Source organism: Toxotes jaculatrix, chromosome 15 (genome assembly GCF_017976425.1).
Source record: "Toxotes jaculatrix isolate fToxJac2 chromosome 15, fToxJac2.pri, whole genome shotgun sequence".
Taxonomy (NCBI): Eukaryota; Metazoa; Chordata; class Actinopteri; family Toxotidae; genus Toxotes; species Toxotes jaculatrix.
The window spans coordinates 5107523-5369424 of record NC_054408.1 but is presented as its reverse complement, the minus strand read 5'-3'; the positions used below and the strand labels follow the sequence as shown (position 1 = coordinate 5369424).

Here is a 261902-nt window from a genome sequence, read left to right as displayed (position 1 = left end):
AGACTGTGCCTTTAAGGAGCAGATTGCATCACGCTCTGATGGGGCCTGAACTCATTTGCTGTGTTATTTTGGCAGGACAGAAACGTTCTCGCACAATGTCCCGAGGCAGGAGCAGAGGAAGCTCTCAGAGGACTATTGCATTCTAGGAAATCTTCCTACTTCTGTCTTTCTTCAAATACAAATCAAGATGAGCATGTATGACCCACAGGCAATGACCTCACTGGTTTTTCAAGCCTCCATTAAATCCCTGCACGAATAGTTCCCCTCCCCCTGGTGGCCCAGCTGGAGATGAGCTCATGCTCTGTTGCTGGTGAGAATGAATGTCTGCATCCAAGAGATTGCTGAAGACTTCGATCTGGTTCCAATCAGTGGCTGCGTGTGTGAATGAAAAGATGCTGAAATAAATTTCACCTCAGCTGTAAAATTATTCAGTCCGTGAACCGTTGAACCGGTGCCATTCGATCTGACGGGAACTCCTGACCTGAGACTGTTTTCAGGAATCAAATTCACAAATGACACGAAAAACAACTGCTAGAAATGGATTTGGCTCCGCGCAAGTTCAGATTGGATGGTTTAAGGTTGAGTGTGCCTCAAATTGTTGTATGGCATTTACAAAGGCGAGGCCTGCGGGGATGTTAAATTAATCCACTGTTGGTTTATGGTGATCTGTTTGATGAATGCTGTCACATGCACTCACCACAAATCCTGCAGTGAAAAAAAAAGCTGATTTGTTTTGACATTTCAGTTTATTGACAGTCAGTTTGTTGACACAGTTTCAGCCTTTTCCTCCTCACTTCCAGTCTTCTCTGCTCACCATGATAAAACCAAACAAATAAATAATGTACAAAATAACACAGAACAGGTCTAAGTCTGCACAGACATGGACAATGTAAACAAAAGCAAAAGAGTAAACAGAATACAGTCAATAATACATACATTTTATCATGGGTGTATTTGTTTATTCATGGTGTTGGGAATCTAAGAAATGGTCCAAAGGAAAGGTTTTTGAGTTGCTTCAAATGATTGTCAGCCAAACACTGACCTGTTGTTTTTTAATGAAACCTTATAATGCATTTGGAATGGTTGCAGGGACCAAACAACAGTTGTTTTCATTATTTTAAAGTGAGCGAGGAAAAAAAAAAAATCTCATAAATCAACCTTGTCATTCAGCATCAAAATTTACAAAATACATAACCACTGGTGATTTATTCTTTCCCCTCCAGAGAAAATCATGACAGGCAGAAACACGAAACACATGTCAAATATGATTCACTTGCACTCGCACATTGTATACAAGTGAATATATATTATACATGTATGAGATCTTCAAGTGGAGCAAAACAAATATTCAGCTGTTGAAGGTTTAAATGCGTGTTACAGACAAAGAGAAGCAGCATGAGGCAAGAAAATCTGATTAAATCCAGTTTTTACTGGTGTGAAAATTACTACAAAAACCGAGCCATTTAATTCACACAGAGGGATGTTATTAAAGAGAAAACACTTTTCTTTTTTCTTTTTTTTTTACAATGAGGCCTGTGCATAAGTAAATACGCTCCGCTTCCCTGACAAGCACAGGACAAAAAAGGTGGCTGTGTTTTCTTGTCAGAGGGAGATAAGCTAATGATGCACACATTTCCTACTGTTCACAACACTAACTGTTTATTAACAGCCTTTCAGCAGGAGTCAATTCTAATACCTTCCCCTGGCTCGCCATCAGTGCTGGATGTGGTGCTGTATCTGTTTAGGGTCTCTCGGGAGCAGATAGAGCCACACAAAGAGGAACAATAGTTTAGTTTTTTTTTTTTTTTTTTTTTTGCAGACAAGCAGTTTGGGTAAGTTGGCTTTTGTTGCATCGGGCTGTCAAAGGCTGGGGAAGTAGCTGGCTGGCTGGCTGACGAAAACCGGTGTCGCTGTCACTGTGTGTGACATTTTTATACCCCATCTTTTGTTTCTTCCTTTAGACACCATTTCTTATATTTCCCTGCTGTGTTTCCGCTGAGACACTGCTTGTTTTTCTTACCCTTGTGACTAAAACTCTCTTGTGTCTCTTTTCTAACGTTGCACCTCAGTGTCTCCTTGGGCCTCCCAGAGCTCCACAAGTCCCTTAATTGACTTCTGCAGAATTATGAAAAATGAGCTGTGCTTTCAAATGGCTCATTTAGCAGAACTGCTATCACACTGCCTGTTACTTTATCTCCAACATATTAAAAAGGGCTTGGTGCTCTTGATTAGGAGCGATGGGCTAAAAAAAAAACCCAAGGTACCGGCATTTGACAGCTGGCCACTAATTTGCCAATCCATCACTGGTGAATTTGAGGTATTTGGCTACTCCTGTGGGAAAACACAACATATATTAAGATATAAATGCTCCACCAGTGTTTCTAAAAACCAGGAGACAGACTTATGGGTGATGCATGGAAGACACACGTGTGTGCGTGTTGATTTAGTGCCCACAGAGCGTCTGGGTCACAGGTTAATGGGCTGTGACAGTTACTGTGTGACAGCCATGTGTCCAAAGCAACATATCAAACTCACATATGCTAATTAATTGCAGCTTTCTCTGAACGACAGCATCTGCTAACTGCACGCACACAATGTATATACACAAGCAGCAGCCTAAGCTGTGTGTCATTACAACAGATGAAGGTGAAGCAAATTCATTGTAAGTGAAGGATAAAATCCAAACTTTATCTGAAGTTAATAAGAGACTTCAGCAATTTGAGTTAAACAAGTCAGGAGGACTTTTTAAATATAAAATCCCCTCTTTTTGTTGCCATCCATCCACTGCAGCTCAGCAGTGAAACACTGTCCAGGGAAACACAAGAATTTCATACCAAAGACACTGTCTGTTTTGACAGACATGAAAAAGCCATTCTCATATCAAAGCCTTGAAAGGTGGCTGCAAAAAGCCTGTTTTTACATGGAGGACGGCAGCATCTGAAAAACAGCTGGGCTCCACTGGTGAAGTTTTCAGCTGCAGAAAAATTCTTTTGTCAACACGTCCATGAAAACTGCCCCATCCACAATTCTGCATACAGATGTTTCACCAGTGTTACTGTATGGCTAAACAGATTACTTCCAGTGGAGGTTAAGCCCTTCAAGAAGGGTCGATAGAGCAAATATAAGCGGCGGATTTATCCACAGTGTTGCTAAACTGACAGTGTTAAACATACTGAGCATATGGAAAGACAGCAGAGGAGGAGTTTATTGTGGCTGCGCGGTTTTAAACGTTTCTATGGACATTTCCCACGGTGAAAACTTGTCACCATAGCAGTGCTTAGCAGATTAATGAGAGCACGGCCTGGTAACCACAGCGGGGCCTAATGATATGTCACATTTCACTGTTTAATGACAACTTTGTAACTACCGAGATTCAAATTGGCCACAGCCTCTGTTCTCAATCTATTTGGAAACTACAGTTTTACAACTTTTTAGCCTCTGGGGGGCAAGTTTTAATATTCAGTGGACAGATTTTAGGTGGAGTTTCACTTTGGGACGAGAGAGTAAAATGTGATTTCAAATGTCAATGAAAACATGTTAGAAGGTCAAGTTAGAGCTGGCTGACTAAAGCTCATAAACCATGATGCTGTTACTGATGAAGCACCCTTTTAATATTGCTAAAACTAGCTGCGTCAAACTTCCTGAGATGTTTTGAGGAGAGGAGGGAAAAAAGCATCTACCTGCAAAGCCAGGTTCTGCTTGGCTGAGGCTCCTCAGCTCTAATGCAAGGGGACGTGAACCTGACAGAAGCAGCATGTCCTCTGAGCAAGAGCAATTATGATAACCATGCAAGCGGAAAGGCTGTAGCCAGAAGAACAGCGAGACAGGCTTTGGTGCAGCAGGCTGCCTATTTAAATCACAGCTCACCGCCACTACAGACGCCATCCTCGACTGATGTAGATGTGCTTTTAAAAAGGAGTCTCAGCCCTCTGCAGGCTCCTCCGTCATGATATGCAGCTGTTCTGCCGCCTAAAACATCGTTTGTTTCCCCTGCCCTTCCTCCCCATCAAAGGTGAATGAAGGTGCTTTTTGGGGGCCAGACTGGTGAGTGATGTTTCCTTTCATTGCCATTTAGACGGTATGCCTCAGTGGCACAGCCTGTGGAGGCACACTGAAGCACCATGATGGCTCTGAGTTAGCTCAATTAACTTTCCATCAGAACACAATCCAAGTTTTTCTAAAACTCTTTGAGCTTCGGATCCAGACAGTCTCGACAGTGCTAGACAAGCCAACAAAAAAAGTTTTTTAACTGAAAAGGCCTGAAATGAGAAGGAGCACACTCAATTTGAGCTGAGTCTCTGGACGCCAAAGTGCCACACTGAGGGGAGGTATTAATTAACTAGCTTACTAGCCTGTCAGATGACAGTTAAAAAGCAGAGACGCCATGTCCACCTTGGCTGCAGAAATTTAATTAAAGTTGTTCACACATGCAGCTAATTTAAGTAATCTGCAATCTGCAATTTGAATCTAATCAGACTTTTCACTGAGCTTGTAGTTTCTGCAATGAGTTTATGACATGTTGCATGTGCTGCAAGGCTCTTGGCTGAATATGTATGTGTGTACTTCAAGCCATTTTTAGTTGGTCTTTTTTTTATTGTAAGGAAATCGTTTGAAAAAAAAAAAAAAAAAAAAACTAGCTTATTCTTCTGTACCATGGTCCAAAAATCAAATTCATCAAATGTGTTTGATAAGTAAATATTGATATTTGACAAAAAACTACAGTGGCCAGCTGTTTTAAGAATGTTCAGGAGGATGACACCCCCCATTGAAGTCAGGACAAATGACATCTCAGCAACTCTTGCTAGCGTCTACTTATGTATTGCTTAAAAATAAATAAATAAATTTTTAAAAATTAATACCTTTAAGCGCTTACACTGAAGCCCCGAACAAGCTTTTAGTAGTAATTTGTGTAAAAAGGACACATTTCCAATTCTGGATGATATCTAGCTCTTGCTGCTACGTGGCTTGAATGCACTCATTGTTACTGCTTTGGACAAAAGCATCTGTCAAATTAATGTAATGTAATTCAATCAAAAGTACAAAGAACAAAGTGCCACTGACAGAGTGGGGAAGTGGCAAAGTATTTAAAGTCAGACAAACGGCGTTTTCACAATAAAAGAGTTGTAGGACGACTACGGTCTTGTTTCTTGAAAGGTTTGTCGCTCGCTCCTTTGTAAAAGATTCCAGCGATAAATTACTTTAGACTTTCACAGGATCCAAATTCCAACAGTCACCAAGTATCTCTGTGTTCTGCTTTAATTTTGTTTACTGAATTTGATGTATTTCACTTTCCCTGTGTATATTTCTGAGTGAACTGACCAGCTCAATAAAGAGTTACTATAATAACTTCTGTATTCACATGTTTTTGAACCTCTCATGTCACATCCCCGTTTCATTGGTTAGCCAGCTGCCAATCGATGATGACAACGATGACCCATCTCGTGTCTCGGTGGGCGGGGCTAAAGAAAACGTGTAGATTGAGCAAAAAGCGACAAACAAACAAAACGTGTTTCAAGTTCGGCACATTTTAAAGTATTTTGGTTAAAACTGAAGTTTTGAATTGATTTACAGCTTTGTAAAACTTAGAATGGAACTTTGCTTGGTGCAAATATTTGTCTGTAATTTAATTGTCTGTAATTGACTGTTTAATTGACAGTCAGCGTTACCTGTTACCTGCAATAGATCCCAGGTGAGCATAGTATTCCTATTGATGGACAGTTACAGTTAATGAGAGGAGTTGTCATATGTGTGTTATTGGATTTCTTTGGTTAGCCTGTTTCTCTTACTGCTTCACACAGGGAAGTAACACAAGTGCTGAACACCCCGCCACCTGTGTGTCCACCTCACCTGGAGCTGTATCTCCAGAGAAATGTAAGTACTGATATAACACTCCTATCTTGTTGTTAGAGGTGAATGTTTTGAACTTTGAGCCCAAAATACACCATAACTTAGCTGGAGTGGTTTAGGTCTAATCCTTGGTTCTTTGAAATTGGAAATCTCTGGCATCTTCATTGGGATAGATTGAAATATTTACTTCAAAATTCAAGGTTAAGATTGACCATTTCCTAAGATCTGTTGCTATTCATCAAATTATAGTTGGTTTCAAATATTTCATTAATATTTCAGGTTATGAGACAGAATGCTTCTATTGAGGATTGTTTATGTTTTTGCTGGTTAAAAGTCTGATAACAAGCTCAAGAATTGTGTGAATGGTCCCAAGATGTAGGAATAGTTTGTAATGGAGTCATGGCTGATCTGTTTAACACACATATGGTTAAATATGCTGCTTTCACTTCTCACCAGCGTGGTGACCTCCAACATAAGGAAATATAGCTGGCTTGGCCAGAGAAAAACAACATGCAGAAGATGTGTGTTGTGTGTTGTATCTCCTTAAATGAATGCATATGTGATAGGTCTGTCACTAAGTGGAGGATGCTCTACTTTGAACAGATTATTCAGAGCCCCCTGAGGCAAATTTGTGATGTTGAGCTACATAAATAAAAATGACTTAATAGTGGATTACAGCAAATATTATTTTTTGAATGTTCAAACTGTTTTGGCTGTATTGGCTTAAATAGACACAGTACTGCCTTTAAGCCCTTACAGAATCTCTCTCTTACTTCATATACCTATTGTACAGAAAGCTGTGTGCAGTAGCCTGACAGTGAGGGCTTTTTGACTGCTGGTTGGAGGCAGAGGCTCTGGTGGGACATGTTCTCTCTTGCTTTGTGAGGCTGGTACACCTGTTCCCTGCAGGGCATGTGACCACTCAGCGGTTGCTGCCGCTGCTGCTGCTGCTGCTGGTGCTGGTGCTGTCAGCCCACACACAGTCGATTCTGCATAATGGCTTTTGTTGTGCGCCGTATCTGAAATGGTTATTGGGGGAGTATTAGTGTCACTCCTCAGCCTCAACTGTGATGAGCTCAGTAGATTCTGGTGAAAAGGGTGCGGTCAGTGCCTGGGCACCAAACAATAGTCCGTCAGTGTAATTGTCCGTAACATGTGAGTAGGCTGAATGAATTATGATTATCTGACTCTTTGCCAAAAGGAAAATTAAACACTGCAGTGATGTTGGGCTCTCTGTGGTTGTCTTGAAGCGTGTGAGTTTTGCTTGTGTGACCCCACTGGGCCGAAAATTGGAGGTGCACCATGTCTGCGAATGTCCAGGCTGGGTTGGTGGTTCCCTGAACCCAACCACGCAGCGAAACAGCACCCGATTTGATCGCGACAGCTGCCGTCGACCATCAGCAGCCAGGTGGTGACGTCAGAGAGCTGCAGTAAGATGCCAAACGGCCACCTGAGAGATGGCAGAGAAATGCGTGGTGTGTTTTGTGAGAAACAGAGAAAGTGTGAAAATGTGTGTGGGTGGTGAATACTAAAGGGAAAAAAAAGAAAATTGAGCTCTAATTTAGAGCCAAGTGGCCCGCCCCAAAAAGAAAAAAACAAAAACAAAACAAAAACTCTCCACTGGGTCTTAAATTCTCTGCTGGAGAGAAGAAAATGGCTGCATGAAATTTCCTGCGATTAAACAGTTTTCACTGTATATTGTCTCACACACAATGCTTCTAGAAATGTGAAGTAGGGATGACCTGATCAAGTTTTTTGCCCCCGATCCTGATCTCAGTCATTTAACACTGAGTATCTGCTCATTCCGTGTCTCCCTTCAATACTTGTATTTTTCTAGATAACACAGTTTCACAGTGCGCTCTTCTAGTCTTACATTAAAGTTATTAAAATCAATCCAGTGTGTACACTTGACAGTTGAATATCTCTGCAATACATTAAGAAAAAATTGCTTGCTTTCTTAATGTTATTATGTAATACAAATTAATAAAGTAAACAAATATTTTATACGGCTCTTATCACAGTTCTGCATAGTGCAGTGCTGATTTTCATTTGTTTTCTCACAAAATAACCAAGTAAACTAAGAGATGTCTTTATAAATAGCTCTTATCAATTCCACTGAGTGCAGCATTGTAGTAGTAAAACTAGGACATTCAAAATGAGCAACATAATCACAATTCCACTTCGAAGTGGTGGAATAGCTTAACAGTATTCACAGTCCCAACAAATAAAAATCAATTCCGCTTTGTTTGGCATCCTGGTAAAACTAGTACACTGAAAATGAACAACAGAAGTCTCAGTCCCACTTAAAAGTAGTGTAGTAGCTTAAGTTGAACATAAAAATGAAAAACAAAATGAGTTTCTGTTAATTGTAGTAGCACCACTACAGTAAAACCTGAATATCAAAATAATAAAATTGCAAGGCACTCGTTTGTCATCAAGGAAGGCCGGTTTGTAGAAGTGCTTTTATTGGAGTTTTTCCTCGCTCTCGCTTCAAACTAAAGTGAAGGTTCTTCTGGAGGAAAATCAGCATCTGGATCGTGTTACTGGACAGTGGGTTGAGACTGTTGAGTCTCTCGCTGTCCTCACCTGTGCAGGGGACACAGGGGACACATCGCTGCAGAAGCAGGCAGTGAGGGAAACTGTGCTGCATGTGCCTGCAGTACCGAGGTGGACTGTCTGACCTTTGAATGGTTTGCTCTGTGAAGTAACACTGCACCTGAACAACTGCTGATGAGATGTTCACAGACCTTGTCTCTGTCTCAGTTTCTGTCTCAGTCTCAGTCTCAGTGTCTGTCTCAGTCTCTTCTACCGTCTCATCAAAGACACTGCCGTGGCTGCTGCTTTTCTGTGTTTTTGATGTGCCTTTTTGACAGGTTCTGCCTCTGGCTCTTCACTGGCAGCCCTCCTGACCTCCATCTTCTCCACCTCTTGAATGACCGCATCCAACCCTCTACAGAACAAAATCTAGTTTAAAAAAAGAAATCAATCATCGCTAAAATGATTGATACTGGTGACTTACCTTTGATTCATTATCATACGAAACAGACATAATCACAGCATTCAAAGGGTACATTTACTGGACTTGTATCTGTCTTTGTATCTGGGATCCTCTAAAGTACCAGTGCCGTAGCATGGCTCAGTTTCAGTCTGTCTGAAGTGTCTGTGCATCAGCTCTGGGAAAGTGCTTTTCATTGTCTTGATTCCACTTGATTCTGGTCAGTCTCGGAAGAACATGTTTAAAGCCGGTTGTGGCAGGGATCACATGAGCTGCAGCTGCAGTCTCAGCGCTCGCTGCCCTCATTAGTTCTTCAAAGGGAGCGAAAAACCTCGACTGTCTTCTCCATTAGTGGCCGCTGATTCGCTGTCAGCATCGCTGGAGGTTGTGATCGGCTGCGTAGACACTGTGAGGCCACTTTTGCTGCAGGAGGCTCTGTATCATGTAATGAGTGCTGTTCCATCTAACTTGCACATCTTGCTGTAGGTGCTTGGCTGACATTTTCACATCAGTGTGGATTCCAGATGTGCATAGGCCTGTGGTGAATGTATAAAATACCCTACAGTCTTCTTATGTCTGTGCTGAGAAAACCAACCCCCGTGTTGAACCAGCTGAGGCATATGCACGATGCAGCCCACGCTCGGTACCTCCATATCATCCATTTCTTTTTTCATATTTCTTGCATTATCCCGTAAAATGACACAGACCCGTTTCTTGTCTATTTCCCCTTCAGCGTGTCCTCGACTGCCTGTTTTGCATGCTCTTCTGTACGAGACCCTGGAATCTGATGAGCATGTAACACCAAACTCTTGAAATCAAAATTGGAGTCAGTTCAGTGTGCAGTGAGGCTAAGCAGTGACACTGGGCAAAAATCAGAACTCCAGCAGTCACATCTGATTAAAGACCTCATGGTTGGTCACAGACCTTTGTTGTACAGCTCTCGTAGGGCAATTTCTGAAATGTGGTGTCGAGAGGGGAAGGCGTAGCAGCGATGAATTCAGTTCCCTTCTCTGTAATATGTTTGGCCTTGTTGCTGTCTCGAGAAAATTTCTCTCTTCTTTTAAAAGTATCTTGCAGTGTGTGTGTTCGGTGTAGTCTTTGCCTGAGTTACCTGAGTGAGCTCACTGTGTTCTGTTGAATGTTTATTTTTTTGTTGGTTTTTTTTTTTTAGGTGCCGTATCAACTCGGTTTTATTGTTTCCCACAGAATTAGATTATGTTTATCGCTGTTGCAAACCTTGTATGTGTTTCGTAATGTGCCTTTTGTGCTGCCATAAATATTCCTCTCCATTTCTGACTCCTGTCACAGCTGATGTAAATCAAAGGATCGGGCTTAGGTTTTTGTTCAATAAATCCGATATCGATTAGTTAAGAAATGCCTTGATCGGCCTTGAAAAGAAACGCTTTGATCGGCTTTGGAAAGGAAAAGGATTAGATCCTCAAGGTGAATAAAATAATGGAGATGCATGTACCATGTTACCTCTGTGAAGGCAAAAGATTTCTCTTGACATTGTGTCAGAAATAGGTTTCTTTATTCTGTCAAGTGTTTCTGTATAAATCTCCCTGCTGCGTAAATTTCTGTCAACACAAAATAAGAGGCTGTCAATTTAAACAACAACACAACCTTTGGACTTGAATCGACATCCCTCTGACACCATCTGATCCGGTGGACAAATGCAGTATATACACAGCTGCTATACTGTATTGGGTGGGTAGGGATGAAAATTGAGAACTGGTTCCAAGTTCTCCAAACCCTCAAAATGCCTCCGAGCTTTGAAGTACAGGAGAACGCACACATACAGCAGATACTGTGGGCCCATCCAAATTAATTTTAGTCGTGCAATGTTTCATTTTCACACCCTGTGAAGTGACTTCACCACAGCGCTCAGCCTGTCCCCGTGAAGGTGCTGTAAACCCGTAAACCTCCTGATCCCTTCGCCAACAAGCAGCGACAGTGGAGCACACGCACACACAATGAGAGACCCTGTAACAATGAATGCATTTGTCGTGTTTGGGGTGAACACACTGGAGCTCTGGTTTGTCTCTGCCGCAAGTGCCACGGGCTCCGGGAGGGCTTTACCTGGGATGGAAGTGGGGGGGCAGAGATGAAAGTTGTTGCCAAATCTTCCTGTGATGCTCAACTCCCAAATGCCTTCAGCTATTTTCCGGATTGACTGATTTCACAACTGGGATGCAGAGCAAGACTGTGCACTGCCAGACTGTAATTCTACGCATTCCTGGCTTCAATACCCACACGCAGTGCTGATCTCACAGGAGCACTCATGAACGAGATGGAAAAAAATTTATTTATTTTTTTACACAACACAGGTCCAGTTTGCTCTGCAGCAGGTACAGAGATGAATTATTTTAACGGATTACTGTACCTAACACATGAGTTATTGGTCAGGAGAGGCGGTGGAGGAGTGAAGGTAAATTAGTGCTAGAAGCAATAATGCCCTGAAGATGGAAGGAAAGAGAGATCCTGAAAAATTACCTTTAGGTCCATTCATTACCCCATCTATCTTTGAAGCGGTGTGTAGCATTTAAACAAGCCATCGGGGTCAGTGCAAATGCTGCTTTCTGTGTAAACACATTGCTATGAATAAAGTGTTTGGGTCCTTGTAGACTCAGTATGATTAAAATGTGTCTTTAATTTGTTGTTGTCTGCTGAGGTATTGTCTGAGTTTTGAGGGCACAGAGGACAGAAAACTTTTCTGACCTTCTTATAGCTGCTTTCCTTTGAAAGAAATTGTCAGTTAATTGAACACAATAGCTTTGATGCCCATGTATGTGTGTGTTTGTGTGCGCGCACGCTTGTGTTTCAGTGACATTGCAGAAAAAGGCGTCAAACAAGCACAAGGACAGGGAAATTGCTTAAAAGCCTGTCTGAGCGTGTGGCGAATGCCTGGCCTGTAACTGATTTGCAATTACTTTGTCACTCTCTCATTTTTTTGAAACTTTAATACCCATATTCCCTTTTTTTTGTTGCTTAAGCACTTTTAAATTCCCATGCTTCAGATGTGGGCCTTTATACAGGCACAATCTTGAGCTGCATTGTGAAAATCGAAGCCCTGGGCGGCATAAATGATTCATGTTGGACAACTTGTTACCACCTAAGATCTGCAAAGCCGGTGGGAGTGTAAATGGCTTCTCTCAGTGTGTGTTGGATGCGTTAACCCTGCCACAAGGGGAGTAGGGCCAGGGGTCCTGGCCCTACACAATCCTGGCACGGAAGTGGGTTGAACATAATTCAAGGAGCACTTCCTGAATGAACTACTACAGTGTGTTTTTGGAACTTAATGTCAGATGGCATAAAGTGAGTATTAATACTTGCAGGCATAAGCAAGCACAGCGTCAACTTAATGTATTGGTGTGAAAATGAAAGGGAGGCGGTCTGCTCCTTTACATGATTGTAGGCTGCAGGAGGAGCAGTGAGGTTATGTTACCTTGCTTCACACTCGGAGGTTACCCGTGTCCCCATCAATATGTTGGTGCCATCAGCAGTTTTATTTACAACACTGTCATCAATATTGCTTCCACTGGGTGAAGCTGCCAGCCTTTACAGCCTCCGTCAGCTAGTTAAGTAGATTGAATAAAACGCAAATGGCTTGCTCACGCTCTGCGCTGCGCAACTACCATAAACCCTCAGTGTTCGTCAAATGAGCTTCTTGGAAATGGCCCCACACTTTGCAGCAGCTACTTTTAAGGGCAGAATGTGGAGGCTTGGCTCTGTGTGAGAGGGAGGCTTTAGAGGTAATTTAGCATCGTTTGCTCTCCCCTCTCTGCTTTATTAGGAGGAGGAGAAGACTTTCCATCACTGCCGGCTCAGTCTCTCCGACTCATCTCTCTCTGTCAGCTGAGGTTAACTTGTGACACCATTAACCCATCCTTTCCTCTTACAAGGAACACGAGGAGAGCATCCCAGCTTCTCCTTCAGCCACATGACCTCATGACCTCTGAGAGTAGTGTTAGACTAGTTTACAGATTCGAGGCTGTTGTGGTTTTCCTCACAAGCCGGCCAGTGGATTAATGCTAAGCTGATGAATCATATCAAACGATTATCCTGTTTTCCCATTGAGAAAGGATGGAAAGCTGCGACAGCGGAGGCGACCAAGTCTCAATCCCTTCAGACGATTAGAGCGTTTTCTGGCTGAAGCTTCAGACGGCATGCGATCTGCCCATCCTGTCTGGTTGTGTGAGAACACAGACACGTCTGTCTGCTGGCCGCCTCCTGGGACGCTGCACAACAAACATCAAAAACAACCGGCTGCTCAAACTGTAAACATGACAACACGAAATAAACATCAGATGGTCATATTATGCAACTGTGATTTGTGCTGGGTGCTTGCAGAGATTTGTTAGACCGACGCTGGGCTTCTACACTGGCTGTCAGACATTTAATAGATCACAGATCTCTTATTAATGGTCAAGACATCATTTAATACTTAAGATTAGTAATAACCACTTCGGGTTAAATCGGCCAAAAAAAGTAAAAGATTTTTTTGACCTCAAAATGTCATAAAAAACGTCATGGTATAGTAAGGCGTCAAAATCGGCCAAAAAAAGTCAAAATTTTTTTTGACCTCAAAATGTCATAAAAAACGTCATAGTATAGTAAGGCGTCAAAATCGGACAAAAAAAGTCAAAAATTTTTTTGACCTCAAAATGTCATAAAAAACGTCATAGAATAGTAAGGCGTCAAAATCGGACAAAAAAAGTCAAAATTTTTTTTGACCTCAAAATGTCATAAAAAACGTCATAGCATAGTAAGGCGTCAAAATCGGACAAAAAAAGTCAAAAAATTTTTTGACCTCAAAATGTCATAAAAAACGTCATAGTATAGTAAGGCGTCAAAATCGGACAAAAAAAGTCAAAAATTTTTTTGACCTCAAAATGTCATAAAAAAACGTCATAGCATAGTAAGGCGTCAAAATCGGACAAAAAAAGTCAAAAAATGTTTTGACCTCAAAATGTCATAAAAAACGTCATAGTATAGTAAGGCGTTTTTTTCGGCCAAAAAAAGTCAAAATTTTTTTTGACCTCAAAATGTCATAAAAAACGTCATAGTATAGTAAGGCGTCAAAATCGGACAAAAAAAGTCAAAATTTTTTTTGACCTCAAAATGTCATAAAAAACGTCATAGTATAGTAAGGCGTCAAAATCGGCCAAAAAAAGTCAAAAAAATTTTTGACCTCAAAATGTCATAAAAAACGTCATAGTATAGTAAGGCGTCAAAATCGGACAAAAAAAGTCAAAAAAATTTTTGACCTCAAAATGTCATAAAAAACGTCATAGTATAGTAAGGCGTTTTTTTCGGCCAAAAAAAGTCAAAATTTTTTTTGACCTCAAAATGTCATAAAAAACGTCATAGTATAGTAAGGCGTTTTTTTCGGCCAAAAAAAGTCAAAAATTTTTTTGACCTCAAAATGTCATAAAAAAACGTCATAGTATAGTAAGGCGTCAAAATCGGCCAAAATGTCATAAAAAACGTCATAGTATAGTAAGGCGTTTTTTTCGGCCAAAAAAAGTCAAAAATTTTTTTGACCTCAAAATGTCATAAAAAACGTCATAGTATAGTATGGCGTTTTTTTCGGGCAAAAAAAGTCAAAAAATTTTTTTGACCTCAAAATGTCATAAAAAACGTCATAGTATAGTAAGGCGTTTTTTTCGGCCAAAAAAAGTCAAAAAATTTTTTGACCTCAAAATGTCATAAAAAACGTCATAGTATAGTAAGGCGTTCTTTTCGGCCAAAAAAAGTCAAAAATTTTTTTGACCTCAAAATGTCATAAAAAACATCATAGTATAGTAAGGCGTCAAAATCGGACAAAAAAAGTCAAAAATTTTTTTGACCTCAAAATGTCATAAAAAACGTCATAGTATAGTAAGGCGTCAAAATCGGCCAAAAAAAGTCAAAATTTTTTTTGACCTCAAAATGTCATAAAAAACGTCATAGTATAGTAAGGCGTTTTTTTCGGCCAAAAAAAGTCAAAAATTCTTTTGATCTCAAAATGTCATAAAAAACGTCATAGTATAGTAAGGCGTTTTTTTCGGCCAAAAAAAGTCAAAAAAATTTTTGACCTCAAAATGTCATAAAAAACGTCATAGTATAGTAAGGCGTTCTTTTCGGCCAAAAAAAGTCAAAAATTTTTTTGACCTCAAAATGTCATAAAAAACGTCATAGTATAGTATGGCGTTTTTGTCAGGCAAAAAAAGTCAAAAATTTTTTTTGACCTCAAAATGTCATAAAAAACGTCATAGTATAGTAAGGCGTCAAAATCGGCCAAAAAAAGTCAAAATTTTTTTTGACCTCATAATGTCATAAAAAACATCATAGTATAGTAAGGCGTTTTTTTCGGCCAAAAAAAGTCAAAAATTTTTTTGACCTCAAAATGTCATAAAAAACGTCATAGTATAGTAAGGCGTTTTTTTCGGCCAAAAAAAGTCAAAAATTTTTTTGACCTCAAAATGTCATAAAAAACGTCATAGTATAGTAAGGCGTCAAAATCGGCCAAAAAAAGTCAAAAATTTTTTTGACCTCAAAATGTCATAAAAAACGTCATAGTATAGTAAGGCGTTTTTTTCGGCCAAAAAAAGTCAAAATTTTTTTTGACCTCAAAATGTCATAAAAAACGTCATAGTATAGTAAGGCGTCAAAATCGGCCAAAAAAAGTCAAAAAATTTTTTGACCTCAAAATGTCATAAAAAACGTCATAGTATAGTAAGGCGTTTTTTTTCGGCCAAAAAAAGTCAAAAATTTTTTTGACCTCAAAATGTCATAAAAAACGTCACAGTATAGTAAGGCGTTTTTTTCGGCCAAAAAAAGTCAAAAATTTTTTTTACCTCAAAATGTCATAAAAAACGTCATAGTATAGTAAGGCGTTTTTTTCGACCAAAAAAAGTCAAAAATTTTTTTGACCTCAAAATGTCATAAAAAACGTCATAGTATAGTAAGGCGTCAAAATCGGACAAAAAAAGTCAAAAAATTTTTTGACCTCAAAATGTCATAAAAAACGTCATAGTAGAGTAAGGCGTTTTTTTCGGCCAAAAAAAGTCAAAAAAATTTTTGACCTCAAAATGTCATAAAAAACGTCATAGTACAGTATGGCGTTTTTTTCGGGCAAAAAAAGTCAAAAATTTTTTTTAACCTCAAAATGTCATAAAAAACGTCATAGTATAGTAAGTCGTCAAAATCAGACAAAAAAAGTCAAAAATTTTTTTGACTTCAAAATGTCATAAAAAACGTCATAGTATAGTAAGGCGTTTTTTTCGGCCAAAAAAAGTCAAAAAATTTTTTTGACCTCAAAATGTCATAAAAAACGTCATAGTATAGTAAGGCGTCAAAATCGGCCAAAAAAAGTCAAAAATTTTTTTGACCTCAAAATGTCATAAAAAACGTCATAGTATAGTAAGGCGTTTTTTTTCGGCCAAAAAAAGTCAAAAATTTTTTTGACCTCAAAATGTCATAAAAAACGTCACAGTATAGTAAGGCGTTTTTTTCGGCCAAAAAAAGTCAAAAATTTTTTTGACCTCAAAATGTCATAAAAAACGTCATAGTATAGTAAGGCGTCAAAATGGGCCAAAAAAAGTCAAAAAATTTTTTTACCTCAAAATGTCATAAAAAACATCATAGTATAGTAAGGCGTTTTTTTCGACCAAAAAAAGTCAAAAATTTTTTTGACCTCAAAATGTCATAAAAAACGTCATAGTATAGTAAGGCGTCAAAATCGGACAAAAAAAGTCAAAATTTTTTTTGACCTCAAAATGTCATAAAAAACGTCATAGTATAGTAAGGCGTCAAATTCGGCCAAAAAAAGTCAAAAATTTTTTTTGACCTCAAAATGTCATAAAAAACGTCATAGTATAGTAAGGCGTTTTTTTCGGCCAAAAAAAGTCAAAATTTTTTTATACCTCAAAATGTCATAAAAAACGTCATAGTATAGTAAGGCGTTTTTTTCGGCCAAAAAAAGTCAAAAAATTTTTTGACCTCAAAATGTCATAAAAAACGTCATAGTATAGTAAGGCGTTCTTTTCGGCCAAAAAAAGTCAAAAATTTTTTTGACCTCAAAATGTCATAAAAAACGTCATAGTATAGTAAGGCGTCAAAATCGGCCAAAAAAAGTCAAAATTTTTTTTGACCTCATAATGTCATAAAAAACGTCATAGTATAGTAAGGCGTTTTTTTCGGCCAAAAAAAGTCAAAAATTTTTTTGACCTCAAAATGTCATAAAAAACGTCATAGTATAGTAAGGCGTCAAAATCGGCCAAAAAAAGTCAAAAATTTTTTTGACCTCAAAATGTCATAAAAAACGTCATAGTATAGTAAGGCGTCAAAATCGGCCAAAAAAAGTAAAAAATTTTTTTGACCTCAAAATGTCATAAAAAACGTCATAGTATAGTAAGGCGTCAAAATCGGCCAAAAAAAGTCAAAAATTTTTTTGACCTCAAAATGTCATAAAAAACGTCATAGTATAGTAAGGCGTCAAAATCGGCCAAAAAAAGTCAAAAAATTTTTTGACCTCAAAATGTCATAAAAAACGTCATAGTATAGTAAGGCGTCAAAATCGGCCAAAAAAAGTCAAAAATTTTTTTGACCTCAAAATGTCATAAAAAACGTCATAGTATAGTAAGGCGTTTTTTTCGGCCAAAAAAAGTCAAAAAATTTTTTGACCTCAAAATTTCATAAAAAACGTCACAGCATAGTAAGGCGTTTTTTTTCGGCCAAAAAAAGTCAAAAATTTTTTTGACCTCAAAATGTCATAAAAAACGTCATAGTATAGTAAGGCGTTTTTTTCGGCCAAAAAAAGTCAAAATTTTTTTTGACCTCAAAATGTCATAAAAAACGTCATAGTATAGTAAGGCGTCAAAATCGGCCAAAAAAAGTTAAAAAATTTTTTGACCTCAAAATGTCATAAAAAACGTCATAGTATAGTAAGGCGTCAAAATCGGACAAAAAAAGTCAAAAAAATTTTTGACCTCAAAATGTCATAAAAAACGTCATAGTAGAGTAAGGCGTTTTTTTTCGGCCAAAAAAAGTCAAAAAAATTTTTGACCTCAAAATGTCATAAAAAACGTCATAGTATAGTATGGCGTTTTTTTCGGGCAAAAAAAGTCAAAAAATTTTTTTGACCTCAAAATGTCATAAAAAACGTCATAGTATAGTAAGGCGTCAAAATCGGACAAAAAAAGTCAAAAAATTTTTTGACCTCAAAATGTCATAAAAAACGTCATAGTATAGTAAGGCGTTTTTTTCGGCCAAAAAAAGTCAAAAAAAATTTTAAACTCAAAATGTCATAAAAAACGTCATAGTATAGTAAGGCGTCAAAATCGGCCAAAAAAAGTCAAAATTTTTTTTGACCTCAAAATGTCATAAAAAACGTCATAGTATAGTAAGGCGTTTTTTTCGGCCAAAAAAAGTCAAAAAAATTTTTGACCTCAAAATGTCATAAAAAACGTCATAGTATAGTAAGGCGTTTTTTTCGGCCACAAAAAGTCAAAAAATTTTTTGACCTCAAAATGTCATAAAAAACGTCATAGTATAGTAAGGCGTTCTTTTCGGCCAAAAAAAGTCAAAAATTTTTTTGACCTCAAAATGTCATAAAAAACGTCATAGTATAGTAAGGCGTCAAAATCGGCCAAAAAAAGTCAAAATTTTTTTTGACCTCAAAATGTCATAAAAAACGTCATAGTATAGTAAGGCGTCAAAATCGGCCAAAAAAAGTCAAAATTTTTTTTGACCTCAAAATGTCATAAAAAACGTCATAGTATAGTAAGGCGTCAAAATCGGACAAAAAAAGTCAAAAAATTTTTTGACCTCAAAATGTCATAAAAAACGTCATAGTATAGTAAGGCGTTTTTTTCGGGCAAAAAAAGTCAAAAATTTTTTTGAGCTCAAAATGTCATAAAAAACGTCATAGTATAGTAAGGTGTCAAAATCGGCCAAAAAAGTCAACATTTTTTTTGACCTCAAAATGTCATAAAAAAACGTCATAGTATAGTAAGGCGTCAAAATCGGACAAAAAAAGTCAAAAAATTTTTTGACCTCAAAATGTCATAAAAAACATCATAGTATAGTAAGGCGTTTTTTTCGGCCAAAAAAAGTCAAAAAAATTTTTTGACCTCAAAATGTCATAAAAAACGTCATAGTATAGTAAGGCGTTCTTTTCGGCCAAAAAAAGTCAAAAATTTTTTTGACCTCAAAATGTCATAAAAAACGTCATAGTATAGTAAGGCGTTTTTTTCGGCCAAAAAAAGTCAAAAAAATTTTTCTCAAAATGTCATAAAAAACGTCATAGTATAGTAAGGCGTCAAAATCGGCCAAAAAAAGTCAAAAAAATTTTTGAGCTCAAAATGTCATAAAAAACGTCATAGTATAGTAAGGTGTCAAAATCGGCCAAAAAAGTCAACATTTTTTTTGACCTCAAAATGTCATAAAAAACGTCATAGTATAGTAAGGCGTCAAAATCTGACAAAAAAAGTCAAAATTTTTTTTGATCTCAAAATGTCATAAAAAACGTCATATTATAGTAAGGGGTCAAAATCGGACAAAAAAAGTCAAAATTTTTTTGACCTCAAAATGTCATAAAAAACGTCATAGTATAGTAAGGCGTCAAAATCGGACAAAAAAAGTCAACATTTTTTTTGACCTCAAAATGTCATAAAAAACGTCATAGTATAGTAAGGCGTCAAAATCGGACAAAAAAAGTCAAAAAAATTTTTGACCTCAAAATGTCATAAAAAACGTCATAGTATAGTAAGGCGTCAAAATCGGACAAAAAAAGTCAAAATTTTTTTTGACCTCAAAATGTCATAAAAAACGTCATAGTATAGTAAGGCGTCAAAATCGGACAAAAATAGTCCAAATTTTTTTTGACCTCAAAATGTCATAAAAAACGTCATAGTATAGTAAGGCGTCAAAATCGGACAAAAAAAGTCAAAAATTTTTTTGACCTCAAAATGTCATAAAAAACGTCATAGTATAGTAAGGCGTTCTTTTCGGCCAAAAAAAGTCAAAATTTTTTTTGACCTCAAAATGTCATAAAAAACGTCATAGTATAGTAAGGCGTTTTTTTCGGCCAAAAACAGTCAAAATTTTTTTTGACCTCAAAATGTCATAAAAAACGTCATAGTATAGTATGGCGTTTTTTTCGGACAAAAAAAGTAAAAAATTTTTTTTGACCTCAAAATGTCATAAAAAACGTCATAGTATAGTAAGGTGTCAAAATCGGACAAAAAAAGTCAAAAATTTTTTTGACCTCAAAATGTCATAAAAAACGTCATAGTATAGTAAGGCGTTCTTTTCGGCCAAAAAAAGTCAAAATTTTTTTTGACCTCAAAATGTCATAAAAAACGTCATAGTATAGTAAGGCGTTTTTTTCGGCCAAAAACAGTCAAAATTTTTTTTGACCTCAAAATGTCATAAAAAACGTCATAGTATAGTATGGCGTTTTTTTCGGACAAAAAAAGTAAAAAATTTTTTTTGACCTCAAAATGTCATAAAAAACGTCATAGTATAGTAAGGTGTCAAAATCGGACAAAAAAAGTCAAAATTTTTTTGACCTCAAAATGTCATAAAAAACGTCATAGTATAGTAAGGCGTCAAAATCGGACAAAAAAAGTCAAAATTTTTTTTGACCTCAAAATGTCATAAAAAACGTCATAGTATAGTAAGGCGTCAAAATCGGACAAAAAAAGTCAAAATTTTTTTTGACCTCAAAATGTCATAAAAAACGTCATAGTATAGTAAGGCGTCAAATTCGGCCAAAAAAAGTCAAAAATTTTTTTGACCTCAAAATGTCATAAAAAACATCATAGTATAGTAAGGCGTCAAAATGGGCCAAAAAAAGTCAAAAAAATTTTTGACCTCAAAATGTCATAAAAAACGTCATAGTATAGTAAGGCGTCAAAATCGGACAAAAAAAGTCAAAAAATTTTTTGACCTCAAAATGTAATAAAAAACGTCATAGTATAGTAAGGCGTCAAAATCGGACAAAAAAAGTCAAAAAAATTTTTGACCTCAAAATGTCATAAAAAACGTCATAGTATAGTAAGGCGTCAAAATGGGCCAAAAAAAGTCAAAAAATTTTTTTACCTCAAAATGTCATAAAAAACGTCATAGTATAGTAAGGCGTTTTTTTCGGCCAAAAAAAGTCAAAAATTTTTTTGACCTCAAAATGTCATAAAAAACGTCATAGTATAGTAAGGCGTCAAAATGGGCCAAAAAAAGTCAAAAATTCTTTTTACCTCAAAATGTCATAAAAAACGTCATAGTATAGTAAGGCGTCAAAATCGGACAAAAAAAGTCAAAAAATTTTTTGACCTCAAAATGTCATAAAAAACGTCATAGTATAGTAAGGCGTTTTTTTCGGGCAAAAAAAGTCAAAAATTTTTTTGAGCTCAAAATGTCATATAAAACGTCAGTATAGTAAGGCGTTTTTTTCGGCCAAAAAAAGTCAAAAAAATTTTTGACCTCAAAATGTCATAAAAAACGTCATAGTATAGTAAGGCGTTTTTTTCGGCCACAAAAAGTCAAAAATTTTTTTGACCTCAAAATGTCATAAAAAACGTCATAGTATAGTAAGGCGTTCTTTTCGGCCAAAAAAAGTCAAAAATTTTTTTGACCTCAAAATGTCATAAAAAACGTCATAGTATAGTAAGGCGTTTTTTTCGGCCAAAAAAAGTCAAAATTTTTTTTGACCTCAAAATGTCATAAAAAACGTCATAGTATAGTAAGGCGTCAAAATCGGCCAAAAAAAGTCAAAATTTTTTTTGACCTCAAAATGTCATAAAAAACGTCATAGTATAGTAAGGCGTCAAAATCGGACAAAAAAAGTCAAAAATTTTTTTGACCTCAAAATGTCATAAAAAACGTCATAGTATAGTAAGGCGTTTTTTTCGGGCAAAAAAAGTCAAAAATTTTTTTGAGCTCAAAATGTCATAAAAAACGTCATAGTATAGTAAGGTGTCAAAATCGGCCAAAAAAGTCAACATTTTTTTTGACCTCAAAATGTCATAAAAAAACGTCATAGTATAGTAAGGCGTCAAAATCGGACAAAAAAAGTCAAAAAATTTTTTGACCTCAAAATGTCATAAAAAACGTCATAGTATAGTAAGGCGTTTTTTTCGGCCAAAAAAAGTCAAAAAAATTTTTAAACTCAAAATGTCATAAAAAACGTCATAGTATAGTAAGGCGTTCTTTTCGGCCAAAAAAAGTCAAAAATTTTTTTGACCTCAAAATGTCATAAAAAACGTCATAGTATAGTAAGGCGTTTTTTTCGGGCAAAAAAAGTCAAAAATTTTTTTGAGCTCAAAATGTCATAAAAAACGTCATAGTATAGTAAGGCGTCAAAATCTGACAAAAAAAGTCAAAATTTTTTTTGATCTCAAAATGTCATAAAAAACGTCATATTATAGTAAGGGGTCAAAATCGGACAAAAAAAGTCAAAATTTTTTTGAACTCAAAATGTCATAAAAAACGTCATAGTATAGTAAGGCGTCAAAATCGGACAAAAAAAGTCAACATTTTTTTTGACCTCAAAATGTCATAAAAAACGTCATAGTATAGTAAGGCGTCAAAATCGGACAAAAAAAGTCAAAAAAATTTTTGACCTCAAAATGTCATAAAAAACGTCATAGTATAGTAAGGCGTCAAAATCGGACAAAAAAAGTCAAAATTTTTTTTGACCTCAAAATGTCATAAAAAACGTCATAGTATAGTAAGGCGTCAAAATCGGACAAAAATAGTCCAAATTTTTTTTGACCTCAAAATGTCATAAAAAACGTCATAGTATAGTAAGGCGTCAAAATCGGACAAAAAAAGTCAAAAATTTTTTTGACCTCAAAATGTCATAAAAAACGTCATAGTATAGTAAGGCGTTCTTTTCGGCCAAAAAAAGTCAAAATTTTTTTTGACCTCAAAATGTCATAAAAAACGTCATAGTATAGTAAGGCGTTTTTTTCGGCCAAAAACAGTCAAAAATTTTTTTGACCTCAAAATGTCATAAAAAACGTCATAGTATAGTATGGCGTTTTTTTCGGACAAAAAAAGTAAAAAATTTTTTTTGACCTCAAAATGTCATAAAAAACGTCATAGTATAGTAAGGTGTCAAAATCGGACAAAAAAAGTCAAAATTTTTTTGACCTCAAAATGTCATAAAAAACGTCATAGTATAGTAAGGCGTCAAAATCGGACAAAAAAAGTCAAAATTTTTTTTGACCTCAAAATGTCATAAAAAACGTCATAGTATAGTAAGGCGTCAAAATCGGACAAAAAAAGTCAAAATTTTTTTTGACCTCAAAATGTCATAAAAAACGTCATAGTATAGTAAGGCGTCAAATTCGGCCAAAAAAAGTCAAAAATTTTTTTGACCTCAAAATGTCATAAAAAACATCATAGTATAGTAAGGCGTCAAAATGGGCCAAAAAAAGTCAAAAAAATTTTTGACCTCAAAATGTCATAAAAAACGTCATAGTATAGTAAGGCGTCAAAATCGGACAAAAAAAGTCAAAAAATTTTTTGACCTCAAAATGTAATAAAAAACGTCATAGTATAGTAAGGCGTCAAAATCGGACAAAAAAAGTCAAAAAAATTTTTGACCTCAAAATGTCATAAAAAACGTCATAGTATAGTATGGCGTTTTTTTCGGACAAAAAAAGTAAAAAATTTTTTTTGACCTCAAAATGTCATAAAAAACGTCATAGTATAGTAAGGTGTCAAAATCGGACAAAAAAAGTCAAAATTTTTTTGACCTCAAAATGTCATAAAAAACGTCATAGTATAGTAAGGCGTTTTTTTCGGCCAAAAAAAGTCAAAAATTTTTTTGACCTCAAAATGTCATAAAAAACGTCATAGTATAGTAAGGCGTCAAAATCGGCCAAAAAAAGTCAAAATTTTTTTTGACCTCATAATGTCATAAAAAACGTCATAGTATAGTAAGGCGTTTTTTTCGGCCAAAAAAAGTCAAAAATTTTTTTGACCTCAAAATGTCATAAAAAACGTCATAGTATAGTAAGGCGTCAAAATCGGCCAAAAAAAGTCAAAAATTTTTTTGACCTCAAAATGTCATAAAAAACGTCATAGTATAGTAAGGCGTCAAAATCGGCCAAAAAAAGTAAAAAAATTTTTTGACCTCAAAATGTCATAAAAAACGTCATAGTATAGTAAGGCGTCAAAATCGGCCAAAAAAAGTCAAAAAATTTTTTGACCTCAAAATGTCATAAAAAACGTCATAGTATAGTAAGGCGTCAAAATCGGCCAAAAAAAGTCAAAAAATTTTTTGACCTCAAAATGTCATAAAAAACGTCATAGTATAGTAAGGCGTCAAAATCGGCCAAAAAAAGTCAAAAATTTTTTTGACCTCAAAATGTCATAAAAAACGTCATAGTATAGTAAGGCGTTTTTTTCGGCCAAAAAAAGTCAAAAAATTTTTTGACCTCAAAATTTCATAAAAAACGTCACAGCATAGTAAGGCGTTTTTTTTCGGCCAAAAAAAGTCAAAAATTTTTTTGACCTCAAAATGTCATAAAAAACGTCATAGTATAGTAAGGCGTTTTTTTCGGCCAAAAAAAGTCAAAATTTTTTTTGACCTCAAAATGTCATAAAAAACGTCATAGTATAGTAAGGCGTCAAAATCGGCCAAAAAAAGTTAAAAAATTTTTTGACCTCAAAATGTCATAAAAAACGTCATAGTATAGTAAGGCGTCAAAATCGGACAAAAAAAGTCAAAAAATTTTTTGACCTCAAAATGTCATAAAAAACGTCATAGTAGAGTAAGGCGTTTTTTTTCGGCCAAAAAAAGTCAAAAAAATTTTTGACCTCAAAATGTCATAAAAAACGTCATAGTATAGTATGGCGTTTTTTTCGGGCAAAAAAAGTCAAAAAATTTTTTTGACCTCAAAATGTCATAAAAAACGTCATAGTATAGTAAGGCGTCAAAATCGGACAAAAAAAGTCAAAAAATTTTTTGACCTCAAAATGTCATAAAAAACGTCATAGTATAGTAAGGCGTTTTTTTCGGCCAAAAAAAGTCAAAAAAAATTTTAAACTCAAAATGTCATAAAAAACGTCATAGTATAGTAAGGCGTCAAAATCGGCCAAAAAAAGTCAAAATTTTTTTTGACCTCAAAATGTCATAAAAAACGTCATAGTATAGTAAGGCGTTTTTTTCGGCCACAAAAAGTCAAAAAAATTTTTGACCTCAAAATGTCATAAAAAACGTCATAGTATAGTAAGGCGTTCTTTTCGGCCAAAAAAAGTCAAAATTTTTTTTGACCTCAAAATGTCATAAAAAACGTCATAGTATAGTAAGGCGTCAAAATCGGCCAAAAAAAGTCAAAATTTTTTTTGACCTCAAAATGTCATAAAAAACGTCATAGTATAGTAAGGCGTCAAAATCGGCCAAAAAAAGTCAAAATTTTTTTTGACCTCAAAATGTCATAAAAAACGTCATAGTATAGTAAGGCGTCAAAATCGGACAAAAAAAGTCAAAAAATTTTTTGACCTCAAAATGTCATAAAAAACGTCATAGTATAGTAAGGCGTTTTTTTCGGGCAAAAAAAGTCAAAAATTTTTTTGAGCTCAAAATGTCATAAAAAACGTCATAGTATAGTAAGGTGTCAAAATCGGCCAAAAAAGTCAACATTTTTTTTGACCTCAAAATGTCATAAAAAAACGTCATAGTATAGTAAGGCGTCAAAATCGGACAAAAAAAGTCAAAAATTTTTTTGACCTCAAAATGTCATAAAAAACGTCATAGTATAGTAAGGCGTTTTTTTCGGCCAAAAAAAGTCAAAAAAATTTTTTGACCTCAAAATGTCATAAAAAACGTCATAGTATAGTAAGGCGTTCTTTTCGGCCAAAAAAAGTCAAAAATTTTTTTGACCTCAAAATGTCATAAAAAACGTCATAGTATAGTAAGGCGTTTTTTTCGGCCAAAAAAAGTCAAAAAAATTTTTCTCAAAATGTCATAAAAAACGTCATAGTATAGTAAGGCGTCAAAATCGGACAAAAAAAGTCAAAAAAATTTTTGAGCTCAAAATGTCATAAAAAACGTCATAGTATAGTAAGGTGTCAAAATCGGCCAAAAAAGTCAACATTTTTTTTGACCTCAAAATGTCATAAAAAACGTCATAGTATAGTAAGGCGTCAAAATCTGACAAAAAAAGTCAAAATTTTTTTTGATCTCAAAATGTCATAAAAAACGTCATATTATAGTAAGGGGTCAAAATCGGACAAAAAAAGTCAAATTTTTTTTGACCTCAAAATGTCATAAAAAACGTCATAGTATAGTAAGGCGTCAAAATCGGACAAAAAAAGTCAACATTTTTTTTGACCTCAAAATGTCATAAAAAACGTCATAGTATAGTAAGGCGTCAAAATCGGACAAAAAAAGTCAAAAAAATTTTTGACCTCAAAATGTCATAAAAAACGTCATAGTATAGTAAGGCGTCAAAATCGGACAAAAAAAGTCAAAATTTTTTTTGACCTCAAAATGTCATAAAAAACGTCATAGTATAGTAAGGCGTCAAAATCGGACAAAAATAGTCCAAATTTTTTTTGACCTCAAAATGTCATAAAAAACGTCATAGTATAGTAAGGCGTCAAAATCGGACAAAAAAAGTCAAAAATTTTTTTGACCTCAAAATGTCATAAAAAACGTCATAGTATAGTAAGGCGTTCTTTTCGGCCAAAAAAAGTCAAAATTTTTTTTGACCTCAAAATGTCATAAAAAACGTCATAGTATAGTAAGGCGTTTTTTTCGGCCAAAAACAGTCAAAATTTTTTTTGACCTCAAAATGTCATAAAAAACGTCATAGTATAGTATGGCGTTTTTTTCGGACAAAAAAAGTAAAAAATTTTTTTTGACCTCAAAATGTCATAAAAAACGTCATAGTATAGTAAGGTGTCAAAATCGGACAAAAAAAGTCAAAAATTTTTTTGACCTCAAAATGTCATAAAAAACGTCATAGTATAGTAAGGCGTTCTTTTCGGCCAAAAAAAGTCAAAATTTTTTTTGACCTCAAAATGTCATAAAAAACGTCATAGTATAGTAAGGCGTTTTTTTCGGCCAAAAACAGTCAAAATTTTTTTTGACCTCAAAATGTCATAAAAAACGTCATAGTATAGTATGGCGTTTTTTTCGGACAAAAAAAGTAAAAAATTTTTTTTGACCTCAAAATGTCATAAAAAACGTCATAGTATAGTAAGGTGTCAAAATCGGACAAAAAAAGTCAAAATTTTTTTGACCTCAAAATGTCATAAAAAACGTCATAGTATAGTAAGGCGTCAAAATCGGACAAAAAAAGTCAAAATTTTTTTTGACCTCAAAATGTCATAAAAAACGTCATAGTATAGTAAGGCGTCAAAATGGGCCAAAAAAAGTCAAAAATTTTTTTACCTCAAAATGTCATAAAAAACGTCATAGTATAGTAAGGCGTTTTTTTTCGGCCAAAAAAAGTCAAAAATTTTTTTGACCTCAAAATGTCATAAAAAACGTCATAGTATAGTAAGGCGTCAAAATCGGACAAAAAAAGTCAAAACTTTTTTTGACCTCAAAATGTCATAAAAAACGTCATAGTATAGTAAGGCGTTCTTTTCGGCCAAAAAAAGTCAAAATTTTTTTTGACCTCAAAATGTCATAAAAAACGTCATAGTATAGTAAGGCGTCAAAATCGGACAAAAAAAGTCAAAAATTTTTTTGATCTCAAAATGTCATAAAAAACGTCATAGTATAGTAAGGCGTTTTTTTCGGCCACAAAAAGTCAAAAAATTTTTTGACCTCAAAATGTCATAAAAAACGTCATAGTATAGTAAGGCGTCAAAATCGGGAAAAAAAAAGTCAAAAAAAATTTTGACCTCAAAATGTCATGAAAACATCATAGTATAGTAAGGCGTCAAAATCGGCCAAAAAAATTCAAAATTAATTTTGACCTCAAAATGTCATGAAAAACATCATAGTATAGTAAGGCGTCAAAATCGGACAAAAAAAGTCAAAAAAAATTTTGACCTCAAAATGTCATAAAAAACGTCATAGTATAGTAAGGCGTCAAAATCGGACAAAAAAAGTCAAAAAAAATTTTGACCTCAAAATGTCATAAAAAACGTCATAGTATAGTAAGGCGTCAAAATCGGACAAAAAAAGTCAAAAAAATTTTTGACCTCAAAATGTCATAAAAAACGTCATAGTATAGTATGGCGTTTTTTTCGGACAAAAAAAGTCAAAAAAATTTTTTGACCTCAAAATGTCATAAAAAACGTCATAGTATAGTAAGGTGTCAAAATCGGACAAAAAAAGTCAAAACTTTTTTTTACCTCAAAATGTCATAAAAAACGTCATAGTATAGTAAGGCGTCAAAATCGGACAAAAAAAGTCAAAAAATTTTTTGACCTCAAAATGTCATAAAAAACGTCATAGTATAGTAAGGCGTTTTTTTCGGCCAAAAAAAGTCAAAAAATTTTTTGACCTCAAAATGTCATAAAAAACGTCATAGTATAGTAAGGCGTTTTTTTCGGCCACAAAAAGTCAAAAAATTTTTTGACCTCAAAATGTCATAAAAAACGTCATAGTATAGTAAGGCGTCAAAATCGGGAAAAAAAAAGTCAAAAAAAATTTTGACCTCAAAATGTCATGAAAACATCATAGTATAGTAAGGCGTCAAAATCGGCCAAAAAAAGTCAAAATTAATTTTGACCTCAAAATGTCATGAAAAACATCATAGTATAGTAAGGCGTCAAATTCGGACAAAAAAAGTCAAAAAATTTTTTGACCTCAAAATGTCATGAAAAACGTCATAGTATAGTAAGGCGTCAAAATCGGACAAAAAAAGTCAAAAAAAATTTTGACCTCAAAATGTCATAAAAAACGTCATAGTATAGTAAGGCGTCAAAATCGGACAAAAAAAGTCAAAAAATTTTTGACCTCAAAATGTCATAAAAAACGTCATAGTATAGTATGGCGTTTTTTTCGGACAAAAAAAGTCAAAAAATTTTTTTGAGCTCAAAATGTCATAAAAAACGTCATAGTATAGTAAGGTGTCAAAATCGGACAAAAAAAGTCAAAACTTTTTTTTACCTCAAAATGTCATAAAAAACGTCATAGTATAGTAAGGCGTCAAAATCGGACAAAAAAAGTCAAAAAATTTTTTGACCTCAAAATGTCATAAAAAACGTCATAGTATAGTAAGGCGTCAAAATCGGCCAAAAAAAGTCAAAAAAATTTTTGACCTCAAAATGTCATAAAAAACGTCATAGTATAGTAAGGCGTCAAAATGGGCCAAAAAAAGTCAAAAATTTTTTTTACCTCAAAATGTCATAAAAAACGTCATAGTATAGTAAGGCGTTTTTTTCGGCCAAAAAAAGTCAAAATTTTTTTTGACCTCAAAATGTCATAAAAAACGTCATAGTATAGTAAGGCGTCAAAATCGGCCAAAAAAAGTCAAAAAATTTTTTGACCTCAAAATGTCATAAAAAACGTCATAGTATAGTAAGGCGTTTTTTTTCGGCCAAAAAAAGTCAAAAATTTTTTTGACCTCAAAATGTCATAAAAAACGTCACAGTATAGTAAGGCGTTTTTTTCGGCCAAAAAAAGTCAAAAATTTTTTTTACCTCAAAATGTCATAAAAAACGTCATAGTATAGTAAGGCGTTTTTTTCGACCAAAAAAAGTCAAAAATTTTTTTGACCTCAAAATGTCATAAAAAACGTCATAGTATAGTAAGGCGTCAAAATCGGACAAAAAAAGTCAAAAATTTTTTTGACCTCAAAATGTCATAAAAAACGTCATAGTAGAGTAAGGCGTTTTTTTCGGCCAAAAAAAGTCAAAAAAATTTTTGACCTCAAAATGTCATAAAAAACGTCATAGTACAGTATGGCGTTTTTTTCGGGCAAAAAAAGTCAAAAATTTTTTTTAACCTCAAAATGTCATAAAAAACGTCATAGTATAGTAAGTCGTCAAAATCAGACAAAAAAAGTCAAAAATTTTTTTGACCTCAAAATGTCATAAAAAACGTCATAGTATAGTAAGGCGTCAAAATGGGCCAAAAAAAGTCAAAAAATTTTTTTACCTCAAAATGTCATAAAAAACATCATAGTATAGTAAGGCGTTTTTTTCGACCAAAAAAAGTCAAAAATTTTTTTGACCTCAAAATGTCATAAAAAACGTCATAGTATAGTAAGGCGTTCTTTTCGGCCAAAAAAAGTCAAAAATTTTTTTGACCTCAAAATGTCATAAAAAACGTCATAGTATAGTAAGGCGTCAAATTCGGCCAAAAAAAGTCAAAAATTTTTTTTGACCTCAAAATGTCATAAAAAACGTCATAGTATAGTAAGGCGTTTTTTTCGGCCAAAAAAAGTCAAAATTTTTTTATACCTCAAAATGTCATAAAAAACGTCATAGTATAGTAAGGCGTTTTTTTCGGCCAAAAAAAGTCAAAAAATTTTTTGACCTCAAAATGTCATAAAAAACGTCATAGTATAGTAAGGCGTTCTTTTCGGCCAAAAAAAGTCAAAAATTTTTTTGACCTCAAAATGTCATAAAAAACGTCATAGTATAGTAAGGCGTCAAAATCGGCCAAAAAAAGTCAAAATTTTTTTTGACCTCATAATGTCATAAAAAACGTCATAGTATAGTAAGGCGTTTTTTTCGGCCAAAAAAAGTCAAAAATTTTTTTGACCTCAAAATGTCATAAAAAACGTCATAGTATAGTAAGGCGTCAAAATCGGCCAAAAAAAGTCAAAAATTTTTTTGACCTCAAAATGTCATAAAAAACGTCATAGTATAGTAAGGCGTCAAAATCGGCCAAAAAAAGTAAAAAAATTTTTTGACCTCAAAATGTCATAAAAAACGTCATAGTATAGTAAGGCGTCAAAATCGGCCAAAAAAAGTCAAAAATTTTTTTGACCTCAAAATGTCATAAAAAACGTCATAGTATAGTAAGGCGTCAAAATCGGCCAAAAAAAGTCAAAAAATTTTTTGACCTCAAAATGTCATAAAAAACGTCATAGTATAGTAAGGCGTCAAAATCGGCCAAAAAAAGTCAAAAATTTTTTTGACCTCAAAATGTCATAAAAAACGTCATAGTATAGTAAGGCGTTTTTTTCGGCCAAAAAAAGTCAAAAAATTTTTTGACCTCAAAATTTCATAAAAAACGTCACAGCATAGTAAGGCGTTTTTTTTCGGCCAAAAAAAGTCAAAAATTTTTTTGACCTCAAAATGTCATAAAAAACGTCATAGTATAGTAAGGCGTTTTTTTCGGCCAAAAAAAGTCAAAATTTTTTTTGACCTCAAAATGTCATAAAAAACGTCATAGTATAGTAAGGCGTCAAAATCGGCCAAAAAAAGTTAAAAAATTTTTTGACCTCAAAATGTCATAAAAAACGTCATAGTATAGTAAGGCGTCAAAATCGGACAAAAAAAGTCAAAAAATTTTTTGACCTCAAAATGTCATAAAAAACGTCATAGTAGAGTAAGGCGTTTTTTTTCGGCCAAAAAAAGTCAAAAAAATTTTTGACCTCAAAATGTCATAAAAAACGTCATAGTATAGTATGGCGTTTTTTTTCGGGCAAAAAAAGTCAAAAAATTTTTTTTTACCTCAAAATGTCATAAAAAACGTCATAGTATAGTAAGGCGTCAAAATCGGACAAAAAAAGTCAAAAAATTTTTTGACCTCAAAATGTCATAAAAAACGTCATAGTATAGTAAGGCGTTTTTTTCGGCCAAAAAAAGTCAAAAAAAATTTTAAACTCAAAATGTCATAAAAAACGTCATAGTATAGTAAGGCGTCAAAATCGGCCAAAAAAAGTCAAAATTTTTTTTGACCTCAAAATGTCATAAAAAACGTCATAGTATAGTAAGGCGTTTTTTTCGGCCACAAAAAGTCAAAAAAATTTTTGACCTCAAAATGTCATAAAAAACGTCATAGTATAGTAAGGCGTTCTTTTCGGCCAAAAAAAGTCAAAAATTTTTTTGACCTCAAAATGTCATAAAAAACGTCATAGTATAGTAAGGCGTCAAAATCGGCCAAAAAAAGTCAAAATTTTTTTTGACCTCAAAATGTCATAAAAAACGTCATAGTATAGTAAGGCGTCAAAATCGGCCAAAAAAAGTCAAAATTTTTTTTGACCTCAAAATGTCATAAAAAACGTCATAGTATAGTAAGGCGTCAAAATCGGACAAAAAAAGTCAAAAAATTTTTTGACCTCAAAATGTCATAAAAAACGTCATAGTATAGTAAGGCGTTTTTTTCGGGCAAAAAAAGTCAAAAATTTTTTTGAGCTCAAAATGTCATAAAAAACGTCATAGTATAGTAAGGTGTCAAAATCGGCCAAAAAAGTCAACATTTTTTTTGACCTCAAAATGTCATAAAAAAACGTCATAGTATAGTAAGGCGTCAAAATCGGACAAAAAAAGTCAAAAAATTTTTTGACCTCAAAATGTCATAAAAAACGTCATAGTATAGTAAGGCGTTTTTTTCGGCCAAAAAAAGTCAAAAAAATTTTTTGACCTCAAAATGTCATAAAAAACGTCATAGTATAGTAAGGCGTTCTTTTCGGCCAAAAAAAGTCAAAAATTTTTTTGACCTCAAAATGTCATAAAAAACGTCATAGTATAGTAAGGCGTTTTTTTCGGCCAAAAAAAGTCAAAAAAAATTTTCTCAAAATGTCATAAAAAACGTCATAGTATAGTAAGGCGTCAAAATCGGACAAAAAAAGTCAAAAAAATTTTTGAGCTCAAAATGTCATAAAAAACGTCATAGTATAGTAAGGTGTCAAAATCGGCCAAAAAAGTCAACATTTTTTTTGACCTCAAAATGTCATAAAAAACGTCATAGTATAGTAAGGCGTCAAAATCTGACAAAAAAAGTCAAAATTTTTTTTGATCTCAAAATGTCATAAAAAACGTCATATTATAGTAAGGGGTCAAAATCGGACAAAAAAAGTCAAATTTTTTTTGACCTCAAAATGTCATAAAAAACGTCATAGTATAGTAAGGCGTCAAAATCGGACAAAAAAAGTCAACATTTTTTTTGACCTCAAAATGTCATAAAAAACGTCATAGTATAGTAAGGCGTCAAATTCGGCCAAAAAAAGTCAAAAAAATTTTTGACCTCAAAATGTCATAAAAAACGTCATAGTATAGTAAGGCGTCAAAATGGGCCAAAAAAAGTCAAAAAAATTTTTGACCTCAAAATGTCATAAAAAACGTCATAGTATAGTAAGGCGTCAAAATCGGACAAAAAAAGTCAAAAAATTTTTTGACCTCAAAATGTAATAAAAAACGTCATAGTATAGTAAGGCGTCAAAATCGGACAAAAAAAGTCAAAAAATTTTTTGACCTCAAAATGTCATAAAAAACGTCATAGTATAGTAAGGCGTTTTTTTCGGGCAAAAAAAGTCAAAAATTTTTTTGAGCTCAAAATGTCATAAAAAACGTCATAGTATAGTAAGGCGTTTTTTTCGGCCAAAAAAAGTCAAAAAAATTTTTAAACTCAAAATGTCATAAAAAACGTCATAGTATAGTAAGGCGTTTTTTTCGGGCAAAAAAAGTCAAAAATTTTTTTGAGCTCAAAATGTCATAAAAAACGTCATAGTATAGTAAGGCGTCAAAATGGGCCAAAAAAAGTCAAAAATTCTTTTTACCTCAAAATGTCATAAAAAACGTCATAGTATAGTAAGGCGTCAAAATCGGACAAAAAAAGTCAAAAAATTTTTTGACCTCAAAATGTCATAAAAAACGTCATAGTATAGTAAGGCGTTTTTTTCGGGCAAAAAAAGTCAAAAATTTTTTTGAGCTCAAAATGTCATAAAAAACGTCATAGTATAGTAAGGCGTTTTTTTCGGCCAAAAAAAGTCAAAAAAATTTTTGACCTCAAAATGTCATAAAAAACGTCATAGTATAGTAAGGCGTTTTTTTCGGCCACAAAAAGTCAAAAATTTTTTTGACCTCAAAATGTCATAAAAAACGTCATAGTATAGTAAGGCGTTCTTTTCGGCCAAAAAAAGTCAAAAATTTTTTTGACCTCAAAATGTCATAAAAAACGTCATAGTATAGTAAGGCGTTTTTTTCGGCCAAAAAAAGTCAAAATTTTTTTTGACCTCAAAATGTCATAAAAAACGTCATAGTATAATAAGGCGTCAAAATCGGCCAAAAAAAGTCAAAATTTTTTTTGACCTCAAAATGTCATAAAAAACGTCATAGTATAGTAAGGCGTCAAAATCGGACAAAAAAAGTCAAAAATTTTTTTGACCTCAAAATGTCATAAAAAACGTCATAGTATAGTAAGGCGTTTTTTTCGGGCAAAAAAAGTCAAAAATTTTTTTGAGCTCAAAATGTCATAAAAAACGTCATAGTATAGTAAGGTGTCAAAATCGGCCAAAAAAGTCAACATTTTTTTTGACCTCAAAATGTCATAAAAAAACGTCATAGTATAGTAAGGCGTCAAAATCGGACAAAAAAAGTCAAAAAATTTTTTGACCTCAAAATGTCATAAAAAACGTCATAGTATAGTAAGGCGTTTTTTTTCGGCCAAAAAAAGTCAAAAAAATTTTTAAACTCAAAATGTCATAAAAAACGTCATAGTATAGTAAGGCGTTCTTTTCGGCCAAAAAAAGTCAAAAATTTTTTTGACCTCAAAATGTCATAAAAAACGTCATAGTATAGTAAGGCGTTTTTTTCGGGCAAAAAAAGTCAAAAATTTTTTTGAGCTCAAAATGTCATAAAAAACGTCATAGTATAGTAAGGCGTCAAAATCTGACAAAAAAAGTCAAAATTTTTTTTGATCTCAAAATGTCATAAAAAACGTCATATTATAGTAAGGGGTCAAAATCGGACAAAAAAAGTCAAAATTTTTTTGAACTCAAAATGTCATAAAAAACGTCATAGTATAGTAAGGCGTCAAAATCGGACAAAAAAAGTCAACATTTTTTTTGACCTCAAAATGTCATAAAAAACGTCATAGTATAGTAAGGCGTCAAAATCGGACAAAAAAAGTCAAAAAAATTTTTGACCTCAAAATGTCATAAAAAACGTCATAGTATAGTAAGGCGTCAAAATCGGACAAAAAAAGTCAAAATTTTTTTTGACCTCAAAATGTCATAAAAAACGTCATAGTATAGTAAGGCGTCAAAATCGGACAAAAATAGTCCAAATTTTTTTTGACCTCAAAATGTCATAAAAAACGTCATAGTATAGTAAGGCGTCAAAATCGGACAAAAAAAGTCAAAAATTTTTTTGACCTCAAAATGTCATAAAAAACGTCATAGTATAGTAAGGCGTTCTTTTCGGCCAAAAAAAGTCAAAATTTTTTTTGACCTCAAAATGTCATAAAAAACGTCATAGTATAGTAAGGCGTTTTTTTCGGCCAAAAACAGTCAAAATTTTTTTTGACCTCAAAATGTCATAAAAAACGTCATAGTATAGTATGGCGTTTTTTTCGGACAAAAAAAGTAAAAAATTTTTTTTGACCTCAAAATGTCATAAAAAACGTCATAGTATAGTAAGGTGTCAAAATCGGACAAAAAAAGTCAAAATTTTTTTGACCTCAAAATGTCATAAAAAACGTCATAGTATAGTAAGGCGTCAAAATCGGACAAAAAAAGTCAAAATTTTTTTTGACCTCAAAATGTCATAAAAAACGTCATAGTATAGTAAGGCGTCAAAATCGGACAAAAAAAGTCAAAATTTTTTTTGACCTCAAAATGTCATAAAAAACGTCATAGTATAGTAAGGCGTCAAATTCGGCCAAAAAAAGTCAAAAATTTTTTTGACCTCAAAATGTCATAAAAAACATCATAGTATAGTAAGGCGTCAAAATGGGCCAAAAAAAGTCAAAAAAATTTTTGACCTCAAAATGTCATAAAAAACGTCATAGTATAGTAAGGCGTCAAAATCGGACAAAAAAAGTCAAAAAATTTTTTGACCTCAAAATGTAATAAAAAACGTCATAGTATAGTAAGGCGTCAAAATCGGACAAAAAAAGTCAAAAAAATTTTTGACCTCAAAATGTCATAAAAAACGTCATAGTATAGTAAGGCGTCAAAATGGGCCAAAAAAAGTCAAAAAATTTTTTTACCTCAAAATGTCATAAAAAACGTCATAGTATAGTAAGGCGTTTTTTTCGGCCAAAAAAAGTCAAAAATTCTTTTGACCTCAAAATGTCATAAAAAACGTCATAGTATAGTAAGGCGTTTTTTTCGGCCAAAAAAAGTCAAAAAAAATTTTGACCTCAAAATGTCATAAAAAACGTCATAGTATAGTAAGGCGTTCTTTTCGGCCAAAAAAAGTCAAAAATTTTTTTGACCTCAAAATGTCATAAAAAACGTCATAGTATAGTAAGGCGTCAAAATCGGCAAAAAAAAGTCAAAATTTTTTTTGACCTCATGATGTCATAAAAAACGTCATAGTATAGTAAGGCGTTTTTTTCGGCCAAAAAAAGTCAAAAAATTTTTTGACCTCAAAATGTCATAAAAAACGTCATAGTATAGTAAGGCGTCAAAATCGGACAAAAAAAGTCAAAAAATTTTTTGACCTCAAAATGTCATAAAAAACGTCATAGTAGAGTAAGGCGTTTTTTTTCGGCCAAAAAAAGTCAAAAAAATTTTTGACCTCAAAATGTCATAAAAAACGTCATAGTATAGTATGGCGTTTTTTTCGGGCAAAAAAAGTCAAAAATTTTTTTTGACCTCAAAATGTCATAAAAAACGTCAGTATAGTAAGGCGTCAAAATCGGACAAAAAAAGTCAAATTTTTTTTGACCTCAAAATGTCATAAAAAACGTCATAGTATAGTAAGGCGTCAAAATGGGCCAAAAAAAGTCAAAAAATTTTTTTACCTCAAAATGTCATAAAAAACATCATAGTATAGTAAGGCGTTTTTTTCGACCAAAAGAAGTCAAAAATTTTTTTGACCTCAAAATGTCATAAAAAACGTCATAGTATAGTAAGGCGTCAAAATCGGACAAAAAAAGTCAAAATTTTTTTTGACCTCAAAATGTCATAAAAAACGTCATAGTATAGTAAGGCGTTTTTTTCGGCCAAAAAAAGTCAAAAAATTTTTTTGACCTCAAAATGTCATAAAAAACGTCATAGTATAGTAAGGCGTTTTTTTCGGCCAAAAAAAGTCAAAATTTTTTTATACCTCAAAATGTCATAAAAAACGTCATAGTATAGTAAGGCGTTTTTTTCGGCCAAAAAAAGTCAAAAATTTTTTTGACCTCAAAATGTCATAAAAAACGTCATAGTATAGTAAGGCGTCAAAATCGGACAAAAAAAGTCAAAAAATGTTTTGACCTCAAAATGTCATAAAAAACGTCATAGTATAGTAAGGCGTTTTTTTCAGTAAAAAAAAGTCAAAATTTTTTTTGACCTCAAAATGTCATAAAAAACGTCATAGTATAGTAAGGCGTCAAAATCGGCCAAAAAAAGTAAAAAAATTTTTTGACCTCAAAATGTCATAAAAAACGTCATAGTATAGTAAGGCGTCAAAATCGGACAAAAAAAGTCAAAATTTTTCTTGACCTCAAAATGTCATAAAAAACGTCATAGTATAGTAAGGCGTTTTTTTCGGCCAAAAAAAGTCAAAAATTTTTTTGACCTCAAAATGTCATAAAAAACGTCATAGTATAGTAAGGCGTCAAATTCGGCCAAAAAAAGTCAAAAATTTTTTTGACCTCAAAATGTCATAAAAAACGTCATAGTATAGTAAGGCGTCAAAATCGGACAAAAAAAGTCAAAAAAATTTTTGACCTCAAAATGTCATAAAAAACGTCATAGTATAGTAAGGCGTCAAAATCGGACAAAAAAAGTCAAAAAAATTTTTGACCTCAAAATGTCATAAAAAACGTCATAGTATAGTAAGGCGTTTTTTTCGGCCAAAAAAGTCAAAAATTTTTTTGACCTCAAAATGTCATAAAAAACGTCATAGTATAGTAAGGCGTCAAAATCGGACAAAAAAAGTCAAAATTTTTTTTGACCTCAAAATGTCATAAAAAACGTCATAGTATAATAAGGCGTTTTTTTCGGCCACAAAAAGTCAAAATTTTTTTTGACCTCAAAATGTCATAAAAAACGTCATAGTATAGTAAGGCGTCAAATTCGGCCAAAAAAAGTCAAAAATTTTTTTGACCTCAAAATGTCATAAAAAACGTCATAGTATAGTAAGGCGTCAAAATCGGACAAAAAAAGTCAAAAAAATTTTTGACCTCAAAATGTCATAAAAAACGTCATAGTATAGTAAGGCGTCAAAATCGGACAAAAAAAGTCAAAAAATTTTTTGACCTCAAAATGTCATAAAAAACGTCATAGTATAGTAAGGCGTCAAAATCGGACAAAAAAAGTCAAAAAAATTTTTGACCTCAAAATGTCATAAAAAACGTCATAGTATAGTAAGGCGTCAAATTCGGCCAAAAAAAGTCAAAAAATTTTTTGACCTCAAAATGTCATAAAAAACGTCATAGTATAGTAAGGCGTCAAAATCGGACAAAAAAAGTCAAAAAAATTTTTGACCTCAAAATGTCATAAAAAACGTCATAGTATAGTAAGGCGTCAAAATCGGACAAAAAAAGTCAAAAAATTTTTTGACCTCAAAATGTCATAAAAAACGTCATAGTATAGTAAGGCGTCAAAATCGGACAAAAAAAGTCAAAAAAATTTTTGACCTCAAAATGTCATAAAAAACGTCATAGTATAGTAAGGCGTCAAATTCGGCCAAAAAAAGTCAAAAAATTTTTTGACCTCAAAATGTCATAAAAAACGTCATAGTATAGTAAGGCGTCAAAATCGGACAAAAAAAGTCAAAAAAATTTTTGACCTCAAAATGTCATAAAAAACGTCATAGTATAGTAAGGCGTCAAAATCGGACAAAAAAAGTCAAAAAATTTTTTGACCTCAAAATGTCATAAAAAACGTCATAGTATAGTAAGGCGTCAAAATCGGACAAAAAAAGTCAAAAAAATTTTTGACCTCAAAATGTCATAAAAAACGTCATAGTATAGTAAGGCGTCAAAATGGGCCAAAAAAAGTCAAAAATTTTTTTACCTCAAAATGTCATAAAAAACGTCATAGTATAGTAAGGCGTTTTTTTCGGCCAAAAAAAGTCAAAAAATTTTTTGACCTCAAAATGTCATAAAAAACGTCATAGTATAGTAAGGCGTCAAAATCGGACAAAAAAAGTCAAAACTTTTTTTGACCTCAAAATGTCATAAAAAACGTCATAGTATAGTAAGGCGTTCTTTTCGGCCAAAAAAAGTCAAAATTTTTTTTGACCTCAAAATGTCATAAAAAACGTCATAGTATAGTAAGGCGTCAAAATCGGACAAAAAAAGTCAAAATTTTTTTTGATCTCAAAATGTCATAAAAAACGTCATAGTATAGTAAGGCGTCAAAATCGGCCAAAAAAAGTCAAAATTTTTTTTGACCTCAAAATGTCATAAAAAACGTCATAGTATAGTAAGGCGTTTTTTTCGGCCAAAAAAAGTCAAAAAATTTTTTGACCTCAAAATGTCATAAAAAACGTCATAGTATAGTAAGGCGTTTTTTTCGGCCACAAAAAGTCAAAAAATTTTTTGACCTCAAAATGTCATAAAAAACGTCATAGTATAGTAAGGCGTCAAAATCGGGAAAAAAAAGTCAAAAAAAATTTTGACCTCAAAATGTCATGAAAACATCATAGTATAGTAAGGCGTCAAAATCGGCCAAAAAAATTCAAAATTAATTTTGACCTCAAAATGTCATGAAAAACATCATAGTATAGTAAGGCGTCAAATTCGGACAAAAAAAGTCAAAAAATTTTTTGACCTCAAAATGTCATGAAAAACGTCATAGTATAGTAAGGCGTCAAAATCGGACAAAAAAAGTCAAAAAAAATTTTGACCTCAAAATGTCATAAAAAACGTCATAGTATAGTAAGGCGTCAAAATCGGACAAAAAAAGTCAAAAAAATTTTTGACCTCAAAATGTCATAAAAAACGTCATAGTATAGTATGGCGTTTTTTTCGGACAAAAAAAGTCAAAAAAATTTTTTGAGCTCAAAATGTCATAAAAAACGTCATAGTATAGTAAGGTGTCAAAATCGGACAAAAAAAGTCAAAACTTTTTTTTACCTCAAAATGTCATAAAAAACGTCATAGTATAGTAAGGCGTCAAAATCGGACAAAAAAAGTCAAAAAATTTTTTGACCTCAAAATGTCATAAAAAACGTCATAGTATAGTAAGGCGTTTTTTTCGGCCAAAAAAAGTCAAAAAATTTTTTGACCTCAAAATGTCATAAAAAACGTCATAGTATAGTAAGGCGTTTTTTTCGGTCAAAAAAAGTCAAAATTTTTTTTGACCTCAAAATGTCATAAAAAACGTCATAGTATAGTAAGGCGTCAAAATCGGACAAAAAAAGTCAAAAAAATTTTTGACCTCAAAATGTCATAAAAAGCGTCATAGTATAGTAAGGCGTCAAAATGGGCCAAAAAAAGTCAAAAAATTTTTTTGACCTCAAAATGTCATAAAAAACGTCATAGTATAGTAAGGCGTCAAAATCGGACAAAAAAAGTCAAAATTTTTTTTGATCTCAAAATGTCATAAAAAACGTCATAGTATAGTAAGGCGTCAAAATCGGCCAAAAAAAGTCAAAAATTTTTTTGACCTCAAAATGTCATAAAAAACGTCATAGTATAGTAAGGCGTTTTTTTCGGCCAAAAAAAGTCAAAAAATTTTTTGACCTCAAAATGTCATAAAAAACGTCATAGTATAGTAAGGCGTTTTTTTCGGCCACAAAAAGTCAAAAAAATTTTTGACCTCAAAATGTCATAAAAAACGTCATAGTATAGTAAGGCGTCAAAATCGGGAAAAAAAAGTCAAAAAAAATTTTGACCTCAAAATGTCATGAAAACATCATAGTATAGTGAGGCGTCAAAATGGGCCAAAAAAAGTCAAAATTTTTTTTGACCTCAAAATGTCATAAAAAACGTCATAGTATAGTGAGGCGTCAAAATCGGACAAAAAAAGTCAAAAAAATTTTTTGACCTCAAAATGTCATAAAAAACGTCATAGTATAGTAAGGCGTCAAAATCGGACAAAAAAAGTCAAAGTTTTTTTTGACCTCAAAATGTCATAAAAAACGTCATAGTATAGTAAGGCGTTTTTTTCGTCCAAAAAAGTCAAAAATTTTTTTGACCTCAAAATGTCATAAAAAACGTCATAGTATAGTAAGGCGTCAAAATCGGACAAAAAAAGTCAAAATTTTTTTTGACCTCAAAATGTCATAAAAAACGTCATAGTATAGTAAGGCGTTTTTTTCGGCCAAAAAAAGTCAAACATTTTTTTGACCTCAAAATGTCATAAAAAACGTCATAGTATAGTAAGGCGTCAAAATCGGACAAAAAAAGTCAAAAAAATTTTTGACCTCAAAATGTCATAAAAAACGTCATAGTATAGTAAGGCGTCAAAATCGGACAAAAAAAGTCAAAAAATTTTTTGACCTCAAAATGTCATAAAAAACGTCATAGTATAGTAAGGCGTCAAAATCGGACAAAAAAAGTCAAAAAAATTTTTGACCTCAAAATGTCATAAAAAACGTCATAGTATAGTAAGGCGTCAAAATGGGCCAAAAAAAGTCAAAAATTTTTTTTACCTCAAAATGTCATAAAAAACGTCATAGTATAGTAAGGCGTTTTTTTCGGCCAAAAAAAGTCAAAAAAATTTTTGACCTCAAAATGTCATAAAAAACGTCATAGTATAGTAAGGCGTCAAAATCGGACAAAAAAAGTCAAAATTTTTTTTGACCTCAAAATGTCATAAAAAACGTCATAGTATAGTAAGGCGTCAAAATCGGACAAAAAAAGTCAAAAAATTTTTTGACCTCAAAATGTCATAAAAAACGTCATAGTATAGTAAGGCGTCAAAATCGGACAAAAAAAGTCAAAAAAATTTTTGACCTCAAAATGTCATAAAAAACGTCATAGTATAGTAAGGCGTCAAAATGGGCCAAAAAAAGTCAAAAAATTTTTTTACCTCAAAATGTCATAAAAAACGTCATAGTATAGTAAGGCGTTTTTTTCGGCCAAAAAAAGTCAAACATTTTTTTGACCTCAAAATGTCATAAAAAACGTCATAGTATAGTAAGGCGTCAAAATCGGACAAAAAAAGTCAAAATTTTTTTTGACCTCAAAATGTCATAAAAAACGTCATAGTATAGTAAGGCGTCAAAATCGGACAAAAAAAGTCAAAAAATTTTTTGACCTCAAAATGTCATAAAAAACGTCATAGTATAGTAAGGCGTCAAAATCGGACAAAAAAAGTCAAAAAAATTTTTGACCTCAAAATGTCATAAAAAACGTCATAGTATAGTAAGGCGTCAAAATGGGCCAAAAAAAGTCAAAAAATTTTTTTACCTCAAAATGTCATAAAAAACGTCATAGTATAGTAAGGCGTTTTTTTCGGCCAAAAAAAGTCAAAAATTTTTTTGACCTCAAAATGTCATAAAAAACGTCATAGTATAGTAAGGCGTCAAAATCGGACAAAAAAAGTCAAAATTTTTTTTGATCTCAAAATGTCATAAAAAACGTCATAGTATAGTAAGGCGTCAAAATCGGACAAAAAAAGTCAAAAAATTTTTTTGACCTCAAAATGTCATAAAAAACGTCATAGTATAGTAAGGCGTCAAAATCGGCCAAAAAAAGTCCAAATTTTTTTTGACCTCAAAATGTCATAAAAAACGTCATAGTATAGTAAGGCGTCAAATTCGGCCAAAAAAAGTCAAAAATTTTTTTGACCTCAAAATGTCATAAAAAACGTCATAGTATAGTAAGGCGTCAAAATCGGACAAAAAAAGTCAAAAAAAATTTTGACCTCAAAATGTCATAAAAAACGTCATAGTATAGTAAGGCGTCAAAATCGGACAAAAAAAGTCAAAAAATTTTTTGACCTCAAAATGTAATAAAAAACGTCATAGTATAGTAAGGCGTCAAAATCGGACAAAAAAAGTCAAAAAAATTTTTGACCTCAAAATGTCATAAAAAACGTCATAGTATAGTAAGGCGTCAAAATGGGCCAAAAAAAGTCAAAAATTTTTTTTACCTCAAAATGTCATAAAAAACGTCATAGTATAGTAAGGCGTTTTTTTCGGCCAAAAAAAGTCAAAAATTTTTTTGACCTCAAAATGTCATAAAAAACGTCATAGTATAGTAAGGCGTCAAAATCGGACAAAAAAAGTCAAAATTTTTTTTGATCTCAAAATGTCATAAAAAACGTCATAGTATAGTAAGGCGTCAAAATCGGACAAAAAAAGTCAAAAAAATTTTTTGACCTCAAAATGTCATAAAAAACGTCATAGTATAGTAAGGCGTCAAAATCGGCCAAAAAAAGTCAAAAATTTTTTTGACCTCAAAATGTCATAAAAAACGTCATAGTATAGTAAGGCGTTCTTTTCGGCCAAAAAAAGTCAAAAATTTTTTTGACCTCAAAATGTCATAAAAAACGTCATAGTATAGTAAGGCGTTTTTTTCGGCCAAAAAAAGTCAAAATTTTTTTTGACCTCAAAATGTCATAAAAAACGTCATAGTATAGTAAGGCGTCAAAATGGGCCAAAAAAAGTCAAAATTTTTTTTGACCTCAAAATGTCATAAAAAACGTCATAGTATAGTAAGGCGTCAAAATCAGACAAAAAAAGTCAAAAATTTTTTTGACCTCAAAATGTCATAAAAAACGTCATAGTATAGTAAGGCGTTTTTTTCGGGCAAAAAAAGTCAAAAATTTTTTTGAGCTCAAAATGTCATAAAAAACGTCATAGTATAGTAAGGTGTCAAAATCGGCCAAAAAAGTCAACAATTTTTTTTGACCTCAAAATGTCATAAAAAACGTCATAGTATAGTAAGGCGTCAAAATCGGACAAAAAAAGTCAAAAAATTTTTTGACCTCAAAATGTCATAAAAAACGTCATAGTATAGTAAGGCGTTTTTTTCGGCCAAAAAAAGTCAAAAAATTTTTTAACCTCAAAATGTCATAAAAAACGTCATAGTATAGTAAGGCGTTCTTTTCGGCCAAAAAAAGTCAAAAATTTTTTTGACCTCAAAATGTCATAAAAAACGTCATAGTATAGTAAGGCGTTTTTTTCGGCCAAAAAAAGTCAAACATTTTTTTGACCTCAAAATGTCATAAAAAACGTCATAGTATAGTAAGGCGTCAAAATCGGCCAAAAAAAGTCAAAAATTTTTTTTTGACTTTTTTGACATAAAATACGTCATAGTATAGTAAGGCGTCAAAATCGGCCAAAAAAAGTCAAAATTTTTTTTGACCTCAAAATGTCTTAAAAAACGTCATACGGACGTAAGACATCAAAATATGCCAAAAAAGTCATACTTTGGTAAGACCTCAAAATGCCACAAACAACGTCATTCATCATGGGCTATAGCAGTCTTTGTTTTGTTACACTATAATGTTGTAGTCATACAGCAAATATTTTAAAATTTACTTGACATATGCTCTTTGTGTTTTCATGAGAGAACATATTTAATTTTACAATCTTGTATAAATTGATTTTTTCTTGGGAAAATTCATATTAATTTATGCAATCGCAATGCCTTGCAATTTTAGTGAGGTTTGTGCACAGTCATAGTTATAAATGCAATGGTACTAATATTATGCATAATAATTTCTTTCGTTGTTTCGGTTTTCGGTATTGGTTTCCTCGTTTTCGGTTTCGGCCAAGAATTTTCATTTTGGTGCATCCCTAATAAATAATGATTAATATTTTAAAAAGACTACTTACTACTTACTACTTACTATGGATTAGTAAAAATTGGCACCACCATTTCTTTTAAAAATGCACTTAAGTGGTAATTAATATTAGAAGTTTAATTTGATAAGGTTTATTTCTTCCATCCTCTTAGGTGATTTGTAAACAGCGGCTCTCGGGAATCCATTAATTTCAAAGATAATTCATGATGGATGCAACTCTCAGTGCAGAGATCAGTGGCTGTAAGATGCTGACTCATTTTTCACATCGCTGCTACCTCTGTTTTAACAAATCTCCTCATTAATATCAGTTATCATCATAAAGTCAGAGCTGGCGTTTTCCTCTGTTCTTTTCCGTGTTATACTCATTCCTCACTGTCACACAGAGGATGAATTTTAAAATCGAGTCCTCCTTACTCCTTTGCCTCTGTCTCCGTCTCCGGACTCCTCTGCCATTTTATCTGGGCGGCCTCCTCTGGTCCCCAGCCTCCTCCTGGCGACCTCCTCCTGGCTTCTCGCCAGAGTTGCCATCACTGCATCCATCTGTCAGCAGAATACCAACTGATTAATGCTTTCACTGTGACCATTAATAAAACTGCAGAGAGGCCGTTCTCTCTAATTGAGAGGTACAGCTGGGGCGGCATTGAACCAGGTGAGAAGGACATATACAGTAGGGACATGTGAACTCATGCATGGACGTGTACGTGTGTTTGTATGAACAGTGAGGTGTTCTCGCTTTTGACAACCAATGATATAGGTGCTCCGGTGTAAAATACAAACAGTACACTCAGTTATTTATGTGAGGGCTAAAGACCGAGTGTACACAGAATGTTTTATGATTTTATGTCTTTTCCTGTCTTGTGTGACAGTAGCTGTTCTCCGGCTGTGATCTTGATTTTTCTGCACGGCAGCAGAAAAATTGTGGTGTCGTGATAAAGTGCTGGTGTCTCGGCCACTGGCACCGGCAGTGATCCACGGGCACTCTGCTGGACACACCCTGACTACTCGGCTCGTTTGTCCCATCCATCTCTCCCCTCATCTCGTACGGCGAAGGATTTCAGCTCTGCAGTCATTTGTTCTGGGGATGAAGGGAGAGGTTACACTTTGGTGATGCATATATACACAGTTATAGGAAGAGTAGCTTCTTTTTTTTATCTTTAAGATTGCTAAATTAAAAGACTGGTGTTAATTTCATTTTACTCTGTTAACAGATTTTGGCCCCTGTTGGGATGTCCAGTGCCCTCTGCATAGCTGTTTACATCAAAGCAACTCTACTGTATGAGCTCCGACTGCCTCAGTTCGCCTGTGAGTGATCAGCTTCGTTCCACAGTGGCCCACCAATTTCAGCAACAGCAAGGACAAGGTTCCATGCAGGCTTTCTACCCAGAAAACGTGGCCAACTGTGTTTCTTTGGAACACGCAACCAAGCTGGAGGTACCATTACTACCATTAAAAATGGCCCAAATCCCTAAGCTGTGACAGTCACCACACAGATGGTTTTGTTTGTTCAGGGGAAGTGTTGATGCACTGTTGAACACCAGCCTTATCCCTCATTTCTGTGCTATTGGTTAAGTGCTATTTATGCACATAGCTGCCAGCAAACTGTTATAACCAGAGACACTGTTTGCAGCGTAGGCTGATCCGATCCAGTATCTGTATCGGGTTCCGATACCAACATAATTCACAGGTCGGAAATTTCCAATCCAACCTGCGGAGATTTCCGATCCATGAGCCATGTCTGTGCTTTAATGTTGTCTGCTGTAATGGCTCCACAAGTGTTTCCCTGCCGGTCAGACTTTATAAAAATCTCAAAACTGTAACAGAAGCCCTCTGACCGCACTGGGTGCATTGGCATCAAGGTTTATTATCCTTTATAATGTACAATATACAAAAATATAGGGTACCAAAAAATTCACAGTGTCTAAAAGGCAGTGATTACAGTCTACATGACAGGTCTAACAGTACACCTGGTAAGTTGCATAGAAGGGCACAGAGCCTCACATCGCAGGGGACAGAGCCCAAAATTGACCAGTCAGATGAGTGGCTCTCACACCAGGCCAACAGAGGCTCAGTTTGGAGCAAAAAGAAAGACATCTTCTGAGTTCTCCATTATATGTGATCATTTGAAGTCTATAGTATTTGATACTTGTGTGTATTATCAGTGCTACGCTGACTTATTTTCAGCCTGAGTTCCTCTGTCTGGAAATTTGATGTTTGAGCAGCTGGGGAAAGGTCATAAGCCACAGGCAGCTGGTCACATTGTGGAGCTCTGTCCCCAAACAAACCTCATGGTTGGTGTGTACTTAGCTGCTGCACTTTTTTTTTTTTAAACAACTATAAGGCTATTTTTTTTTTTTTTTTTTTTAAACAAACAGTGTTAGCTATACAATATACAGATACATTTACACGATCCTCTTCGGGGTCATTAAATGGGCCGCAGAAGGCTGTCGCTCCTATATACAGATAGAGCTCTCATCTCGTGCATGTACAGTAGCTGAACTGAAAAGCATTGCTGGGTTAGCATTCATCGATCAGGCAATAATAATAATAATAAAATATAGCTGTGAAAATGCCCTTTATAAACCAAGCTTTGACTATAAATAGAAGTCCGTTCCACCTCTGCAGGAACCAGAGGTGCGACGCTTTAACTTACAATGATCTCATACATGAAATATAGAAAAACCAGCAGAATGCCTGGAGTGTCAGTGAGAGAACATGGAAAAAAATGCCTTTACAGACCTCATATATAGTCATATGTATGAAAGCATTTACAGTGTATAAAATACAGTTACACCCCCTTTGCTCATTCAGGCATACAGACACGCATAGAGTACATGTGTTTGCATGTACGCACATCTACACACACATGCACTCATTTTGATCTTCACACAGGCAAACTTCTAAGCAAGCATAATTTAGTTTTTTTTTTTTTCTTTCTCAAGCGGGGTCAAATCGATGTTTTGTTACAATCTTTTTTTTTTTGTAAAAATCATATCAGTAATGTTTGTTTTCTTTGTGTTAACATTTCAGGTACATTACCGAACTGCTGGAAAAATCAAGAAAACAAAGGAATGTGTTCATTCATCGAAGTGAAATTAGAGAAACGACAATTAATCAGCTATATCTTACTTAAAATATTTCCTCCTATGCTACGGCTCGTCTGAACATAACAATTATCTTAAAAAACAAACATTAAAAAAAAAACAAGTGCCAGTCTACTAGCTTATACTACCATCATAGAAAATCCAATCCAGTTGTTCAGCACACTGGCCATATTTGATATGACCACCGAGCTATTTAGCACTCAGTAGAATCGATGCATCCATTGGAGAATCAATTGGAGAATCAATCAATTCTCTTTCAGAAGTTTTATTGTTCCTGGGGAGAAAAAAAAGAAAAAAACAGAAGAAATAAAAAGAAAACGAATCTCGCCCCTGCCCTCTATTGCATACAGGCACCCAAGGCATTCCCAAAGCTTTATGTACAGTTCAGAGCGCTTCCCACAACCCCCCTTGCTTTGACTCGACGACGAAACGTCCTTGTCCACGAAAGGTGTGTAACTCCGATCATAAGCAGATTTAGAGATTACTTCTCCCTAACTCAGGCTGATGTTTAGTGACTCTTCCAAGCAGCCTTCCAAAAACGTAATCGACTCTGAAGTTCTTATCTCTTGTGTCAAGTGAAATACCAACAATGGAGGGCGCACATCCGGCCCCAACAACCAAGCTGATATTGATCTCTAATTTATTTCATCATCGACTTCATTGAGTTTTCTCTTTTGTTGTTGTTCCCTCGCTCCGTGCTGTGCGGCAAGGACATAACGATATTCGCTGTTTGTTCTCAGTAACTGCTTTTGTTGTCAAGGGATTCAAAAGTTCATTACAGGCTGAGAATGTAGCTTGAAATGGAGAGGCGTAGAACGGTGACCCAGATCCAGAGAAATGTAATTCTTTTTAAAAAATTTTTTTTTAAGTTCTGTCCTTGCTCATTCCTGCAATTGTGGATGCTCGACTCAGCACCTGTGCTGAGGTGTTCCGGTCATAATAATCTGTCTAAAGCCGTTTTTTTTTTTTTGCACTGGATCCCCCACATGAAGATGAAGCTCTGGGTTGACACTGTTATGTCAAGTCCGGCCCTTACAATAACACACCCCGAGCTGGTTGCATCAGTCCCTGACTGCACCAGGACATGGGCATTGTTGTCCAAACCCACATCTCCTGATGGAAAGTTCCAGAAACGCCCTTGAAAACACAAACTCTACCATGCGGAAGAGACTATGGGAGTGAGGTGAGGGGTGATGGCGAACAGAGGAACCTTGCTCTGAGAAACGTTTCAGTTCATGTCGGTTCAGTTATGTCACCATGGCATTGGGGCGGTGTCCGTTTGAGGTGGCGACAGGGGGTGTCGGAGAGCCAGTTGTGGGGTGTGCCTCAGCTGTTGTTGCTGTGGTTGTAGGTCCTGCATGGCGAAGGGGAGGAGTTGGGCTGGTAGTCGTATTTGCCGAGTGCTGTGGGATAGTAGGTGGTGGTGTAGACGTTCGTCTGCTGGAGCGGCGTTGGGTAGAAGTTGGATCTTTCATCTGGCAACAGGTTGTTTTTGTTCAGTGTCTGGAATGACAGCAGAGAAAAAAAACAACTCAAAATTTCCACACTTTTTTGGTGGGGGGGGACTTGGACAGGATAGCTGCTTCCCTTTTATGCTATGCTAGACTAACAGTTTACTGACTGTAGCTTCACTTTAAAGGATACCAACATGAAACTGATGTCCATCTTCTCACCTGACTCTCGGCAAGAAGAAATATGCGTATTCCCCAAAATTTTAAACAAGTGGAAAAACCTGCCAAAACCATAAAATACTTCAGCCTGTTTCCAATGCAGGTCGACTTGTTTTCAGGTATTTTCTGAAATACCTGCTTATTCATTTTTAAGATACAAACTCTAATCTCTGGAAAATCCTGCACTCAAGTGTTGCGGTTCGATTTTTCACTGGAAACTATTCTTTTGCGCTAGAAGATGTTTTCAATTATGCTCAAGTTTTGAGGACTCAGTTATAGACGAATTGATACAGATTGTTTGGGGTGTGTTTTCTGTAAGAGGTAGAAATATCAGTGATTCTTGCCTGCAGGTAAATAAAATACCTCCACTAGCGAGGAGGTTATAGCTTGTGCGCTGTAAGTGTATTCATAACCAAAGCAAACCAATTGAACAAATTCAATTTGGTACATGTCAGGCATACTCAGTACACTAATATATGAGATGGCAGAAATTCACTGCAGCTCTCTTAAATAAAAACAAGTCTAAAACCCCCCATTTTATTCTAATGCAGTTGCTGAGTCTTGGTAAAAGCTGAACATAAGGTGAAACACTTTCCAGGGGAAGCATTAGACTAATGTAATCCATCTGAACAGCTCTGGGGACCGAGGCAGGAAGATAATCAGGTTAGAGTCGGTGAAATACACAACGCTGGGCATCATAAATTGGCCTGGAGGAGAGGGACCCTGCTGGATACGGTGCTGTAGTGGTAAACAGTGACAGCGGCTGCACATCCAGCACGGTCTGGCCGCCCCCTCTGGTCATTAAAGCTAATGAGTTCAGGCTCTCAACACCACGACGGCTGTCAGCACCGCGTCCACACAGCAACAACAATAACAGCGAGGACAACAAGTATCAGGAGGCTGACACAATCAAAAGCACCTGCTGCGCTTTGGTAGGATCTTAGTTACGGTCATATTGATAGGAAAGGTTAAGACGAATCCCTGCTGCTGGCACTTACTGCCTGATGTCAGACTGAAAAAATCTCTGGGTTAAACAATAATGCATTGAGAAGATGAAATGCAGTTTGCTGGGACAAACCCAAAGAGATACCTCAAGGCCAAACACTGAGGCGACGGTAAGATGTTAAATGATGTTATTTTACTTAAAGAAGTGGTATAACGATTTGTATTAGCGTCTCACGATAGGACATTGCTACCCTGCTTGCAGATGGAGGTTTAGCTTCACTGAAAACTGCAGCATCGATTGGTTATTAAAATGCACAGATTATTATGTAGGAGACTGGTTTTGAGCTTGAATAAAGCCTGTTGAGCAGTAACCAGCTGTCCTGTACTAAAAGCTTGAGTTGTGTGCAAAGAGGTTCCAAATATCTTCTGTACAAGTCTAGTACAACAGTAACAAAATTACTATTATTACACCAAATTGCTGACAAAATTAGAGATTAATTAGAGAATAATTCTTAATCACACAACCTGTAATTTTGTGGCTTATTTTTCATTTTTATTTTCTTTTAGCCTAAAATCAGCTGGATGAAATCTTATTTGAAAGAAGTTTGTCATAGTTTGACAAAAATTCTCGTTCTTGGTCTTGACAAAAACTAAATATTCACAATATTTTTGTTAACTATTCTTCTGATGATTAAAAAGGACTGAAATGTTTTGTGTGTTTTCATCGGCTAAACCAGAATAAAATGTTTCTCAGACTGTGGAGTCTGAGATGCAACAACTATCTTAGTCCTGATGAAGGAAATGTAATGTCGTCTCCTGATTGGCAAGTTAACTATGCGCTGAAAGGGATGTAAAAATATCTCTTTATTATATTATTTAATAGCAATAACATATAAATGTGAATTTCCCCCTGTGGGGATCAATAAAGTTTCATCCTTTCTTAATAATCGGAGCTGCTCTGTGATTGCTCAGAGGCTGCAGGGAGGGCAACCTGTCCAGAATTTTCAAGCCTGATTTTGGATGACGTAACTGAATATAACAGAATGAAATGAATCACTGTGCTGCCTCTGAAATGCAGAACAGCATATTTTGGAGTATCAAGTTCAACTTGGGAAAATAACGTGGGCAACGGCCATGAGGGGGAAAAAAAGTGGTTGGTGTCAAATCAGCAAATTCTAATTAACTTCAATCAGTGACTGGGGAAAAGAAACTCTATTGGAGCTTCCATGCTGACAATAAATGAAATGGTGGTGACAAAGATCAAACTCTAAGTTCATTTATCTACAGCTGTTTATCACGAGCCTGCTTTGAAGCACTTTACAGAGACAGGAAAATCAATCGTCTCCCAGAGTTTAACTAATCAGCAATCACTTAGAGAGCAAACAATAAAGGCTGCAGAGAATAGGACACAAAATTGCACCAAAAGTCTATGAACCTCCGGTGAAAATAGTTTCTTGACTTGCTGTAAATGTGAATGCACAGTAGACTGATAGCAGAGGGAGGTCGAGGGCTGACTAATACTAGAAAGTTAATGGGGCCCATTAATAAGGACTTGGTTTGTGGGCAGGTAGAAAGGCTTAAAGCCTATAGGCTCTGTATAAGAGCAAAGGAGGAATAAAAATGAATGGTAATTCATCATCGGTGGTTAGCGCTCTATTGAGATAAATGCATGAATAAAGGCTCTAAATAAAACATGACTCATATTCATTGACCTTGAATCTTCCACATTTACATTAGATCTTCTTGTACGTGTGAATAATAGGTGAATAGTACTATTTTTTCCACTATGACTTTCATCAGTGTAATATCTGAAAACGCACCTTGAACTCCATGGGCGTGTACTTCTCGTTCTTTGGCGTGGTGTTGCCCTTGTAGTTGAGGTGGTTCGGGGTGGTGGGGTGAATGACGGCGGACTCCTGCGAGGGCTTGTGGAAACGTTGACAGTAGACGTAGATCAAGAAGGACAGCAGCCCCGCCCCGAGGAAACAAGACACACCGGTGGCAATTAGGTGGATGGAGGTGAATGCTGGGAAGTGAGGAAGATACACAGCATGTCATAAAAGGGTTAGCATGCAGTACCGCATCCTGGTTTGGAAAAATGTCTTCCCACACCCTTTGGTCCTTGAATTTATCACATTTCTCATTCTGAATTAGAGTAAGACAGATTTTAAGTAGGTAATACAATGTTTTAGTTTTTGGACTAACAGTCAAGACTTTGTCATATAACCAAAACTTCCTTAGTTCAATTCAAGCCTATGTTGCATCTCACACATTCCTCTCTCTCCCATATTTTCCAGCCATTTCTACACTGCAATCTGTCCAAAACAAGGCGGGATATAACAAATAATTAACAATTCCCAACTTCACTCACACAATAACGTGATCTTTTCCAACATTTGATCAAATTACTGGGTTGTCCTTGGTCTTTGCTTCCAATTTTTCAACCTGGAAACACCGTCAGCTTTCTCCTAAACTATGCTCCAAAAATCTGTCTCAGAGTAAATTTAGCCGGGGAAAGAGCCGTGTGCCTTCGCAGAATTATTCATACAGGTGTACGGCTCAGCCAATATTACCTGGCACTCATCAATACTACTCTGTTGATTATGCCCATGCCAACGCTGTTTGCTTGTCCTGTCTTTCTCCAACAAAACCTCATCCTCATTGTTGATTTAACTAAAATGTAATACTCATGTATGTGTTGGAGGGGGATTAGTTCTCCCAGCAAAGCCCTCGTTGCTTCTTGGATTCTCCTTCAAAGAGCGGAGGATTTTAATGCTCAATCTTACTGTGTAACACTTCAGTATAAATGGTCAGTTCTTACACATGAGTGCCTCAGTCTTAACTGAGCTGTTGTCTGGCTGTGTAAGGATGAGAGGCCTGTTAAGTTAATCTGAATTTGTTTTCTTCTTATGATGAAACAGGACATGAAGCTTAACGTGGGCTGCTGTAACAATTTATGCAAAATGTTAGTCTCATATTTTGTCCACAATCAATTTTGGTATCTCCTCTGTGTCGACCTCTGTCTTTGCAAAGACAGGAATGTGCACTTCGGTTTGTATTTTTGGTTTTCTGTTTCCTAATAATTTTGAGGTTATGAAAAAAAAAACATCTTCCATTAGTGAGTCCCACATTTCTTGCTGTTGAATGTGCCTCAGTTTGCAATTATACTAATTACAATATACAACTTGTGGCCCGTTTCAGGTACATCACAGTGTACATAATGTTCCTTCTGTCTCCTGATTGGCTATTAGAATTTTGCACAGACTGAAATAAACAAAAAAAAAAAAAAAAGATGAACATAAAATGTATGAAAACACATCATGGACAGACATCTGTGGAAACAGACAGGGGCAAAAAAAAACCCAAAACAAAACATCCTAACATGCACACAGAAACAAAGCGAAGGCAGCTGTTAATCCACTTACCTCCACAGTGCTGGTCCTTATCAAAACCAGATGCAGGGAGAATGACTGCAGAGAGGAGAGGAACACAGGGTCAGACACACACATGCATGCACATGAACACATACACATGCACACGCACACACACACACTCTCCCTTGGAGAAACAGCCTTCAGAAAACAACAACCACCGACTGTAACACCAGGAGAGTTGACACATGGAGAAATAAAAACAGTGAATGAGGAATTGAAATGTTGTTTAAATTGTTGTGCAAACGGTCCATTTCCTTCAGTGAATTCCAAAACTTTCTGCAGAAAAATGGACTGTTGAGTGAAAAAACAAAACCAAAACAGCTCTTCTCCGTCAGATTGAACCTATCTAGATGCTGTTAGAGACGCTTGACGGTAAGACAATAATTTACAGCTACAACACGTCCACCCCCCCCCCCTTCACATATCCCAAAAGAAAAGAAGAGGGGAGCAGGGAGGGTTCATGTGTGTGCAAACAGTTTGAACCGCAGTACCACATCTCTTGATTAATTTTTTGGCCTAATTTTTCAGCTTCCTCACGGCCCCCTCCCCTCTGCCAGTGACCTTAACAAATCCATCCATCGCCTCATTGAAATTTGCAGTGAAATTAGATGTGATTTGGTGTTGTGGCAACCCATTAATATTAATCGCCTTCGTCTGGACTCATTAGGGATTCTGAGTGTGGAGAGGCTGACTCTGGCAGGCCATGAAAGATCATTTCAGGAGAAACTTTCTGAGATCATCATCAGCATAACAAGGTGCGCTGAGGCCACAAGGTTCAACTGCTAACTTGTTGGATTCACATGGACTTAATTATGGTTAATTAACAGTAGCAGATGAGTTTAGTGCACAAAGAGGCTGTCGGCTACATACACACAAATAAGGTATGTTTGTGTGTATGCATGGGAAAGGATGATGGCGAGGATGGCGAGGATGGCTGCGATGACACTGAATGACGGCATTACTTGTTTGACAATGACAGATGAGCTGTGTCCCCAAATCACAAGCTGATGCTTTAAATGAAGCTGAGAAAAGAAAAAAAAAAGGTCTTAAGGATTGTGGGCTGACCCTGAAGCTCCCCCTAAATTTAGATGGTCTGACCTCACAGAGACCAAAACCAGCAGTGTCTTTGGGTAAACCTCATCAAACCTCCAATAGATGTAGTAATAGTAAAAAAGGTTTGATGATAACTTGATGTAGCTTCCTGTACATGTCTTTGCACAGTTAAAACAGCATAGTAAACATTAGTGCTAAAATTATTATAAATATTTATTTAATTATTAACAAATTGGCTATTTGATTTTTGGACTGGGTGATAAATCACTACTGTTTTTTCACTGGAATTATATTGAATAATATGATCTTATATATCTTATTTATTTGCTGGACAACTGTCAAATAACCTCAACCTTCTGCCAGTTGCTAAGGTTTTACAAAATGTCAGGGAGTGGAAGTTTTCAACTATTCAACTATTTACTTTTCTTGTAAACTATTTACTTTTGCTGTCAACATCCCTTGCAAGGAAAACACGAAGTCTTTTTTTTTTTTTTTTTTGAAAAAGGCCAAGCACATCTTGTTTCCACGTCGAAAATACAAGATTACAAATTTCTATTTTAAGGCGTCTTAAACTAGGGTCAGACAGGCCAACGGTTGTGAGTTCAATCCCTGGACCAGAAAAGCAAAAAAGCAGTGCCTGCCACACTCACATGAACAACCGTGTGATGCCCTTGAGCAAGGCCCTTAAGCCCAGCTACTCCAGTGGAGCTGCTCAGTGGGCAGCAGATTTGGGCAGGTCCCATGTGTGAATGTGTTTAACTCTGTGAATATGATCAGGATGTTCCTGTAAAAGTTTGCCTCTCAGTGAAACTACCCTAAATAAATTAAAAACAAAAAAAACAAATTCAGCCCAAAAGCAAGATAAAACAAGTGGAAATCGTGCGGTTTATTTTGGGATATTCAGGGCATCAAAGGTTGTCTCCACAAAATTTAAGCAAAAGAACATTTTACTCGAGGACTAAAAGAGGCTGCACATGCACAGTGTGTATCTGAGAGCTGACTGACTCACCAGGTATTTCATTGCAGTCTCTGCGCTGAGTGCTGTTCCCCACACAGGGAGTGTTGCCCTGAGCGCCACACACCCGACTCCTCATCTGCAAGCCTGAATCATCACAGGCCGACCACAGCGACCAGGCCATCCAGCCACCTAAACACAGAAAAAAGAACAATCAATACAAACCCAGACAAACACAAGGCCACACCAGACTCAGACTCAGGGCTGGAAACCAACGCGCCCACCCAGGCTGTCACCACCCGCGGCCACTAACCCTCCTGGCCAACCAAACAGCCCAAACACACCAAAAAGTGTTTGTGATGTAAACAGGATTGAAAGAGTAAACCCGTGGAGAGTTTGTTTAGTGCATAGCGAAGATGTTTGTCTCCTGAGCCAAGCTTTAGTGCCGTTTCCCCGCAGCAGGCAACCGAGCAGTAAACAAAGGCTCCTACCCAAGGGGAAAGAAGAAAATTCCCAACTCTCAGCTCCTCCCTTTGAACCATGTACTTGTTGCATTCTTTCACCCTGTATTTAAAAGCACCGGAGTGGAGGGAGCACTGGCCACTGCAATGAAAGGCTGATGAAAAAGCTGGGTTGTTATTCAGGGTGCTCTCAAGTGTGCAGTTTTGGCAGAGAGGGCGCGAGTAGAGGCACAGGACGGGCCTCTTTTACCTTTCCTATCAGTCTGCTACTCACCGACAGGCTGCCCAGTCACCACCATCTGCTCCCTTCTTGCAGCACAACCATCTAGACACACAAAACACACAGACCACCTCAAACATGTTTAATAACCGTGCACCACTACAGCCCGCTTTAATTGCTTCATTTATTCCCATTTATTTTTGTCACCCAGACGACCCGCGTATTCGCACTGTTGAGTCGGAAGGAACGCCATCAGGCCTGAGGCTGCTCGTTAGTATTCTGTCCTGACAGTTCTTCCTGCTGTCCTCCATTACTGGTGGACACTTTAATCAAATGACCTGCGACAGGGGCATCAAATATCCCTGTGACTGACAGCCAGCTTGCCTCTAATTACACATGCAGAGAGGGCAGCGGCACCAGGAGGACCCTGATAGATGATTGATGTCGTGCCTGTCAATAACTTACGGACAAGGAGACAGAACGGGGCTGGAGAGGTTGTTAGCAGACAGTCGATCGGCGCAGGCCTAAAGGGATGTGTTAGTCCACGTCAAACAGGAAAACATTAACCTGATAAAGGAGGCTGATTAGCATCTCGACAAAGCAGGGAAAAAGACAGAAAGCCATTTACCTTTCTTTGTCTGTAATTACCGGGGAGGCTGACTGTAAGCGTTACTCTCCCTGTGAATGACAGTCGGGCTGATTCAAAATGAAAAGCAGCTGAGGAAAGTGACAGTTAAGGGGAAACTACTGTTTAATTCTGGCAGAAATCATCTGCACTACAAGACATAACTGTACACACACACGCACTTTGAGACATATCTATATCTATCTATCTATCTATCTATCTATCTATCTATCTATATATATATATATATATATATATATATATATATATATATATATATATATATATATATACACCCCCCAATATTCCATTGAACGGATATTTACCAGGGCCATTTTTGTTTTTCAGTAAAAATTTATTTAAAAAAAGGGATGAAAATCACATTGTGGTGACAAAATGTTGAAGGCTGTTTGACATATATCTGTAGAAACGGAAAGAGTGAGGCTGAACCTTTATTATGAGTTCTGATACCGGACTTTTTTCTCCTCCTGGATTAGCAGGCGGATCTCTCATGAATATTTCAATGTCCTTGTGGGAGCAGAATGGGAATAGGGGGGAACATGGAGGGCGTTGTTATACATCTCACATCTCATCATCACATGATGTGAGTCTTTGGGCTAACCTCCAAATCAAAGACAAAAAAAATTAACACAGTAATATGTTAATTAGAACTTCTAATTTTATTTCAACCCGACAGTAACGTTTTTGTTTTACTTTACTTCTTTTTGTGTGCGTTATTGCGCACTTCTGTTATTTCACTTTTTAATTGTATGTTATTAAAGGATCAGTTTATACGAATGACTGAATAAACTTAGTGGTATCTTGATAGTTTTGTTTTTAATATTCAAGGCTTTAAAATATCCACCTCTGAGATTTTGGTCTCCTCCCCAATGGAGGTACAAGAAATTACATTTGTGGAGCTCAGAGCTTTGAGAATTTGTATTTAAGAAGATTCAACAGCAACGTGCCTTTCCAGAAAAACTGTGGCTCTTTACACTGGATACTCCACAGAGGCCTCAGCAGTCAGTTTTCTTTAAGTTTGCCTTCTACTGAAGAAACAATTCAGATGAAAAATGTTGACAGTGTGTTCTGTGGATGACCTTTTAAAAGTAATTAAATGCCCACATATGAATTTTACATAAGGTCATAGGTCTGGAACAATGCCATCAAAGTTCACTGCCAAATCAAAGTTTAAAGCTGATTTTTATTTATTTTATTTTTTTTGCTAACTTAATGAATTTGAGCTAACTGATTCATCAGTTTTATCCTGTTTTACACCAATGAACAATATGTTTGTAATTGTTCTGCGAAAGAATCTGTTTTTGTGCAAAAACTTGGCAAAGAGAGTCAGACGTACACCTGATACTGTGTTTTGTTTGATTTTAGTACCAGTATCAAACATCAAACACTTGACACAAGCATTTTGAAGCTTGTGAAACATTATGTGAGATTCCCATATGGCTAATACAAATGGAACAAGAGGATCTCTTTTTAAACCTTGCTAGAGAGGTTGCCATGGCGCTCAGAGCTCCAACAGCACAGTGGGAAAGACATGGTGGGAGGACGGGTTGTTCCCTCAGCATGACTGTTTATCTTTTCACGTATCTAAGACCTGGTTTATTCATTAGGAACAGATGAAAGAAGCAATTTAGCGAAGGGGAGAACACAGAAATGACAGGGTGTGGGTGACGACTGCCTGCCTGTAGGTGAGATGAAAGAACCCCAAGCAATGGATAGCATGACAGAGTTAGATTTTGAATTAATGTGTGACCTTACCGTCGCAAGTGTGTGTGTTACATAGGGCCTCTTCGGTGTGTAGTCCTATGCAGATGTCCCCTCCACTGGCGGGAGCAGGGCTGTTACAGGAACGTGTGCGTTGATAGTGACCGCCACCGCAACCCACTGAGCACTGGGACCAGGACGACCAGCAGGACCATGCACCTTTCACTGTAATACACACACACATATAAACACATTATACAGCATACTCACATGCCTATGCAGATATGATAAGATGCACATTAATCCAGACTATCCTGGCTACCAGTTAAGATTAATGTTCTTCTTAGTGGCACACTGTATCTGGAAAAACATTTTCTTGAGTAAACCTGGATTCATTTCAGTTTAAATGTCACAAATGAGACTTGAGGCTTGACAGCTATGATGCTTGGCTTCCTTGAAACTTCTCTATGGACGTGACAAGACCTGAGGCTTCCAAGAAAAAAAGGAACATTCAAATCTTAAGTTTTGTCCTATTTAATCCCAGAACAATGAAAAATAATAAATACAGCAACAGACAATTATTTCATATGGGCTCAGCTCGATACAAAGGACTTAAGAATAAAAAAAATGACGTCATTTCAAAGGTCAGTATTTAAAGACTTGCATCATAACTTGCAATTTTCTTGTGCAGACTTGTAACATGCCTCTGTAAGATGCTGCCCTTCCAGTTTCTTGTTTGTTCAACATTATTTGTGTGAGTTTGTGGACTTCAGGGGCCAGCTGCACCAGGTGAACGTACCCTAAGGCTTCAAGTAAGATGTGTTTTTACCCTTAAGCAGAATTTATACCTGTTGCAGCACCTGGGCATCTTTCTGTATTTTTAAAAACTTGTTCAGAACTTTATCAGGTCCTACAGACAAAAAACATTCTGTCTCTTAATTCACTGATTTTTATTTTATCTTCTCTTGCTTATTTATCTGAAATTTGATTTCAGATTTTTCATGTTAGACACATTTTTTTTTTTTTGTCTTACTGGGCTCTGTTGCTGCACACATACATTTTACATTTCATATATTTTGCCACTATTTTCTACTGCTGTAATAAATGTCTATTTAAGGTTCTGCTCTCTGGCTGATCATACTCTACTTTGTCTTTGCTGTGTCCTGTTTCACTGTTGGATTTATTTAGTCTTCCCATGGAGACCGTTAATGTTTCATCTGATCTAATCAGAAGAGCGTGACTCACTAATTGACTGGCTGGTTGACTGGCTGGTGTCCGTCTGACTGACAGAGAGAGGTGGCGTTGCCAGGTAACGACACAGTGCTGCAGAAAACTCCATTAGCTGAGTGGATTAGTGTGACATAGAGCGAAGCAGGCTGTGACCACTTAACTCTGACTAGCGCTCACAGCCAGCCACCGCTCCGCCTGACTGACTCCTTGACTAACTGGCTGTTTACCTGGCTGACTGGCTGAGTGTCTGACTCACTGAATTACTGAATGGTTCACTGAATACCTGACTGACATACTGTTTTTATGACTCTCTTACTATTTGCCTGTCCTCCTGTGAGGCTGGCTGTCCGTGTTCGTTGCATTCAGAAATATGAAGCTGAAAATGGGAAACGTGCCATTTCCGACTTTCGTGTGTTTGTTTTGGCTGTGAATGAAGCACTGAATGAAGCAAGCTTATTTGCAGAGATGTAGACTTGAGACTGTCAGGATTTGGACCTGGTAAAATTCAGGAATAATAAAAATTAAAGACAGTAGGCACTGCCTTGACTAGCCATGACAAAACCAAGACTAAGCTGTCTCGAGTGACTTGTCCTTACTCCTTGAAACTTAACTTGGTCTTTTCTCAAACTGACTTGTACTTTACTTGGATTGACCTGAGACTTGAAACTTGAGACTTGATTTGGACTTGCTTTAAAAGATTTAAAACAGCTCTGTGTTAAGCTGATGTTCAAAGGCTTTATAACTGCCACACCTGAAGACACGCACCTGACTCGCCGTTTGATAATGAATACTTGAGAGCTGCCTTGAGGCATGCAGACAGCTCTATAGTATAGTGATTGATTTAAAAACACACAATGTTGAAAATTAAATTGATATTTACTTTAAATATTTACTGTTGTCTGCAGGGATGATGATGTTCATTTCACATCGTGTCATAGACGGGAGTTTTCAGAATACTGTTTTTTTAGGTCACAGCTTCTTGTAATGAAACTCATAATTGAATTCAGGCTACTTGTGACTTATAGAGTGACTCAGTGACTGCTTGCCTCTTTCTCTCTCTCTCTCACACACACACACACACACACACAGACACACACACACACACACACACACACACACACACACACACACACTCACACATTTCAATCTCCTCAGCAATCTATATTGCCTCCATCCTCCTCGCTAATCTCATCATCAATTACTATTTTGCACTCATTCGCTCTTGTCACTGGCCTTGTCCTTCTCACCTGCGTGTCTGCCCGGGACCAGGCCTCCTGATTGGCTACCTCCCAGGGGGGAGGTAACCAAGGCTGTCTCTGCTGGGCTTCCTTAGGTTACATGTGTCAGTTGCTAAGCGAACCACTCAGGATTTCATGTGGATACCAGCAACTTAAATTTAAATACACTACAGGAATTTGATCAGCTTTGCACCAACCAATTAAGAATCATGAATTAATTAGGTACCGGCCACAATTTAAGGCAACCTCTTAAGAGGGGTTCGGCCCTTTTTCTAATACCAGCCACTATGTGTGTGTGTGTGCGTGCGTGCGTGCGTGCGTATGTGTGTGTGTGCGTGCGTGCCCATCCTCAGTCTGGTTTAATAAGTGTAGCCTGTCAGTGCAGCAGTCTGTGGTCAGCAGAGTTCTAGGTCAGCTGATTATGGCTTGATGAGTAGTTTGAAATAGATAACTTCATTTGTCCAAGGACTCTCCTTGCCCCGCTGCAGCTGCTGGTAACCATTAGCTAATGAAGCTAATGATCCACTCAGCGGTATTTTACCATTGACCTCCCTCACTCTCTCCATCTTTACTTCAGCCTCAGTGTGCATGTCTATTCTTCATGAACCCATAATACACTCCAGACATCCAGTAGCTAAATACAGGGCATCTTCATACCCTTAGTTTGATGACTGCAGTTTTCTGCAGACTTTGGTTGATCGGGTTGTTCTCAAATCCAACAGTGATATATATGCACTTTAGGATGCTGGTTAGTTTTTCTTGCCTTGGCAAGCTTGAAGTCTAAAATGTTGTATGTAGAGATTTTATGCCACCATATCTAAAACTTGTTTTCTGCTCTGAGAAGACAACACTGTTCACCACAGTTGGCAGTAAACAAGGTGATCTTGCTTCAAGCACAGGTCAGAAAGTGACGAGGCAAATAGTGAGAGATTGCACATAAGGTGTTGCTAGTACGAGTCCATGAAAATAATTTAAAAAGAAAACTGTGAAACTACAGTGCTTGTTGTACAATACTTTTTTCTTTTCTTCTAACTGAGCATAAATGCAGTCGCTCATGCAGACATGGTTCCTGGTGTGTCTGCACTCACCGGGACACGCCTGGACATTGCAGTCCTGGTACTCCACAGGCGAGCCACGGCATGCAACAGGGGCACTCTTCCCCTCTGGTCCTGCACAGCTTCGCCGACGGGTGCGGTATCCTTTGGCACAGCTCTGTGAGCAGCTTGACCAGGTCTCCCATGATGACCAGCCAGCACCTGCCACTCTCACCACCGGTGTCTTCAAGAGCTCCTCGACTAGGGCTAGAGAGAGAAGAAAACAGGTAAAAAAAAACAGAAAAAAACGAGGTTCGGGTTAGATTAAATCACAGAAATGTATGCAGTGCTGGTAGACTGAGAGTTTAAAGAGTTTAAAAAGAGATATAAAGTGCAAGTCACACAGTGTATCTGACTTTGCCAACAGGCAAATTTCTCCCTCCGTCCTTCTCTCAAACTCTGTGTCTCTCATGCATCCCACAGTTCCCTACTGTCACTGTTTCATCAGTTTGTCAGAGGCGATGCGGTGCCCCAGGAGGCTGACAGGGGGAGACAGGTAATCGATTCAGGGGAGGGTGGGGGAATGAAAAAGCCACCAGTGGAGAGTGGTGGACTATGACCCTGTGTAGCTCTCCCTGTGTTTGTGTGTATGTGGGAGTGCTGGACTGTGACCCCTTCACTAACAGCATTTAGGGAAGCTAACAGGTCTAACAGGCGGGCCCTTTCAGCATGTCACGCTCCTACTGGGAGAAAACTTAGCACGCTGCTGCCTCCTCACTGTGTTCATAAAGAAGTGACTATTTCTGTGTGTGTGGCAAGTGTGCAGTACCGTGTGTGTCTCTGTGTACATGTAAATACAGATTATCATCCTATTGAATTGTCAGTAAAAAAAAAAACTGCACAGACTTTCCCTTTCCTTTCTCTGTACATTTTTTTGTATGAACTCCCACTTAAACCTTGGTTAATTATAGTTTAAGGAAAAATCCACACAGAATTTATATTATTATAATTTATTCCCATATATATATTAATTCAGGCAGCTGTGTCCCTAAGGTGGAAACTGGAGCATTAAAGTCGAACTGACTATGTCATCGAGTGACTTTTTCACTTACACTTTAAGTTTATTTATAGAGCAGCATCACCCCCAAGGAGTCTCTGCACAGACTACAGAATAACTAAAGACATCAGACACACACCATGGCCACACAAACACACACACACACACAATCGTAAATCATAAAATAGCATAATTAACGGTGATAACAGAGGCAATTAAAGCAAGTTCAGTTCAGGTAAACAAGTGAGGGCTTTACAATAAGGTAGAAGTCTTTTGAAAGTTATCCAGCAAGTGAAAGCAGTAGGGATCACGGCACAGAGAGAAGAGATGGGTTCTGAGCCTACATTTGATAATGTGAGAGCTCACCTCCCAAACCCGCCGTGGGAGATTATTCAAAAGGAAAGGAGCGCACTGAGCAAAGGCTGTGTCCTATAGGAAAAGTTAAATATTCAGCACTGAGGAAAGTGTAAGGGGTACAATGGCGCATACAGTGGCACAAAGCACCGAAGGCAGATTCAGATTACTGAACAGGTCTACCTGGCACAGGGACAGGGTCCAAAGAGATCAAAGCCTCTGTGTGAAGTAACTGTTGTTAAAAATTGTCGTTGGAAAATTCTACTGTAAAAAAAAAAAAAATCCTTCACTTTCATATCGTCACAAGAAAGAAGTGACCAGAGTGTGTCACTGAGTTGTTTGGCTTAACCACATCACTGGTGAGTTGGTTCACTTACTATCCGTCTCGCAGGCTGCTGTACCATCGTTGGGACAGAAGCGAGTCTCCACCTTCCTGCGTCCGATCTGCAGCTCGTGGGGATCGGACAGGTGTGCTCGGCACATGTAGCGCATCCTCTGTTCCTGACGAGCTCCGCCCTGAGTTACATTGACAGGCATCCAGGGTGTCCAGGGTGTGTTCCTCTTTACCTCTGGACACGCCTCCAGGTTACAGGCCTTGTATTCCTGGATGAAAAGAATAAATTTGTAAAGCCCTGCTAATAGAATATAGAAGCCGCAATGTCCACTACACCCCACATCATCTTTTTTATTATTTTTTTCTTGTGTTGACTGGAAATTTTATATCAATCTTCAAATCAATTTTATCCCAGTCTCTGGCTCTTGTTAAGGTGGCAAACATCTCCTGTACTGTTTCTATAAAAAGCACAGCTGTATTTACTATGTGCATTTGAAATATTCCCTCTTTTTCGGTTGAAATCTGAGCTCCAGGTGGTCCCCTGAGATTGTCAATCATCACACAGAGGCAAAAAAAACCATCCTGCATTTCTCACATAAAAAAGGAAATGTGACATTTCGTTTTGACGTCAAGGATTTCGGTGACATTTAACAGCCATTTTTTGTAAACAGCAAGCTAAATGTGGATTTACTGTCACTGTACTTACTCCGGTGGAGCCGTTCAAGGCCAAGGGAGAAAATCAAAACTGTGTCTGTATTTATCTCACCATCACCTGCTCACCTCTATAATGATTCTGGTCTCACTTCATTTAAGTATTGTTGTTTAGCCTCCAGCACACAAGGGATTAACATTTTCAGACAAAGCTCTTTTCAAAAAACAATTTTATTTTGTCCTTTAACAAATGTCTGTTTTTAAGAGGCAATAGAAACATTTTGTCTACAAGCTCCGCCACAGAGGCAGGGAGACGGACTCTACTGAGGTTGACAGATGTTCTTCTGTGTCTTTGTTTGTAATGTGGGTGTGTATGTTTCATACCAGTGCACATCCTGGGCAGCTGTTGCCATTCTCACAAGTGCGGACCCTGGAGTGGACACCTCCCCCGCACTCAGTGCTGCACTTTGTCCAGGAGCCCCATGGGGACCAGAAGATGGGCTGAGGACAGGACACCCCTTCATTGCAGAACCTGTGGAGATGGCAGTGGTGGAAGAGCAGGCGGGGGAGTTTAAGAGGATTGATCTTAACAAAAAAAAAAAGTGAGTGGATTTCAGGCTTGTACTGGAGTCTGACTAAACGTTAATCATAGCGATCGGCGGCACATCAGAAAGTCGTATGAATCATTTTTGTAGCGGGTTCTCTAAGGCCCTGATGTCCCACTGATAGTGGCAACAGATGAGAAAACACTTAAAAGGCTTATTTTGGCTCTATGTTGTTGTTTATATTAAACTGGTTGGATGTTGTTGACTTACTGTGACTTGCTCCAAAAGACCTAAAAAACAGTGCTGATATCTACTGAGTAATAGGGCTGAGTAAAGACAGGAAAGTCTTATCTCTGCTGCATCATAACATAACATAACATTCATATGACTGTTGCATTTATCATCTTCACCGTGTTTGCATACTTTATTAGCACAGCTGTTTTCAGTAGGAGATGATATAAGATATTATTTGATTGGAAAGATGCATTTTTATCATTGCAGTCTTAAAGAGTTCTCCTCACCTCTCATCCCTGCTCGGCCCCACACACACACGGCCACCGTGTCGGGGCGAAGGGTTGTTACATGAACGCTGCCGCAGCTCGAAGCCTGTACCACAGGTGGTGCTGCATTGTCCCCATGAAGACCAGGGCGTCCAGCCGCCATTTCTATGGCAACAGATACATTGAAAAGTATTAACAACCTGCTTCACTGTGGTTCAGAAACCTGCATAATTACTCACCAGTGCTTTTAGTATTATTCTTTCACAGAGTGTTCTCTAATGCTCAAGGGGGAGGGAAAAAAAACGCTTTTTAGTTTTGTCTAATTATTGGTCTGATTCTGAGCTTCTGGAAACAAAAATTGAAACACACACAGAGAGCACATTCTGACTGGGAAACATTCATTCAATTTGCTTAAGTGCTTTGTTCCTGGGTAGCACTCCATGATTTAATTGCCACTTTCTGCAAAAGCACAATTCAATTTCGACACCAAGGATTAAATCTGGCACAGCTATCCAGAGGGATGAAAGTGCCTAATCTCTTTGTCTCGACTCTGTCCTCTGCAACGCCGATTGGCCAATTCCCCTGCAGACAGAGGTGGTGCGAGGTGTCACAAGGAGAGCCTGGATGTCACCTACATTTTCTAATGAGATTCACGTTCATGATCCATCTCATGTTCGGTCAGAGTGTAAATAGTGGCCTGAGCTGGATGATTCAAAGTCAGTTAGGATGCTGCAGAGTTTAAGAAAAGATGTTAAGAGTTCGACTGATCCTGGACCAGAAATGGACCAAAAATGACAAGCTTAATATGCTGAATCACAGCCTTGTAATAATCTCAAGCTGACAGTGTTCAGTGAACTGGACCTGAATACATTACAAAATCACCCAGCAATCTGTACCAACTTTAGATGTTATTATTTATTATATTAACTATCATGTATTATATTTGAGCTAATACTGCAAATCCACTGCATCAGTTTGCTTTAGGCAAAGCATGTTTGCACATTTGTAAAGTATCTTTCAAACATGGAGAAGTGCTACACAAGCAACAGTTAAAACACAATGAAGAGAAAGATAAAATCAAGCAGAATAAAATGAAATAAAATGCAAATAGACAAAAAATGAAACAGATAAAGAATAAAGTTTAATTACGTTTACACTGCAGTACCCAGATGCCAAAATTCAATAAAATACAAGTGCAGAGAAGTGAGGAGAAATTAATAAATCTGCGTAGTAGATAAAAGTAGCTTCACTGTATTTTGGTTCCTGCTCAAGGTACTACAGTCTGACAGCTTCCTAAAGATCTCAGGGACCTATTGGGTTGATATTATTGAAGCATGTCAGAAATGTATTTTGGCCAGCGGCTGCTAAGTAGTTTCATAAATTAGTAACAGCCCTTTCAAATCTATTCTGTAACTAACTGGGATTCAGTGTAAAGATTTAAGAACAGGATTTAATGTGCTCTGTTCCCCTGGTTCTTGTTAGAAATCTGCTAAATTTTTCTAATTGTCATTTTAGGAAGATAGGGCAAGAGGCTGTTGCAACAATTCATCCTGTTGGGGATGAAGGAATGAATGAGTTTCTCTAATTCTTAGTCTGGACATAATCCGTTTAGTTTGACATGATAAAAGGCGGATATAGATGCTGCCTTGATGTGAGATCTGTGTCACTTAAAACAATTTCTAACTTTACTCCTTTTACAAGCAAGCAGGGGAACAGCATTGAGTCTTTCCTCCTTGTTAGCAAAGACAGTGATTTCTTTGTCATTTTTCTGTTGATTAACAACAAATAACTTTTCCTACCTCGAGCAGTTGGCGACTTCGATTGTGGGGCCCTCACAGTTTTTGCCTCCACATCGAGGGGCGGGGCTGTCACAGGACCTGGAGCGACACAAACAGGAGCTCACACCATCCACGCCATCATCATTGTTGCAGGGTTGCCATGGCGCCCAGGGTCCGAAGCCACCATTGGTGGTCTGGTTCCGCAGCTGGAGAACAAACATCAGTCATGAGAGACAGATTAGGTCAGCAGACATCAGTCTGGGTTACTCAGCCATCCCGCGTGTTTGTGTCAGTGAGCAGAAGTAGCTTTGCAGGACTTCGGCTGCCAGACAGAAGTTTTCCTTCTAAGATGGGGAGAGGGAGAGTTTTCAGGGGATTATAGGGGAATAAATTTACTGCAATTCACTTCAGTAAAATTCAGTCCAGTTGATCTAATTCAACTAATCTAATTCCTTACAGCTCAGTTCAATTCACCTTCCTTTCTTCCTCTACTGCCTCTAAATCCAGTCCTATCTTGTACAACACACACTGAGAAGTCATTAGTCATGCACGAAGTGAACCACCACAACACGTGAAAGATGACATCAAGACAGCGTCTGAGTCTTACAGCCCCATGAGGACAGACGTGATGCCTTTCTTTTTTTTTTTTACAGTAAATGCTGCAGTGACGTCGCTCTTACCGGACAGACAGTGATGTTCTGCTTCCACTGGCTCATGTTGGAGCTGTCCTCCAGTGTGGTGCATCTGCGCTGCCTGAAGTCCCAGCCACAGTAGGGGTCCCTTGCCTCCAAGCAGAGCCTGCAGGGGACAGGGGAGAGGAAGAGGGAGGAAGAGGGTATTGTCAGCAAAGCGAGCAGTTTAATTGTTAAACAAAGTTTAACAGTGCACATTAATAAACATTACAGCAAATGTGCCAGATATGGGCAAAAAGTCTATTTTACATCTGTGCTCCCTGGACAGATGTAACATAGACACCCTCAAAATAGTCCAGGACCAGAATTAGAATTAGTTTATGGTGAAATGAGTGAAATAGAAATACAAAAAATACAAAAAAATACAAAAAAATTAAAATAATTTTTCATATCATATCAAAGCACACTGGCCTCAGACCTATATATAAATAACAAATAACTCTGAAAGAGGACAAAAATCAAACTTTCCGGTGCGTCATTCCTCCCTCAGCTCTCACACAAACAACACTGTACACGGTGCATCACCCAAACAGTGATTAAATATTTGTAAGCTCCTCCAGTAAAACAGAGGCTTAATGACGGCTAATTAAATCTAAAGCTGTTAAGGACGAGACTAAGCCGCCAGAGCTGATCTGGATGCCTCAGGAATGCAGGATAAAAGGCATCTGAAAAACTCCTCTCAAAGACTCCTCTTCACTTTCTGCCTCCCCTCCTTCCTCTCCTTCATATCCCCCGTTTGTTTCTCTCTTTCTTCATCTATCCTCCCTCCCTCTTCATTCCTACTCCCTCTCCCTCTCGACTCCTTCATCACAGCGTTGGAGCTTCCCATCCTCCGCTCTCTCTCTTTTCATTCAGCTGAGAGGAGAGATTCTTGTTGTTGCTGTGTTTTTTCCTTTGCTGGCACAGACCTTCGTGGTTTATTTGAAGAACCCTGCAGTGTTTTAGTCTGGAGGTTGAGGAATCTCCAAGTGTTGATAAAGCTCTCTGTGCCAGGTCTGGGGCACCACGGTCAACCCGGGTTCAGCCTCGATCCAATAGACATTAATGCTTAGCCAGCACATCAGAGGTGACCCAACAGACACAGAGCGAGCGAGCACAGGAAGGGAAAAGAGAGAGAGGCCGTGTTCTCAGGTGATCTGTGGCACAGCCAGAAGAGGAAGTGGTGCGTTCACTGCTAACCTTCTTGTGTGTCATTTTAATTAAGTGACACTATTACAGCGACACCGGATGCAATCTCCAATACAGATGAAACAATAATCATAATGAGGTTGGCCACAAATTCACAGTTCAGTGAACCTAACAGTCCATTTGAAAGGGCGGAGGGAGGAGCGTGCTGCCATTATGGCTCAAGGTCGACCATATTGTATGCGTGATAGCTCTGATGTGTGGCTTTGCAGCGTCATCGTGGCCGCAAGAATTCTCATTTGGCTTTCTGATTACTAACACGCTCAGTTCCAACACACACACACCATTAGAGATCAGCTAAGCGAAACAATTAATAAGTGTGTATTTCAAGGGTGGAATGAATAATGTTATATGAAAAGGAGAGATGGGAGAGATTTGAGGCCTAATTAGCTCTGGGTAAAGTGTGCTGCAAGGCAGGCTGGGAGGCTTCTAACCTACGGGAAAGACACATTTAGCCCTGGATTTGCCCTGTATGCAACATTTAGTCAGAGAAAAATGCCAGCCGAAATCTGAAAAAAGCCGACTACGGCTCAGCCAAACTGTTCATGCTGTAAGATTAAGACCAGAAAAAATGTATCAGCTGGAAACAAATGCTGACAAATTGATAACAGTCCAAGCGGGGAAAGGGGTTAATGCTGGAGGAAAATTATATTGACACAGCTGCAGGGACACGCACCCCCAAATCTAAAGTACACAAAAGCATTTTGTATAATGATATTTTAGACAATAGTGCGCTTCTAACTTAGAGGCAACAATCTGGAGAAGGCCCTTCCTGTTTCAAAATAACAGTGCCACCATGCACAAAACCAGAAGAAATGGTTTTTCCAGTTTGGTGTGGAAGAGCGTGACTGGCCTGCATAGAACCACTCATGCTCATGTTGCTGAATGGGAGAAAATTCCAGAATCATTTTCTATCATTGTATACTAATGGCTAAAACAGTATGTTGAGACATATTCAGTATATAGCATACACAATATGTTCCACTATGGAATTGGGACACTGCACAGGTTTACAGTCTCAATATTTTGTCCAATCATTTCCTTCACTAGAGGCCATTTCATAAACAAAAATCTACTACTGGAGAGAAAAAAGGGGGCGTAACGAGACGTTTAGCTCTCACTCTGACCTTTCTGCTGCTGCATAAAACAGCCAGATGCTCTTGATGCCTTCCTGTCCTGACAGCTCACAGTTTTTTAAAAAAGAAGACCCCTCTAAAAGTCAATTAGAAGCACTGTGGGCGGAGAGAAGGCCCTGTGATGGGAATAGAAAAACTCATCACTGTAACAGGCAGTGCATGGGGATGTCAGGCGTCAGGTGGTGGCTCAGTCTGCAGATACACTGGAATGTGAAGCATCTAAACTGCAAGAGACTGAGAGTGTGTGAGATAGAGAGCATGTACACAGTGTACATAAAGTTTTCTGAATACCCGTTCATTTGTGTTCACTTTAAGGCCGTGCCTTTGTACCGAGGGTGTGCCACCATGTGTGGGAGCATCGCTTTGACAAGTCTGCAGGGCACTGGCTGATATTTAATTCAGCAGCGTGTGTGCCCGGTGGCACACTATATCGAAACAGAGAAGCCATGGAACATGGCCCGTTAAATGTTAAACAGACTGAGCAGCAAAACCCACCAGCCCATATAACAATATGTCTGGATGATTGGCATCGGAAGATAAATCTGCCAGATTCTCTCTGCGGGGTTATAATTGACATTTTAAATGGTTTGTGAATGCTGTAAAAACCAGTATCTCCGTTTATTACAGGCGCTTTAACAACTAGACATAAAAACAATAGTGCACCTCGCCTTTAATGGCAGGCAGTCAGTGTATAATTGGAAATATGATCACCAGAACTGATAAATTATGGATTGGAATCAGCCATTATTAGCTGTGGCGCTGACACTCTGGGAATACGTTAGCAAGGGCTGTCTGGAGGGTCTGACTCAGTTAAACATATGTGGATATGCCTGCCTCTCTGCACACAAGCTATGTCTCTTTTTTGCAGCCGCTCTCAGGAGACCACCGCTGACAGGCTCTTACTCTTCATCCTCTCTCTGTGGGAGAGAGCCTGTCCCTGGAACTTTTCCCCCCACAGCGCTGGGCTGAGCTGACCATTTAGGAAACTCTGCTCATGATGATTCGGAAACAGAGAGAACTCCTGCTAGCACTCAGCGCTAATATATCCAATTAAGCCCAGTTGGAGCCAGGCTGTAGACTGATGGTGGCGGGTCCAAAAAACAACAACAACAAAAAAAACAAAAAGAACACAAAAGTGAGGAAAAAAAAGTGTGTTGTCCTCCATGTACAATTTTAGCCCCTGGTGAATAAAAAAGAGCTTCATCATCACAAAGAAACAATGGGGAGGCAGGCTACAAGAAAGTCTAAATATATTAGAAGGCAAGGTGACAGATGGCAGAAAAATGGTGCGTGGATGAAAGAGAGAGGGAGAGATAAAAAGAAACTGAAATAGTACCAGGATGGACAACACAAATGTGGACAGAGATAACACAAGACAAGAAGCAAAAGGTGAGGCAAAGTTGAAAGCATTTCAGCACCAAGTATTTGACTGCATTTTACCAATCCAGTCAATTTATCTGAATCCAGCATTGATTAAAAGTCCTTTTTAATCCACCCATCCATTACCTATACTGGCTCATCCTCTCCCATGTCCTCGAGAGGCGGAGTACAAGGTGGAGAGGTCACCATTTCTATCACAGGGCTGACACTTATGGATCATTGACACCTACCGGCAATTTACAGTCACAAATTACCTGCAGGTCTTTGGACCCAGAGGAAACAAACACTGATACAGGGAAGAGCATGAAAACACCAGGGTTTGAGCCTAAAGCCTTCCTGTTGTGAGGTGACAGTACAAACCACTGCACCTCTGGATCGCCCTTAAAACCCTTACAACAGCTTTAAGAACCTTAATCCAAAGATTCAGTCATCTTTTGACTGATTTAACAGTCCAACCTGAAAATGAGTTGTTCAGCATAAGATCTGAAAATCTGACTAAATGTCTCTGACACATATATATTTCATAAGCTACCTGCTCCAGATACCAGATTTTCTGATTCAGAACTATTAAAATCTTTGGACATTATCCAGACAACAGCCAAATGTTACAATTTAGTCTGTTATCAGTTTACTCACAGAATTATAGCTTATTAGTTACGGCCTGTAGAATCTGCTGCCACTGACGTTAGTCATTTCAACCAATGACAGCAACAACCAATGTCAGCTAAAAAATTAAAAATTCAACCTGGAAGTTTCTTACATTTCTCTTTGCTTGCAGAAAATGCCACAGGGTTCGATAAGAGAGTCATTATTCTCTAAGCTCAGCAAATCCAGGTGTTTTGCTGGATCCAAAGTGTAACTGGCTATCAAAGCCACTTGCTTGTTTTTATTTTTCATTTTACACCTTTCTCCCTGAAAAGGTGGTGAGCTGGAGGTTAAAACATACCACCAGTCCAAATCAAGGTTGAAAGAAGGAGGAGTGCGTGTTAGCAGTATAGACAGAAACACACACGGAGAGAGAGAGAGAGAGAGAGAGAGAGAGAGAGAGAGAGAGAGAGAGAGAGAGAGAGAGAATGAGACAGAGAGCAAAATGATTACACTGAGCTGCAGAGAGAACAAAGCCTGTAATAAAAGTAACAGCATTCTGGAGCAGTAATAAATACATCCACTGTGTGAACACCATCTCTCTCTTTCTCTCTCAGTCCTTGGCTGGTGAAGTGTTCCTCTGATTGGTCATACAGGCTTAGCAGCAGTGAGCTCTAGAGGCCCGCTGACAGGCTGGCAGCCACGGCCGACAGCAAATAGGGTTTGCATGGGACAGGCCTGTAAGCTCCCCGCACACAGAGACAGGCAGGGAAGTTCACACCACTGCACAGGGGTCCCATAGGGACTGATGCTAAAGTGTAACAATGCACCGCAAAATGTCATATTCGCTGGTTTTAACAAGCAGCCATAGACACACATACACACACACACACTGTGGCAGAGATGCTAACGGTCAGTGGTTTTCCTCGAAGGCCACTTAGTGGTTTCCTGCTGCAGGCAGGCTGGGCTGCTTCGGCATCATGACTGCCGCCAGGTCACCGTTAATCACACACAACCATACACATACAACCACACACACACACACCAAACAGAGTCAAAGCCCTTGACGCGGGAATACAACTATGACCGACAGGACAGTTGTACCTCTTTTGATAAAACATGTTGATGTAAGCAGATGTGTGAGCAGTGGTTTTGCTGCAGGAATAAAGCTGCTACAAAAAGCCTGATTTGTTCCATTTCATCCCCCTCAACATTATCCTCATCATTTATTCAACGTTTCCTCCGTTTCCTCCTTCTTGTAGTTATTTCTGTTTCCATATTCCCTCTTCTCCTACTTTCTCATGCTCTTTCCTTTTTTCTCCTCAAAAATCTTCAAAAATCATTCACTTCATCATTCACAAGCACCCACCTAACGCCGCTTTTCACTGACTGACACCTTCAGTTCTGACAAATGAATAAACCAATCCAGAAAAGGAAAGTCGTGCACTTGCTTTCAGAGTTAGCTTTGTGTAGCACTGTGTTACTGTTCCAAGTGAGACCAGTAGTTTCATCCTCTTATTTGGCAGCGTGGACTAACTTTCTTCCTCCAGTGAAAGGGGGGAGAAAAAAAATCCCTGATGGATGCAACATCGCGGCGAAGCTAGCACGCTGCTGCAGCCAAAATAAATCACTTCACTAACAGGGCAAGATAGAGAGATACGGGCTGGATGGAGGACAGAGTGGTGCCGCTAGCCAGAGGTGCCAATTGGCCAGGTCAAATATAATTACCACAAATAGAGGACAAACGCAACAGGCATGTGCGTGCACACACACAGACACACAGACACAGACACAGACACAGACACACACACACACACACACACACACACACACACACACACACACACACACACACACACACACACACACACACACACACACACACACACACACACACACACGCACACACACACACACACAAACACACACACACACACACACTTGTTTGCGAGCTATCACTAAAAGGCTACAAATCACTGGCTGTTGAAAAGGTTTAGCAGTGTAACAGAAAAAAGCACTTCAGTTAAAGATGATGATGTAAATGCTATTCTGCTCTCAGGGTTGCAAGGCTTGCCAGAGTCACCAATATGGATCAATAACAAAGGAAAACTGAACATTAAAAGCGCTTAAACGTAATTGACTTTTGAGGCGGCAACAACTGTACAGGCATTCAAACCAACATGTTTCTGCAGCCTAAGCTAAACTTTAAGAGTAAGCATTTTAACTCCATGTTTAAACAACTGCAAACATGCAGACTTACACACATGAAGCAATCCTGTAATAACAACTACTGCACACCCACAGTCCATCCATTATTCTATTACCGGCTGGATATTTTATTACAAAGCCGATAAGTTATGACTTGTCCATAAATCATGTCCCACCTTCTCTCTGTCGCTGTGATGCCCACCACAGTACCGTAAATACCGCCATTCTTCACTGTGTGTATGCGTGTCTCTCTGTGCGTTGGTGTGACAGTGAAAAGCAGCATGTGTGGCTGTAAATGAGCCACTGTCAGCGATTAAACCATCTGAGTATACTCAGCTGTTATCAGTGTGTGAATGGATGTACGGCTGTATGTGAATGCGACGACCACACACAACGCAAGGGAGATGAACAGAAAAGGCTCATTTAGGCAGCAGCACAATGGTGGGGAGTGTGTTCAGACAAAGAGTAGGACGGCAGGTGGGTCTTTCTCGCGTAGCCTGAACAGTGAACACCCAGAGAGATAGATGGACAGAGAAAAGTAAAAAAGAACGAAAGAAAAAGTAGTTAGAGCAAAACCAGAGTTTGCTGAGACAGATAATGGAGCGCAAAGTAACAAGTTCCTGTAATCACAGCACTTCACCCAGTAACACAACAGCACGATGCATCACTCAAACCCTTAAGGATGTTGTGCAGTTTGTAGTGATTATTTTGGCCCTAAAAGAGGATTTTTATTGTGTTAAATTTTAAAATAAATTATTAACCTTGTGGTTTTAATATTCATGTGTGCCAATATGGTGGCTGTGATACTCTAGTTTCCTTTGTTTGTAAGCCCTGAATCAACAAGTCTTTAATTTGATACTGCTCAGATGTAGCAATACTGATCATAACAGGATTAGGTGTAGGAGCCGTGTATTGGTGAGCCCAGTCAGCTTCTGGAGGGGACTGAGGAAGCTGTCCTCTGAAGGCCTTGACAAGCATCTCAGTTGGATGAGCCCTTTCCACAGATTCCAGATGGCCAATCATCCACAAATTTTGCCTTCTGCCGTGTTCCTCAAGATCAGCAGGATTAGATTTAATGCACATGTAGGAACAAATATGTTTCAGCCACAGAGAGAATTGATTCGAGTGAAGCTTCTCGAGCCTTCAGCAGCAACTGCTAACCTGTGCCACATGAGCAGGACAGTAATAGTGGCTACAATAATCTTTCACTCTCGATAGCACACTAAAGAAATAAAAGGCCTGATATTACACTTGTGTATCAGTGTTACACAGAGAGTTGGTTAAAAAGGCAAATTAACAAACTGTTGGAACACAAGCCTCAGCGAAGTCAGCATCTACTCTGAACCCTCTCTTTCAAAAACCCTTGCAGTTTGTCAGATGTGTGCTTTTGTGCTTTTTCCTCTGTTTTAAATCATCAAGCATCAAAACAAGCACTTTTATAACACGTCGCCTTAGGCTCTGGAAAATTGTGATGGGCATATTTCACTAATTGACAGATTAACTGTTAATGAAAATATTAGCTGCAGTTATATTCACATGCATTAATTAACTATCGAGCCTCCTTTCTTTTTCCCTGACTCAACATCACCCATTGTCCTTTTCAACTTGCTTCCAGACAAGTCCTTCCAGACAAGCTCAGGTGTCACACTGACAGACAGGTTGACATCTGTTCGGTTCTGCAGCTCAGTTTGCCTTTGGCCGCAGTGCATTTCAAATATTGTAAGAGCGAGCAAGCTGAAGAGGTGAGCAGAATATCTCAGACTGGATTAAGGACTGTCCATTCTACCCCCCCGGTGCCCTTAGAGCCCACTCTTATCGTTTCACCCCACTGTGTCTTAAACAGGACTCTGGCTGCTCACTCTGCTCTTTGCTCTGTATCTGTATTTCTCTTGGCTTTTTTCTGTTTTCCTGTTCTCCTCTGTCTGTCTCGCTCATCCCGCATATTTCACCCACATCTTATTAAATGCAGTGGTTTCACTGCTTGATATGTGTGTCTGTGCGTGTGTGTGTTTGTCTGCTCCCATGTGTCTAGGAGCTTGGATTTAGTAGAAATGGCGAGCTGACTCATCAGGCAGCGCGCATATGAGAACTCGGCCAAGCACCAACCCACACACAAATCACACTGAGTAGACTGCCCTCCATATACAGACACACAAACACACAAACACACAAACACACACACACACACACACACACACACACACACACACACACACACACACATACACACACACACAAAGAAAAGCATCAAGCCATTTGTATGCTAAAATGAAGTTGACTTTGAAGGACTGAGGTGGCGGCTGAGGATCCTGATTGAGAGCACTGATGAGATACAGAAGGTTGGACAAACAGCCAGTGAGCTTTCTTCCCCCTCACTCACCCTTGAGATGGGAGATTTTCACATGAATAACACTGAAGCTGGAGATGGCAGAGCAACGCTCCCTCTCTCTCTCTCTCTCTCTCTCGCTTTCTCCGTGTGTCTTTGTCGCTCTCTCACACACAAACGTACCTTCAGAGAAACTTTTCTGGCAGTGTATGATGTCGCTTCACACACACCTTTTGTTCATCCTCTGATTCAGACACAAACAAAAGCCAGAACAGTGCTTTCTCTGTATTATGCAGAACTTCATTACTGGAAAAAAAAACCCCAGCACAACAAATTAATTTCCTCTAGCGAGCAGATGCCGCCCCAGTCATTTGTCTGGTTTCATAAGGACTTTAATGATTATAGGCGAGGTCTTCCAGACATTAATCCCAGTTGAAGACAGATAATTACCTGCAATAGAGGACCAACCAGGTTAAAATGAATCCACTGCCAAAACACATAAAACGAACAATAAGACATACACTGTGCATATCGTGTGACTGTCGTGCTTTTTGTCCTCAAAATGTCTGGACTGCTGTCAGTCTTGTGGCTCTTCATTCTTTAGTTGGATGACCAAACAAAAAAACCTGGATCAACAGTAACCTGAACAGGAAGAAGAGAGCCTTGAGGGACAGGAACAGAGACCTACTGAAGAGCATGCAGAGGGAACTGAAACTGAAGCTGAGGGAGAGCAGAGATGCTGGAAAGAAGCTGGAAAACAAGCTCCAGCAAAACAACATGAGGGATGTGTGGTCTGGTATGAAGACGATCACAGGTTTCAAGGTTAAAGGGAATGAGGCTGCGGGAAACCTGAACAGAGCCACGCACGTTGTGCATGTTCTTCAACAGGTTCAGCGCAGGAGCCCCCACCTCCTCCCTCCTGCCACATACACCCTGCACCCTGCCTGTGCCCACAGTAGGAGCTAGTGGTGGGATACAGATACCTTGGAGTCCACCTTGACAATACAGTGGACTGGAAATGCAACACAGAGTGGACTCTACTCCTTGAGGATGCTTAGGTCCTTTAGTATGTGCAGCAAGATACTGCAGATCTTTTTACCTCGCTGCTGTTTTACCCAGTGCAAAATTCTTTGCTGGGGCAGCAGCATCAGAGCCAGTAACACCAACAAACTGAATTAACTGATCCCTCTGTGCTGGGGACTTCTCTGGAGCCCCTGGAGTTGGACGTGGAGAGGAGGATGCTGCACAAACTGCTGCTGTCAGGGAAAACATCTCGTATCCCCTCCACAACCTGCTGCTGAAGCAGCAAAGCACTCTGAGTAATAGTCTTCTTCAGCTCTCCTATGAAGTCATTCTTGCCAACTGCCAGCACTCTGTACAATGATTCTCCTCTGTGTCGGGAGAGGGGGACTCCTCTGTCAGAACAGTTTTCCTTGTAACAGGACAGACTGCTCACCTGGACTTTTTATCACCTTATTCATTACATTATATATCGATTAGATTAATCTGATCTTGCTCGAGACATATGCACCCGCCTTTCAGTGTACAGTGTATTATAGTATATTACTACCATTGTACAGTGTATATTCAACATATTGTGATTCATGTGAAGTGGCTGCTGCAATACTGCCACTTCAACTTGGGATTAATAAAGTACTCTCCCTATCTATCTATCTATCCGTCTGTCTGTCTAGCCATCAAGTCACCTCTCATCTCTCCAACTATCCATCTATCCTCTCTAGCCCTGATCCAGGACCAGGATACTGCACATCAAAGATGCAGCAGTGCGTTGAGTGCAGCCACTGGTTGCTGCAAGCTATACTAATGTAGGAGCATTGATTCTTGTGAAATTGCTCAAAGCAACAGGCTAAGCAGCGCCCCAGAAGTGCAATAACGAAGAGAACTTGTGCCATCTTTGATGTAAGGGTACCCTGTGGAGTTTTTGACCACCACTTGTGCTATGGAGCCCTGTTTAAAGGACGGTAAGCTTGAACTGCTTTCACAATTGTACTGCAACCCTGGACTTTTCTAGACATTACCCGGAGGAGCTTTTTGTTTGAATGCAAATGCCCAAATCGCTTGAACTGGACATTAAATGCACTTTATCGTGCCAGCTCTTACTAAGACTGTATAATGCCTGATTGAGTAGATGTGTGAACAGAGCTGTTGATGATGTTTCTACCCTGCCATACATACCTGTAATGTCAACCGTTAATGTAAAAGTTGATTAAAAAAAAGCCATGTATTTTTTTTGTAACACTCTCCTCATAACAAATTTTATGATTGGCTGAGTTCGGGTTCCCTTTGATAGCCGGGATACATGGTATGATTATCTGGGATCAAATTTTCCACAACACAAAGATTTCATTAAGTACTTACATCTCAGTTTTGTAGGTGGAGCACCTCTCAAGCGGGATCTTCAGGACTCTGTTGTTGAGTCCCACGAAGAGCGACCTGTCGCTGTGCAGGATCTGCAGGCTTAGGATTGGTTCTCGTACTCCTGGAGGGAGGAGCTCCAACTCTTCCAGGTAACAGCCTTGTAGGTTCTTGTTGGGTGTAGCCAGCGCCTTCAGGATGGTGCCATATTCTGATTCAACAAGAAGGATGAGAAGATATCAGAGAGATCTTGTCTACAGGCAAATTAAAATGTCTTATCTTTCTTTTTAGAGGTACATATTTGAGATAAGGTATGTTTCTACTTCTCTTCTACTAACCTGTGCTGATATACATAACATGGTAGAGGGTGTCCATGCCCTGAACAATGTCCACGACGAGGTTGGAGAAGCGAACATCGTCTTGCATGACCAGTGGATCAACAGACTCCGGCTGGACCACATCGTTCATCAGGTAGAGCCTCTGGGCGTCCTGCAGGCTGCGCTCTGTCAGACCCTCATTGGGACCCTCATCATCTATAGTACCACACTGGAGGGAAAAGGCAGTGGGGGAGATTAGATTAGAGCAGGGTGAGGTATCAGAAAAGGATAGGATGCAGGAAGGTGGAGAAAAGGAAGGCAAGAAAGAAAGAAAGAAAGAAAGAAAGTAAAACCAAACAATGAAAAGGTATAAAAGCAATACAGAACTGTTTCAGTTCTTAATTCATTTCTCAATAATTGCAACTTTTTCAGAACTACTACTACTATGATTGTGGTTTGACCATAGCAACAACAAAGCAATTCAATGAACCACTGCAGAAGAATAAATATGAAATGACAGCCTCTGAAAAGCTTTGTTTGGGTTGCAAAGCTTAGCTGTGGATTGCAGCTTCTGCTCATGTTTTGTGACTTGAAATGAAAGATTGATATGTTTATAAATTCCATTTATGGGTAGCGTTTGGATCTGTAGATGTTTTTGGAAGTACAACAATGACTTGAAAACGTAGGATGTGTCTGATATCTATATTATTAGAGTATCATCATCTTGACCCTTTGTTGCTTGAGTTTCCTATATGTTTGCTGCTGTTTTTGTCATAGCTGTTCATTCTACAGATGTTCAACCCTAAAAGCTGAACTATTTGAAGATTAAACTACCCACCTAAATCTAACAGATTTAAGTGGTTACACTGACCTGGAAGTTGTGGATGGGGTTGGGCGTGGGAAGCCAGGTGGAGCGAGGGTTTTCCTGGGAGCGGAAGGGCCCGTTGAAGGCCTGGGTGATGGCGCTCAGGTTGAAGGCACACACTGCAGATGCTGCAATACTGTTGCTTTATAGATAGATGGGCAGGGAGGACAAAACATCAGGGGAACGATAGCAGAGGACAGAGAGGGGGGGGAATGACAGGAAGAGATGAGGAGAGAGGGAAAGAAGGTAAAAATAAAGATATTATTTCAACAATAGTTTTCACATCAGTTTACATGTTGGCAGTAAATGTGAAGCCATATCAGAAATCTATGTAATAAAGCCATTCTGCAATGTGTTCCTTCCTCTTAATGGAGGTCCTATCATTTATACCTGCACTAACAGGCGGTAGCAGGCTTGCTTTGGCTGCAGGGTAAGCTATGCTATCAGCACTGCGCAGTGAATGGGGACAGTATTAAGCTGAGGATATAGGAGGCACGCACGCACACGTGCACACGCACACACACACGTCTCACAGGTGTTACATACAAGAGTAAAGCCCGGCTAAACTGGCCGCGTGAGTAAAGTTATTATTGTGACGCTCTTCGGCCGTAATGTTCTGCAAGGTAATGACTTTCTTAACTGCCTGCTACTGCTGACTGTTTTTTTTCCCCCTTCCCTATACACCCAGCACCACACTCAGTTTTTACAACGCAGTGAACAGCCCTCTGCTTTGGCATGGCTTGTGAGATGCTGATAAACCATCAGTTAGAAGATAGTGAGTGATAACATTATAGGCAGAGAGTGAGACAGAAACAGAGCGAGAAAGAAACAGCAGGGGCCACAGAGAGAGGGACCCAGACAGCGAGGCAGAAAAAAGAAAGACTACTGTGAGAACGTTATGGTGCTTTGTGAGCTGTTTTAGTACCTTGGGTAAAGTATAAATCAGTGAAGGCTGCTTGCTGAAAAAGCTGAGGCAGAAAAGGCTCAGTAAAATGTGTCCCAGGGTTTGGTAAATGGTTTTAGAGAGGCCTAAATATGTGGTTGTCAACCCCTTGGCTGCTATTGCTAAGTTTGCATTCTCTTTATTTTCATTTTCTTATGACATAGTCACTGATCACTAAGCTAGGCAAACCATACTGTATATTTATTCACAGTGACTGCGGTTACAGCTAGTGGATTACATTTAAAACAGAAGAAAAAGTCAGGAACAAATGTTGATCATGAGGCAAGATTTGAAGATTTGAAGTTAGTTTATATGATTTTAGATCACAACACATATGTGGAGCATGCACGGATGGTCACTGGGAAAAATTTATGACAAAGAGAATCTGAGCTCAAAAGGTTGACTTACTAATTAAGTTTTATCTTTAACACAAAGAAAAGGCTTTCACTGGAAAGCTGGAAGTTGTACTGATTCTAGCAGTTTGTGTCTGGCCGCAGTTCATTTTGGTTTTCACTGCGCTTAAGAGAAACAAATTTCTTAAGAAAGAAATTATTAAATAACTCTGAGACTCATTCTTCTCTGGGTGCAATAACTGCATTTTAACCTTGAAGATGTTTCTAAGTGTGCTTGAGGAATGCGTGAGTGTTTTTGCTCATTTTTTGTTTTGGATACCAACTTCTCAGAGATTCAGTTCAGTTCAGGATTGTGAGGAAACTAATGCGTTCTGTCATTACTGCAGGGAGGCAAAGGGCTGTGCAGCCCCAAATGAGCTCTGGCTAAACAACAGGGGAGGCCCAACAGGTGGCTCATTGACTGACTTGCAGGCTGTTGACGAGAATAGACTCCAGACTTCAGCAAAAGGACTCTTTCTCTCTCGCTCTCTCTCTTTTTTTCAGCGGCTCTGGTGGAAATGAGAGTGACAGGGAGGCAGAAACAAAGTGTGTGAAGCAGAGTGAGTGCTGTGCTAAGCTGGAGGTAACCAAACCCTAACTGGAGGAAACCACAGGAAAATGAGCTGCAACAACTGAGGACCAGCCACAGGGTTTGTGGTCACACTGTAGCTACAGCTTACACTGGAGCCAAACTCTGCTGCAGAAAGCCTGACAGTGTCCAGATTATTTGAGATGTCTACTTTGACGATGAGTGGCTGCACACAATGCCAAGAGAAGCGAGTGGAAGGAAAAATGAAAGGAATACAGTCTGTGGCGCTAATAGATGCAGCCCATATGTTTTCAGTCTGCTTAAAAGCCCGGGAAAGTGATTGAAAGCTGTTTGACATCTGCTATGCTGTTTGCTGTTGCTGCTCTCTGAGGCCCCAGCACCACGATGATCACTTTCATTATGAGTGAAGCTGCTTCTTCAAGTGATTCATCTCATCCCAAAGGCCTGATCCCGTCACTGGCTGCCCTCTCAGATACGTCCACCTCTCGGTCATTCTCTCCTTTTCCTACTCTGTTCAAACCCTTGTATCAAATCTTCATATCCCATGTTGCTTTGGATTTCTCAGAACACGCTCTTGCTATGCACCCTGCATGTCGCTGTGAGAGAGGGAATGATAGAGACAGAAGAATCAGCAGGAGCCTCAAAATCTTTGAGTCATAACCACATTTACTGTCCTGCTGCCAAAAACACTCATTAAAGCATCAAATGTGGATTAATCCTCCAGTGTGAGTAACATTTGAAAACTTTCAGGATATTAAAAAGGAAACTATATATTTGACCAATTGTTACAGACTTGTGTCTTTAGCAGGAAACTGTGGACTTGGATTTGGGTGCCAGAGACAGGCTGGGGAACTCGGATGAGTCAAGAGACAGACTAACACACTTGGTTTTGTGGTTTTCACAAGATTCGTTGACAATAAGAAAGATGGAGAGAAACATAAGCTGTATCCTTCAAGTAAAACAACTGAATACTTGTTTCACCTCTGTCAGATGGCCCAACATGCAGGATGGATAGCTGCAGATGCCAGGGCTGTTTTCCACATAAATGAGTTGGATGTGCAGCTCAGTCCAGAACAACAACAACAACAAAAAAAATGAGGTGAACTCCTCACTCAGACTGGCTGTTTGGTTTCTCTGCAGGCCACAAGCAGCACAGATCAGCACATCAGTGAGTCCGTCTGGTAAACACAAGTGGCTGATATTCATCTCACTCGATAACCTTATCTTTTTTGGCTGGATGCTGGTACAGATGCTGCGACATGTTTTAAACCAGAGCCCTACAAGTTTCTCTTTATCTCGTTCATTCTTAAACCCTGTGATTTGTCTTTGGTTTTTTTTATTCTTATTATGACTACATGATCAGTCAGATTGTGTTTTTATTATTCAGTGGTTTTCTGTAAAAAATACCTATTTTATGCTTACATTTATCTGTAATTTCTTTCTTTTCTTTTCATTTAGACCAAATTGCCATTTCAGGCAACATTTGTTTTTAATGTGCTATATAAATAAACCAGCTTGATAAGAAAAATAGTTTTTTCACTGCATTAGTGCAATGAGACAATGCATAAGTGGAGTCCAGGTGAAAACCAAGGTTTTAGGCTAATGCACCTAACCTTATTTCATGTGAAAAAAGGAACAGCTAAAACTACATTAAGGCCAATGTTTCAACTTCAGTGAATACCTGCATCGCAGCAGAAAAGGAAAAAGGCCGACTCAGCAGAGCAGCATGGCTGCAGGGACCAGAAATTGAACCGAGGCTGCCAGGATTATCCATACATATTTTTATACTGCACAACAATACGCCAGCAAAAGCAACAGCTTTGGCCCAAAACAGTCACATTCAGAGGCACACTGAGTCAGCAACACCTACACTAAACAATAAAGCAACACCACAGGTTCAATAGGTTGCACAAAACCCCAGGTGTTAGATTTGAGCTATCGTAAGGAAGTGCACAGTTCACTGAACATAATGGCATTGTTAACCATTTAAGAGACAGATTTTCATCTCTCTAGTATTCTTCGAGTCTCAGCTTGACCTGGCCTGTTTTCACAGCCTTTCCAATCAAATGCAAATAGGCCCGGGAGGGAGGGAAACCACAGAAAATGCAGGTAGTGGTTTCAATTTAAAGAATATCTGCGAAAGGAATGATAAAACCAGTAGATTCTGTCAAACTGTATTCAGATCAGGGCCAGTCTTCCACTGGAGGGCCGCACTTCATTTCAAGGTAGATTTGATGCCAGTGAGTTGATATGACGGGTTGTGTAAAATCAGAAATACTGTACAGTTATGTGGCTTGCTGTACTTGGCTGCCCAGCATATCATTTATCACCCACGTCAAATTAGATCCGACTTGGACTCAGTCGCATTTTTTCCATGGATAGGAAGGATTTTAGGAGATGTTCTGTGCATGTCAGGTTGCACGTGTTGCATCCCCGTGAATATGAAATGCATAAAAAAAGTTTAACCATACAGAGAGACCGTAAATCTCCTTATTAAGGCTGCAAATAATAATTACTTAGCCTGACAATCAGGTTAAGTAATCATTAGTTGCCACTGTCCATTTTGTTTCATGTCATTATTTGGTCTGACAGTCACAGTCACAGTCTGATACTGTGTCCAACCATTTGTGTAACTTTAAACCAACAATCCAACACTCACACCCATTTAATGCAGTGATTGGCCACGTGTGTGCAGGCGAAAAAGTAAACAGAAGTTAAACTTTTCTGTTTTTTCAATTTCCAAACAACTAATCTTGTTACTTTTTGTGTGTAAAACTGAATGGATGCTTGCCAGGAGAAACTGTCTGAAATCCCTATATTTAAACAATATCTCTACCAGCTTTTCACCCCACCTTCAAGTGCAGCAGCAAGGAGCAGCTAAAACTACTGCCTTTCATACAACACATTACAAAAATGTATTATTTTCTACCATAATCTGGCCCTTAAAGCAACCTGTACAGAAGTGCTGATCTAATCCACACATAGAAAAATGACTTTCACATTTTTAATCCTGCACAGACGCTCTGATCCGTCTGTTGTTTCTCCAGCCAGAGAAAACAGTTACAAATGAGCACAGCGACAAACCCACAGAACTTGGATCATTAAAAAAAAAAAAAATCTGAGATGTAGACAGCAATTCAAAAGTCTGGAACAGGACTAAGGATTACTTTCTCTCTTTTTTTGATTGATCTACCATTTTTTTCTATTTACAAAATAAAAACACCATTTACAAGTTCCCAGAACCTAAGCTGATGTCTTCACATCGCCTTCTTTTGTCCAACTAACAGTCCAAAACCCAAAGATAATCAATTTAAAATTATATAAAACACAGAAAAGCAGCAAATCCTCATATTCAAGATGATGGAACCAGCAAAAATTTGGCAGTTGTGCCTCATAAATAACTTAAAAGATAAATCACTGAACATAACTGAGCACTGCAGAATAGTTTTCGATCTTCTAATGAATTAATGTACCATTTGTGTTGGCACTCCTTATCCCCCCAAACCTCTCAGAAATGAGACCGTCCAAGAACTAGTAAAGTGGGGCGGGGGTCAGTGAAGTCGCGCAGAAATAGATAAGGAGGCTCATAATTAGGTAGTAATGTCAGGTTAGACACCTCAGCAGGAGAAGCTCTCTGCTGCTCTGAGCACATGACAGAAGGACCCTGCCAATAAGGGCCCGGAGTTAATTAAAAGACCTGGCCGTGCTCTGAGGTCTTAAGTGTCCTAATTCTGATGGAATGCTAAAACCCTCCACTACATAACCGCTCGACAGGCTCTGCTGGCTCGTGCACATCTCAGCAGAATCATTCCCTTCCCTTTCTCCATCCTCTCTCCTCTTCTCATCTGAAGAAAGGAATTATTGAGTGATCTGTTGATTTTTCTTCCTTTTAAACCATTTTACACATCAAAAACAGTTTACCATTTATGAGATGTACTACTCAGCAAGTAAAAAGAGTTGTATAATATCTTCTGTGGCTATGAAGAAACACAGACAGAAGACAAGAGCTGCTGCTGCTGCTGCTTTTGCAGCTCAGGTTGTGCAGAAGTGTAAGCAAGAGATGCTTCTCAGCTTCTGTTATAGTCTTGACCATTAAAATAAATAAATAAATAAACACAAAACATTTGTCTCTTGCAGGGTTAGTGTAATACTAGCGTAATACTATATCACTGCAGCACCTCCTAAATTGTTTGGTCAGCAAAATGTAAGAAAATACTGAAAAATGACCATCTCGCTTCCTCATCTCAGAGCCCAAAATGATGTTTCAGACTGCCCTTGGGTTGGGTTTTGTCAGATCAAACACCCAAAAATATTCAATTTACAGTGAAATATAACGGAGAGCAGCAACTGTTTTTATTGGAGAAACTGGTGACAAAAAAATGCTTGGCATTTTTACCTGATGAATTACTTTAAATGATTTGCTGAATATCAAAATTGTAGTTTTTCCTGTTAGTTAATTGCTGAAAATACTTAAACTGAAGACCATCTAAGTGTAAAAACATCATAAAAGATACACAAGGCCTCAGTCATTTATAGAACATCACAGGATATATCAAGAGAGTCACGGAAAGAAGGGAGGTCACTCAACAGTACTGAGACCTGGCCCGGATTATGAGCAGACAGAGAGGATAAGTACTCTGTTCCAACTCTCCCTGTTCTGTTTTACAGCCCCAAACTCCTGGGAGCAGCTGTGAGCCTGTTCAATTTAGGCCAGACAGATAGAGACAGTGTTTGTGGTGATTGCATTAACATATCCAACCCCGATGAGGGAGGCGGTTTTGGAGGGAGGATCAACGAGGCGCTTCGGAAAGGAAGGGCAAGGAAGGAGGAGACAAAGGACAATGAACAAAAGCTTGGAGCTCACTGATTTTTCTCATTACCTCTTCTCATTTCCTTCTTCTCTCTATCTCCATCTCTGTCTTTTCCTTTATCCCCCTGGCTTTTCCTTTATACTTTGTCTCTACCATTTCCCACTCTCTCTATCTATCTCTAAAGACGACTGCAGGCGGATGGGAAGCAGTCATGTGGTTGCGAATACCGGCAGCTTAACAGGAGAGAGAGCAGTAGGTGAGAGGCGGGATTCGGCTTGTCCCCTGAAACTTGTTGCAGAGAATTACGGCTTTTTTACAATAATTTATCTCAGGGTAAAGAGCTAATCAACGGGAAATGTTGAAAACCTAAATGCACCAAAATAATGAGGAATCTTCCTCTGGGGACCATGAATGTTTATACAAATTTTCACGGCAATCCATTGAGTAGTTCTTATTTATAATTAGTTATTATTATTTGCAGTATCTTCATTAACATCTTGTCCTGGACTACAGTGTTTGAATGACCAAACCGAGTGACACACACCGCCATCCTCTACTCGGGCAAAAATTCGATGCAATTACACTTTTATTGAACATAAAAAGCATAACACGAGCTTTAATCTACACACTGGGGTTCTCAGTGTTGCCTCTCTGTAATGAAGTGTGTGACACCACCACCTGGAGCAATCAAACACCAGAGGGAGTGCGAGTCAGTCTGTATATCCAGCTCGACTGAGAGCCGCATGCATCCATGCTGATCATTAGTAGCAGCAGGGAAGCTCTAAACTCTGGGAAATTGTCTCTCTCTCTGTATAGGAGGGAAAATGTCACAGTAACAAACCTTATGAAGTGATGAAATCTGAGGGCTAAATGAAAAGAAGCTGGAGTTGAAGTGTTTTGGTGTGCATGTCACTGTTCCCCCATTAATATTCTTGTTGGCACTGAAAGGGCTCTTCAGCACAGCTGCAGCTTGTTTTGCTGGGGCTGTTCATCTTTTCTACTCAACAGCGAGGGCAACGTTGAGCAGCAATGCACAGATAAGTATTACATTACAGTAATTTTCCTTTTTATAATATCCACATTGACGGTTAAGTATTGGTTTGTTCTCTATTTGTACAGTATGGCTGAGGGTTGTGTGACACAAAACAAAATGATCTAAATCTAAACCCACCCTCATCCTTGCATTGATTTTCATCATCCGTAGACAGACACGGAGGTGATTTATATGATTAATGTTACAACAGATTTTTCTTGCAAGAAGTATCACCTCTAGTATATTTTATTAAATTAAAATTATAGCAATTATGGACGCTGTATTGGGTTACCACATTTCTTCATGCTTATCCAGACTAATTATCTGAGCTAAGCCCTTTATAACGGTATGCAACTGCAAATTCTGTCTGCTCCCAAAGGAGTAATAATCAGAGTAACAGTAATGAAAGGTACAGTACATCACTTTTCACTAATGAACAATGTGCTGACAAATCATTTGAGTGCATATGTTCCCTTACAGATACAATAATAAACTGTGGCAGGATTTGTCCTGAGGTTAAATACCAGGAAATGAGATTCAGTTATTACCAGGAATTCTCATCAAAATCTTCATTTGCAAGAACCCAGGAGTTTTAGCACGTGTGCTTGTGTGGTCACATACTAAAGACTAAAGAGATCCTATGTGCTAAAACAAAGACGCATTCTCAAAACATGAACACCAAACTAAATCCTAAAGTCTGACCTTGAAATGTTGTTATTATCACAAGACAATGGGATCAACTTTGCAGCTGCAACTGTTTCTTCCAGTTGCTTCTCATGATAAAAAGGCAGCTCACAGCTCAGCTGTATGGCAATGTGAGTAAAGAGGAGGGTAAAAATCTGCAGATGGCTTAAACAAAAATGCAGATGGTTCAACAAGTAGCTGAATCAGACATGGAGGTGGAGCATGGGGCACCGAGAAGCCTTGGCGGTACACAAAATGTACCGCCAATGCTTCTCTGCAAACACAAAAACAATATGCCAAAATGGCTGTATGCAATATATTCCCTTGCTGCTACTACATGTTGTAAGGTCAGCAGTTTTTAGATGGTAATGTACTCCTTTTATATAAAACTATATATTTATTATCATTGAGACTCATTAAAAATTGTAAGGGAAACGCTTATTAAAAAGATACCAAATGATAAACCATAATTTGTTTCCCTAAATTAGAAGCCTTATGGGTTAAAATGTGCAAACAGGTGCAGTGCTGGAATAAATGTCTATTTGTTCATTCACTCACACATTAGTCGTGAAGATGCCGTAGATGAGGTCTTGCTCGGGCAGGTAGAAGGTGCTCTGCAGCTCGTTGTAGTAGAAGGGAATCTCGCCGGAGCGTGAGCAGTTGAGCCTCGCCTTCATGAACGTGGTCCAGGTGTCCTCCAGGAGAAATCGCCCGCCGATGTCATTTTTACAGACTCGAGCTACACGGGAATAGACCGTCTTGCCACAGTCGTGCTCCACTGCGTTCTCCCTCAGGAAGAAGAAGGTGAACAGGCCAATGTCGTAGGCTGAGATGAAGTGGGGCTCTGCCGAGAGGAAGGGGAGGGAGGGGGGGATTATTGCATGATGACTGAGGGGAAAAAGAAATATTTGCAGCATTTATCTTCTAGATGTTGTTGCTTTGACCCCTGTACGCCTTATTATTGATTGCAATAAAAACTTCGAAATTCTACTGTTGAACCTCAATGTCAAATGTGTAAATGAGAGAAGGTGCAGAGGGAGGAGGAGAGGAGGAGATAAAAAACGGTTACTAATAAATCTGGCTGATGTTTTGATGGTAAATGCATGCAGCTATGTCTGTTTAACTGGATGCCCGTGTTGCTTTTATTGCCCCGGGTGACACAGCGAATGATTAATGGCCCTCCCTGCTGGGTGGGTTATCAGGTAAAGCAGACTGAATAACGATTTGACGATTTGAACGGGACGTTACTGGCAGCCTTTGTAAACACATGACTCATCACAGAATACTAATTCATTGCTGTGAGTGTGGAGGGAAAATGAGCTTGAACCTGTACATCCATATTAGTCTCAAACCCACAACATTGAGGCCAACATCTACATTCCTGGAGGTTTCACATAAAAGTGTTTATAACAGCTTAAAGGATTAGTTTACCCAAAATTCCTCAAATAACATTTTCATTAGTCTCTAACCATGCAGATAGTATGGACTTTATGTGCAAACATTTTAAGATAATTGTATCTGACATTTCAGATGCAAACACCTCAAAACAATCTATACGAGTGGAATTTTGTTCAATCAAAAAACGGCATCTGAAAAACTCAAAAGCTGTGCCTGGTTACTCTAGATAATCCACAGACCTCTCTGTGAATGGTTTTCAATAAACTGCTTCCTGTCAAAGATACAGTTGCCAGTGAATAATCAATGTGATAGAACTTAACCAGGGTTTGGGTAATTTGGGTGAACTAACCCTTTAATATCATAATTATATCTGACTGTATAGCATTGTTGTCCTGTAAAAACCATAGCTATCTAAATGTAATAATTTTTACATCTTCAGAAAAGTTGCAAAATGGTTTAAGATAATTCTTTCTAGTTTTTAAATTAAACAGTTTTCTCAAACAAAACAGTTTTTCCTTGTTCACTGAAAGTTTACGTTTTGGAGCTGTGTTGTTTTCACAGGACGGTGTAGTAGTAGTTGGTCTAGATGCGTGTTATTGTCAGCCTCCATGTTGTTTGCTAAAAAGTCCTTGAAAAAGTGAATTTGTGAAATATTGAATTTGAAGCCAGAATTACATTTACAATTAAAAAACAAAAAATCTAACATCTGTAATTGTCACTATATCCATTAATTCTCAATTTTTTTCAGAACAGAATAACTACCTTTGTGTCACATTTCTGATTTTAAAGCTGCAGTCTGAACAGCCAACAAAAACAAAACCATCCACGGTGCTCCTTTAACACTGAGTTTTCTACTGCTGCGTTTTCTTCTTTCAGGCGAATACGACTTGTGTGCAGAAATGATGAAACTGAGAAAATACTCCCCTCCTGCTGTCGCTTCAGTTTTCCTCTGGGACCCATTTATCGTAAGTGATATCACACACTTAGACACACGCTCACACACTCACGCTCGCACAAACACGAATGGAGGAATAACCCTTAATTTGCACAGATGCATGCACACCCATAAACAAAAAACGAGATGCTGATGTTATAAACGCAATCACACACACACAGCAATGATGACCTGTGATGACTGTGCCTCAGGGGCTAGTGAGAATAAGATTTTGAAAAAGAGCAGAAAGAGACAAAAATGCTATCAACACGGCTGCAGCAGCTCTCTAATTCCATGTCACATCTGTGACAAAAAACAACCACTGGTTCGGACCAGCCACAGATGGAGACACACAACAAAGAGACAAAAAGACAATGAGCTCAGGGAGTCATTGAAACTTTTTGAAACTGTAATCAAGTTATATTACAGGGGCAGCCAATGCAGAAGACATCACACTGTGATAATTGCAGTTATTCTGCAAGAATGTAAAAGTGAGAAGGCAGCGGTGGCTAATTTAGCAGGTGATCTCAACTTTTCTGGTTTACTTTTATTGAAGTGCAGATACTTATCACTTCGCCATCAATTTGCATTTAAAATCAGAGGCTTGACAAGCAAAAGTGTCCTAATAATGACATCTTTATCCATTATGCATGCATGTATGCATTTAATGTTTATATCTGTGACAAAAACAACCTGTCAGACCAATCACTGTAATGTACAGCACACCCCCGTTCAGCTAATCGGTGCTAACAAGCATGCAGATGAACAAGTGTCTGTAGGGTCACTGACAATTACCACAACTGAGGCTGAAAAGACAACCATCACGATGCATGAGTGCTTCTTTCCCTGCAACTAAAGGCCATATGAAGGACCTAAAGATGTTTACGTACATAAGGGATAAGTCCGTGCGTGAGTGTATACAGCTTGCCTGAGCTGCTATGCGTATGCACACCAGAGTATTTCTGTGTTTACATACCTGTGTTTATGCATACTGTATGTGTGTCAGCCAAAGGGCAGGTGGAGCTGACGGATTCTGCATAATATTACCGAAGCTGCGTGGGTGCGAATGTGACAAACAGAGTTTTTCCAGCGCCCCGCTGAGCGGTAAACAGATTGTTCAATCTGAAAGGCCTGCTGGGTGCTGGAGGAGTGAAGATTCCATCACTAACGTCACATGAAGCTTCAGATCAAGCACAGTTACAGTATAAAGAGCAAGGCTACTTAATATTCACCTAAGAGAACAGAAAAATGATCCATTAGTGGCAGTGGAAGAGTAATACCTGATAGTTTGGGCTTGGCCTGAATGGTTTTCTGTAACCTGTGCCCTGCTGTAAACCAGCCACATCCAGAACTTTATCTTTTTCCTCTCCATTGTTGTAGCACTTAGTTATGGAATCTGTATTCTATTAAGTTAGTTATATGTCTGGTCAGAGTGAAGACAAAAAGTAGTTTTTAAAAAAATCTCCTACAAAATACATTTATATACTAGTGATTTGTTTTGTCAAAATCTATCTGGAAGAAATATAAGTACTGCCAGGATCCTCTTCACTGGGAACTTCTTTTTTTTTTTTCAAAGTTTGCAAAGGGTGACATCTTTATACTGCACATAAGTCATGGATGTACGAAGCACACAATGCTGACACATCTCCAATTTGTTCAGCAATTCAGATAGGCCTGGTATTGTGCCCTTTGACAGCTGTTTCTGCTGGTTGGAGGAACAGAAAAATGGCAACGCGTGTGAATGAGATTGACCCAGCTATGACTTACAAAAAATAACAACTCTTTAAGAGGCATATTTCTTAGTCTGAAATAAAAAACACATTGACTTTACTGCTTCTGACTCAGCTTCCCTGAAAATGATCTCAGCATGACTCGTGTGAAACACTTGGTTAAGATTTGAGAAAGATTGTGATTTGATTGAATGTTGAAAAAGTTTGTGCGCTGGGAGATGAACTCCAAATCTGTTTTCTTTCTTTAACTCTTGCTTTAACCAAGTGCTTGAAGCTGCCAAAACATAACCGTAAAAAATAATAATTCTTCATTTTAGTCAGACGAGCTTCCATCAAGGAGTAAACCATTTCAAATAAATGGTTATACAGTTGAAGTACAGACATTAAATTACAATAAAGGTCTTAACGCATCTTAAGAAGTAACAGTTGTGGAGGGAGCAGATGCAAGAAGTGCTGGCATGAAGACATCAGCAGATTAATTACTGAGAAGGGCGTAATGGCCATGGTGTACACCTGTATGAATATGAATATGATTGGATGTTAAAAGTCAGCTGGCAGATGAGCAGCTGTTGAATGAGTCACTGATGGTAGAGCATGAAAGAAGCAATTAACACAGAACTCTACCTGAAATAACTGTATGCTTAATCTGCCAGGAGCAGATATTGTCTCAAAAAATAAATGAAACATAAACATGCAGTAGAAATACCTGTTATAGTTGTAGAATTATATTTTCAACAAAATGCACAGCATTTTTGTAGATGGGGAAATCTCTTGCTTTATTTTTATTTTTGTGACTGCAAGGGCCAAAACACACACACACTTTTTTTTTTTAAAAACAAAAAATGAGAAAAGAGTGAGCGCAGATAACAAAAAATATGAATTGGGATTCATGTCATTCAGGTGCATGATGGGAAACAGTTGGTCAGCACCTGGCAGGCTACCAATCCAATAAGGGAACAGATTGATTAGATCCAGGACCCCCTTCCTGCCTTCGATTCTCTGGAACTGGAGAGGCTTAGAGCTGGAAATGAGATTTTCATTCACACCCCAAATCCACCGGGAACACAACTCCATAACCGTCACAGAACCAGCCATGAAGGAAAGCAGGCTTTGTCTGTATTGGCACAGATGTGTGTGCATGTAGCTAGAGTGGAGTGCAACATGTGTGTTTAACTGTGTGCAGCCAGCTGTGATTTTGCTGATGAGGACACTATCTACTTTGCTACTCACCTTTTTACCTCCCACATACTCTGTGTGCCTGTGTGTATGTGTGTGTGTGTGTTTCACTGTAACAAACACACACACACACACAGCTTGGACACACACGGATGCGCATACAGCTTGCATACAGTCTAAATACAGATATATATATACCCAAGCAAACACCCACATGCACACACAGGCAGAGTCCCTGCCTGGTGTGAAGCATGCTGTGTGTTGTAATTTCACCCTCTCCCTGCCGTGAGGAATAATTACATCGCTCACTGACTCTTCAGTCTATCTTCTCTACTTCCCTCTCATCCTCATCCCTACCCCACAACTCTCATCCCTCCTCTCTCATCGTCACCACCACACATACACCTTCACACTCTCCCACCTTCCAACTTTACTTCCGTTCGTTCTTTGCCTTTCTTATTTCTCCATTCCTGTCTCTCCTTTATTCTCGCCAACTCTCTGAAGTCCAGGTCTTTAGAAGCCTGCTTCTCATCACAATACAGCTGACCTGAAATATGTGAATATTTGTTTGTTACGTTCAGTTGATTAATGCATTGGTCATACAACAGAAAATTAATCAACAACTCTGATGACGCATTAATCGATTAAATCTTTTATTAAGCAGAAAATGTCAAGCACTCACTGGTCCTAGCTTCTCGGGAGAGAGGATTTACTCATTTTCTCTGTTTCATATCGTTGCTATTTCAGTATCTTTGGGTTTTGGACTGCTGGTTAGACTAGATAAGCAATAATTTTAACATATTCAAATTGCTGGTTAGACTAGATAAGCAATTTGAATACGTTACCTTGGATTCCAGGAAATTACATTGTCTGACACTTTATGGACAGATAATTAACAGATTAACCTATAATGAAAATAATTATTTGTTACTTTTATTTATTTTTATCAAATATTATTTATTAAGAAATTTGTCTCTCTTTGTCTGACTCTGCTGCTTCATGCATGCCATATGTTGGTAATAGACACCACGGCTCAATGGGAAGAGGGAAAGAGTTAAACTGATCGGTTGAATGAGACTGAAATAGAGCAAAAACGCACACACCTACAGAATCCACTGCTTCTGGAATCATTTTTCATCTTTTGTACTGATAACTCAACCAGGAGAGTTTCATGTCAATCCAAGCCGTCACTTAACGCTGTCTGTGATGAAGAAAATGAATTTGACCTTCACTTCCAGATGCCTAAGATAACTTGTTCCATTTCACTATTCTATATACCTCAATAAATCCAATAATCTAAGCTTTTCTGCATATCAGAGGAACTCGGCAGCCTCCTCCAGCTCCACATTTCTGCTGGAGTCAGGGCGTGTGAATGGATTTCTGCTGCAGCGTAGTCAGAGGAAAAGGCACAGTGTCAGCAGCAGGGAGATTATTGACACTGACACCAGCAGGATTGACAGCATTTCATGTTCTCCGCCATTCTGTAAATCCCGCCGATTCCTATGCCTAACCTGTACTGTGTGTTCCATACACAACTTCAAATCCAAACAGTCTTTGTAATCCTTTGAAAACACCCCTGTCAGATTGTTCTATCCTGGTTGTAATAAAAGAGCCGATTGTATTGGAAGCAAAAGTGCAGACTTGGCCCATCTGCCGCTCCAGGCAGGCCTAGGAAAATGTTTATACTAACAGGAGGAATTTTCAGAGAATGTTTGACACAAATCTACACCTCACAGTTTAACCTCATGTGGATCATTTGATGATCCAACAAGAGTTCAGACCCGATCAGATTACTAATCCTATTAAGATGAGATTTCTCACAGCTGATATGAAACACTGACAAAACACTGACCCTGTGAAACACTAAACAAAGTTATAACTCAAACCAGTATCATCCAGGCCATTTCACTGTTACTTCTGCTCATTTCACAGAAGGTTGTGCTTTAACAGCTCTAAAATGAACTCGAGTCAATCAATGAAAACTAATCAGCAATTTTAATAACTCAATTAATCATTTACGTTGTTTACCGACAAAAAATGACAAGCAATTGCCGATTCATGCTTCTTCAGTGTGAGGATTAGCTGCTTTTCCTTGTTTATGTCATAGGTCCATCAGACAAAACAAGCAGTTTGAAAACATCACCTTGGGCTCTGGTAACTTGTGATGTTTTTCACTTATTTGTGACATATTAAGTAGAGATTAAATTTTATATATATATTTTTTTTCAATTAACTTCTTCACCATCACTAATTGGTGATGAAAATAATCATTAGCTGCAGCACAGAAAAAAAAAAAAGCTAAAATAAATGACACTCAAATTAACATTTCGTGTGAAATGTGAAAAAGAATATCATATGTGGTTGTTCTTGTTGCGTTACTGTACCATTGAGCCATTTTGAGTTGTACTGGGCAGTCCGAAGAGGTGGCATGCCGCCCATGCTGCGGTATATAACGGGGTCACGGCCGGAGAAGTCGATGACGGTGGCGGCATACAGCTCTCCGTTCTCCGTCACCACTGCTGTGGAGTTGTGACGAGGATCATACGGGCAGCGTGCCACGCCATTCACACGCTCCAGCACGCTGCTCATGTTGCCCACCTGCGATGAATGAAATAACAGAGTGATACAGAGATGGAAAGAAAAAGGGAGAGACAGTGAGAAAGGGAAGGTAAAAGGGCAAGCCTACAGTGTTTTCACTGAATTTCTACAAAATCACACACACTTATCTGTACCTCTCGGGTAATACATAGTGGCTGGAAAGCATTGGTTCCACAGGTCATGACCTCAGTCTTGTTCACCAGCAGGACTCTGATGTAGTTCTGACATTCAATCTGCAGAGAAGCGGGTGGAGAGGAAAGCTTTCAACAAGTTACAGCAGTTACAGGCTGAGGTGGTTGACTAAATACTCTTTGACGATTTGCTGGGAAGAACAATGGGCCGAGTCTTTTGGTACCAGACTGGCATGCAACCAAAAGCAAAGCAATTCAGCGTGTGCAGCTTTCGCTCTTCTAAGTCCATTGTTCAAAAATGTGAATGCTTGTTTGCAACTGAATGGAAGCCTATTTGTGGCATCGACAGAGGCTCTACAACAAGTCAAGTATGCGTGTCAGAAAAGAGTCAAATCTGTTTTAACAAAGGTGTGAAACTGATTTATTGGCAATGAAACATTTTATCTAAGTAACATTTTTTTATAAATGGTGCTGCTTTGTTTGAGGGGAAGAACTGAGGTAATTGCAGTGACACAGGTTTCAAAGAGGACTGATTGGCTGTTTTGTGTATTTCACCCCTTTTTCTCTGCAGGCACAGTGGGAGATAAAAATCCCGTTGAAATCAGTTCTCCCAAAATAATCAAAATAAGACAGCTGATCACAGCACCGGTTAGCAGACATATTTGAAAGGAAGCCCTTTTGTGTATCTCACTATCTTGCCCTAGGCTCTCTTGTACACATTCTCCTTCCCTTCCTTTTGCCCTCTCTCTCTCTCTTCACTGCAAGAAAAACAACTCTTGATTGAAGGGTCTGAAATAGCTGTTCTGTACAGAGCCCTCCCATGAGGCCCATAAGGACCTCGCCACAACAGCCAGAAGATATCAAGATGGCCTCTCTGTAAGCCTGGCAGCGCTGACATGAAGTGTTGTAATTGGGGGCGGGATCGAGGTTACCTCTGTTTTGCCTTTGCTCTGACAGGACCTCCTGGTTTCCTCATCCGGTGCCCATTCTGTCGCCTAGGAAACAAAAACAAGAAAAAGTCCAGGGATGACAAAGAGGCCGAAAAGCAGTCAGCTGAGTCCTCCAGACACTACAAAAAAGTTACGCAACAACTGACTGTTGCTAATACTGTAGGCATGCACAAAAAGATGCATGAAAAGACTTTAACCTCATTGCTGTTTGTTTATTGTGTAAACATGGCGACCGGCTTGCCAGCCAGGAGCTTATTCGAGGGTAGCGGGCATGGTACCCAACGAGGCAGTTGAAGGGCTGAGGATGGTATTAGCATGTAAATGGCTTTCTCTCCGTCTTCGTCTTCTTTCATCCGCTCTCTCTCTCTCTCTCTCTCTCTGAAAGTTTGCAGCACTCGCCTCCGCTCCCCCCCCCCCCCCCTCCTTTCAGTCCTGCCGGCCAATTATATTCCTGTTGATGGTTGTGTCCTGGGCTTAATTATGGATGCAGGCAGCGGCACTGCACAACTGCACTGCAAACACACTAATGCATTTGAATACACATGCCGCCTCGCCAACAGAGCAGCACTGGCTCTTAAGAGAGCTGAGAGAGTTCCCTCTCTTGGCATGAAATGTATATGTGCAAAGTGCCAGGCGACCCCCCCCATTGTGTGTCACTGGCCTAATTTCACAATCCTCCCCATCTCCTCCTCTTCTCTGATCTCACTGCCCAAGTAAGAAGGTTGCCTCAATATCTAAAAGTTAAAAAGTGCACTATTATATAACATCAATCTATCCACTTCTACATCTTTCTGTTGTTAATCTTTATTTCTTTCTCGTCTCTCTCAAAGATATTATCGCCACTAGACAACCCATGGCAGATAATTATCTCGATCTGATGAATTGCCTTCCCTGGACAATCGGCCAGAGGGACAAAGTTGTGACCCAACACGGAGTGAAGCCTGCCAACTGAGGCCAACCAAGAGTCAACACTAAACTGGGTCAGTATTCCAGGAGCTAAATGGAGGACTCAAAAAAAACCATAAACTCCTGAGTAAAAAAACAAAAACAAAATCTGATCCACCACGTAGCTCATCTTAAACACCCAAATGTAGTCTTGGATAATTTCATTTTTTTTAGGAGTGAATTTGTCCCCGTGGTGATATCACTTCTGCTTTTTGGATCCTCATTTTGCTTTAATTAAAGCTCAGCGGAAGGGACTAAAAACTGTATAGCCCCGAGACACAGTGAGGGGTTTTGAGTTAATCACTTTTTTTTTTTTAAAGACCCTCAGTGCAGAGAATGTAGCTCTTTAGGAATTTAAATGGAAATAAAACAGTATAAGCACATTTAATGAGAACTTAAGAGAACTGCAAAAATCTTTCTGGGGACAATATGGTGTGTTTAAATTTGCTGAGTGTAAAAAAAAAATCTATTATTTCACAGATCGTGGGCTATTTCAACCATGCTCGCAGGAGCAGAAGTTTATGATTTTGGACGATTAGCTGCTGCATAAATTCTTGCTAATGAGTGAAAACACCAGACTGTATATACCTGTCCACAGCCTAATGAGCTAGACAAAGAGACAGACAAAGTTAGTGAACCATTTACCAGCTAAAGGGCCAGATATTTTTCTGAGGAGACAGCAGAGACCAAACAAGAGCTAAAAGGAGACACACATTCATAAAATGCTTTTCCCTAATATACATTTAATGAAGTGATTATAGGTAAGGGCTATGTGTCTGCCTTAAAATCTGCATGAATTGTGTTTTTTGGCAACCTTGTGGACAGCAAAAGCAATATGTAACCACAACACTGAGATTTTAAATCACATAAAGCTGCAGTAAATGTATTTGTACATATCCAGCCCTCACTGAACAACACTAACATACACATGGAGTCATGTTTAGAGCCACCTGTTGAGTGTAAGTCCAACATTTGCCTCCGTCCAGCTCCGTTTTAGTCTCCACCAGCTCGTGAAGAAAATATCTGGCTCTTTAGCTGCTAAATGCTCCACTATGTTCACAATATAGTTGAAACCTAGAAATGAGGTTAATGAGAGCAGTGAGAGTGATCCAGAGCAGTGAAAGTGTGGGCTATGACACCAAAAGCAATGATCCATTATTGGTGTAAAAATATTGATTAGAGCAGCTTCAACCAGGCTAAACTACTCATAAAAACTAGACAAAACCGCTGTACTTTACAACCATATGTAAACACAGGTTGGCGATTGAGACAAATTCATTAGAGTTATGAAGCTATGTTTTGCTCCTGCAGCTGGTAGAGCACCAGTAAGTGGGCTCTGGCCCATATTGATAGTTACAGCTCATCTCCCTGTCTCCCACAGCAGCTCCCTTCAATTAACCTGCTTCAGACAGCACTAGAGAGAGGGAGACAGCAGCAGGGGACAACTATAGAAAGCAGACTGTGATTAAAATGAAACTCGAGCTCCAGACACTGAACACAAAGTAGTCTAGGAAATAAAAATACTTAAAGTAGCTAATGTGCTCTGCAGGAGCCTCGACTGTCGAGTCACACTGCTCATGCTGCAGCGAAACAGTGCGCACACACGTCAACAGCAACCTCAAATCCACTTCCCCTGGGCACAGTGAACAGCGTGGCACCTGCCATTCAGTGAACAGCCCCGCCCCCTCCGCGGCAGTCCATCACTTCGCCTGTTGAAATGAAAACACTGCTCCTCCACAGCCCCTGCCTGTCAGCCCCTGACAGCCTGGGGACTGATGTTATGACGTCATTGCAAACACACACACACACACAAACACACACACGGTGATGGATGCCTTTGCGATGAATCATGGCTTGGGGCATTACCATCTTTTCGGCAGGGCCCCGTCTCCAAGGATCCCCATCGGCTTAACCCGCTGACCTTCACCAGAAAGTGCCCCCCCTCCCCTCCACCCCTCCCTGTCCATCTCTTCTTCTTCACACCACTTTGGAACAAAGCCACACTCACACACAGCCTGTGAGAATACCAATTCTGCCTCGACATCCTCTCCCTCAAATACCTTCCCTCTGTACCAAAGCCTGAATGGCTCGACTGCCATCAACAGAATGAATAAAAGCTGCATAATGTGTGGGCGGGGTGCAGTGTTTATTTTTCACTAAAAATGCTCCCAACAAACCTAACAAAAAGAAAGGTAAGGAATAACATTAACAATAACATTTTCACTCATTCCATGTTGATACTGAAGTTGTCATTAGCTGTACAGAACAGCTCAGTTTCCCAAACGGTCAAAGTCACACACTTTGTTGACCCCAACCTCTTAATCTAAGCAGTATGTCCACCAGACCTGGCTATGTCACACTCCAGTTCAGACACTGCTTGAGATGATCCACAGCCAGTTTAGCAGGTGTGCAAATGTCTGCTGGATGCATGAGCGGAGCATCTCATGCAGCTCAACCACGGCTCTTTTCTCACACTATCTTTGCAGGCCAGGTGTATTTTATTTGCCAAAAGAGCTTGTACATCTGTGAAGACTGAAATCCACATTTATTGATTTTGTAATTTGCTTTCCTTGTTTGTTTAAGTCACTTCTTCTCCAAAGTCCTTGAAGCAGGAAAAAGAACACTATAGTTTTTCTTCTAGTGTGCAATACTCAGGAAATACAGATACAAGATAAAGATAAGAGGGCATGCTGCGCACAGTTAAGTACAGCCACCAAGCATCTGTTACATCGATCAGGAATGAGCTGCCAAAGTGTGTCTGAAATGCTTCTAAAACACACAAAATAGCAGCAAATAGTCAGCAAACACCTATAAATATTTTGGATATGTGCCTGAACAACTGGCTCTTTAAAGATGCTCTGCTTCTGAAACGCTTCCAGTGGACATTTGAACAATGACAGTGATTTGACGGAGCAGAGGTTGTCTGGCACTATAGAAAAGTCAGTATTTCCACCTTGGCCTCTGAGAGACGCTCATAATTTGCACGGCCTCTAGAAGTCCTTGTCAGGTAAACATCAGCGTAGGCTGACGTTTTTGACATGTGAACAATCAATGCTGTTGTTTCCTGGTAAGGACAGATTTCAGTATCAGCATTGCAGATTTTATACACATAAATCAAGCATGAATATTGGAAGAGACAGGAAATTTAAATCACTGTCCCTGATGCACAAAACACCAGACAATTAAAGAGTCGTCTGCTTCTCTGCGATGGGTTACAACCATTTTTCATGCTTGAATACGACCCAAGGCCACAGAGTCTGTTTATTATTTGTGCCTGTAGCCACAGATGCACGTTAGAGTTCATTTCCATCTATTAGAAAGGCCAACAACCATGTGGACTCCCTGCCATCAATTCCCCCTTCAAACCTGAGCCTGACACCCCATTTCTCCCAATTTCGCCACTCCTTAGACACAATAAGAATATCTTGCCCCTGGCATGTTTCTCTGAGGAGGGAAGAGGGGTGGGGGAACATGAATTTTTTATAGGCAAATAAAATTGCAGAAAATACAATTAGTAGAAGGAAAGAGGATTCATCACTTTTACGGCAGAGGGATGGTGGCTGAGCTTGAAAATGAATTCTATTTTTACGAGAAACAGAGAGAAAGAGGGGGAAAAAAAAGAGAGACATGAAAAGCGGGAGAAGCTAATGAAGTAAAGACAGTTTGCGAGCAGCGAAGGCGTCAAATGCAGTTCCTGAAATGTGCTGCTGTGTTGATAAGGCTGCCTCTCGCTGACACACTGCTAACATCATGTGTGACAACTAATTATAACTCATGAATGTTGTAAATAAGTGTGTCAAGGGAGTAATGGTTGTTTGAATAGGAGCTGTCTGGCACTTGTTACAGTCAAGATAGATTTGTAGATTAACGTGGGACCACTGACTACGATGGCTGCCTAAAACGAACCTCTCGAAAAATCACCCAATTTTGTCCTAATTTGGATTCTCCACCACATGAGGAATAACACTGAGTGAAAGGGTGGAGAAGCATTGTGTAAGTAACTCTGCCCACTTCTGAAACCACTCAAATGTCAATGCTGAGCTCCAAACCAAGGTCTGCAAAACAGTTCATTAGCTTTCCTAATGGCGGCACACCAGCTAACAAGGCAGCATCCTCAGCAATGGAAGCTAGGACACCAGCAATCACTACAAAAGCACTCACATAGCTTCAAGCAACCCTCCAAGTTATGTCATCTCTGGCTAAAATAAAGACTGATGTCACCATCACTTATGAGAAGGTTGATCAAGAGAAATCACGCATTATGGATCTGGAGACGGACAATGTACAGCTATGTAAAGAAATAAAACAAAGAGACAAGCAACATGGAGACCTGCAGAAAGCCGTGCAAGACGGTGCTAATAGACAAGGACGTCTCAGCCATCGCTTGGTTGGCCTTAAGGAAAAGCTGGAGAGTGGTGCACTGTGGGAACATGTGGGACGGATCATCTCTGATGCCCTGGAGTACACCTGGCTGAAAATGAGCTCCAGCGAGTGCATCGCTCCCTGGCACCAGTGCCTGACGAGGGTCACACACCAAGACCTATTATTAAACACTTTCACAGCTATCTGGAGAGGGACCCAGTGCTGAACGCTGTGAGGGAGCGATACTGGAAGAGGAGGGAGATAAAGTAGCACGGCAGAAACATTTCAGTTTTTCCTGACATGACCAAGGAGGTGGGGGAAAGAAACGAAAACTTTCCGATGTCAGGAAGAAACTCTGGATGGACGTCTGGTTCACGCTGGCCTACCCTGTAGTGATACACTTTAAATGGAAAGAGCGGAGGGTGAGTTTCGAGGATCGCAACAAAGCCGTGGAACTCATCACAATAGAGTCAAGTCAAGTCTATTTTATTTACATCGTGCCAAATCATAACACAAGTTATCTCAGGGCACTTCTCATACAGAGCAGGTTGAGACTGTACTGTTTACAATATTATTTACAGAGATGTTCTGCTCCTGCCAAAAAAAGCTGTACTAGAGTGATTTAACTGAGGCAATTTCAAAAAAATAGGTAAACATCTGTTATTCCAAATATAATTCAGCACTTTAACAGACACTTGATAACACTGGCAAGGCAGCGGACTTGTGCTTGAACAATTAATGGACACTAGTTAGACATACAGCTACAAAGGGCCTGATCTATAGATGCACAGCTCGGACCTGGAGGTACCACGGTAAAACAGATTTATGCTTGATATTATTAGATTGAGTCAGGTACGTGTTTACCCCTCTATTTTGTTAAAGGTAAAACGTAGATAATTGACAAAAAAAAAAAGCATCCATAGCATTTATTTTGTTCCATTTTTTTTTCTCCTGAAGCTGAAACAATTTTTTGTTTACCTGCCTAATAAGGATTTGAGCGGAGGAGGAGCAGGGAGGTTTAAAAGGGCAGCCCTTGGAAGCACCACAAGGTCCAGTAGTAGGGAGGGTCCTGAGTGGAGAGTGGGAAGTGGGGAGTGAAAGGGGAAAAGTTCTATTTGCTGTTCACGTTGTGTTTTTGTTCCACAGTTGATCTATTTCATTGGAATAATCAGTTGAGCATGTGTCCAAGGGCCTATTACTCAGGGAGGAGAATTCATATGTTTTTAAATTGAACAGCACATAAACACTTAGTAAGAAACTTAAATTCTAAGTTCTTACTAACTAAAACTTAGTAAGTAGTAACTTAAGAACAACATTTCTTGGAAATATTACTCGACTATTTACTTATAGTCTGGGGAAAAATGTGTAAAAAAGTGTATCATGTATGTAAGCAGGACATTTGCAATCCAAAATTTTAAGTTATTCAGAGGAAGGGGAAATGTTTTTCATGTCTTCATTGTCTCATAAACTACCACCCCATGGGCTCCTCACGTTTTCTTCCTTATCCTGCTACACCTCACTGCAGGCTCTTCCTCTGAATGTTACTTAACCACTGAGACAAGGGAGGAAAAAATCTGCATATCCCACCCAGCACCTCACTGAGAGAGGGAGAGATCATCTGTTTTTTTTTTCCAAGGTGTCCTAACTTCAAAGCATCCCACACTTTTAGATTGTTGATTCTTTCAGTTCGTTTCCAGCTTCTCACTCCTCAACATGATCGCCCCCCTCCTGTTTTTTTTTTTTGGTAAATCAACACTGCCTTTCTATTTTAAGTAACATCCCACACTCAACACATATAACACACACTCACATACACTCACAACTTGACAATATGGCCAATTTTGGCACAAACTGTTGCCCAGGTGGTGCAGAGATGAAACACTACGCCACCAACGCAGCGACACAGGAGTTAACACCACTGGCAGCGTTCACAGGTGGGAAACCAGTGACACATCATGCGCTTGTTAGACAGACGGTTGGTATTAGATGCTTCTGTAAGCTCCACACTATGCTCGTTTTGAATCACGTATTTTCAACATTATAATAATTACTACAATTTATTTGTGAGTGCTGGCTACAGATTAGTGTTGCACGATTTGATGAAAATGTGCGATTGCGATTATTGTGGACAATACTGCGATTTGCGATTGCGATATTATAAATGAATGGTGTCATGAGTCTACTTGCTTGAATATCAAGGACAACACATAGAATAATGATAGTTTGTGTATTTCTCAACTCAAAACATACACGACACAAACAAAATACAAAACCTGAAGATTACAGACTCATTTTTCCAAATAGCTTAATATCAAAAAATAAATAAAAGTTTGATAATACAGACATTTCTGCAAATTGCAAATAGAATGCCATTGTAAACTCAAATGCATTGCTGCTGGCAATGACGTAAACCTGTTAAGTACTACTGAAAAAAAATCTTACAGTAATCTTGAAAAGTAAAAGTGCATTTCTGCAAAGTGCAAAGAAAGTAGCAGTCCCTATGTCTTTTTGAGGTCTTTTCGTATGGCGCGACACTTGCAAATGTATCCGTGATTGTACGTTGTGGTTCTTTGCGGCGGTTTTCAGTTTTATCTTTCACGTTACTTGGTTGGGCTTTTATTTGCATGCACTCGTCGAATTTTTCCTCTGTGTTGTCTCAAAATACAGATTGGTCTCATTACCTCGGGACGTTAGCTTTGCAGGTTTTACACAGCACGTCTTGCTGTTCAGGATCGTGATACCTGAATCCAAAGTATCGCCCTACAACAGAAGTTGGTCACTACTGTTTGCTGAGAGCCGGCTAGTCACGTGACCATACCTGCGGCTGCACACAGTGGCGTCAATTACTCCACGTCGGTTTACTTTAAACCGCAAATCGCAGTCTTTTATGCGGTAATCGCACAGCGTGATCGTGACTGCGGTTAGATTAATCGTGCAGCACTACTACAGATATGCGCTCATGTACAAGCAATCACCCAACCACCACTTCAACAACTCAGTCTGACACTGAATGGATGGAATTAATGCTAGCTAGCGAGCTAGCTGGAGCAACTAGCTCGCTGGCTAATTCACTAAAGTGAAATTAACGAGCCGACATCATGATGGACGGCCACTCTTTAAAGATCGCACAGGACCTGCTGGTCAGATTATGTCTGGGGATGAATGACACTGAAATACTCTAGTTAATACTCTCTAATTCTCTACTTACCTGTATCACGGTAAGGCGGATTCAGCTTCCGGTTCGGTTTGTTGACATCGTCACAGTGCCACCGTGAACGAGCAAAGATTGTGTAGTAACGACAAGATCACTGACCCCGCCCACCCACAGGCAGTGACGCAGGTGATTCAGGTGAGACAGTCGGTTATCTTGTCGCTGTACAATATCTTTACAAAGTAGAGTTAATTTTTAATCAGTTAGGCAACTAAACGACTACTTTTATGCATGTTACGCCTGGCAGGTGAAGCTACTGACATAGTAAACAAATAGCCTGCATAATTACATGCATGCACCCATAGGTTTATATTCACTTTTCTGAAACACAGGTTTCCAAAGCTGCATACAAAACCGCAGTCAAATGAGACAAGACTCACAACAACCCTTTGTCTCACAGCTCAGTCTCGAAATGACAGATCTAAGGACACACCCACATCCTTTCCTTTGTGTTGCCTATTTTCTCTCTCTCTCTCTCTCTCTCTCTCTCACACACACACACACACACTGCAGCGTGAGGTCAATAACCTATACCTTCGTCTTCACACTGCTCACACGCCAGGCAATTTCAAAAGCTCTTACTAAATGTTAACACTGTCAAGAAATACAGCTAGGTGCAGACACCAGCAGGTAAACAGACAGCAGCAAGAGACGCACTCATTCAGCCATGTATATGAACCTTTAGACACTCCTGACAACTTGCACTGTTTCAGCCTGACTTCAAACTTGAAAAGCAACATTTAGACAAATATTTCATCCTAAAGTGCTAAGGATCCAGTGTAGTTTAAATTACAGTGCTCAGCTGAACAAATATGCCTGACTGCCCTCTTGAAAATGATTCACTTTGCAGTACTGACAAAGCTGGGTATGGAACATTATTATGCATTCAGTTCAATACCCAGGTACAGACACCAAAATGTATTCATAGCACTGAATACTGAAAACATTGAGTTTATGTGAAATGCTTGGGCAGATTTTCTGTTTGTTTACATATTCTTTAATCAGATATTACTGAATTACTAAATCACAGCTAATTTTCAGCTAAAGTTCTTGTATAAGTACTTGTGTTGGGAAAACACCAAACACTGATGCCCCAAACAGTTTTGTAATAAATCCCTGCATTGATTCAAGAAGAAATATTGAGGCATGCTTCCATAAGTGATTATTTTTAGCATTAACACGTGACATAGCTGTTTGACAGTCACAGTAGTGGGCATTTTATAACAAAAGTGATTCAAGTTATCACGGTTGGGAACAGGAAGATATTTTCTTCTCTGACGTAAAAGTACTGAGCTGAATGCATTGAATGGTTCTGTATGTGCTAACAGTGGTTGCCTACTCAGCCTGCTGCTGCCTCCCACTCACTGTAATTCCACATTAGGGAGGATGGCAGGTGAAAGCAGACAGTCTCTCCATGACCAACCAACCAGCACAGTGGATTATTCCTTCTCTTCCACAGACACTCACTGTACTGCACTGTATGCACCCACACAGGTACAGACCAATACAGAAGAATGTGCACACTTGCAGGGTATTAAAGCACAGTGTATGCATGAGGCTTATAATTTTCAATTTTCTAAAAAAAAAAATTAAAATTAAGTTTACTAGATACCAGCACAAATGCTCTGTAATTTAAAAATATATTGTTACAGTGAGAGACTCGGGGGTAAAATCAGTAACTCTCTGGCCTCTTTGGGCTCTGTCACTGGGCACCTTTCTGCCATGTGTGGCCGACCGTCTTCTGTAGCTTTTAAGGGCTGTCTGGCATTGTTGGCTGTCGGGGAGGGGGGGGGGGGCAGTCAGTGTGAGAGAGATGATTGGCTTTGTAGTCCAGTGAGTCAATGATTTCATCCATTTAAGTACATTTTGTTTTTCTCTGACTTGTCTTTTATTCTTCCACAACCTTAAGACCACAAATTGACAGCAAAAATCTAGGGTTATGCTGCGATGCTGTTATTATCCTGTGTCATGTCTCCATTTGCATAACAGCTATTTCTGTGATGCAGTTTCTTTTTATTCATCACCCGACATAAATGCCAAACCATTACATCCGTGATAAGCTAATATTGGCTAATATATCAGCCTGGCTGATTTATCAGTCGACTTCTAGCACGTAACCCTACTCTGTCAAATCCGTGCTCTTAAGTATTGTATATATAAGTATATCTATATTTCTTTATGACAGAATAAAACCAAACCAAGGAGAATCATTTTTATCTGGCAGCAGCCAACACAGCAACTTTCCTGACGTGGGAACATCAATCAATGCTAAAATAACTTTGTGAAAAATAGAAATGGTGATGAATATGTATATGTATACATGCAGGTACCAGTGCGCACACACACATTAGAGATTGTTGGTCTTTCTCAGCCGGCCGGCCAAGCTGCAGCACATTACAGGGGGACAAGTGGGCCCCCTCTTTCTCTCAGCTCTGTAGCTCACCGAATATCTTTCCATTCTGACAAAGACCACATCAATAATTAAATCTGCGCCTAAATTGCAGCACAGAAATTAATGAAGAGTGTGAATGAAATCAGCTATGACTCATCAAACTCAGGGCAAGAGAGTGGAGCTTGATACTGTGGGGGAATCAAGGGTATGAATATCTGAGAGGGTCAGTTTAATGTCCGTCCTGCGGCCTTTCATTCACTTTGATACCTGGCTTTCTCCATGAATCCACTTTACCCTTCAGTGCTGTGAGGACTGTAGCTATATGTGACATGCATAATATAGATGGGAAATCACAGAGATGTACTGTATTGTTCACACTAATACCACCTGCATGAGAAAAGGTCTGTGTGTCTCAACCAAATGTTGATTCATCCGGTCCCAAAGGAATCGTGAGTGTCCAGCAAAAACACCTACAATAACAGATGCATTTATTTTTCTGCTGGTGTGCTGGGACGTTCCCAGTGTTGATGTTGGAGTTTGCACAAGAAGTTTCCTGTTTAAAGGAACAAACAGAGACAGTTGACCTATTGACCCCTTAGGTCAGCTCCACTCTCCTGATCGTGATCCACCACAGGGAAACGATTCACACTGGGACCAAGCAACAGCAAACAGACAAACCAGCTGCTCCCTTCAGCTGCAACTGTCATTTCAGTTTTGCAAAGTGACATCCTGTTTCTGCATCACGACTTAATATAAGTACTGTCAGCTTTCAGTGCATCAAGTATTTCAACAGACATTTTTGGTACTTTCACCTTTGGCTTCACATCTAAATGATATGCATTCAATTTGAGATTATTCGTATTCTTTTATTTAACTCTCCTGTTTATCCAGCTTTACAAACTCCAGCCCTGAAACCAAACTTTGTTCAAATTCGTAGAACTTCACTTTAAAATCTACTGGAAGTTTACAAAGATACCAAATACAGCAAGCTGAATTTGGGGGAAACTTTTCTAAAATGATCCAAAAGACACCTAGAAAATTTCCATCTGAAGGTATGATGCAGCCATTAAAGACACAGAATCTTGGGTCTGAATATTTCACTCAGTGTAAAAATCAATTTTGAGAAAATTAAAGGTGAAGAGGCTGAACTTTGACTGCTTATGCTGATTTGCCAACTACCACTGTTATTACATTTAAGTTAGTGAGTTAAATGTTACAATAACCATTCAGAACGATGGGTTGTAAACAACCAGAATTTTTCTTTAGTCGAATCCATGTTGTTGGGCTGGGCAACATAGTTGAAATCAATATCACAATATTAAAAAATATGCAAGACATAATGTTATACATTACATCAAAATCAAGAATTGAAGACGTCACCTGGGACTCAAGGAAACTGATGGACAGTTTCATATTCAGAGACTAAATGACTAAGAAAATAATTTGCAGATTTTAATCTTAATGTGAATAAAAAAAATTGCCCTAGATTCCATCAAAAATGTTGATACAATAATACTGAATTACCAGCCAGCCGTGCCATGTTGTTAACAACTGTAGGAAACAATATACAAACAGATGAATGAAGAATGTCACTGTGGTTTCATGTGCAAAGCCATGTCATTAAATGTGTAAGGTAAAAAGAGTCAGTGGTATAAACCATATTACCGTACACACACTGATCAAAACACACCCAAGAATAACTTTATTTACCATAGTTACACAAAAAAATCTCAAAAAGGTATGACCACACAGAGAAAGACACTTTCACCTCTCCTGTTCTGAAAGTTACAAACACAGATTAGAGTGTAACACCACAGTGCAGTTTTGCTTGAGTGCCACTGTCAGCTTGTATCCCAGCCTTGCATCTGAGACAGACCATCATGTTGCACAGCAGGATGGCCACCTGGGGACTGCTCATCATCAGTTGGCTGTGGGAGCCAGAGACCACAACTCAACTCAAACAACCCCAAACACAAACACCACGTCAAGGACAAATCCCAGGCCCCAAACACACAAGGGACCACTCCTGTCTCAGAACTTCTGACATGTTCTCAGCAAGAAAACTAACAAAAAACAAAAAGAAAAGTCTCCCGCTTGGAAAATAAGGACACAACAAAATAGAAGTGACCTCAAGTAAGTCTCGCTCTGGAAAAGAACAAGACCCCACTTTGAGTCCCTTCATATCAGGGATAATGGCTGTTGAAATTGGGTAGCTCTGGAAGGGAATAACCAAGAACTGTATTTTCGGAAATCGCAAAATTACCACCAAAAAAAAAAAAGCACCTCCATCCACCAACCCCATTACCCCCCCCCCCCCTCCCCAATGCATTTACAAAAAGGGCAAACCAATCAAAGAGAAACACTTGACTGTGCTCTGTCACATGGAACACTGCAGTTCAACAGCAGCACACCTACGGGATCAGTGTGAGGCTGTGTGTGTTTTGGAGCTTAAAGAATCAGAAATAAAAAACATCAGAAGTCAGGCTGAACTATTTTCACTGGTCTGCACATGTTTTCCAGTCCTCTCCCACAACATCTTGGTTTTACAGTGACATGACACATTGGTTTGGATAAACGAGCAGCTTTGCCATGGCAAACATACAATTCGAGTAAAGGTCTGCATATTAATGCACAACCTGATTGTTCCACACAAAAGAAAACTATCAGAGCGACATAATGAATGGGCACAGAGAAAAAGGTTCAATGGAGGAAAGAATCTGACAGAAATGCAACTGCAGTTCCACATCAGGAGCAAATATAATGTTCTCCTGTGCACAAAATGTGCACAAGGCAGAAGCCTTGGGATTTTTTTTTTTTTTTTTTCAGAAGATTTAGAGAGCGGACCGAGCGCAATGGTAGAGGAGGCGATAGAGAAAATAAGTACGAGTGGAGATGATGGAGCGGTGTGTTAAGGCAGGTATGTGCAGATCCAGACAGTAATATGGTGTTTACATTCCACCTCCATGTTGCTGCTGTCTTATCTATGCAGGGATTATCTGATGGACTGACAAAGACCTCTCTCTCCCCCCTCCCATCTCCTGCCTTTATGTTTGCCAAAGGGGCAATTTGTATTTACTCCTGTTGCTGTTATAAAAACAATTTTGGTGTTTGTGCACTTTTAACTATCCACTTGATTCATGTCCACACTTTGCTAAATGTGATGTCAGTTTCTAGCAAGATCTTTATTTAAAAATGAGTTCACGATTTCTAGTTTTTTTTTTACAGCCTGATTTTTCCTTTATAACAGATTTTTTTTTCTTGCTCTTGTCTTTACTGTTCCATTTGTTGCTTTATTTATTTCACGCTTTTGTCTTAAGGTCTCTTGCAATATGTCCTCTCATTCCGTTTTACCTACATTTTGGGAAAAATATGGAACTTACTGAGCATATGAATAGACTACTGAGTAGAAGAGTATGTTGCAGAAGTGGTTTAAGAACCACTTACATTTTAATACCCTTTTTTATCCCGTGAAGTGGATAGGTGTTGGGTGGAACCTATCCAACCAACTGCTGTGATGCCATGCTGAATACAGTTGCTGCCCTCTGTGAGCAGTCTCCAAACTTTTCAGAGCCACCTTTCAAACCTGCAGGGGGCAAGTGTTTGATACTAAAAACATAAGTAATCGGCAGTGTATTCCTTTAAACCCATAATACAATAATCCTTTCATCTCCTATCCTGTTTTTCAATTTACAGAACATGCTGTTCTTTTTGGTGCCTGAGCAGGGAACAAAATGCATGAATTCCATTTCTATAAAAATGTCAGCAAAGAGCAGATTATGTCGTTTCTACTGCATTCCACTTCCTTCCCATTCTTCTTCCTTCTCCTCTCCTTATTTCCATCCCATATGTCCTCCATCACTGTCAGTACTGGTACTTAAGTTGAGTAAAAAGTCAGGTCAGTGCATCTGTGACTCTTGTACCGGCTGAATGGTTGATACATGAGTTACATTCTTCACCATCCTCTCAAAGAAGGCTAACGCTGGAGCCTCTGATGCCCTGACAATGTCAGATAACTGCACATCTGTCAGTGTATATGAAAAAAGGGAAGACCATTATAAAGGGAGAGAGAATTTAAGCACATACACATCATAGTATCAGTAATAGTGAATGTGAGTGTGGATGTATGTGATGAATGGGCTTCAAGCAGCAGAATGTGAAGACTTTTCTTGGCATGCCTGACTAAAAAAAAAAAAAACTACAAAGCATCTGACACAAGCTGACAAGGGCAACACTGACTACCGTGACTCACAAAAACCCAGAAAAAAAAAACAAAAACGCAATCCAGCCAAAGACAAACGCATGCAGTACAAATCTGCAGTTCTGTGGTCTTGTACAAATATGTTAGCAGGAGAAAAATCAATATTCTATCTCCTGTTAGTGCCTTGCAACATGTGGAAGAAAGAAAGAGCCATCTAAACAGGGCTCTGCTTGTGTTATTTTCTATTACCCTGAAACTACAAAAGAAGGTGAGAGAAAAGGGAGGCGGAGACTGGTGAGCATTCATTCCCATCTCAAACATGAAACGTTTGCCGATCAAAAGTTGTTGTTATTTCTTTATATTTTTTCCTGACAGCAGTGGAATTGCTCATAGAACATCTGGCAGATCTGCATCCCAATACAAAGAAAAATAAACAATGAGAGACACAGATGACAAAAACACAGCCTTTGGCTCAGCTCTCCATTCCCCCTCCCATCCACCAAACACTTGAGCTTTTCTATACTTTTACCGCTCTCCCACTCCTCTGTTTTATCCCCCACCACACACACACATACACGCACACGCCTCCCACCACCTTCCCCCTGCTGTTCTGATTGCGGCGGAGCTCAGGCCGACCAGCACATCAGTGAGAGAGAGAGAGAGCTCTGTCAGTGGGTGCTTCTAGGACAGAGCATGTGGGTGGATTGCAATCAGACCCACCACCAGCACTAATACCAGCACTACATCTCACAAAAAAAGACAGGGAGAGCAAGTGAAGAGTTTAAAAATGAAAAGAGAAGGAGGGTGGAGGATAGAGACACCAAACTCTAAGAATATGCAGCAGCATCTGATGTGGAGACTATCAGCTCTGCCTGAGTAGGATGCCTGAGCCATCCCGCTGTGAGGTAGCTGGGTGGGTGATGTGTTTGTGTGTGATGATTCATTTTTTTCCCCACATTTCTCAGTTCAGTTCAGGGCATGTGTTCAACCTAAAGAACCTAAAGAAGACACGCATAAAGCGTTGGCATAAATTTATTGATAGAATAGGCAGAGTACAAGGTTACAAAAGCAAACCGGTACAGCCAAATAAATATGACTGGATATAAAAGTCAGTTGATTGCCAAGAAGATGATGAATGAGCCATTGACGGTGATGCATGAATAAAACAGCTGGTGCCAATCACCTAATGCAAGTATGACTTAGTAGTAGTACTCCGACTGACCTAATTCAATGCTCGATAAATGACTGCCAAAACTACAAGAATAAAATCCGAGTTGTAATAAAGCAGAATTAGCTTTTAAATACAGGTGAAAAAACCCCCCAAAAACCTTAGGTCCATACGACAGTCTATACACATATTTTTTGTCAATAACATGGCCGTATTTTAATATTTTAGGGTCAGTATGCAAGACAACTAAATAAAGAATTGAGACCACCTGAGTTATCCTGAAATTTTACATAAATCTCCGTAACTCTGAAATTATCTTTCTTATCAAGTAGTAAATAAATAATCCAATTATTTATTTGGACATTGAAAACCTCCAGTTACTTAGCAAATCTGCCTTTCCTCTACAAAAACATAACAGGTGTGTGGTGTTTGTAGGTGTTTCTCCGAAGGCTTTGAATGCTTTTCACAGACATGCCCTGTGCAGGTACTGCACATCAGAAAAACTATATTATATGACTCCACAGAGACACAGAGGCTCACTGGAGAAAATACCCATAGAGAAAACGCTGAGCTGGAGGATACTGCAAGCTTGTCACCTCCCTCACACTCTGTCTCATATTCACTCCTCTTCTCTTTCTCATTTGTCTTCATCGCAGCTCTGTATGTGTGATTTTCAGTGTTGTTCTCTTGGTCTCTGCTTGTGTTACTCCTTCCTTTTCTTCCTGTTATCTTTCCTGTCTTTCATTCTTCAGCTCCTGCCTACCTCTTTATCCCCGGCTCTCCTCGCCTGTCTCTTCTCCCTCACTCTCGCTCTCTTTCTCTACTGATTGCCTACACATTTATTCCTCTACGCTTGCCTGCTCACTAATGGCCGTGGCAGGTGTTCTCCCAGGTGCCTGCACACAACGGCCTTTTCTGAGCCTTTAAAAGCCCTGGCATCAGCACCTTGGCCCCTCCCCTGGCATGGTCAGCCTTCTAAACCCTCTGCCATCGAAAAACTGCAAAGCTGGCATGCACACACTTGTCTGCCTCTGCACACATATAGACACACATTTATTTAAAGCAAGCATAATACATCTAGCTCTTCATTTTGTCTGCTTCTGCCCAGACAGTGGTTGTGCTGGCTTCAGGTGTGTGGCGGATTGGTCTGGGTCAACTCATTTGGTGCTGGGGAGGGAAGTGATGGTGGATAGGCCCGATAATGGCCCACTTGGAAAGCCCTGGCCAACCTGTCCCAACAAATGAATGGGAGAGCGGAGAATGCAGCATTGTGATTAGACTGCGAGTAGGCCACCCGCTTTGGTTTGCGTTTCAATCAATCAGCAAGTCTAAATGCATTTCTAAATGCATCAGTATGACTTTCACCTACTCTCAATGGACGCCCTTTATTTTAAGGTAAAGCCAGTCATGCTTTGCGTCCCACAGGGCAGGCTCCATTCCTACAGGTCAGCTTGGTTCCTGAGTGTAGCCGCGGCTGTTAACTTTCAAACTGGCGGTTGATGCTGCCATCAAATAAGGTCACATCTTTGACTTTAGAAGTCAAGTACACCACATGCTTAGCATTTATGGTACATGGACTGTATTTATATAGCACTTTTCTAGTTTTATCTAGTCTTATCACTCAAAGCGCAAGGTTCAATATCTTGGCCAAGGACACTTCGACATGCAGGCTGGAGGAGCCGATTAGCCGTCGAGCAGCTCTATCTCCTGAGCCTCAGCTGTCCGTTAAGTGGTTTAAGTTGTGAGTGTACTGTTGTAAGGTCACTGACAATAAAAATGTTCACGTTTTCATCTGTATTTCAATGAAATGTTAGGTAAAAGAAGGGGGTAGAAAATTTTTCAGAAGAGCTTCAGAACATTTCCACATGAAGAGCCCTATGTACCACATATCAGTGGATTCAAAATTCCAAATTCACGTCAAAGCACCACTGATCTGACTACATAAGTGATTGGGCTTCAAATCTGGTTGTATAAATGCCTTTTGTGAACCAGAGCGTGAACCACAAAATCATACCTGAACGCACCTGAGTGAGGTGGTCAATGACTGGTTCTGGTCAAAGTGCGGTACTGTTTCAGAACTCAATCAGTACTCCCACAAGAAAGTTAGCTCATGTTAATGTTTAGCGTTTTGGCTTGGAACTCATCACCCCCTGCAGCATGCAATCCCTGCAGAGCCTGCACAGAGAGATTGGGGGACTGATGACAGCAGATATCTTCTTCCCAGAAACGATAGAATCAAAACAGGTGGAGCTGGGGCGGCGATCGGGCTGATTAAAGCTCAGCAGCAGCTGTGATGGTTTTGGAGAAACTTGCAGAGCAATCACGGAACTGTAGCACTTGCAGAGCAGAGGGAGAACTCTGTAATTTTGACAGCTTTAATAGACTGCTAAATTGTAAAGGTGCTTCGGATAGGCGTTGCAGAGAGTGGGGCATGTCACTTGCGAATGCATCAGTGCAACTCTAGTTGACTACCTCCACTACTTTCTTGAGGAAAATGGGACAGATAAAATGCCTCACTGACACACTGTAATGTGTTGTCATACTGTTTTTTTTTCCTAGAAGCACAGTGGAGTCTAGTTATTCAGTACATGAGAAAACAGCTCTTTATCACCAAATTCTCAAGCTGAACTCAGTGTACTGAATCACTAGAAACCGAATCAGCAGCTTTTACGATTTGTAGATTCCCTCAAATTTAATCTCTGATGTTCATCTGTCAGCTCAGTTGTGATGTAGAGAACGTATCCTGGTTAAAAGTTTGCAGAGGGATCAAACAATCCACAAAGACTATGGAGTAGATAGGCGGTTGCTGAGCTACAACATTAACCTTATCAATAGTGCTTGTGTAGATCATGTTTTGCACTCAACTGAACTAAATAAATTGAACCAGACCAAAAATACAAATAATCTGAGGCTAAACTCAGGACAAGTGGGCTCTTTTGCTTTTTTGTAACCATTAGAGATGATCACACTCCTTCAGTTCGCACATCCATGCACTGCAGATTTTACATTTACATGCTTTGCACATTGAAATCGGCGCTGGCATCATTTCCTGGCAACGTTAATAAAGAGCTACATTTTGATAAGGAAAGCTGAGGGTCATGAGGGAGTGCAGACGATTGAACTCAAGTTTGGACTCAAACAAATGAATCCAGTGTGAAAACAGCCCTCGTTTTTGACAGGTGGTTTAGGTATTTAAGCAACATATCACTGGTTCGGGAATCTAAACTAAATGCCTCAGGGAACCAAGCCTTTGATGTTGAAGCAGAGGCTCGGACTGGCAAGTGGGAGATTTGGGTTTGTTTTCCGTTCGGTTATACAACATAAGAAAGGGAGTATTTTAAGATGCCGCCCTCCTTAGTCTCTTTGGACAGCTTTCGTTTACTGGCAAATGAGCATGGGGGTACAAACCCTCCTCTCTGCTTCATTGGGCAGTTCGTATAATGTTCTCATTGATTTCAGCTTTGGCATCACGGATGACACCTCCGCACCGGCCAGAGTGAAGAAGGATCTACCTCATTTATCCTTATAGCTCACAATAAGCTGACGATATGTGTGTAGGCGTGTGTGTGAGGGAGAAAGACATATTTAGAGAATTTAGGTAGCATGTTTGAGTGGGTATTTTTGTGTACACTCACTGTATGTGCATGTGTGTACGCTTCCTACGGTTCATAAGGATGTTAACATGGCAGATGCCTTTTTCAGGGCAAAGGGAACAGTCTCATGGAGCTGCAGAGAACAACACATCCAGGGTGAAAACAAATGAAAATAAGTCAACTTCTCTCCTCCAAAACTAGACAAGTAGGACATGCAGACAAAGGGTGCATTGATATCGGCAGTGACACACGGGTGGCAGCTGTACACATCATGTCATTCAGTTGTGGCTGCTGTGAAAGGGGACTTTGTCAGACAAAGTTGAGTCTGGTGATGTGCTTTCATCCTGTGGGGAAATGTTGAGTAAAATAATGCAGGCTGCTGTCCTCGAAATTGTAATGTAACCGATTCTGCAAATGTAATTCTTAAGCTGCTCTTGTTTACTTTAAAAAGATTCAGAAAATGGAAAAAAAAAAACAGTTATTAACAACAGAACACAGATACTTTACATGTCTGTCAACTGTTTTTGAAAGCACACTGTGATTTCCTACCTCTGCTCCTTTTATTTCAGTGTATTTGTTTTATTTATTTTTTTTGTCAAAGTTATATTGTAAATCGCTGTTATGTGATAATTGTGTTGATTACAGTGACAGATTGGAGCATGTTTCCTATCCTGGTGATTTTCATATTGCGCTGGCATCTTCTGAAACCAGTGCTTGCATGAAAGGTGGAAAATCAATCTCATAACATGGGAAAAATGTGCACAATCGCAAAAGTACACAAGATTTGCAGTTAATGGTCTAAAACATGCAAAACCACTACTATGATCCTTTAAACTCCAACGGCAACAGTTGATTTTCTCCACTGAAGACATATCACTGATATTTCACTGAATGAGTTTAAATGGTGTGCTATTATGCTCTATACTGACAATGAGAGTCAAAAGAAATGACACTGACCATAACAGAAACAGAATATGTAATTAACTTTGCAGAGGCGGTTGAAAACTAAAAAGAAGAGATCCTACAGTTCGTTTGAAGGATATAAACTGTGCACTGTACTCTGGGTTATATAAAGACTGGCTTTTCTTTTCTTAGTGACAGTGATACACCGGTTAAGATTACAACACGGTCCCATAGAGAGTTGGGGGTGTGCCATTTGTGATGCCTGATGCAACCGTAAGGCAACCCTGTGCCCCAGATCTAACACTCCGGGCTATACCAACGCTACTTTCCCGCACAGCTCTCACCATACCACAGGCCTCTCACAATACACACACACTACACTCACAGGGAGAGGACGCACAGAGATACATGTGTGTCTGCGTGCATACGCTCATGCGTCCCTACAATTTAATTATTTCCTCTGCAACATGGAGGATAGTAAAAAAAAATATATTTATGCTGATTCTTACCTCAGCCTCTCCTGAAGGTAATTTTAACTGTCATGTAAATAAATGTCACTATCATTAACTTTTATAGCACAACAGCGGTTAGGCCGTATCTGGGAATATGTTTTTACGTTTCTAGCTATAGTTAACAGCAGTTTGGCATAAAAAGAGGAGTATCTCTGCAGTTAGATGGTCATCGTGGTTCACCAGACATAAAGCATCACCTACAAAAACTTCAGCTTCACTGACAGAAAATGTCACGTTACTGCCAGCCATGTTTTATTGACATGTGATGTCCTCTTATCACAGCAGTAAGGACTCGCTGCAAAAATGTCAATAAAAGGCAAAAGCCCCAATTTTCAACTGATAGAACTACTACTGACATCTCTCATTACCGCTGAAATCTTAGATGTCAAAGCAACAAATCTCATTTATAAAGCAACTGTTTTCTTTTGTCATCGAACTTAAACATTTTGTCAAGCATATTGCAAGTACTATTGTTCCAATGCTAGATACCATTTCCAGCTTCAGTTCAATGAGCACCATAGAACAAATGGTCACCAATAAAAAAACAAAAAACAATATCTTTAGAGCATAATCATACATTATACACTCTACAGCAAACATTAGACTATTGTCATAACACATCATATGATACTATTTACAAGGATTTTTATTTTTATTTCATCATGTGCACACCACTGGATGTACATTGAAATGTAAACTGAGTTTATTGCATTGAGTCTTCGGTTGTAACCTTACTAAGGAACAAACTACAATAAAAATTTTGATCTAGACATGAAATGAACTGTTAGGACAGTGAAGAAGCTTTTGACAAATTCTGGAAATGTGATGACAGTAAGTCAACAGAGGACAGGAGTGCTCATCTGTTATTTCATTGGTCCCAAAGTTCATCTCATTAACAAAAAAAACAGTCTTTGTAGTGTCAGAAAACATGTTCGGTTTAAAAGTTAATCAAAGCAGTGATATCCAGCTGTCTTTGGTGGTTTTCGGTTGAGGTTCTTGTAACTCATTCTATTAGATTTCCTTGCTAAACTTTTCCCAAAGCATCTAATCATGTGATGTTTATGCCCACCAGAAATCATCAACATGTTACACACTTGTGATGAATGAATGCGATCTGTGGCTCTTTTCTACATCAGATGAAGAGGCACACGTGCGAACACACACACACAAGCTGGCACTAATCAATCTTTTATGGACCTCCTGACTATGTTCAGACCCCAGGCCAAAACCTGAACTCCAATTTAAAAACATGTGCACACACTGTCCTGAAGAAACTACCTTGCTCATTTTGAGTGCGGCAAATTAAAGGAAAAACCTGAAAACAGGAGAAACAGGACGGCAGTGCCCCCATCCACAGGTCACAAAGAGTTACTGAATGGTTTGATAAGTAAGAAAATGATGTGAATCATATGCTGTGGCCTTTGCAGTCACCAGATGTGAAGACCATTGAACACCTATGGGAGTTTTCAAAACTTCATGTTGTTTTTTTTCTCTAATTTGTCACCTGTCACCCCTGAATGCGCTAAAAGGGAAGCGCCTTCCCCATAACATCAGTCTTATGTAAGCTGTTTTAGCTATAAATAAATAAATAAAAAGTTTTATTACAGGTAATAAAACTGGATCAAATTTTCAGCCTGCAGATGCTTCATCTAATTACATTTCAAGTAATACGAAGAGCTGGCTTTAATGAAAACGTAGTTAGAATTAAGGTAAATAAAGCAAAGTGTAATATGTGACCACGGATGACACAATTTCAAAAGCAGAACAAGTGGCTTGATCAGGCATGCATGCCCCTATCCTCTGATATCAGGGAGCAGAGTAGTATTCAATAGGTGAAGGATCGAGTGCAGAAAACAGCCACGGAGTTTCAACAAAATGTCATCATTCAAGGTTCCCATATCTCAAATCACACAAACAACTGGATTAAACCTTTGTCAAAATGGCTGCATGTGACAGGGTCTCCTTCGAGGCCACTGCGGACAGTGATCACCACAGATCACAAATCTAAAAATGGCCAGGGGAGAGATACATTCCCAAAAAATAATTACTTTAAAAACCACAGAAAACAATTTATGCTCAGCAGAGAGGAAAGAGCGGGGTATATTCATGAGTCTCCTTACCTGTATCACAGACATGTTACTGAGGTCCAGCCTGAACAGGTAGTTTCTGGATTGAAGAGAGAGGAAAGGAAGACTTATGAGTGCGTGGACACTTTGACTTTTATGCAGGGAAAAAAAAAAATGTGTTTAATAAGGCAAATTAAGTATCAGAGAAGAGACGGGCTATTTTAGCTGCTGTCCACTTAAAGTAAAGCTGATTAAAGGTCATACTGTAACTATCCACCAGTCTCAAGTCTTTGTTTTTAGTTTTATTGAAAGTCTGAGTGTTGTGTTTTTTTTTCTAAAGGAACCATTAGTTACATTTGTACTGTGTGCATGTGTTTTTAACTGGGTCAAACCGGGTGAAAGTTGAACTCGTCTCAGCTCATGAGAACATGTGCACGCACATACACACACACACACACACACGCTATTGTAGCATGGCGTATTTCTTCCAAATTCATCCCTTCTGCCAAATCCAAAGCTTGACTTGGTCCAATAAGGCCTCAGCAGAGCACTTAAGAAGCGTCATTATCCGAAAACCGCAGCGTATGAGTGAGTCAGAAAGGGTTTCACATTCTCGGTAATGTGCTCTGTGGGGTGAAAAGCTGTGGATTTACAGTTTCTTACCTGGCACCCACAATAAGCTCATTCCTAGTCAGGTCAAGGGTGAGCTGGGAGTAGTCTCTCACCCCAGGGTAGGAGAAAGTAGAAATCCATGGACTGAGCGCTGAAGAAAGAAAGAAAGAATGAAAAAGGTTAGCAAGGCTAAATCGTGTCATAGTTCATGGAATAAAAGCAGTGACATTTACAGACAATACTCATGAAATACAGTATAGTTTACTAATGCACCCAAAAGCCTTGTTCATTTTGTATTTCATGCACAATTGTAGTCATATGTTCATGCATCGAATAGCAAGTAGCTGATTAACAGAAAATGAATCAACAATTATGAAAATTAATAGATTAACTCATTAATAGAGCTAAATCTAAAATGTGATGATTTTCCAATTTTGCCTTTTGATTTCATTGAACATTTGGGTTTTGGACTGATGGTCAGACGAAACAAAAACACTGAGGATATGCACTCCTGCACTCTTTTTTTTTTGGGTCATTTTCTTGACTAAACAGTTAATCAGTTATTTAAAAAAACTGATATATGTATTGATAATGATAAAAAATGTTAGTCGCAGCTGTAGTGGTAACAAGTGCAGTGAACAGAGCAGGGAAAGCTTTCTTTGCTGGGATGGTGTCTCCTGCAGAGAGGGACAAAACTGTCCAGGCCACATCAGACACAACAATCCTGATACAACCTGACATTCGGACAAACACAGCTCTGTGTGGTGTACGGGGCTGAAACCTCTGCGCTGTTTGAAACTGGCTTCCACAAATCAAAATTTCAAAAGAGCAGAGCAGAGGGGCCGCCTGACGGGGCCTTAAATGTCACACTGAAAACAGCAGGAAAAGAGCATTTTCTCTAAAATCTTTGTGTGACCCAAAGTGCAAACATTTAAACAGATTCCACCACATGGGAGGTTTGTGCAGAATAAAAGGATTTACCATATTTCCCATGTTGTACAGAGAATCTCAGCAGTGACTGGGAATTCAGATCCCCTTAACAAATTTGAAAAGCTGTGTTAAATAGCTTTTAGCTATTGCCACAAAACCCCTGAGAAAGAAAGAAATGGCTATGAATGATGATTTTAATACCTTGCATGTCTGCGAATTTATGCTAAACAACATAGACAACCTGTAAACTTTATTGCTCTGGTGCAATTTTTTGAAACAAGTGAACAAGTAAAATCACACACACACACACACACACAAACACACACTCTCTCACACACACACACACAAATCTATGATTGCATGGGAAAAATTTGGTCACATTGCTGGTAATTCTATTCATCAAGGAAGCAGTCATCAAACATTTAAAACCTTAAACCTTTATTTTTTAAACATTAAAGCAGTCGTATAAGCTCAAGGCTATGGGTGCAAGACTACATCAAAGTGTTGGAAAAAGTCACAGTGAACAGTGAAACAACTCTCCATCATGCTAAGGGCAGCATTTTAGGATTGATGGGGCCCGTATGGTTCAGTCACATACCTAGAGATATGAGTGATAAGAAGACAGAAGACAGCGACGGTACAGTAAGGTGCTCTTCATTTAAGATATGGATGGAATACACACACACAGAAGCAAAACACAAAAAAACTCCCATATGCTGCCAGTGAGTGTGCCAGTACTGACAGGGGACATCAGTGAAAGGAGACTTATCTGCCACAATCTGGTTTTTCCAGATGTGGATCAGGAGTTTTCACTGAGCTGCTGTCAGACTCAACTTTATTCCAGGTTTTGTAGTTGTGAGATTAAATCAGGACTCAGGGAGTCATCACTTTTATAACAAAATTAATTTATAAAAGAGATCAGGTTTCAAATTGCAATGCAACTGAGGTTATGATTTAATGATAAGACAGCTGTTATTTCATGATTTTCTAATCGTCAAGAAAATCCCCTGAAAGAGACGAAAATGATCCATGTCTGTCTGCAGTAGTTGGTTCTGTCATTGTGGGAGGCTAATGTTAGCTAAAGTGCAGAGCTAGGGACTGATTCCGATCTGATCTCAGATTTCACGGATGTAATTTACCAGATGTTTGCCATTATTAAACATTAAGGTTAGCAGACAAATATGCAGCTGTAAACAAGACAACACCGCTGAATGTCATGATTAGATTTGAGAATTTTTGAGAGATGTCAAGTATACCAATAATATAATACCTTGAAAACAGTGAACTATTCGTCTCTAAAAGCCTGATACAATTGCTCAGGCACTAACTTCTCACCAAGTGATTGGAGGAAACCACAAATACAGGCATGGGTTTTAATTCACATAAAATAATCCCAATTCTAATCAGGTTTGCAATATCAAAACTAGATATTTTCAACTAATTGTTTAGCCCTGACTGGAACTGTAACATGTGTACTCTGTGTAGTGGCCTGAAGCTCGGAAAAGAAAAAGTCATAGCACCACATACACTGCCTGAAGCAACATAATGATACATGGTTAATTATGTCAACAACAGCCCTGGTCTCATTCATAACATAATAAGAGAAACATGAACAGGGTACTACAATGATTTTTAATCAACCAGCCAGCGCAGAGAAGTAATGTAACCGTTAAAAATTCATAATAGACTGCGAAAAACACACAGGATTAAATCACTGATAACCTCAGCACACATAATAAATCACGGGACGCCCCAGTGTAATTCTAGTACTGCACAAATTCTGCAAGAGGCCATCTCTGACTCTCTCTATAAATATTTACGTATATGCACATAGATCCATTTTTATTCCTCAAATTTGAGCATGCTTATGGGCTGACCATCTTTGATATGCAGAATGGGTTTAGAGACCATACAAAGCTGGTGCAAGGAGGTGAGTGGGACCATCTGTACATTCCCCTCTGATTAATGGCTGCAGAGGCCAGAGCTGGACAAGCAGAGAGGAGAGGCAGGGAGTGTAGGCCATCTTTAACCTCACCATCTTATGAAAACAGACCTGAAGTTGACTTAAGGAATCCAACACGCTCACAGGTTTGCACAAAGCAGCAGCATGTGTGAACAGAACAAGTATGTGTGTGTGCATGTGAGTAAAGACTGTGATGCTAACATACAAATGAGATCATTAACATTTCCTAAATCAACACCTCATTAACATTCAAAACATTATTGTTTTATACATTTACAAAAAGCACATTTTTGGGAAACGTGAAATTAAAACTGGAATGTGCAAATATTAGCCAGTATATTAAAGCTGTGTACTGCATTTTGTGCAGGTCTACTTTTGATTGATGTGATAATGGTAAATTGGGATGCAACGCCTGCAAGGATTATAATTGGAAACAAGGATATTAGACAGCAAAATACTGACTAAAAATGTATGTAAATATTGACAATACAGTGTGAATATTAATGCAATGGAATTTGTAGCAGTGGACTAATTAAAGATCCTTGTCATGGGAAATTGATTATCACTGTGTGTGTTATGTGTGTGTGAGAGTTCATCCTGTGTTTTTCTCCCTCTCTTCCAAAGTCAGATCATGTCACCACCCAAGAAGTAGTTTGAGGTGAAAGCAGAGAGAGGTGGAGAGATTACAACACGAGAAATGTTGTGGCAAAAACAGAGATAGGACTCTTGCTCATAAAAAGTAGACGTAAACCTGAGGCTAAAATCACTGCAGTCTGCGGGGGTAAAATACAGCACCCATCAAACCAAAATCAAAACCCGCCCCCTACATTACTAAGCAAATATATCCTGGAAAACATCCAGAAATAGAAAATTATGTCATTTAGACAAATGACAGACTGTTCAAAGGTGACTTATTCTCCCCATAAAATAAGACCATTAAAACAGAGCATATGACATGAACCATAAAATAAGAATGTGCAGCGGAGAGATAGATAACAAGAGAATTATTCCCACAGAAGCATTATGCACCTGACGGTAAAAACAAGAGCTGTTAGCGTTCAGTTGAGAGAGTTTAATGTGGGGCGTAAATCACTTGAAATTTGAACTGGGAAGCATTACGTGCACATAAACATTTCCCCACATCATGAATATCTCTTCAAAAGCTTGTCAAAAGGAAAAAGCTGAATTTGATTCAGTAGCATGCAGGAGAGCTCATGAACCACGAGCTTGGGAAAGACCTCTCTGACGGTGAGGGGTCTTTCACTGACTGACATTTATCCCTCTGTCTACAAGTGGTTTTATATGCGCTGCTTACTTCTTCCCCTTATAACTGTCTGACCGGGTGGTGGGGACAATAAAGCCAGGATGAATATGAAAGCCCCCTCCCTCATGGTTGACTCACGGGCCCCAAGCCGGACTTGATGAATGATTATTGCGTTCTTTTTTCCCCCTCTGCAATCGGCAGGCAGACGGATTAATGCATTAGCCTGTGGCTGCCAGACGGATGAGGAGAGGGATGAGGACAGTGGCTGAGACATTTGTCTCACTCAGACATAAATCATAACCTTTCTATCGCGTTCCATCTAACAGTTTTTAAATATTTTTTTCCCACACAGCCCTCATGTGGACAGAGTTAAGTGGCACCCTGACTGATCTGAGTCACTACTAGACCGAGTCCAAATGAAGAGCAGTGAAAGCTGGAAAGTGCCAACATATTATGGAGCTGAGGGAATGAACGCAAAACAAATTGCAGCTCCAAAAAAAAAAACCCTGTGTCTGCACAAACAAACAAACACACACATACAAACACACAGAAAACCACACAGCTCAGGGACAGATTATCCATTTATCGCTTAAAACCTGATGGAATGTGAGATTCTCTCAAGTTGAAGCCCAGAGAAAGAGAACTCTGACAAAGATCCAATCTTACCTTCATCTAATTACCATATAAGGTACAAAGTGAAATTGGACAGTCGACCACTTTGGTCCAGACTGAAATATCTCAACAATTGCTGAGATTAATTTCCATGAAATTTTGTATAAAGAAGGAGAATGAAACCTAATGGCTCTGTAGATCCCCTGACTTTGTCTAGTGCAGGAAGTTTAATTTGTGATTATTCACAGCAGCCACAGCTGTACTTTCTGTGTAGTGCTGATTAGCAAATATCAGAAACATGTTAACATGCTAAACTAAAATGGTAAGCATGGTAAACATTATAACTGCATGTAAGCATTTGGCTCAAAGAACAGTCTCACAGAGATGCTAGTGTGGCTGTAAACTCTGAAATCTTGTTTGCAAGAAGAAGCCCAGGTTCAGTCCCTGGCAGTGATCTCTCTGGCTTAGCCCCACTGAACGAATTTGGATGGGAATGTGATGATGGATTAGGTGTTTGTGGCCTGTCTACACTGTCCCTTTCTGTGTGGAATATGGATGTGTTGCACAATGGCACAACATTCATTCCAGCGAAAGCTGCTCCGTGGACACACATGTCAAAAAAAGTTCCATGAGCTTCCTCAGGCGCCTGTGTTTTTGGGACCGTAGAGCATTAAAGTGCTCCTCTGGTTGTGCTGGCTGACTCCCAACACACATGAACAGAGCACAAAAAGATGTTTTAAGTTTTAGTTGACCAAAAGGCTGTGAAAATGTGAAAATAATGGAGTAATTTCAAAAAGGTTTGTGTAGATCAGAAACACTTATTAAAACATTCACAGCTGTTTCTTTTGTGAGTCTGTGTTTGGGAAAAGTTCCTTCAGCTCCGTGTCTGATGTTTATGACAAGACCTGCAATTCAGACTATAGACACTTTGCCAAAATTGCCTCACAGATCAGTTCTGTCCCAGCAGTCTCGGTCTACACCCTCCACAGACAAAAAGTAGGAATTATCAGCGGTATCAAACACTGGGTGACAAAACAGACAAAAGAAAAGCACACAGCTAATAATTATACTATTTTATAGCATTTTTGTTGCCTGGGGTACACATGGTCTTTTGAGGGCACAGTTTGTACAGAATAGCTATTAAAAAAACAAAAAAAAAACTTTGTTGCTATTCTTTTTTTGACCATGGTGCTCTACATTTGACAACAGGTTTAAATAACAATGGAAGGAGTCAGGCAGTGCCCAACTCCCACTACTTCAGTGCTCCAACATGGATATTCATGTTTGCGTGATGCAAGAAAGCTTTCAGGTCAAGCAGGGACAGAAGTAAAGAGTAAAAGAGGGAGTTACAAAATGTGAGAATGAAAGAACTAGTGCCATTAAAGGCACTTATTGGGCAAGAGGGATTAAAATGAGTTTGACTGAATGAGCAACGGTTAAAAACTGGCTTTAAGATCCATTGTAAAAGTCCTGGTAGACCAACGAGGCTGTTGACTAGACAAAATCTTATAAGGGCCCAACGACCCACTGGCGGAGGACAAAGCTCAGATGACCTCTAAAACCAAACTTTGTGTTTCAGTAAACTTGCTTTTCCTGACTTTGGCTTCATTCTTCATTACAGCAAATATTCACCTAATGACATCCTGCACTATATCATATTTTTTTATCATTATCATTATAATCAGGCATCTAGTTGATTTCTCCCCTCAAGCGCTGCACTGTTTAATGAGCTATGAATGACACATATTGTACTAAAGGTAACTGTCTATCATCATCTTCCTTCAGGTGGGTACACAGAAACACAATGTCTTGCTAATAGGAATAAGACTCAGTGAAAAGAGGCAATACTAAAAATGGCTATCTTCAGGGCAAGGTAGTCGACACAATGTTATTAACAAAACAGGGTCACATGAAGATTCGTTGCTTTCTGCCATCTAGCAAATGATTCTGTGAATGAAGAATCACCCCCAGTGTCAATTAGCACATATATAATTGCATTCTGAATAAATTTAGCTAAACCAACAGCGAGAAATGTGAAAATAACAACTGTGGCCAAATAATGGCACAGGAATAAATCCGTCCTGCAAATTTACATACAATATCCATTTGCTGTAAACACATTTTTGTGCAAACAAAGCCGAAGAAGAATAAATGCCACATTTCCTCATGCTGCTTAGTATTGAAGGAGCAAAAGCACCCCTGCATCTTTCACACCTCAGCCTTATCTAGCCAAAATCCCCTGAAAAATGTTTTGTTTGGTCTTCTTCGTATCGCTTTTCGCCCTTCCTTGCACCCCAGTCTCCACCCCGTCTTGCCTGTCCCGTTCTTCAGTATCTCTCCCATTCTAACTTTTGATTTTCACTGTGGCTGACTTGCTGAGGGTGATAGTTTGAGAGAGGCTGCCGTGCCTCAGTGGAGCACAACTTTCCCTCTGTCCCTCTGTCCTTTCATTCCCCCCACAGCTCCGTCCTCCCCTCCCCTTCCTCCCACTTGACTGAATTCAGATAGAGGGGCCTGCAGGTTATGGGCAGGGTTGAAAAAGCTTGGAGCTTGGAGAGACCGGGGACTGAGCAGCCACGGGAGAAATGGCGCCGGGGCCAGGAGGCTAATAGCCTCTCAGTCAGCGACCGGTAAAGATGCCTGTCTGCCTCTCACACAACCAATGGTGAAGCAACATCCAAAACTACAGACAATTTGTCAGAGTCCCCCTCAGAGAACTGACAAATGTGAACAATATTTTCAAAAGTAGGGGAGATATCAGAAGAACCATTCAGACACGGTATCTGTTAAATTTCTCTCTTCATCTGTCCGTAACTTTTTCACACATGACAGGACTGAAGGGTGCCTCAGTGTTGTTGACGTGATACTTGAAGAGAGATCTCAGGTCTCTAACAAGCTGCATCAGGAGTAGATTTTGCAGGCGACTTTACATCTGGGACTTTATTATTGACCATCATGAAGGCAAGGGACATTCTACAACTCTTACTAATCTAAGCAACCCTGTAGAGGAAGACAAAGCACACTGTTGCTGAAATGTCAGCTCATGGAATAAAATCTATGCTGCATATACGTCATTTTAAAGTGCTTATTTTTCTCATCATTGAGAAACATAAGAAGGAACAGCTCATGACCCAAAGCCAATGGTGGTGGTTCTGGCTTGGACACATGCGTCTCTATAAATTTATAACATCACTTTTAAGAGGGATCAAGACATGAATTTTACCCTTTGAACCAAAGGCTGTTTTTGCATGGTTTTCACTTTACTGCTCAGAAATGCCATTAATTGGAATGTCAGTGTAGAGATATGGTTTCTATGAAAAACAGAGTTGTAAGCAACTTAAAATAGTTTGGATTTTAAGACCTTAAGTCAGAGGGAGTGACTTTTTATGTGAGTTCTGGGCAGACTGATCAACATTTTGTCACAGTCTGCTTCCCCTCTGCCCGTGTCTCCAGCCCCTTCTCTTCCCATAATCTCTGCAGACCTGCCTTTCTCCACCAGATGTCCTCGATCTTTCCCTCCTCCTCTCATCACCTGACTGCTCCACCCATCCACACACCTGTTCCCACTCCTCACCAGCCCTGCAGTCACCTGAGCTCTCCCCACATGCACCTCTTTCCCTAATTAGCCTTGCATGACTTATACAAGCACTCCCCCAGGTCAGATCAGCTGTTTATGTTTCCTCATATACCTGTTACCTGTGTGTAGAATCCTGTTGTCTGTTCCTGCCTGCCTGTCAGCTCACCTGTCTGTTTATCCACCCGTCTGCCTGTAAGGTTGTTTACTTTCATTAAAGCTCCTTCATTGCATCAGCCTGTCTGAGTCTGTGTTTGGGTCCTCCGCTCCTATGCTGCTGCCAGCAATTGTGACACATTTAGCCCCTGTGGACATCAAAGATATTGCTGGAGATACTACGAGCAAGTCGTAAGAGTAGATTCTGAAAAGAAAACGGACCGGACAAAGAAAATCATTCTCTGTCTATTTAACCTTGTGCTATAGTAGCCTTAAGGTTAACGGAATTCAATTCAGACTTGTGCTGTGTTGGAAGTGTTAAAGACATATTACCAAGTGTGATCCAGTGAATTTGCAGCCTTTACTTTTTTGTAAAAATAAATAAATAAATAAATAAATAAATAAATAAGACAAGAGAACAAAACTTTGAATTACCTTTGCATTTGTGGGGACAGGAGACAAAACAAAGAAAGCGGTTTTCCCACTACATCTCCACTTTTCACTTTAAGTGGCAATAAAGCCTTTAAATGTTTTCTATTCTCTGATCCTCTTTGCTATCTCTCGGGCCTGCATCAGATATCCTGACATGCCATCAGCGGGTGATAGACTGGCCCCAGCAGCATGCTAAACTGGGCTCCATTCAGCTGCCTGATTGATGGCTGCAAACACACCACAGCTCTGCGAGCGCAGTTCCAATTAGGCCCACCACTGTAATCATGAATGAGATGGGGATAGGGACAGGTCTCAAACAGAGACAGATGGCAAAGTAAGAGGAGAATTTAAAATGAAGAATAAGAAATTGCTGAAATTCACAGCTAATACTTTTTCTTTTAAGCAAACAGAAATATCTTAAAGGTGCATCGCTCTCGTGATGCTCAGGAGTCCTTCAGATTGCAACAAGATGGCTAAACGACAGCACCATTACCCAGGCGAGGAAAGAGATAGAGGAACTTGTATAAAGTGTGCAATACATTCTCTGGCCATTATAGAGGGGAAAAAAAAGAGCAGTCTGAGAAAGAGCAAATGGTGGAGGAAGAGATGAAGAGAGGAGGTGCATGGAGAGGAGAAGGAGAATGAGAGGAAGGGAGATAAGATGGGTAGAAAGAAGAATGCAGGTAGGCAGGTGATAAGAGAGGGAATAAAAACCAAATGGGAAAGACAAGATTCACAAGGGAGTCAACAGGAAATGAGCAATGACACTGGTTATTTCTGTTCTCCTTCATCTCTCTTCAAGAGGAACATGTGCATTTGTGTGATTTGAGCAGAGCACATGACCCACACTGTGAAGCCATCAGACAACTCCTCCTGTGAAGGAGGTGTGTGAAACATAAGGTCTGATTTTCAACCTTTACTTTCCTGTAATACTCCAGGCTGACTCTTTACCCACACTTCAAAACCAGTTCTCTGGGCCTTATAACATAATGCACAGCTGACTTCATAAATTCCCAAAACTGACTGCATATCTAGATTCAGAGCGTTCCAGTTGCTGCCCTCATGCCATGCTCTTATCAGACCTAAAGTCTTGTGCTGTGAGCCAATATCATCCATCTAAATCATGTGCTGGCGGCTTGTACAGTGTGTGCCTGTGGGTGGAGGTTACGTGATTCCAAATCTGTATTCCAGCACTGATCTGTGGTGTGTTTGACATAAAACACTGGCACATCTTCCTGAACAGCTGACATACAAACATCCAGTCCACAGAGTTTATGGTGTGTTTTAGCAGATTGGAAAAACACAGTGCTGTCGGGGCTGATGGAGAGGTTTGATGCTCAGAACGGTAGGTGTTTGCCTAGATTGTCTCCTGCATATTCTTCTGATGATACCCATCACTGCTGTCAACTACAGTGTTTACATCCCATCACATCTTGAGGCAGCGTTTCTCTGATGTTTTCTCACAGTGTGGGTGAGAAATCATGTGAGTGCAAAGCGATTTTCCAAATCAGTAATTTATAATTTGTAATCTACACCAGGCAGCTGTTTTCCATGGAAAGGTTCTGAAAACCCACTGTACACCACCTGCTCAGCACCAACCCACAGGCAGACACAGTTAGTGACTAGCTGGTGAACATAGAGGAGCATTTAGCAGCCAAAGAGACAGATATTTCCCTCAGGAGTTTGAGACCAAAACAGAGCAAAACAATAGTAAATACTGGATTTACATTTGCCAGGTGGGCAGGAACACAATACCAAACAAATTACTCAGTTGCTCTGTATCTGGTGGGTGTGTAAACAAGCAAACGTTTGCTAACAAGTTTGACATTAAAGATGGAAATCCAGAACAGTTTGAATAATTTGGACAAATTGTCCGAACCACCGGAGTCATATGGCTCGAGCTTATCAATTCCTTTTATTGATGCTGGAGTGCTTTTCTGACGGTTTCACATTGCAAAACAATGACGTCAAACTCGTGTCTATGCTGCTGGAAACTTGCATCTAGAATGACGGAGAGGAAGGAGCGGCTTCATTTCATGAAGAAATGATGCTCGCTGCAGTGTCTTTAAAATGGTCAATTTCAAGTAAGAGTGGACTCAACAGCAATATGCTGAAATATATTTCGATGCAACATGGGCTTAATTCCAGGAATGTATGATGGAATGAATGTATTTGACACTATCCACAAATGCAAGTGCTTCCCAACTGAGCAGCTGCAGCTTTGACCATGCACAGGCTCATAATAACTGATTATCTGAGTTACGTGCACCGCAGTAACTGAGTGGGGACTAGAGGCTTCTCTATGTAAAGGCATGTAGCCAGCGTCTACCAATAGCCTGCATTAATACAGTACACAGATGATACATGTATCAGGAAATTCCCAACATTTGATGAATTCAGGTTGGTTTAAATTGTTTAAAGCTTAAAGAGAACAGAGCGGGGCTTTAATGCAGAAAGCAGGCTCCACTGGACAGAGCAGCTCAGACCAGAGGACGGCTGATCCCTTCACCTTGCTCAGACACACACTACAAGGATTAAATCTCACTGCATCACACAGAGACAATAACACACAAAAACCAACTTAGATAGGCAGTCAAACATACAACAAGAAACACAAACAAATACAATTATTTGTCATTACACGCACATACACTTGAAGCATATATAGATTAGTACAAGTTCCTGCATGCCTGTAGTAAAATCTCCTTAGCCAGCTCTCTGGTCTCCTCCAGGTGACTGAGGTAGCGCCTCAACAAGCCGCTATAAAACGCTCATCAATCACAGAGGCTAATCTCAGGTTCTCGCTGACACTTTCATTGTGCAGGCCTTTTCTATACGGCTGCCTCCACATAATGCCCTGCTCTGCCTGCTTTGACAGGCCTGCGGCCCTGCAGCTCCCTGCCATGAGAGCCATTCTCGAGTGGCATGCCTTTGAAGTGAAGCACCGGTGGAGCTCGGGCTAATCTGGACATCTGGAGGCCTGGTGGGTAAAGCCGGACAGAGGCAAAGACTCAGTATATAGATGACCTCAGCCCAGCTTTGTGTGGAGTGAAAATAGATATTTCACTGGTTTTGTGGATTGAAACTCCAATAAAAAGAGGCTCCACTTTTCTAGCAAAAAGAGACCAAATGGCACAGAGCTCTTTATGTCCATCTTCAGTTCCATTAGCCAGGGTCCAGACCAAAAACATGGATGAGCTGGCTTCAGAGCACTGAGGGAGACCCAGAAGGGAGAAATACTGTAGTGAAAATAAAAATGGAAAAAAAGAAAAACCACCAAAACTTGTGGTCTGCAATGTGGTTTGGTAGGGGTAGAGTATATTTCTGCCCACAAAAAAAAAGAAAACCCTGGCCACCTCTTCAATTTTTGTGTTTCTGTCCTCAATCCCCCCACCGATTTTTTCGTTCCTCCAATCTTAGTCACCGCTCTCTGCAGAAGCAACACAAACAGCCCTATTCAAAAATAAACACAGCAATTTTGTGCGTGTTTACCTTTCATTGTGCCACATCTATCTGTGATTCTGTGCCCCAAACAGTTCTGTTCCATTTCACGCTGTGAGGAAGACCTTGTTTCTTGGTCCACTGTACAGATGAATGGGCTAGATAGTGAGCACCATTATTCTGCACAATCATTTCTATCTTGTCCCCTCTTGCTTTTTGTTGTTCTTTTATGGCTGCACGCTGACCTGCATGAATGCCAGACTGTGAGGTATTATTGCAGCTGGCACAGATACGTTTATGAAAACAGTTTATTTTGTTGCAGTGAAAAGTGGCATGGATATGTTTCCGTAAGCAGAAAACACGTGGTCAGCGCAGAGCGCTCTGAGGCATGAATGTCCAGAGAACTGTTCCTCCTGTGATACATGATAGCAATCATTCGCAGCATCAAACCTCAATGACAACACATAAAACCTGCACAAACCAGTTCATTGTTAAGAGGCCAACCACAAAAACAGTGTTTAAGGTAGATCCCATTCTCACTGATCCTCATCCTGTCAGTCTGCAATGTTGAACACATTCTTTGGCTTATTTTGCAATTAACTCCACAACTTCTGCTTTTACATCAGAGAACCTTGTGGTGATTTGCCGTCAAAAGCCTGCAGAAAAGTTTCACATATTAAAATCAGCTGTAGTTTCTTTTTTCTCCTTAAAGTGAGGTCGCTTGGGAATCTCACCATTAAAAGATAATTTCGACTACCACTCGGGTCTTATTTGTGTAGTTTTGGGCATCATTCCTATCAGTTATGATAATGCTCACCAAGTTATCACAATTCTTTCTAGCAATGCCACCAAGTTCCCAGAGGAGTAGAGTCCCCACAGTAGAATTATTGTTTAATCGTTATGGTGTCAGTCAGTGCACTTACATTTTGCAGATCAGAAAGCCGGGTTCTGTAATTGGGGTTAGGTATTATAGGAACCTGGTTAACTTGCCGGGATTTCATCTGGAGCAGCCTGATTTCTTTGACACGTGTGCACTTAAGCAGATTTGTAACCAGGTTTTTGCAAGAACGCATATACAAGACAAAGTACTGTGCTCGTAGCTGTGCACCAATCAGCACCATTACTTAGAGCACTGGGTCCCTGTATCCAAATAATTAAATCCAAAGTCAGGCTAGAATTGAAACTGACACTGAAATAACAAATGTCAGCTTCTAAATTAGTCGGTATTAACGATTGAAAAGTTGGCTTTTTTCTGAAATTCAGACTCATGCTCCGAGGAAAGACTGCGCACCCTGTCGCTACAGAGACTGTCCTCTCATTTTTCTCAGTCCAAAAAGAAAAGGTTGCATATATACATTGTATATAGAGCATTATGAGATTTTTGAAATAGTTATACAGTTGAAGATGTCTAACCTTGGACAGAAACCTTTGGATGTTCTTTCTTTGTGCACTCAGGTTGGGTCAGCGGGTCAAACAACGATGGCGTCAGGGTTGTCGGGGCTGAGTTCTGTGTGAAAACAGTCGGAAGGAGGAGGAGGAGCAGGAAGAGGCCAGCCATAGACGAGGGCGTGGAGTCCTGCGAGGACGCTGTCATGGTGATGACCTCTCCTCTAACTGCCAAGGTGGGCCTCTGGGATACAGCTGCAGAAGAGAAGAGACGACTTCAGCACCTCAATGCAACATTTTTACATCTGGCCTCAAAAGAAGCTCTCTCTGAGTCACTTCAAAATAATTTCTTCTCTCCAACTATCAATTCCTGAGGGCTTCCCGCTCTGAATCCAGCATGAAAGAACAGAGAGAGAACGAGAAAGTAATGCAAAGGTATAAAATTTTGGTTAAAAGGACATAAACGTGGGATGAAAGCAAGGATGTTAGGTAACTAGTGGGTGGCTGGAAAGACAGGATATAAAGCTGAGTAAACTAAAATACAGGAAAAAAGAAGAAAGAGAAGGAGAGAGGGAGTGTGTGTGTAAAAGATACGGAGTGGAAAAACTGCACAAGAAAGTCTTACGCTTCAGCAATGAGCCATCTGAAAGAAGTACCTAACCTCTAACCTCCAGATAATTATTTAAAATGTGCAATTAAACTTTGGAAGTTTTAATGGCTAATTAAAATTGGAAAATTGAATGCAATAGTGGACTGTTCAATGAGGCACACGTTTCCACAAGTCAATGGAGCAGAAATTAGGTAGCTTAAAATTTGTGGTTCTTAGCGATGTGCTGGAAAAATGTTTGTACAACTATTAACTCTGATTCATGTATCCTGAAAAAAAAAATTACTGCATATGTGATTCACATCAACACATGAATAATATCCAGTCATTGTCTGACCTCCATTTTCATGTATTATGTAAGTCGCTCCAGTCGGCAGACAGAAAGAGACACACACAAGTGTTCCTACACAAAACACACGTACACTACGCTTTCTGAGTAAATGTAATCTCCTCCAGTCATAACATATGAGTCCACAGTGCTGAGCTGAAACCAGCAGTTCATCATCTCCCGCCCTGCACTCCTTACGATGTTAGCTTAGCGAGGTGTAATATCATTAAAGTAGATTAAAAACTGAGAGCATCAACTTTCTGCAGCACTTTGGCTGGGTTACATCTCTCTGTAGTGTTTTCCTTGCTAATGCTTCAATCAATAACAAATTATTAGCTTGGTTGAGTTGCAAATCAACCATATTGCCCTGCAATCAATTATCCCTCTCACTACAGCTGGTAACTAATTAGGCAAATGCATACGGTGCCTATGTTTGTCATTACAATACAGTGGATTCAACATCCCCCCCGCCCCCCCCTACTGCTACTCCCACCAAACATCTTGTTGATGGAAGAGGTGGAAGTATTCAATGCTCTCTGCACTGGACTGGTCTCAGCCAGGCTGAATACATCTCAAGTTTCAGAGTTCACTGTTGGGATATGCTGTGATGCATCCATCAGTTTCATGTTTCATTCTCCCTCCTTGTCATACATTAGCTTCTGACTGTGTCCTTGATATTTTTTGAAGCTTAGCATAAAGCTTGGTACAGTAGTGATCATTCCAGATCTAACTACAGAGTCTTTCAAATTTATGACATGTTAGACAAGGCAACATCAGGCCATCTCTACACTAATACAGATTTATTGTATCTGGAAATTATGTTTATGTGTCACCAAAGCCTCATACTTTCAGATTGTCAACAACAATAGAAAAAGGAACTGAAATCTCCGCTGCAGGGCACACACAGGCCCTCGAGCCAGCAGCGTTATGCCACTCCTGCAGGCACATGTCTGATTTTCAAAGAGTTGTTGGTTGTTTACAGAGCAAGCATGAATATTAGAATCAAGTCGAAATCCTAAAAAATAGATCATGCCATGGTGACATCTGTAATGTCTCCCTCTTCTGACTTTGTCTCTTCCCTTCCCTACTTTTCATGTGTAATCTATCGTTGTTTTCTAGACTCAGTGCTTCTACTGACCTCCATCCAGCGCTGAATCTTCTCAGTGTTTTCCTGCTCCACACATATTTGAACAGCTAAATAACTGCATGTGCTTTAAATTGATCAAGAGATCAGGCACCTGCACAGTGGGTGCTCTTGGTAAATTTCCTGCTTCTGCAGATCACCTGACCAGCTCTGTGACCTGTCTGCACAGTTGTTCCCTGTTGGCTTCATAAGGTTCTTGGAAAATATGGGTGGTTTCTGATTTAATCGTTCTTAGTGTTTGATCCATTTTACTTACCTGCACCTGGGAGTTCGTGACTGAGTACTCCTTATCTCCCATTTGCAGCCTGTAATCCTGCCCAACAACCAAGTAAACTACCTCTTAGCCCTAACTGCCATTTGCTGCTTGTCTGCACTTGGGTTCTGTTACTTGTAACCAAAACCTTGGTAAGATCACATAACAGTTTGATCACCGAGATCACATGACACTGAAAAGTCACAATCCATTTTCTCAGCGTTCAACAACAAAGTGGGATTAGAGTGGTGGTTCTCAAACTAAGGGGTAAACTAAGGGGTACTAGTTTTGACTCTTGTCTTAATTTTGAATAACATACAGAAAAGCTCTCCAGCTTTCTTTCCTAATTAGATAGCACTGATACCTGCTTCAATCAAAGTGAAGCGGAGCAACTCCTGTTGTTCAGAATGTTGTAGCAAGGCTTTTAATTAAAACTAAAAGCAGGACCATATGTTCCATATTTAACATAATCTGACTGGTTGTCTGGTTGTTTATTTCACAACTGATATGAAGACTTTGCTGGTTACTTTTGAGGCTTTGCATAAACTGGTACCAGGTTGTCTTCTGAACTCTTACTTTCCTCATTCCTCAATTTCTGCTTTTTGGTTCGACCAGTGTATTTATTTAAAAAAAAAAAATTAAGGTACTTTATCACTTTGATGTAAAATATCCTGTAAGTCCAGTATTGCCATAAAGCAGTATAATACAACCGGAGATATTAAAAAGCAAGCTAGCTCAGTATAAATCATTCCTTTAGCAGACTCTACATTCAATTTTATTTTTCTGACATTTTCCCTTTTATTAGCTACCTGACGGCAGAGGGTGACAACAATGAAACACGCAGAGAGAGATAGCGTAGGATGATATACGATTGAGATTTTTGGGTGAAATCAAACCAAGAACATTATGCTTACATGGCACGAGTTTTACCAACTAGAAACCCCCCATTCCTTTATTTCTATTATCTGCAGGAGCAGTGTTGGCAGGTGCTTAATTCACATTAAATCACTGAGTCTTGAAAGTCAAAGGCTGACTCTACAAATCCTCTCATTAGTCTAAAAGCGGGACTGAGAGCAGGAAGAGCAGGAGATCATGACAGATGACCAGGGCTCTGATGTAAGTTCAGACTTTGGTGGGTGAGTTATCTTGGCATGGACACACACAGAGGGAACCGTACTGTCAGCAGAAGGATGGGGTTAGCGTGTGGATGTCAAGAATTTCTGTAAAAAGTCATGTCATACACTCAAGCAAACCGAGATGCACACACACCACACACACACACACACACACACTACACGTCTCTGACTCTGAAAACTGGAAAAATCCAGCCATGGACAGCTGGTCACACTCCATATTGGGTCACAGCAAGTGGGTAGAACTGACGCATGCTGTGTGCCAACATCCACTCCTGCGTGTGTGTTGTGTGTGTGCTTATATGCAACTGTGTGTGTTTAAACCAAGCATGGCTCTTCAAGGCCACTCCAAAGAGGCCTGATAGAGTCCATCCAATTTCCTGTCCTGCTGTGTTTGGGATTAGCAACAGTTTGTCAGCAAGGAACCAGGACGATCTATACCTTTGAGGAAACTGTGCCTACAAACACAGACACACACACGTGCACACACACACGCACAGAGTGAATGCCATTAAAAAGACTCACTGAGCCTCTGTTTGCCAATCGGTCAGTCATTCAGTCAGACATCCTGCTGGACACAATGAGTTGATTAAAGGTGCACTATATGCTGAGGACTTACAGGGTGCTTGTGTAGATTGGACTAATAGATGTCCAGGCACGGCTTTTTGTCAATAACTTTGTGACCAGTGAGGAGAGAGATTTACTGCCTTACAGCTGTGAAAACTGTGTTTGTAGAGGAGGAAGAAAATGTTCAGGCCTTTAAAAAGTAACACGCTCACAATGCACAAATCGTCCAAGTAAAAGCCCTGCAGCCAGTGATATTAACTGTAAAATGTATTCAAGTGTTGAAAATATTCATTATGAAAAAATCCCAGTCTCTGCACTCGGGGCTCCTACATACATAGAGCAGTGTGTAATGAGGGGGTCGCAGTTTGCTACACAACACAACAGCCTTTGAATGACCCACATTACTTCTCTAACCAGGTGAATCAAATAATATTCCAGGTATAGCCCGTCCCTCTGGGATTTTTTTTTTTTTTTTTATCCAGATGGTTTGAAGAGTCTTTTTAGGATTCTGAAAATATCTTCAGATTACAAGCACCATCACATAAAAGTTGTAATGAAATACAACATGTGAGTAAATACACTCTTTCATCTCTGGCTGAGTATTTTGACAGTTTACAGTAGGCAAACAATTTGTCCTAAACATTCAAAAGCTAGAGGCGGTGTGTTTCCTGTTAAGGTGTCCTGCATTAATATCTCTCCAGGAAGCTTCACCATGGTGCAGTTTGTTGCAAACAACTCAAAGCAACACCTCAAGTTTTTTTCTCCCAGTTTCTTTTTGTAAAAAAAAAAAAAAAAGACTACAGTGCCTTGGTGCTAAGATAATTTTAGACAGCTAAACCTGGATAAACAAGGTAGGTAAGCTCTCTTCTTTAAAAAAAAAATATAATTTCTACTCTTTATCCAGATGGCAGTCAGTAAATCTCAACCTTTCCTTAGCACTGGCTCTCATAAGTCCCTGCCAATGCCAGCATGTATCTATGGCAACAGAGCGGCAAGTTGGTAGTCAAGCAGCGGGAACCAGGTTGAGTGTATTTGGGCACAGACCTTAACAGTCTCCCGGGGGAGCTGGATGGCAGACTGCCCACTGATGCAACACTGTGCTTGAAGTAAGCAAATGTAAGCAAAATGTGTTCAAAGGAGTTCATAATAGATTTTGAATGTGTTGTACATACTTTTAGCTACAGTGCATCAGCCGACTGGCTTGTCATTTCTAAGTTGCCTTGGCTTCCGATGTTACTGTTCACCTTCAACTAAAGAAAAGACTCGGGAGGGAAAAAGGCCGAGCAGGGGGGCATCAAATACTGCTTTTCAAAATGTGTCCCTGCAATTGTGGGACCACATCACATTCCTCCACACAGCAGGGCCTCTCAGCAGGTGTGTTGATCCCTCTCGTACCAGTCGTAAAAACCTCTCCCTATCTCATTTTTAACCCTCTCCTCCACTTATCATCCCTTATTTGCTTTGCGCTCTGCCCCCTCATTTCTTTCTTCCTTTGAGACAGTTATGGACCAGGAGTTCCCAGAGTCCTCTGCGCCTTTGGTGGCCGTTTGCTTCTTCATTTCAGCCTAACCTTCAAAGGGAGTACCTCTAATTACAAGTCAATGCTAACTCCCTCAGCACAATCTCATCCGAATCTATTACGACACTGATTAAATTGCCTCTGGCCCACTGGGAAGCCGGTGGCACCTGTATAAGAGAACTGCCTATTTTATGCCATTTTGGAGCAGGACAAGGAAGGCAGTCTGTGTGACCAGAAGGGGGGAAAAAATCAATGTTTGTTGCTTTTAGAAAAATTTGTCACCACAGATAGCAGATAAGAAATGTAATTGGTCATTTCTGCAGAGAAGCTCCCGGAGGGGAAGCCTTTTCCCATTTTCTTTGATTCGTTAGAAGTGATTAGACATCATTAAGCATCTTTTAGAAGGATTTCAAGTTAAGCCCCTCCAGAGCTTTAAGTGAATGAAAAATGTGTTGTTCCTACAGAGCCTGCTGCGATCCTCCCAACGCTCATCATTAGCGTTTATGGCACAGGAATACCAATATCTCCTCATCCAAAAGCTCACAGGACTTCTCACTCACACACAAAAACTGAATTACAACAGAAGGAAATAACACCTGTTTCCTCATGGAACCAAATACAAGATCAGTGCTTCCAATACCGAGTGTAAATCAAGAAGGTTTATGACAGAGTAAAATGCAGCGGAGCTCATTTCACACTTGTCATTTTATCTCATCGCTTGTTTCTGCTCACTTGAAGAAGTTCATGAAAAAACATGTGCAGTACGTGTGTGTTTACGCGTGTCTCTGTTTAATCAAACCAACAAATCAAACCAACTTTACAACATTGTGATAAACGCAGACAACCACACTACGGTTGCATATTGCCACCATATTCCCATCCTATTCAATCTTTCCCACTCTTGCCCTCGGGGGGTTTGGTACAAGGCAACATTGACCATGTCTAATTCAGCTCAATAGCTCAACCCCACCAATCTCTTTAATGCCTGCACTGCGATGGGGGGTGAGCAGGGGCCAAGGGGGCCTCATGAGAGTCTCAAAGGAACGGGGCCGAACATGCAGACAACAAACTCGGGGGAAGGACACAGGAATGTGCGATGAGGATGGTTACAGGGTGAGATAGAATTTTTTTTTCTCTTTCTCTTCTTGGAAAGGAAGGGTGATGGCGGGGTCACGGCACGCATCTCTTATTATTGAGTCACTGCACTCACGCTTGAGAAAGCAGGCTCAACTGGAGAAAGGATCTTCTTTAGGAATGAGGGAGGGCTGACCTCAGAATGGAGAAAACTCTGTGTGTGTGTGTGTGTGTGTGTGTGTCATGTTTGGGGCCAACACTGAGTGACAGGGCTGATGAGATGGCGAGGGCGGCAGGCACTGTCTGGATTATGTCCGATATCAAATCAGAGGCTGTGGTGGAATCAAGGCATTACGGTGCCTGAGGGAAGGTGGCATCTGATATACTCGTATAGCCCAGGGACTGTCAACTGAGATGTGATGTGAGAGGAGACAGCAAAACATGGACGGAGAGACACTGGATGTGTGTGCATATTTTGTTCACATGTTTGTGTCTATGTACATGTGTAAGACTCCCTGAGTATGTGCGTATCTGTGTGCAATCTGTGGGATTGTTGGAGGGATAAACAGGCTCTGTATAATAGCTGACTGCCTGTACAGCTTTCTTGTGCATTATTTTTGCTCTATATAGGGGAAAAATGTTTCTTTTTTTTTTAAGAAATTATTTTCCAATAGATTACGTGTACATATCTGCAGTTGAATCACGCAGTAAAAGTCAAAATGTGTTTCTTCCTTGACTTTGTAAACAGCAGCCTCAATGAAGATCCACTTATTTGCTCGTCCCACAGTTTTTGACTATCAGCTTTGCCCCTTTGTCACAGAATTTTAGCTGTTATGACTTATCACTCCCTCATTCACTCATTCACTAATCCTTAACTGGCATTGCACTTAGTGGTTTACTTCATCACTCTTACTGTAATTTGACAAAGTGTAATTTTGCTAATTTTAATTTTCTATGAAATTCTCATCATTGCACTGTGGAATTATTAAAAGAAATTAGTGTAAATGCCACGGACATTTAATGGCAGAGAGTACATATAGTGCACTGAACAGTAAATAAGGATTAATGTTTCAACGGGTTGAACAACAGTTACAACGAGTCAGTAAGTAGACCTTGAGTTGAGAATGTTTTGTCAACACATAGTTTTCTTCCTACGAAGCCTGGTGAGGAACAGGGGCAGGTTTTTTTAATGTTTGGCCTCACAAATTAGTAATTTTATCCTTAAATTAATAGACTGCATTCACTAATTGGTAATTTGTTCCATTAAATTAATAACTAGTATTCTCACAAATTAGTCTAATAGCATTAAGTTACTCTCGCAGACAGAACTGAAGGTTAGTGATCAGTTAGAGGGAGGCAGCCAAAGTGTCAGCCCCAGACTGACAGTGGTGCTTTAAGCAGTCTGTCATTAATGAAGTCAAAGCAAACAAATGTTTTATGGAGAATGAGTGAAAATTATTTTTCTGGTGAGAAATAAATAAGTGATATTTCACAGTCTGTGCAGTTTTTCTATCGTTCTGCATCAGCACAAACAGGGATGTGCTTCTGAATTTGGACATGAGATGCTAAAAGCACATGAGAATATTAATTTACTTTTCACTATTTTAACATAAACTGTGAAAATGTGACAGCCCTAGTCACATCACATAGTTATGCAGTATTCAAGAATTCAAGACTGGGAATAGCAGCTTGAGAAATTTCAACAAATTGCAGAAATAAGCATCGGTCTATTCAGCCAAACCCGTGAATCTGTGATAAACAGCTGTTTACAGCAGCAGTGTCCAGTCTCAAAAAGCATGTGATGACAGTTCTCCCCTTGTTTTTCATTTTTAAGATTTAAATCACCAGGTTTTTGTGTAACTCCAGTCGAACCACACTGAATAGATGATCAAAGAACTGTTGGCCTCTGCTAAAAGTGGATCTCAATTATATGCCACTTGTAGTAACAGTTGTAATCAGGAGAAGAGTATGATTTGACCAGGAGTGATTGGGGGAGAGATTGATTGAAGGATAGTGGGCTGAGGCCAGAGAGACGGCTACTGATGGTCAGTAAATGGCAAATCAGACTGTAGTACCATTATATGGTTTGACTGACAGCCACTGCTGAGGGCTATCCCTCTTTCTTTCTTGTCTTACACACACACATCTGTGCTATCACGTGTACAATTACATGCGTGGTCCATGAGATATACTGGGAAATCCTGAGCAACACACACACACACAGACTTAAACCTCACCACCCTGCCACTTCAAACACACACCTATAACAGCCAGCCATTTTATACCTTTCCACATCCCCAGTCTGTAATAACACACTCTGTCTGGCCCTCAGAAACTCTATTATGATTTCACTTGGCACTGTCAACCACAGCCTCACACCTTCATTCACACACACAGAAACCATAATGTGATATTATCGACTGCATTTCTCTCTGTGTCTACCTGATACTGTTTCACTGTGTGAACTGAGAGCCCTCCAGGTCTGTATTGATTTGAACTCACCCAACTAGTTCAGTGAGGCTCTGGGAGTAAGAGACTGTTCAATTTTGGCCACCAGTTTCACGTTAGAAAGTGACTGTACAGGCTGAGCTCAGGTGCATTATCGAGAACGGGATGCAGCAGGTCTCACAGGCAAACCAATCCCACAGTAGTCTCAAAAAAACGCCATGTAAGTGCCAAAGGTGAAGCATCAAACTCTGTTGTATGCAACTGTTGTGAGTGGGGAATAAGGAAAAGCAATTCGCCAGTTAAAAAGTGAGTCTAATTACTGCTGATAATATCTTAAGCTGTTCACTGAAAGTGATCAACAGTCTGAGATGTAATTTCCATTGTATTAGGTAAATGGAAACAGCACAGTCTACAAGAAATGTGGTCCTGATTTTGAGTTGCTGAATATGTATGGTTGCAGCTATGAAATTATTCTTTTCATCACTGATTCGTCTGTCAATTGTTTTTCAGTTAATAAAGAGGTTTTCTTTTTAACTTATGTTAAATAGGCCGAATTCAACAGATTTTGAATCTGTTGTCCTTAAAACATAGGAGTTGACATTTCTTCAAACTTTCATAACAGCTGATTGATGATTATGAAATAAGTTTTTAAAAAATGCCCCTGAAAAACTTTCAAGATCCCTCAGGTTGATGTCTTCAGATTCTTTATTCTGTCCATTCAACAGTCCAAAACCCTGAGACAGAAACCCAAAGAATATCAATGATATAAAACAGCAACTATAAAACAAGACTGCTAAATAACTACTTTCATATTTGCCACATAACTTCAACAGAACCTATTAATGCATTTGGTATTCAGTCAGAACATACTGATATGATTTGCGGTACATTTCCAGTCTTCAGAGTCGTGGCCTTTTCCTTGTAATTTAGCAGAGCAATGTGTCGGAGTCATGAGGTTAGAGGGACAGTGCCCAGATGATGGGCTATTAGGGACGGAAAAAGCCAGAGACATGAGTAACCACTCAAACAAAAGGTCTGTCCGACACATTTCTCGCTTGACACAACCACAAAAGAGGAGTACCCGATTCTCTGAGTGAAAGTTGTTAATTGGAGACCCAAAGGTCACATAGAAAAGGCAGGTTTTGGGGGGCGGGGGGTCAGTGTGAGCTTTTATCCAGGCTTCTGTGCTTGCTCAGAAACAAGAACTGATTAGATGTATACGGGGCAGGCTGCAAAGGTGAGCAATATTTTAGTGTTTAGCAAAGAAACAAAGTGAGAAGAGTCTGCCAGTACTTTTTAGATTTACTAAGTTTTCCAGGGCAGGAAGTCTGAACTATTTAACTTAAAAATCCTGAAGAAAAACCCAGGTAGAGGTGCATTAAGCCACCACAGCTGAAATAGTTGGCTGATCGATCAGATAATTAATCAACAATTTTAACTACTGGTTTATCATTTGGAGTAATTTATCAAATGTAAATGTGAAAGATGGGGAGCTTGCAGTAGGCAAATGACCTCATAGTATAACACAAAAAAAAAAAAATAAAAATTAATTGATAAAGAAGAAAATTATTTTTGCAGCCCTACAGACCAAAGAATCCAATTTCATATTTTCCGCAAGGTCTGGCACTTCAGATTTTTGTTGTTTGACTTTGTCTTTATTGTTGATGATAAAATAAATGCGATAAACAAATGGGCAGAAATATGTGCCACTCAAAACTGAATATGAGTCATTTATATTTGAATTGGAATTTATTAGTTTTTTTTAGAAACTGAATGTAAAATTATAGAAATAAATTAATTTGCTCAGAAACTGTATTTGATCCCCACTGAAAATCCAACTCTCTATATACTTCTACACCAAAGCACACATTGGGTCATTGAGGAAGAGCAACTGAGTCCAGATGCGTGAGTCCTTTTCCTGTAAAATTACGCAAAAAATCCCTTCAGTTCTCTAGACATGATGCTCCGAGCTGAATGCCACCAGTTTTCAACATGTTGAAGCATGACCAAAGGCTCCATTCATAGGTTTGCATGAATGTAGAATATATATATAAGCTATATAAGCTATATAAGCTTTATGTATACAAGTGATCTTGTAAGATTTCGGCCACAAATCTGTGAATCGAGCAGGACTGCAGGACCTTGCGTGTTTTCGACTCTTTGAGGTGTTTGAGGTGCTAAATACTTTAAACATGCATCTGTGATGATTAACAGACACAGCAGGGCAATGGTGGCCGGGCTGATAACAGCTGATAACATAAGATAATGGCATAAGACTATCTCTTCACTTCAGACATCAAGGCGTTGTGAGGCCACAAACCATCCGAAGAATCCTAAACTGGTTCACAAATCAGCACAGCATAAACAAAAATGTGTTTATGTGAGGTCTAAGAAAACATTGGACTGATTCATCTGTACCTTTCAGGACCTCCTGGTGAGGCCTCCCACTCGATGAACACATGACCCCCACGGAGTGCAGGAGTACTGCCTGTGCAGTATTTGTAACACAAACTGAATTACCCCTCCACTCTGCACACTGTTCCTCTCTGCTAGGAGAGGAAGCCAGGCATTGTGAAGCAGCGATTCCGACAGCTCACACTTATTAGCTGCTATCTCAAGGATGACACGACACGTTCTGTTCTAATTAACTGAAGCGGACACCAAACAAAACACACACAGAAGGCTGAGCCAGACAGTGTAATTGATGAGCAAATTTATTACATCCGACCTCAAAGAGAGCCCGGATCAAAACATATCACCTGATATGCTGAGAGATGCTACACATACATGACGCAGGATGTTCAATGTGCAGCACAAACACAAAAAAAGAACCACACAAAACTGTTGTGCAGCTAATTATGAGGGTGCAGCTTCTGATGTGTGTTTGTGTGTGTTCATACTGTTTGCAGGGCTGTAATAATAATTATTTCAGACTTATCTCAGCTTCCATTTATAATGATATTTACTTTACTATTTGAAATGCTTAAAGAAAGAAAACTGTGCATAACAGTGAGTGAAATGTTCGTACAGTCTTTATCTAAACCAAAATCAATTATTTATGAGCTGATGCTGTAACAGGTTTCATTGAGATTCAGCTTGATTATCATTTACTTAGGGATATGATTGTTTGGTCAACATGATTGTAAAAAAACATGATAAACACTGACATTAAAGCTGTTTTTTTTTATCTATGTGGGGACAAAAGAAGTCCCAGTTTCAGTATCAGTTGATTGACTGTTTGTTTTTGTACAACCAATAGTCAAAAGCTGTGCAATTTGACATAACAGAGAAAAGCAGCACATCTGAGAAGAAAGAACTAGAGAATGTTTGGCATTTTACTTTGTAAATGATTTATATGATTAATGGACTAAACGTTTCTGCACAACAATAATGCAAATCTTTCAAAAGATGGAGAAAAGAATCAAGAAGCAACACTTTCCCGCTGTATCATCACAGTTGATTGGTATCTGCCTGTGCTGACATGGCAATTAAGTACTGTGTTTGTGAGCGTGAAGCTGGCAATACCCCTTACCAATTAGAGAGAGGAGGGGTGTGGAGTGTTATTAGCAGTAGTGATCCACAACCATGATCCCATCAGCAAGAGTCATACTCTGGGACAGACAGGGGGGCAATGAAAAGACCCCTCTGCCTGCTGCAGAGCTCAGTGTTTGGGCAGACCTGGCTGAATTCAATTCCACAGGCTGCCCTGATCACTCACCCTGGACGGTGGGCAGGAGTGCATTAAGGGGCGCCCATATCACAAACACCCACAATAATACACACCTACAATGCTGATACAGACACACACACACACACACATAGCCAGAGGGTGTGTGTCCACAACAATTTTGTTCACAACCCGCTCACCGCTCAGGACATCTATAATGTCAGCAAAATCTCTAAACACCTCATGTTAGCTGTGAAAACATTACAATCTCTTTGAAATACAGCCATTAAATGAAACAGTGCGTGTATACCAGCAGTCTAATATCTACATCTGATTTTGGACGTGTATGTCTGCTCACTTAAAAAAATACTGAACACGGCAAAGAAATTCTGTTGCATCAGGGCCAAAATCAGCTGATACCATCATAAAACTACAATACCTATTTCTTGAATTTACTGCCCTTGCACACAGTCATAATTCAAACCTAGGTGACACTTGGATGTATTAGGCAGAGCTTTGGAGTTACAGTATTGCAAGACCTATTTTGTTCCCTTGACAGAGGCTAAGCTGGGATTCAGACGGAAACCAGCCCGGTGTTAACACAGCGCAAGGGGCTGTTAGTGGGCGGGTGTAGCTTCAGGCACCGTTGAGACATGAAATTAGATCAAGGAGGTCCAGTTTGAGTAAGAGATCCGTGCATGTGAAGGCTTCTCAGATGCCAAAACCCTGCACAATGGTTTATAATACTCTGGCACAGGATTTTACAACGCTGGAAGATTATCACAGTGACAGTTATTCTGTCTTTTATTGCAGTGTGCACGAGGCGAACAGCACCATTCATGCTGCAAAGTAATGCGCCAAGAATGAGTGTGTGCATGTATTTTAATGGTCAATACAGCTCTGCTGGATGACGTTGGGTTTTGTTGCAGCAAAAGTTGAGCTGGGATCAGTTTTTTTGCCAGGTGACCCTGTGTTTTCCTTCAAGAGCCTGTTGCATTGACAACCCTTCTTGGCCTGACTGTTTCCCAGTGCCTCTGGTGGTTGCAAGCTACAGGCTAAATGAAAATTTCTGAGCTTTCATGTAGAGTTTCTTATCTGTGATTTGGTTGGTGTTTTACTTTTATACTGTACACAGAGACCAACCAATCAAACACTGGCTTTTGACACAATTTTGAGTGCCAAACGTTTAAGGCCACGGCTCATATGAAATAAAACGTCTTCCAGTTTGTAAATTGGTCTTTGAGTTTCTGTAGGTGACACTCTTGGTTGTCACGGGTACAATAATAAATATGCAGGTAAGGATGCAGAACAGTCATGTTTCAAAGAAACAACGCTGACTGACAGTTTCACACAGGAAATGAACAGAGGTCTCCTGCGTCAAAGTCCTGTGTCCACACAGGCACAGACGACCTCTGGTGTCATTTATTATTTTATGAAAATAATCTTTATATTTATGACTTTATTTTTGCATCTCCTCTCAGGATGATGTGAAGAGCACAGATCTCTCTTCCACAGCCGTGTTGCTCCTCTTCTCTCTGTTCTATTTCCGTGGCGCTGAGCAGAAAGAAACCCTTCTGCTCCTTGTCAGCTCCCTTCCTTTCTCCACTGATAGATCTGAATTGCAGCTCTAAAACAGTGCACTTCCCCTTCCCTGCACACACCCAAGCAGCTTTAATCACCGAGAAGCCCGGGCAGGACTGGAACTCATTGGAATTTAATGCAGCATGAAGTGTGTTTTATGGCCAGGCTTGGGTTTTTGTCCAGTTTTGTTTCTAATGTTTTATTTCTGAAAGCAGAGTAAGAATTCACTGCAAATGAGATGGTGATGATAACTGAGCCCTTTTTCGCAAGTGTGTCTCATTATTAATTCTATTATGGATAGTGTCTTCGCATGGAGCCCCATTAGACAGAGTCAGCCCGCTAGAGCACAGCACACCTCAGGTTTAATTGACACCATGGCACACATGGGAATGTGGAAGAAGGCATGATCTGAGTGCATGACTGATCAACGCAAATGCCAGCCTTCTCTCACAGGAGTCTGAATTTCAAGGAAGAATGAAGCAAATGTTTGAATTAGTATTCCAACAGGGAAAAAAAAAATCTAAATTAAAGGTGGAAAAGTAAAAAAAAAAAAAAAAAAAAAAAAGTGGCTTTAAACACCACAAAACCACAACTGCACTGAAACAAACTCTACATCCTTTTCTAAGCATCAGTCTTAAGCTCCAGTTGGGCCTCGGTATTAAACAGTAATATTTTATTAGGAATGACAGTTCATCTAAAACAATGATGACACACTACTGAACTGTGCCATAGTGATCAGTCACAGGCAGCTTGTTGCCAGTGTTTACAGAGCTCTCTGTGTCTGTGCTGTGGTGATGTTATATGAGTGACACAGCTGGGACAGTAGCACTGAGCTCAGGGCTTCGGTCATTCACAGACCACTTGTCTAGCTCTTCACATGCTGCTTGAGTGTGAGCTGTTTCCCTGGCTGAGAGAATGTTGTAGTAAAGTGTGCTCAATGGAAAACAAAAAAAAATTGTCTGGTAAATTGTTGCATTCTGGGATAGATTTGGATTTTCTTTGTTACAAAGAAAGGAAATTGTGAACCTATAATTGGACAACATGACTGATCACACCTCTGGTGTTATAAAACCATCCACACACTTCTTACATGCCCTCAACCTTTAAAATTAGAATATGAGTGCCAACGTTTGGGTGATCGTAGGGACTATTCAACATTTTACAAATGGCAGTAAATCTCACATTACCTATGGGAAAGAGGAGCAGCTGGTACAGCAAATGCTATGACAATCTTCAAGACCCATGGCTGATATCCCCCTGGAATGCTAATGGACAGTGGAGCAACTCAGGATGTCTACAAGAGGAATCCAGCACTGCAGAGCAAAAGCTAAAGACACTTTTCCGTGCTTCTGATTTTAATGTACTGTGTTGTTTATGCTACAACATTTCACCTTCTTCCAACTAAGGCTGTGGATTGTTTTGTATTGGTGCCAATGCAATACCTAAGTTTCTGTATCAATGTCAAAACAATACTTTCTAAAAGAAAATCTGAACATCTTTGTCTTGAAATCTCCAAAAAAGAGGGAGCCAAACTGGCAAAATTTGGATTTAAATGAGGAGCTGTTTGATCAAAGAAGAAAATGAACAACATTACAAATCTGACAAGACATTCAGTAACAACTATCAGGTAATTGACTGTTTTTTTATCTCTACAGACACATTTCAGTAAAGCTCAAAAAAGTCCTGAGGTTTCATACTGTACCTTTGGTTCTAACACCCGAGTTTGCTGCTGACATTTCTTTGTATAAGTTGAATAGTAAACTGTATCAAATTTATCCATATTTACACTGACATCTACCCTGCTGCAAAAACAATATTTAGAGACCATTAACCCAGACTCAGCTAAAACTGCACTGACAGCCTTTAGAGATCAGATAAACTGCTTTCATTACTGGAGCCCCGATAATAAAACACAGAGAAAACAACAGAAATGATAATTGATTTCCAAAAACTTTCCCCTGAATTTGGAAATGCTAAACCACTGACTGTGTTCAAAGGTATAAATACACAGCCTTTATTATTGATGATAATAGTCCAGGAATTTAAATGTCAATACAAATATTAAAACTGCTGCTACTTTTTAAAGAATCTCAGAACATAGACTTTTACGGATCAATGCAGTCATTCATTTTTTCAGCGTATTAGCTTTCTGTTCAAAGTGCTGGGAGAAGGAATTGCAACAAAACAAGTCCTGATGCACAAATGACAAAAGTGGCTGTGAGCGTCTTACGAAATTGGCCCACGTGACCATACTGAAAATAATGCATATAATACAATTCATTTTGTGATGCGTCACTCCTAGTGTTACGTTTAGGTTCTTGGTTCAGCTCAAAGAAAGACTATGTTCAGAGTGTGAACTATGGTACACGCTTTTCATGCATAACCACACAGCATGACTTCCTCCCTAAGAGGCGATAACAATGTCAAATTACATCCGCCTTTGCGTCCAAGTGTTCACCCACATGAGGTTGTTTGTGCAGAAAACATTGGTTGTTTTCAGTGTTTGAACTAAACAGGGTTGTCAGATTGGGTAGCAAGGTAGCTAGGTGAGCTGTACCAGAGAAATGACACAGTTTTATTTATGAGCTTGCTCATAAGATCAAAACAAATCCATCAGACCCTTTGTTGTCTGACGATAGAGTTTTACCTGCAGGGTGGAGATACATCATGTTCAGGAAGAAAACAAAAACAGGTATTACACCTTTTGTCTCCTGCAGCATCTTGCTACCTAACAAACTGTGACTTGACTTGGCACCAGAACTTTCTTTGTACTACGGCTGTGCTTTATATATTGCTTCTTTATTGTATTCCTAATTTGTACTGTTTGTGGACCTATTCATGGTGTCTGAACTTTTTATATGCACGTTGTAAAGGCCCATTGTGCAAGAGAAAGGGCAACCAAGGTTTCATTCCTCCATTCATGCTGCCGTAATTCTTCCAGTTAAACTTTAAACACAATGAGGTCCATGTTTAAATGTACATTAAGTTCATCAGCATAGTTCATCCTCAATACCAGACAGCCACACTGGAATCGAAGACAAATCTTGTGTGATTGTAATTAAGCGCAGGCTTACTGTGTCCATGCTGCTCTTTCTCAAAGCCTTTGCAGTGTTGTGTCCAGCAGGCTGCAATCTTTCAGCACTGAATGATCACACACAATGGAGACACCAGCAGACACCTGATGTGTCTGACGCTGTTGAGCACAGACTGCTCCGGTGTATCCACCTCAGACTTGGAGGACAAACTCGACGAGACAAGCCACCCAGGTAGGAGGCATTCCATTAAAGACCAGCAATGTGCCTCCCCTGATGATTACAGAGCATTGATCTGCCACGAACAAACGACTGATTTGGAACCCCGCTGGTGGATGAGCAACTGGGCGTGTGTGATGGAGTGAGGTGGGACCATGAAACAGAAAGAGAGAGAGAGAGAGAGAGAGGGAGGGAGGAAGGGAAGAAAGATGGTGTGTGAATGAGTTCCCACCAAATCCATCTTATTGGATTCTAGCTGTGGGCATTCATCACTCTCTACCATTGTGCTACTTGGGGATTGGCTGCAAAAGTTTAATAAAAGCCGCCAACTACACACAAACACACAGTCTGTTGAGCGTGCCTTTGTGATTCCAAAATGAGGAATTTTTGTAGAGGCCTTAATTTTGTCATTGATGTTTATATAACAATCTGGCGAACAGTTCCTTTCAAAAGCCTCCAATTACACACACGTACTCTACTCATAACGAGACAAAAATAAAGGCACTATGTGACACTGAGTAGGCCGTCACCACCAGCCAAGTGTGTGCATGTCTGTGAGGAAGTACAGTATGTGAGTGTGTTCAGGTCCTTGCACTGCGCAGAGAAAATTCAGTTGCCTGACTATGCAGCAGCCTGAGCAAAGCAGCTCTCTGCCTCCTAACAAGTCTCATCAGACTCTCCGTGGTTTCTGCTCTACCGGCACAACGGGTGCAACAGGTCAGCGGTATAGGCGGCACCGCCTCGGGAAAAATCCAAACAGTGTCAACTTCTCATTAATTGGTCTGATATGTGACATAATAAGCATCAGTCCCATTTTCAGCAAGTCACATACACCCACAGCTTCACCACAATACTGACAGGGACGCTGTACAATCTCACATAGCTCATTATTTTCAGTTTTTAAGGAAATCTTGCGTTAAATGTACAAATACAAAATATAGGTGAAACCGATTCTAAAAATACCATTTGCAGCAGCAGCAGCAGCTCATTTGTATTTTTCCCTGTTTCTCCTCACTTTCTATTAGCAGAAGCATTTTCTGAGCTGTGCTTGTCAGAAAAGGAGCTTATGTACTATAAACTGCAGTGAATAGTGTCTTTTCAGCAGCAACATATACAACTACAGGATGCATGAAGGCGTGACACCCACAGGAAAATCACTTTAAACTGATCTGCTTTAAAAGCACAGGCATTTTCCAGTGAAAATTGATAAAACAGAAACAATAAGCTTGACATGATAAATGTTCACACAGTGGCTCAAATACAAATCCTTGCTCGTTATGTTTTTAATTTACACTATGGAAAGAATTTGTCTTTCATTGTTAAAGAATGCCAGTGGCTAATTTATGCATCTTCAGTTTAATTCACTGAGTTTATTTTCTTCTTTTGAAATTAAAAATATAATCTGTAGCTGTCCACATACACAGCTGAGATTACTTTGTCTTCAGGAAGTGCATCAGTTTGGTACTGAAAATCTTGGCCACAATTTGGTCACCCATTTTAAAATTTAAATTCTAAAACTGATTTTGAATTGACTTTACTTTTTAATTTATCTTCATGGGTAAAAATGTCCTCCCAGTTACGGGCCATCAGATTTTCTAGACACCGAATAATAAGTTATCATAATGGCATTTGGGAAAGAATCACTGAAGGAAAGAACATTTACAACATCACTTTGGATCTTGTGTGCCTGTCGGTTTGGCAATTTCTGCTGAATTTGTTGAGGCCTGTGACACAGATACACATCGTGTTCCCGTTCACATGGCATTAAAATTCATCTCATGTGATCTAATGACAGCTAGACAGCTAAAAATACAACTGTTAACACAGTCAACACATTCTAACAGTTTAATCAGCCAAATTGTGACGGGGGATGGTTTCATGTGAACAAACACGAAATGTGTAGAGTCAACACACACAGCTCTCTTGATTACACTAACCCACATTTGTCCTCTTTTTTATTATCAAAAATGGAAAACCTGTGTGTTTGAAAGGTGGCTGTAGTTTGTTCTTTGCTTCTGCAGAAAGGACAAACACAAGCACTAGCTGTACACTTAGCACGTTCCAAAAACCATAATCTGACAAAACATGGTTTAACACACAGCTTTCGACTGGGCCTCAGGGATTCAAGGAACGAAACAGCGGGACACAAGCACCGTGTTCTGTGAAACGGTGAATATTTGGCAAATTGAAGATATCCAATGCAGAATGGAGAGGCAATCTGAGAACAAAGGAACAAACTACACATTTTTTTTTATAAGAGCAAAAAATACAGTAGCACACAACAACACAGGTAAATTAGCTAAATTACATCTTGAGCGATGTGCCGTCACAGACAACACCCCTCTGGTTTGAGTCATTAAAATATATTTTTTCCTCAGCTTATTGAGAGGCAAATGTGATCATGTTCTTACACTCATCCTCAACAGTTATTATCATGTACTCCACTTCCTTGCATGACTTTGCACCAGACAAATGAAAGGGAAAAACCAACATAAATGGCAGTAAGTCACCACAAAAGCTTTCATTCTCCTCCATCTACAAGTCTGTGAGCACCATTTTTTGCGAAAGCTGTTCCCTCATTTGGTGTTTTGATGATGGCGGCGAAGAGCGCTGTCTAACACATCGGTCCAAAACATCCCATGGGTGTTCACTTATTTTGAGGTCTGGTGGCTGTGACAGCCATAGACTATGATTCACATCTTTTTCATATCATCAAATCATTCAATGAGTCCCGTATAGAAAAATCTACATTTCTTATGTTTCTAAAATTGTTTGAAATTGTTGTTCCCTTTCGTTTGATACCTGACTGCTATAGAGGCCATTATTTATTTTTATTTGTTTGCTGTAACAACGTGCTCATGCCCTGCACTGCCCTAAGCGGAAAATTCTGCCACTTGTGCAAAAACACTGTGGAAGTAATGTTACTGGTTATTTGCATACAGAGCAGGAAAGCTACGTCCGATCACCAGTTGTCAGTGGAGATGGATTTGCAGAGAAGATTTAGATGTGGCTACATGTGTTTCACAATCTAAACAAACTAAACAATCTCTCTCTCTCTCTCTCTCACACACACACACACACACACACCTGAGGAGATAAAGTGGTCAGACGTTTAGGAGAAACCACAAAGCCATTTCCATTTCACAAACTTCACACTGTTCAGCTTCGAGCTGTCAGATCCTGCTGTTCTCACAAAGACTGAAAGCAAAGGAGGAAGTGGAAGTGTTGGGGAGAGGAGTTTAGGATTGCAGGAGCACTATAAGTTGTCAGCGGAGCACAATGGTTTTGAACCGTCAGAGGTTCAACTTTTAAGAAAAAAGCTTCCATTTGAAGCATCCAAACTTTTTGGATGAGTGCGAGCGCTCTGAATGAGACATCAACCTCTGCGAGTTCACAGAACTATCATCTGAGTTTACTGATCATTAAGCTGTCATTTAAAAGATCATTAAATAGAAATTATTTTAATTCTTTTGAGACAGACACATGTTAGAATCACACACAGACAGACAAAAAGGATGCAGCGGATCATTTGTTCCTTTTCATAAACTTCTCTATGTCTCCCAAATGGTGCCAGTGTTTGGGTCCCATTTCACTGCATCTTTTTGAACAGTGGTTACAGTCCAGGGAGCGAGGGAACATCCTGTCACAAATAAAAGACAGACGATCAAGCCTAACGCTATTTGCAGCACTGTTGCTTTGCAAAACATGCAGCTGTAATTAAATCCATTGTGATGTAATTAGGAAAAAAAAACCATCTTGTATCCTGTTTTAATTGCTATGTGGTCTCACAACACAATTTCTCGTTACAGTCTTCTTGATGCGTGACCCAGGCGTCATGCCAGGAAATTTGGTGATGAAAATGAAAACAAGTCTGATCACTGGTGGCATTGTTTACCACCCCGGCACACGACATGCATCCAAGTCTACGTTTGTGATTCCAAAAGGGAGCCGTCGTCCTCACTGAGAGCCTGAAGAGGCCGTGTTGTGTTGTAATTGTAATATAATCACACGGCAGCAGAAAAAGAATTGCAGCTTCTTTTCTTGATGAAATACAACAACCAAATGATTCCTTAATTTTTCTTCATTTTCTCATTAGTTCTGTAAATGAGCAGTTTGATCAAGCTGAGCTGTAAATTGGAGGCTGCAGCGTGGATATCTTCATCAAAGAGTGTGTGTGTGGATGGGTTTATAATATGCCAGAGTCAAAGTATCCGAGATATTTTCTGGGAAGCAACATGAACAGTTCTTAAGCTACAACTATCATTCATCTGTACAAAGAGAAGGATTTCCAAAGATCTAATTACCAGTCTAATCATTAACTAATTGAAGCGGTGTGTTTAGTTTGATATATTACCACTTTTCAATTAAGGCTCTTTTGTGTGTGTGCCTATTTTTTCTTCTACACACTACACAGAGAACATAACTAATAACACCCTCTCTGTCGGTCCTGCTACCTAATGTTGGTGTGGACACAAAGGACCCAGAGACTGAAAACACAAAGAAATCTCCTCAGCCCCAAACCTCAGAATAATTAATTCTGTCAAGAAACCTAATTCTACCAGAGAGGAGGAGGTTACCCTGTACAAGAACAAGGATTACATGTAATCCCATTTTTGATATGTTGAAGTGAATGTACCTTTTAAAAATGTTATAACTAAGTGGGAGGCTGAAGCAAAATCCCGATGCCCTTAAGGCTTCGTGCATACAAAGTAGGGCTGGAGCGACGCATCAGCGTTGCAGATTAAGTCGATTTCAGCGTTTTGTGTGAAACTTGTGTGAACTTAATGAACAGATGTAAAGGATAGAAACTGGAGGAGAAATCGTGTTAGCAACCTGGGGTTAACATCTGTATATTGTTTGTAGTTAATCAAACTGTTGGGGCTTTTATGGAGTTTACATTTCGATTGGTGATGTGTCCAGGGTTCACCTCTTGCCCAATTTGAGCAGCTGTAAGCAACTATGCTCACAGGGGAACTGATAATGGACATATGGATATAAAAACAAACCAGCTTTTAAACTTTAAAAGTTTAAAAGCGACACTAACTCTTCTATAAATAAGTTCTAGAGTTGCTGGACAGTGTGTTGTTTCATGTTTGGCAGAACTAGACTTTTATGCATGCTTTTACCATGCAATTTGTATCAGGATATCTTACCTGGACAAGGAAACGTGTGATTGGCTAGGTCACATCCGGAGGTGGGCAGGTTCGCACTGTGATCGGATCTTAGCCGGTGTAAATGCGACCACGTTCTTATGAAAAAAAATCTGCTCAGCAGGTTCAAAGGTCACCTGCCTCTGCCTGCTGGTTTAAACAAAAGCGACCACTAATAGCAGTAGCTACACCCCTCTCAAAAAATAAGCCACATCTGTCCATGGGATGCACCATGTCTGCTGACAAATCTGCCCAACCCACCTAACTAATTAGGGTACTTTGAGTAAACAAGAATACTCAATCTCAGGTTTAAATGCGATCCATGGATCAGATATTATTATCCTGATAACATCCAGATACAGATTACATGTTAATGCCAGGTGTAAACTGTGTTTGAGCGAAGATAGGCTAAATTAAGCTGAAGGTAACCAGGACAAATCTTTGTGCTGGACACACAGAGATAAAGGTGATATCAGCTGTGTCATCTGACTCTGGGTGAAGCTCAAACTGCACTTTTATCTTCACATCCACCATATGGTTCCACATCACAGGCTCAGCACCTAAGTGATGAGAAAGTGGACACACCTCATCTGATCTGAATCCTGCTTAATAAAGTGCTTTGATTAAAATTGGACTGAACCATTTCCTAGGGTGACACTTGAAGAAATTGATTCAATTGAAGCCCCCAAAAGGCTCTAACAGGATCTGATAGTAAAAATAAACTCATAAATATATAATTCAAACACCACTGTTGCAGCTCACCTCATCTATGAAGTGAAACAGGGAGAATGAGTGAAACATTTTAATGTCAGTGGTTAAAGAGAGAAGAGAACAGAAGAGAAAAAAACACGCTGATCTCAAACTTCTGCATCTGTCAGCTCATATACTATACTTCCGTTTCAAGCATTCGAGTTGATAGACTGGACACAAAGCAGTCATAGCCATCATTTTCCTATTATTGTTTTCAGAACTCGTGGGCATCAATATATTCCTTTGATCTATGTTTTTTTTTTTTTTTTTTTGCTCAGGCGTTTCAAATCCAAGTGTCTTACAAACACCTTTGTAATGGAAATGGATAATGAGCTTTCCCAGAAGGGTTAATCAAACCTATTGTTCTCCAAGAATGAAAAGATGTGAATAGACGTGAAAGTGAACTGATTGTGTGGAGAGAAAAAAAAAAGAATTGGTGTCCTTTTCTTTCAGGCATTTCCTTGTTTCCTCCTTGATACAAGAAGTGATTTATTTTGACAGCTACCTCATTGAGTTTTATTTTATCCAAATGAAAAGTCTTTGTTGTGAGCTCAAAAAGAGAGAGCGGGAGAGAAAAAAAAATGTCAGAAAAGGAGAGAAAACAGAGCACGGAGTGATAAAAAGAAAGATAAAGAACAATAAAAACAAAAAAAAAGATGGCAAGTTAACAACAGAAATAAACGTGTGAAAATAGCAGTTGAGCGTAGCTGTGAGTAAGCCGCTGGCTGAGGGCCTGGTGGGCTAGATTTGACCCCACCGAGGAGAGTGCACAGTCCAGGTCTATAATTAGAAAATACACAGTGCCACTAATCCTTACTGAATGATTAAGCAGCAAACAGCAAGTTTACAGCCAGGAACCCACAGCCGACTGACTGTGGAGAGTCAAAGTGGTGTTCCCACAGAGTGAAAAATCTAACGAAGGAGACCGTCAGGTTCTCCTTTGTGGTACGATGCAGGTGAGGCTGGTTTAGCCCAAAATAAATCAAGGGTTTCTAATAGGATTTAGGAGATGTTAACACATTAAAGATGGATTTATACTTAATGCCGTAGGGGCTTATAGGCCCCATATATAACCACAAGCTGGGGCTACAACAGCTACAGGACATGTGTAGACCAAAAGAACTGTGATTGATCAGCTTGGGCTGTTTTCTTGTAATAGAATTCAGTGTTTTGGACAATAGAAATGAGAGCAAGAGCAAGTTTAAGTATAAGGTGTATTGGTTTTAACGGTGTTGAGGTCAGACTGGTGGTGCATGTTGGACTCTGATGCCAGACTGGAAGCTAATCACAGATCAATCAAATCAAGTCAATTTTATTTAAGTAGCCCAAAATCAAATAACACATACTTGCTTCAAGTGGCCATGTGATCTGAACAGCATACAACACCCTCTGTCACACAACTCAACCCAATTCTATCAACAGCCTCTATCCTTAGACCCTCAACTCATCACCCTCAACTCATCACTCACACTGGACTGTAGATCAGTTCCTATGCTGGGTGAGGTTGTGACACCTGACACAGAAGCATAACTCCAGCCTGGTCTGATCCTAGCTTCCTCAGAAAACTTACCTTACTCTATTCTCTTCAAAGTCACATTTGTAAGACTATGATCATAGTTATTTTCTATCTTTGCATCAAAGTCCAATGTGTATCACATTCACAAGCCTGCATAGCTCCCAAATAACCAAAAGTAATCAAAGTAAAAGTAATCATTTTTCAAAGAGGAAAGAAAGGGGGTTTCATTATCGAAAACACTGCATGTCAGTCTGCATTTCCACAGAAGCCAATCATCTTCCTCTCGGCTCCATAAACCCAGAGGCTGTTCAGAGACAAGGCGGTCTGTTCAGCAGCAGCACTATGAGGAGGCAAATGTTCTTTGGCAAATTCACAAGCACACAAGTGTACAACCGATCCACCATCTACTGTGAACTAGTTACATGAGCAGGTTTACAACTTTTCAGGGTTGCAAGCAGCTTGAGAAGCAAACTGCATACAACTGCAACAATATAATTGTTGTCATGTCAACATGGACATGACAACAATCACATCAACATAGACCAGAATGTCAAGGGAATGTTTTCAACAACTTGTGGAATCCATCCATACCACGAAGAACTGTTCTGAGAGCAAAGTGAGGAAGTGTCCAGTATTGGTATTGGTGTTCCTAATAAAGTGCTTGGAATCGTTAAATCGGCATCGCTTTACACAACCATAAACCATTTACAGTGCACACTAAGCTTTGTGGAAAATTCTGTGAAAAGTTTCAGAAGGCAGTAAGTCAGACAGATAAGAGAAAACATTTGAAGCCAGATTTGTTTGTTTTCATAGCATCCTCCCTTTCAGACAGGCAGCAGCAGCAGGAACAGCAGCCAGCTCTGGAGTAGCTGTAGAGGACAGCTAATCATTAGCCAGTTAGCCTCCATTATGGCCTGGGATCCAGGCCTGGTGATAAAGAACCAAAGGACTCAGGGCTCACAGCTTAATGATCCAAAGATCAGTGCAGGATTTACGGGCTCAGGGTTTCCACCACAGCCCCTGGACAAAAGCCTCCTCCCTTCCTTTATCTACTTCAGCAGAGGGATTGAGTTCATAAAACCAGGAAACAATGTTGGAAAGTAATGAAATCTCCCACCTATCGTAGAAAGAAGAATGAAATGAAGGAGACATCAATCGCTGCGGTAAGGCTTCCACTTGATTAGATGATAAATAAAGGCAAGTTGCCAAGAACAAACATTTCACACACTAGGAATTTTACAGTACCTTCAGCAGCCCTTTTATTTAGTTTTCTGTGAAGAGTTTGACATTACAGCTCGTGGTGCACTCTGAATTTATGAGCGTTTGGTGAAAGCTTGATTCAACCATTTCAGGCCCAGAGGATCAACTCTGATCGCTCTGTGTTGAGTCTGAACTACCTGCTGGTGTTTGAAACGAAGACTAAACCTCCACCAAAGCTTGTAGCGGATGTCATCTCTAACTGACAGACATTTGAATGTTGCAAGCAGCCTGCAACAGCTGAAATCTATCAGACAGACACAAAGTGCCTGCCTTTCCTCCTCAGATCAGCTCCTACAGCTTTTGAGAATTCCTCCTCTTGTCGGTGGAGGGACAAAAGACACCAGGGTTCATTCAATCATCTTAAATAACCCCTGAAACATTAAAGCACTGATCAGGTCAAACAATGTATCTCCAGTTCTTCTGGCGTTCTCAAAGGCATCCAGGGGCCTTTGAGAACATTTTCTGACGTGAACGTTTATTTTGGTGCAAAAGAAGGCACATTGTAAGGCACATTATGTTGCACAGACAGAAGAGTTAATTCATCTACAAGCCAAGAGCAAATTTCTAGGTCCCGGGGTGACATCTTGAACCCACAAAATATGCAATGACTGACTCTGTGACTGCTGATGCGCTGTCCTCGGGTATCATACAGATAAACTGTGCACACCTGCACCACGATATTCACGAGAGAGTGTTCACTGGATAACATGAGACCGAGATCTGACAGCTGCTGTAGTTTACCTGAGGGTGCGACTGGAAGTTACGGAAGCTGAGGGAAAAATGTTCTTATTTATACTGAGCTGATGATTTGTTGCTACATGGCTGATTAGCAATTAGAGACTACATTCAAATCCTGGTTATGGAAGAACGCAAAGAGGTCTGACAGAACTGGCAAGGCGATGTCAATGAATCTCCTCACCAGATCCAGGATTTCCATGGCAGATCAAACTCTCGATGACGCCAAGTGATGACATCATCAGCTGGCATGTGTTTTAAGATTATGTCACTTCGGCTTTGGCCCCAGTGATTTTTACTCATCGCAGGAGACCCTCTCCATCACCATCACCATCCCCCCCGATGTGGTGTGAATGCCTCCTCTGTGAAACAGGCCAAGGATCTGCCAGCGGCCCCACTCTTTGTGAGCTGAATGGGCACGGCTCGGCCACGTTTTAAGGCACCCTAATGTACCATGGCTGGACCACAAAGGCAGCGTGGTAATTTGCCAGGGATAATGACGCTCCCTTAATTCGGCCCTAGGGGCCACAAACAGAAAGCTTTAAAGAGAACCCCCATCCAGGGATGAGTCCCCTGTCCCCCACTTTTTTTTCTAGGTCCCTTTCTCCTTCTCAGTCCACTCCTTCTCTCTCTTATTGACCTAAAAGGAGCTTGTTTTCTTCCGGCTTATTGTCATCCTGAACTAAATATCAGCAAACAACAGCGGGGCTGGAGGAGACAACATGCCAACCACGACTCGAGCTCCTGATCTCCTCCCATAGGAGAGAAGAGAACCAAAACAAACACAGAGGAGCTTCTTCAAAGCAGCCAGAGAGGGAGCACTGCTGATCTGCTCCAATGACACATATTAGGGAAAGATATTTAGGCCATGAATTGGATCGAGCAGAGTAAGTGAGAAGGAGGTGAATGCTGAGCAAGGGGAGTACAACAACAGAACATAACCAAATGCCAGGGCTAGCCTCCAGGGACATTAAATACAGAGAGCAAGAAGTAGGTGAGATTGGAGCAGAAGTGGTCTGTGCTTTTCATGATAAATTGTCCTGTGCTCCTCTAGATGCTTTGTGTTTTTGGCAGTAAAGGTTTGCTTGATGAGTTAAATGTTCAGTCTCAGCTTGAGCATTGTTTCAAACCCAGAAAGGATCTGGGTTTATTCAGGGCCATGATCAGGTGATAAACCCTGAAGAGACTGCTAAAAAAACATGAGTTGGTCCTCATGCTGTTACCAATAAATCTAATAAGCGATGGCAGATGGCACCTGGTGCTCTGCGGCAGATAAATTAAAAAGTTATTTAAAGGGATTATAATGTTTGATGATCTTGTTTTTGGGGTTTGGGGGATTTATATTTTTTTCAAAACAGCTTCAGGCAATATGTTCGCTCCATGTTCTCACAACTATGTTTATTCACATGGTCTCTAATTATACCTGAAGCAAGATAGAGAAGTAAGATGTTTCACATGAAACAATTAATAAAAAAACAAATTTTGAAAGAGCCGTTTGATACTTGAGTTAATCCACAAAGCTGTTCAGTTCGTGTTCATTGTTTTTTTCACCTGCATCTTGTCATAAGACTTCCCACTTCCATTTTTATTCTACAGGACTTGTGCTTGTGACGATATCAAAAGGATGCTGGGAAAAACCATTATGAGTAACCTCAATGTCTTCCTTAATACATACAGTAAGATAATGCATGGCATTAAGGTAACTATGCCATTTCATGAAAGTCTTTAAGTTCAACAAAAAAATGAATTGTTTTCACTAAAACTGCTAACCCAAACTCTTCACTTGACTCTTCACGTGATAACAGAAAGTCAAATATCTAGCTCTGTTAATCCAGATCTAAGTGAACCAACCTAAAATATATTATTAAAATATATACCGTTATTACTGTGTTGGAAAACTTTGTTTAAAATATATCTAAGGCAGAGTATTTTTAGCTGTGATACAAAAATCCTGTTGAACATTGAACGTTTATTTAGATAATATTACAAAACTTCATTCAGGTTTTAAAAGTACTATGTTTGGTACAATCACTCATTAATAAGATCAGTATTTTGAGGAGATACAGTGTTTGCCACCATTTGTTGTCTGCTCTTCATTTCCACCTCATTTTCTGTTAATGGAGGCATTTTGTGAGCTGTCCTTGTCAAGAGGACTTTGTTTACTCTGCTGAACAAATCCTCTTGGAGCTCTTGGGTGAATGAGACCATTAAATCCATACAAAAAAAAAACCATCTTAAACTACTCTGGGTCTTTAAAATAAAAAAAAAAAACAGTGTAGCTATTTTTAGGTAAAATTGGCAAAGAAAATGTTTTAAAAAATGATGGGGCATCCTGGTTTTCTAGAGGTTTGAGACATCGAATGTGTTTGCAACAGTCCTGGTTCGATTCTGTTTACATGTGTTTCATTTCCCTCGCTCTCTCCTCAGATTTCCCGTCAGCTCTCCACTGTGTACCCTATAATAAAGACTAAAGTGCATGAAACAATAGCAAAAAAATCAAAAACATGCATCAGGTGTTGATATTATCAAATTAATATCCAGCATGTAAACAAACTGACAGTGACTCCAGTCTGCTGTGGTTTTACCTTGTGGTAAAACCACAAGGTAATTCTGCACTTTTGTCACATCTCATCTGAACAATGATTTCACCGTATAGTGTCAAATAGACTTAAGGCTGCATGAGCAGGAGTGATTCACAGATTCACGTTCACAGACAGAAAGATAGAGAGGGAGAGAGGGAGGAGGGAGAGAGACATGGAGAGGTAAAACTCATCCATTAGCAGCCTGTATGAAGCCCCTCCACCCATCACCCCCACCTCCCCTGTTTATCCACCCCTCTTCCGCCTCCACTGCCGTACTCTCACCACTTCTTTTCAAATCACTTCACTCAGTCAGAATAAAGGGCTTTCACCAAAAAAAGGTTGCCTTACTTTTACTACAGAGGTCCCAGAGTTTTTACAGGGGTGGGAGTGGGGGGGTAAGAAAGACATTTAGAGGACTGAAGAATGACAGAAAAAGAATAATAGAAGTCCTTCATCATAGAGATGTCCACAAGACCAGAGAGAAGAAAAATTGAACACACACAAACAAAAGAAAATTGAATTGTGGAACAAATAAAAAGAAGAAATTCAGGTAAAAGATGCAGAAACTAATCGAAGAAATGCATGGAAGTGACAAGAAAAGTTTTCAGTGAAAAAGATGAAAGTGTACTCACCAGCTAAGCATCACTGGGGTGTGGGGACGGGGCTGAGAGGGCCGTCTGTCCTTTTCAAATTGATTCTGGAAGATGGGAGAGAGAGAGAGAGAGAGAGAGAGAGAGGAGGGGGAGGGGTGAGTCCTTCACTTGCTGCTCGCCTCCCTCTCATAAGCAGTGTGCAGAGCCACAAAGAAGTGCTGGCGCTCTCGTAAACAAACCGCCAACTTTTCAATGGAGTAGAGAAGGCGGAGCAGGAATGGCATTTAAACGGAGACTTCACGGGGTTGGGGGCTGGAGGCAAAGAGGGGACCTGCGAGATTCCTTTACATCAAGTGAAGGCCTAACTGGACAATAACAAAGCCCAAGGTTCAATACAGTTCAAACACATTAAACTCTAAATCCCATATAACATCAGAGGCCTTGTACTGCATAGAAAACAGAGCCCAAATATGTGCCAGTGTACATTAACGTTATAGATATAAATGAGGTGAACGAATGCCTAATTGTGTTGAATCAAACACAGATGCTAATATGCAGAGAGCACTTTGGGTTCCAAGCTTTTTGATCTCAACACCACAGAGCAAATTGGAACAAATAGCCCTGGCTGGTTTCTACGGCAACCTGAAAGAGCAGCTCAGACTTGCCATCCCTCTTGTGGTGTCAACTGCCGTGATATGGCTGCTGTTTCCCTCACTTCCACACAAAACAGAAACAATTAATAAAAGAGGGATTGGTTATTGTCATCTGATTACACCAGTAAGACTGATCACTTCTTCTTAGACGTACAGTAAAATCAATTGTGCATTCACACAGGAAGCTGCTACTGTCTAGGCTGAATGCAGAACTTAACAAGACAAAAATGCACTCAGCAGATGCCTCTGACGGCGTTTAGGGCTGCAACTAATTTCATTATTATTTAATACTGTTTAGTTTTTCAATAAACTTACTAGCAAATTAATCTATAAAATGTCCAAACAACATTCCAACAATGTCTTCAAGTTTGTTTTGTCTGATCAAGAGTCCAAAAGTGAATTCAAATCAATTTACAGTGATAGAAAACAGAGAATACTTGGTATTTTAGCTTTATAAATATCAATTACTTGCTTATCAAAATTACTAACAATTAAATAAGCATTCAGTTAATTTTCTCTCCAGCTCAATACCGAGACTCTGGACAGCCACAAAGACAGGTAGGCGAATGCAGTAAAGAGGATTTTCTATGGAGCTAAGCTGAGAATTTAGAGCTGAGCAGCGGGAAGTGTCCACTCAAACAAAAAAAACTCCCTATAATCTCTAATGTCAGTGTGGGATAAGGCTTTATTCACTGCAACAAGTGAGGAGGAAGAATTCTCATAAATGACTTAGTTGGTGACCTATAGTTTTACTCTCTTTCAGACACACACACATATACATGTATGCACAGACACACCCCAATCTTCTGCGGTCATACAGCTGCACCAGACAGTCAGCCGAAGAATGTCTGGCTCTACTCAAACCTGCTCAGATTCAGTAAAACTTTGTTGACCAGACAACTAACAGGAATGTGACATTCAGAGTGGTGCAAAACACACTGCAGAGTTGTGGTTTGACACACACAACAAACACTGAAAAGCAGAGGGGTACCAACCCATGAATGGTTTAAAAAACAAATAAAAGAACCTTGAAATTGATCCTGTTTTTTGACAGGGATGCTAGTGCAGGTGTAATGCTGTTTCTTTTTCTAGTACCAGTTATGAGTTTCACTGCAGCGTTCTGTAGCTGCAGGTGAGACAAAGTAGACTGGCTAATACCAAGTTACAGTGAGTTGCAATTATCCAGCCTTGAGGAGATGTGGTAGTAACAGCCTTCAGATAAAAGCTGGACTTCAGTTTAGCAACGGTTGGGACTGTAGAGGAGGAGAAGATCCCAATCTTAACAAAGAAAGGCCTGTCTGTTAAGCATTTGGCAAACCACTTGAAGGCAGTGCCCTGGATGCCAATCCGGTCCTTGAGAATGCCACGATCACCTGTGTCAAAAGCCATGCTGAGGTGCACATTTACCACAGTCTGAAGACTACAGAAGGTCATGTGAGATTATGAGAAGAGCAAATTCTGATGACGAGCCCTGAGGCCTGTTTGGAATTTATCCATGATGCTGCAATTGTCTAAACTGGACAAAAGCTATGTATGGACAACTTTCTCCAGAACTCTGGACAGGAATGGAAGCTTGGACGTGGGACAGAAATTATTTAGTTCTAATTTGTCCATGTTAGGCATTTTAATAAGAGGCTGGACTCAAGGCAGGTAGCAGCAGCAGAGTTGACAACTGAATTAATTGTTGTGGAACAGAACTTTGGGATCAGACCTAAATTAAATATTAAGTCCAAGGTTGTGAGTAAAGTTAAAAGTCCATAGTTCCAAGAAATTCAGTGGCACTGGCATTGGACTGGGTGTCCACATGAATATTTAAATCCCCAGAGATTAAAACTTTGTCCAACCTTAAAACAACTGACAATAAGAACTCAGAGAATTCAGTTAGGAAGCTGGCCCTCTGTTCATCCACAGTTACACATAGGACAGGATTTGTACCACCTGTTTTAAACATAAAAACCCAAACACTGGTGAAAACATTAGAACCAATGGGAATGCACCAGTGGCATTTTTTTTTTCAAAATGGCTAAGAAAACCCCATCACGACCACTGAGCCTGGATGAGCTATTAAAAAAAGAAGTCTGGTATCTAGGGGACATGATTCTAAGAGCTGGTTAAATTCACCAGACTCCAAACTGGTATATTGCAGCAGTCAGAATAGCCACTTTTTGTCTCTCCACTTTTCTAATCTTGAATTAGTCCTTGAAAGTCATCTGCCTGCCTGTTTGGTAGTCAGTCTGTGTGCGCATGTGTGTGTTCTCTTGCAGTGTGGTGAACCTGAGATGCTCTGTATCCAGCAGTCCTCCTGATATCAGTATGTGGTCGACAAAGCAGTCAAGAGGTCTTATGCTCCAAACTGGAACTTTCTTTTGCTCTGTTGAAACTTTTTGCAGCTCGCCACAGTGCATTTCCCTCATTTCTGTCCATAAGAGGTTGTTATCAACAGTCGCCATTGGATCCAGCAGTGAAAATCAAATTCTCCTAATTAAGCTCCAGTTACTGGTAACTGAATCAGACAGTTTAATGCAGACTTTGCGGGAGGCAGGTGAAGAGGCAAGTTACAAAACAGCATGAGAGCACAACCCAATGACTCATGGAGTTTATCCCTCTCACAACACACACAGGAATACACATTCAAATAGTATACTTGTGTAGTTCCTCCTTCAGGGCAGTAAGGGAAACATTTCTAATTAGGAGCGAACCACCGCCTGCAGCTTTCCAGTTCACATCAGACACTAGCAGGGTGCTGCTGCTGAACAAATGTCTTGTGTGACGGTACCCAAAGTCAAACACAGCAGATACCAGTTTTGCTACACCAAGGACACACTACATGATATAAACAATGCCACATGACAATGGCACTCCAAAAACCCCTCAAAACTGTTGTAGAGTCAAAAACCTCTAACACTGTCAGTGTAGTATCCTCCATGCTGAAAAAAAGTTTGTTTTAAAGCATTAAATATGGAACACTTCTTCTCTAACACCAACCTCAAAGGTTCAAAATGTCTTTTATAGTTAACTATAAAAACTGTTATAGTTAGCTAAGCACCAGAAACTTTGATATGTAATGGCAATACAAAATTTCAATTCTGCTTCCTCCCGAAGCTTGCACATGTGTTCTGTTTTTGACAGCACCGATGTGGAAAGTAAGAGGTGACATGCAAATGGGGGCCCCCAGCCACACTCAAACTGGGCAGCAGGAGTGATGGACCCAGGCAGGAAACATGAATCAGACAAAAACTGTGATTTCTGAACAAAAGATCCAAATTTTCACACTCTGCAATACAAATGTGCAGAAAAAAAAGAGTGGCACTATAGAACTAGACATCGCTGAGAAATTACTCCGGAGACAAACAACAGACAACAACTAAATCAAGAGAGAGTTATTTATGTTTTCTGTGGTGTTAAAAGTTGTGTTTATCTCAGTAAGGGCTGTCAACACAGCAAGATTAAATGCTTTTGTTTACAATTATAATTAGCTGAAAAAAAAACCCCACAAAAACACAATGCAGATGTTTGATGATAACTCTTACACCCCCAAGCACTTTTCAGGAACGCCATACTAATACAGAGACTGACATGGACTAACATGGAAACAGAGATTCTGGTCCATGTTGACATGGTTGCATCACATAATTTCTGCAGATTTATCAGCTGCACATTCATGCTGTGAATCTGCTCTGTCACAGTACAAAGGTGTTCAGTTGGATTCAGATCTGGTGACTGGGGAGGTCACTGAAGTTCACCGAACTCATTGTCATGCTCATGAAACCAGTTTGAGACGAGTTTTGTTTTGTGACATGGTGCCAAGAAAACATTCCCCACACCACTGCACCACCACCAGCCTGGACTGTTGACACAAGGCACATTGGGTCCATGGATTCATGCTGTTGACAAATTCAGACCCTACCATCTGTGTGCTTCAGACCAGGCTATTCATCAGACCAGGCTACATTTTTCCTGTCTTCAACTGCCCAGTTTGGGTGAGCCTGTGCCCAGGGCAGGCTCAGATTTCTGTTCTTGGCTGACAGGAGTGGAACCCAACGTGGTGTTCTGCTGTTGTAGCCCATCCACCTCAAGGTTGGAACGTGTTGTGCATTCTGAGATACTTTTCTGCTCACCACAGTTGTAAAGAGCTGTTATCTGTTCACTGGATTTTTTTTTTTTTTTTTTTTTTTTGCACCATTCTCTTGAGACTGTTGTGTGTGAAAATCCTAGGAGATCAGCAAGTTCAGAAAAACTCAAACCAGTCTATCTGGCACCAACAATCATGCCACGGTCAAAAATCACTGACATCACATTTTTTTCTCCATTCTAATGTTTGACGTGAACATTAACTGAAGCTTCTGATCTGTATCTGTACGATTTCATGCATTGCACTGCTGCCACATGATTGGATGATGTGATAGATGAATAAGCAGATGTAAATGTTCCTAATAAAGTGCTCAGTGAGTATATTTATGTCATTGCACTTCACATTTACAGACATTTAACATTACAAATTGGATAAAGTGCACTGAGAATTTCAAACTTGTAATTATTTAGGTCTAAAATATAGCAACACAGCAAATTTCCACCATGCACCGAGTGGCATAGAGGGAAAGCACACAGGGTTTCTCTCTGCTCAGCTGTGCTGCTTCCCTGCCCACTCACACTCAGTACAGTAAACAATGAGTCTGCCAGATGTAATGACACTGTTTCTAAATTACCTCAAGAACTATTTGTGCATTATGTGCTGTCACTTTTTTACATACTAACTGACAAAAACACAAAAAGGCTGGCAGAGCCTCGATAAACCAGCATGGCTCCAGTTGTACTTTCTGTGCCATAAAATGTAAAACTACTGTAGATATTTCAATCAAAATGCAGCAGAAAACTTGTGAAACAGTAAATGAGCAGGACCTAGTTACAAATCAAAGATTTATCAAATGAGACACGGTTCATTTTGCAAGCTTGTCTGCAGAGTTCTGTTAAAAAACAATGTGGAGAAAATGACAAACAATGCATGCAGGACAGAGATTATCCAGCACTGATCAGAACACAGAAAAGGGCATTCACGTTCTGTCCACAAATCTGAAAAACAATGACCTCCACTTAAACTAATACAAGCCCAGGCATTGAGGAAAAACAAAACTCCCCTAATGTTTAAACTTAATCTTTACATTTCACAGCCTCAGGACAAACCAGAGTAAACCAAACGTAACAAAAACAAACTGAGGGGCACCACGTCCAGGAGCAGGGAGGCAAGAGGCTGGAAAACAGCTATCAAAGAAGTGAGGCTGCATTCAGAGACAGAAATGAAACCTCACTATTGTCTGCAGTAAGTCTAATTAGAAAAAATAGTAATACACAGTAAGCAACCCCTCAAAAACAAAGCTTTCCCGACTTCAGATGACTGCCTCTCTTTTGTGTAAAGAGGCAGACAAGCTGCAAACAGTTACAACTGTTTAGTATGTATGTGGTTTAGCATTGAAGCAGATCCTCATCTAATAAGATTTGCCAACATAAAAGTTAAAATTTTGTCAGGCCAGTAATGACCATCAGTTTTAATTTCAGCTGCAATGAAATTAAAACTGATTAATTCATCAGTCAGACATGGTGAATGGTTTTAAATGCTGCAGTACCCGTGAGCCTCAGCTGACACTGATACGGAGAAGGAGCCAGTCAGAAGCGCAAATCCAAACTGTAGCAACGCTGCATTGTACTTGATTAAATCTTATTCTGAATGTGAACTAATTTAAACTGCTGAATGTTTTATTAGGTTTCCACAAAGCGTAAAGTTTTGGTTTAGCTCATTGTTAACTACATAGTTTTAAGCTTTGTAACTGGAGAGAGAAAGGGATGGAGACAGATGATTAAATAATCTGTTGTAGACAGACAAGTGGCTGTGGTAACATGGGAGCATGGTTAAAGAATACACACACACACACACACGCGCACACACACACACACACACACACACACACACACACACACACACACACACACACACATGTGCATGCCTCCTCAAGAAAGGTCGATTCTTACAGACGAGGCGGTTTAACTTGCACAACCTGAAACCATGGCATCACGTTGACAGGCAAAGTCATCCATTACCCTTGTTATTCTGCTCCGTTCCCCTGCATCTCTACAGCGGTGGCAGCGGCAGGCTGGGCCGGGTTTCCAGCCCAGTTTCATATGTCCTTGGCTTTCCATCATAGCACTTGACACCTGTTTATATACGGAATGACCCCTGAGCCCACACTCCCTGTTCTCAGAGACAATCTCTGCGGGTTAGTGGAGAGGTCACTTGTGTTATTACGTGAGTGGTGACGAATGGCTAAAAGGTTACAGCTAAGATGTAAACAAGGACTGAGTTAAAGACCACAGAGGGAATAAGAGTATCACTAATGTAAATGCAGACAGGGCGACTGTTTGTGTCCATGCACCCACACATCCACGCCTCCATGCACTGTAAGTATTATATAAATATGTGTGTTCCTGTGCTTCCATCTTCACGAAAACCAATTTCAGACCTTGTGTAATGTGTATGTATTTCTATTTGATTGCTCAATATGCTCAAGTGGGTCTCTGTCGTAATTAAGTGGCACCTCCGTTAAAGAAGCCCGGGGCTGCTAATACATCAGCGTTTGCTTTAACACTACCAACTGAACAGCTGACCAACGGGCTTAGAAAAATGATGGGGAGCTAACCATGCTATTTAAATGCATCAGTCCTCAGAAACGTGACATCACCTCATGCAGACCGTACTCTACCAGGGCTGAGTGAATATTACTGAATATCAATTACATATTTGGAGTATTTTAAGATACAAAAGAGTAAAAATAACACTTGTTTCAAACAATGTTCATCATTATTGTTATTTATCAATGACATTAGCAGCAGTAAAGTGATTTAAAAAGTGAAACAAACACAAAATCAGAACTTGCAATTGTCTTTATGGATCACGGGTCCCTGGCAGCCAAGCTACAGCCCGGGTTATCCATTTGCCCTTTGTTAGCAGGGACTAGCAGGCACAGATGTTGGCTGGCAAAATTCACAGCTTTCAAACTGACATCATTATAAAACTTTGATAGTTTCTTGTTTTTTTAAACTGCCCAACTCTTTTTGCTCTTTCCCTTTTTTGTTTCACTTTAACCTTCCGTGTTGTGACAATGATTCATTTCTGTGCACTCGTCTGCTGTCTAGTCAACAGTGGCAAAGCACAGTCCAATTGATATGTTGTCTAATGGCAAAAGAACAGATGTAATCACTACATTAATTATGGCTGCATTTCATGCCATTTGTTAGTTAGTTATGCCATGTCCAGAGTTGTGGAAGCCCACGGCAGACCTAGGAGGATTTATTTCATAATACTGGATTTTAAACATTTTGTTTTTTTTTAATAAAAATTTGATCCACTGAGATTTGTTTAGAATTCACTTATAGCAAACAACACAACAAAGAACTGAAGTAGGAGAAGAATGACCACGAAAATAGCAAGACAGACTTCAGAGAGAGGATGTACAAAAGACCTGCAGCATGTTGAAAGTTCCTTTCAATGTGTTCTGCATCACTCTGCGCTTTTGCAGCCCTGGTGGTGCAATCCTGTTGTGTGCCTGTGTGTTGTTCTTGAGTGCAAGTTCTCCTCTGGACCAGGTGTTTGCTGTGGGATAAAGTCTTTCCAACAGTGGCTTCACAGTGGTCCAGGGGCTGTGGCAGCTGCTACAGGACTGAATGTGGTTTTGTGCTATGGAACATTTTGCGATATATAGATATATGTATGTGTATCTTGATTGCTTTAGACGGGTACTTCATTCCTCCTCTCTGTTTCTGTGTCCTTGAGTGCTTGTTTATGGAAAGGCTGCTCACATGCATGTGTCTGCAAGCGGACTTAGTCTTCCAATTACAGTTTATTGTGCTGGTGCAGAGTGAAGTGCACCGCGGGGGGATTGAATTGTCTGCACGCAGCCAGCAGCAGCAGCCTCAGCTTCAGACCAACATTATACTTATCGAGCTGAATATCGATCCACACATCCAAACTGTGCAGCAGCCAAATGGCTGTGCCAGTCTTGCCAAGCTGGCAGAATGAGACCTGTATGCGTTTTACGGCACTTGACACAAACATGAAGAACATGTGATACACTGCTATGTTCAAGCGATAGATCCCACTGTGAGGCTGGTGAGGTGTTGTTTTTCAGTGTGTTGCAATAATTGGTTTAACTTATTCTGCCTCTGTGTGCTTTAACCCTAATTAGCTGAAAGAGCAAACATGATGTGACTCCTGAGTGTGATTTGAATGAGTGACTGCATTTACAGCTACATTAAAATGCTTTACATTCAAACTGCATATTTTTCCACACAAATTTACATAATGGTTCTGTCTGACTTGGTCATGACAACTGTAGGAGAATGTCAAACAAATAAGGACCGAACAGGAGCCTTCATAGTGTTCAAAAGAGTCTAATCCTCACACTTGCTGCAGGAAAATTAATCCTTCCTCTGCATTTCTTTTTCTTTTTGAAATATGAACAACACAGACACCACAACAGACACACTCAGCCTCTAGGGTTGGGCTCAGATTGCCAGTTCCATTTTGGATTCAGTTCTGAGTTGGTAAAATATCCAAATTTGTTAAGCTTTGAGTCCGAGCCAATCTCATCTTTTATCTTCACTCTTTTTTTAGTAACACATTGCAAAGTATAAAACATGCAGGTCATTTAACTAAAGAAAATATGTAATCTATATGACAAAACTTTTCTTTAGAGTTATTATTATTAAATGTAACTTCTGTTACAAAAAGTTGTTAAAAGCTAAACATAGTTTTGGGTTGCTATAGCCGCTTCCATTCTGGATCCAGTTCCCTACTGGTAAAATGCCAGGAAGTGTCGACTCTCTTATCAAACCTCTCCTCTCATTCTTTTTTATTAGCGAAGAGAATTGTACAAAACACTGAGGTGACGCTTTCATTTTGCCACTGACTGTCACTTGGTCACTGGTGAGAAGTTCTGAATCAGGACCTCGAGTATTTGGATCAAGTACTGTCAGCTGAAAAATAAGGTTTGTAGATTATGTGAGCTCCACCTGCTGCTTTAATGTGACAGGTACTTATTTAATAAACATTTCAAACCGTCTGCGGTGCTAAAAACTGTCTCTCAACCTCTCAACCAACAAAATGCAAATGTGAGATTTTTTTTTTTTTTTTTTTTTGACAAACAATCAAAGCAAACTCTAGTTTGATTCAATATTGGATTCCAATTCAATACAACGTTTTAGAACCCGAGGTGTAGTTAATCTAAATACACACCAGTGTGGGGTTTGAAAGAAGCTGGATACAATAACAGATTCAATACTGGATAAAGATTCGACAGCCTTTAGATCACAGTGGTCAAATCGATAAACCATGTCAGTACATATAGTTGGACAGTATTCACACAAGAGTCAGAGTTGTCTGCCCCACAGTGTGCAGCATGTGTTCCCAATTTCTAATCGTGAAACCTGAATGAAGCTTTGTGAGAATATCCCCAGCCGTGTGCACTCAAACCCTCCGTCCCTCGTTATCCAAAACACTTGATCTCCGTTTCCCTCGTACTTTTCTTCTGCCTCACATCTCAGCAAAGAAAAACACGAACAGTAGCTGCATCATTAAAACATGCACAGCGATAGGATTCAGCTAAATCCCCCGGCTGTGGGTGGAGAGCAGCTGCACTCGGAAACACAGAAAGACAGAACTGATTCTTTCATACAGTTGTGAAGTGGTTACTTCTCTCTCAGAAGGGCAAACCGCATGTGGCATTGAAAGAAGAAAACCATTTGCACCTGCCGTTCACTTGCATAGCCATTGCCATAGACACTGAGCTCTGAGACGTAGGGCCCTGAGGATAAGGAACGGAGGGTCTGGGCGTGGGTGTTGCCTGGCCTGGGCACTCAGGGCTATAGCCCTGAAGATTTTTTCTTAAGCCCTGAATAATTCTCCACTTTGAGCGGTTTGTCGCTATCAGTGAAAGAAAATGGCAGTGTTTTATTTTGTCTTCAGTTCACCAAGGCAAGACCAATCAGAAAGGGTTTACAGGAAAACATACGTGGAAATACTAAACAAGTGTGTGAATGTCTATTTAAGTTCCAAGGTACATGAACATAATATGAATTATATACAGCTGATGTACTTTTCATTGATAGCTTGGTTGTGCCTTCCCTTGGGTATTGACCCCAAACTAGCCAAGTCTCATATTAAATAGCCAGTTTTATGACCAATCTGATGATGTTAAAGTTACCACAACTTCCATTTAAGGCAATTGGAAAATAAAAAGTTGCCATTGCTGCTGATCCATCCTCCACACACTCTGATCACACCTTCCCAGTCAAGAACCCATGGTCATAAAAATGATGTGGTTCATTGATAGAGAAACTCAGCCTCATCCAAACAGACTATAGTTTGACCTACTTGTTAACAAAGCTGGTCTCAAATGTGAAAATACGTAACTTAAAATGTCATAACATTCATGTCATACTAACAATAATGCAATAATAATAATAATAATAATCCCCTGAAGGTTTTACAGTCCAGCCAACACTTCTGGGACTGGGGCATGGAATTATTTGTCAAGCCAAAGGACACCAGCTTCCAGAGAGAGGTAAAGAAAGGACCTTGCTCCGTGTTTTCCCTGTTGGTCAGATACCATAGAGGGAAGAAATTAGCTGAGCAGAGCAGAGCAGCAGTAAGAATCACCCAGACTGAGGAAGAAAGAAAGAGAGTGGGAGATGAGGAGGAGGAAACAAGAGGGACGAGAGGGGAAGGGCGCATTGCAGCACCACGCAGATCCAGAGAAATACACACCTATGGGGAGAACTTGCCTGCAGAAGTCTTATACAGAACTAAAATCACAGCTAAATTCTGTTTCCGTGTCTGTATGCAGCTGCATCAAAGCAAATTCAAACAGAGAGGGAATCAGCTGTATTATGGCAATCAGTAGCCCTTTCAGCTGATGAAGCTGTACAGCTCATATGCTTTCTTTACTCTCCGCTATGTAAATTACGAGCAGAAAATTGAGTGAAATGTTCCCATCAGCCTAATGTATTATGTGCATTAAGCTAACACGGCTTTCAGTCTGCACCGCTGAAACAGCTCCTAATGTGAGAAAGAAACTCTCTCCATATGGAAACGAGGGGAGAATTAGAATGAACCCTGCCAGGAGTGAACCAAACATGAGGTGGTTTGGCCTGACCTTTTAATCCTCGATGTCCTGGGACTTAAATAATCCCAAAAATTCTACACTACCTGTTCAGAGACATGTGGCTGTGTGAACATTAAACCCGTATGTGATAGTTTAACATGTCATTCCCAAATCATGGGCATTCATCTGCTGCTGTAGCACACTCCACATTTCAGGTTTCACACTTTCCACCTGGTTTTGGAGCCCAGCTGCAGAGATTTGCTCCCGTTCAGCCAACAGAGCATTACAGAGATCGGACACTGATGCTGGATCATAAGGCTTGGTCATCCCAAAAGTAATCACGGCTCTGACCAGCCTTAATGTGTGTTTTGGAGCTCTGAAATTTTGAAGCAGGGAAAGTGTCCTACCCAAGCTGCTTCCACAAAGTTGGAAGCACACTACCATCTACACTGTGTTTTATAGCATTAAGATTTCCTTTTATTGTTGCTAAAGGGTTTTGACCCAACCGCTAAAAACAGCACAGAATAAAAGAACATTTTTGCGTCAGTTTTTTTTTTTTTTTTTTTACCTTTTGAAAATCAAACATTTATAGCCTGTGGGCCTGAAAGGTGGCTCTGACATATTTGTAGCTTGCGTTTTGTGCGGAGGGTGGCATAACAGCGACTCAGAGTCAGGGCAAGCCAGACTCACGGCAAAAAGATTGTCAAAATGCATCATAGTATCCATGGAAACATGTTCAGCATGTCCCAATCACTTTCCCCACAACATGGATTGCAATGATAGAGAAGTTTATGGGGACGTTTTGGCATTTTGTTTTTACCATGACCTTGGGTCACCATTGAAATTCTTTGTAACTGCTGTGTCCAAGTTGATTACAACTGCCTTTCTCTGCAAAAGACCAAGCTAAATACACTTTTAAAATCCACCTTTCAAGCATACAGCCTGTGAATATGTAATACTGAAGAGATTGATTTTTGGTGGTCCTTTAACTCTTTATGTTTTGGGAGCACAAAACACAAACTGAAAGAACCTCAAGCATCAGGTACCTCAAATAAACCCTGCAAACACACTCTAAACCTTGCAAAAAAAAAAAAAAAAAAAAAATAGCTGACCACCTTATTGTCTCCTAAAACTACACACAATCATTGTGGGGCTCATTTCATTTTGGAGTCGACAGCTAAAAGAGTGAGGGATGGATGTTGAAAGAGAGTGGACTGATAGAAAAGGGCTGCAGGTGATTCATCTTCCTGAGCTAGGCTTGGTTAGGTGGACACAGAAGTGCAGGACACGTCTGGTTTTAATCAATAGAAATTCCACCAGGAGCAGAGGCTGAAAGAGCCAAAAAATTGAGAAAGCAGCTCAGTGAAACGCAGAAAATTTGTAAGAGAGAGAGACATCAAGTGAGGAATGAAAACAGTGCCACAAGAGGGGCCCAAAATGAGAGACGTCAAGAATTAAAAAGCAGCTTCTGATGATAAGGATGATACACAGAAAATAGGAGAGAATAAAAGACAGAGATAAATGTTGAAAGTGTGACAAGAAGAAGGGCAGGAGACAGCAAGAATTAGACCATTTAACATACGAGATCTGGGAATCAGGCTCCCAATCCATCTTTTTAAGCACAGGAATGAAACTCCCATTCATCACTGGGTTGTGATGATATAATTCAAGAAAAGAAAGTGGCAGGTTACCGGTGCCCCTGTCTTTTATCGAACACTTCTCCTGGGAGAACAGCAAAGAGTTCCTGACTTTCTGAAAGGCAGCAGGAAGATTAAGTAATTCAGTGTTTACTGCCACAGACTCTTCCGTCATACGCACCGTTTGCTTAACAACTCTTGAAATGGAAGTACTTAGCAATTAAGATTGAATTGCAGAACAGAGAGACAGGTTCAAATTATATGTGACGCAGTAAAGGAGGCTATTAATTTGGGTTCAAAGAGAGCATGGCCAGGGGGGGAATAAAAGGAAGCACTAAAGCGTGTTACACTGTCTGAATGTGTATGTGTCCGGGCATCGGTGTGCATTCTGAATCTGTGAGTCTGCATCCAGCCAATTTCCAACTCACCCAGAAGAAATGTTCGAGCCAAGACAACATAATTAGCTTACCTCTGACAACACCTTAAATAAACTTAAGGTATCTTCTACAGCACCTGCACGAGTCAACTTGAGGCAGTTTGCAAGTGATACACAATTAGTCGAGGTTTCATCAGTCAAGCGAAGAAAGACATTTCCTTGCACAACAGCACAAGCCAATCAAAGCTGTGAGTTGAGCTTCCCTCTTCTGTTAGCTTCTCAAAGCAGCAGATCAAAGCTTACTGGGATTCAGCCTGGCGTGAATGAGACTGGTCTAATGTTGCTTCCAACCTTAACACGCCTTTATAGAATTTCTGTTTCATTTCACTCCACAGCATCCAGCACCACACTGGAAAACAATTTTGAGTTCTTGAGGACATTGAGGTATAAACTCATCTAAAAACTTTATGCCCCCCTTTTTAATCCAAAAAAGTAAGTAACAGGTTCTGACCAAACAGTTGAAGACAATTTTCTAACACAATTCTATCAAAAAAGGAGTATTTCCACATGTGAACTGATGGGTGTAGGGATAGAGGGTTAGAGGGTTGTTGTACAGATAATAGAGCCCTCAAAAGCAAATCTGTGATTTTAGGCAAAATTAATAAAACTGGCTTGAGTTAACTAGATGCAGAGTCATAACTAAGAAGCTGATAAAGAAAAGCCTTTAAGTGAAGAAATTTTATAGAGTCCATTGAACAAAGTGCCGGAGTGATAAGCCAAAAACTAGTGCAGAGGCAGGATGATGTGCTCTGATAGCTGCACCACAATTAATGCACTGTGATGAATCATTTATGGGGAAAACAGTAAGCCTGAAATGGGGTTGACTGAGTCAGCAAGAGAGCACATAAAAAAATCAGCAACTTATTGTTCAAACATAAAAACTTCAAACGAGGTACACTAAAGAGTCAAAGGCAAAGCATCCATCACAGAAAATGAGAAAGAATGTATTTTGCACCAATCCATTCAGTGGTGCTTTCAGATTCCTCTGATTGAATGGAAAATAATGCTTTTATCATGAGCCAAAAATGTCACCTTCTTGGTCTTGTCGGTTTTGTACATCTTATATTCTTTTCTCATAGCCTTGGGTTTACACTGGGCTTTGAAATTATCCACCTGTGGTGCATCTGAGTCTGGCACAGAAAGAGAGAAACCAAAAAAAAAATGGAGAAGTGGCATTGGAGGAAGAGGAGGATGGCTTGGGATGGCTTAAGCCTTTTAGTCTTCATCACATTCCTGTGCCAGCCAGCTGTCTGGGTGTCCCTGGAGGCCAGAGCCACCACATTAGATCACAGAGAGTGTCAGAAACACACAAACACACGCACTCGTATACAGTAGCACAGAGGACTTGTCCTGTCCTCTGTCCTCAGTATCAAATGGCTGTTGTCAGCAGAGGCAGGGCCACTAAGCTGGATCCAGGCCAGGTCATTTCATTTCAGAGTATTTTATAGCAGCGAGGTCATTCTGCTGCATCAGAGAGCTCGGAAGTCTCACTAATCACAAAGTCACCATTATGGTTTTTAATACTGATCTAATACTACAGTGCTTACAAGCTATGGAACCACGTCCCATGCAGTGAGTTACTCGCTTCTACTACGTGCAGTACAGCAAAATGTTCTTATTGTAAGTTATCTTCTGTACCACTCATTTTAATCAAATGTCTAACTAACTATTGTACTGGACAACAACATTCAAACACTGTCAAACAAAGATTAAAGTTTGATTAATTTGTTTGCCTTCAACCAATATCTCTTATGAGGCTTTTGCTACACTTTTAAGGCTAAGACTAATTATGTTGCTGTAGAAAGATGATAAAAATCATCGTTTTCACTTTAGTTAATATGAAGTATTGCTTATACTCAATTAGCCATTAATTCATATTAATGTGGACAGAGAACTTAAGTATCCAGCTCCTGCATTTAAGTCAAACTTATGAAAGAAATCCTCTGTTACACATTTTATTGTTTAACAGTCGTGAAACAGATTCAAATTGGGACCAGACTTCAGATGTCGATACCATGGCCACAGAAAGTGCTGTTTCTTTTCGGCTGACAATTGTCCATTAAAATATCAATCGCCTCGAAGATCGAACTCATTGTCAACTCAACAGTTTTAACCACTAAGTCAGAGCATGTAAGGCGACTTTACCTGCAGTTAGTCATCACAATTACTTCACAATTATTACAGCTCTTTGGTGAAGCCTGCTGTGAGTGAGGCTGGCAATAAACACACAGAATAATGTGGAGCTTCCCTTCAATAATGGACCTCCTCCATGTTGTCCATGTTTTCCTTATACCAAGTTGCCTTGTTGTGTGTTACAGATTACATAAAAACAAGCTTGCAGGTCAAATGGGAACCAACAAGGGATATTACAAGCATAAATTGTATACAACAACTGGAAATGGTTCATATACTCACACACACGCGCACACACACACACACACAAAACAAACACTGTAACTGTAAGGACAAAGTGGAGGACGAGAGGACACCCACAGTCCTGTTCCTGACATCATCCTCAGACCTCAGAGCCTCTCTGGCACTGATTTTCATGACCCACCACAATTAATATGATTAAGAAGATCACAATGAGATGATGAATATTCTAAAAATATGACACAACAATTATGAAATGGAAAAAACACACAAAAAAGCAGGAAACCAACTTTCATATCACATAGGTTTTGGTGTATCTACAAAGTGTTCCTGTTAGCTCTATGAATGTAATGTAACTACACATTTTGCTCCTGAAACCTGTTCTGTTTGAAGGTGTTGTAGACATTTTGGTTTTACTCTACAGCTGGAGTGTTATGACAGGCACATTCACAGAAAATCTCATAAAACCACCGACACCATACATGAGTTCATAGAACAAGCCAGTTGCCGTGTAAACACAATACTCAAATATAATAGCTGTTTTATATTGTGCCAGCAACACCTGCAGAGCAGAGCAAGCACATGGAATTTACAAGAAAAAACAAAAAGTAAAAACTTAAATCTCTTTCATTTCTTAGAGAGCTCCATGATACCAAATGCATTACCTGCTGAAGATTATAAAAATCACATTTAATGTTTGATGAAACTAATCCGAGGCACACAACTCATGAAAAAACAAAGAACTGAAGGCACACCGAGAGCACAAATCTCTCACAGAAATATGCAGCCACTGGAAAACACTCATTTAGATCGCCTGCAGGTTAGATGCAAAAAGAAATCTCTACAAGGAAGAAAGATATAACCGGAGAGACAGAGAGAAAAAGAGAGGGACAGCGACAGGACACCTGAAGTTAAACACCATCTAACCACCGCAAATTGGTGCGTCAACAACATTCCCATGTTTTATATATTGTTTATCCCTCTCGCCACAGAGCCCTCTGTCATTTGTGCTGCCTTAATGAATGGGAGCATGTCTTCAGCGAAGGCAAAGATGCGTGGGCACGGCCACCATCACTGATGGTTTGTAAATTGCCAGGGTGTCTGGGCTTCATGCCAGCAGTGGCGCACTGTTGAAGCAGCAGGGGGCATCGAGGGTGGCACAGGTCAGGGTACTCAGTGAAGCAAAGAGAGATGGCTATAAGATTTCCACTGACTGTAAGACACGTTCACTAAATGGCAAAAGGTGTTTGGACACCCCTGTGTGTTTTTCATGGTCTGAACCAGGCACAATGTGTTCCAGTTTAAGAAAGTTTTAATGCTACAGCATCCAGTAATAAACAGTTTCCTGTTTCAACATGATAGTGCTCCCATACGCAAAGCAACGTACCTGAACAAATAGTTTTCTCAGTTTGGTGTAGAAGAATTTGACCTGAACCTAACCCCACACAACACCTTTGGGATGAACAGAAACACTGACTGTGAGCCAGACTTTATCCCCCAACATCAGTGTTGGACCTCACTAATGCTCTTGTGCCTGAATGTGAGCAAATTCCCAAGGCCAGGCTCCAAAATCAAGTGTAAAGCCTGAAACCACAAGAGTAGAGGCTGCTATAACAGCAGATTAATTAAAGGTTTTACAATGACTTCATGTCAACAATCATGTTATTTTTATATGACATAATTTCAGCTTTTTTTTCAGCTGTTTTTCAAGCCCTGTCAAACCCTTGACATTTTATTTTACCAAAAACAAATTCATATCAGAAGATCCAGTCAGATTTCAGCTAAATGTGCCATGAACCCAACCTCAACCTGGTGTGGAGAAGCCACAGTTTTAAAGTCAGCATCTCTGCACATGCTGCAAACACTAAGGGCTAAATCAATTTATTCTTTCAAGGTGAGCGGAAGATAGACATCTTCATCTGCATACAGAGGGGCTTTGCACACATAAACTGAGACATCTGAGAAGCAGAGTGAATGGTAGTTCTCTCCTGTTGTCTTCTCACTGCTCCCCGAGGGCGTCATAACTCACCGGAGCCGAAATGAGAAGCGAAACCAAGTGCACTGCAGAAAATGAGAGAGCAGCATGTGTCTAAATAACACACACACCTGCATGTCTGACCCCGTGGTAATTGCTAGTGCTGTTGCAATAACATGACATAAGTATTCATCTATCTAGCTTCATCATACATTCATCCGTCCAGGTGTTTACGAACAAATCAAATCACTGTAGTTTTGATAAATGAAGTAAATGAGATGTAAAATGTATTTAGTGCAGAGAGGAGGCAAAGAAAGAAGGTCAGATCTCTGGACTGTGAATGGGCTACAGTGTAAGAGCAGTCTCTTTCTTATATGTTTCAAGGACACACAAGAAAGAGAGGAGACAGACCAGGCATTGATATAGTGAGAAGAAGTATGGTGGGCAACACAAATGCAATTCGTGCACATACGCGCGCACACAGGACCTCAGTGCATTTGTTTTTGCATGTTTTCTTTAGTCCATGAATTGATTTAAGATGTATACAATTAGACCTACACTTCACACTAAGTTCTGTTTTAAGGCCTGAAATTTATATTCAGGCCTTAAAACAGTTTACAACTTAACTTTGTACCATTTAAGGTTATTCACTGGATTTGAACGACTTAAATTTTAATAAATGGAAAAATCTCGCGTCTCGTAAAACTATGACCGGTTTTGTAAATAGAAGACAGCCCCCTTGAGTAACAGTTTTTGGATAAATGTTTTTCTTTTGGAGGACAAAGAACACATTAAAGCTGCACTAATCAATATTTTCATACTAAAGATATTGGCCTGGGGCCACAGGAGGATACAGTTAGCTGTCGCAGAGATGCAACAGCAGTTTGCTGTTTGTCGAATTAACTGTGAAACAACCGGTGACTCCCATCTCATCTTCAAGAGCTATTCACCTTGAAAGGACAATTCTGTTGCTCATCTAATTTTTCTATCCTCTGACGTGTTTATCTCCTTTTGAGTAATGAATCTTTTTCACACGCAAACACATTTTCACCTATTATCACCTGACTCAAGTTCTACACCTACGTCACGTGATGACACCTCCTCCATTCACTGAATGAAAACTGTGAAATGTGGTCGACAAGCTTATATTAATTTACTACATATAAAACGTACATGTATATAAAAGAAAGTTGTCATGATACAGAACAGTTAAAGCGAGGCTTACAGACCCAACACACCCTGTGCTATGTCCAGATGGTTTATAACAATATATTTGTCATTTAGAGACACACTGTAGGTTCAAGACCGCTATTGGGACTCAGCCATAGTTTAAAAAGGGCTTGACTAAAGCTGCTATCGTGGTGGGTGATGAATGGGGCTGCTGGCCAAGACTAGCATGAGCAATCTGCTGTGAGCGGGGGCAGACATTTACTCTGCCATCAAACATCCAGCGGCTGATTTACACATCGCTAGAAAGTGCTCCACTTCCTTCCTGTTGAAACTACCTGTGGGACTTTGAGAAGAGAAATGTGAAAACAGACCCACACATTTATGGCACTGAGTTGAGGCAAAGAAGCCAGACAGGTGTGGAAAAATGACAAGGTAATGTTACCTCACATAGTTGAATGAATACACAAAGGAATGCGTGTATGTCTGAAGCTCATCCATCATGCCCTCTCTAATTCTTACACCGGTATCACATAGTTTGCATGCTCCAAGCTCCTTTAAACTGCTATGGATGTAAGATGGGAGAGCCAGAGGGTCAGGTCACAGAGAGCAAAGAGTGTTTGAAGGTGGTGGGTGGGGCTGCCAGGTGTAGAGGCCAATGAAGCCTTTTCGCCCTCCAAGGACAGGCTTTAACTGCAGTACATGGTGCTCACATACACACATTATGCACTATGGCAACCCAACAGAGGCGCTTTTCAGCTGCAGTGTCATGGGGGAGCGGTGGAGTAAATGGGCAGGGGAGGGAAAGTGCAATGAATTGCGAAAACCCAGGCAGGGGCCGAGATCCTCAAAAGGAGCTCTAATGGACCTTAAGATCCAGGTGGGAAACATGAAAGAGGAACAGGTACAACGGAAAAGCTTTCCGTTTCTTTATACCAAAGTGAGTCCAATATAAAGACAGAACGTGTGTGTGTGTGTGTGTGTGTGTGTGTGTGTGTGTGTGTGTGTGTGTGTGTGTGTGTGTGTGTGTGTGTGTGTGTGTGTGTGTAGACGATCCAAATAATGCAGTGGGTGATGTCTATGAGGCACACTGGTTCCATCGTCCAAACCCTGCTGGTCAAATATCCAGACAGTGTTTGTGAAGTGTTTCTTGCTGGGGGGGGGGGGGGGGGGGGGGGGGCAGCAGTGGAATGAAGAAGCACGGTTGGCTGCTTATCTCTATCATGCAGACATTTGGCCTCCGGTCTTCCATCACTTCACTTCCTTGTTAACAGGCTCCACAGTAACCAGAGCGCCATGTCACTCTCAACAGTTGACTAGTAGCCCCTTTCCCCACGCCACCTGTGAAAGGCCACCTTCAGAATAAGAGGCAGGCAGTTGACGTGGATGGTGAGACAAATGTTTTGTCATTAAATAGCCGCATAGTAAGGACTGATTTTAGGAGACACACAGGTGAATCTCATTTCCTCCTTGGCTTAATCCAACATTTCAATTTACTCCGGCTTTCATCTAGCAAGTCGAAAAGTAATAGATTTTTGTACAATAAATAATTCACATGATTGTGATTAAAACTTCTTTCCTTTTTTGTGCTAGTGAATCGCAAGGCCGGGTTGGGGGCCGGCATGGTTCTCAACACTCTGATGGCGACAACGTTGCCCTAAGAGTCGACTGTCTCTGTTTCTGCCAGGACATTAATCACTGTCACACTCCTCTCTTTCTCTGTCTGCCTCAGTCTGAAACAGGCCCTCCTTCCCCCGCCGAGAGCCACTTCATATCGTCATAGTAACCAAAGCCAACTGCGAACCAAGCTCAGCGGTGCTGTAGAGGTAGTGGGACACAAAAAAATGTGTTTACAGTTGAGCACTTGATACTTGAGGAGGGGGGAACTTATATGCATCACACTATTTGTTCCACTTTACTGACTTAAATATTTTTTTTCACTTGTCTGTCAGACTTGTCACTGCATGGTGAGCATGACAGAGCAACCTTTGTATGGTGCAGTCAAATATGAAAAGAAGACTAGGGTCATTTTCTTAAGGGCCTACAATCAAAGTGTTTGCTGTTACGCTCAGAGACATGTGGTTGTACATGTTCTCCCTGTTCAGCACCAGTTAACTAATGAACTCTTGATTAAGGCTCCTCTTGCAGAACCATCCCCCTGCAAGCCTCAAATCCAGAAATGAGCCTACAGCTCACATGCAGCATGGGATCGCAAATCAGCCACTGGTGGAGAAAAAGTCCACTCTGTGTGTCGGCTTAAGACCGAAAGATTTCCGGCAAAGGCCAAACACAAAGGTCAAAAGGAGAAGTGGAATAATTTCCCCTGAATGTTGGGCAGGTTAAGCTGAAGTATAGCTAGGTGCTCATTGCTACCCAGGCCAAATAGGAAAGGCTATCAAACACAGACACTGAATAATGGTATGGTCTGATTCTCTGTGAAATGCTGAAATGTTTTGGCATCTGAAATGTGAAATAGGCCCATGGCTGCCACACAAACTAGTATGCGGTCTCTGTTATTGCTTCCCTTTGTTACTCAATCCTCAATTCAGGACCATGCTGTGTCTTGTACACCTACACATTCTGATCGCTGATTTTCCAGAGAAATTTGACCAGAGGCCTTGAAAGCAGACAATGGTGATTATTTTGGACTGAGAAGAATGAGGAACATAACCTGAATGACATATCAAGAAAGATGATATTATCGAGCCAGCTAGATAGCAAGTTTCACCATGAGGCTATGGAATGTTTTGAAACCTGTGAAATTCAGGTAACAAAAGGTTTTTCAGATTTCAGTGCAGCAGCTGAGGGGATGTGTAATTATCCAGCATTCAGGCTTTGTGTCTTTGGGTCAGGGTCAGTAATAACACATACAGTATAGAACATTTATAGGCTCTGGATTCTAACAGGGGAAGATGAACTTGTAACAGAAAAGGAAACATGAAAATGTGTTCCCCAGTATTTAGTAGGCTCTTTGTGATGCATCCTCTGCGCTGCTATTTACTGTTGGCTGACAGCTTAATGGGACGGCAGTCATATTCTTGTGTCTGGAGGAAGATGAGATGGGGGAAAAATAAGAGATTGGTTTGTAATTTGCAATGATATTTCCCAAAGAATAGTTTGCTTTGGTCACTACAGAACAATAATGAACAACAACCCGAGTTCATGAAATTACCACCACTGTGAATCTTTAATTGATGTCCATTTACTTTTTAAGAAATAAATTTTATATAAGATAAATAAATATTGTGGATGTTTTTAATCTTTAACTGGTCATGAAATCATTAATGAGGGACAAACAAATCAGAGCTGAGGTCACAGACGAAGAATATACCACGTACCAATGTTTTTTCTTAAAATACATTGGTGCCTGGTATTTTCACCCTCAGCCTCCAGTGAATTTAGCCATTGCATTACAATTCCAGCCAATATTCTGACAAAGAGACAACTGCTCTCATCATATTTATTGGTGCAAAATCATTAGGCTCATACTGGAATCACAGCCTAACATGTGGTTGCCCAATTACACATGCTACAGGGATCCAGGGTTGTGGATAACAGTGAAAGCGGACACCAGCTGCCCGCTTTCGCTAACTGCTGATTTTCTGGTCATTACTGCAAATATTAAAAAAAAAACAAAAAAACGCCATGAAGCAGACACACATATGCACACATGGATTCGCAAACAGACAGGCACATTCACAAACACCAGACTGGTGACCAGCAGAGATGCATGTGCTGCGCTCTCTAATGAGCCAGTTATACGACCTATCAGAGGCAGTTAATCAAAGTCTAATACTGGAAACAAACCAATGCTAATAAAAGTTAAAGTAAACACATCAAGAACTCTGATCAGCTTTAGCTACTAGCATCCAAACCAGCTGTTACTGTTGAGATGACAAACTGAATCATGAGTGTCTTACACTGCTAAATAATCCCTAATGCAATAGCAAAACTGGTAAAACATATAAAGGAAGTCTTTTTCCTGTCAGTGTGTAAACACTAGATAAATACTCCAGGAGTTGTCAACGTGTCCAAATCCAAGCCTTGTTTGGAAGGCTTACTGCAAACCTATTACTTCACTAAGCACAGACTTAAGAAAGGAGGTTAGTTCCCTCCCCGTGACTCCATTTGGAAGAGATATAACCATTTTAGAGGGTACACCCGGGTAAAATGAGCCTTATTCCGTTTGGCGGGTTTCTTAAAGAAATGTACAATCATGCTTTTCAAAGTCAAATACCTGAAATCCAGAGATCCTTGAGGGGAATGCTGAGGATTCAATGCTAAAGCAAGGGAGTGATGAAACCTCTAAACAACACTTGTGCACTTCACACAGTCACTTTTATGGAATGTTGTCGCTTGAATTTCTGTGTTTATAGTGCATGATAGAGGTCTGTCATCAATTTGAAATGTCCACATTTGTGCCATAGTAGGACTCTCAACATGAATCGCGTCTGATTTCTGCAATCAAACATTTCATTGTCCAAATACCTGAATTTCTGCTAAAATGACAGGGTTCAAAAAACAAGTAAATGAGTGGAGAAACACAACTTATGCAGATGCTTCCGTAGAGACCGCACCGAGAATCCCTCATGGTGTGAAAATGATCTGAATTATAACTATGCTGTGGCCTTCACAGCCACCACATCTCAGCTTAACTAAACAGCTATGAGAGACTTTGAAGACTTTGAAGCAGAGAGGATATCGTATGCCATACATATTGCAAAAAGCCCCTTCAGGCAAATTTGCAATTTGTGATATTGGGCTATGTAAATAAAATAGATTTGTCTTGACTTGACTGTTGCTAGGACTAGGACCTGAAAACTGACCTCGTCCTGAAGAAATTTTGCAGCTATATAACCACATCACACTACTTCCTCTCTGGAGCTAAGAGAAACGCAGGGTGGCCTTTGAAAGAGAAGATAAACATATGTGGTTTTAATTTCTTTAAGTTTGAACAAACTAAATCTGCTGTTTTACTGGTGAGGACATTCTCATATATATTAAAGCTATGTCACCATATTATAGTGTTTTAAAGGATATCAGGTTGCATAACAGCACAGTGACATTATACTGATACAAAGCCCAGCTCAGCTCTTAACTATGTAGTTTTATGAATTAAAATTAAGAATCACAATAGATCCCCTAATGTGAGCCACAGGGAAAATGTTTCTCAGAGCTCTTTTAAGACTTTGAAAATTCATGAGACCTCTAACATATGAGACCTCTCCAGTGTCTTGTAAAGCAAAAACAGACAACCTGAGAGCCCATCCAGCTCACAGAGCCAGTGGTTCAGAGTGGTATTAAAGCAGTGGAGCAGGGACAATATTCCCACCATCCCCACAATGGGCTCAACACCCATCTTCCAACCCAGTCCTCCGGGTCACAACAAGCCTTGAATAAGCTCCCTTCCTAAAGCTTCTGGGGGTTTCAGCCATGCGTCCACAGCATCAATGGGAATAGTGTTCCTCCCCCCACAATGGCCAAATCAACTGTGGGAGCACTTTCTCCTCCTCTTGCACCCCTTTTATTCTTGCCCTGCTCAGACCTTGCCGGAGCTGAACAGAGGAAGGACAGGAGAGAAAAGGCACATGCCTTCACGTCCGCTTCGCACGCACACAAAGAGAAAAATCAAATTGCTCAGACATGCACGCATGCGCACATGCACGCATGCGCACATGCACGTATGAGCGCATGCTTGCACACAACACACATTCTCACACACCTCATCTAATACCGAGAGGGAAAAACAATGAAGAATGTGTGAAACGAGGAAAAACACTGAATAGTTTGACAGTGTAAGGAAAACACCTTCGGCTTCAAATTACCAGTACAGCAGCAACACAGTGGCACTATATCTGCTCATGATGATTTTCAAGCACTAGGTGCACGTTTTAGAAATACGTGGAATTACACTACATTAAACTAGGGCTGCCAAAAAATATTATTTTTATTATCAATTAATCTTGATTTTTTTTTTTAATTAATCAATTAGGTGCTCAGTCTATAAAATGTCAGAAAATTGTGAAAATTGTCCATCGCAAGTTCCCAGGGCCCGAGGTGACATGTTCAAATCGCTTGTTCTGCCCAAGTGATCAATGGAATAAATTCAGTTTATAATGATATAAAACATTGAAAAGCACCAAATTCTCAAGCTGAAAACAACAAATGTTTGACAATGTTACATGAAAAATCCCAAAATAATAAATAGATTGATTAATTGATTAATGAAATAACCATTTTAGAACCACATTAAATGTCACAAAAACAACTTTTTTTTCTCTCCAGCTTTTTTCTTTTTTTTTTGCTTATTTTTGCCCTTGCCATTTCTGCTCTCCTTGTTTGCAAAGGTACAGTAATAACAACAAAGGGAAAAAAAAGAGGGCAAACAATGATGATAAAGTTCCAGGGACAAATTGAGACTGTTGGGTCACATCAACCATTAATTAGCAGGGTTACAGACAGAGTGCCGAGACACTGCAGTCGTATCAGATTTCACAGACGGCAAGGTTGTGTGTCGAGGCAGGGAGAGACCAGGTTACAAACAGACAGACACTGCAAGCAAAGTGCACTCTGCATTCAGAAACAATGAGATCCTGGGAGGCTGAGGGGACCCAGACAGACATTGTGGAATTATTCATTTCCACCCACTGGCTCAGACTGCACCACGCAGACCGCTGGCCTCCCTCTGCTGTCGGCTCAACCTGTCTGGTTATCACAAGTGCACATTCTCCATCCAACCTACTCCGTCATGAACAAAAGACTGAACTAAAGTTGAAGGCAGATTCTCATCAGAGTGCTGATGGAGTGAAGCAAAGTTTATCTGTCAAGCTACAGTTTGCTGCTGACAGTAAAACTGGCCAAATAAAATAAAATAAAATAAAATAAAATCAAGCGTCAGCCAAAATTTCCATTTTTCTGCACAAGTCATCAAATAGCTGTGGAATGATTTCATTTCAAATAAAATGAGGTGTGCTCAGGCACAGGACCTCAATCAGGCCCCGGAGAGCATATGAATGGAAAATGGCAACATTTATGTCAGCGCTGTGGGACAACAATCACATTCAGGTGACAAGGCAGCAGAGCTTTGTATTCTGAGTATAAAGACCACAGTGGATATTGAGGCGAGGGTTGCTACCACAAGTCACAGCGCCTGAAGCTGTGATTTCGAATCTGGCATTATATTTACATAACAGAAAGCAACAGACACTCCAATGTAGCGGCAGTGTGTTCAGAATTTATAGAGCCACTTTAAGGAAACATCTCGCTGTGTCTCTTTTCTCGCCTTGAAAGATCTTAACGAAAACACGGCATGTTTTCTGCGTGCTGACAGCTTTGTTTTTCCTCAGTGTCCCCTGACCTAATTACCATGTGAATCCTGCCCAAGAAGGCCACTTTAAAAGTCTGAAATCTCTCTGCTTTGCCTTCACATACCAGGCTCAGGCTTTGTAAAAAAAAAAAAAGAAGCAAAATCAAGACCAACGGTCGGCAGAGCACGTCTCAGCTAGCCACTCACTGCCTCATAGATGTTCTTAGAGAATCGTTCCCAGGTTTTAAAGTGTGGAAATGCATCTTTGTTGCGGCTGCTCTCAAGTCAGGATGTAAAAAAAAAAGAGCATGAGATATTACAGTGCATAAATAAACTGAGGGCTGGTTCAAATGAGCGCCGACAGATGTCCTGGAGTGCTTGTTTGACTTGCATGAAAAGGCAAACGGCTGAACGATAGACTAACAGCAAAAATACCAGGCTGTAAAAGTTATCACTCTCCACTTTGGTTTTGGTGGAAGACATGCTGTACCTTGAAATGACAAAACAGTCTGTCAATACCAGGAATACAGATTATTTTTCCTTCAAATTTATTTTCTGTTTTTTAGACTCGAAGATATGTGAAGGGTAACTGTATGAAGAGTGTGACCTCAGAGCGGACTGAATCATACCTGTTATCTGTATCGGCCTGTTATCTCTTTAGACAGACACACACACGCACACACAGAGGTCAGACCACCGTCCTGTTTTTTTTTTCTTAGATAGGTAATATTGGGCGGAGGAGAGGACAGATCGAGTTCTCCAGGCATTAAACTTTTATATCCGTTTGCCCCCTCTCAAATGATGCCCCACAACAGAAGTAATCCGCATGGCACGGTTTAAATATGCATCATTAAAAATTTGATGAAGAGGCTGTCAGCTCATCCACTCCACACCTATCATATTTGTTAATGAAAATGAATTATTCATGTCAACATCAGATGCCACAAAGATACAGATCCTTCCATATAATCAAAAACAAAACACTTTCACACACTGTAACTACAAAGACATCAAGGAGAAAAAAGGGAAACAGAAAGAAAGAGAAAGTGAACATAGAGGTGGTCTAAGAGGAGCTGGGGAGTGAGTGGGTGAGGGGGTATCCATCCAGTTCGTGTTTTGTTTTGGACCTCTTTTGCTCTGCCAGTCTGGTTTCCCCCACCAGGACCTGTCAAGAGCCCTCATAAGTTCATCAAAGATGAAAACCTGTTTTCCATTTGAAAGGACTGACCCAGGACACTAAAACAGCTCTTCAAATAACAAAAGCGTTAATCATCCATAAGACAAGCATGTGGGCCTGACAAAACCTGTAAGAATATATGAATATCAATCAAAAGATGGGGGAGATATAGGACTGTCACGTGTGTTGATTAATGAACAAAGTAAAAACAAGTGTTGTGCCAACTGCTGTTTTGAATGCCACTGGGATAATTAAGTTGTTTGGATATGGAATAGGATTATGTGCTATGTTGTGTATCAAACTAATAATATAAATATTTGTTTGATAAGATGATAGTTATCAAATGGTGGCAGGACAAGAGTATACATATTTTTCTGTTTTCTGTAGCATGTTTTAAAGTAAAGCAAAGAGTTTTTAAAAAAGCTAAGTGGCAACACTAACTTGTCCTCTCATCTGACCCGTTTCCCAAAACTCAAAGCAGCCATGCCCAGTTGTGTTTGAGAGCCATTTGTATGTTAATGAATAATGCAGTGTCATTCACTGATGCTGTTGAAGACACTGAACTACTGAGGCTCAATAAAATGTTACAGATGAAAAACAGTGTAGCCCTTAAAAAGGTTTTAAAAGCCCCAGTGGAGATGCTTATTGGTGGCGGAAAATAGCTTTCAAGTGAATAAGTTGTTTGATGAATTTAGTCGAATGAATGTGATATTTTAAGCCTCAAAAATTCAAGCTATGGACAAAATGTCTCTAAAAGCTATTCCTGGTAAACTGCCTGCAGATAAAAGCTTGTTCAAAAGTGCTTGACATTTAATCACCTGAGGCAAAAAAAATACAAGCAATAATCCATTAAAGCAGTGTCCCTATATGTTTTTTTTATTTGTCCAAGGTTGGATAAGTGCTATATCTGTGCTCCGGCGCACAAACAGCCTGGTCTGCAGTACCATGTCTGTGTTCACTTGTGGAGAGCACAACAAACAGAGCAGCACACGCAACAAGCTTCACCTGGCAAGGTGTCATCACAGCTGCAAAGTGCTGCTCAACACTGCCCTCTATTGCTCTGCTACTACACAGCCCACCTCCCGTTCCAACAAAGCATTTCAGAATAATCAACTTAAAAGCATGCAAGAGGGAAACGTCCTGTTTTATAATACTATATTCCTTCGTTGGACATCCCCTGTCTGTGAAGCTTTCTGCTGGACACTTCTCCCTCTTTATGTAAAATGAAACGGATATGGCGAGTCTGTATATGTCGGGTAGAAATGAAGAAGCAATTCATCCACATGACAAGCTCATGAATAATGAATTTCTGAGCTGATTTTGACTGTTTTCATGCAGAATTAGTTCCACAAGGGTTTGCTGGGATTTGGAGACAATAGGAGAGAGTAAAAACACTCGTAACGCTGTGCGCAAAGGCTGCGCGTTCCGCGCGTAAAAGCCAAACTGTTAATTGGAATTGATAAGCAATGAGGTCATTGTGGGCAGACATACACTGCAACAACAAACTTCACTTAGCAAAGTTGAAAAAAGGACAACAAGATGATCAATTTTACATCACATGTCCGTGGCTCAAATTAGGTTACCACCTTTAAAAATAGTCAACATGGGGGGAAAAATACAATGCACAGCACAGCACTGATAATTTCAATCAAGTTTTCCCCTTAAGATTATTTCTAAAGTTCACATCTCGTCATTATCGAGACCACAGGGCAGCGTGCAGCACAAAGTAAGTTTGAGACAGTGCTAATGTGGCAGGCACAAGCAGCTCCGGCAGCCCACAAATGCTCCTCTGATCCTGGGATGAAACGTGAGTGGAAAGTAAAACTGGCGTGGCATAAAGGAACTGCTAACTGCTCTGAATAACATATGCTATATCAACGGACAAATCACCTCGCCTGAAACAGTCAAAGTGAGCAAAGGGACAGAAAAGCGTTTGACATTTAGAATAAAAAAACGCCACATTACTCAAACACAGCACTGAGAGAAAAATGGTCCAGAGAAAAACGGACCTCACAGCATGGCTGAATAAAGCTTTCGAGTAGCCAATCCATTAGTGTTGGACGGTGATTTGTTTTTTCCAAAATCTAAGCAGGTAACTCTAAAGGCTAAAGCAGGACGTTGCGCTGATTTTGTCTCCTGTATAAAAATCCAGAACCTCAATCAAAGTCAAAGAACATCCATTTCGCCTCTAAAAGCAAAGCTGAAGCGACATACAAGCTGGAAACTCGTGCACAACACACCTAAAAAGTGCTTTTGAATCAGACGTGTCAGGTATTTTTCCAAAGAAAAGCAAGAAAAGTGATTTTCCTTTTACCTTCGAAGATGTTTGTATTCCCCAAGTTGATGAGAATGCCAGGCAGAGATGAGGAGAGAATCAGATTCGCTCTCTGAGCAGTGCAGACAAAATAGAGACGGGGTCTGGTGTTGTGTCCTCAGCCGCTGTGTGCGTCCCTCTCCGATAGACCTGCAGCCGACAACTGCGCTCTCTCCTTCCTTGATCGTCGGACGATACCACCGGCTTAAGGGGGGACGGTAGGTGGAGAGGAGTGAAGGGGGGGCAGAAAGCAAAGATGGGGCCGATTTGCAAGCGCAATAGGGAGGAAGTGCGCATGGACACCCCCAGAGAGGTTGAAGAGTGTCGCAACAGCGCGGCCGTCCAGAGCAAAAGCAGGCGGTGTTTGACAGTGAATCACAGCATGGACCTTAGAGAGACAGGAAGGCTTCAGGGAAAGGTTTGCCCTACGTGTTGTTGTGTTGTCTGGGTCTCCACAGTCCCTGCCTTGTGCCTGTGTGCGGGGGTAACCTGGCAATATAACTCCAGTGGGCATAGAAGTGTTTTATTTATTTACTGCTTTGCTGTTTTGTCCAAACAGTGAAACTCTAACAGTAAACACAGTCATCCGAAGGCTGTACGCTGGACCAAAGTCATGCTCTTCTATTCTATTCTATTCTATTCTGTTCTGTTCTATTCTATTCTATGAGCCTGGTGTAGTCTGAGGAAAATAACCTGAGCCCAACTCCATTCAGAAAATTTCTCATTTGTGCTGTTTTTTATCTCTTTATACCTAATTTTAATATAGTGCTAAACCTGATGGGAAATCTGAACTGAATGATAACATTAGCTTAAACAGATCCTCCACTTTTATTCTATTTTTTATTCACAAGATTGATATAGAGTTTAAACAGGCGCCTGAGTGATCACTACCTATCAGACATCATTATGGGGAAAACAATCAGTATAAACGAAGCTCCATTAAAACAAGTAGATGGACATCATTCTGATGTTCTGCTCTAACAGTGATTAATATGATGTAAACTATAAAGAGGTGGGTGTGAGTTGGGTCTAATATTAGGGGCTCGTGATGAGGAAATAATAATTTGAAACCAAATTCTGTTCAGAAAACCACTTATTTATAAATACGTTGTTTTTATTTTAGTTTAATATAGTACAACTAAACCCGATTGGCAACGTTAACTTCAAAATAAGATTCATTTAAGTCAATGCTTCACGTATTCTGTTATGTTCTATTCATCCCACCCTTTTCAAAAATAATAAATATGATTTGTTTACGTCTGTACATAGTACAATAGCTTTATTTTTAGTTTAATTTAATTTAATTGTATTTAATTAAAATTTATTTTACTTTGAATTTGACATCCACTTCTATGCATTTGCTTTGTGTAGGTCTTCTTGCCCGTTCAGCACATACATCAGATGCTGTGGAGCACACTTCACAGCTATAATCAAACCAAATATTCTAAAGGAACCTAAGTCGAATTGATGGAGAGCTAATTAAGAGCCATTCAATCACAAGCCAATTAACTAATTACCCTCTAGTGTAATTAAATGTCTTGCAATATGACTGCATTATGCTGATAAAAACAAAATCATGTAGACTATAGTATTTACACTCATTACCACGTTAATAACATGGAAGGGACGGTTATCTGCCTGGTGGCAGGAAGGGTGGAGGCGGCAGGTGCAAAACCTCCACCCCCCTTTCAGACGTTTCCTCAGAACTACATTTCCCATGAAGGCTTGCGCCTGCCCAAGGATCCGTGGAGAACCGATTGCGCCTGCGTATCCAGACGTGGCAACGGCATCATGGCCTCTTGGAACCGCTGCGGGAGTCGGATGAGAGAGGCGACAATGTTCATGTTGGTGTTGCTGGTGAGTCAAATGAACCTTGTTCCGTGTGTCGTGTGATCTGCAGCGGTTATCGGTGACATCCCGTCCCCTCATCCCCTGTCCGTTAAGGAATTCAGGTTGGAGAGAAAAAACAAAAATCCAAATCGTCTCCTCACCGCGTCTCCTAAGCCTGTCCGTGCAGGAGGTAAAGTTGACAGCCCTCGACTGAACTTGGTGTTCAGATTAAAAAAAACAAAACAAAAACAAACAAACATGCGGGTGGTCTGCGTTTCGTGCGGCCCAGGTAAAACCGCGGGATTTGTTTACGTAACCGCGCACACGGAGCGGTTTTCTGGTCAGCGGTCGCTTGTGTACAGGAGCTCCCTCCCCCTGTGTCTGAGCCATAACTAACGTCCAGTGCCGACGGTAAACACGGGAGAACCGGACCTGATGAGCCAGCCTTACCTTTATACCCAACCCGGCTCACTCTGTCACGTTTAAAAGGCTCCTTCTGTTTTCAGTTTCATTCATGGGTCGTTGTTATGGTTGTTGTGATTAACGCAGCAGGACTCAGAGTCACAGTAAAGGGAAATGAAAGTTATAAACTTGGTGCCTTGCACAGAAATGTTGGGTGTGAACTAGTTACTGTAAAACAGAAGTGGCCTTCGGTAAAAGTACAGTATCCTTCCATGTCATGTGACTGTCAACACTGAATTGGTTGAACAGTATGGTGTGGAGCAGCGCTACTGCTTGCAATTAACTTTTATTTTTTTATTCATATAATCTAATGTTTTTCATTAAAATGTCAGAAAATGCCAAAAAAAAAAAAGAAGCACATCTCAATTTCCCAAGTTCAAGGTTATGTCTTCCATTCGCTCCGGTCCAAAATTCCAAAATGTACAATTCACAGAGCAGATGTTTGGGTTTCCTGCTTGATGAATGAATGAATGACTCAAAGGACCAGTCAGTGGTAAATACTGTAAACACAAGGTCCACTTACGTAGCTATTTCCTGAGTTTTTGACCATGTCTGTCTGCCTTCTATAAAGCTCAAGTTTATTTATAGAGCTCAGTTTAATATAAAACCACGTCAAAGTGCTGCATTATCGGAAAATGATAATGTAACATTAGCAATATCTAATGCAGACATCAGCAGATTTTCATACTGTTAAAACAGTGGCTACCTGGAAATATAAGAAAGCAGGTCGCCTGCTTATTGGAAGATCGGAGGTTTGATGCCCTGCTCCTCCAGCCTGTATGCCAAAGTGTCATGATAGTGAATCCCAAATTGCTCCCGATGTGTTAATGGGGCGTGAGTGTATGTACAGAAAATACCTGAAAAATACTAAATAAATGCAGTTCATTTACTTTTACTTACTTAACATACTTAGTTACAGTACGCATGATTTTGAGTGAAGGAGCTAAAACCTGCAAGCATTCATTCATTCGACCATCACCAACCATGTTTGGTACTGAAACAGACCATTTCCTGCTCTGCTTCCTGTTGCTTGTTGTCTTTGCAAACATGGGTGGTGCTTGGGTGTGTATGTACAGTTCATTCTGTATACAGTCGTACTATTCAATATGTTGGCGCTGTGCCACAGCTCATTCGATTTGAAAGGAAATCCTTTTATATTGTTTTATATTGACTACATGTGTTGCTGTTGTAATACTTGGACTACGGACACTCACACAAAATGAACTATTTGGTTCACTGGTAAACTTAAAATGTCATCTCCCATTCAATGATTTATTTTTGTCAGGAGTTATCAATATTTGTGACCCTGCCTGTTTTCAGAGATATTTTAATTACAGACTCTTAAAATAAGCGTTATCAGCTATGGTGCAGGTGGCCCTTATTGATTTGCCCCCCAAAGAAAGATTTTATTGGTATTTGGACCTTGGCAGGTTTTTGGGCAATTGCATTTCAACTTTTGATTTAGCTAGATATCTATAGCCTTAAGCTAAAGCTAAAACTACACACAAGCAATATCTTTAATGTTACACGGGTGTCCCAGTTTAAGTCACTATTACATTTACAGTATTGTTAAATTTAGTAAAATACACACATGTGAGCTCTGTCTCAGGGCATAACACAGTAACACAGAACATTCAACCACAACCACATCGGGCAAAAACCAAAACTTATTAACATAAACAAGTACAAACTATTAAACACTGCTTTTACCTGTGAGCTACTGAGCCCACAGGAATGCAGTACGTGATCTAAACTAGGCCAGTCTTAACACTGCATACTTTAAGCGGCGAGCAGTCATTTTGAAATTATCTTTTAGTCAAATTTCTTAAATCTTAAATGTTGTTTAAACAAAAGCAGTTGTACCATAGTCCATTATTAACAAAATACTCCATGTCTGCAGACACATTTTGGTTGGTACTAAAAAAGTGTTGCAGTTCAATAACTAGTATTATCTCACAACAGCCGCTTGATAGCATGTTAGTAGGCCCAGCCTCTCCACTGACTTCCATGGCTGATAGCTGAAATCTGATATTTGCTAAAGCTGCTAATTGATTGCTCCTCTGCTCATTTGAGAGCTAAGAAGCCTCTAAATCAGCACTGTGTGTGTGTTATCGGATGCTGCGTAGCTTCCTTTACAATCAGCCAGTCTGCATACACCAACACACACCTGACTGGCTCATTAGTCAGAGGAAACTCAAAGCAAGTGCTTGACAAACACTGGTGTGGTTTGTGCTGATTCAGTACTGCCCCTAGAACTGGATGCCATTTATTAAGCAGATTTGTCACAGCAGATGGAGGGTGTGGGCTCACAGGCAAGGGCTGGGCACCTGCTGCTTAGTAAGCGCCACATTTTTTATACAGCAACGTGACGGGACTTACCTTTATGGCAGATAAGGAAGGTTGATTTTTTTTTTTTTTTTTTTTTAAAGCACTAATGGATTTCCTCACAGTATTGAGTCTGGGTTTGTGCTGCTCTGAGTTGTGTCATCACAAAATGCCAGTTTAACAGAGTTATCAAACGTGAGGTTGTGGTGTGATTGATGACGGAAAAAATTCAGGTAGATCACCATTATGAGAATGGATTTTGTCGCGAGGTCACACTTTGTATGTGCCAGCTGACATTTTAGCTGGTGTCTTAGTGTGACTGCCAGCAGAGAGAGCTGGCAGCTTCTGTGGCATTTGAACTCAACCCAGGTTTTGTGCATTGTTGCGACATTGTGTATTTGTGAGGGTTAGTGTCATTTTTAGTTAACACTTGCCTTCACTGTTGTGATCCTGACTAGTACATTGGCAGGCTGAGACTGGCTGATAATGGCTTATCACAGATACAGTACATTAGTATCAGTGTATACTGGTTTATTAGATACACATGCAGTAAGTAAAACCAATGCAGTCAAATAAACCAAACCTGCAGTGGATCCAACCTTCACACAGTTAATAATGTTCAGGTTTTTTTTTTAAACTGCTGCAGAGAACTGCTGATGTAACTGTGTATTAATTGTAAAAGCTAGAGATTGTGTTGCTGTTGAGTTGTGTTTTCAGAGTTTGATATTATGTGGTGAAATAATAGATAATGAATAATTGACCTTATTGAAGAATAAGGACATTTTCACACTATTGTTCATGTTTATTGGGTTAATATTTGGTGCATCACTACGAAATCAAAATCTTAAAGATAAACAGTTATTCCTTTTGAGTCCAATCACCAGGTTGAAGACTAGAATTGTTCCTAAGCCAGTGATTAAAAACTTATGTATACTGAAGCTTTCTTCTTTGTGTTCCTCTTTCTCATTTAACATTCCTGGCAGAGCCCAGTATTTGCGTAACTGTGTGAAAAATTAGTTTGTGTGTGTTATACCAAATCACGCTGCTCTCCATGGGTCCCATCTCCATCGAACTGCTCTATACCAATGTCTCCCTGCAGTGTGTGTCGAGAAGGTGGCGATAAAGGGAAAAGACAGTGTTGGGAAGGTACGAATGCAGCACCATTATAATCCCTCTCACTGTGATGGCAGAGGGAGGAAAGCTTTCCGAGCTGTTGTGGTACACGGCTCAGTGATTGGAAGCCGTTGGTGGGATTTCTCTGCATCAGTCACAGCTGAGACAGGGGATAGATGTCAGTGAATCAGATACGTTGTCCTCAAGTCAGCAGATCTTTGCAAAAATAAAACTCTACTCTGTAAAATACAACAAATTTTGACTATTACTTTTGGTGTGAATTATATTCATATAAATCAAACAATAATGGAATTTGTTACAATAGAAAAAAACTAAATATTAAATGGTAACTTTAAACTTCATTATTTTTGACTTTGTGCAGGTAAATAATAAATTGAAAAATATCAGTATTTAGTCCATTGATCAATGGAAAATATTCATTTGTTGCAACTTGGTGTAAAATATGGCTTTCAGATCATGTGCCGCTTACAGCTGCTAGATCATCTTACATTCCATTTAAAACAGTTTCCAGTTTTGCCTGTTTACCCACCAGGTCTTAATAATGGATCACAGTGGCCTGGAGAGTGTGCGATGAATTCAGTGTCAGGAACCATGGACATATTCGTGGACCTGCCATCCCACTTAGTGATGGTAATGAGGGTCAGTTATTAAAAATTCAAGGCAAAAATATGTCATCATTATCTCATTGTTACACATAAATCTGCATGTATACGTTTCAGCCATCATCCCAGATTGAACTGTGATAGTCAGTGGGGTTATCGGTAAATCAGAGTGCACCATTTGTGTTCTTTCATAAACAGAAGGCTCAAATGAGTGTTTTCCCTTGAATCCATAGAAACAGACACTCATTATCATTACTAATAAAAGGCTGAATTCAGGAATATGCTAATTTTTTCTTGCACTGAATCGTCTGTGCACCCTCCACTCCAGTTTGATCCATTGTGCAGGTTTCATGAATTACAAGAGCCTTTAGTAGAACAATATAGAGTGAGACCCCAGAGCTGCAAACTTTAAATGACACTGAATGTGAGGTTTTGAACAGATATTCATCTGTAAATTCACCTGAAAGGGTTACCATTTTACTTAAAAGGTAAAATGCTTATTTGCATTTTGTTTAATTTATTCAAATTTCGCCTACACTCTTAAAGTTGGGAGAAAGAATATAAAAAAAAATCGTACATTTTCAAAATATTTTATTGTAAATGATTATGTAAATGTCCTGGGCTCAGAGTTATGAATCCTCGTCTCCTTAAGAGAGAAAAATGCCAGAAGACCCATGTGATGAAATTGCATGTGAACTGTGAAGTGTTTTGATTAAGTCTGCTGTGATCTGATAAAAATGGATTTGTGTGCCGTAGTTTATCATCACTTGCTTGCATTTATCATTTGCAGTTCTAGTTGAAAAATTGCCATTTATTGTAGTAGGCAAGCAGCAGTAGACGGGAAGGGAGCACCAGTGCTCAACAGATAATTCAGACACCATGGAAATAAATCGGATTCTCATCACAACTGTCTTTTATTATCAATTTAATTTTTGTTACTTGCACCCTTCACTTTATATGAATACACTCTACAGAACGCTGCTCTGCTGCATTCATGTTTTCTATTTTAGCTGCCCGTGCGTGTGCATCATTATAATAAAATCCGGCTTAAATCGTCAGCAGTGCAGTAATGCTGCTACTGAATGGGGCTGTTACTTACAGTGCTTTGTGGGGAAACTGTCAGCACAGTCTAGTTATTGCTATTATTGTGCGTCTGTTACTGAAAGACGACGCAGGCTTCAGTCGGTGGAAGAGTCACGTCATATCACAACCATTGGCAGTGTTTGCTCGGCAACAGCATCGGTGTCATTCTCAGCTGCCTCGACTGTAGGTATAGGTATCAGCCGGTGCATTTCATGCCACAGGAAGCACTTTGAAATGCATCTGTTTGCACATTAATATAACTGAGTAATTTTATGAAAATGTCTTCATTAAGATGAAGAGTAAATGTCTAGACTAACTTAGACTTACATTCTCCAATCAAACGACCAATTGATCAATCAAAACTTGGCCAATATTGTAATCCTTCTAGCAGGCTTTCAAAGAACTTATGACATGTCCTGTTTCACTTGAATAAGTAAGACAACCTGCCATCTCTTCCTAATCTTGCCCCCGTCTCATCCCTCACATAATCACTGAATGCCCACCTATGCAGGCAAGTGTCATCTAGCCAGCCACTAATTAGCCCACACTTCAAATTGTGATTCCCACGGGTCCTAAACCGAATCCTGACACAGCTTGAGTTTATCAGAACCATTTAACGTTTAACAGAATCATGCTCTGACTTCAAGCAACACTGTAAATTCAGATCAACACCCCAGTTCAATACAAATAATTCTTAGAAATACTGATGCACTTAGGTTGCCTGTTCATCCTTTTCTAAGCCCTTTGAATTTTCTAGGTTAATTCTGAAATTTACTGATGTGCAAAATGCTGTACCTTAAGATTCCCATCAGACTCAGCTCAGAAGAGCAACGAGTTAGGAATTGAAATTAGAAAATGAGCCTGACAGGTGTTTGTTTTCATTCCAGGTGATCTCGCTCGTCAGGCAGGATCCGCTCAGCGAGCAGACAATGTTTGGTGTCTAATTTAGGTCTCGGTAGGCAGAAAGGAAAGGCTTTTTAATGAATGGTGATGGCAGAGAGATGATTAGAACGCATGGAATTAACTTCATATGGCTTGAGCGTAATCAGTCTTGTGCGTTTTGTTTTTTTTTTTTTTTTCCTTTCTTGGTCATCTTTGATTAAAATGAGCCTCTCAGTATTTCACACCATTAGGCGTTTCACACCATTAGCCCAACTACCAGTGTTTGTAAAGTCGAAGGAGCCATTCAGACTAATGATGCTGAGATACTCACCTGTTGCTGTCTTTGAAGCCACCTTTGGTAAAGGTTGATATTGGAAGCAACATCCTGTCTTGTTTGTGCCATGGTAGGTGAAAAGAAAACAGTAATTATATAAATGCAGTGCTGAAACTCTCATTTAGCTTTCCACCTCAGTGTAAACAACAAGTTAAAACTGTTGATTTTGCTTATGGCAATTATAAACAAGTGCTGTGGGCTACTGTAGTGTAATAAAATGAGATTAAACCCAGCGTCTGAACATAAAATGAAAACGATGTGTGAATTTGTTATGTGGCTTGTGGCTGATAAGCATTAATTTCATGAATGCGGCAAAGCGTTAGTTCAGGCAGAGCACTGAAGATGCACTTGCATTACCTGATTGCATCAGCTGCTTTATTTATGCTTCATCATCAGTGGCTCTTTCATCTACTGCTTTTCTCCCGGCTGTCTGGTGACTTCCACTCGTGTTTATAGAGACATAAAGCATGGCCGTAATAATCTGACTCTTCTCACCATTACTCTGCAGATACACTCATGAACATGTACAGTCCGTGTTCATTAAGGAATTCAGATTATTTCATCCATATTTAATCATTTGCTAGAAATGGTCAGTTCCTTCGTGGGATCAAGAGTTAAGTCCTGCTGATGGCCCCCGGAGATGGGAGGGTGTTGCTTTACCTCAGCAGAGCTCAGCGTGTGGAGATCTTAAATGTGCCCAGTAAATTTCACAGCAATCTGTTCATTCGATTTTTATATTTCTTGTGTAGCCAAGGAAAAGCTCTCACATATCTGAACACCAGCAGCTGTATAAGAAATTGGTGAAGTAGCTCTATAACAAAGTAGTAGAGATTTGAGCGCACTATTGCTAAGAGTGTTTTTAATGTGTGTGTTTCACCAGGTGTGGCTGCTGCCGGTGCTGGAGGCGGTGAAGGTGTCTCCTCTCATAGAGAAGGTCAGCGACCACAAAGACTTCAAGAAGCTCCTCAGGACGAGAACCAACGTTCTGGTACTCTACACAAAGACAGGTAGATGATGGATATTTACTGGATCAGGCTGTAGACTCTAAGGTGGAATTTGCTGTCAGAGATGTTATATTATGGTAATACATATGGTCCCATATGTAGCAGAATAAATTTCTGGTTGAGCATCCATTGTTTCTGTCAAGGGAGGAGGCGGGACAGCAGTCCTGGCAGACAGTCATAGTAATGGATCGTGGATAATACTTGTATTACCTCATTGACTCTCAAATAGCTTGTCATTTCAGAGGCCTTTATGGAGTGCTGGAGAGCCAAATTACATTTGGTGATATATCTAATATCATAGGTGTTTCATAGATACACAGTTTTTTAACCCGTATGTTATAACTACAAAAATACCTCATTTAACCATACATTTGATTTATTTTATTGTCACATCAAAATAGTCGTACCTTTATTTCCTATAGAGCGAGGTACCCTTTGAGTACTGACTTCATTATGTACTCACACAAGTGCATAATTACAGACAACTACGATCGTTTCATTATAATCAGAAAAGGTAAGTGTGAAATTCACGTTCAAAGTGACTCATTGGGTAGAAGTCACCACGACAGCCTTTAGTTGGAGTCACACACAGTTGGATCCAAACAGCTTTTTTTTTTTTTTTTTTTTTAAATACCTAATTTTTGACAGCATGAGGCGAATGCACGAAATAATTACGAATGAAGCCTTTTGACTGTCGCACCCCACGTCATGTGTGGCTCCAACATCCAAATTTGGAGAATTGATGCTGTGGAGTTATGGACGTTAGATGCCATTTAAATTCCACTTCCTTCTAATATGGCATAGAAAGTACAGTAGGCGCCCAATGATACCTTAGGATACCAACAATCCTAGCATTATGAACATAAACAGAACGGTCGCATTCACAAAGCTTATGCAGGAGAACTTAATAGTCAACATTAACTTAACATTAGTTCAGTTAATTGTCTTCATTGTGTTGCTTTAATTCATTCATTAAAACACAAAATTAATTAAAATTCCTTTTACAATAATAAGAGTAGTAATAAAATAATAACAAGTAATAAGAGTGGCACAGCAGCACTGTGCCCAAATCTGATATAATTAATTAAAAAACATTTTACCACACTATTACAAAATACACTGTGCAGTAATGTTTAGTGCAGCTTTAGCCTGCAGGCTGCTTTACAGTGATGATCACAGTGGTCTGTCTCAGCTGTCTCAGCTACGAACTTGGAGATACATCTCTTGTAGAATTAGAGAGTAGTTGTTAAATAGAAACGAAGACACTTTATGCGTCAAGCGGAGTTATAAAAACTTTGTTTTCTTTCAACCATTAGGGGACCTCTAATGCACCCCAGTAGATTTTAATTCAATTTTCATTTGCATATTTCTGAGAAAGAGTGATATGTACTCAGCAGGTTTAAAGGAGGATCTGCTTGATATTACTAATTTTTCCATTTAAAAGATCCCCCTAACCTTCAGTAACCAGCAGAGGAGTCTCAGAGCCCCACAGCCACAGATTTATTTGTCTCATAATTCATGGTCCATATCAGTCTGCATTAGGTAGATAAGGCTCCCGTGTATTGAGCAGTAGCTCTGATTGATCACTGTCTGCAGCCATTCCTTCTTCAAAGATACCGAAGGTTCCCCTCCTCATGCAGGATTTCTCCTCACCAACCAATTATCTGACCACTTCTAGCCACATCACATTCATTCCCTGTCTTGAGTAAATACAGACTTGCCCGGGTTCTTACCCATCAGCAGCCTGTGACCCTCTGCAGTCAGTCACATCCCTGTTGAGTTTTGCTCTTGTTAGTGCCCATCAAACCTTAAGAATGAGCTTATCAGAAACTCTAGCAGCTACTGTCTGCTCACCTCCTGCTACATACATGGTAATAAACTGACACTGATGTTTTTGTTACCAAGCTGGTACAAGGCAGGACCCTGGGGAGTCATGGCAGTACCCCTAAGTCTAAATATAGCCATGGCCTGGAGCGCGGAGAGGAATTGTTCTCTTCATGCAGTGAATAAAACACATTTGGTTTCGAAGGGAGTATAAAAATGATGTATTGTGTTACACAAGGACTAGAATATTACATTTTGTTTACTTTACTCGAAGGAATCTACTTTGCTTGCCATATCTGATCAAAATCAGCAATATTACTGTGTGTGTTGTTGTTGTTGCTAGTACAGTTTATTGCACACTAGTTTCTCCTCTTTCCTAACACAGAGAGCAAACCGTACAGCCTGGCAGTATTTTCTCTCTCAGAGTAAACTGTGCAAGTCTCCTGTGGTCATGAACTCTGCACGTCCTCCTTAACTGAGCTTACACTTGATGTTCATCATGGCTCACGACATGGTAGAGAGCAGCATGCAGCAGATACGAGCCATAGTTTGCCAATATATACCTTCTGGACGTCCCACTGAAAAGTGGGTCTGCTTCAGCAGTCACAGAGTCTTTGTGTCAGCATATAATCCTCCCATCTCCTGCTCAGTCACACTATTGTAAGATGCTGAAAGCTGATGTAACTTAAGCCCCCTCCCTGAACCCATCCAGTGAAAGGTATTAGAAAACCCTCTTCCATCACCCTTCCAACCCAAAGTCAGCGATCTCTTTCTTCATCACTTGGTGCTTTAGTAAGACACTGCGCTCCACTGTAACTCAATTCCACTTCGCTGTGTTTGACACAACACTGTCCTCTGTGTCTCCAAGCTCTGGGTTGTCCTGAGCTATTGAGCGGTTTTGTTAACAAGGCCTGACCATGGCTTATTCTCTGTGTCTGTAGCTACATCAGGGGACTCCCACCTGAAACTGCTGTCAGATGTGGCCCAGACGGTAAAAGGCCAAGGGACCATTGCCTGGGTCAACTGTGGGTAAGTAATGGGATGATTTAAGAAAAGAAAAAAATTTTCTAAGTGTCCTAGAAAAACATTCTAGGACTTCTTCTCTCTCCATCACACCCATTGACTCTCTGCCTTTTTCAACATTACGGCCTCTTTTGTCCAAGGAAGTTTCTGATGGCTGTTATACAGACAGAGCAATTTACTCCTCCCAAGAATGTCTGTGCTGCCATCCATCTGCACAATTTATGGCTTTTCTGCCAGGCTGTAAATGGCCTTGTTCCACTGGTTCTATTGTACAGGCGCAATCTGACAGGAGGCCACTTATTATTGTAGCTATTGAAGCTTTGGGTCTAATGTGTTAGATCTCTTTATACCATTTCAGCTCTCCATGGGTGTCTTTTTGTACATTTTATCCAAAAAATGGTAAATGAGTGATAATGAAAGTCCTTGCTTTTGGCTGAGTGTTTTTTTTTCTTTCGTCTGGTGAAGCCAAAGGATAGTGTTATTCTTTTATTTTCTGTGAGTTTTTCTGTTTAAATTTGGAATGTATGCCTCCCTGGTGAGTTGTAGGTATCACATTCTTCTGTGGAGTGCTGAAATGATGAGTCAGTCAATCTGTTTGTCAATTCCAGCGCTGGGTCTCGTTTCAAAATTTCTGACACTACTGCCAGTACGGTACAATTTTGGTACCAACAGTGCTTTGCTTTTTTTTGTATTTGTCGGTTCTTTTTTTGGTGTTGTTAGTTTGTTGTCGGTTTGATTAAGGTTATTTAACCTTAATTTGAAGATAGCGTCTTCAGGTCTTTGCATTTATTGATTAATCCAAAAATAACCCACAGGTATTTAATCAAATCAAAATAATAATTCTTAGTTGCAGCCCCATTCATATAGAAAGTATTTGTTTTCACACTACACGCACTCTTTTCCCTAAAAAGCAGAGTAATCTATCTGTCATCCTTCTTTCTGGAGCACATCTATCTCCAGCCTACACTGCAGAAGTGTTTACATTAAGAAACTGCTAGCTACTCCCAGGATACCAGCATGAATTGTTTTCTCTAAGCACAGCTTGCTTTGCTCCCCAGTGATCTGATTTTGGCTTGTTGTTCTTCCTGCCCTTCCTGGTGTTCAGTTCCACTTACTTTATTTAATTTTTTTTTTTTTTATTCCCGTCAACCCATCAACTACATGAACCGTCGTCTTCACCAGAGAGGAAAGAATGCATCATAAAACAGCAAACAGAGGAAGGCAGCAGCTCCCCTTTGACACCTAGTGCTCACTGCAGCATTCACAATCTCTCTCAAGCTTATCCTGGATAGAGGGCCATGAGGACAGGATGGATTAGAAGCTGAACTCAAAGCAGCCTGAAGGACTGTCAGAAGTTTTGGTGTCCATACTTGTCTTCAAAGGCGCTGCACGATACATCCTTTTTTTTTTTGTCTGTTTACTTATTGTATCATCTCCGTCTTCCTTTTTCCAACAACTCCAGCATGTTAGAGATGAGTGCGCTAATGTTAAGCAGAGATTTTTACCGGGCCAGATTCCTGCCAAGGGAGCTAGAGCGATCTGGGTTCATCACTGCAGGACACACGGATCCGGTGCCAGGCTCTATAGCGAAGCATTGTGCCGTTTGGCATATTTCTCCACCATCTCAAATGGAGCGGCTCCAAATCGAAGCTCCAGCCGAGAGCTCACGGTGGACAGAGGGAGCGAGAGAGTGGAGCGCATATCACAGCGTGAGAATGGTCAGCCCTGCCAAGGAAGAGGGCCACCAAGGCCAGAATGACACACTTTGAACAGATGACAGGGACCTGAGTGTTGGCCAACTGGGATCCACCAGAGGGATGGATGATCTCATACAGGAAGGGACTGTGCTGTTTTGCTTCCATTCCTCGGAAAATTTAGCTCACACATAGGACATGTTAACACAGAAACATGGTGCTGTCTCGATCAATGGGAGTAGCAGAGCACAGGCAATCACAGCGCAGAGTAATAATTAAATGGCATGCAGGATGTCATCCTCTTTTCAGTGTGAATCCATTATTAATCCTTTATAAAAAAAAAAAGGACTCTGCAAAGTGTTGGCTCCAGCTTTTTTTTTCCCAGTAACTCTTCGATCTTAAAGGTGCACTTCACTCAACTACCTCGTTGCTTCAAGTATTCCTCACCTCATCTGTTTGTCAGCACCTTGTAACTTCTTATCAATCGTCTCGTCCTGCTCTGCCTCCATTCATACTTTCATAATTCACCATCCATTGACCTCCTTCTCACTCTATCATTGGTTGCTCTGGTGCTGACGCATCGACTGGCGCTACCCCAGAGAGGAATGCACAGCAGTTGTGTTCATCCAGTGGGCAGGCCTCTGATGAACTGCCACAATAGCTTGTGAGTCATTCTAACTTTTGTAGGCCTCCATTTGTTCTGTGATTGAAGAGTACTGCTGTTTCAATGGTTGATTCACAGAAAGTGAAGTTCAGAAACATAATGGCATGCAGCCTTTTTTCTCTGAGTCACTTTTACTGTATGTGTACGACCAAATGAGTAAGAGGCTGAAGAACTGGCCCGTATTGGCGTGTGGCCTATTCACATTCTTCCACAAAGTGCCATTTAGCACTACCTGGTGATATTTGATGCCAGCATTGTTCAGCTCGGTTCTGTTTTTCACACTATACTAAGACACTGTGTCTTAAAAAACTGTAGTGTGTGTGTGTGTGTGTGAGAGAGAAAAATAACTCTATTTTCATATCTGTCTAGCATAAAAAGTTGATGAATATTTCTGTGCTGCACAAGTTCAGTGCAATTAAGTTGGCAGCAGTCTGTGAAGTAGATGCATATAAAATATAAAAATGCTACGCTAAAAAAACAAACTGAAAAAGTAAGCAATAAAGTTTATAAAGCAGGAAACAAAATGTTTTTGAGGTATGGGGCAAAACTTTTAACAGAACAGTCTCAGTTTTTATTCAAGGCCAGTGCCTTATATAAAATACCACAGGATACACTTGATTGATAAGGATGTCCCAAGCTGTACCAGACATTTTTTAAATGGATCTGTATCAGTTCTCCATTTGGGATCCTTTGTTCATTTGCAAGACAGCATGTATGTCGGTAAGTGATGCATCCACAGCTGTGATTAGCTAACATTACATTTCGCTGACATAGTGTCTGATGGTCCGACAGACCTCTGAAGCTGCAGTTGTTGGTGGTGTTGGGTTTCAAATCTGCGTTTGAACTACAGCATTTTGCTCATAACACTCTGCAAAATATTATTGGAAACTACTACTAATTTGCTGTCTTATACTGGGCAGGAAAAATATGGTTTTAAATGGTATCAAATCAGGCTGTTTTGTTGTCAGATACTGCATCAGTAGCAGAAGAAACATGATCAGCACTTGTGCTTATTTTTATTTCTGATTAATTTGTCTAGGATGTTTAGGATTCAGTGCAGTGAAGACTCACATTTGAGAAGCTGGAACCTGCAAATGTTTGGCATGTTTCGTAACAAATTACTTCAAAGAGCAGTGAGAAGTAAATGCTAACTTTTATCAAGTGACCCATGATGTTCAAGTGGGATGTTTATATTTAATGCAGTGTACAAAAGCAGAAGAACAGAGGTCCCCTCTGGGAATAGCCGATGCATTGTTGCCTCCATATTATGCATTTAGCTGTGATTGTTTTCAGGACTGGTTTCACTTTGTCGAATTATAACACACATGCAAAGTTGACATGACAGCTAACAACAAAAATGTAAGTCCTTGAATGAGGATCGCTTGTCTTAGTTTTTCTGCTCTAAGGTTTCCTTGACACGATAGTTTCTGGGATCCTCTGTATGAGGCCTTTCGAGTACTCTTTGTGGCCGTGTTTCAGGGAGTTGGAAGCAGCAGACTGGTTCTGAATCGGACGACTGCGCATCACGTCCAAATAAGTGTCGAGGTCACATCTGCTCCTGGTGTGCCCTGACTGGTGCCATCTGCCTTTATGAGTCAGCAGTATGCAGCATTAAGCACACAGTCATCACCTGAAATACTGTCTGCCAACACACATCACACGCAGATTTACTCTTCTTCATATAATGCAAAACTACACTAAACATATATTTGGCTCCTTATGGATCTTGGGGTCATAAATGAATTCTTCCTCTTTGAATTTGTTAGCATCGGGCATTCTCTTCAGCAGAGATCTCTCTCTCTCTGAATTAGTGCTTATTTTCCCTGCTCTGTATTGTGGAAGAGGAACAGTATTTCATGCTGCTGATAGTACTTCTTTGTATCAGGTGTTAAGGATGTGTAGGTGGCTGGATGCATATTTATTTCCTTTCCAACTACAGCTTTTTTTTCAATTATAGAAATAAGCCTCTACACAACAGAGAATTTCAATATGCTGACACACTGTACAGTATAGGTTTTAATCAACGTTGCATTCCCATTGCAGATGCATGTGTTTGTGTATGCATACTGGAGCAAATAATAAATGGAGCAGGGAGCCCTGTTTATATAACACAGTGCACACGATTCGATTGATCTGATGAAATGGTAATGCGGTTATATTTTCATGCAGCATCTTCTTTCTTCATTTCTAAATTTACTTCAGAGAAGTGTTATTGGAAAGACATTGTGATCAAAACACATGTTGGCAAAGCATCTTCTTAAACATAATTAAGTACATAACACAAACAGTGAGTATATGAATAATGGTAGCAATACAAGGAATAGATAGAAAAACGATGCCTTACATGAAAAGATGCTCAGACAAATAAAAGGTTTTTGCCAGATATATAATCTCCTGTTGGTTCTGTCACATCAGCAGTTCACCAAAGAAAGTTTAAATAAGCTCTTTTGTTGGAAGAAAGGGCAGAACTCTGGGTAAAAGAGAAAAATGTAAAGTCTTTCTGCGATGACCCGTTTCATAGCTATAGGTGATAACTAAGTCTGTAATTTAGTTAGAATTATCTGCGCATGCGATTAACAATTAGCATTTCTTTCCACCTTTTTTTTTGAGTATTTGACAGTTCTTTTTTTTTTCTTTTAATCCTTTTTTAATTGTATTTCAATCTCTCTCTCATTCAGAGATTCAGAGGGTCGAAAGCTCTGTAAGAAAGTGAAGGTGGACCCGAGCTCCAAACGCGGAGGAGCAGAGCTGCTGCATTACAAGTGAGTAACCAGAAACTCAGCTGGCTGTCAGACACTTTTCCACACTTAACTGCTTTCCGGAAAGTAATACCATGTTCGCAGCTTAAGAACCATGTCGTTCACCGTTTACTCCTGGTGTTGTGAGCACTGTGTTTGGTGTGTCTTGCAGAGATGGGACGTTTCACACAGAGTACAACAGGCCCACGACCTTCAAGGTGAGCACTCAGCCACAATCCAGCATTCTTTACACATGCCTTCAGCACCACTGCTGTTCTTTCTGTGTCCTTCTAATATTTACCAATAGCTCTTCACATTATTATTATTATTATTTTTTTGCAAGTTATATATTATAATTTCCTGTGGAATCCAGTATGTCTGCTCAATTTATTTATTTAGTGATATAAGAGCAGCTAAAGATTGTGGATGAGAAATTTAAGTTTGTACCAACCATGATCATATTGTGCTTCTGCACATGAAGAGTCAGAGACTCTGTGGTTGCAACTGTGGTTGCTCGATCTCTCTGATTCTTTTTTTCTTTTTGTCAAACGAGTCAACAGGAAGGAAATTCTAACCGAGCTTAGCTAGTTTTCTACAGAAAATACCAGTGTTAGTTAGGATATTAATTAAAGGCGGTAAATGAATGCTTGTGTATGCTTAATGTTTTTTGCTGGTTTTATAAATAAGCAACTGTTTGCTATAACTTTGCAATAACAGCTTAAAATGGAGTCAGTGTTGTGTTCACAACTTGTTTCCTCTGCTCTCAAGTCGCCAAAAACATCTGATATTGCAAGAGTGATACGTGATATTACTCAGTATTTTTATGATCATGTCATTTGAAATTAGTAATTATTTTTCTTGATAATAGCTGCATATGTGTCCCCTTATGGTAATAATGATGAACTGCTGGTAAATCACATCGGACGAGTTTTAGGTTTTAATGTCTGACTGACTGATGAGCACTAATGATACTGTTGACAGGTCTGCTCTTCAGCCGCCTCAGCTTACATTAGCACCCCAGACAGACTGAGCAAACTACTTTAAAGCCTCCAGAACTGTTTGTGACTCCATCTGATTTTGTGACATGGTGTTGCCAATGTAAGCTGAGGAAGAAAAAAATTATTCATGTATTTTCATGATCTCACAGATGTCTGTAGTCTGCCCGGGGTGAAACCGACATTTAAATCGAATATTTCTACAGACTGCACCACTGGCCTAGCTTGCCATAGGCTAGAGCAGAAGATTTAATATGCATCCACATACAAAGTGCCACTTCTGTCTCTGGCAAACCATCTTTGATCAAGCACAAATAGTACAGATACTTGCATACAGAGATGATATACATTATTAATATAGTTTTATGGAATTAGTCTAATTTTAATTAGCTACAGCTTACTAAATTTGTTGGCTGAAGTTCTTTGTTGTTACTAAGATTCTCTAAAATATATAGAAGTGACTTCCTCTGTTTGTTTATACTAGTTTAAGAGAAGCTAATCACAAGGAAGTTTGACCACTGTTGCTTTTTTCTGTTTGCCTGTAGGGTTATTATTCTGTTTACTCACGTTTGCCCTTATATATTTCCCTGGCAGATGGAAAAGGCCTCAACGATAAAACACCAGAAGTCTCAGTTTAAACCATTCCAAAGTAACAACTAACCCTAACAATAACATCATACTCATCATGATTGAATATTCCGCCAGCGTCCACACTGTCACTGTTGGAGTGCTGCTGCATGAAATATTTTCTGCCGCTGCCTCTGCAGACATATGGTTCAATGTATTTACAGAAAACTTTACCAAGCCCATTACTGGACACTTAAAGGTACTGAAATAGCTCTGACAACTCGTGGATGCACCAACATATTGGTCTATATGAGCTTCCATCTGGCACTGCCTACAGGAGTGACATCTGCAATGCTTGCGTAAATCATCGCCCATCACTCTGTTGTTCCCAGGATAATTTTGTGCCAGCGACAAGTTGTTGCATGATGTAAGTGTTGCCTTTGTTAATATTCTCAAAGATTCATCATTCTGTCTTTTTCTTTTTTTTTCTGTTTTTTCCTCTGTTCAGTCCATGGTAGCGTTCTTGAAAGACCCATCAGGACCCCCACTGTGGGAGGAGAACCCTGAGGCAAAAGATGTTGTCCACATAGAGACAGAAAAAGTAAGTCATGACCTAAACAACTTTTTGGGTTTTGAATTAATTGTAACGAATCGTCCACTCCGTGGTTAATGGAAGACATCCAGAGTAATGTTGATGTTCATGTTGCTGTAATTACATGACCCTGAGAAAGCAGTTAATGCGATGCAGGGTCCACCTCTCCTCTCCTGTCTCACTGAGGGTTTGATCATCTTCTGAAGCTGACACAGCAGCATGTCCAACAATGCAACGCAAAAATCTGCCTATAAAAGCTACGTATCAGATTTATCATGAAAGAGCTGCTCAGTGTAGTTTATAAAGCCTACTAACACAGCCTTACAGCCTCCTTAGTCCTTACAGCTTAGAAATCATTTCTAGACAGCTCTCATCCAGCCAGGTCAGATGACACGACACCCATGGTCTGACAACCTAAGACACTAATAGATGATAAATATGCTGCGTTTTGAAAGCCCTTTAATGAACAGCGGTCCTGTCAGTTTTTGCCTGCCCATCCACTCATGCCCGGAGGCCTGTTGAACGTGTCAACAAAAGATTGTGCTGAATGTGGGGTTTTTAAGAAGCAGCTGAGCTCATGAAGGTGATGATGAGGAAGAGAAACTGGTATGGGGGCTGATCTACCTGCTGTCCTAAGAAGAAAGTCACGTTTTATTTTTTCTTTCTATGATAATGTGATGACTCTGTGTAATACACGCAGTCTAATAAACTGCTGAGAAGCAGCGACTCAAGCAAAGATGGTGGAGTGCTTGGTTATTTTAAAGCTCTTTATGCTAAACAGAGAGACACTTTGGGAAAACTACCCTGCAGCGGACCGTCAGAGGAATCAGGCTGTTACAGTCATCATTGCCACTGAGATTTACTCAATATAAGCAATGTTTCTTGGACAAATTTAGCATTTACACTTGCATTCATTTTATGCACTGTAAATATATTTTGTTGATAAATAATAAAGCCTCTTCATCTTCTTCTCACCTCCTCTCTCTCACTCTCTTTAAGGACTTCAGGAAGCTGCTGAAGAAAGAGGAGAGGCCGATCCTCATGATGTTCTATGCTCCCTGTGAGTCTTTTAGTTATCGCAGTGTTCGGTAGCTCATAGTAACAGTGGTGCTGTTCTTGCTGCACTGCTTCAGCTTGTTGTGATCGGTAGACAGCGTACCAGAAACTGACCGCTGATATTACTGTACAGAAAATATGCATTTAATGTAACCATATAAGATGCCTCATTTGAAGAGAGAGTACACAGTATGTGGCCTAGATCAATATACGCTAACACGGTCAACACTGCAATGAGTTTTTCTACATCGATCGTAGCTGGCAACACGCTTGAATGTGCTACACAGTTTTCATGATCAAGAACAGGACTACAGCTAATGGGTATTTTCGTTACTGATTAAACTCTCAATTATTTTTTCAATTAATTGTTCGCTTAGTCAGAAAATTACCTGTCACCTGTTCGCAGAGCTCAAAGTGACATCCTCAAATTTTCTTCGACCAACAGTACAAACACAAAGACCGTCCCATTTACAATAATATGAAACAGAAAAAAAAAAGCACAAAACCTCTCAGCTTTTGAAGTGGAGACAATGAGCGTGTGACATTTTACTATGTTCATTCATTCATTTTCTACTGCTTAATCCGTCAGGGTCGGGGGGGGGGAGCTGGATCCTATCCCAGCTGATTATGGGCGAGATTTGATTGACTGGACTGGACTGGTCGCCAGTCAGTCGCAGGGCTGACATACAAAGACAGACAACCACACACGCACACAGTCACACCTACGGGCAATTTAGAGTAGCCAATTAACCTAACCCATGCATGTTTTTGGGATTGTGGGAGGAGAACTTAAATACTTAAATAATTAACTGCTCAATAAAACTGTGGAAAATAAAATTCTGTTGATTGGCTAAATAACCAAGCTACTGATTGTTTCAACGACACTTAAAGAACAAAGTTGTGTTTTGTCATTGAGTTACCTGTCATGTCTCCTTTTGTTGCTCAGTAGTAAATACTTTACATGGGCTTTTCGCTGTGTTGTGCTCAGTTATTATGGTCAGTGGTTTTCTGTACATCATATCTTTCACAGCAGATAGCACACTGCAAGCTGCTATTGACAAAAAAAACAATTCCCCTGACAGATGATGGGAAATCTTTTGACAGTTGTATCGATGCTGTCGGAGCGTTAGCTACCGCTGAGTTCTCTGTAATAACTTCTGGTGTTCTGCCTCGTGTTTTGGTTGCAGGGTGCGGCGTCTGTAAGAGAATGCAGCCCATCTTTCAGCAAGCGGCCACAGAGACAAAAGGAAAATACGTAAGTCTGCTGAATCTTGCCCCTGCATACTTGGTCAACTGTCTTATTGCGTTAGCTGTCTCTGATCCGCCGCCGTCCTCCTCTGATGTTTGCAAATTAGATGAGATGTGTCAGCAGTGAATGCCTGGATGGTTACCTTGCCAATCTGCAAGAGTACTGTTTGTCAGTCTGACCTAAATGAAAGCTATCTTTGGCTGTATTTCTTATAAAACTTATTATTCAAGGAGAATACCTCAACAACTTCTGCGCCATAGCTTTTATTCAGTAGGATAATCACCCAGATGGCCTTTAAGAGCAATTCACTCTCTGCTGGACTTGAATTATGCTTTGTCTGTGTTTTGATTTTCCACACACCAGAGCAATTACATTCATTCAAAAGTCTACCAGTCTCACCCAGCAATCAGGTTTTAATGATTGTAGTGCCTTATTGTATTGGGCAGATCTATAATCAGTGACTATATTAAATGTGTTTCTCACTTGGTTTTTTACCTGGCACCTGCAGCCACAGTTAAGGGCTAATGTCCTTCCAGCTGAAGTTTACAACCTCTATATAGATTAAATGTCAGTTTAGTCTGCCCAGTCTTTGTGTTTACTCCCTAACTTTTTCTGCTTTCATCCGATTTTCTTCCCCTCCTGGTTCTCATGGCTTCCCTAAAGACTCATGTTGTTGGTTTGAAGACAGGCAGTATTACAATGGCAAAAAAAACTTGGTAAGGGAGGGGGCGGTGGATCTGTTCCCAGCTGCTGAAATGGTTTTTAACAGCGCCGGAGAGATTCACGCACAAAAGTAACCACAGGCCTATGTAATCATCCAGGGAAACAAATGTTTTGTGTTCGTAAACACTTCTCCTCAAGCACCAGAAGAAGTCTGAGGGTGAACATCCTGTGCAATGAGAGCAGAGAGAGGCAGCTGCCTGAGGAGACAGGGAGGTAGAGTAGTGCATCGTGCTTGCCTCGCACGAAGCTGGAAATGAATGAAAAGATAATTAACTGCATGTTTGATTATTAGACAGTGCTTATGAGTGATGAAACAGAGGGGTTTGTGCGTGTGTGAGGCTGAGATAGGTTTCTTTTGCAGAGTGTGCCTGTTATTGCAAGAGATTAATAGTGCTGCTGAGAAGTGAAAGGCTTGAATACAGTATTGGTGTTCACAACTTGAGAACACATTTCTCGCCTCAGTGTCATGGACGTACGAAGGTGTAAAGGCGATTTCTGAAGTGTTGCGTCCTGTCAGGCTGAAATAGCTGGAAAAACTCACAAATTAATGTGGGGTTAGTTTTCATTACATCATTTGTGTTTTTAGGTTCGTTGAGTAGTATCTCTAAATACCAGTTCTGGCTGCATAAGGGGATATTGTTGATGTACACTGTCAACAAAAATAGGTGAAGGCACAGAGCTTGTTATGACTCATGGACACGATTCTGAATAGTTTTGTCATGAGCATGGTGTTGTAGAATTTAGTTGAAGTAGGAAGTTTACATAGTGTACACCTTTGCCAAATACATTTAAACTCAGTTTTGTACAATTCCTGGTATTTAATCCCAATAAACCTTCCCTGTCTTAGTTCAGCTAGAATCACTACTTTATTTTAAGATTTCAAATAGAATGATAGAGAGTTATTTATTTCAGCTTTTATTCCTTTCATCACATTCCCAGTGGGTCAGAAGTTTACAGACACTTTGTTAGTGTTTGGCAGCTTTGCCTTTAGATTGTTTAACTTGAGCCAAATGTTCTGGGTAAACTTTTACAAGCTTCTCACCATAAGTTGCCGGAATTTTGTCCCATTTCTCCGGAAAGAACAGATGTAATTGTAATGTAACTGAGTCAGGTTTGTAGCCTCTTTGCTTGCTTCTATTTCAGTGTGGCTGAAGCAAATTTCTCATGTACTCTCTGTTAACGTTTGAATACAGCCTGCTCCTCAACATTCATTACATCTATGTTGTTTCACAGTGCAGTCTCTTTTCGTACTTTGAGTAATCCATCTTTTTATATTGGATTCCTTTGATGATGACTAACCTGTTTTGATGTTTGATGTCCTTTCTCTTTCTTGTCTCTCTGCCTTCTCTTTTCTTTACCTCCCTGACAACCCATGACTCCTTTTCCCCTTATTTTGTTTTTTTTTAAGGTACTGGCAGGGATGAATGTGCACCCGGCCGAGTTTGATAGCCTCAAGCAGGAGTACAACGTCAAAGGCTACCCAACCTTCTGCTATTTTGAGTGAGTCGAGTTCTCTCATCCATATCACTTTAGGCTCATTCCTCACTTCCAAGGAACAGAACATAGAGGAGTAGGGCCACTTCAAACAGAAAGTGCAGACCAGATCTCTTGAGCACTAGCAGACATGATGGCGGCAGACTGAAACTCGCAAAGGTGACCCTCAAGGATGAAAACTTGTTATACCAGGTGGAAAAGAGAATGTTTCTGATAAGATTTGGGATCCTTTGGTATTCCCTTTGAAAAAAAGTAAACTCACAGCAGGGGGGTCAAGGACGCAAGGCGCATCTGGGTGCCATCAGCTGCTATTTTGATAATTGATTCAGTGTTCAAGTCATTTTTCAAACAAAAATGTGAAACAGTGTTTCAGCTTCTCAGTTGTGAGAATTTGCTGCTTTTCTTTGTCTGTCGTGAAAGTAAACTGAGTAAGTTACGGCTTTGGAGTTTTGGACGAAGTGAGTAATTTAGACTGGCCAGTGCAGCACCTTGCCAGAGATGCAGCATTGCATTGTGGCAAAAGTTGAGCAGTTGAATTTTTTTTTTTTTGCTGAACAACCCTGGATTTTCTTTGCTAGAGCCCTCAGCCCTCAGCTTCTGGAACCATACTGTTCCAGTGCAGCTGCCCCTCTGAAATGAATGAAGAGGTTGCATTGTATTTTATTTATTTATTTATTTTTTTCACGTGGGGCTGTTGTCTGCCTGAAGACTCAAAACCTGTCTGCAGTTTTAATTATTAATATGTCAGACTAAGGAAAGGTTTTTAATTTACTGTACCAAGTTTATTCACCTTGATGACATTGATTTAGCACTTCGCCTCTAAGTTTCTTTTTAGTGTTTGGAGGAAATTTATGCTGTTGATACTGTTTTGGGGTTTTTCTATAGATTTTTTTCTGGCATTTCTGTTTCATTCGACAAAGACAGAAGAGAGAGACAGGAAAGGCAGGGGAGAGGCAGGGTGCTGCAGTTAGAGCTCAGCCTTAATGCCTAGTGTGCGGTCTACCAGGTGAGGTGAACCACCAGGGCCCCCCATGCTCCTGGTTATCTGATCATTTCAATTTATTGTTTAGTCCTAGTGTCTAGTGTTTAAATATGCACACACACACACAAACTCAAAGCTTGTGGCCACATTAGGGCTGAGTGTGTGACTGATTGTTTGTGTTAATGCAGACCCTTCCAGCCAGAGCATCCCCACACTGTCCTCATATTTACAGTGTCGTTAACTGTGTGCTGGTGCTGTGTACCTCACTCTCCGTCGTCGGCTTCTTACTCCTCCTGCTCCGGCTTTATCAACCCCATTTTCACATTAAACACTCTCTCATTCCAGTCTGGCCTTTTAATTAGACCGGGACTGATTAAGTGCCTCTGTGGTTAGCCAGTGTGTGTGCACTTTGTTCTTGTGTTCGTGAGTGTGTGTGTGTTGTGTTGTGAATGTGAGCACACGTGCATGCCCCTGCATTCGTGTAGCTGAGCTGGAGCCAGTCTGTTAGCCAGGAGCACATTAGTGTCAGCGCGAGGGCCAGCTAACGACCATCCGAGCCCATTGGCTTCAGTAATGAGCCCCTCACTGATAAACAGCAGCTAATCACTGCAGGGTAAATCAGGATCAACACTGCTGGAGTTATCTCGCCGTTGCACCCGCTGCAAGACCAAGCGTTCAAGGTCTTCTACCTTTTCTGTCCTGCAGATTAAGAAACTTACTACCCAACACAGCAGTGCACCTCAGCCTTGTATCAATTAAACAAACAATAAAAGTGAAACTTCAGCTTCTTCGTCTTTGCAGTGTCCTTTAACAAAGAAATACACAAAAAAAACTGTCCTGCAAATGACATTTATTTCACATTTCCTCCACTTGATTTTACAAGGTTTTGGTGTACTTTACGGCAGCAGAGATAAAGCAAGCGAATATAGAGTTGGTCATAAATCTCACTGATTGAATTCCAAGGAAACACTCTCCCCCACAGTAGTCAGTTCACTTAAAATGCAAGTTCTAAGCTCCAAATCCAGTGTGTGTAATCGTGTATCACCTTTAATAGTGTCCACTCTGTATCTCGGCAGCTGTAACTACGGTCGTCCTCACCCCCTGCATTTGCAGAATCACACTGCCCAGAGCCAGTTACTACTGACGCTGATCCTTCGGCACTGGGCTGAGCCACCACATCCCCTTTCCAGCCTTCATTTAGTCACAGTGAATGTAGATAAAGTCATTCCTATGAAGAAAATCTGCTTACGTTTTGAATCTTTTCAGCCCGTAAAGCTGGGAAGATGTTTCTAGCTCATTTCAAATGCATTACGATGGGTTGGCGGCATTTCTTACATGCATTTTTAAGCCAGACATACAAAAAACAAGACAGAGGAAACGGTATCAATCATTGCTGAACTTTTCATCTGTCTTTTGTCAGCTCTTTTTGCCGGGCTGCCAGCTCTCACGCATTGACCGTGAGAAACGCACAGTTGACACAGATCTCATGATCTCAGGCCACGTATGCCTCCACTGAAGGATTTTCAGTGGAGTAATTCTTTAAAAAAATGTAGAAATAGAATCAATTAAGTAAAGTATCACAAAGTGTTGTTTTCTATCATGTAAAGATACCACACTGGTTGGTTTTTAAAACTCTTTGAACAGTACCATGCCATGAATGTGTCCATTGCTGATGGCTGGTTTAGAGATCATCTTGTTCTTGCTCTCTTTGTCTTTCAGGAAGGGAAAGTTCCTTCACCACTATGAAAACTATGGAGCTACATCCAAGGATATCGCTGACTGGATGAAGAAGTGAGTATGGTCCTGATTTCTTTCGCCGTCTTAAGATGCATTAACCTGGTATTGAATTCAAGATGTTTGTGTTTTTATTTTATCAAATAACGAACAAAACAGACCTTCCAAACTACATTCTGCCTTCTGTCCACCAGAATTGGTAAACTCCTCGTACATCTCACCTTGGATGTCTGGTATCACCTTTTCCTTCTACTGTGGTCTTCATCACACCTTTTCTTCCCTCTCCTCACCTGGCTGACCTTGGCACGGTGTCATCAATCTACACCTGCTCCGTTCTTGTCTCATTTTTCTTTCTCACCTTGGCTCACGCTCTCTGCCCGTAACTCCCTGTCTCCCACCTCAGCTCGGCTCTCCTGTTTCCCATTCTCTTCCACCACACTTTTCCACTTGTGTTAAGGGCCTGGCAGGAAAGCCACAACTGTCCACAGGGTTGCAGCCAGAGGGCACAGATCAGAGCTTTCACAGCTATCACAGGAAACGGAGCTAGACAGGCAGAGGATGTATTCCAGCAGTCTCTTTAGCCCAGGGGCATATCATCTCCCTCCCCAGTCCTAAGCACTTACTACTCTGCTTAGTCAGGGCCCAGCAGCATAGTTTAGAAGTGGTTGCCAGGCTGGCAATTAGGCAATCAAATCGACAGAGCGGTTGCATGTTTAGAATTGACTGATAATGCTGAGTATAATTACGCCTCATATTTCAGGTTTTCTAAAAAGGTGATAAACAGTGGTGAAATTGAATTTAGCAAACATGCATTTCTGTTTTGTTTTATCTGTTTATCCCCCTTTTTCTGGCACAAAACAAAAAAATAATTTTACATCAATGTATTGACCTTAGACTGTTAACATTTATATTGTTCATTTGCACATAAATATGTTCCGTATGGTAAAAAGATAGAAGACTGGCCTCCTGCAAGCCTCATCACATCTGCAGTTTGTCGTGTCAGAGCCTTTTTTGTATCTGGAGATTCTGCAGATGGGGAAAAGCTGAAAAGGTTTTTTTTTTTTTTTGAAGTGAACAGTGTTGAAAGGTTATCCCAGAATATTCTGATTTGCTGCGTTCATATTTGGAGACGCCGTGTCCACGGTGCTCTTTTTGTAGCACTCTCTGCCTCTGATTTTTTATCTCTTCTCCCCCATTTATCACCGCTACTTCGCCTCCCAAGTTTTGATGAAGTTTCTCTCATGTTCAGATTCAGCTGTCTCAGTTTTTTGATTTCCCACTCAGTTTCACTTGTCACCTTTTTTTCCTAAAGCATTTCTTTGTTTTTTTTCTGCCAACAGGACAGAATCTGCCACTCTACTATAATACTTTGCAGCTTTGCTTTTGTATGTTGTACATTATAATATGTCTTCCCATGTACTTGACATTTTCCTTACTTACTTAGCATAGAGTCTACTTTCAAGGCAGTCAGTTGACACAGAAGTGGAGGGAAGAGTCAGTATCCTCGGTGATCGTATCAGTCCTCTGCAGCAGGGTTACACCAATAATGGAGCACAGCAGAAGTGGTGTGGTTGCATAGCGGCAGGAGGGAACTGCACTTCATGTTGCAGAGGAGCAACCAAAGATGTCATCTGATAAGACCTAAGTGTAGCTTCAGTCCCTGATGAACCCTGATCCTGAGCTTTTTATGTATCAGAGGGATATATATTAGACAGAAGACATTCTGGATTACGTATCTGGAGGAGATGCAGCATTTCTTCGCACGCCAGCTGCACAGTTCTTGTGTTTTTAAAAGACATCCAGTCTCATGCGGCTTTAGCGTGTCGGCTCAGACCAGAGTGTGTGATGATGAGAAAAGATCGCAGAAGGGGAGTGTGTACATGCGTGTGTGGGCTTGTTTCACTATATTTGTGGGGTCTGACAGCTTTGTGGGGAACAAAATGTTGGACCCCTCAAGTTTTAAATGGCTCTTTGAGGGTTAAGACTTGGTTTTAGGGTTCAGGTTAGAATGAGGTTTAGGTTAGAGTCAGGGTTTGGGTTAGACGTTTACTTATCATGGTTAAGGTTGGAGGCTAGGGGATGCATTATGTCTGTGATGGTTCCCCATGAATATAGTAAAAGGGTGTGTTTGTGTGTGTGTGTTTATATCTGTGTCCACTCGTTCTTGGTATTGCACCACTGTTCTCCGTCATCAAGGCGGGGCTGCTTTGGTCCAGATGTGTGTGTGTGTGTGTGTGTGTGTGTGTGACGTGTTGGGTGGAGTGTGGTTTACAGCTGTGTCTGATTTGTGCTCCATACAGATTACACGCCAGCTGGAGTTTGTCTGCTTTTTAAATGTCCCTCACCTCTGTTACCCTTTCTGTATCCCCTTCCTGTTTCAGTCCTCAGCCCCCCCAGCCGAAGACCCCTGAGGTGCCCTGGTCAGAGACAGACTCCCCGGTCTTCCACCTCACCGACGACTCCTTTGACAGCTTCCTGGAGGAACATCCTGCAGTCCTGGTCATGTTTTACGCCCCTTGTGAGTAAGAAAGCAAATTGAAAAACAGCAGGAGTTAAACTAATTATTATTTTCATAATAAATTAATTATTTGATCTTTACAATGTCCAAAAATAGTGAAAGATGAACATCAAAACCACCCAAAGCCATGTTTTTTCCAGATATCCAGTTTGCAATTATGTCAAATAAGTTAAAAGCAGCAGATTCACACACTTGAAATTTTTCAGTTGATTGACTGATGCAGTATTTAGTGAATCGTCTCAGTACCAAAAATAGTAATAGAGAATAGCAAAAAAGAATAGAGCAATCCCACTAACAACTGTACGTAGGGTCAGTATCAAGACCATTAAGGACAAAGACGGCTCAACTCTGTTTGTATTTTTTGTCAACAAATCCCAGTAAAAGACCAAAAACCATCAGTGTATAAGTCTGTCAGTACTTCCGACTTCCCTCCTCTGTCTGTGGAATTCAGAAGATGTTAATCTTTAAAGAAGGGTCACAAATATATAGTTTAATACATCATTGTTGCCATATGGTTCACATAAGCCTGCTTGTCATTTTCATTCACGCCCCATACTGCTTCTGTTACGCAAATGTTGGTAAACATTCCAGGTTTTGTCAGTGGGTTAGATTTGTTTTTCCAGTTTCAGATTGCTTTGCTTTGGTCCAGCCTTGCTGCGTGTGAGTGAGCTGTCCACAGGAGATTTTGCGCGTTGATAAATGCGACCGACCCATATCTGTAAAATTGTGCAAAATAGATTTACCCCATTTGGAAACACATTCTGAGTGCAACAGGTACACAACGCAGTCTGAATTGGATTGCAACCAATTTCTGGACCTCTTACTTACTGTTTTCTTTTCTTTCAGCTACTTCTTCACTTCTCACCATATCACCACCTCCTCCTTTCTCCTCTCTCTACCTGCCCAGCTGCTCCCTTTTTCTCTGTGCTCTCCACAATATAAAAATAAATGAATAAATAAAAATAGGGCCCTTTCCCCTGGCTTTCGTCGTAATGATGATTCATTGTTTTTCAAAATTTCATCACATACTTTGCTGCAGAGTTTTCATACCTCCAGGTTTTGCCAGGAGCCGTGCACTCCACCCAGAGGGCAAACACACTCTCCAGCAGTTGAAGTGATTAAAACACATCCTTAACACTCGCACACTGCAGTGGGACATGCTACATCCACTTCTCATGATTCACTACCTAAAACTGCAGATGGGTTATTTAAACTAAAAAAAAAAAATGTCCTGACTTTCTGAATTTTTGTAAATGTGATCCACCGAATAGGAAAAGCCAAGTGACATCATTTCATTTATCACATCAGTCTGTTTGGAATGTAAAAACAACCATTGCGCAAGACATTTGAACAAGGATAGACTGAGATGTTGCATGCAGACTTTTGGATCAGCTTTTGGTCAGTAAGTAGCAACAGAGCCCAACTACATGCATCATTTTCTGTTTTGTTTTTGTACATGTTAATAATACATGTTAGTAATACAACTGTATAACATGTGAATCAGTCAGTTTTGGGTTTATTCTTTGATGGAGCGAGGCTGTTTAATCCCTGCTTCCAGTTTTTGTGATGAGCTAGACTAAACACATCACAGAGCTATCTCTCTGTTGAAATCTCAGGGATGAATGAAACTGATAGTGACCATCTCACCTATCCCTCAGCAAAACATTTTCCAAAATGTCTTAATGCCTCTTGGCCAGTTGATCACAAGTATGATTGGCACCAAAATCATCCCCATTGAGTAATTTCATTGTGTGTGTGAGTGTGTGTGCTAATGCTTTACCTTAGTGCACTGCTACGTAACTGAGTTGTATTGTGTTAGTATACATGTATATGAAATGCACAGTGTGTGAATAGTTAATCAGTGAAAGTTAATGAATAATGAATAAAACAAACTTAGAAGTGAAGTTTTACAAAAAGAAAAACAAGTTCTAGTATCAAAAGCTTATTACTGTCAGACTGGACCTTTTTTAATAGTCAAACAGGGGCTTTGCTAGATTTTACGTTTATATTAAAAGATCCATCCTGCCAAAGAACTGCTGTGAGTTCTCCCTTTTATATCACTATTTACCAAAGCATTAACAGAAACCACACATCATCAAGCAAACTTGCAGAGATGATTTTAGTGACATTAGCTGGTGTAGTTATTAGTTATCTAGGGCGGAAAATTTTTTCCGCCATCCTCATCCTGAATGTACAGAAAAATGTTTGAGTTCGAACAGTGCAGGAAGCAGGCAAGTCCTCCCTGTTCCTGCCTGGTGACACAGCTTCACAGATGCTTGTCCTGCAGTTGACTCACCCTGCAGACAGCAGCCAGTCACCCACACACTCAAATCAAGGGCAGTCAACCCGAAACAAGCTGCATCAAATCTTTTCAGCTTGCACACACAAACCGACACACATGCGCGTGGGCACATATGACACATATTAAGCACATATTTCACACCATGACACAAGCATTTATTACACACAGCTACACTGTATATCTCTCTCACACACAGTAACACACACGCACAGATGCCCAGCCTTGCTGCTTCAATGCAGTTTCTTAATGGCCCTGCTGTCAGAGTGAGATTAATGGTCTCCCAACCACCACCATCAGCTTGCATTTCTGTCCACCTCTCAGCACGGCCATTCTCACCGTCCTCTGAACAGCACTCAGTGGGGGTTATTTGCGTGCAGCTCCATGCGGTGGCAAAACCTGAAACATGAACGCCGTTTCCCACAATGAACCCGATTATGTCCCAGACCAAAACAAAAGCTCCTCTCTGCCAGTGTTGTTGGAAGAAAGCACGGCAAAATACTGAATGCAGAGTGTTGTTCCAGCAGATGTGGCCATAAATGGAAATGTTTGATCCCTACATTTTTTTCATTTTGTGCTGCAGTTGGTGCATCAGGAAGTTATTAGGTCTGAGTTTAACATCTCCCCTGACTGGCCACTTAGCAAGTAGCTACAGGCTCAGTGTACTGCTGCAGTGGACCCAGTGAAATTGACCTCACAACACCCTAACATCTAACATTTGCTGTAAAGCGGAGGGAACTAGCCAGGGTTTTTGCTTTTTAGCGTGCATCTGTTTTTAGTACAACCACAGCGGTGTGTGTTCAGTTTGTTCGTTCTCTTGATTCTGATCTCTTCTCCCCGCACGCTCTGTCTGAATCAGCAATATTTCAATGTGTTTCTGAACCCCCCCCCACCGCACACACACACACACACACACACACACACTGACCATGCCCCTCATGCACCACTCGTTCTGAATGTGGAGCAGGACTGATGCGCAGCACAGGACGGACATTTGGTTTTCTTCCTTACTCATCACTTTGAAGGGTCGCACAAAGTCCTTTTAGTCACCGTTTCTCTGTTCAGCCTCAACACAATCTGCATGATCACACACCAGAGTGATTCAGTTGAAAGAGAAGCAGCTTTTTTTTTTTTTTCCCCAAGACCCGTATCACACTTGATTTATAGCCTGTGCCAGCACTGCATTATATATTGAAGAAAGGAATTCCTGAACTGTTATGACAAGGGCAATTTACCAGGTTTGGAAATGTACCAAGTTTGTTTCATGCATGCGTGCACAGCAGCACTGTGAGCACCCGCACACATAGACACACACACTGCTCATCCCTGATCAAACAGCATATTCATTACATCTTAAGACAAAACATCTTGTACATCGTGTGAGTAGAATATTGTTTTATGTATCTGAAAGTCATTTTACATCCAAAAATAAAGCGTTTGCCAGTTTGCTCATGCAATATTAAACACACCTCCACACCAAGCATGGAGTTTATTCATGATGCTTGGAGATCGGCAGATTTGTTGCAAACACGTTCACACACACACACACACACAAACGCAAACACATACAGACACCACTACCTCTGGATCACACAGTTATACTGACCAAAAACACCACTAATTCTGTCCCTCATTCTTAATTAAAGAACAGAGACGTTGGGCTTGGTTAAGTTTGGCTTGATGAAGTTTGGAAATGTAATGAAATTCAGTCTCTTTGAATTTCTTTGCTCTCAAGCTAAGAAAAGTCACAACCGTGTCTAGAGCTCCGAGATAATTCATAACATCATTAGTGGCTGTCAGTGGAATCAGAACGTGATATTGTGAATAAAAAAAAAAATGTTATAGAAGTTGTTGGTTTAGACATATGAAGAGATTGATGCTGGTCATAATAGTTAGTGGAACAGTTTTAACGGAACATCAGTTTGATTATTTTACGAGATCTGTACATTGTCATATCATTGATATATACTGATACAGCAAAATATTCCTATGAATTAACAATATTGCCACGAAATCAGGTCATGATTCTGCAGCGTATTTTTTAATGCAGTGCTAATATTAACAACAGTCTGACAAAAAAAAAAATGTAATCATTAATTGCAGCAACATAGAAGCACGTCTGTGGTCTGTTTTGTAAACACACGAACACAACTCTCCCTTTGTCCTTTTCTTGCACTCTTTCTTTCACTACTGTACTCACACCCAGCTCTTAGTCTCACTCAGTTTGTCTCTAACGTGCTCACTCAGACCCAATGACGCACCCCCCTGCCTGAGAGTGAACCATGTAGTAAGCAATCAGACATGAATTAGCTCTCCAGGTAAACATGAGAGACTCTTGTCATCTCATCCACAGTTTCAGCCTCGGCATGCCAGAAGTAACCCCCCTCCCCTGCCAAACAAGGGTGAAACAGCAAGATACCAATGAATTACAGCTGTTGACGCATTGATTTGACATGACAGCTCTGTGGATGTAATGCTGTGCAGAGATTGCAAGATTCTAAGCTGGAGCTTGACATTGATTTCATGGAAATCATTTCTTCAGGAATATACAATTATTTATATATTCTGTAAGGTTTAGAGGTGATTCCTGTATCTGTCTTATTTACTCTCACTGACATGATTTACTATATTTATTATATAGTTAAGGGTGCATTTTTTATGTATTTTAATTTACATTTAGTTGTATTTTTATTTCTAGTTTTATGTATAATGAATTAAGGTTACTATTTAAAGTTTAAATATTGTATATTTACTAAAATGATAAATAGATTATCAAAAATGTTTTTAATAAGAACTGAAAATTTGTCAGATATACTGTTATTAGTTTTTTGACTCTCAAACAGCAGTATTGATTATCAGCCTCAAAAATCATTCATCGGCCAGGCTCTAATGTGTGATATGAATCTTTTAGGGTGTGGCCACTGCAAGAAGATGAAGCCAGAGTATGATGAAGCTGCAGAAATACTCAACAAGGGCGCAGATGTAAGTTTCATGACCTTGTGTTGACATGTGCACAGCATGCATGTCTACAGGCCTGTGTTCTTTGTTCATTTTTCATATCTCACAGTCTGATGAACATACAGAACTACACGGGTGTAGCGGTGCCTCATTAACAGATCATAATAATCCCTCCTCTTGGCCTGAAGGCTGTTTGGCCCATGCAACTGACACGCTGGTCAGTCTGTCCAACAGCTCAGCTTTCGATGTGTTTCTGATTAGTCGGGTGTGTTCCTCACCTCTCCTCTCCGCCATTACGTCCTCTGTGGTAATCTAACACTCCTCAGCCAGGGGCAGGGCCTATAAAACTCCAGCCTGGTGACTGTAGCAATTATCTCATACATGAGAGTCCCACCGGCTCGAGGCTTGGACCTTCTCCTTGTGGCTCTCTGCCCAGCATTGGAGGTCAATGGGAAAAGCCTTGCCATTATCTAATATGGATGGACTGGAGCCTCTTTCACCCTGAGCCCTTAAGACCCAGCATATCATTTATTTTTCTCCTCCTTGCTTCTCTGCTGGTGTTTTTTAATGCAGTACTTTTATATACACAAAAAGCTCTGTGTGCTCATTTTCAAAGGTTGAACTTGGACGGTTTCTAAAGTAGGTGGTGTTAATTGGTGTCATGTAATGGTTTAGACTAAAGGACCTTTATTGGCCTAATTGGACAGATCTCTACAGTTATTATTTTACCAAAGCCCCACGTGACTTAAGGTTTGCTATTGTTATTTCTCCACAGAGTCCGGGTGTGTTGGCAGCAGTCGATGCCACAGTGCACAAGGCTGTGGGGGATCGCTTCAAGATCTCTGGCTTCCCAACTGTTAAGTATTTTGAGAAAGGTGAGGAGAAGTACATGCTGCCACAGCTCCGAAGCAAAGACAAGATCATCGAGTTCATGCACAAGTGAGTCGCACACATTTAGACACAGACTCAAGCGCATGCACATTGCAGTAATTTAGTCCTGAGCTTAAACATTTCAGCTGCACTCTGCTTTGTCCTTGATTAGCTGCAACATTATTTTATTTTATTTCTTACATATACATGTCCTCCCAGTGTAGTAGATTAATCTTCGGTCACTGTGAAAAGTAATGAGCTTGTGATGACATCAGTCCAGCTGTGGTAACAACTGGCTCCATTAAGGCAAAGTCTGTGACCAGAGGTCAACAGACACCATTTTATATAAGGCTGACGTGACCATTTTTATATTTTGGAAAAAGACATACCGTGTATTGTAGCAAGCCCCGGCCAGACAATGGTGTAGCGTACAGATGTTTCGGAGGATTTTATTTAAACAAGAACAAAAATAAATTTCCTTCCCTTTTTCCATTCCTTTCCTCAGCGAATACAGTAAGAGCTAAAGGACAGACAAATAACAAAAATGAGCTCTTACAAACACAAACAAGCACAAAAATAATCATACGCTGCATTAATTATACAAATCAACATTAATTTCAAAACCGCTAATATGAACCGCTTAGCAGAGACGTGCCGAAAAAATGCTAAAGCTAGCTTGAGAGACGAAGCTAACTTTCGGCGTAACCTTTACAACAAAATTACACTTAAATATTCTCTCACCGATACGTTTACAAGTACATACAAATAAATACGTTACAAAACAAAAATACCTTGTTCCCATTTCCAGCCAAGGAGCTAAAATTACCGAAGGGGGTATACACAGATAAGTGTCCGTAGGTCGGTAAAAAACGATTAAACAGGAAGTACCTTAAAAATAAAAGTCTTCAAACAAAATAGAATTTAAAAGAATAAAAGCAGTCATTTACATGTATGCCTACCCTATCTCTTTTCACTCTTCCTTTACCACCTACAAAAAGTGTAAAGCAGTATTTTCCATTCCGTATTGTGTACATAATAAATATCACGTTGCTCTGTTTCATGTCTCCAGTCCCCAGGCACCTCCTCCACCAGAGCAGTCTTGGGAAGACAAGCCCTCCAGCGTCAGCCATCTTGGATCAGAGGATTTCCGAGAGGCGCTGAAGAAGAAAAAACATGCTCTGGTCATGTTTTACGCTCCCTGTAAGAGCTTAATTCATAACAACTCTACTTAACACCCGTTAACTCTCTACAAAGGTCTGGAATTACTCCTGAAAAGCTCATCTGTAATTGGCACCAGACAGTTTTCACAAACTGCTGAATTTCATATGCTTGACTGTTTGGATTCAAATACTAAGTGTGTGTCAAGGTTTTGCAACCAAGTGCGATCACAGCCCTGCTCAACTGGGCTTGGTGTGATCATGTGCTGGGCTTTAAGCAGTGTGCGTATGTAACTCGGAGCTGCCGGCCAAGCTCTTCATTGCACAGTATATAAACTCCACCTAAACCTTGGGGAGACTGAGGAATGATTCAGATGACTGAGAATAGATTTGTTCAAGTTAAAAAAAGAGAACAAATCACTATTCCACCTCACATTTCAGGGAAAACATGAACTTCTGCTATGCAGCTTCATAGTTAAGCCCTGAAAAACATCTCTTGGAAAAAAGAGATGTTTTTTAACATTTGGCTAACAGAGGTCAGACTTCAGTTTTAGCATTTAGTCTTTGGTACTAACTAATCAGCTGTACTTTTAAAAGAGACTTCCATAATGGCTGCTCTTTTGTTTGAACTTGACTTTGAAAGGATTTCTTTAAAAATGTAGGGACCCAGTGTTATGACACTCTTTATCCGACTTCTCAAACAAAACACGGATGCAGAAGGAATACAGAGCAGCTGACTCGCTTAATTATCAATACATACGTGAACACACGCATGCAACCCTGTCCCTTTTTTTTCTGCCCTTTGTGTCTGATGTGAGCTTCAAAGCCAGTCGGGGCACAGCGGTCAGGCTGCTGCTCCCGTTGGTGCTTCCTTTCTACAAAGAGACGCTCCAGATGCGCATGAGGCAGCAACAACCTGCTGCCCTTAGACCCCACCCACCCCATCTGCACCCGGCTCACTGCTGTCTCTCTGTCTTACATAGGGAGTTTGCGTCTAATAGAGCATTTGATGAGTTACAGCTGTCTGCTAAGACGTTGAGTCTGGAGATACTTGAGACAGAACAATCAATTTACGTTACAGAGGTCTGGCTTATTAACTTTCAGCCTCAAATCAGCATAACTGGAACTAAACTAAAACTAAATGCTGTCATATCTTCTCTCTCTTGCCGGCTCATTCCTGACCTGAGGCAATACTAAGTAGATAGTCGCTTTATATACAGACTTTAATTAAATATTTGTCTAATTTATTAAATACCAATCTGCAGCCATCTGTATAAGTAGTTATACATGATGCTAAGTTCCAAAAAATATTTAATGTCAAGGTATAATTATATTGCTCTGCTTACTTCTGTAGTTTGCACAGAATCAAAGCTTCCACAGTACATCTACCTGACAGTCTGCCTGCTGTTTTCTCTACCTCACTGTCTGACTCTGTCAGACAAATATGAGGAAGATGAGTCAAAGTGTCTGTGCTGGTAGAGGAGAGAAATGAGTGTTGCAGGTCTCATTATCAACAGCAGACCTATCTTTTAGCTGCATTCAAGCAGCTTGGATGAAAGGAGGTATGTGAGATGTGAAAGCTGAAATATTCCTGCACGGCACTGAGCATGCAGCGTGATGCCACCTGCCCTTTATTCAGTTATCTGCTCTCATTCCACTGTTTGGCAGTCTCTGTGCAGTAGCAGTGACCTGTCTGATCAGGCTGTTGTCTTCATGTGAGAGAAAAAAAAAACATAGCAAATGCACCTGCTCTGTTTTTTTGATGTATCAGTTTCAGAATTGCGACAGAACCTTTAAAGGTTTAAAGGCCATTTAATGTTGAGGCTAAAAGGGTACTTCAGCAGGAAATGGTTTTCTGAGCTGTGCTGAATGCAGGCTTGGAGAGGTAGATTTGGAAAGGAAGATAAATGGATGGTTGCAGAGTTGACGTATAATTGAGTTGAAAGTAGAGTTATCTGTGTGTATGTGAGTGCTTGTGGGCATACACACAACAGCAGCATACTTAATTATAACTGTGGCCGCCATCAGTCAGTGCACTTCTAGCCTCTAAAAATCCATTTACAGTAGGATCATTATGTTAATGCTGTTAATGAGTCAGGGGAGCAAATCCTGAGATCTTGGCTAAAACAGGGCCAGTGTCAACAATGGGTACCTGAATATATTGTTTGGTTTTGTACATTTTGATAATTCTTTCATTAAGAGATGTAGCTTTAATAATCTGCTATGCTTTCTGGGTAATCTGCTATGCAGTTTAATCTTAGAGCAGGTTCACTATATGGGAAATCTTAAGTGCAGCCTACTATGTTATTTCAGACTGTAGTGTTCCTCCAGCTGTGTGGCAGCAGTTTGTTTGGCCCTTTCCCTATTTCAACATGAGAATGCCTGGATGCACAAAGCGAGGTCCATAGAAAAATGCTTTTCCCAGTTTGGTGTGGAAGAACATCTCAACTCCATCAAATTCCTTTGTGATGAACTAGAACGCCGACTGCGAGCCAGGCCTTATCACCAAACATCAGTGCTTGACCTCTCTAACGCTCTTGTGGATTAATGGGAGCAAGTTCCCACAGCCAAATTCCAAAATCTGGTAGAAAGCACAAAACTAGAAGAGTGGAGGCTGTTACAGCGGATAAATGCCCATGATTTTGGAAGGGCACGTTCAGCAATTACGTATATGTGTAATGTTTCGGTGTCCACATATACTTAGGTGACTCAAACGTTTGTCTAAGTTCAGTCTGTAGCACTTCCAGAGGGTTTAACCAGAAGTTGTGGTGTGCAAACTGAACAAACCTTCTTAAAAAATATAGTTCATTTGCGACTCTTTGTCATAGGCTGATTGATGAGGCATTTCAGCCTAATCCTGCACATAAAAGCTCTGATCCAGTCACCCACTGACAAGCTGCTTTTTTTTCCCTTTGGAAAATCTGTTTGGCGCCACAAGAGATATTTTTGCATTTCCCACCTTTCCAGCAGAAGAATTCAGCATCCAGCAGTAGTAACAAGAGTTTGATTGTATAGAACAGAAGAGCTTGGTACTTGACATTAGCAACAAAGGAGCAAGAAAAGCAAACGGCGACAAATTTCAACAGAAGATCAATGGAAAAAGATGTCATAACAGCAGTCACTGTGATTGATTGCAAGTGATGTGCAATAACACAGCTGTCCCTCTTAACGAGATGTAGCTAGAATCAGATTAATATCTACCATGCGACCTGCTGTCTGTAAACATGATCTGCAGTTGCAGTGCCTAGAGGTGTATTTGTGTCAGTATTGACATACTGTAAATGGATGGCCGGTGGAGCAGAGAGAGGTCCTGGAGGTTGTGTTTATTGCAGCAATAAAGAGATTTACGGTCTCTCATAACATAAAAGCAAACCATCTCTAATGTGGCGTAAACCTCTAAATAACCGCTGGATTGCGAAAGGGCCTCATGCTTTGTGAACATGTTTGAGACTGAATAAACGATGTATTTAAGTGATTTTGTTGATGTGTGTGCATGTTAGTAGCGTCATGTTCGTGTGACATTATCACTGTGCTGTGGTGCTGTTTAGGATGTGAAACTAGATGTTGTGCTGTAAATGTGTCATGAAGAGCTGTAATAATATGTGTTCTCCTCTCCCAGGGTGTCCGCATTGTAAAAACGCTGTCCCCCACTTCACCACAGCAGCGGAGCTCTTCAAAGAGGACCGCAAGGTTAGTGTTGCTTTTTCACACATTCAGTTTAATACGCACTTTTACATCAAGCATGAGTGGTGTGGCACGGATCCTTCACGCTCGAGCACAAGGCCACAAAGAAGACAGAAACTGTTAACCTTTGTTTAAAGTGAAAAACACACTTTCCAGTAATTGTTGCTGAAGATAGTTCTTTGTGACTCTGTGTGTTTGGGGTCATTGTCATGCTGCAGAATGAATTTAGACCTATCAGACGCTAACTGTTGTACCCTGCACACGTGCTTTTTTGACTTTTCTGACAGTTCAGTCGGGGACAGATGAGAGTTTCATAAAATAGCAGATAATCTGAAATTAGCATGAAGGGCTGCACTCTCAATATGTCTGATAAGATCTTAGCATAACAGTGGTATCCTGCAAACTTGCAACTTAAAACTTAAAACTCCTTCCTCCTCCTTCCTAGTATTTGTCCCCATGTGACAGTTAGGAAATTGGCCACTTACCTAAAGCCAACGCAATCTTCAGCACACTTGGGGCCTGTGGGTTATTGGAGGTTTATGCAGTCACAACAGGACACACTCATCCTCATCCTCATTCTCCATCATCTCTACCCCCTTTCATTTCTTTTCCCTCAGGACTTGTGTCCCGACACCCTCCCACTCCTGCTCTCCCCTGTTAATACCCTCTGACTGTAGGGCTCAATATTTCCAAGCCTTCTTAACTGTGTGACTCACTCCCTCACACACACACACACACACACACACTCCAGACAAAATGTGGGTGCGTGTCTGGCAGTATTCTGAGCTATAATTTATCATCTCAAAGTGACACTCACCTTAAAAAAAAAACAGTTGACTTTTGCTTGTAAAGTCTCATTGAGATGCTTAATGTTAACTACACATGGTTCCAAAAGTGCTCAGGCAGTGCTCTCTCATTTGTTTGGAATTTTTCAGAATCATTGTCAGATGGGATGAAAACAGTGACGTGTTCTTAACAACTTAGTCATCCATTTTTCTGAGGCAATCCTTTGTAACATTTCTCGATAGCATTAAGCCTCACCAGATGAACTGGAAATGTTTTTGTACAAGTCTGAGAGTATTTAGGGACTCAGACATTGCTGTGCTGATTCCATCGTTCGTAAACACAAAAATATATCAGTGCAACATCAACAGTATAATTACAGTATGTCCTCCACATTATGACATATATGTTGGTTTTACAGTACATGGTGAAATAAGAATTAGAAAAAAGACTGAAATGTTTGACTATCATGGACTGTGACACTGGTCAGTCAAACAAACATGAACTTTGATATATGGAACTATGATTCCCAAAACGCAAACTATTGAAACCCTAACCACCTAATGTAAAAAACAACTTTGTATTTTAGACTGCGACTTTAGAACAGTCGCAGTTTTTTTTTTCTTTTGTTTGTTTGTTTGTTTGAGTTCCAGTATCTAGCGGCCACAACAGCTCAGGGCACTTTGGCATTGTTCACGGTTCAGCTGTGGTGTTTGGATCAGTATCCTCATGGTGAAACCTCCACAAACTGCCGAACCAGGGGACCCTCATATCTGTGAAGGTTACATAAGCGCAGAATTTTAAGATCTCTTCCCTCCTGACCCTCCAGTGGCCAGTGGAGATGTGAAGTTTTGTTTGAACAAGAGTATATTTGAGAGCTCAGCATGTGTTTACTTGGCAATCCTCTCTATTTATAAAGCTGAGCCCCAGTGTATTGTACCAGTCCGGTGTTGATCACAGTCTATTAGCTGCCCTTGCCTCATTTACCAAAGACAAACACAAGCTTAGCTCCAGCTTTGAAGACACAAACAATTAAAACTCCACATTCTGTGCTGTATGACAGCGGGAGAGCTGTTCTGAGCTGTTTTTACTTCTACCCAAATTCCTATCAATAGCAGCATTGAAGGTGCACATTGGCTGGAACTGCTTGTTTCCAAAAGCACTCTGTTGCCACAGCAATGAGATCACAGTTTCAGCCATTTAAGGCTGAGCATGTGGCTATATGGAGTTTCTACCTGTTATCCATTGTGTTTTGTACATGCTGCAGCTACGCAGTGAACACTTAAATACCCCATTAAATGGAGGCTTGCTGGAACACTGTCACTTCCTGGAAAACAGCGATTGCAGAGTTTTACTGTAGATCTCTTGTCGCTGCTTTTCTAAGCGGGTCCCTGTTTTGTTTATGCTATGCACATACACAAGGATCATGGATGTAATAAGCAGAATTAGATACAGCGTTCAAAGATGGTGCCCTGTCATTCCTGAAAGTTGCTCACTTGGCACGCACGCCAGAAGGAGTCCTCCACGTTAGAGCATGCACGCTAGAGTCCTTCTCCAGCGGAGTCGACTGAGAGTATGCACGTCCAAGACTTCCTCAGGCTGAGCTGGCTAAATTCCTGTTGGCTCCCTATATGCATGAATGGGATAAAATAGCAAATAAAACAGCTTTTCTAGACTTTCTAAATGTTATTGGGCCAAAAGGATCAAATTCTGATAATAAACAGAGTAATTTCACATGGTTTTTGATGCTCAGAAGAATGAATTCACCATTTTGCAGCCACTCCTTTTCCAGTGATTGTGTATTGTCTTAAATATAATTGCTACTGATCAATTCAATTTTTTGATTTACTGCAGTACCAGCATTGCAGACCAGCTGTGGGTCTGCACTAGCACTTCATAGTGCTAAATATGGATGCGTATGGATGTAGGAACTTTGTTGTGGGAACAGAGCGTGTTCTGAGTGTTATCAGTATAGTTTGATTACAGTTACCACACTGCTCTTCAGCGTGACGCTGGTGAATTGAGACCAAGTCGACTGGTAATATGCTGCTCCTCATAATGTGTGGTCCTCTGTCACTTGAAGATGGATCAATAATGGAACTGGCTGCAGACTGTAAAGAACAACGTCTCTACGACTTCATTTTGTTCTGTCAATTCACAGCAACTCTGATTGATTACACTGCAATGAGCAGTCGGATGGAGTCTCTAGTTACGTTATGTCCCTTGTCTGTGCTGCTGCTCTCTGTGTATCTCAAACTGTTGTAACTCAGAGGTGGTCAAATATAGAAAAAGACTTTCCCATTGTAAGCTGTATCTTTTCATGAACTGTCCAGGTACATGAAGAAATGGTTTTACGCAGTGTTGTCAGCTAAATTTGTTGACTAATTTGCTTTTTCAAAGGTGAAACACCTCAGTGCTGCTGAATAAACACAGCTTGCAGCAAGTGAAGTCCTCTTGTTGTGGGAGCACGTAGAGGCCTAGTTAACAACACTTGATTAACAGACCATAGAAGAAGAATATCCCTTTATAGGCCTTGTCTTCCCTGCTGATGTGTAGTAGACTTTCATTCACAGATGTTTTTGCTGCTGATGCAGACGAAGCCACCACTCAGCAAAAGCATACTCATCTAACAGCATGATGGTGCTCGTGTAGATTCTCAACATTTGAGTATTTGTATTTGCATAAGAAAAAAAAAACAAGAAGCACTTGTATTTTGTAATTAGGACAAGAAGTTTGGAGAGTCTCTTCACGGTAGGGCGCGCAGAGAAAGCAGCAGATCTGTCATTTCCACATTCAGCTTGAGCAGACAGATGGACGGGGAGCGATTATTTGATGTTGACAAGTTCAATGTGCAGCGTTCAGCACCCTGAGAGAGGGTGACATTTCAGCTGTCCAAAAGGACACGCTGAGTGAGCCATGTATCAGTGAGGCGGCATTTACGCCTCATTGGGCGGCTTGTCACTAATCGATGCAACAGCCTCGCAACATAAATCTCTGTTGTTGTTTTATGTTGGAGTGAGTGTTGTGGGATTTTTTTTTTTTTCTCCACCACCCACTCCAAACGGTTTAGCTGAAGAGCAATACATCAGTCATTTTTTGTAACCTGGAAAAGGAAAGTAGTGATCTAAATTTGGACGAGAAGAGCGTGTTCAGCCCGCTCACGGCCAGAACAGCTGAATACATTTAAGCCCCTGTTGTAAATGCCCACTTTCAAGTGGATAAATATTGAGTTCCCTATTACATTCTCTTGTAGTCTCCTGTGTGTACTTTCTTTATAGTATTGATCTACAATTATAATAAAGTTTATTTGCTCTGAAAAATATAGTGAGACACAGAAACAGTAACTAATTGATCCCAAATAATAAAAATGCTGGATTTGATTTAAAATCATTTTTTATTGAACAGTAAAACAGGGAAGTATAATGATGGAATGTGAACAAAGGCATAAATAAACTTTCAGAAGGGTTTAGGAGGCAAAAGATGTTTCAGATCTCGTCGGCTTTTATATCCACGGGCAGGACAAACGAGTACTTACATTAAACTTTATCATAGTTAGACTTGTTTTTATTATCAGAGAAAAAAAATCACGACTATTTTTAACACACAAACATACACACAAGTTTCCCCTGGGTAACTTTTTCTCTGACATAGATCTATGAAGGCTTTCTAGGGAGTTTTAACCCACACATAATACAAGTATCTTAACGTGCTTAACACATTTCTTACAAGATAATTTCTTGAGTTTTAGATTTGATGACTTGAAATTGATAAGATTTTTTTTTTCATTACATTAAGTTAATAATAAAGTTGATAAATCCCTAGCTCCATGTTGCATTGTTCTTTGTTCACTGTTATCTGTTCTTCTTCAGATTGTGTACGCAGCTGTGGACTGTACAAAAGCACAGAACCATGAGCTGTGTAAGCAGGAAGGGGTGGAGGGCTACCCAACATTCAACTACTACAACTATGGCAAGTTTGTGGAAAAATACAACGGAGATCGTGGGGTAAGTTGTGCTACATAGATCACCAAAAGAGCTATGTAGAAGAACTTGTCCAGGGTCATGGACACAGCTCAACCCGGCCCTAAGTGGAGTATTAGACAATTGGCAGCAGAGAATAATTAAGGTAGATCTTAATATTTTGGATGGGGCTACGCAGGTTGACCTTGAACTGGGCAACAATATTTGTATTGTGTTTACATCTCTTATGTCAATACCATCAGGCCAAGTGGAGAGAATGTTTACCAACTGGACTCTGGTTTATATTAGAAAAGAAAAAAGCATTTCAAGACTGATAAATTGCTTCAAGTTGGGAAATAATCACTACAACCTGTACTTTAGTGACTCATTAACTGTCCGTCTCTCCACAGGAGACAGGCTTCACTGGTTTCATGCGTAACCTAAGAGGACGTGACCAGGAAAAGGTTGTCAAGAGGAAGGAGGAGCTTTGAGGGTGGTGTGCAGGGAGGGGGCGTTGCACTGCACAGTTTGTCATTGCACTGTGACCCTTGACCCTGGCAAGGGCCCTATCCGCACTGACGTGGGAGACTTGATGACCTCAGCGAAAGGCTATTTTTTTATACCGTGGTGATCACGTTTGTAATAATACCAACAGAGTACCTACAGTCAGACCGACCACTTGAGACTTCTTCTTTTCATGGATATTGTGATGGGCAGAAATTACACAGACAAAAAAAAAGATTTCTTTCTTTCTTTCTTTCTTTTTTTTTTTTTTTTCGCCCAAACACTGTGACTGCATATGTGAAAAGCTACACCCTATACAGTATCTATGCAATACTGACCCCTGCTTAGCCCTGTGGGGGTCTGTGTGACTGACTGAATGACACCCATGGTGGTGGGTGGTGGTGGGCATCATTAGTTAAAGATGGAGGCTACACTGTCCATTACTCCACAGGGGTCCTAATCTAATCGCATCAACCCTGCTTCGTCTCTAGAAGAGACACATGCTGATTATTGACATACACCTGTTCCAATATTTTTGTACAGAATCTTCATGTGTTAAGTTCACAACCATCCAGAATATTGCTTTGTTATCCTCACAGATCATTTGGACAGTAACTGCATTTAACACTAACATCTAAAACAGCCCAGAGCTGTGAAAAGTGCTACTGTAGGTAATCATGAACTGTAGCAGTGTGAGGTAGATAAAAAAATCATGGCCAAAGGGTCAATATTCTGTATGGTTCCAAGCTTTCTGGACTAGTTTTGCTTTTAGAAAGAACTTATACATTTTTGTTTCCTCAAATCAGTGGCCTTACAAATATAAAAATAAAAAAAAATTGCTGGAATTGCAGAAATATGAAATGATAAGTGCAAGGGAATCAGAGGCCTGATGCCCTTGGAATTCCCCCAAGTAAGTCATCGACCAGAGCACGTCAAAGGAGAAGAAAAAAATAAAGAACAACATGAAATGCCAAATATTACTGCGCATTGCCCTTGATATTTTTATGCTTTGTACATTTCCAAATATTAACAGCATTCACAGCTGTAGTGACATTTCACCTCTTGTACCACCTTTGTTGTTCACTCAGAATGGGATTTCATCAATTTTATAACAAGGGTACAGCTCATTTACATAAGCATGGGAGATGCTCACGTATATTGCATGTTGATCATAAATTGTCCAAAACATGAATCTGCTCTCTGTCCTCTAAAGTAATCATGGATTCCACCCAATATCGTACAGTTTCCTCTGCATTCTCACATTTTTCAGGGAGACGCTTGAATAATTCAAACCTCTGGTTTACACTTTGGGTATTCAGGGTTTTTTGTTTAAGTTTACCCAGTTTGTTTTATGCCCACACGGTTCTACCACTTTCTGCTGAACTGAACCACACCAAAGAGCCAAGAGCAAAGTGACAGCACTCAGGCCAGTTTTGCACCAATCTGCATCTGCCTGCCATGCCTTGGCCTCGCTCAGCTTCAGTTAGCTTGGACAGTGCTCTCCCATGCCTTCCATCATATGCAGCGGGATGACTTCACAGTACATCTGAGGATTAATTAAGTATTAAATGAGTGAACTCTCCAGACCCCATTCCCGCTTCTCCCAGCATAACATCATCATCGACTCGGAGCCATCATTATTACCTCTGTGGCGATTTTTTTTAATGTTGTGTGTTTTCAGATCCCACGCTTCGGCCGCTATAAATATTTAAGAGCTTATCTGTAGCTGAACTTGTGTTTTATTATTCAAGACTTTGGTTTCTTTCATTATGAATACGGTTCTCAGGGATAGCGAAACACAATTAAAGGGAACTAGTTTATTTGTAATTTTGCATTCCAGCTGAATAATTTTGAGCCCTTAGGCCACCAAATTAAATGTTGTTTGTATCCCGAGAAAAAAAAATATTGAAATGTCCTTTTTCTGTGCTATATCAGAATATCATGTATTGAATAAGACATATTGTCAGTAGATGTTACTGAATCATTTCTTGTCAGACACATAACATTGTGATTCATAATGGGCTAATTTCCAAGTGAAACTGTCTCAAATGTTCTGGCTGGCACTAAACACTTTTTTGTGTTCATTGTTCAGTGTGATTCTTAACATTTCATCATATGCAGGAGCATTTTGAAAGAGTTCTTTATACAGTTAGGTGTTATATATCGCTGTAACTAGGTGTTCATTCTCCTCCAAAGGGGAAAGTTTGATTACTTTGTCCTTTCGTTTTCTTTAGAAACCTCCACAGTGACATCGCAGGTTTGTTGAATAATAGAGAGAGCACCTCTGTCTTATCCCAAAGGTATCCATGTTGTGTGGGAATTTGTCACACTTATGCCAAGAAGTCATTGTTGCCTTTGTTTATTTTTCTGTGCCCAGTACAGTTTTGCCCCATGCAGTAAGGACCTTGCGAGATAATAATAATAATAAAGTCAAACATTTCCAGAACATTTTTCACTTGTTTTTATACATTGTTCACATCTCTGCTCTGTTTGCTCTGTTATTTTGCAGCCAAGTGTTGTTTTTTTTTTTTGTTTTTTTTTTTTTTTTTTTTTATTGAGTAATTGTTGGGGATGTGACTCTAGGGATGTCAGTGTTGGTAATGAAATTTGGTAGATATATTCATGTCCCCTGCAGGATGATTTGGAGTAACTTGGTGATCCTCTGACTTGTCACTTTGTGCCACCATCAGCTCAAATTTTTAAATTGTCTCATACTTTGGTTTATGACCAATTACCTGTAAAAGTAAAAGTAAAATGACATTTCCATGAGCCTTTGCTTTGTGTTTCATGCTAATGAAATGTTAGCACGCCTACATAAAAAACAAGGATGGTCAATGTGGTAAACATTACCTGTTAAATATATAATTGTTAGCTAGTGACAGTGTTTTTATTTATTTGGGAAATGGATGGAAGGCACAAGACACAAACATTATCATTTGTTCACTGAGACAGCGCTGAGGAATATCTAGAGTGTGAGAACATGTTTGAAGTTCTTCACCAGCAGCACCAGGCTACACTGTTGGCACAATGAAATAAATAGAAGTTGACCTTGTTGGGTGGCTGGGCTGACAGGCAGTCCTGGGAGCAGTTTTTTTTTTTTTTTTTTTTGCCTGTTTATTTTGACATTTTTCTCAGTTCTGCATCTCAGAGGGGAAACAAATGGACCATGAGCAGCACTCAGCAGATCTGACACTGATGGCTTTATTATGAGAAATGTCTGGAAAATGGTGCAGGGGCCTAAAAGTGACCCTGCTCGTGGTGACATCAGTGAAAGCAGCTGTCAGAGCCCCACTGCCTGAACTTCTGTGTTTTCATAGATGACAAAGGTGTCACATACGACATGGGAAAAAATAGTTACTTTTAGGATCAAGGTCCTGAGAAACCTGTGTGGAGTTGAGTCTTCACAGCTTCAGCCTCAAAGCTCGGTCTAAGCTGAGGAGTGACTTTGAGACTGAAGTTTCTTGTGTTCAGTGATTGCAGGGTCACAGAAATCTGCTTAGATAAAGTGCTGTTGTTGGGATGCAAGCAGTGTTGAGCCATAGCAGGCTGATTAATGCCCGTGGGCACAGGCAGAAATACCCTCTCAATCCCAATTTGACTTTGGTTTTTCAAAGGGGCAGAGCATTTTTCATGCCTGGGAGCTTTGCTTCATTTCTTCTTTGTGGTTTCCTTGGAAGGGAGGGGACAAGCATTTTAACCTGTGGAAAATGAGCATAAGAAATGGAGGAGTGTTAATACAAAGTCAAGGTCTGCACAGATTCAAGTACCCTAAACAGAAACTATTCTCCTGTATGGATGATTGTGTTTTGGGCTGTTCAGGATTTTATCTCCTTATCTCTGCCTTCCTCCTCCTGCCTGACCTCCATCTCACTTCTGCTTCTTTGTGTCATAATTATGTTTTATGTATTTTTTTTATACAAGCCCACATATGAACCCTTATTTTTTCAGATGCATCATTAAAAAGCAACTACGTGTGGTTTATTTTGTTGATGTTTTCTGGACCTACTTTAGTCCCTTCCTATTATTTTCATTTTTATTACACTAGGACAAATTGGTCTAAACACCAGAACTGTGAAATAAATAGACCTCTGAGTATCTGCTTGGGAGAGATAAAGATTTTCTTTGGCTTGTTTTGCATGAGGCAGTAATCAAAATGATTTGCACTCTTTGTTGAAAGATCCATATGTTCAATCTCAGTGAAATTCAATGGAGTTGTTAGTCAACACTGAAGAACAGCATCCCTTTCTTAATACTGCTGATAGAAATTGGTACATTTTAATTTATGAAATCCATCAGATTTCTTTACCATGAATATGTCAAATCCTGACTCTTGATTGACTGGAAAAACCAGGGAGGGAAACTGAACAGACCTTTGAACCAATGGCTTCCATGTTTAACAACCAACAACAATAGATGTTTGTATAAATTAATGCAATAGTGACAACTGCTGTCTGAGTTTATGAGTCAGCTACACCCTGCATACAACTTCAATTCATACATGAACATACTTGGACAGGTGCTTATATCAAGATGTTTACTGTAAACTGTTTGTTTGTAATTCTGTTCAAGACCCTTGTTTCACTCATGCTGAAAATGCTGAGTAAGGTCCCACTTGAGGTTCCAGCAGAGACTTAGATATCCTAATATTTAGTCATCACTGTGGATCAAGATCCAAAACCACAAGCTCCTACACTTCCTGTAATGTATTTTGAAAGGGTTTCCCTCATTGTTAAGTTTGTAATACAGGTTCTCTGTTAAAAATGTGTATCCTAGAATCATAAATAATGTGAACACTTATTACACCTATATTTGATTTTTGAGCATATTTTTCCCAAACCATGGGACATACTGTGATGTTACAACAGCCTCCATTCTTCTGATTGCAGGCTTTGAGCCTGATTTTTAGAGCCTGGCTGAAGGGGATTTGCTTCCATTCAGCCACAAGAGCATGAGGTCCAGTAGTGATGATGGGTGATAAGGCCTGGCTCACAGTCCGTGTTACAGTTCATCCCTAAGGTGTTGGATGGAGTTGAGTCAGGGCTCTGTGCAGGCCAGTTTCTTTCACACCAAACCAGGAAACTCATTTCTTTATGGGCCTTGCTTTGCACATGGGAGAATTGTATTGTCTATTGTGTAAAATATTATTGTATGCTGGAGAAATAAGGATTCCCTTCAATGGAACTGCAAACCATGAAAAACAGCACTAGACATAAAGCTTTACGTAAAATCCTGACTCTTGACTGACTGGTGAAACCACAGAGGGATACTATAACCTATAGTAGGCTATGTGGACTGGATTGTCCACATACCTTTGTCCAGATAAAAGTTTTTTTCCATACTAGACAAAGCTCCTCAATAGCCACAGAAGACATTATTGTCTTCACAGCCCAAGTGCATCTCCCTGTCGCTACTAAATGATTATCTTTATTAATATTTGGGCTTCTAACCAGTTTGATTTTAAACAAATCAAATATATCAGATCAATGTGAACCAAATGGCAGTGACTGTCAGTCTTCTGTTAGTTTATCTTACATTTTTGTCCAGAGTAAAATATCAAGAAATGTTAACTGCTACCAGTGACATTCGCATAAAATTACTTGTATGTGTTCATGGTCTGCAGAGGGTGATTCTTAATGATTTCACTGGGCATTTCACAGGGGATAAACCTTTGAGATTCAAGTGAAAGTATTACTATGAGCAACAGTGAGTGTATTTTGTTCGATCTTTCACTTTGTTATTAGAAGATGTAATGAATGCATCAAATCGGCTCTTACCCAAGACAGTGAAAAATACATTCAGTGAATTTCCTGGAAAGAAATGTCAAAATCCTGCAGTTCAACCAAGAGAATTTTCTGCAGGTATAATTTTAGATATGTCAGAGTTCTCAAGAACTGCTGAGCTTAAAACTGAAATGTATAATGATGACATCCTGGGAAAGACAATTGGCGCTGATGCATTTGAATGCTGATGCGCTTGCACATCTGTTTAGACTCTGTCACTGTGAATGACGACACTGCCTTCCTCATACCTGACAGTCTCTGCACTAAACGCTCACCGAGACCTGTGGCTATTCATCAACTTGTCACCAGCAGCAGACATCCATCATCCACTTTCACTGTGTGTCTGTCTTTCTCCTTCTCTCACACAAGCCACGAGGGTAGTGAGGAGGTCCCTTCAGGCTGACACACTGCCTGAGCTCTGGGGAGATTGCATAGGTATGTGTGAAGGATGAGGCCACTAACTGTCTCTGTATTGTTTTCATTTCCTCTCGCCACAGTTGTGTTTTTGTCCATATTCTAACAGGAAATATATGAAAATAGAAAAAAAAATGCTGATGCCAGTGAATGGCCTATTTCAGGTCTGAGTGGAGCCCTAAAGCTTGGCAGGCTTTGGGCACACATTATTCATTTTTCATGTTATTTTAATTTCAGAGTTTTTAAAAAAAATCTCAGCATCAGATGCTTAGGAGTACAGCTAATTTCTTACTGGCTTTCAGTGGGAAAGTAGCAAGTGGGGCAAGTAGAGATTAGAGAAAAAAACTAGAGAAATTTTAAATTATGAAACACAATATCTATCACAACATTAATGAGCTCATGAATATTAACAATCTCAGTTAAGGAGTAATGAGTGAATACAGCAGCACACTACTTGCTGACTACCAACCTTGTTGGTCTGTAAAAAATGTTTGTTTTTACAGTTGTTAACATTTTGTCATAATGTATTATCTATGTGTATTATCTCTTTTAGCACCAGGCACCATTACTTGTGTTTTTATGTTTTGTTTTGTTTTTATGTTGTCTACTCATTCTTTCCATGTTTCATTGTAAAACAATGTGTAGCCGTGTTTAAAGAAGTTCTACACAGTATTCTGATGACAGAGGGGTTTAAGGTGCTGACCATGTAACTGCAACAGCCCCAGTGTGAGATGTGCTAAAAGCCCCAGAGGAATCTATTAGCTGGACCTTGAATTAAGAATTTTATTATCTCTTGGCCAAATCTGTTATTGCCTGCAGGATGAGTAATGGCTAAAAATTTCAAGTAATTAAGAACAACTATTAAGAACAAAACTGCTGTTATAATAATAATTATCACCAGTAGTAGTAGTATGTAAAAACACCATACATTTAGGGCCAAATGAACAACTTTATTGAGAAAACAATAAGATTACAAGACAAAAAAGTCCCCTTTAGGCCTACTACAGTACAGGATTACGAAAAAGTTTGGAATTCAACAGAAACCGTTTGTTGTAATTAGCAAACTGAAAAATCCTGGTTGAGAACACTAATTAGACCAAACAACTGATGACTTATTGGGATAATCTCAGAAAATGTTTTTCTCAAAAAAGGGCACAATGAAATGGCGTGAGTCCACAAATAATAAATAAATGAGACTTACTCATTTACTCAGAAGCAGTGAAAGGGAACGTTTCTGGATTTTTAATTGGAATTTCTTCAATCTGATAGGGAACCAAAAATCTGAAATTCAATCCAAATACTCATTTCATTGTCATTGATAGAAGTCAAAACCCTTAACCAATAAAATATGTCCCTAGTGTTTTATTATTGAGCCATCGTTGCTTTGCTGTCGTTTGCATTTGTTTATTTATTTGTTTTCTGCTTTGCTGATCGGTAACTTTCTTTACCCACAATGCACAGCGAAACAGCCACGTAAACGTACAGAGCCGTCTTCGCAGTGTGTAGCTTGCTAGCTGTCTCTGGTCACTAACATAGCAGCAGATCACTGGTGTCCACACGATGCTACACCCGTTTGCCAGGTATTATACATGCAGCTGTCTCAGAGAATGAGCCATGTGTGTTTCGTTCAGTTTCGCTTGTACCGATGTTCTGACCTATGGATATGCAAAGCATCTAGCCGTTAGCTCCCTAGCCTGCTAACGCTAGCGTCAAGGAAATGTTGGTGAGCAAGCTAATTTGATTAGCTGCTAACGGTGGCTAGGCGGCTTATCTGCTCCAATTGAGCTAGTTAGCTGCATTTCCTTTAATCCAGACTGGCTGGTAACATTACAGGAAAGGTAATGATAAAAATTAAACTTTTGGCTAATGTGCCAAGCGTCCGGCTGATAGAGTTTTATGTAACTAACGCTAACTCTGCTTTCCCCTAGCTACTGAAACATGGCTTTAGCTAACGTTTCCCCTGACAAACTCTCGTTGTAATGTGTCGCGGGTCTCTTATTGAATCAATCTAGGTGGTAACGTTTAAGACTTGAGTTTGTTTTGAAACTATGAAATGTTCGTGTTTTGCCACGAGTGCAGTGGAAGCACGTCGCGACGTGATGCCTCCAAACGCTTCCTCTCAACGTCCCTTCATTCAGTCTGTGGAGCTATCCGTGGTCCTAACACAACCGACCACACAGCGACTGACAGGTTCCGTTTGTTTGGTTATTTAGAGCTGACCCTTTAATATGGGGATCAAAGTGGAAACGCCCTCCAAGCTCACGAATGCATAATTAATCATAGCAACGTCTACTTTAACCCATTATCAGTGAAGGCAGAAGCATTACGTAAAATACTCCAAGTATTAGGTAAATCTGTTTTTGTTATAAATAAACTTAACCATATGTTTTTAGGTTTCCCTACATGGCACTGGCTGAATTTGCTAACTAACAAACTGCAAAACAATACACTAGAACTTCTCCACCTTCAAATATTTCTTGCAAAAACTTTGCCTAACTCTTCCTACTCTTCCACTTTTGAGAAACTGTCTATGTTTTCTGCTTTGTTCTGGAAGAACCCCCTCAGTGCTGTTTAAGGTGTTTAACAGTTCATTGCTTTTAAATCTCTCTTTGCATAACAGGTCTCACCACAGAATGCTGTGGGGTCTCCTCCTCATTTCTAAGCGCTCTGACAAAACTGTATGAAAGATATATTTCTTTATATTTGTGTTTTGACCTGATTTAAGCTTGGGCTTGAAGAGGATGTCTATTATATGCAATACGAGAGTCATTACAGGAGGATTTTGAACTCTGTGGTATAAAAAAAATACTGAATGATATGAATATGCTCACGTGGCTTTTGTCACATTCGTGGTTAATTGTTTGAGACATAACATAGACTGAATTGAAAGCATTTTATTGATCAACAATATTAGATATTCTGTATATTACTGATACAGTCTCAGATTTGAGCTGGCTCTCAACAAGCTTTTTTCCCTGTTTTATGTATGTTCGCAGGCCTTCAGTGAGACTGTCAGAGCTGTAAGATGTCAATGGTATTATTTGCCTCCGTGGTCCGGGTCGGGGACGGCCTCCCTCTCTCTGCATCCACTGACTATGAGCAGGACAAAGAACTTCAGGAAACCAAGAGGCATCTCAAAGGTCTCTCCAAGAAACTCAGCCAGTTCCCTGACCGCTGCACACTTAAGTCTGGACCTTACAATGTCAAGTAGGTCTTACTTAAATTCCTAATGTTTGGCCATTTTAGATGGACCCTTTATATTCAATTGATCCATTAATTAAACAAGAATAAACTATTAAATGTGAAAAATTGTCAGTATTTACTAGATAAAAACATCATATCCAGCTGCACATGATAAGGATCATTGATATGTATTTGACTTTGAATTCATTAGCTTAATATATTTTCTATTCAAGGTATAAAATAGAGATTTAGATCGTTTTACTGCATCTTTATCCAAAATGACCCATGGGGGATTAAACAGTTTACTGCTGACAGCTTTCCTCCTCTCTTCCTGACCCCCTAATGCAATTTTGATGGAAAAACGCTTTTTAATTTGAGTGATTTGACAGCTAGGCTTTCATTTGAGGTGTCAGGCTGTTTCTGAAAGCTCCACCAGTGCTCAGGGAAATGCTTTGAAAGTCTCTCAAGCACTGTTTGTTAAGACCTAATTAGTCTTATTAAGACAGGGGACATGACCTCAAAAGAAACTTAAAATCAGCCATTAGTGAGCCAGCTATACCTTTCAACAACCAGAGCCTCTTTTGATAATGAATGATATCCTGAGGCATCTGAAGAGGAGGAGGTTAGATGGCAGTGAAGGTCACAACATGGCAGGCAGTTTTTAAAGTCTCAGGTTAATTTGTTCTGTAATACCCCAGGCCCTTTAGAAGCTGTTGTTAAGTTTGTTCTTGATTTGGGATTTTCTTTGCCCACTGCTCCTTGCACTTTGGGTTCTGGGGCATTTTTAGTCTCTTTCGCACGCACAGCATGTTTAAGATCTATCTACAGATTTTCAGTGATGTTTTATCCTTTACTCGGCAGTGAGTTAATGATATATTTTATGATCTGTCTGTGCACTGTTCCGTGCACCCTGTCTAGAGACTCAAAGTAATGGGAAACAAATCTGACCACTAGAAGGATGTCAGAGGCGGTGATGCACTAGTTGCAGCTGGACACCGATTTTTGACAAACCCTGTAAAAGGTTCTGTGACACCAATCTTGATTTCTTCTCTCTGGCTTTTCAAATTTAGAATCAAATTCAGGGTTATTGTGATCAGTTTTAGAGCTGTGCATGGTCAGACACCTGTCTGCATGAGTGAGCTGCTACTGCCCTGTTTTTCTGAGGTCTTCTGATCAGGTCTTGTTGGTATTTTCCCCCCTGCAGGCTTAAAATGAAAGTGGACTGTGCCTTTGAAGTTGTGGCTCCTAAATTTTAAAATTCATTCCCTTTTGACCCTTTGAATCTTCTGTTTCTTCTGTCTTTTATTGTGAAGCACTTTGTGGTGTCTGATATTGAAAGGTGCTGTTTAAATGCACTTCACTTACTGTGGGCGTAATATTCATAACACACAGCACCATTGACGCAACCACCTTGATGGCATGTACTAACTGTGAAGGAAGATTTTGTGTTTTTCACAACTGTGAAGCTAGAGGCCACAGTATTAACCATTATACAGAGCTATGAGTGTGAGGTGCCTGGCTGCTTTTCTCTGATATTTTGTGTATGAGTGGGCTGTTGGCGTCTCTTATTTTTGTTGTTCTCTGCAGATGAAAACTGGACAGATTGTTAAAAATAATTGTTATTCCTCCACTGCCTAACAGCTGGAGAGCTTCTAGAGCCCTGGCCAGGACTAGCTTCCCTGCCATCAGTCGCCAGATTGCATGCCTTTAAAAATGTTGATGTTTTTGCTTGAGTTTAAGACAGTTGGGATCGACATCTGTCCATCTTTGGTTTTTAAGGGATTTATAAAACTTTTTGGAAAGCTTTTATTGCACTCAACGTAATGAGCTGTCAGCATAGACTGTATAAGACATGGACGTAGCACCCGTGACGTCACCCACTGGTTTCGGGGAGTCAGTTTTGTGACCAAATCATGGGCATTTGAGCTGCGCCATCTTGGATTTTAGTGGGAGTGTACTTTCCATATTTGGCGGAGAGGCCGTTACTCTACGGCTCAGTCGGGGTCGGCCGACCGAGAACCCGGCCACTTAGTTCGGAGCAACAAAGCTAGCCTAAGGCTAATCAGCTAATCAGCTAATCAGCTAGGCTAACAAGCTAAGCAGCAGCTACATCCACCACACGACGGTCCCCGAGTCCGACCCGACTAGCTCGACCCCGTGTAACCGCGACACACAGCATACAACAGAGATCATAATGTTGCTGCTGTGTTTTAAACATGACTGTTTCAGATAGAGAAGTTTTAGATGGAGCTGCAGGGTCTGGTGGAGTTGTGGGGGGAAATTTATTTCTAGTCTATTATTTAACTGTGAAACAATCATTATTATTTCATATTAATAAAATATATTAAAACGTTAAAAACATTATTTATATTATTAGTAGTAATGATAACAATAAAAAATAATGATAGTAATAATAATAATAAAATGTTTAATATTTCATATTTACATATTTACCGGCTTTCACCGCTGCTTCCATCCACTATCACTAACAACAGCAGCCGCTTACTGACGGAGCTGCTCTGTCCATGCAATGTCGGACTTTTTAAACAGAAAAATGAGACGAAATAAAATTTTTGCCTAGTATTCCCGCAATAAACGGACTCTGAGAGCAGGGAACACACCGCAACAGCGTTCCTAACATTAGCTGCTCCGGTCCTCTATCTGTATCAGCAGCGACCATAAATCGGCAATTAAGTCATAAGCTAGCGGCAAAATATGCTAATACATGCTAATTAGTGCAAACATCCAGGTAAAATAGAGAGAAATTTATTTACCGAAAAAACTGCAACACAGACTCCTTCGACGGTCGGTTAGTACAGTCTACACTACAACAAGCCATACTGTCACAAAAACCTATCCGAACATTGGCAAACAAACACTGACACTGCAGCCCCCGTCAACCGCTGGAGGCTGTAAATATGTTTTTTAGGCTGTAAAGAGAATTGCTCACTTCTGGAGCCAGCCCCCAGCGGCAGCCGAGGAACTGCAGCTTTTTGAACGCGGAAGTGATCCTCACTGCTGAAACCTACAACTGCCCCATTCGTTGTCAGCCTGTCTCCCCTCTGTTTTGGGGGGGGGGGGGGGGGGGGGCTAAGACACACGCATGGTTAAACAGAAAGCAAAGGAAAGGTGAAGAGAGAGGCGCAACCGTTAATGACAGCTAAACGCAGCAGAGACTCTCACGCCGAGCTGAAATTAAATTAGATAAATGTTTTGTATTTTTTACTTGTTTTTATTTTTTTCTGAAACACTTCTTCATATATTTTCTATACACGTTTTGGTCTTGTTTTTTTTCTCTGCTTGCCACATGATAAACCACATCTGTCTGTTCTATTTGTTGCCGTTTATGTTCCACATTTAGATGTGATAACTAGCTTTCCCTTCAATTGTGTTCTGAGCTATTCAGATAATGTAGAAGTCGTTCTATCTGGGGAATTTAATTTGTGCTCAGTATATCAATTAACACTGCAGGGCCCAGAGATAGTGTCTGCTAAGGTGCGTATGAATATGATTGTGTTTCTGTGTTTAATTAGCTCTTGATGTGTGAATTTTAGGTGGAAATGTGCTGAAACAGTGTTTGCGCTGTGTTTGGAGCAGCAGCCAGTAGAATCAGAAATGCCACTGTGTTTTTTTTGCATGTAATCTGCACTGTATTTAGCTTGATGTCCTAATTAGTTTCCCAGGGTTTCTGTGAAGAAAAGAGTGCAGTGTATGAAAAGTAGTAATGCTGGTGCATGTGCGTATTTCAGTTTCACAAGCTCTCTGGGTGTTGGATACCTGATGGTGTGCACCGCAAACTACCCCAACGTGCTGGCCTTCTGCTTCCTGGATGAGCTGCAGAAGGAGTTTATTGTCACCTATGACACCAAGAGAATCAGCAGCGTTGTGCGGCCGTACTCCTTCATTGAATTCGGTGAGCTCCATCGATTTTTACAGCATGTTTCAGCCTGTCACACATGGTAAACATTATGAAGTCATTTGCTTTGTGACTTAAAGAATACAGGATAGAGAAATAAGAAGATATGATAGCTATATTTTGCAGCATGTTTTAGTTAGATGGGTAAGCACTGTTGGTTTTTGTAGACTAGAAAATTCTCCATAGCTCAACAAAAGGTACTCTGGGGAAAAAAGGAGGCATAGGGAAAGTGGTTGCACCAAAAAATAAGTAACACTTCATCATAAAATTGCTTCTTGCAAACATCCCAAATATTACAGTGTAGTCTGAGAAAAGCTGCGTGTTTATTTCCATTTTGTTTGACCTAAAGATATTCAATTTGTAATGTTTGACATACAAGTATCAAAGACAGAAATGTCTTGCTCTCACATACAAATGACCTGTTTATCTTCCTTGTTTTGCTCCCTGCTCCCTTTGTTTTTATATTAACTGTGATCCTTCAGACACATTCATTCAGAAGACCAAACAGCGCTACAACAGCCCTCGTTCGCTGTCCACCAAGATCAACCTGGCTGACATGCAGACAGAGATCAAGCTGCGACCGCCCTACCAGCTCTCCCCTGAGGACCTGCGGGCTATCAATGGATTCTCTGTGCACACGCCCTCCAAGTACAAGGGCATAGGTACGACAGGAGCTGCTGCTGCACACATATACACACCCCATACAAACCTAATTCAAATATGAAAGAGGTTTGCTGTTGTAATAGACTACCTTTTTAATTTCCCTTCTGGAAATCAATAAAGTGTGAATCTCTTCTTATGTTATTAGTTGGCACTGTTAATACTGGTAGCACTGGTGTTTAAGGTCAGTGGTGATTTCCTCAGAATATTGTATGCTTTTTTGCAGCAGTAAATGTCTGATACTGGATTCACCATTGCACCTGTCATTGTCCATATCATTTTGAGCTATTGGGTTATAGACCAGTTCACCTCAAACTTGTTGTTTAAAATGTTTAAAGGTACAGTACTGTGCAGTTACCTCCTCCTGGCTTGTTTTTGTACTTCAGAGCATCAGGACAAATCTTTTTAACTACAGTTGAATTGTTGAAAATCCTTGATAGGTCACTTACAGTATCACATGAAAGAAGTAGACAGTTTCCTTGTTGAACAATATATAATAAGGGTTCACTATTTTCACTTTATTTGCTTTATTACTTTATGTAATTTTTAATATTAAAAACTGATGAAAATCTCATAAACATCAATAATATAGAAATTCATTTAAAAAATAACATTTGCAACACAAAACCCATAATAGTTTTATCATTTGTTGTTTTAATAGTTACTTTTCCAGGAAAATTAAGAGCTGATTTTGCATTTTCTCTGCATTGTTTTCCTCCATTTTCTCACTGTGGGGCCATTGTTTACTTTAAACTGCAGTGAACAGTATATTGCAGCAGGAAACCTTTGCAAGCATGGTAACATAGAGTGTCTGTGAATATCAATTTAAAACTAGACTTTTAGGTTTTTCAGTAAAAATCTGTATGTAAAGCCTGAAATATACTAAAACTATGGTGGTCAGATACATCTCATATCAGTCAAGCAGTTCCGCTGTTGCTCTGTGGCTCAGACCCCCTTCCCCTCAGTTGCTCCAGAAAACAACCCTCTTCCACGCACCGTCACACCTCAGCTGCCCCAAGCTAAGCGATGCCACCCCGGGTCACTTAGAGCCGCTGTGTTTCCCTTGACATCCTTTTCAGAGCAGCTCTCCATGCTTTGTTCACCCTCTGTTGGTCGCCTTGCCAGTCTCCATTTTCTGAGAACATAAATCATTTTGTCCCAGGGGGATGAAGTATGCTAATCTGATAATAGTTATGTATCCCTCCTTTTACTGTGCCAGAATTTTGTGGATGATGCAAAAACAATGTATTGCTTGGCTTATCATTTCTATTCAAGGATTTATCTTTTATCTTGCAGATAGTGGTTTTTATAAATATTTACATTTCATAAAATGCATATGCTTTGTTACATACTTTGGAAAGCAGATTTTTTTTTTCCCTGAATGCTTTTGTAGTTGATTTGTCAAGGCAGATATCGCCTGTAATAAAATTCTTCTTTCTCTCTTCCAGCTCCCACACAGATGTTGGAGCCAGTGACTCTCCCAGGCATCGTGTCCTGTGTGCTCAGTGTCCTCTGTGGAGGCCTGAACCTGCTGCGAGGAGTCCACGCTATAGAGAGCATACTACAGGTGAGGACATGTGGAGAAATTCTGGTTTCACACTGAATCTGTTTTTATAGTTGTGGCTGCCAGTCATAATGGTAATAACAAATGTGACAATATTCCAAACATCCATTTTGTTCTTTAAAAGTCTCACGTCACATTACATTGATTTCATGATGCCATGTCTAGACATGAATGCCTAGAGATAAAAAAAACCCTTTTCTCCATGCCTTTTCTTCCTGACTGCAGAATGATGATGAAGACTTTAATTATGTGATTGCCTTCTTCCTCGGCACAGCAGCCTGTCTGTATCAGGTAAGTGATAGTCTGCGGTAAGAGCAGCCCATCACTGGCTGACTGGCTGACTAATGGCCCTGCATTTTACAGCTCAGCAGCTTGTCAGCTAGACTAACATTAGCAAAAGCTCAATGCGTTTCACCCCACTACCTTCCCTAAAACATTTTCATCAGCTCCTTTTGTGCAGCTCTTGATACTAAATTCAGTTTTTTCCTGAATTTAGTATCAGGAGCCACAGATCGACTGAAAATTGGTAGACCGATGTGGGGAACATAGTTATCTGTCAGGATTTCTTATGTACTGAAGACTTATTGTCCAGTGAAGGACATTAATGATGACAACATGCCACGGGTCAGTGTCAGTCACACAAAGTGTGCAGCATTCAAATTCTTCTCTGCTGTTCTCCTTTCAGTGCTACCTGTTTGCCTACTTCTCTGTCTGGAGGAACAGTAAGTCCTTCCTGGCGTTTGCACTCATATGTCTGTCCAACATGTATCTGTATGAACTGAGGAACATGTGGCAGATCCTCTTCCATGTGGCGGTGGGGGCCTTCATGACCCTGCAGATAAGACTGAGGCAACCGCTGGGCAAAGCGCCAGACTATAATGTCTGACAAACCCTTTAAACACAAAGGGCAAACGGACCTTCCATCAGATGTCTCACATATGCCCTGGAAATGCAGCGGACACAGCACTGGCCAGTCCGGGGACAAAGTGGAAACAAAAAGCAATCCTCGCAGTTCAGGAACAAAAAAAAAAATCAGCCCTGCAGTCGTCCTGTTCTCACTCAGTCCCAGCACCAGTGGACAGATCTCAGTGTGACACCGCAGCCGGAATCCTCCGTGACTCTCTGATTTGGGAAGTTGCCTATTCCCAACTATTGTCTGACAACAGGTATTTAGTTATACCCCCTTTCACTGCAGCCATAGCTTAGGTCAGAATCCTGCATACAGGATGTCCAGTTTTGCAAACCTGTACTCTCCTGACGCCCGCAACATTAAGTACTAGAACCGAAGTGTCATGTATAACCCCCATCCTCATAATAACTAATACAGAGGCCATGGACACTGTGTCTAAAGTGCCCTAAGAACTTTGCCGAAAACCTTTCATGGAGCATCACGTCAAATGACACTGCATGCTGCGCTTAAGAATTTGACCAGACCCTTGATCATAGTTTTCGGTATTTGATGTTCTTTGATTATTAAACCATGGACACATTTCTGGTTGTACAAACACTGATGTTTAACGCACAGCCTTATATTTTCCTTGAGCTCAGTCAGCAACCCTTGTGGTCTTGGCTGAAGGCTGGACTGAACAGAAGTGCGTAAGGCAATGCAATTGTAAACTGATAAAATTACTTTTGGATTACTTTTTTAAAAACTTTTTTATTTATTTCACCCAGGTCTTTCTAAATTATTCTTTTTTCTCTTTTTTTCACCTGTTACATGCACTTTTTGCACATGTGCTCTTGCGTACCTGACCTGGTGCAGGACTCTGGTTTAGGTCTTGGTTTAAAACTATGCAATGCTGCCTCATATAAATGATTTCAGTCCTGGTGTATTGTCATTTTGTAGACCGTTGATTTTGCTATTTATTTACTGATAGATTGTTCATTGGTGAGTGATCAATGAAGATTTTATTAGATTTATTTGTTGTTTTTTTTTTTTTTTTGGTCGTTCCATTTTTTTTTACGCAGACTTGCATCTACTTGTCACAAAGTAACTCCTGCTCCAGTAGACACAAACAGCCTGTTAGCATTCATACCCTACTTCCTCGCCCACACAGCCTCAAGCATGTGCCAGTGTCAAGTGACTATGTTAATAAACAAGTCTGTGTTGGCAGCAGTAAAGATACTAGCTGTGTTGTCGAGGCCAGAGGCAGCCCCTATCATCTGAGCAGCCCCTGGCGTGTTTTTCCTCCCACCGAGCCCCTCGGTTCAGACATGGTTGCGTCTGCCACTTACGAAGACAAAAACTTATTCTCTCACCCTGCCTGTGTAATGGGTATTAGCACTGCATTCACATTTAATGTAATTACAATCAGGGGATGCCACATTCATCGTTATTAAGCAGTGTGAGATTTGTTCGGGAAATTGTGGGAGGATTTCCTGGCTTCCTGCAATATCCCGCCAAATAATAGCAAACAAATGGAGAAGGGTAGAGATTTGAGTCATGCCTTTATTGTTCATTGTTCATGAGTAGCTTAACAGTTGTGCCAAGATTGTCGTAACGTCTTTTTTTTTTCTTTAACTAAATAATCTGTTTCTCATTGGATAGAGTTAAAAGCGAAAATGAAAAGGACTATAACCACGCAAATACACTCAATGTCCATCTGGCATCTGCACTACAAATCTGTCAGGGGACCGCTGCAACACTTAAGCCTTGTATGATTCATCATTGTGCTCTCTCAATGTTCCCTGGTTTCCAGCAGCGGTACCACACCTACATGACCTAATAGTCTTTTTTTTTTCACAATATGGCTCAGACTTGATGGGATGTGAATTGTGCTTCACTGGCTCAGGTTGTTTGTGTTCACAGTCTCTTTACAGTAGATGTGTAGAGTGGGTGTGTTGTGTAAAATATGAAAAAAAGAGGCTTTTATACTAGTTTATCCAAATATGGAAAATGAATGTGATCATTTCCAGGTCTTTAAATGTGGGAATTAACTGCTGATTGTTTTTTTGTTTTTTTGTATGTATTGTACAAATTGTTCACATTTTAATTCATTTTGTTTTACACTAGAGTTTTAATGTGACACCTTTAAAGTCCCCAGTCATGATCGGTTCACAGAATAATAAGAACAGTTAAATCCGGTGTTAAATTCAGAAAAAGAAGATCTGGGAAAGAATGGATTTGATAGGAAATGGAAGATATGTTGGAACACTGGGTTTAAAGCATATCTGAGACCAGAAGTGCTTTAATTTTGTCCGTTTTCTGTTGCACATGGAAACACACTGATTTATCATGACGCGATCTGGTCCTCTTCATTCCACTTGAAACATATCTGCTCTTGTATTTGGACTCATTGTCTCTGAGCTCAGCTCTGGAACATTGAACATTAAAAAGAAAACCTGAGACATTACAAGTACAATGACAACCATTCTTCAGCAAAAACTGAATGTAGTGTTTTTGCTGCAAGCTGAAGCAATGCTATGCAGCAACAGGCAACAGACTGCCTCTTGATTCAGAGGCAGCTGAAACATTTTTCAGGCAGCTCTTTTATTTTTTTGTTTTTTTGTTTTTTTTCACCAGTAATTTTACAGTATTATGATTATGATGATTATAATTGATGTTATTTGTGAGTGCCTCATTATAAGGAACAGCAATTTCCTCCAGATGTAATTAATGAAACAGGGATATATTTTTTTCCTGAGCAGGAAGTATGTAGATTTTAATAACAAATGTGTGCTGCAGGTGTAAATTGCAGTCTACTTGAAGGACAATTTGAACTCAGCGTGCTTCAAGTGAATATTAGTGGTGATAATGTTTTTGTGGCAAAGCTTGCACAGTCAGGGACTCACAGGTTGGCTGTTCAAAAAGGTCAAAATCTCAAAGTATGAGGCTCTGAGGATTTTGTTTGCTTCAACATGTCCTTGAGTTCCTGTGAGAAAAGCCAAGTAAATACTAATGGGGTTACTGGCTACAGTACAGTGGCCTTTTATTCCATTACAGACCATTCTTCATATTCTTAAATTTGATCTGAAGATACTCAATTTAAATGGAGAGAATGAGATTTAAATTGCAGTCCAGCATTGCTACTTAAATGCATATCAAGAGTCATTGAATTACCTATTAACCAAGACTTAATTTATTCTTTTTCAATGTAATGGACAGTGATTTAACTTCTATATAAATATAGATATTAAAGCTGTAATGGATGAAGTAACATTCAGGGTACTAATTAGCAGATTAGCATTTTGCTTCCTTCTCTTCCATCATGTATAAACAGTTATCTTGATGAAAAGAAGACAAAGGATCCAAACTGTACAAACTGAGTGATGCAGTACTGCTGCCATCTGTTGGTAGACTGTATGAACAAATGAGCATAGTGCCAGGTCATGCTTATGGGTTTTTGAAGAAAATGTTAAAAAGGAGTTAGTTTCTTATTGGAAGTTTCTTATTTCAAGTATGTGGCCACGTATTTCTACTTAAGGTCCATTTCTTTATGGATCTTAAGTAGGAAACACTTATACACTAAAATACACTAAAATATAAATCCATGCAGCAGCATTAAAATTTCCCTGTCTTATGCCTAAATGCCTGTCCTTGCCTAAATGACAGGATATCCTTATGTTATTTGGCCATACACTGCATGTATGAAGCCTTGTCATGGATAAAAGACGAGCATTTATGTCAAACCTTTGGCTTTGGTGTTGTAAAAGTATGCTGAGGCAACACCTTGCTGCACAAAGTAACTAGGCATTCATTTAACCCTGTGAGACCTGAACTATGAAAGAATGGTCAG

General features: G+C 39.8%; 3 protein-coding genes across 6 annotated transcripts; 2 read left to right on the top strand and 1 right to left on the bottom strand.

The window, feature by feature from the left end:
- Positions 1-46394: 46394 nt before the first annotated feature.
- Positions 46395-196270, bottom strand: sema5ba (sema domain, seven thrombospondin repeats (type 1 and type 1-like), transmembrane domain (TM) and short cytoplasmic domain, (semaphorin) 5Ba). Of its 3 annotated transcripts, none has more exons than XM_041057011.1 (24): positions 195927-196270; positions 165778-165842; positions 135608-135835; positions 121874-121973; positions 121265-121310; positions 97843-97905; positions 96914-97012; positions 96566-96779; positions 89502-89787; positions 80537-80666; positions 79687-79894; positions 79352-79559; positions 68141-68258; positions 67482-67666; positions 65704-65847; positions 65022-65169; positions 64030-64255; positions 62296-62508; positions 58794-58964; positions 56447-56497; positions 55766-55903; positions 53695-53739; positions 52090-52295; positions 46395-49157 (listed from the first exon to the last, which is right to left on the bottom strand). In XM_041057011.1, the coding sequence occupies exons 3-24, from the start codon at positions 135786-135788 to the stop codon at positions 48981-48983; spliced, it is 3357 nt and encodes a 1118-aa protein (XP_040912945.1). In that variant the 5' UTR covers positions 135789-135835; positions 165778-165842; positions 195927-196270; the 3' UTR covers positions 46395-48980. The 3 variants fall into 3 exon arrangements, with proteins under 3 accessions (XP_040912945.1, XP_040912943.1, XP_040912946.1); XM_041057009.1 differs by having other exon boundaries at positions 80537-80672; positions 195927-196269; XM_041057012.1 differs by lacking the exon at positions 56447-56497 and having other exon boundaries at positions 80537-80672; positions 195927-196269.
- Positions 196271-197710: 1440 nt separating this feature from the next.
- On the top strand, positions 197711-244578 carry pdia5 (protein disulfide isomerase family A, member 5). Its single transcript, XM_041057873.1, has 17 exons — positions 197711-197783; positions 205459-205585; positions 208348-208435; positions 213466-213549; positions 213698-213743; positions 215596-215688; positions 216679-216739; positions 217923-217990; positions 220116-220207; positions 222903-222974; positions 225299-225435; positions 230646-230716; positions 231468-231631; positions 232632-232762; positions 236339-236409; positions 241056-241190; positions 241556-244578. The coding sequence occupies exons 1-17, from the start codon at positions 197718-197720 to the stop codon at positions 241634-241636; spliced, it is 1587 nt and encodes a 528-aa protein (XP_040913807.1). The 5' UTR covers positions 197711-197717; the 3' UTR covers positions 241637-244578.
- Positions 244579-249323: 4745 nt separating this feature from the next.
- sec22a (SEC22 homolog A, vesicle trafficking protein) lies at positions 249324-260513 on the top strand. 2 transcript variants are annotated; one of them, XM_041058095.1, is made up of 7 exons: positions 249324-249423; positions 250840-251050; positions 254776-254939; positions 255425-255604; positions 257051-257169; positions 257392-257457; positions 257852-260513. In XM_041058095.1, exons 2-7 carry the CDS (start codon positions 250869-250871, stop codon positions 258050-258052), a joined length of 912 nt encoding a protein of 303 aa, XP_040914029.1. In that variant the 5' UTR covers positions 249324-249423; positions 250840-250868; the 3' UTR covers positions 258053-260513. The 2 variants fall into 2 exon arrangements, with proteins under 2 accessions (XP_040914029.1, XP_040914030.1); XM_041058096.1 differs by lacking the exon at positions 249324-249423 and adding an exon at positions 249528-249566.
- Positions 260514-261902: the final 1389 nt, after the last annotated feature.

What these genes read in the sequence shown, in the direction of transcription:
- sema5ba (XM_041057009.1), bottom strand. Translation starts at nt 135,788, where the DNA reads ATGACAGCGTCCTCGCAGGACTCCACGCCCTCGTCTATGGCTGGCCTC. An exon ending in GTAACATGTCTGTGATACAG is followed by an intron (nt 97,906 to 121,264) that starts GTAAGGAGACTC and finishes TTTGTTTCCTAG; the next exon opens with GCGACAGAATGGGCACCGGA. An exon ending in ACCCCATCCACAACTTCCAG is followed by an intron (nt 79,895 to 80,536) that starts GTCAGTGTAACC and finishes TTTTCCCTCCAG; the next exon opens with TGTGGTACTATAGATGATGA.
- pdia5 (XM_041057873.1), top strand. Translation starts at nt 197,718, where the DNA reads ATGGCCTCTTGGAACCGCTGCGGGAGTCGGATGAGAGAGGCGACAATG. An exon ending in ATTGCCTGGGTCAACTGTGG is followed by an intron (nt 208,436 to 213,465) that starts GTAAGTAATGGG and finishes TCTCTCATTCAG; the next exon opens with AGATTCAGAGGGTCGAAAGC. An exon ending in TACTCAACAAGGGCGCAGAT is followed by an intron (nt 230,717 to 231,467) that starts GTAAGTTTCATG and finishes ATTTCTCCACAG; the next exon opens with AGTCCGGGTGTGTTGGCAGC.
- sec22a (XM_041058095.1), top strand. Translation starts at nt 250,869, where the DNA reads ATGTCAATGGTATTATTTGCCTCCGTGGTCCGGGTCGGGGACGGCCTC. An exon ending in GTACTCCTTCATTGAATTCG is followed by an intron (nt 254,940 to 255,424) that starts GTGAGCTCCATC and finishes GTGATCCTTCAG; the next exon opens with ACACATTCATTCAGAAGACC. An exon ending in CTCCAAGTACAAGGGCATAG is followed by an intron (nt 255,605 to 257,050) that starts GTACGACAGGAG and finishes TCTCTCTTCCAG; the next exon opens with CTCCCACACAGATGTTGGAG.